Source organism: Toxorhynchites rutilus, chromosome 3 (assembly GCF_029784135.1).
Source record: "Toxorhynchites rutilus septentrionalis strain SRP chromosome 3, ASM2978413v1, whole genome shotgun sequence".
NCBI classification, from domain to species: domain Eukaryota; kingdom Metazoa; phylum Arthropoda; class Insecta; order Diptera; family Culicidae; genus Toxorhynchites; species Toxorhynchites rutilus.
The window spans coordinates 240,751,281-241,039,638 of NC_073746.1; the positions used below are offsets into that span (position 1 = coordinate 240,751,281).

The 288,358-nt window shown below is 38.6% G+C and overlaps 3 protein-coding genes and 1 long non-coding RNA gene across 21 annotated transcripts; all 4 read right to left on the bottom strand.

Annotated features, from left to right (window-relative positions):
- Positions 1 to 1,204: 1,204 nt before the first annotated feature.
- On the bottom strand, positions 1,205 to 120,600 carry LOC129775055 (solute carrier family 22 member 21). 14 transcript variants are annotated; one of them, XM_055779253.1, is made up of 11 exons: positions 120,585 to 120,600; positions 89,674 to 90,310; positions 29,513 to 29,904; positions 22,609 to 22,752; positions 22,256 to 22,508; positions 21,924 to 22,191; positions 5,561 to 5,861; positions 5,221 to 5,401; positions 4,988 to 5,133; positions 4,786 to 4,910; positions 1,205 to 4,722 (listed from the first exon to the last, which is right to left on the bottom strand). In XM_055779253.1, the coding sequence occupies exons 2-11, from the start codon at positions 89,999 to 90,001 to the stop codon at positions 4,707 to 4,709; spliced, it is 2,154 nt and encodes a 717-aa protein (XP_055635228.1). In that variant the 5' UTR covers positions 90,002 to 90,310; positions 120,585 to 120,600; the 3' UTR covers positions 1,205 to 4,706. The 14 variants fall into 14 exon arrangements, with proteins under 14 accessions (XP_055635228.1, XP_055635224.1, XP_055635227.1 ...); XM_055779249.1 differs by lacking the exon at positions 120,585 to 120,600 and adding an exon at positions 120,522 to 120,543; XM_055779252.1 differs by lacking the exon at positions 120,585 to 120,600 and adding an exon at positions 120,271 to 120,286.
- Positions 120,601 to 131,889: 11,289 nt separating this feature from the next.
- LOC129779517 (organic cation transporter protein) lies at positions 131,890 to 184,220 on the bottom strand. 2 transcript variants are annotated; one of them, XM_055787036.1, is made up of 4 exons: positions 183,964 to 184,220; positions 134,026 to 134,404; positions 133,793 to 133,936; positions 131,890 to 133,122 (listed from the first exon to the last, which is right to left on the bottom strand). In XM_055787036.1, the coding sequence occupies exons 1-4, from the start codon at positions 184,007 to 184,009 to the stop codon at positions 132,138 to 132,140; spliced, it is 1,554 nt and encodes a 517-aa protein (XP_055643011.1). In that variant the 5' UTR covers positions 184,010 to 184,220; the 3' UTR covers positions 131,890 to 132,137. The 2 variants fall into 2 exon arrangements, with proteins under 2 accessions (XP_055643011.1, XP_055643012.1); XM_055787037.1 differs by lacking the exon at positions 183,964 to 184,220 and adding an exon at positions 156,683 to 157,096.
- Positions 184,221 to 204,387: 20,167 nt separating this feature from the next.
- Positions 204,388 to 205,799, bottom strand: LOC129778742 (uncharacterized). Its single transcript, XR_008743490.1, has 3 exons — positions 205,607 to 205,799; positions 205,298 to 205,547; positions 204,388 to 205,210 (listed from the first exon to the last, which is right to left on the bottom strand). It is a non-coding gene; the product is annotated as an uncharacterized LOC129778742 (long non-coding RNA).
- A 2,948-nt stretch (positions 205,800 to 208,747) lies between these two features.
- LOC129775817 (ribosomal protein S6 kinase 2 beta) lies at positions 208,748 to 286,348 on the bottom strand. Of its 4 annotated transcripts, XM_055780946.1 has the most exons (10): positions 285,704 to 286,348; positions 227,436 to 227,875; positions 227,072 to 227,375; positions 220,367 to 220,723; positions 220,001 to 220,309; positions 212,273 to 212,434; positions 211,890 to 212,212; positions 211,551 to 211,836; positions 210,915 to 211,490; positions 208,748 to 210,854 (listed from the first exon to the last, which is right to left on the bottom strand). In XM_055780946.1, exons 3-10 carry the CDS (start codon positions 227,135 to 227,137, stop codon positions 210,498 to 210,500), a joined length of 2,436 nt encoding a protein of 811 aa, XP_055636921.1. In that variant the 5' UTR covers positions 227,138 to 227,375; positions 227,436 to 227,875; positions 285,704 to 286,348; the 3' UTR covers positions 208,748 to 210,497. The 4 variants fall into 4 exon arrangements, with proteins under 4 accessions (XP_055636921.1, XP_055636919.1, XP_055636922.1 ...); XM_055780944.1 differs by lacking the exons at positions 227,072 to 227,375; positions 227,436 to 227,875 and adding an exon at positions 241,004 to 241,047; XM_055780947.1 differs by lacking the exon at positions 227,072 to 227,375 and having other exon boundaries at positions 285,704 to 286,347.
- Positions 286,349 to 288,358: the final 2,010 nt, after the last annotated feature.

The following is a 288,358-nucleotide window of genomic DNA, read 5'->3' on the forward strand; positions in this document are numbered from 1 at the left end:
ATAAACTTGTATTACATATAATGGAGAAACATGTTATTTGCATGGGATTAACAAAATCTTGAACGAAAATTGAGTCTGAAAATAATGTAATATTATGATGAAGAGTTTTGGAGTTTTGGAAGTACTAGGAAATTCATATAAAAAGGAAATTTTAAAGGGTCAATTAGAAGATCAACCAATGGATAGTTCTGCGATTGGACCAACGATAGTTCGCTTAGTAAGAAAATGTGAATGTTTGACGGTGTTGATAACAAAAAATCCATTTTGGGTGGGGCGAAGCTAGTAGGTATATAAAAACTGTCGATAGTTCTAGTGGTAATAATCATTGTAATCATGTTTTTGTAATAAAATATAACCCATACGATTTTGCCGAAGGAAATCAAAGATTAAGCCAACAACAGTTTCGTGACCCGGGAAAATTCCCGTTCAACGTTGTTCTTCAACAGGATGTACAGTCACTTACAATCACACACGCCCGGTTACTAATAATTGGATTGCGAATTGAACAGTCGTGAGAAGCCTAACGTTGATTCGCAATAACTTCGGGAAAGAACACTGCACATCCTCATTTGAATTGATCGAGGCATCCGCAGACGAACAAGAAATCATGTATTGATTATTTGTCCAGATTTCTTTTGAATCCTGTATCGTGCATATCATGAACAGGTCGTCTTTTATCCCGGATAATACGAATCATGCAACGTTCGACTTTCGAAAACAATCTCTGAAAATGTTATTGAGGTCGTAATTGGTATCTTAATCTTTGCAGTTAATTCATCTCATGACTGATCGTAGTATTTGGTCACGCTTTTTTATATGAAAAGCTATAAGGTCATCGTTCCAAAGATGCAGCCTGCAGCATAATCCACCACACACGAAATATATTGTTATGGCTAGTATGCATCACCAATTATGAACATCCAATTTTGCACGAATAATAAAATGAATTATCCAAATACAAGCTCTGTCACTCTGTCAAACAGCTGTTCGTTTAGTGAGCCTAATAAATTTCCGTCACACTTTTCGCATCACATTCGCACAGGTAATACTCACCTGTGCTTACAGATGAGGTAATAGATGCTGGGCCGTGACGAATATCTCGGATATTTGCTGTCTGGTAAATCCGTCGCTCAGTTGTGGTTTCGAGTGCTGTGTCGAAAGATAGATGAAGGTATTTTTCGGAATTGAATGAAACGATAGCTGATCTACTTAGCACATTCATTAAAATTTATTTAACTTGCTTCAGTTTCTTCTAAGAATTGTTTGATCCTTTGGCATTACAAATGATGGAATCGGGATTATGTACACATTTGTAAAAATCTATTCTATTCCATGAACTGATACCCTCTTATCGGTGATGTACGATTTTCATAATGATCATCTAGTATTTGAATACATTTACACATAAGCATATTCTGCTTCTTACGCTTTCAGGTTAAGTACCAGAGCATGAAAATGTACATAAAAATATATACCATACTCTCAACAAACACATTAGGCGTGGCCTATCTGTTGTATAAATGCCCCCATTCAAGGTTCTATAACTGTTTCTATCTGCTATTACATCCAGGACCCTATAATATTCGACGACAGCTGAACTTTTAGTTGAGATACAAACATCGCCATGGTTTTTTAAAACTTTGTTCACACCTAAACTCCTAAGCTAACTCGGACACTCGGCCTCACACATAAATACATAACAGTTATTGTTACTCATGTTCATTATTCGTTGCTAAAAATGTTCTCCAAATTATATTATTTCCCTTTTCTTCCCTCAGCTTTAGATATATTAGTACGAAGCTACCCGCCCATAAATAGTTAAGTACATCCAAAGTTTTTTTTATGTTTACTTGATGAATAATGATTAAAATACCAATAGATTACAAACACCGAAAGCAGTTCTACCAAGCTATTTTTCACATTGTCTTTTTGGTTCCTATGTGTTGAGAAATTACAATGTGACATCGATAATTTTTGTGTTTGGGTGTTTTTGGAATCATTTTTGGTTTTTGTTATTTTTATGTGTTTTCCTTATATCTGCTGAGCTGACCTCAGCCTACTACATGCAAATAAAATGTTGCTATGTAGCGTTATTTTTGTTTTGTCACACAGCAAGTATTCCTCACATCGTACCTCTTGTTGAAATGTTGATAAAAAAAAACCAATGACTATTCAATTTTGTGTGAGTCAAGATTGTAAATGATTTTGGTTAAATGTTTCATCGTTCGGCATCAGCATGCATGTGAATGGAAGACGTGACATTTGTGGTTTGACACGTGGTCCGTATTCACCACATCCAATCAGATTCGCAATATTAGTTGCACACTATAGAATTATTTTTCTGTTATCAGGCATCACGGTTTCATTTCCTTTGATGGGGCGCAGCTCTGTTACTTCTAAATTATCACAAAATTTAAAGTTAGAGTTTTGAAAAACACAACGTTGCATAACTATAGAACCATTCTTTTTTCCAGATAACTATCGGTTGAAATTATTAATATTGACTGGAATACATTACGTAATAACTAGCTTTTTTTATTATTCTCCGCAAATGAACTAGCGCAGATTGATTTTCCATCAATTCGAATGGACAGTCAGAAGCATAACGAAGTGAAGGGTAATTTTTTGTAGGTTTTTCTTTCCAATATTTCTTTCTGTCAGCTTACGCATGTGCCAAAGAAAACGAAATGTATTGTCATTTCATCGTAGAAAGAAAGGCGATCTACGAGATCCTTGAACATTATTATCAAAACTCGTGCTTTGTAAAAGTGTACCTTGCAATACGAGCAGATGCACGAAAAAGTGTTTCTACAGCATGACAACGCTCAGTCTCTCGATGCCTAAACTATAAGCGCAGATAGTTATTGGGTGTGCAACTTAATTCGTTTCGTTTGCACAAGATGGGTCAAAGTTATATAAATAATTGACGACGACAGCTGATTTTTGTTGAATTGTGAAGTTTCGACATCTGTCAACCTAATATTGTATGCAAGTCTTAGAGTTTTGCACAACAAGTTCAATTTTTACTGCGTTGAGTTCATTGCAAATAAGCGTCATTTGCGGGGAGTTTTGATTTTCTGTTTCTGTTGGAAGAGAAGTGCTGCAACTGAAGCGCGTCGAATACTCGTGGAAGTTTATGGTGTCTCAACACCATCGAAAAAAATTATAGGGAATGATATGGACAATTCAAAAGTAATAATTTTGAAGTTTGATGAATTTGAGACATTACATGATTAAGATTCGTGCCAAACGCAAGCTTCCAGAGCTTGCAGAAACGTTGGGAGGGAACAACTCGATTCGACAATTTCTAAACGACCTAGAGCCGCAGGATACATCCAAAAGCAGAGAAATTATGTACCATACGAATTGAAAGCGAGAAATATTGCAAATTTGGGGTTTTAAGAGGTCTGTTCATATTTTGTTCTGATATTTTATAAAAAAAATCAGTACAATTGTATTTTCGATGGACATCATCAAAGAGTCGAGACAGATTCTTTGTTTTGAAGTTATAGACTGTAGTGTAGTTATAGATAATTCTCTTCAAATCTTTTTTAACGTGTACCAGTATAGTTATCGGAGTGGGGATAAATTCAGATACGTAATCTGAAGACTAATCAGCAATAGCGAAGCCTCGTACAATGAAATGTGGTTGAGAATGCTTAAACATTGTTTCCCAACAAAACTATGCGCCGCTCATTGTGGTAGAGATTTGGTGTTGGAACTGCCGTGGTGATCGATAAGGATACATTTGAAGTAGTCGATCAATTTGTTTATATTGGTACATATTGGTACACTCACAACGCGGACTAACGATGCAAGTATCGTGATTATAAAGAGGTTTTTCTACCGAATACTGTGTCCAGATTTAGACCCGATGAAATGATGATATCCGTGGTCAAAAGATTTCATCAGTCACTCATTTTCACAATGTTATTGAACAGCAACACTTAACAAGACAGCCTTACGATGTGGGTTGTGAATGCTTGTGAGAATTTGTGTCGATTTATACAATACAGAAAATTGCGTACGGAAGTAACACGTTTATAAATATATTTAAATATATATGTCTATTGTGGTGTGGTTGTATCTCGATCAACGTATACAAATATAGAAATATATATGCGTGTGTGTGTAAATAATTGTCATGTGTACATTTTCTTCAAATAGCGTATATAAAACCTTACTGGACCAGCCAGAACAATTATCGAAAAATTCGTCAGCTATTACGATCTGTGTAATTTTTCATAATAAATATGCAATTTTCAAATAGCTCAATCTTGTGTAAAACTGGTAATGACTGTTGTTTTCTCATGTATTATGGTATCGAAATGAGATATCGATTTTTTGTCTCTGTACCAGATCCTATATGATAAATGCTTCTATGCTTTTAGCCTTACAAAACATCGATTGCTTCCCATTTTATACAATACAAAAATATCATTTTAATATCCGCAGAGCGAATTCCGAATACTTACACGGTAATTGACAGATTCTAAACGGTTACTAATTGTCAAAGTATATAACACTTTTTTTGCGCAGCATCTTGCCCTCTGTGTGCAATCGCTCTTTTCAGTTCCCTCCAGTCCTCTCCAGTTCTCTCCCAGTAGTGGAAACGCACTTTGAGGATATTTAAAACATCTCCTAGTAATGGCAGTAGTAGCAATTTCTCTCAGTATTAGCACCGAGAGGCATGTTTAGGTAACTACTTAAGTGTCAATTTCTCTGTTGGTTTTAAGCATACTCTTCAACACGAAATTCATTTTCGGTTATTGTTTTGATACATACTTTTCCTCCTCACGCTCCTCATGATCATGATGCTGCATTTCCTCCGGCAGAAAAACGATTACAATCGCTCCGAAGATACACCATGCTGTCAGTAGGGACATTAACAGATGATCCTCGATTTTGTTCTGTACAGAAATAGTGCGTTATTTTAGGCTCCCGCAAAGCTAGCTATTCAGAACGAGAGAAGCATGCGGCCACTTACCAACAATGAGAGATACGGCGTAATAACGAGAGCAAATCCTGCTGCAAGATTGCACGCTCCCACGCCCACGTTCCGGATCGCCGTTGGGTAAAGTTCCGCTGTGTAAACTGGCATGATTGTGTTTCCGGCGCTGATAGTGAATTTTCCTGTTTGCGTCAATAGCATCAAATCATTACAGTTTGTACCAAAAAGGCAAAAGAATCAGTTTCAAGAAGACATTTCGGAATACACACCTATCATTACGAAAGTAATTTTAAGTGAGAGGTACTCCGCTCTTCCTTCGACCATGGCAGCGCTAAGACAGGCCAGAGCAGCACAGAAAAATGTCGCACAGAAAAGCCATTTCTTGCCAGTCCGGTTGATGATGTACATGGCAAGTGCGATGGCTGGAATTTCCACCACCCCGGCGAGCACCTGGTTCGAAAGAAAAAATGCCATTCCATGAATGGTGTATAACAATTTTGCAGCAACAAGTCAATTTATCCTCGTGCCTACCTTTAGGCTATTCGTATCGATGGATGCTACATCAGCATCTTGTTGCACACGCTCGCTACATTGCTATTGGCTACTCACCGAATTCAAATAGATGTTACCACCGAAGGTGTTGATGTTGAGCACCAGTCCATAGTACACGAGATTCATGGTGAACCAAATGCACAAAAAACAGAACGTCACCAATCGCAGATACTTCGAACGGAACAGATCACAAACGCCGGCCATTTTGTCCTCCTCATCCGTCGGCGGCTTCAGCAGCTTGTCCAAATTGTCCGGCAATGGTCGATTATTGAAAGCGGCTGCTTTCCGCACTACTTCTTTTACTTCAGCAATGCGGCCCTTGCAAAGTAACCACCGGGGAGATTCCGGGAGAACGAACCTTGGGAGTAAAAGCGTATTCATTGTTTTACAAAAAGGGTGTATTCGAATATTGATAGATCTGTTCTTTAGAAGCATCATGCACAAATATTCAATTGGTGTAAGAGCTAAATTTCAGTTACGACAATATGGTTCGATGATACGGACTAGCTATGTTTTTTATATTGATAATTATATACAGTGATAAACCGGTATTAGTGTCATATCGCAACTTTCTCAAGGATGTGTTCTAAACACCTCCAACAAAATTCTCGTTAGAATGAATCTCCAGTATAGAAACGGTTTTTTGTTTCATAGGCGTTTCATTTCAATTGATCGAATTTCAACTTCCAATGTAAAGAGAATGTTGAGAATGTTCGTTCAAGCGCTCCACACTTATGATCCATTCCAGCGTGACGTGACAACGTTTTGAATCACTAAGAACAGTTTTTTTTCTCGTTTTAAAATTGAGAAAATTTCCTACGAGAATCTTCAGTTGGATAATATTTTACAGTTTAATGCGCTGGCAACTAGCCCAATACTTTTGTGACGTGACAAAACCTGTCTTTTTGTGGTTACCGACTTTTGAACATTAATATTGTATTTTCAGTTCCTTTTCAAAACATATAAATAAACTTTGTTCTATGATTTGTCAACAAAAGATGAACACGAATTCTTGTATATTCAGCTTTTTTGAAAAACTCGCAAGAACTTCCAAAAAAATGGAAGTAATGTGGCAAACCAGCCAAAAGTTTTGAAGTTACTATAACACAGAAAAAAATTATTTCTCATCATATTGAACAAAATAAGTATACATAAAATTTAGAATGTATCAAGTGTAGTTAATAATAATTAATACAGATTACTCACAAACTATAAAATCATTCAAATCACAAACCAATTTATCCGCAACTACCAAAATATAAAAATACGGTTCAATATTGGTTATTTAAAGCCTTAAATCTCCGCGTTCACTGATTTTCAAATGGTTCCTTCGGTTTAAGGTTGTTTGTAAAAACAGTGGAGTCTTTTTCGACAAAGTATGATGATGAAAAAACGAGAAGAAATTTTTCAGAAATGTCCAACAACGCAGGATACTGTGTTTCAATATTGCGTTGTAACCAGAACTTAAGACAATCTTGATTGTACTCCTGCTTGAGCTCCTCATCTGTGCTGATGACAATAAACTTCTCTTGCATTTTCACCTTGGCTCATTCCATGGTTGTGATATAGTAAGGAATTGAGGAATTTAAAAATTTTGAAGATCCTAAAACATCTTAGTAAAATACTTGTGTAATGCGTCCGAGTGAGTGACATATGGTATTATAATATTGTATTGAAGCTTTTGTGATTATTATGACAAATGCGGAAACTGTGAATATTCTTTAAAGTAGAAGTTGAAGTTGAAGTCGTTACCCTGCAGCTGAAACACAAATTTCAAAAAGCTGAAAATCTTGCTAAGCAACAGCCTCATGGTGGTCAGCGAACCCCAGCGTGTAGAAGTAACCGAGAAAAGATTTCGTCGTTTTACTAATATAGCTGAGCAAATAATCGAGTGTTTAAAGGGTTGCTTTGAATCTTGATGATAGCACTTATATCATATAGTAAAGACAGATGCGATCAAGAGCTCAGATTTTTTGTTACTAAATGCTGTCTGTGAATCACGCAGTGAATGACCAGTTGTACTTCACGTAGTTGAGACTTTGAGTGAGCTGTATAACTACGACGACGACCAACAATAGATGTGCACCATCAGTGACTATGGAATAGCCATTAGTTCCATGGAATAGATTTGTCGGTAAAAAAAATCGTTCCACGGCCTGAAAGTTCGATTTTCTCCTGGTATCAGTCTCCATATATGTAGCAAAAATCATTTCATGCCACATATTTCCATCTTTAACATATCGAACATACACTAACAACAGAGCTTCATTGCTGGGTAATGTAGACTCGTCCGACTGGAGAGAAAATCTGTTAGTCTATAATAAATTGAATAACATTCTTCCCTCTTCGCGACCCATCTCAACTTTCCTGAAATATTTTTTTTTTGTTACTCCATGCACATAGGTGATCAAGCATTTTGTAAATTCTTTTCCAACCACTTTATTCTAGTTCATTTTATTTAGCTATGTAAACACGTTGTAATCTCTTGAATTAAATTAGTAGATGAGTGTATTTTCGTTCAAGCTCCATCGTATTTCAGAACGCAAATGAATTTTCAACCTAAGGGCAAACTTTTTATATAGTAAAATATGAGGAGCATGTTTGGACATGAATTTGATGATGACTTCTTTCGTGTTAAATTGCGTATATGTTTAAAATACAGATAAATTTAAAACGTGCCTGAAGGACTTGTACCCTCAAACACATTATCATGCATTTACTTGCCGAATTTTTTCATCTTGTACTTTTTGTACTTTTTTCTTTTCATCTTGCGCACACTCATCGTCTTGTTGAGTTTTTAAAATTACATCAATATTATTTTCTACTAAAGTATTAGTCGTTTTAATGACAGGGTGGTTCTCGTAATCCAACTTATGCAGCATCTTAAACATTTGAATCGTTTGTTTGAGAAACCCCATAAGTCCATTTGGAGCACCTGCAAGAAAACGACTAAAACTGTTTTTCTAAAAATGTTGACTGGGTCCTCCAATTTGTTGGTATGGGGTTCGGTCATTAGACCCAAAACATATTATTGGGGATTACTACTTTATCATTATAACAGGTTAAGCTCAAAATATAACGCTTCAAAGTTGGTGGTCTTAGGGGGTTTCTCACACAAACGAGAAATCAGCGGTATATTTAGCGGGTTTGAAGTGACTCAATTCAAGTTTATGTACTTTAAATGTTCACCAAGTAAGAACGGGGCTGTTTATAAGTTATGCCCTTGGATGGATAAGTATTGTTTGTTTTACTCTTAATGCATAAGGAATACAAAAAGGAAGATAGAGGATATTTTAAAATACTTTTTTTCAATTCGTAACTTGAACCTTGTTACCTGAATTGGATTCATCTCGGGCTTTTGTGTTATATAATCTTCATCCGGAATATAGGCATTCAATTTCCTGATGTCCTCGATTTTCTCGATGTGGTATAGTGGGATACTTTTACGGGAGTCGACGAAATTTGTTATATTACCAGGGTCAATTAGAGTTTTCAGCATGGGTTTTTCGAGAGATGATTTGTCTCTCAAATCGTTTGAGTAATGTCACAGCTGGAACATCCTTTCCCCTTCATATTTTTTATACCTTTCCATTGACTCTTGCTCTTTTTATAACTTCCGCTTCGTATTTTGTTGTCCTCCGAACACCACGCTTACTTTTTGCGGTCACGTCAGGATCAAATTCCAAATCAGAAAACATTCCGATTATGTTGAATTGTGCATGCTTCTCACGAAACAATGAATGCAATTGTATATAAAGGGTGTGTCACATCAAATTGCATCACGGAAAAACGCTGTAGAAATTTAATTTTTAGGAATTATATCTTCAGCTATCGCTTATAATCAGATAAGAGTGTATAGATCACGTTGGCCATGCTTCACTGTCAATTTTTCGTAAATTTGGGAAAATGTCATCGAACGAAAAAGAGCGTCGTGAATTAATCCTGCGCACTCATTTCGAGAATCCGGAGTTGTCACATCGGGACATCGGTAAGATGCTGGGAATCGTCCAATCCACGGTCAGCAGAGTACTAAAACGATACTTCGAGAACCTAACCATCGACCGGAAGGTGAAGAACGGCAAAAATGGATGCTCCGTCAGTGAAAAAGATCACAAGCGCGTAGTTAAGCAGTTTAGACGTGATCCGAGAAGTTCGGTCCGGGATGTCGCCAATAAGCTGAATTTGTCAAGTTCATTCGTCCAGCGGACCAAGCAGCGGGAGGGCCTGCGTACATACAAGGTTCAGAAGGCTCCTAACCGCGACGAAAGGCAAAACATGGTGGGGAAGACGCGAGCCCGGAAGCTGTACACCGAAATGCTGACGAAGCCGCATTGCCTGGTAATGGACGACGAAACCTACGTCAAAGCGGACTTTCGTCAGCTGCCGGGCCTGTTGTTCTTCTCCGCAGAGGACAAATTCAGCGTTCCGGAGGAGATTCGCAAGCAGAAACTATCCAAGTTTGCCAAAAAGTACATGGTGTGGCAAGCGATCTGCTCTTGCGGAAAGCGGAGCGCCCCCTTCGTGATGACCGGCACGGTAAACGGGCAGGTTTACCTTAAGGAGTGCCTACAGAAGCGCTTACTATCACTATTGAAGCAGCACGAGGGCCCGACCATCTTCTGGCCGGATCTCGCTTCGTGCCACTATTCAAAGGACGTGTTGGAGTGGTACGAAGCCAACGGGGTCACCTTCGTGCCAAAGGAAATGAACCCGCCCAACGCGCCGGAGCTTCGCCCAATAGAGAAATATTGGGCGATTATGAAGCAGGCCCTCAGGAAGAACCCAACAGTTGTCAAATCGGAGGCGGACTTCAAGAGAAAATGGATTTCTGTTCAAAAAAAAACTACAACCTGACGTTGTACAGAACCTTATGGACGGGGTAAAGAGGAAGGTGCGAGCATACGGGCTTGGGCTCGAAGTATGAATAAAAAGAAAATGCCAAAAGTTATTAATAGTTTTTATTTTACTGTCTAAAATTTTCAAAAGGATCGGTGTACTGGGCGAATTTCTACAGCGTTTTTTCCGTGATGCAATTTGATGTGACACACCCTTTATATCGTTGCCCATGTTGATAAAAAGAAACATGGAATTATGGGATTCCCCAAAAAACGAATACTGGCAACTCCAATTTAAGGGGGTTCGTAAAACTAATTTTTTCTGAAATTTTGATAGTCGATGTAGGTACCCTCAACTGACCATGTTTGTATAGGAGACGTAAGCGACAAAATGAACAAAATCGACTTTTTCGTCGTTATGCATTCTATGCAATGCACAATGGTCAAGTAGATGTATTTAAGTGGAAATTAGCATTTAGAGCTCGACAGTTATTCTCTAGACAATAACTTTCTTAGACAAAGTTGTTACATATGATAGAGCGCTCATTTCCATGTTGCCAAAAATAGGGTGACCAACATTTTCGATGAAATAAAAAAAATAACTTTCTTATCTCTATAGATAGAGGTAAACATAGTTCGACAATGTTGTATTCCCAGTTATTTAAAACATCTTTGTAGAACAAAGTTTTTTTCTATCTCTTGAAATAACCGATATAGCGCCTTTTTCTTAATTTGCGTTGAGGTCACCATTAAAAAACTGTGTTTTGCTCTAACTTTCATTTTTCAAATTCTACATACAAACTGTCTCCGAAAGACTTTTAGAACATATTGATCAAAACATTTGCGATGCAGAAATTGTCAATGTCTCAACTTCACTCAAAGTTATTGATATTTCATCCCAAAAAATACGCTCTCTTCAATTGCTTGCCATTCTTTCTGAGACAAACATAAAAATGTTTGTTAACGGAATTTGAAAGAACCAACTTCACTCTATATAATATGTGATTTTCAGAGATATGTTATTTTTTGTATTTGAGTTATTTAAAATTGAAATCATGAGTTTTTTTGGTGAAAACCCATCAATCACATCGAACAGGATTAAGATCTTGACAAATTCTGCATCGCAAAATGTTGGAATTAATATGATCTAAGAGTCGTACGAAGATAATTTTTATGTAGAATTTTAAATATAAAAGTTAGAGTAAAATAACCGGTTTTTTTCATGGTTACCCTAATGCAACTTAGTTAAAAAACAACTTTGTGGGAGATATTTACAGAGCCCGAAATCTTCTAAAGTGAAAAATGTAGACCGACTCTACTCTCAGTAGCATTGCTTCGGCAGTCGCCCACAACAAAAAGTGACTTGACTAGAAAGTGAATTGACTAGCGTTGACTAGCGAGGATGACTGGTGAACTAGTCCAGTCAGTGGTTATTTTAACTGACTCGACTAATGAATACAAATCTGCCTCATCATTCAACTGACTTCAATCCACACTTCCATTTCCCCCTAACACTAATGTTATACCCGCGTACGCAAACTTATTTTTATGTCCATATGAAGAGGAACGAAAACATGAATTCTGATGCAAAAAAAGAAGTTACCCTATCAATGGACGGTTTATTGTCTAGCCATCGTGAACTCAAACCAACGAACTGAGACATTTATCATGTATGCTATAAAGGTCCTCGCGTTAGTATTGGTAAATTGCGTGCAAAATAGCGCATACACACTGCACGCTATTTTATACGTTTGAGTAATTTTCATGTACGATACGAAATAATCTAGCTCACCTGTAGCGTATGTCAAACCACGATGAACTCAAACATCAATGCATGCATACGTACATGTGCTCCCTTGGCCGAGTGGTTAGCGTCATAACTAACATGCCGGGTGTTCGGGTTCGATTCCCGTTCTGGTCGGGGGATTTTTTCGTCAAAGAAATTTCCTCCGACTTGCACTGTGATCACGCGTATTCTAGAGCTTGCCACTCAGAATGCATTCAAGGCGTGTTATTTGGCATAGAAATCTCAACTAAGTACTAATAAAAATGACGCAAGTAATACTACGTTGAGACGGCGAAGTTCCTCTAGGAACGTTAGTGCCATTGAAGAAGAAGAAGACGTACATGGGAGAGAGAAAGAGAGAAACTAATTCGTTTTGGGGGAAGTCACTTCAAAATGCAATGATGACAATTTGACTGGGAAGAATGGAATGATATAATCGTGTCGGTAGAGGGAGATAGCGACTAAACGCCCGACTGACTGTTCAGTCGTTTTGGCGGAGAAACTGCGTGAGGAAGCCAAAAGTCATTACACCCATACCTCGCTTTACGGCCTAGATTCGTTCCACGAAACTTGGCCGCAAAGCGAAAAGTCGTATAAGGAATCAACTATTCTAATACAAATCCATACAAATTCAATACGATTGATTCCAAATTTATTGAATATGTTTATCATTCAAAATGCATTTTATCTTTTCATTTCATTTAAAAATACATACATAACAAGTACATATATTTGAACATAAAATAATAACAGACTCCAAAAACCAACAATAATCCATAAACAAAAATGAAACAACTTCATGTTACATAAAATATGTGTATGTATACAGCAATTCCATGCCAAACCAATATAATGGTACTCAGATTTCCATTGAAATTGGTATTTTTGTTCCTTATCGCTAAATATTAGACTCGTTTTTTTTCATTAGGGATCCCAAGGGTGCCAAAAAACAAAACAACCACTTTTCACGAAAATAGAGAATCACTATATTTGTTTGGCATGGAATGGTTGTATATCGACTTCAAAAAAAGAATTCTTGCGAATCATTTTGGGCCGTAAATCTGGGTGTACTAACTGAATACGGATATAGTCAGTCAGATAGTCAGCTGACTATCCTCAGTAGACTATGACTATGCAGAGCCTTGGATATTTATTCTTTAGACAAAAACTGACAAAGTTGTTACATATGATAGAGCGCTCATTTTTATGTTATCAAAAATAGGGTGACCAAAATTGTCGATGAAATAAGGTTGTATGCAGAATTTGGAATATAAAAGTTAGAGCAAAAAACAAGTTTTTTTAATGGTGACCCCAACGCAAATTAGGAAAAACGCGCTATATCGGTTATTTCAAGAGATAGAAAAAAAATGGTTCTACAAAGATGTTTTAAATAACGGACTACATTGTCGAACTATATTTACCTCTATCTATAGAGATAAGAAAGTTAGATTTTTTGTTTCATCGAAAATGTTGCCAACAGGTCACCCTATTTTTGGCAACATGAGAATGAGCGCTCTATCATATGTAACAACTTTGTCGAAGACAGTTTTTGTCTAGAGAATAACTGTCGAGCTCTAAGGCGGCTCGCACACCGGAGCAATGACCAACTAGCAACTATCAACATGCAATAAGCAATATTATCGCCAATGGACTTTTCCAATTTTTGTTGATCTCGCACACCGACGCAATACGATATCGTTATCGCCTTTACAGAGCAACACATATCGCTGGCAACACGACGTGTCGGTTGAAGAGCAACTTATCGCTCATAATTTGACATGTTTCGTACATTAAGTAGATTGTTTGCATAATGTCAGGCGTTTTTATTGCTCTGGTATGCGAAGAACAACAAAATATGTTGCCTGTTGCATATTGCGTATTGCAGCTTGCTAGCTTGCTCCGGTGTGCGAGCCGCCTAAATGCTAATTTCCACTTAAATGCATCTCCTGGACCATTGTGCAGTGTGATATGTGTAATACGTTCCAAAATGGCATCGGAATACGATATTCGACTTCGGCTGGTAAGAAACATGTACCCAATACCCACATCGTATGGGTTTTCCATATTTTTTGTCATTCAATTTAGTATTATACTCTATATTCGGGAATCTACCTTCATCTATTGTTGATAAAACATAGAAGAAAGTGATTAATTAAATCTATATAAATAAAAATGATTTGGTGACCGTTCCTCACGATTTAACACGAGTACCTATGGAACAATGGATTGAAACTGTCAGTATCAGATTTGATGCGTCTTAGTCTACGTCAGGTTTATATTCTGCAAATGCTATTAAAAACCATTTGGGAAGATGAAAAATTGGAAAATCGTTTTTAAGCAAATTTTATATATCTACTAGCTGACCCTGCAAACTTTGTTCTGCTATATACATTATTGCTAGTGGATATGTTGTTTTAAAATTAAAAACAATCAATATATTGATAGTGTGTTCAATTGTTTTATCGATCTATAGAATCGATCTTATGTTATCGATAGAATAAAACGAATGAAACGATTTGAACGGAAGTTTCTTTGATGTTTATGCTGCCGAAAGTGACGGTGCGCATGTTTGACATACCGAGGAATGGAGCGCCAAGATCGCCGATAAAAAGAAAACCATTACTTTTCTTAATTCAATGTTTTTCATTAACATACATGTTGGATCTCTTGAAAGTTAAATGTAAAGTGAAAAAATAATATATTTTTGTCGTGAAATGAAAAAAATAAATAAAGAAAATCAATATTAATATCTTTCAATTCGGGCCAAAAATATTCGGTTATCAATGAGCGGTAGCGATTCCGATTCACATTAACGTACCGGTCTTGATAATCACGGAAAAAGTACGGCCCAATGACGGCGCCGGACCATAAACCGCACCAAACCGTAATTTTATCGGGATGCAATGGTGATTCATGGAGTACGTGTGGATTGCTGCCTGGCCAATGACACATATTTTGCTTATTGATGAAGCCATTCAGGCAGAAATGTACCTCATCGCTGAAGATGATTTTTCGATGAAAATCCCGATCATTTTCAAGTTGTTGCTCAGCCCAATTCACGAACATACGACGCTTCTGATGGTCAAGCGGCTTCAGTTTTTGCGTCAATTTGATCTTGTAAGGATATAGGCCAAGATTTTTTCAATAGACGAATCGAGAATTTCAGAGGAAATAACGCTACCGATTTCCTCAGAGCGTATTTTGTCGACTAACCAAAGTGAAAATGTGCGTATGAAGTAATCCTCGCTTTTGCCATTCAACTCATACATCCAGCAACGTCTGGGACCGAATACGCATAATGTGGCAATGGAGATCAGTAAAGACCTATAACCATATATTCATAAATATTAATTCAAAATGAGTAATGATGTTCATAGTGAATGAAGAGTCTGTGGCGGGATCTCGTTTTTTAAAATTTGCGCAATATCCGTGTTGTCCCTTCAGAACGGCCTGTGGATTTTCGTTAAAGAGATTCCTTGTGACTGGCACTGTCACATATATTGTAGAGCTGGTCACTACGTTGAGACGGCAAACGTTAGTACCATCGATGAAGAAGAAAGAAAGCATCGTATGAACGATGTGTATCGATGATGAACTCCATATTATTGTTTTATCTTCGAATCACAATTTTTTGCGTCGCAGTGCTGTCGCCAGATATCTCTTCAACAACATTCGCATTGGATATACACACGTGCTCTGCAGCTGTTGTTTTATCAGGATTGATGATAATAGTGTGATTTTCAATTTGCAATCCTAGCTTGTGTGATTTGAAGAATTTCAATAATTCATTGCGCACATTCAAACAACTCGCCGGCGATGTGGAAACTATGGACAATACATTGAATAATAAAGAGTAATAAACAACTTACCTTAATATATAATTTATTTTCACTATACTGCCGTTCTACGCATAGTTGTCCCATGTTCCAAAATCAGCAACTGAGAAAAACGCAATCAAAGTTTTGAAGCATATTTGCCTACCAGAAGCTTTAACCATTTCAGTCTAGCATAAAGTGACCAGATGGTCAAAGGTCCAACGCGGGACACAAAAAACAAAACGTTATGTATATACGTTATGTGAAAATAAACCATAGTTTAGCGATTCTCATTTATTCGTGAAACACTTAACATGTGTCCTTGCAACTAAAACCTGATCTGTATTATTTCTTTCTAAGTATCGTCATTCAGTTGTGATTTTTCGGTGGTTTAGATTTTGTTTACGCCTGAAAATCACTGGCTCAGTTAGAGCATTAAAGCCTGGCAAGCACGATTCAAATTCAACAATTTTCTTCAAATTACCGAATGGAATACCCGAAAATTTCAATCCATTTTTCATCCAATTTAGTGTTAACGTATGCATTAAAAAATGGACTATTTTCGGATGGCGATGAAAAAAAAACTACAAAAACTAATTTAATGGAACAAATTTTCCTAAAATACTACGTTTATTAAGCCTACAACAAAAATTATTCAAGACTGTTTACAAGCAGCAGCAGCATTGTCAATCAACTTCAAGATTTTTTCATACTATCAGCTTCACCCCACAGTAAAGGAGTTGGACATCCTGAGCCACTTTGTGTCCGCCAGACATAGCCGATCTGGTATTTACAACATCCTCTCCCTGTCACTCCTTAAGCCGGTAAATCGAAACAACCGGCCAAACGGTGAAGGAGAATCTGGCCAAAATGGACATTTTTATGCGGAAGCGTCAGACGAGACCGGCAGTATCTGAGCAGCAGGCAATCACCCAGAAGGAGTAGCTTCAGGTGCTGGTGAAAAACTTCTTTCCGACGAAAGAAGTGAAAAACTCCTTTTAGGTGCTCATAATGGAAGACGAGACGTGCTTGATGCTAGAATTCAACGAATGGCCGGGGACCGGGTACTTTACGTTCCCCAGGTAAGCGATGATGTCAAATATATCATCCACATCAATTTCTCGGGGAAGGTCCTTCTCTGATAGACGAGAAGAGAATGTCCAAGCCGCCCTTCTTTCTAATCATATGGTGAACGGGGAACGAGTACGAAGTGCTTGCCTAAACTTGCGAAGGTGATGTGGTCTTTATGCCGAAACGGGGATCAGCCCATTATGCCAAAAGATCACTGGAGAATGGATAATGGATCGGCTGGATATAAACATTGTCGCGTAGACCGCCACCCTTCCCAACATGCCCCAGCTGCGGCCTATAGAAAACTTATAAGCGAATGGCCAAAATGGAGAAATAGCTGACTATCAAAGCCACGGAAAGGTAAAAGAACATCAGCCATGATTGAGGTTCCGGCCAACATTTGCTTCATTTGCGATACTTCATCAAACAACCCTGCCTCTTCCTGTCCAGCATACACTAGTTCATCCGGATCATTTAACACGTTAAGCCCTGACCGAGCTAGAGGACCAAAGATGAACTTTTCGTTTGACTCACGTTGGTCCCTGCGGATCAATAGGGGACTTTTATAAAAATCATTATAAATCTTTATAAAAATCTTAAAAATAAATCTTTATAAAAATCAAATCTTTATAATTGATTTTCCGATTTTGTTGCTGTCGTTTCCTGTTGACACTCTCTAAACAAAAAGTCCACTGTCGGTGCGATGAAACCAGCTCAACGTATTAATCGTAGAATGCATTGGAAGCGCCCTTGAACGGTCTGACAAATAAAAGTTTTATTTCGGGGTTCATCCATTCAGGTTCAGAAAATCAACATGATCAAATTGTAATACTGAAATGTATTGATGAGTGGGGGTCTCCGTAGCCACATTGGTTGCGCGTTCGCTTTGTAAGCGATCGATCGTGAGTTCAAAACTCAGGGCCCCCATTGACCATCTTTGTATTGTTACAGAATAACTACGTCCACGCAACAATCATCAGCGATGGAGATCGATCCACGGTCGAAATAAGATCGATTCATCCATACAACTGCTCTGCTCTGCAGAAATATCGGGCTGCTGTTCTATAAATAACTCAACAATGGATCAACGACTGTCTCCGCTGTCCAGTCTTTACTGTGGATAATGGAAGAACAGATAGAAAACTCTTTCGCCTAAATGGCTACTGTGTAAATATGTACCATTTGCAATGGTATAGAAGGGAATATTCTAACGCCGAAAAATGGCAACTGTGTAATGTGCTAATTATAGATATGATAAATATGTGACATGTACACGATTAAAATTCGGCTCTGTTACAGCTAAAATGCTAATGAGCCTAAAATAAACAAAAGGGATAAAAAAAATGTATTGATTCACGGGACATTTTCGTTCCTTTTGCCAAATGCGGGACGTTTCGCGGAACATAATCCTTCTTCTTCTTCTTCTTCAATGGCACTAACGTTCCTAGAGGAACTTCGCCGTCTCAACGTAGTATTACTTGCGTCATTTTTATTAGTACTTAGTTGAGATTTCTATGCCAAATAACACGCCTTGAATGCATTCTGAGTGGCAAGCTCTAGAGAATACGCGTGATCACAGTGCAAGTCAGAGGAAATTTCTTTGACGAAAAATTCCCCCGACCAGAACGGGAATCGAACCCGAACACCCGGCATGTTAGTTATGACGCTAACCACTCGGCCACGGGAGCACAAACATAATCCTACGCGGGACATTTTGTTGAAATGCGGGACGTCTGGTCAGTTTAGTCTAGCAATACATCGAGTTTTTTTATAAGCACTAAACTGTTGTTTAATGACATGTGACAATATCCCCTCTCTTGAATCAATCAAGCTTGGGCTCAAAATTCATGGTGGGACAGTTATGTCTAGAATATCAACATGGATCAATTGAACTTGATGTTGTTTTTCTAAATACTGGAAACAAACAATTTGTTTTTGTGTTTTTCGTGGAAGATCATGCATAAAATCATCGTGTTTGTTAAATTTATCAAAATGAAACATGTAATGAACGTAATGTAATGTATTATGCCTAAAACAGCAGTTTAATAACATAAAAAATAAACACAATTGGTGCCGTAGCAAGTAGCATCGGTATTGTAGTGATATCGCTCTACAACACCTTTGCAGAATATAAATCTTACTGTTATTAGGCATCCGCTAACAAAGTGTACACGTGTTCTGTTGAACTTTTTTTCTTTTTTCGAGAATTAGTTCGTTCTTACAATCCGGAAATGAGTGCAATAATCCGACAGAAAGCGCGACATAAAAATCTTGTACTTGAACCGATTCATTTGTTGTGGATCTATAAAAAATACATGGTGGAACAGATATGCCTAGCATCTCAACATGGGACAATTGAGCTTGATGTTGTTGTTTGACGTAGAACTACGTCTTTCAGGACGGGTGCCAAATCAGAAAACAGGTCACGTTTTTATGAAATAAAGTTAACGTATGCTTTTGATATGCTATACATTACAATTCCCTAAACCGTTTAGTTTAAATTAATGAAAACTGGAAACATTCCAATTTTCCCATACATTTATTCTGCCGATTTGTGTGCTTACCTACCCGTACCGTCAATAACGAGCAACTAATACATTCGTTTCGGTCCGTTTTCGACTTTTTTGGTATAAATATGCTATCCGCGATTTGAAATTACAGTATTTCTTCGTGAGGACACCGACTGTACAACATCGTTGCTGGGCGATCTGGACGGCGAGGGATCGAGTCCCTGTCTCAAGGCAATGAAGGTGGAGGTGTATTGCTGGAAGAGTAAAGTTTTCCAAGGGCCTTTTTCAAGGCTAGAGACAAATGAACTGAAAAAATTTTATATCTCTATAATTCATTACCTAACCTGACCTGAAATCACAGTAGCGAGCGACCTATTTCACACACATATACACATGCAATTCGATACAAAAATGGAATGAATGGAAGATATTGCGAAACTGGAAGTACTCTGTATCAAAGTGTGCTACGACAAAGAAGGTGACTACAGCATACGGGAAATTTCCATGCCAGAGCGAATATGGAAGGGTTTACAGAATTTTGAAATATGGACATTTCTCGCACCCAAAAACCCTCACATCCCAAATTTAGCTCCATTTGCTTGATTAGTTCTTGAGTTATGCAGAAGTTTGTGTTTCATTTCTATGGCAGCCCCATGCCCTTAGAGAGGGGGTAGGTGTGTCGAACCACCATAGAAACGTTTCGTGCTCCCTAAATCCTCCACATGCCAAATATGGCTCAATTTGCTTGATTAGTTCTCGAGTTATGCAGAAATTTGTGTTTCATTTCTATGGCAGCCCCCTTTATAGAGAGGGATGGAATGTCTAACCACCATAGAATCATTTATTGCACCCTAAAACCTCCACATGCCAAATTTCGTTTCATTTGCTTGATTAATTCTCGAGTAATGCAGAAATTTGTGTTTCCCCCTTAGAGAGGGGGAGAGGTCTCAAACTATCATCAGAACCTTCTCCGACCCCAAAAAAACCTACGTACCAATTTTCATGTCGATCGGTTCAGTAGTTTCCGAGTCCATAAGAATTAGACAGACAGACAGAAATCCATTTTTATATATATATATATATATATCTAGATTTTCAGACAAAATTTTTGTTCAAAATTCTTGGATCATTTGCCAATAACAAGTTTCCCCGATGCATGGAATACATGTTTGATAGAATTTTTAAAATTTTACATATCACTGGAAGAGACGAATACTTCAGAATAAAGACGACTCAAATCAGAGCATTCCCTCTTCGCGTTTTGCGCTTAGCAACACTTTTGGCCTTCCATTTTTATTTATATTGATAGAAAATATTGGAGTACGTTATTTCGCCTGAAAATTCATTTTCACCTCCTTTGTTGATCAATTTTGTTGGCGAAAACATCGAATGAACTAACAACGCTTATCATGATGTAATTTTCGAACATATGGGAATTCAATTTTCCGAATTTTCCGACCTTCCTTCAGAGTTTTCCGTAAACTTTCGGATTTTTCTCTCTGCTATATTGATCTGCGGGAAGAGACGAATACGACAAAAGCCGGTTCAAATCGGACCATTCGCTTAGCATCCGGAGTAATAAACAAACGGAATGGATAATATAATTTCGTAGTTCAATGTCGAAAATGCGGTCGTGTCCTAGACACAACCCCTTATATTTTTTAAACACTGGAACAAACAATTGTTTTTTTTTGTGTTTTCCGGAAGTTGATTAATAAAAACATCGTTTTATGAAGAAAACTGAAAATTGGTTAAAAGTAACATGGGACAACTATGCGTAGAACGGCAGTATAGAATTACGCCGATTAGGCTACGTAAGACCCAATAACATACCAGCATCCATATTGATCTGTCGTAGATGGTTGGTTAAATTATAAACAACATCGGTAAAACATCTTCTAACATAAGTACAAATGTATTTTCGGTACTTTTTTCGAATTGGTAAAAACATCGAAATCCAAAACAGACTACTGATTTGCTGTGCGATAACAATTTTTTGAATTATTGGTAATCAAAACAAAAGAGTGACTTTTCATTAAATCAAAAATATTTCTGTAGTACTGGTAGATAGGTCTTACTGGAACTTACTGATCTACTTTCACTCCCACTGAGAAGCAAATGAAAGCCATATAATTTGGCTAAATGTATTCGTTGTTAATTTGGCTAGAAAAAAAAATTAAAAATTTGTGGATTCATGGTGGTTATGTACATCACTTTTCCATGTGTGAATTATTCACAAATTAACAGTGTTTAAAAATTCAGTAAAAATTCTCGCTCCTCTAATTTTTTGCCGACTGTAGTTATTGCGTTATTTTACAGATTGGGTGTTATTGCAAAACAGATATTTTTTACATGTATTTTATTTATAATCTAGCCCTGAATTAAGTATAAGATCACACTCACCACAGAAGGCACAGGAACACACCCGGCAATCCAATGCACAGCTGTAGGCTACGATAGTCCTGGGTTAGGTACGCAATACCCGATGTCATAATGTAAGACACTGGTAGTGGGAAAAGATTGTACATGCCGGCAATGGTTCTCCATTTGCCATCCACATACTCGATGGCGAGAATCAGTCCGGCGTAAGTCACCGAGACGGACACGATCCCCAGGAGCGCTCGTAGAACCAGCAGAAACTCCAGCGAATCGGCGAAGTACAAAGCGAGACCTGTCGAATATTGAAACATTTCGGTTCTATCATTACCTGTGGTCAATATGAAACACAAACTTACCAAATATCGACTGCAGCACTGCCGAAATGAATAGCATCTTTTTTCGACCGAACTTATCGGACAGAACACCACTGGTTATTCCTCCGGTAGCTACTCCAACCAGGAAAAACATCTCAGCCACATCCCTGAGATATTCTTTGTCGCAAACCAAGTTCCACTCTGAGGCCCATGTGTTCCCGAGACTATCGTTGATGTCAAATTCCCACGCACTGCAGGCCACGTCGGACAAATTATGGGGCAAGCTCAAATTCCGCTGTATTCAGTGTTCAGCCCACCAGAACGATAAGATAGGAATGCAAAGTACAATTACACCCGCATCCATCGCTAATTAAAATGATTCGCTAAACACCTACCAGTGATTGCTCGGAGCTGATTGAGTCCCAGTCGTAGTTTAGTATGCGACAGTCCTTCTGCGCCCGGGTCACGTTCCTCCAGAAATCCACCGGGGTGTCATTTAAATGCGACGGTCGTCGGCACCAGTGGCTTTTTTCTGCTGCCTGGGACGAAACCAAATTTGTAGTTTGGGTGCGAAAGGTGTCAACATGTGATTGTCCGGGGGAGACGCAGCAGCGGATGCGGGAAGACAAGAGAGGATATTAGAGAAGTGATTAAAATGCGCGACCGTGATTATTGGCATCCTGTAATTATCGCATTAGATGCGGTTGACGGGAAATTCGGTTGGTTGCGTTGGTGAAAGTTGTGCACGCTGTGAAAGTCAAAGTTTAACGGTATAATGGGAACCGGGTTTGGAAAGTTTATCGGTACAAATGTCAGTTCTACGTTCTTTTTATACATTTTGGGTTTTTCGGTATTAGAGCTAGAACAAATTCTTTTATACGATCGAATTACCATTTAGAAAAATGAATCATGTTAAAATAAAATACTACTCCTGTAGAGTTCTGAACATAGTCTCGCTTTACTTAACCTTTTTTCCAGAGGAGCCACGTGTTAGTCATGGTGTCGCCGGCCGGAAAAAAAACAGAGGAAAGTGACGTTCAAGACACGACCGCATTGTTAACGTAGAATTACAAAATTATAATCAACGAGAAACAAACATTATAGAAGCTCAAAAATAAAACTATTTAGTACACACATTTGAAAGCACTAATAAGGGCCGATTTACGAATGCTTTCACGGTGTGAGGGAGGCGAACGTTCCGAGAAGCAATGAAACACCAGTTTGAGTAGATTTTCAAATTAACTCTCAGAAATAACATGTATTGTTGATTGCTCGCTGTCTTGAGCAACACTGAAATACTGAACTTACTGAATACCCAAGTATTTATTTAGTATCTCTTACAAAAATTATATTTTCAACGCTCCCAAAACAGGGTGTCGACCGAACGAGAAAAAATTTCCTGATATTGTCCGATTTTCCAGCAAAATCATAGAAAATTCCAGATGATTGATGGTATCTCTCTAGCGTGAAACACTGTATCATAAATATCGTATCGTCATTCTAAAATAAATATCGTAATTGGAAAACACCCGCTCAACGTTGGCGTTTCCATGTTTCCAGGGACAGGAGATTATTTCTACGATGGAAAAAATTCCGTAAACATCTGGTACATCTGAACCAGTGTAACGAATGCCATATTTGAATGCACAATATGAAATATGTTATCCCCAGTTACCTAAATCCACGAGATTTTCTTTTCTATTTTGAAAGACCAACTTCAGCCGTTAATTTAAGTTGAGGTCATCCAACGATACCGGTTGTTCGAAGGGTTCTTTCCCGGTGCTTTCCAAGTACATGTAACGAGTCCTTCCTCTTTTATTTATCCCAAAACCATATATTCAGATCCATCTACTGGTTTTTTATAGTGTTATTCATGCCAAACATTATCATGTAGCTCATTTTATCACTACCTAATTCAACCTTCTCAACCTTTCTGTATATCTGTTATCTGTAACATATGAAGCAGTTTGTAAAAACATTGACTTTAAATTGCCAGAGCTCCCTACTTTCGTATCAATTGACAGTTGGAAGAGAATGGAGAGTCTCCGTCGGGCAATCATCGGGTATGGACGCATTTTTCGTCGCTCCGTATATGTTTTCGGCGGTGACCGGAATAAATCGCCACAGTAAACAACTGCAACAGAAACAACCGCTTAGAAAAAGTGTAGTAGGCTAGAAATATTTGGCGCGGGAAAAACATCATGTGCCTCACATTTCTATTATAAATTTATTCTCTTGTTCTCGTTTTTCGAAATTTATTCTGAGGACAATGTAATGGGGACGAAGTCCCCATTTGGCGAGGATAAGGAATCGAGGCGGCCCATGCCGCCAAGATGACGCAATCCGAGTCCACCGCCGACCCGCCGTCGGAAGCGGCGGTGTCTCGCACGCAAACCTGGGATCCACTGATTGCCCGGTTAGTTTGAAACATAGGATACGATCCTTTAGCAATGTCCGACCGAGCTCTAGCGAGCGTCGGACGGTATACGTCTGCCCGGGGCGTTACGTTTGCCTGGGGCGATACGTTTGCCCGGTTAATTCTTGTTTTGAAATACAATACCGCGCCACAATATTTATAGCCTACTACACATTTTATAAGCGGTGGTTTCTGTTGCAGTCGTTTTCTGTGGCGATTTATTCCGGGAACCGTTTTCGGCACGATCAAACGCGTTTTGTTCCTCCCGCGATATCTGTTGATTGCAGTGTGTTTCAATTACGGTCGTGTAAAATAAAATATAAAAAATGAATAATATACAAGTCGACGCACATGATTTGTGTTACAGAGAAACTATCTAAAGTTTCTAGAAGCATTTTGATGTTATAGTGTTAACCTAATTAGAAACGCATTTTGAAGATGCTAAGGCTTTTTTGTGTGTGTGCTTTACTTTCTCTTTGAGCGCGTATTGCTCTCCAGTAATTCGATGAGCAAGAATAATAGCGATTTGTTCGCTGATATCCGTGATTAGAAGTTTTAATAGCAGTAGAAATAAAAGAAAGTGTTTGAGTTGTGTAATAGAAAGAGGTTATATGCTATATACTAAAAAATAAACATTTTGCAAATCCAGTGCTCATTGATTGGATTCCAGTGTTAACTGATTGTAACAGTTTCGTGTTTAAGTGCCATTTTGCTCGAGGCGCTCTCCTTGCTCTCCTCTGAATGAGAGGAGCTGCTAATGATTAATTTGATGATCGAATGATCGTTTCGTGAGCGACAGGAAGAATGGAACACTGCTAAGTATCAATTTGTCTCTTTCTTTTTGATGCTCTCTGCTTTCGTGTTTTTATTTCATGGCTCAATTCTCAGTGCGAAAGTGCTGCCGTAGGAGTTGTATACGGTCGCGCAATTGTAGCTACCTATAATGTTAGGTTAAAAAATTTAAGTCGGGAGGTAGTCTATTTTGTTCGCTTGTTTTGTTGGTGTGGCGGAGGGTCACTGGCAGCTGCAACAGTGCAATTATGTGTAGCTGTTTACTTCTCGCGATTGCATACGATCCTTGTGGTCACATTTTCGTACAGAGGTTGATCAAAATGTTCATCAAAATCTATCAAAATTGGACTAATATTGAACTATGGAAATAGCTTTGGTGTGTTAGTTTATATCATGAAGGAGGACGATTGTTTCGAGATCAGTTCTCTCGGTTTCCTTCTCAGGTTTCCCAAAGATAATTCTCCGATTTGAGTTCTATAAAGCGTACGCATGATGAATAACAGAATATATCTTAATATATTACACATTTTCGGGCGTCATTATGTGTGTTCACAAGCGTCATTCTGTGTGTTCTTTGTGCAATTTGGTTGGTTCAGGTCAATCACGGAAAGCAACTACGAATTGTACAGTCTACCCAAGCTCAAGCTCAATTGACAGTTGGAAGAGAATGGTTGTATAGTAGAATGACAGAATGATTTTATCATACCTCTATGCGAAAATAATGAAACAATGTAAATTAGTATTATGTGAATCGAATAAAGCAGTCGATACAATCCCTACCACTATCACATGAGTCAAATTTCGTATTTTATAATTCAAGAGATTCTTATCGAGTCAAATTTTTATAATGTGTCTTACGGTTATAACCGCTATTCACCCCTCTCAACTTTGTGTTGCAAGAACAAACACCAACAGTCGCTTCCATGAGTCTTAAATTAAAGACTTAAATTTAAATATTTGTACTTCCATTTCTCCTAACGCAAAGCAATTGGTTGAATGTCAACAAAAACAGTGCGAAAGTAGAAGTCTCATAGTAATTAAAACGAATTGCAGAATTTCCCCTGATTGGTGACGAAATTCCCTGATATTCACTGAGAGTGTTTGAATTCCCTGATTTTCCAAGTAGTCGACACTGTGGAAAACAACGCTCCAAAGAACACTCAGATCAACAACAGAGAATCCATCCCAATTCAAGTGTGTGTTGGCGTGGCGGCGTCGACAGCAACCTATGCGAAATATATTTTTTCACCTTCACACCGAATAATACAGCCCTCACTGTTGAAAAATACCTTCTTCACATCCGGCTTGAAATGCGTCGCACTTTGACGCCACTTTTACCCGGAAACAATTCTCGAATTCACGAAAATCGATTGATCACTAATAAATTGTGATTGACAGCGCGTAAATGTAGCGATTCAGAAAACTGTCGACTCGAAAATACGCGATACCACCTCGCGATACCACCAATAGAAACATACAGAGAATATCAATTATAAAATTTGAGATACATCAATCCAGGGCTCAACTCAGACAATTAATTAATTATATTGTAAATCACAGAATGTATGCATCAATTTTATTGTTTCATTTATTCAACCTATTGTTTGAACCACGTTTCTCACTTTCGCAATGGCGACCTGTCCATGCAAATCAGGTGCGCACCACAGACATACCTGCTTTGTTCTACTTAGCCTTTGTTCCAATTGTTCCAATTGTTCAACCTCAGAAATTCCGCGTGGTCCTAATTTCCTCCCAGCATCCGTGCAGCGGTGATGATGAAATCAGCGGACGATGAATTTTCCTGTCCTCCGCGATATAGCAGCTCTCTTTTTTAGCGCCAACTCCAGCTTCTATTGTTCAACGCACAATGAACAATGTGAAGATGTGGATTCACTCTGGCTTTTCTCAACTTCACAGAAACTTTTTCCGGAATCCGGTTCGTACCGGACCAAATGTTGGAGATACTTACACTGGTTCACTTATATGACAAAATACGACTTGAATTTGTGAACTTAACAAAAAGGACTTTATTCTAATTTCGATAGTAGTTATTGATTGTTATTGATTGAGTCAGTTTTTCATAGTTTTCTCGGTTAAAGATAGAGGGCGATATATTTTTTTATATTTTTTCTGGAAAGCTGAGTTTTTTACATGAAAACAATAAAAAACGGCTACAATCTATAGTTACGGAAATGAAATCCATTTTTTTGCTAATTCACTGTTTTTTAATAAAAAGCTAGCTAATTGACTTCAATTTGATATATCGATCATCTAAATCGGTTCAGTGGTTCAAAATTTATGAATTTTAGAAAAAAGTCGTTTTTGGAAAAAAGAGAAAAAGTTGTTTTTTCTGAACCACGCTAAAATGGAAAAGAGCACCCCAACGAAAAAATAAAAAAATAATAATAAAATAAAATACGGGTCTAATATTTTACGATAAAGACCAAAATGATCGTTTTTGACAAAAATCTGAGAACCACTTTATCGGTTTGGCATGGAATGGCTGCATATATACAACGCTTATTTAAAGGGTGTGTCACATCAAATTGCATCACGGAAAAAACGCTGTAGAAATTCGCCCAGTAGACCGATCCTTTTGAAAATTTTAGACAGTAAAATAAAAACTATTAAACAACTTTTGGCATTTTCTTTTTATTCATACTTCGAGCCCAAGCCCGTATGCTCGCACCTTCCTCTTTACCCCGTCCATAAGGTTCTGTACAACGTCAGGTTGTAGTTTTTTTTTGAACAGAAATCCATTTTCTCTTGAAGTCCGCCTCCGATTTGACAACTTTTGGGTCCTTCCGGAGGGCCTGCTTCATAATCGCCCAATATTTCTCTATCGGGCGAAGCTCCGGCGCGTTGGGCGGGTTCATTTCCTTTGGCACGAAGGTGACCCCGTTGGCTTCGTACCACTCCAACACGTCCTTTGAATAGTGGCACGAAGCGAGATCCGGCCAGAAGATGGTCGGGCCCTCGTGCTGCTTCAATAGTGGTAGTAAGCGCTTCTGTAGGCACTCCTTAAGGTAAACCTGCCCGTTTACCGTGCCGGTCATCACGAAGGGGGCGCTCCGCTTTTCGCAAGAGCAGATCGCTTGCCACACCATGTACTTTTTGGCAAACTTGGATAGTTTCTGCTTGCGAATCTCCTCCGGAACGCTGAATTTGTCCTCTGCGGAGAAGAACAACAGGCCCGGCAGCTGACGAAAGTCCGCTTTGACGTAGGTTTCGTCGTCCATTACCAGGCAATGCGGCTTCGTCAGCATTTCGGTGTACAGCTTCCGGGCTCGCGTCTTCCCCACCATGTTTTGCCTTTCGTCGCGGTTAGGAGCCTTCTGAACCTTGTATGTACGCAGGCCCTCCCGCTGCTTGGTCCGCTGGACGAATGAACTTGACAAATTCAGCTTATTGGCGACATCCCGGACCGAACTTCTCGGATCACGTCTAAACTGCTTAACTACGCGCTTGTGATCTTTTTCACTGACGGAGCATCCATTATTGCCGTTCTTCACCTTCCGGTCGATGGTTAGGTTCTCGAAGTATCCTTTTAGTACTCTGCTGACCGTGAATTGGACGATTCCCAGCATCTTACCGATGTCCCGATGTGACAACTCCGGATTCTCGAAATGAGTGCACAGGATTAATTCACGACGCTCTTTTTCGTTCGACGACATTTTTCCAAATTTACGAAAAATTGACAGTGAAGCATGGCCAACGTGTTCTATACACTCTTATCTGATTATAAGCGAAAGCTGAAGATATAATTCCTAAAAATTAAATTTCTACAGCGTTTTTTCCGTGATGCAATTTGATGTGACACACCCTTTACACGGCGACTCATTAATATTTATCAGGAAAATTACAATGACGCTTCAGCTTCCAGCTGTTGGCCGCAGCCGCTTTCCGTAATATCGATATATTATGAAGCCGTGTGCCATGTGACCTTGTGGCAAATTAAATATACCCATCAATTATATCGCTTTCCTTTCGCGCGCACAACACACACACATCCACCCGCCTACACTCCCACACGATGTGGGAAAGCGGTGCGGAACGGAAAACAAAATATTACCAATGTAAACAGAACGCACCTGAAACGTGGGCGAGTAGATGTGGAACGTATTCGGCACCTGGAACAGCGACAAGAGGAATGTCATCACAAACTGCCACTTGCCGTAATCGCCTATCAGGTTGCCTATCACGTCGCACTCCTCGTCGGAGTTTTTATGCTTTCCGGGGGGAGATTTTTTGCTGCTGTGATTGTTGTTGTTGCTGCTGCTGTTACTGTTGGTGGCGTTTTTCATCCTGCTGGTGCTGTTCGAGGTCGGGGATGTGACCAGTGGAGACGGACTGTTGTTGCTACTGCTAGTGTCGGTTGGATGTAGTGTTATGCTGAGATTTTGCTTTGCCAAGTGCTGTTCTTCTCGGGGTGCTAGCATTGGGGAGGGGTCTGCACTGGAGTGTTTCGAATTGAACATCTTCACTGAAAAGGGGTCGGAAAAAGAAAGAAAAAAACATCTATTAGGATGATTCTATTCGAAATAATAATTCCCGACGATGGACCCCGGTCAACTGAATTGGGGTGATTCATCCAATTCCACGACGGGATGTGCAACGCTCAACCCTCTCCGAACTATATTCAGCGTATGTATTTACATGTTTTCAAAACAGATCGCGCTGTTAAAACGTCAACACTTGTCTTGATGTTACCGGTTGGTTTAAACTAATTGAATCGCAAGAGTAAACATCCAACCGGCGTGTTGTTAGTTGCTTCAAACGATACACTGCATTATACCCATTTGGATGATCCGGCTATAGCGCACCGGCCGGCCGTAATAAGTGCGCTACAGCCGAACTGAACTGCGTTCAGACATAACAACTTAGGCTGTTCAGCGTTCGCAATTTTAGTAGAAAGATTCAATCTCAAGTGAGTTGGAATGTGTTGTGAATTTAAAAACCGACAGAATTGTGACAATGCTAGGAATCGCTTTCGCAAATCAGTAAGAATGCCATACTAAATACAAAACATTAATCATAACCGCAATTAGCAATGGTGATGTTTTTTTTAAGCTGTCGTTACACCTGCGTTATGATCGTTTTTGTTTTCGTTTATCTAAAATGAGAGTAGTAGCATTGCTAATGTAAGGTGAAAAAATACAAAATAATCGCGCTGAGATGAAAAAACACAATGTTGCTGAAAGCAATCATCTCTCGTGGTTTTATGGCTTGTTTAGCAATTCTTCAAGGCGGACATATTACGCAAGAGAGTGTGAGAAGCAATGAAATCGAGCACTTAGACGACACGGTAACATGGAAACAATGTATGTTTCTTTCGTGATTGTTGTGACAGAAAGTGATAACCCTTTTTTATCGTTTATCTTGCGAATAACGAACTATGTCAGTAGAATAACTTTCCCTAAAGGGTATCACATTTTTTTAATCATGTTTTATATTATGTTTTTTTTTCAACCATATCAGCACGTAATGAAGACTGAATTTCCTACTTTGATATTTTTTATACAGAAAAACATGCCATAGTTCATAAAAGTCAATCGAAAGTCAAAGTGATACGAAACTGTTCTCCGATTTGAAGGCACCCAATAGGATTTTAAATCACTCAATAGAACATGAAAGCGTCGCAGATAAATGTAGCGTAGTAAATGTAGAGAAAAAAATAAGACCGCAAATGCATCAGATTCTTTATGAAAGTTTTCACTATTTTCAAAAATATTATTAGTTCACTGTTCACTGTTCAATAATAGATTTGTCGAAAACCTAGACAATAGTCAGGGACAGTTTGCTACTGATTCCAGATCCAAAGTCAAACTTAGGGAAAAAATTCTTCAAAATGGATAGGGCAGATGATTACCGTTTTTTGAGATTTTCGTTATTTTTGAGTGGCAAAAAGTAATGGAAAGCGAGTATAAAAATTCTGGCGGTTATTGAGCATGTATTATTAGACGTGGGACTAGCATTCAAGCGAAATAAGGAGTGTGTCGAAAAATGGTTAGAATGGTTAATAAAAGAGTTGATTTTTTAAAGTAGTTCGCAAAATGTCGATAATTCAATAATTCAATCATTCAAAATTGTGCACAATTGGTATACAAGAAAGGGTATAACCTACCAGAAGATTGTGAAAAGTGTTAATGTTCATCCGGCAAGTGTGAAACGAATAATAGAAAAGTTTGGTGAGGAGTGTTCCCCTAAGGATTTGCCAAGGAATGGGAGGAAAACTGGCCCAAGCAATCCCGAATTGGGCCAATGAACTCACTATTTAGCCAAAACAGTTCAAAGCCAGCGTCGGGATGATTCAGCGTATTGGAGCCAGCATAATTTAACAACATATAAAAGGCAAAAAATTATCCAAGCACTTTCTAGAACAGGAGGGTCGTGCTAAAATGAGGGCTCGAAAGTCGTACAGCCGCATTTTGGATAATCCATACCAGTTCATTTTGATGGACGAAGGAACATACGTCAAGAAAGGTTCCAGGATGCTACCAGAGCCCCAGTTCTACACTAAACCAGATCAGGAAAGTGTTCTGATTGCAGATCCCGCTGTTGCGATGGAAAGATCCGGTTGTAAAATTCTAATTTGGCAAACTATTTGCACATGTGGCTTGCGTTCGTCCATTGCTGTTCTATGTGAAAGGACAATTAATGCTCAAATTTATTTGCACGAGTATTTCAAGAAGAGATTGCTTCCATTCAGTGGGGCGGAAGAGTTGATTTGCACACCTTACTTCATCCAGATAAAAAAGATCTTATCAGGTTGGCATTAAATCGAGGTTGCGTTACTTACTGTGTATTAGAGATAGGAAATTGCGTTACGATGGGGGGAGGGGGTTCGAAATCCGGATGTTTAGCGTTAAGTAATTTGTGCACGACGCCTTATTAGGCATTCGCTAACAAGGTGTAGAGGAGAGGAGACACTTTCGAACACTTTGTTTTCCTTGATTTTTAATATCTTTTGTAAACTTCAAAAACAATCCTGGACATCAAAGTATCATACGAGCGTGTTAGAACTGTGCGTTGATGCAATTACGAATGGTCTATCGAATTTTTGAAAATTGCCTTTTTGTCCGAATGTCCCCCATGTGTGTGGCAGTTTCGTCAGCGCTGGGGCACTTTCGGACAACGAAAAAAATATTAGCTAGTTTAGTGAAAATTTTGTGTTTATCATCAATTTTTTCTGTTTCCAGCATTTTGTGCATTCTTCTGTTTATCCGTATTTGTCTGAACGAAATCTGCTTGCTATGGGAAATCAGTCAAAATTCGTGATTCCCTCTTCTTCCACCCTCAAGTTGTGGTTTTTTCGCGGTGCTTTTGGAAAAGGCTCAAAATTTTCCGGAGACAAAGATGGCAAAGTGAAGTAAATGATTCTACTTCCGCTACAGTAGGTGAAAAAATTACCCCGTAAAAGCCCGAAAACGGAGTGGCGCGAGCGCTATTTCCACTTTGAGGTGGCGTAAGCGCCACTTTCACTATGATGAGACGTAAGATCAAGTTGCTTGTGATGCAATGTGATTTTTGATCTGATCTGATGGCATAGATTGAACGATCTGGAACAGTAAATTTCACACAACATCATTTTTCGTAATGGACGTGAAGCATAATAAGAGTCACGTGCGTTCATTTTTGTTTTTAATGTTTTAATGACAAGCAGTCCGTCCCCATGCAGTGTTACATTTATAATAACCATTAACTATCAGATCGGCAAAGTGAATCTCTGTTTAAAAATCTTGTTAAATATTCAAATTCATAAAATCAAGGTTACCTTAAAGGAATATATTATTCTAGACTCACCAATTTAATTGTTGATTACAAGGATAATAGTGTCTTTTATGGCATTATCTTATTTCACACGGATGGTTTCAATTGCTTTTTGGATTGGAGAAAATCGGAGCTGTCCATAATTATTATAATCGGGCTCTCAAATATGTTAGCCTACTCGACGCATGCTACAAAGTCGAAAAATGTGAAGAACTGCTTCCTTAGGTTTCACTCAACGGTAGCATGTCGGTTGAATCGCCATCGGTTGTGGGAACAACGATTGAGATTCGCCTTTTTACGATAAGGTTTTCGTAGTGTACGCGTATGCTGATTATACAGGCGTTCGGCGTCAACGATTCGATAACACTGAAGAAATTCGTGACGCAGTTACATCGTACTTCAAAAAGTTGGACACTACGCGATTCGCGCTCGGTATAGAAAAATTCGTGCCACGCTATGAAAAATGCCTCGAACGTTACGGCGATTATGTAGAAAAATAGAAAATGAAACGTAGATTACGAAAATCCCCTTGTTTTTTGTCCTAGCTTTATTTTTCCGCGATTTCTGAGGCACTGAAACTTATTTTCTGACCGACCCTCGTATATGTCATAAGTGCGGGGAGCGCGATAGCTGTTGGTAAAAGGGCTGCTAACTTACTTATATTTTTAATTTGGTTGAAAATTGTACCATTTATTTTTTAAAAGCCTTGTTCGAAAATGCCTTCGTTTCCCCTACACGTGTTCTGTTGTTCTTTTTTTATTTTTTTTTATTTGAGAATTTGTTCGTTGTTCAAAACCAGAAATGAGCCTCGCTGAATGCGTGACATAAAATTATTGTACTTGAACAGATTCATTTATTATAGATCTACAGAAATACATGGCAGGACATTTATGCCTAGAATATATATTTGGGGCAATTTGATGTTATTTTTATAAAAGCTGGCAACAAACAATATCTTTTTCGTATTATAAAAATTCTACAATACAAAATTGCTAATGAATTCAGAGAAACGCACCGTTTGTTGCGGTTCATGGAGCAGCGAAAACATTGGTCCTATTTTTTCGAAGATAAAGAAAGTCATCAATCACAGCACGCGAGTTATTGAACCAATTCAGAGGCGATTTTGGTCATCAATAAATCTCACGTTTTGGTTGTGTTAATTGACCGCCTAAATTGTGTGATTTGATACCTCTCGATTACTTTTTGTGGGGACTTCCATTCATACGGATGAACCAACAAAGATTGAATTCATTCAATAGAACGTCGGAATGCTCGAGAAAGCAGTTAAAAATGGGACCTCTCGCATGGACGCCTTAAGCCGTAGTCGCGGCTAGAATCTATATCAGAAAAAGAAATTCTCTTAGAAAGTATTGTTTTGAATTACCCTTTGGGATAATAAGTTATAATTCGATTTTTCTAAACTTTTTCATCTGCATCCCCCGCAGAACGAACAGTGTGATTGGAATGCACGCAAAATCATCGCATCCAGATATGTACAGTCAATCCGGGTGCTTACAGGGAATAAATCAATCTGTTTAAACGAATATTAGCCTCTGTAAACATGTCAAGTGACAACATGCAGAATTTGCAAAGCAAATATTCCCCGAGCGAACGAATGCAAATTAACTCAACTTTTCATCAAACAGTCCCATGGCGACCGCAAGCCTAATCGAGAAGATCAAAAGCCATTGCGGTAACAGCATGTCGCTGGAGCAACGCGAGATCTTCTGTGTACCGTCACAGCGTTCCTCCACAGCCATTGCGTTCCGTGATCCTTACTTTTCACACGCTCCGTCGGGTACTTTTATTTTGCAAACAAAAATTAGAGAAACCACACCGTTTTAAAATCTCTGTCATATGTTACAGCGACCTTGTGGGAAGGATATGAAATCACCCACTACCATTAGGAAAACAGCGAAAAAAAAGTATGACATCAAGTCAATTTACCCGTATCGTATTCGGAAAAACCGCAGGGAGTGTGGAACCGTTGGAAACCACCTTCATCATCATGGTAATCACCATCATGTTCTCCCCATCCCAGACGCCGAAATTTGCAGCATGAAGTGTTGCGCATACTTGATCAAAAATGGGACTCGTCGTTCGCCACCGGAAGTCCACCGAGAGTGTAGCTGGATGCTGGGAATACTTGATGGCTTGAACGCGTGTAATGTTTTATTTATGCTTTCTAAATTTCATTAAAGTTACATTACCCCTCGTTTTCGCCATCTGGTATGTTGGATTTTCAACGACGATGGAGTATGGGGCATAATGCTGTTGGTACGTCTTCACCGTCGGTACCGTTGAACACATGCTTCAGATGAGTTTCCCTATGGTGGGAAAACAGTTGTAGAAGAATTTTTCTCTGATTCAAAGCTACATATACACTGCTATGAACGAAACTTGCAGTCTATTTGGCTACACTGGCACGTTTTGGGGGCACGGCTCGGAGTAAAAGACATTTCTCTCCCAGCCAAGCGTCGCGCACGAAGGAAAGCGTACCGTGGAGATTTGAAATAAGATATTTGGTGAGGGTGAACCGGTGCGGTTGGCTGTGGTTTGTGCGGTGATTTCATGACAAACTGTTTGATACCACGATGGTTAGGTCGGGGGACGAGCCGCGAAACACGGGTCGTATCACTGCCTTTGGGATATAACTTTGTGATATTCTTTTTGGGAGAGTTTAAGCCAGTGTGTACATTTAGCTTACTGAAAACTAAGAGTGGAGGAGTGAATGAGGCGTCGTTTAGAAGAAGAAACAGCGATGCGAAATGTGATTTTATGTACCGAAACGATGGGATCTCGTAGTAGTAAACACGTCGTAGACGTTCCCTTTCGAGCAGACCGTGTAATGTAAGCACGGAATAAAATGGAATCTGCTGGAGGAAGTAATTATTCAATTCTGCTTCGTACTTCGAATGTTTGAGTTGGGATTTTCAAACGACCTTCAACGGTACAAATTTGGCTTTTTTGGGAATGTCGAATGTCGAATGTTCAGTTGAATACAAATAATTAATAAAACATTATTTATCATGGACAAAAACTTTGACCATTTAACCATGTGGACAACGTGCGCTAATAAACTCAAAACACATAACGAACACATCCGAAAACAAAGCCATATATTTTAAATTTTCTTACTTTGTAACTTTCAGTTCCATTGATCAACGTTTTTTAACGAAAAGTTCAACGTCAGTCCCTAAGGCCCAACGTTGGCGTTTCAAAACTATAGAACCACTATTTTTATCTGTGTTTTCAGAGATATGTAAGAAGTCGGTTGAATTGAAGTATATAGTGTGGGATATGATAACTAGCTTCATTTATAAGAATTATTTTTTAGTTCTCAATCAGTTCAAATAACCCATTCGGAGTGGTTTCGACCAAGCTGCGTCATGTTGCAGTGTGTATCTCGTTCTACGCAGAGGATACTGCTCGTTTAAGCTCTTCAAATCACTCATAATTCCTGTAAGCTGCATCTACTATTCGTAAGAATACTTGACATGGTTTTAATCTAGTAAACAAGCTGATCAGATCAGCTGGGATGCCAAATTACCCAATTATCACGCTGTTTTTGATGCAAAAACAGCAGTAAATAATTCTGAAGTACTTCGTTGCATTTCTGACTGTGCATTCGTGTTGATGAAAAGCTATCTGAACCAGACCTTGTTATTGTGAAAAAAAATCCGAATTTCGTGTATTGATAAAGCAATTGCAGAAATTAGGCTTCGAATTGCTTCCGCATCCACCGTATTATCAAGATCTGGCCCCCAGCGACTATTATCTGTTCGCAGACCTGAAGAGAATGCTCGCTGGCAAGAAATTTAAGACCGATGATGAAGGGATTACCGAAACTGAGGCATATTTTGAGGAAAAACCGAAAGAGTACTATAAAAATGGTATCCAAAAGTTGCAAGATCGCTATAATCGCTGTATCGCCCTCGAAGGCAATTATGTTGAATAATAAAATTGAATTTTTAATAAAAAAGTTTCACTGTGTTATCTTATAAACTTTTCATCCGAACTGTTATATGCGGCTAGAACCCAACCTTTCCATTTGTATGATATTTGAATATTTGATCTTATTAGCTTCAATTTAATATGTCGATCATCTGAATTGGTTCAGTAGAGGCAAACCTTGGCTTTTCGGTTGCGCGTGGCTGTGTTGTGCTTTCAGTTGCATGTCGTTGAAACTTGTTTCTAACAACAACAAGTCATACGCAACTTAGAGTATTTGATGGAAGGATGGAAATGATTTGAGAAGTGAATAATTTAGACACAAATATGCTTTATTCGCACTGAAATGCATATAAACCATCGAAAAAAACTAAATGGACGATAATTTCGTCAAATATGCTTCTTTTCATATACCGCACAAAAAAAAACGCACAAGAACAAAAAATCGCGCAAAAATCGCACAAAAAAACGCACAAAAACAAATTTTTCTGTAGTTCAAAAGTTATGAATTCTTGAAAAAAGTCATTTTTGGATAAAAGCTCAAAAATGATTTTTCTGACCACCGATTAACTTTGATATGTAAAAAAAAATTGATATGATATGTAAAAACAGCTCAGCTTAAAAAAAATAGCGCCCTTTAGTCCAAAGCCATATAAATAATAAAAAAACAAATAGAATCAATAATTACAAAAACAATATCCATTTGTTTTTGCAAGTATGATATTTTTCCGAAATAGACTAGTTAATTGATTTTAATGATATGTCGATAATCTGTATCGGTTGAGTAGCTCAAAAGTTATGAATTTTTGAAAAAAGTCAAAGTACAATAAAGCCTACAACATTCTACAACTGTCATCACGACTTTTCTAGGTACAGAGTTGTTCATGCATGGTTCACTAGATTTATAAAGTGTTTCAAGTATTGCGGAGCTAATAATAATATAATAGGTAGACTTTATATTTCGGAACTTATGCAAAGAACCAAATTCTGTGTTATTTTAAGTACAACAAAACTTTTGATGTGGGTGGCTATAAAATGGTCAGTTAAGAAATAATGATTGCTGAACGGGCTCTTTTTAACATGGTACTAGAGCATTTTATCTTGAAAATTCGATTAATTTCAATCAAAATATCAATATTTAGTGTTTTCTGACCAAAAAACTTAATTGCTAAACGTAATAAGATAAATGATTTTGGTTCGTCCAGTCGAAAATATGATCATGGTTTGTCCACTGATTTGAATGCTCTAATTCAGCGCATCTGTTTCAAATCAAGTATTCGAATCAAGTATACTGCAATGGTATGCATTCTTTCTCTTTCTTTCTTCTGCATTCAATGCCTGATATGAGAAATTCCTATCTTTCCAGCTACTAATATATACAATCAAAGTTTAACACAACCTAAACCCGTGAATCTTCCCACCTTCTATTCTTCATTTCGTGGTATTTAGACGGATGGCTCATATCAAAGCAACCGTCAAACTGTCCCCTATCAAGTGCGAATGTGTTGAATGAACGTTTTAAGCGGTGAGCGTTCTTCGTGAACACTGTTATTTAATTACAGGACGATGAATATCTAATGAATAAGACGAAAGAAAGTCGAAATGTCATATTTTTGGTTCGACGGTCGTTTGACTGTTCATTTTATGATGTTCATTAATGACACAGCACCTACGTCTCCATAAATAGTCATGCGATGATGATAACTAACAAGACTGCTCATAACCTACATGCATTATTAAACTCAGAATTTCGACAATTATCTGTAACTGGTCAAATCGCGTGTTGAAACCATTGTAAATATACATAAAACTAACTAACTAACTAACTTGCTGACTACATTTAAGGGGTAAAACGAATTTAAATAGAAATGATAAAAATAATCTCGACCGAATCTCGCTTTTAAGGGCGTAGAAATACAAACATCATCACTTTTCCGGTTCTGAGATCTAATATAGGTGTCGCATGAGCTGCAGCTTTGCGTGAATTCGTCAATAGACCTTTTTTTGCCACTGGTAACGATGAAGATTGAGTTTTTTTTGAGAACCGCGAAATCGCCCAAGGGGGAAGTACATGAAATCGAGGGGTTTCAAAAAAATATTAATGCCGAATTTCTTCAAATTGCATGGAATGTCATCTCGAAAAACAAAATTTTGTCAAACGCGCATCTTTATCGCACTGGGGTCGCACCTATGTGATTGTGGCGATGGCTACCACGATATCGAGCATGTTGTCGTTCGTATAACCAGTTCTATGCTATCCGCTCTCAGCTTCCCAGAATATTGAGAGCATAAGGCATACAATCGGAAATCGCCGTCCGGAATATCTCAGGCAGCCGCGATCCTGATTTTATGTTTCATCTATCTTGTTCCTCAGAAATGCTTATATTTGTTTAGATATAACATTCATCTGACGACATCGTCTTAATGAACAAAAACATATAAATAGTCGAACAAAACATGAAAACATAACATTAGGCACGTCGGAATTCTTGATCCGATTTTTGAAGCGTAGTGTTCGTAGTGTTCAGAAAATGGTCTGATCATTTCCGTAATCGGCTCATGTTGACCAAATGACGAACGATGTGGAAGCGGTTGCAGCAAAAACGAGGATCGTAGCTCACTCTCTCGAGCAAGTTAGGTGAATTTATTTCACCACAAAAAAGTTTGGCAACGAAGCTGGCTTGTTGAACATGCCTACGACGCTCAAGAGTATCCAAATTCAGTAAGCGACATCTAACTGTATATGGCGGCAGGTTCCGCAGGTCACGTTAAGGCAGATTACTGAGCGCTCTACGAATGACCCATTTTCGAATCCGTTCAATTCTGACGATCAACATGTGTTGGTAAGGGCTCGATACTACAGATACAGTTTCAAGAATTGACCAAAAAAGCGAGCTAAACAGTGATTTCAGGCAGTAGGGATCAGCAAAGTCCCTAGAGATTCTCGAAATAAACCAAGCTGACGATTGGTTTTAGATATCAATACAGATCGGTGTGCGTCGTAGGTGAGCTTAGGATCGAGATCTACGCCCAAGTCGTTGACCTAACTGACTCTCTCCAAGATGGTCGGTATTAAGTCAGGCCAAACCATGTGACATTTACATGATTTCGACAAAAACGAACATGAAGATTGGTGCTATAAGGGGTTTTCATTGATCATTCAAAACAATTTCGTTACGTTATTCCTTCTGTACTCGAAAATTTCAATTTTGCGAATCGATCGTGTAGTCGAATATAATTGGCTGTAATTTTCGATAGAAACTCACATAGTTATGCTGGTGGTTAGTTTATTTAGACGACACCAACTCACGAACTGGTCAAGCAGGCTCTTCATCGACACACAGCCAGATGCTAGAATAAGCGCGACACTTCGTTATAGGAAATCACGAATAGCAGTGGTCCTGGATTGCTGCATTGCGGAACTTCCGAAGATACAGCAAACGGAGATGAAGTGTAAGACAGGAGCTTCACACGGAGCATTTTCCCATAAAGGTATGACCTCAGCCAGTTGATTAATCCTTCGGAGGCACCAAGACGGGATAGTTTTCTCAGTAGGTCAATTCGATCGAACGTAGCTTTTATGTCAGTGTAGATAAAATCAACTTGAGCGCGTTCCTTTGAACTAGGGCTAGGGGTCGATATCGACCACTTGGGGGCGATGTCGGTTTCCCAGGGGTCGACATAAAAGGAAACTGATTTTGAAGATCGATAAGGTCTTAAAATCGACCCTTATTAAATAACAAAAGTTCTTATTTGAAACTTTCAAGATACTGTATATATTGGGTTACGTGAACCATCTTATAAGAATGACTGATTATTTAGTAGAGTGTTGTAAAGTGAGGAAACTCGATATACTCACTTAACCAACCGCAAAGTTTTTGAATTGGTAATTATTTTGTATGAATAAACTTTTACTTATTCGCCCCATGCATACACGTACATTTTACAGATATAGGTGCATACTTCTTAGACTACAAGTTAAAAATTTTACGAGAAATGCTAACGTTAAGTTCTTGTTGTTTGAGAAACAAATTATAAAATTTTATCATTATAAATTTTCATTTCAGACTACCTGGTGTATGGCAGCGCTCTCTTCAGGTTGCCCCGGTCACATAAATCATGCCATTAAAGTTGTCATTTTCTACAGCATTCAAATATTTAACACCATTAAAAAAAAATTACAATACCATCGAATAATTCGATTGGCGGTTTGGAAGATTTTGTTAATTAGCTTATCTTGCTTATATTCTTGTAGCTATAAACCTCCATTCGCAAAAGCTATCACAAAAAATGTATCACTTTGGAACTTCAACAATTAACGAAATAAAATAACTCCACTACGCGTGTCGAACTTGGGAAACAGCACAGACCGTGTATCTCATTCCACACAATCAAACAGAAAGTTGCTCAGAATCACCCATAGTTGTTTATTCTGAGATTAGATTAGGGGCTTTCGAAATGAATAGGATGTATGCGCTACAAAATACTCAGTCAGAAAAATTTCCTTAAGATGAATACCAGTCATCACTTCAGTAGGCAGGATTGCTTTTTCTCTACTCGATACTCATGTTTTGCTCAGTAATTTAATGAAGAACTGAACTTTTCATATTATTTCTGATGCTTCGAAAAACGTCATATAATTGAAACATTTTCAGAGATAAATTCGAGTGTGATATAAACGAGACGTGATAAAAACGATCAGTGATATAATTGAGACCAGTGCCACAAATTATCAAAATTTATTCACGAATGAAGGAATTCAATTTTTCCCAGTATCGGATGAATTCTCTTCTGTTGAAACTCAACACCATATCTGTCATAATGAGTATAACACAAGAGACGAGACGCGTGAACTTTGTCTGGTATATTGATCGAAAACAGCATGAACGAATTTCGGAAAGCCTGCATTCAGGCACTTCCATTACTGTCAATAATTTCAGGTGATTATCACGAACGTTAAGTTGATCTTCATCGCTTGCAAGGAAATTTTTATTGAAAACTTGTCACCCATTGCACATATAAATGGTGGTGTATGCCATTTCCGGGCAATCGTGAGTAGATTCATAAAACGTAGCAAGAGTTATTCTATACATTCCATTGCCGAACTCGCCAAAAACAAGAATTTTTTGTGATGAATTGCCATCCTTTACCATTAATTGATTTCAATCTCAATTGGTGACGTTGAATTTTATGCTTTGATTTTCATTAACACGCAATGATCTTCATTTTCGACCTTACGAATATTATGAAGAAAAGGAAGATGCAAATGAAAAATGAACTTCATGGCAAGCTGATGTTGATGTTCATTCCACTGGGGTTCATTGATAGTGGTGTTTCATATTTATCGACTCTCGCTTGAGCAGTAGGTTATCAATACAAGGAAGGCAGAGATTCGCCGAATTTGAATGTCGTGAACGTGAATATTTTCAGCACTGATTGAGACGTTACTGTATTTTGGAAAAAAAATATTCTAAGTAGTAAATTTGAGAATACGCGTGTTCAAATCAGAAATAAGAAATAACTACAATTCTATGACAGCCACCCGTCGTTAATCTATTATTCGATATCCGGTAATCGTTCAACCGGATATCACGAGCTGTGGAATTTTACAGGTAAATAGAATAAGAGTTACGCGCTAATTAAAACAAGAGTCCACAAAAGTCCAAGTTCATCAAATTCATGAACGTATACTTCAATCTATATAACATTCATGCGATTTCTGTCTCACATTCTGTTTCATAGATTCTACATATAGATTCAAAAGACCTTTTTTGAGTCAGGACAATTGATATATGTTATAGAGAAAATATGGTACTGAGCATAACGTGTGAGTCATAAGGAGCGGGACTAAATGTACATTTGAGGTGTGAAACAATTAGATAGATAATGGCCCTTTACTCAATCTTCCTCAAGATCCCCGGAACCCTCGCCATCATCATCTGGACCATCTTGAGGAATACTTTTTAGCACATCTGATTCCTCATTTGGGGGACCCTTTTTGTGTCATTTTAATATTTATGCGATTGGTTTGTATGACTCCGATTTAATAATAAAATCGCTCGAAAAAGGTCGCATAAATGAGGAATCGTTCCAAAAAGGATCGCAAAAAAAACTGGTTCATCTGTACAATTCATATCTCGCGTAACTTTTGAAAAGGACCTATCTACATTGATCGATTCTCTTCATTGATTTTCTCTTTCGATAATCTCGTCCTTGCAGACAGATTTGAAGCCAGTTTTGCACACACAGTTTGACGAGGTTTTCTTCTGCACCCCTGATCCTCGAACACATCCGGAAATGCTTTTATCGATGAGTCATTAACGAAAGAGAATGTCGATGAAGAAAATCGATCAATGTAGATAGGTCAACGTTCAAACCATCACATTTCACTCGACCTGAAATTTTGTCAGCACCCCACGGAGCTGACGAAGATTGTAAATTCAATTGCGTGTCGGACAGAACATGCGTAAAATTGATTGACTGCGAGATGTCAATCATGGCGTTACGAAATAAAACTCCGTACGTAAGATTATATACAGTATGGTGACTGATAACGCCAAACATCGGCGTTGAAGTCGATTATCACGAGACTTCCAACGAGCGCCGTATCGCCGTTACACATTTGTCAGTCGGGCAACAATCCGTGATGAACCCATTCAACAATTTTCTGTCTCGTTATCACTAGCGAATAACAAAGTTCAATATTTGCCTTTTCGAACGCCAGCCGTGATTTTACGCGCCCTCCGTTATCTCCAGAAGCGCTATAAATACTCGATTGATTTTGTACGTGTGACTAAATAAGCTACATTCCAATCTTTAATCATTTCCTCGATATTGTTTCCATTCAAATTAAAATCGGAGACGCAGAAGGAAATGCATAGAACCACTCTCGTAGAACAATTTGGGGGCAGAATTGATTCGAGGATAGTTACGCTGCGCTTCGTTTATTCACATCGCTTGGTCAATCTTCCGGACCAGCCAACCAACGACCAAAAAACTATTATATTTTACGGTAATGGATAGTCAACAATCAATTGCTATATCATTGAAGCCAGTCACTACTGGGTGAGCCACAAGACGCCGGAAACCGTGCCGTCATTCATTAACAGCTCAATCTCTGTATAATTTTGCATGCAGCGAATATCTAATCAATTTTACAATGTGAATTTCAAGAGGCTAGCTTGAAGATCGTTTTGATTGTTCCTGTGCACGATGTAATTGCTTGTTTTTCGTAAGCAACTGTTTAGCAAGTGACTCAAGTTTGATTTATTTCAAAAACTGACAATACGTCAACGAACACATGTTGACATATTTTCCTTTATTTTTTATTCTCTCACGCTTCGTATATTTTTTTTATTTTCAAGCATGGTTTGTTGTGATAGCTGATTTATCTAATGAAGAACGACAACATGAGCGCATGGTCATTACTGAACATTACAATCAATTATTTGAATGTTAGTTTTCAGCATACCAGCCGTTAAAAATACTAAGCGGCAAAGCAAAGCGGTACATTAAATTATAAATGGTGATCGGTGTGGCATGCGCGGCTATTTTAGAACGCCATCAAGCATTAGACACTCCATGGGTGCTTCTAGTCGTCGGTTAATATCTGTTGAAAATGTCCTCCGGCAATGCAACGACCCGTAAGCTGACAAGATCCATTAAGACAGGCAGAAAACGGAATTTTCTTGTTATAGTAAAATCGTGCCGCTTCTGTACTGTTGCTGCTGCTGCTGCTGCTGACGTTGCTGGGAACATACAATGGCTATAAATCTTGTTCCGATGTTATTACTTCCACCTTACATACAGCATTATTATATTTGATTATATTACGATAATGAGGGCGACAGCCAAGGGTGATTTTCTATTTGGGTCTGATTGAATGGATAGTTCACAGTTGAGACCAATGAGAGGCTCTATTTACACGTTTCTCATAATATTGTATGCTTGCTTCAAAACATATTGTTTTTATAAATAGCTTAAGGTTAGTATTTTGATATTATGGTTCAAAGCTAAAAATTCGCAAATAAGTGTTCTTGATAAGGTTCATCATGGCAAATCGGGGCAAGCAATGCTGTGATAAATTAAAAAAAGAAAATACTACGATGAAAAACTAATCATTGTCAGATATTTTCCATATCATCTTGTTTCTTGTTTCCGGAGAAGCAATTGTAGTATGAGCCAACGGAAAATGCTACTGATTACACTACCATTACGGCCAAATCCTGTCAAAACAGGGCGATTCTCAACTGTTGCGCCAGAACCAATCAGTTCTGTTGATTGATGTGTAAAAATGATTTATTCTACTGCACGGATTTCTTCCGTGTTGTATGTTTGATCTTTTAATGAGCGCAATTCTTCCGCTGCAGATGAGCGGAGTTTTTCATTACTACGGGGCACGACTCAGCCACTACTAATTCGAGGAGCCAATGCAATTTAGAACGGAGATTTGAAAGAAAAAAATCAGCGCTGAAATTGAGTTGATGGATGATTAGGAAAGATGACTATTCTAAGTAGAAACTTAATTGACGCGTTCTGGTCAGTAATTACATTGGTGTTTGAGTGGTTCGTAGAACATTGTGGAAGAAGAATCTATATCTTAGTGAGTGTAAAACCCCAGTTAGTATAAGAGATTTGATGTTCTTGAAAGAATAAATTGCCATCTCCATACACGTTCGTCGCCCAACGTTAATCGATTAAGTCTATCACGGTGCAAATAGTGAATCCCAGTCAATAACCAGTAGAGACATGAGTGAACAGTGTCCTAAGGTCAACCAATTATCGATTCGTCTCAAAGAATAGAATATTCAATGATATTGTATATACCGCTTCCCATCGTCCTTAGTCCAATCGACTGATGATTAAAACAGTTATTGAATTAATATGAACAAGAAACGAATAAAACTCAACATTTTATCACATAACTAATAGCGAATTTGTTTTTGTTCAGTTTCAACCAAGGTTCGCACTAGTTTCAACATAACTGCTGTCAAAACGTTTTTTTCTTCACACAGTTTCAACCTAGTTTCGCACTTGGGTTCACCAATACAACTATACAGAACTGTCAAGTTCTGAGTATTGTTTTGGAAAATTAAAAATTAAAGACTATGAAAATTAAAAACCTGCTGCTTTTGCTTTTGTATTATCGGAATCGTAATCCAATTTGGATTCTGATTTTGAAGAGTATACTCGTGTAGACGGCATTGAGCTTCGTGTGCTTTAATTGGGAGGCGAAAATGAGTTATGAACATTATAAATGAAGATTTACTTTTACGTATCGAATATGTATAATATGTGACTAGCTGACCCGGCAAACTTCGTCCCGTCCAAAATTTATTTTTCTTTATCACATCCACGTTTTCTTACTAAGCGCACGTTCATGGGTCCAACCGCAGAACTGTCCATTGATTGATCTTCTAATCTACCTTTAAAATTATTTTTTACTATAAAATTTCAGTACTTCTACCAAAACATTATAATATCAGATTATTTTCAGACATGATTCTCGTGCAAACTTGCAAATAACACGTTTCTCCATTACATGGAATAAATGTTTGATACAGAAAATATGAAAGACAGCCCTAAATCAGACAATTCCTTTCTCGAGTTTCGCACACACCTCCTCCATATGCCAAATTTGGTTCCATTTGCTTGATTCGTTCTCGAGTTATGCAGAAATTTGTGTTTCATTTCTACGGCAGCCCCCACCCCTTGCTTAGAAATGCTTCTTGCCCCTAAAATGTCCACCTGCCAAATTTGGTTCCGTTTGCTTGATTAGCTCTTGAATTATGCAAAAATGTATGCTTCATTTGTATGGCAGTAACAGCAGTGTATGTTCACCATAGAAACGTTCCGTGTGATATGAATTTGATATGTATTCTTCCGAACATTCAAATTTTCTTACCGAGCGAACGTTCGTGGGTCCAAATCGCAGAACTTTCCATTGATTGATTTCTACAATTTCCATTTACTATAAATTTCCTATTATTTTTACCAAAACTCACCACTATAATAGAAATATTCAAACATGATTTTCGCTCTTAATTCACTTGCAAATAACATGTTTCTTCGTTACATGGAATACATGTTTGATACAGAAAAATAAATATTCATTCATATTTTTTTTATTTCTCACATGAGAATAATTTTCGCTTCACACTAACGGAACACGAAGCTTAATTCCGCAAACGCGAAATCCAATTGGACTAACAACAATGTCATAGTGGAACTAATGAGAATTATTTTTTTTTTTTCAAAATTTCTCTCCAAGCTTTTCAAAAATTTCAAAACTTTTTCTCATTATAACATTGATCTACGGGCAGAGAAGAATACAACAAAATAAAGACAGCTCAAATCGGACCATTTCTTCTTCGGGTTTTGCGCTTAACAACACATTTGGCCTTCCTTTTTTATTTATATAGATAGATAGATTTCCACCCTCGAACAAAGATCAATCTCGTTAGCGCAAACGTCGAATGGACTAACAACGCTTATCATAATGTAATTTTCGAACATATCGGAATTCAATTTTCTGAATTTTTCGATTTTTCTCTCGACTATATTGATCTATGGGCAGAGACAAATACAAAAAAATAAATATGGCTCAAATCGAATTATTCCTTCTTCGGGGTTTTGCGCTTAGCAACACATTTGGCCTTCCATTTTTATTTTTCTGAGTTTCCAGAGATATGTAAGAAGTCGGTTGAATTGAAGTATATAGTGTAAGATATGATAACTAACTTCATTTATAAGACTGGTCATTTGAACTTTATTGTTGTGTCCAGGCGCGAAACATAAAGTCCAGTGTTACACAACCATACAACCAAGGCCTGGTTCAGGTAGTTTACCATTAACACGAATGCACAGTCAGAAGTGCAGTACAGTACTTCAGAATCATTTACTTCTGTTTTTGCATCAAAAACAATGTGATAATTGGGTAATTTGGCATCATTTCATAAAATTCGGAAGGTCATGGGATGGTTTAATGAATATGGGCTTCAGATTCAGGACTGGTCAGCTGGTTTACCAGATCGACCTCCTATCAAGAACTGATGAGGAGTGATTGTAAAGCACTATCTTTCAATTGATACGTGTCAAAATTTGACAGCAATCGGTCGATTGGTTCATGAGTTACAGCATTGAGAGTGTAGCAACTTTTGTTATTGTGAAAAAAAATTTAAAAAAACGCAAATCAATGAAAACGATGGCAAAATTGCATGACTTGGGCTTCGAATTGCTTCCGCGTCCACTGTGTTTTCCAGCGACTATTTTCTGTTCGCAGACTTCTGGCTGCAGCTTCTCCTGTACGGAAACCCACTTTTTCTCCATGTCTTCCTCAGAATTGACCTCCTTAGGATGCTTCCGTAGTGCCTGCTTCATAATAGCCCAGTTTTTATCGATGGTCCTTAGTTCCGGTTCTTTGGGGAGGTGGGGGTTTATTGTCCTTGGTTACGAAAGTGACCCCGTTGGCTTCGTACCACTCCATGACATTCTTTGAATAGTGGCACGAAGTTAGATCTGGTTAGAAGATCGCAGGGCCCTCGTGTTGCTTCAACAGAGGAAGCAGACGTTTCTGTAGACACTCCTTGAGGTAGATCTGCATGATGAGTTAATGAGGCTTCGTCAGCACCCGAGTGTACAGTTTCTGACCGCATTTCTCGTTCCGATCGATGCTCAGAGTTTCGTAGTAACGTTTAATCACACGACTCGCCGTTGACTGCACGATTCCGAGTTGTTTTCCGATATCCCGTTGAAAGAGTTGAAGATTTTCAAGGTGCTAGCACGAAATCGATTTGCGATGTGACGGTGACGTCATTTTTTCTAGTGCGATTGTTGGAATGCACCATCGAGTTATGAATCCAATTGAAACAAAAAATGTACAGGAGGGTTGTCTCCGAGACATGACTGCATATTTGACGTAGGATTACTTTAGATAGGTTTGAAAGTCTTATTATTAAACTATCTGATAGTAATTTGGTGGCCCTGAACCAACCAAGCGTTAATGGCAAAAAGATAGTGATGAAGGATTAATTCTGTTAGAATGAGGGATCACTGTTCATTTTATAGCCAGCGGTCCTAGTAGGCGTATCTGAATTTTTCGGAGAATCCGTATGCGAGAAGGTGCTAGTAATTTATGTGCCTGCAAGCGATTACACAGGGTGCTGAATCAAAATCTGACGGACCAAAGACGCACTCAAAAGTTGTACTACAAGGTTTTGACGAAGTACGAATGATACATGCTAATGGATGATGCAACGATCGTGAAGATGGTCTTTGGACAGCTCTCAGGCCTGAAATCTTATAAAGCCACTATCAAAGGAGACGTCCCCAGCAAATTTGAGTTCGTTTTCGCTGATAAATTTTCCAAGAAAATCTTGAGTTGGCAAGGTGTTTGCAGCTGTGGACAGAAAACTAAGGTTCTCGTTACGAACGAGACAATCCACTCAAAAATTAATAGAAAAGAATGCATGCAGAAACGTTTCCTTCCGTTTATTAAAGCCCACTAATCCGGTCCGGTGAAATTCTGGCCAAATTTGGTAAGCTGCCACTACAGTCGAAAGGTGCTTCAGTGGTTGTGTGAGAATGGGGTCGATTACATTGAAAAAGACCTCAATGCTACCAATTGCCCCCTATTCTGCTCAATCTTGGGCGATTGTCAAGCAATTGAAGAATAGTGCCAAAGTGACTTATGATGTCCAAACTTTGATAGTGGGAACCCGAAGAATAGTACGAAAATTCATCAAAACTGTAGCGGACTATTTTTTTAAAAATATTGTCTTCTGAAAAGAACAATAAATTACACCCAGGTTTTTTTACGCGGGGGATAAGTACCCCGTAACCGCGGTAATTTGAAAATCCGAGTAAAAAAACCGCGTTAATTCGAAAATCCGCGTAAAAAAAATCGCGTTAATTGGAAAATCCGCGTAAAAAAACCATGTCACCTAATGATAGATATCAAATGGGACTATCTTTACGTAGAACGGAAGTAAAAAGTTGAGTGTTGCTCGCTTCCGAAAAGCCGTAGTTTTTCCCTGCAATTTTGTTCGTTACTGGTAGCTATAGTTCGGTTTTCCTCACGAATGAGGGCATCTGCTGTTGCTAGAAGATTCCCTAGTAATTTGTACACTCTTCTGCCGATGCACGTGCAGTACCACTGTTGGATCGTCCAGAGCTAAGCTGACAGGGAAATACATTCACGAATCACTGCCCGTAAAAACCCCGTCCCGTTGTACCGCCCGGCGAGCTCCCCGTTACCTAACACCTAAAACCCACGTAAGAATCGTGATAAGGTTCGGCACTAAGCGCTAAGCTCCGTTACAAGCACTTATTACAGTAATTTGCTCTGAGGGAACATGAGAGAAAAATGTGTGCTGAGCTGAGTTGAGATGTGATATTGCACTGGTCTTTTTTACGCGGGTACCGCGTTAATTGGAAAATCCGAGTAAAAAAAACCGCGTTAATTGGAAAATCCGCGTGAAAAAAAACCACGTTAATTGGAAATTCCGCGTAAAAAAAACCTCGTAAAAAAACAACGCAAAAAAAACCACCTTAAAAAAACCTGGGTGTATCTGCAGTTTCAAATAAAAATATGTTTTGTACCTTTAAGCAATACCGAGATACAACTGGTTTTTTTATTCAGGATTCTAAATTAATCAAGCTTTAGATGTATTTCAATAAGGCATTACTCATCGTTCGCGAGCTCTGGGAATAATCCAAAAGCACAGGAACTGGATTTCAAGCGAATAAAAGCTGAGAGACGACTAACGGCTAACAGCGGCTCCCAAAAACGGAATGGGTCTTGCATCGGATTGCACAATGGTCCAGGAGATGCATTTAAGTGGAAATTAGCATTTAGAGCTTGACAGTTATTCTCTAGACAAAAACAGTCTTAGACAAAGTTGTTACTCATGATAGAGTGCTCGTTTTTATGTTGTCAGAAATAGGGCGACCAAAATTGTCAATGATATAAAAAATCTAACTTTTTTATCTTTGTAGATAGAGATAAACATAGTTCGACAATGTTGTAGCTCCAATTATTTGAGATATCTTTGTAGAACAAAGTTTTTCTCTATTTCTTGAAATAACCGATATAGCGCCTTTTTTCTAAGTTACGTTAGGGTCACCATGAAAAAAACTGTTTTTTTTTGCTCTAACTTTTATATTAACATTTTTACATGCAAACTGTCTTCGAAAGACTTTTAGAGCTTACTAATATAAATATTTTTCGATGCAGAACTTGTCAATATCTCAACTTTAATCAAAGTTATTGATATTTCTTCCCAAAAAACATGCTCTTTTCATTTGTTTGTCATTCTTTCTGGGGCAAACGCAAACAAAGTTTATTGGCGGCATTTGAAAGAACAGATTTCACTCTATATAATATGTGATTTTCAAAACTATGTTATTTTTTGTGTTTGAGTAAATTAAAATAGAAATCATGAGTTTTTGGGTAAAAAACCATCAATAACTTTGAGCAGGATTAAGATATTGACATGTTCTGCATCGCAAAATGTTGGTATTGATAAACTCTAAAAGTTGTACGAAGTCCATTTTGATGTAGAATTTTCAATATAAATGTTAGAGTAAAAAAAAACCGTTTTTTCATAGTTACCCTAATGCAACTCAGATAGAAGGCGCTAAAAACAACTTTGTGGGAGATATTTATTGTTTAGACAAAAACTGTCTTAGACAAAGTTGTTACATATGATAGAGCGCTCATTTTTATGTTATCAAAAATAGGGTGACCAAAATTATCGATTAAAACAAAAATCTAAGATAAACATAGTTCAACAATGATGTAGCCCCGGTTATTTTGAACAACTTTGTAGAACAAAGCTTTTTTCTATCTTTCAAAATAATCGATTTAACGCTTTTTTCTAAGTTGCATTAGGGTGACCGTGAAAAAACTTTTTTTTTCTGCTTTAACTTTTATATTTCAAATTCTACATCAAAACTGTCTTCGTACGACTTTTATAGCTTATCTATACCAACATTTTTTTACCAACATTGCAGAACATGTTTATATCTTAATCCTACTTAAAGTTATTGATGGTTTTTCACTCAAAAACTCATGATTTCTATTTTAATTTACTCAAAGACAAAAAATAACATAGTTTTAAAAATCACACATCATGTAGAGTGAAATATGCTCTTTCAAATGACGCCAATAAACTTTGTTTACGTTTGCCCCAGAAAGAATGACAAACAAATGAAAAGAGCATGTTTTTTGGGAATAAATATCAATAACTTTGAGTAAAGTTGAGATATTGACAAGTTCTGCATCGAAAAATATTTGTATTAGCAAGCTCTAAAAGTCTTTCTAAGACAGTTTGCATGTAAAAATTGTAATATAAAAGTTAGAGCAAAAAAACAGTTTTTTTTTTCATGGTGACCCTAACGTATCTTAGAAAAAAGGCGCTATATCGGTTATTTCAAGAGATAGAGAAAAACTTTGTTGTACAAAGATATCTCAAATAATTGGAGCTACAACATTGTCGAACTATGTTTACCTCTATCTATAAAGATAAGAAAGTTAGATTTTTTATTTCATCGAAAATTTTGGTCACCCTATTTTTGATAACATAAAAGCAAGCGCTCTATAATGAGTAACAACTTTGTCTAAGACAGTTTTTGTCTAGAGAATAACTGTCGAGCTCTAAATGCTAATTTCCACTTAAATGCATCTCATGGACCATTGTAAGTGAACAGCGAAATAATACGTGGAGTAACCGTGGTTATCAACCAACATGGATGACCAATCGATGATTTAAACTCATGCCGTGTATTTGATGGGACCAACTCGATCTTGTATATTATGAACTGTTGAAACCTGGTGAAACCTGGTGACTGCAATAGCCAGAAATGCTTGTTTACCAAATCAAAACCCTATCAGGAACTTATGAGGAGCGATCGGACGAATTGTAGATGCAGCTCACAAGCAATACGAGTGATTTCAAGAGCTTTATCGAGCAATATCCTCTGCGTAGAACGAGATACACACTACAACATGGCGCAGCTTGGTCGTAACAACCCCAAATGGTTTTTTGAACTGATTAAGAACTAAAGATGACCTACGAATTAGAAACTTATCGTTATTCATGTTAAATTGGCATTAATTTTGCAAAGGAGTGAGAGTTTTTCCATCTGGTTCTATAGTTATGAAACTCTGGAGCTTTAGTTTTTTGAATGTATCGCGCCTGACCGTACCAATAAAGTTGAAATGGCCAGTCCTATAAATGAAGATAGTTATTGTATTCTACACTATGTACTTCAATTCAACCGACTTCAGTCCTTAAGACGAGGAATATGATTGGCTTATGATATGCTTGTAGCTCATCTACGGGCTATACTTCGCATAAAAGATGAAACATAGAAAATTCAAAACAAAATCTGACACAATAAATTAGTTTGTTATCATTATCGTCAAAAGCACTGTACAGCTGTAGCACTTCAAATTAGACATTCTGTATAACGGTGAGAGCAATACTATCCAGCATGCCCTGTTGTTTTGTTAGTATTTGAAATTCTGTAAGTTTTTTACATACTAAACTTAGTAGCAACATTCCAGGAACAGCTCTTCCGGATAAAAAGATACCAACAGAATATTTACTGTCAGTATTTCAGTATTAAGTCATTCACGTTGAACTGAAGCATCCATATTGGTAATGACATTCATCATTGCAACTCATCTTTAAAATATATGTATTACATTTTAGTGTTCTATTCGTCACTACTTCATCATGTAAAAGTCCATTCTTCTAATTCAAGAATATGATGAAAAATATTACAATTGCTTCGTGATAATCAAATTCAATGAATTGCCCAGAATTCATTCTTGTGTTCCATCACGGGCCCCAGTGACAGCTGGCGAATATCCTTGTCTATCCCGTGGTGCGTACACAAAACAAACATTAATGCGTTCGATTGTCCCAAGGTTATGCAAACATTCGATCGCTCGTGCAAATTCAGACGATTGCCACGCAGTCTAACCCCACGAGGGCAGAACATCCATCCATCTATTCCACCCGGCATTCCACCCGTTTCCTCCCATCCATGGTTCGACCCTCTCATCGGCAAAGCTTGTTACAAGCAGAAATGGGATGACTCGACATGTCAAATGTGAAACGAATGGAGCGATCCTTTCGTATGGGGGTTTCCATCGAGACAGAGAAAGCAGTTTCAGCTTTAAGAGTGTCTTGGATGTTAAAGTTCAGCACGGTACATATTATCCCAGGAGACTTGTTGGAAGCAATCCCAATCCCACAAATGCGAGCCGGAGATGAAAAGCATTGTAGTGAAAGATGATCCCTTGCGATGTCCTTGACCGACTCGATTGTATTATAGATTAGAGGCTTGTGCTAGCTTTGAAATGAGGGGTGTGATTTATCGGTACCATAAATCAAGACGCAGACCTGACGATACCTTTACTTGATTGCAATCATCAAGAAGAAGAGATTAACTCATATTTTCACATTCATTATTATACGACATAATTAATAAATTCTATCTTATTCAAAACTTCTTGAGAATACCGCTTCGTAAACAAAATTCACACCAAAAGAATTAATCCCATTCGTTTACTGTCAACAAAAATCCAATTTCAGGCTTACCCTTTAGTTGTGCTATTTTTAACCAGCTTGGTCCTGTCACGACCCCAGCCACTTGGGGAACGTGTTTGTGTGGATTTTATGAGCTAGCAGTCAACACCTTAATCCGATTTTATTGAAAAATGAACAGTCTCCAGGAGCTGAAGAGGACTCGGGTAGGAACGTTCTCGCAAACGCAGAGTTAAAATGACCAAATCAAGTCTATTTCAACTGAAGTGGACGCTGTACCCTCCCACACCTAGCCTTGTGGGCGGTTGTGATTCATTCTATTTCCTACCAGTTTAAACACAAGGTCGAACCTGTCGTCCTGCATCTCAGACCTAATGTGAGTCCTGAATAGAACGAGCTAGAGTGTTTATTTTTTGCTACCTCGCCCACCCCGGGCCGGATGGTCCCGTCCTGTTGCTCGTTTATTGGCAGGGATTTTCAAAACAAACTGCCAGCGGCATCCATTCAGATATGTGGGTGCCGGCGCTCAACAGCACGAGAAATGCCGTGCGGTAAAAATGATTGAATCATCGTGGTTCGAGAATGGGATGAGACTTATCAAACAAATATAAATCACATTGAGTGGATGTCGCGTTAAAGTTTCAGTGTCGTTCCGTATGGTGTCCGAGGGGAGATTTGCACATACTCTCTCTCTCTCTCTCTCTCTCTCTCTCTCTCTCTCTCTCTCTCTCTCTCTCTCTTCCTGGTTGCTATGGAGGAAGCTGATGACGACAATAGGGGAAAAACGGAAATAACTGACCTTTGATACACCTTGATTGGAACACTCAGCCACTTGGAAGCGATGCGTTTTGACGGATCGATCTCAACGTCGAATGGTTTCGCTCGACGGTAAGTTTTTAGATTGGGGGTAACAAAATGTACTATTAGGCTGTCAAAAAAGTCCTGCGGTTTTTTTTTTGAATTTTCATTTGTTCATAAAATTAGTTACAATCATCTGTTTTAAGTCAAATATGCGCCGTTTTGATCGATGACTTGTTCCCAACGAGATGCCAACTTCATAATACCCCTGTTATAGAAGCTCGCTTCCTTATTGGCAAAAAACTCGGATAGACAATGTTCACAGGCCTCTTTTGTGGCTAACTTCTGACTACCTAGCTCGTTCGCCATGGACAAAAACAGGTGGTAGTCACTTGGTACAATGTCCGGACTATACGGCGGATGCAAAAGAACCTCCCATCCGAGCTCCCGGTGCTTCTGGCGCGTCACCAAAGAAGTGTGTGGCCTGGCGTTGTCCTGATGAAAGACAATGCGGCCTCTGTTTATCAAAGATGGCCTCTTCTTCATGAGTGCTACCTTCAAGCGGTCCAGTTGTTGGCAGTACAGGTCCGAATTGAGCGTTTGGCCATCGGGAAGCAGCTCATAATAGATTATTCCTTGACAATCCCACCAAACACACAGCAGAACCTTCCTGGCCGTTAATGAGGGCTTGGCCACCGTCTGAGCCGCTTCAGCGGGCTTCGACCACGACCGTTTGCGCTTCACGTTGTCGTAAGTGACCCACTTTTCCTGGCCAGTCACCATCTGCTTCAGAAACGATTCAGCAGCGTCGATTTTGTTGCGATTCAGCAGCGATTCACATGCGTCGATACGGTCAAAGATGTTTTTTTGCGTCAACGTGTGTGGCACCCATACATCGAGCTTCTGAATCCAAGCTTCTTCAAATGGTTAATAACGGTTTGATCACTTATCCCCAGCTCTTGGCCGATGCTACGGCTGCTACTATGCCGGTCTTTCTCGGCTAATTCAGCGATTTTGTCGCAATTTTCGACGACAGGCCTTCCGGAGCGTGGCGCATCTTCGACGACCTCTACACCAGAACGAAAACGTGGAAACCATCGTTGTGCGGTGGAAATGGAAACTATATCGGGTCCATAAACTGCACAAATTTTATTGGCAGCTTGAGATGCATTTTTGCCTTTGTCATAGTAGTACTGTAAAATATGTCGGATTTTCTCTTTATTTTGCTCCATATTTGCGACACTATAACTCACGAACGACTTAACCAAACAAAACACTGTCAAGAACTATATTATAGCGCGCAAAAATACCTTTCCAACAAGCTATAGTATGACTCGATACAATGAATACAACTATAACTACGCGCTTACAACGACACCTCGCGGAAATACCGCAGGACTTTTTTGACTAATATATTGTATTTCCTAATGGCATGTATCAGATATTTTTGGCTTGAAATTTACTGTTGTGTGATTATTGTTGCATAAAGTCTGCTTCATTTAATATTGGAACAAATTCTTTTGCTCATTGTGGCGCTCCTAGTGGACGGATTTGGAAACTTTTTTCACCCACGTGTCGGGAAATTCATTACCTTTCACCATGTATTTATGTCATAACACCAAACGATAGCATTTTGTAAACAACCGCCATGGAAGTCGAACGGAGAGATAAAATTGTGCACAGTTTTCTTGAACATACAATAACGCCTGGGAGACGTCATTCAGTTCATGTATCATTGTAGACTTTGACGTCTCCGAGACGACATAAACTCTGCTCAATCTTTTTTTTTTCTCGCAATTTGAGACAAACGTAGTTCTGAGATATTTATCATGCAGGATAAGAAAAGAAACGTAACTGTGCACAGCCACATCCAAAATTCATCAGCTCAGAAGTTGGCAAAATTACTGGAAAATACACGAGTGATTTTGAATACCAACAACAATTCACTACTTGAGCATTATCAGGCATTCTACTCCATCAATCTAGTCGAGAATAAAAACGACGTTTCTTCAATGCCCCAGAATAAAAAACCAATTTTCCCCAGGTACTTGTTCCTCTATTCAGGTACATCACAGAACGGAATGTTTTATTTTTTTACTTCTGAAAAAGTTGGCAGAACATTTACACGACTTTGCTTTCAGTGGTACAACGCACGTAGTAATTGAAATTTAAAAAAAAACAGCCGACTCATAATTCATTCATTACCAAGATTCGACACAAACTTTGAATGTCGCATTGCTATGACTAAGGAAAAGGAAGTCTAGTATCGTTGTGAAATATTCATCCTACATAATTTTTTTCGCTGCTTCAACGGCTTGGACAGTATATCTTAACACAAATCACCGTTTGCTTGCTTATGATGAGTGATTGATCTTCTCACGAAAAATAATACAAATATTTACAAAAGACTGACTCGAAAAATCGAACAGAGGAAATTAATTTCACTTTCTGTTCTCTTTCCTTCCATTGCCTAAAGAGATGCTCAGTATTTATCGACAAACTAGAAAGACAAACCTTCGACTTTTATAGAATTTTAAGGAAAATCCTGTATTCAATCGAAGTATCGCTAATCACAAATAGAATATTTTTGCCTGCATGAAATATTACATCTTCGAAAATTCCTAATATATATATATATATATATATATATATATATATATATATATATATATATATATATATATATATATATATATATATATATATATATATATATATATATATATATATATATATATATATATATATATATCGTTTTCATCATTCTTTAAAATAGCCTAGTTGAAAAAGAAGAGAGAATTCACTTCCTGTTCCTTTTTTACATCATCATGGATTGCAAAGCATATCGCGTCATAACAATCTAAAAGGCATTATATTATACCTACAAATATAATCCGCAGCCAACCGTGAGTCGTTATTCCTCTCGTTTCCAAATGGTTATCGCGTTATTCCCATTATCCTGGCGTGTACAGATACATCCTTCCCCAGAGCTAGAGCAGATATAACACGGCGGAAAAATGCCACACAAAAGCAACATCAAGCTACAACCGCTGTTATTTTTTTTTTACTAGCTTCATTTTTTCTGTAGCGAGATGAACCCGTCGTATCTGTCCCGAATAGAATACAGCACGATAACAGATCGAAATACACATCGTAATCTGATTGTTTTGTCACTCTAGTCAAAATGGATTTTCAATTGTCGATTTTTTTTAAATTGTATTTTTCAAACTGCCCAACATGATCAAATATTATTTAAAATAACAAAAATTTGCTTCAGAGCATCACTCCAGATCGGGACATGACGGTTCAATTATTCCGAGCTGGAGAAGAAACTTTTTTCCTGTGTTCCCACTGTTTGTGGTATTCTTCCATTACATTCGGAATGTTCTTTTTCTGCAAACCACAAACGTGCACATTTTAAATCTTCTTGTCTCCCGGTAAATCCTATTAGGCAAATTCTGCCTGGTAAGTGAGATGTGTGTAATGATAATCGCTTTGGTGTTGTAACATTCGTTTTACTTTTATTGCAAAGAATGTGTGAGGAAACTTCCATTATAACGTTTGTGAAGTTCTTCTTCACTTGAATTTAATTCGTTTAGTGTGAAGAGTTTAATATATCTTTAACAAGCGTTCGATGGAGTGGACTGGTGGTTTGAATTTCTTTTGATGTGCGGGAAAATGCAGAGTGAATGTTGAATGTTGCGATGCTTCATGAATTAATTCGAAAAATGTCCAAAGTCCAATGTCCAATGTCCAATACATTCTGTCAAATACATACCAAGAATATGCCGGTCAATATTTTTCATTTTTTTATATTGGTATTATTGTAAGTGGTATCAATGTTAAATTTGATCTGTCATTTAGTGCAGAAGATGATGGACCGTGAACGAAAGAAAGTTCGAACAATGGTCTACGGTATGATGGAGGACTGAAAAAACTGTGTTTAAATAATCATAATACCTACTAATGTATACTTGTTTCCAATTGTATAAATATGAAATCGGATTTTTTTAATTGAAAATACACGATTATAGTTCATGAAGGGTTTAAAATATTTTATTCAAAGTAATGATCATTGGAAGCTGCACATTTACCCATCTGTTGTTCAAATTCACGCCATCGTGCAATTTTTTAACATTTTTATAAGAATTGAATCGCCTCTCAATGAGTACGAATCCCATCGATGATAAAAGGTAATCAGAAAGAGAAGTCTAAAAATGAGCAGCACACTATGGCTTTTCAGGCGGTCAAAAATCGGAGAAGTGGCTGTCACCGATTTGTGTTTCTATATTTCCTATAGAAAGAAGACACTCTAACTAAGAAACATTCAAAATTTCAGAACTGCAGCAGGTACTATACCCGAGATATCGAGAAATGAAGATGACAAATTGCAAAAAACACATTTTCCATAAAAAAAAGCGAATTCTAAAAAAAATTGACCATAATAACTCAAATTCAAATTGTATTCTTATAAATGTCATTGAACTGGCTTTTCGAGAAACTTGTGATTAAGTGGTTTTATAGGTAAAAATAAGATTATAAAGCATAGGAAAAAGAAGAAAACAAGAATAAAAATCATAATTTCAACTTTGTTGATCGGCATCTATTCACTCCCAGGAGCTCTCGGATCGAAAACGAAAAAACATCATAATCAATGTTAATGTCAAATTGCATGACAGGTCGAGATTTAAAGTTATCTCAATAAAAAAAATTTGTCAAAAATCGTTTGTGGCACCAGTAAATGAAGTCCGAATGAGCTTATATTTTGCATAGGGTATATTATCGTGCAAATAACATTTCGTAGCATGTTCCGAATGAAAAATCGAGATAACTATTTTTATTGGCACCCAAAACCATACTTTTCGTTTGGTATTCCGAAAAAAACCCAGAATGTCGATTTTTGACAAAAAAAAATTTCGATATGACACTAGATCTCGGCGTTTCATGCAATTTCAAGACATTTGACATAAAAAAAAAATTCGAAAAGCCCGATTTCCTTTACCTTGGGGGGGCCCACCCAAGGTAAAGGAAATCGGGTGATTTTTCGATTTTCAAAAAACTCAAACTCAAACCGCTTTGCGACACTTTCCCTCAGGTCCGATTGAGCTGATATTTCGCATAGGGTGTTTTTTCGAGGTAGTGAACATTTTTTATGGGGTAACTTTTTGGAATTCGAGATGACCAATTTCATTGGCACCCTACTGGTGACCAATCACTCGATTTTAAGCAAAAATGAAGCACTTAAAAAAAACTTTTTTTGTCTTAGAATCACTGTTTGTATAAATCTATAAACAGCCATTCCATACCAAACCGGTGTAGTGGTTCTCAGATTTTCGTCAAAAGCGGCGATTTTGTTCTTTATCGCAATACATTAGACCCGTATTTTTTTATTTTTTTTTACATTAGGGTGACCATTTCCATTTTAGGGTGGATCTAAAAATCAACTTTTTCCCCTTTTTTCCAAACATGACTTTTTTCAAAAATTCATAACTTGTGAACTAATGAACCGATTTAGATGATCGACATATCAAATTAGCTAGTCTTTTTTGGAAAAATTTTAGGTTTTAGTTTAGTCATTATTGATTGTATTTGCTTTTTTTATAGTTTTCATGGGACCAAGGGCGATATATTTTTTGATATATTTCATATATGAATGAAAAATCGAGATAACTATTTTTATTGGTACCCAAAACCATACGTTTCGTCTCGTATTTCGAAAAAGTTCCAAAGTGTTAATTATTGACAAAAAAAAATATTTTCGAGATGCCACTAGTTTCATGCAATTTTAAGACATTTGGCATCATAAATTCTTTTTCGAAAATCCCGATTTCCTTTACTCCCCCTTGGGTGATTTTTCGATTTGCTGAATTCGGAACTTGCTGCGAAATGTTGATTTGCACGATAAAATACCCTCTGCAAAATATTGGCTCATACGGGCTTCATTTACTATGGTCGCAGATCTCAAAATTTTAGTTTTCTTCAAATCGGAAATCGGGGTTTACAAAAAAAGTTAAAAAGTTTTGACGTAGGACTACGTCTAACCGGAAGATATAGGGGGTGAAATGGAAATCTAGGCACTGAACAAGTAGGAAAAAATGCAAGATTTGGAACGCTTATAACTCGAGCATTTCTCAATAGATCGCAAAGGTTTTTGCATCAATTGATAGGAAATATATCTACGCATCTATCATAACGAATAACATTTCATTTTTCTTGAGATAAATAATTGAATAATTGTGAAATATCAAGCATTGTCAAAATGCACTATGTGCCCATTTTTTATTGGTCCATTTTGTGCTCCTCAAATCGAACCGACCAAAACGGGCAACCAGAGCAGCAGCGAAATAGAATGAACCACGATTGGAAAGGAAAAAGAAAAAAATGAACGAAACATTGGTCGCAGTCTCACACATGCGTAATTCTCGAGCCAGCCAGTCAGCTTAAAAATCCCCGCTCCGCTGCCGTAACGATCATTCTCATTCAAACCGTACACCACATCGGTTCGCATCACAACACATCAACAAACCAACCCAAGCAGCCATGTCTGGACATGGTGAAGGAGGAAAAGTGAAGGGAAAGGCAAAATCTCGCTCGAACCGTGTTGATCTGGAGTTCCCCGCAAGGGTACCTAGGCCGAGCTCGTTAGTACCAGTGCACCAGTTCACCTAGCCGGCGTTATATAGTTTCGGCCGCCGAAGTGATCGAGTTAGCTGGTAAAGCTGCTCGCGACGATAAGTGGCGAGTGGCAAACGCAATCGTAAAACGGCATCAGGTAGCAGAAGAAAAAAGTTTGTTCTTTATACAAACTGCTTTGGTGGCAAATCCAGAACAAGGCGGCATCGAGGGCGTTCGAAAACCAGGCGTTTTCAAAACCACGAGTACTAAGTTTTCTAAATTGGAACCATTCCATAAAACAAGGCGCTTTTCAGTGCCATTAAACCTTCCAAAAAAGAGTTTAGGAAATACAGTTCAATGCTTTCTAAAACAATATCCAAAATAATAATAAAACACAAATTGATTTTTTCATAATTTGTTTGCCAGGATATGATGAGTATGTGAATTTGGCAGTTGTTCTGAGCTTATTGATTTTCACCAATTCTTAAATTGCTTCTAGATTGAAAGTACAGTAATTTACACTTATCTCGACATTTAGCTAATTGGACGGACCAGTAATGCGACATATTTAGTTGGACATTTTTGTAAACATAGAGTTCGGGGTCCAAATTATGACCCCACATTGAAGGTCGACACTGTACCACTGTCATCGCAAATGTTCAATTACAGGTTAAAATTACCTCCAATCCGATACTGAGTGGTGGTAATGCGACGTGCCATTGAATGTAATTTACTGTAAAATATGTCACAAGCTGGATGGGAAGAAATTTTCCAACTGTGAAAGCTGTGGCGAGTGGCAAATGCAATCGCTAAACAGCAAGGTTTAGCCGAACAAGATGGGGATGTCGAGTGATAACAAAACAATAAACTCTTTAGATTGAAGATAATTTTGAGATCCTGAAAAGGACCCTTTTTAGCCTGCATGTGAATCCAACGAGCGAACAAATCGTAATGAATGTATTTTTTTGCCATCGCTCCCTTTTAACGCTCATTCGTTCGTCTCGTTGGACTCGCCCCTCTGGCTGAGTCCGCCGATTTTTCTCTATCCTGTGAGTGTGTACCGCTAGAGTATAAAACACGCGGACCCCAAACAATATCTTATTTTCCTTCAAACCGTAAACCCGTGTGGTTGTACGGCATCAGCATCGTGGACGTAACAAAGGAGGACAAGTTAAGGGAAAGGCAAAGTCTCACTCGAACCGTGCAAGTCTCCAGTTCCCTGTTGGTCGCATTCATTGATTGCTCCGCAAGGGTAACTAGGCCGAACGGATTGGTGCCGGAGCACCAGTATACCTAACAGCGATTATAGAGTTTCGGCCGTCGGAGTACTCGAGTTGGCTTGCAAAGCTGCTCACGACAATCAGAAAACCCGCATCAAGAACAGAGCAGCTTCGGTTCGGCGCTCATCAAGGCAACAATTAGTTTCAGTGAGTGGCAAAGTGTTTCTCCGGCACGTCGCATCAAATGTAATTTGCTGAACAACATGTCACAAGCTGGATGGGAAGAAATTTTCCAACTGTGAAAGCTGTGGCGAGTGGCAAACGCAATAGCTAAACAGGAAGATTTAACCGAACAAGATGGGAATATCGAGTGATAACAAAAACACAACACCAAAGGTTCTTTTCAGAACCATCAACATATTCATGAAGAGTAAACAGTAAACTAATCCATTTTTAAGGTACATAGGTAGGTATTCACGTAGGAGAAGAAAATAAAACAATATATTTAAAATATATATTTAACAAAAGCTGTCCCATTTGTATAGTCCTACGTCACTCCGGTTATGTCCCCGACATTACCCACCCGTCTTTTTTTTGATGCCAAATGTCTTAGAATTGCGTGAGACGTCGAGATTTATTGTTTATTAGTGCATCCGTGGCCGAGTAGTTAGCGTCTCACATTATCATGCCGGGTGTTCGTGTTCGATTCCTGTTCTGGCCGGGGGATTTTTCGTCAGCGAAATTTCCTTCGACTTGCACTGTGGTCACGCGTATTCTAGAGCTTGCCCCTCGGAATACATTCTAGGCGTGTGATTTGGCTTAAGAAATCTCAACTAAGTATTAATACTATATAAATGACGCTAGTTAATGCATTCGTTGAGACGGCAAAAGTTTCACAGGGAACGTTAACGCTATTCAAGAAGAAGAAGGATCTGCAGTGCCCCAGTCGAATGAAATAAAATATCTCGGTGTACACCTAGATCTCCATCTCACTTGGAAGAAACATATAGAAACAAAGAAAACGCAACTGAAGGTGTGAGCAAATCAATTACATTGGCTAATCGAGAGGAAGTCGAAATAAAAACTTGAGTTCAAACTACTTCTATATAAATCCATGCTGAAACCTATTTGGTATTACGGCTGCCAACTATGGCAAACAGCTTCAGCAAGTAACGTCGAAATTATCGAGAGAGTACAAAATAAGCTGCTAAGACAATAGTGTCGTACGTCGTGACTTAAGGATGGCGACGGTTAAAGAAGAACTTCATAAAACGAGGAGGAAATATGCGGAAAAGTTAAAGAATCATCCAAACCCATAAGCAAAGCGACTCGGTCAACCTATGGTTTCACGTCTGAAGAAAAAAACGTTAATTATTTAAAGTGGTCAAACGTTATCGTTGTGCTCCAGCACACATGTTAAATTTTAACAATAAGATTTGATAACAGATATAATTCATCATAAAGTTGAAACCAAATGCATAACCAAATATTGTTATTGCTATATCATGGAAGATTCAATAAATAATTGTTTGAAAAAAAAAAAAGAAAAATGTAATTTTTGGAAAAAGGAGAAAAAGTCGGATCACCCTAAAATGAAAATACGAACCCTAAAAAAAAATTTAAAAAATACGGGTCTAATGGTTTACGACAAAGAACAAAATTTCCACTTCCCACGAAAATCAGAGAACCGCTATATCGGTTTGCCAGGGAATGGTTGTGTATATATACAGTGGAACCCCGATTATCCGCGAGCGGATGATCCGCGGTGCAGATTATTCGCGACATCGAGTTCCATAGTAAATATTTAGGCCTTCCTGGAATTTGTCAAGCTCATACACTTTCGTTTTGGTCATAGCTATATATATATATAAATAAATATATATATATATATATATATATATATATATATATATATATATATATATATATAGATGAATTTTCGCATCAAATTTTCTTCAGCGATGAGGCACATTTCGAGCTCGGTGGCTATGTGAACACCCAAAATTTCCGTCTATGGGGCTCAGAAAATCCACACCTGATTGTTGAGAGGCCATTGCATCCGCCAAAAGTCACTGTTTGGTGCGCATTATGGTCTGGTGGAGTCATCGGGCCGTATTTCTTTGAAAATGAGGACGGCGAGACGGTAACTGTGAATGGTGAGCGCTATGGCCGCATGTTAACCGATTTTTTTTTGCCACAAATTGAAGATATGAATACGGATGAAATGTGGTTTCAGCAGGACGGCGCCACGTGCCAAACAACACGACCGAACATGGCCATATTGCGAACGAAATTTGAGGGACGCATAATTTCGCGTTTTGGTGATGCCAATTGGCCGTCCAGATCATGCGATTTGAACCCGCTAGACTTTTTTTTGTGGGGTTAAGTGAAAGACCGTGTCTATACCAACTCTTCGCAAACTCTTGAACATTTGAAAGACAACATTCGTGAAGTTATGACCGAGATACCGTCCCATATGTGCCGAAAAGTCATCGAAAATGACCTGTTCCGGATCAAGGTATGCGAGGAAGCCCTAGGTAGACATTTGAATGATGTTGTATTTCACACATAATGGCATAAAACCCTGTATATATATATATATATATATATATAATATATATATATATATATATATATATATATATATATATATATATATATATATATATACAACAATCTTTCTTAAGATACCATCCCACAATTCCCTGAGGAATAAATACTGAGAAAAAATCCCAAAAATCAATATATTCTATATTACGTTCTGTGACTTCCCAATATTTTAGACAAATAACCCAAGCAATGCTACTGCCATAGGGGTACCATAGGAAGGTTGGCCTTCGTCTCAAACATCTGCCTTTGTCCATATTACATTACATATTATAAATCTGTCAATTTGTTTTTTATCGTAATAAATATGTCAATAAATCACAATTAAACTTCCACAATTTTCTTTTCATACTGTTTATACGCTAATTACGAAAATCATTTGAGTTTACTAGGCATGACGATTACATTTTGCGTTACGCACATTCTCGTTAAGATGAGAATGTTGATAGTTGATGAAAAAAAAATCCTATATGAACAAGTGCAAATGATTTGTATGAATGGATAGAAATACAAACAAATTAAAAAAAACAACATCATTTCCCCCCCTCGAAACTGTAAGACTCAATTACGTTACCTGAACCGTAAGTAATCTGCCGCCTTCGCAGCTCGATGAATTGATGTAAGACAGCCACACAAACAAAACGCACACGTTTTTCGTTCGAATCACGCGAACCAGAATACAGCTGTTTTTTGTAACTTTTGTTCACCGTCAACTGGAAAAGCTTATTCACCTCTAAACATCAATATTCAATTTTCTTTGCCTTTTTCACGCACACGCTGTTCCGCACAGATTAGACACACAATTCACTTGGCTCGTGCCTTGTCTTCTAGACCGCACGTTTCAACGACGAAAACCCCAACAGCCAAGAATAAACCCATCAACCACTTCACTTTCGAAGCGACGGAAAATATCTCCACTGTAATGTTAAATTCCAATTCGCCGAGTGTTGAGTTTGTTTGAAAAGATGTTCTAGCTTCTATTTCAACTATATCGAATGGGTTCGCTCCAATACATACCGACAGTTAAAACTCATGGTTTCCCGCTCGCCCAAGTTCAAATATTTTCTTAACCACAAATAATGTCTAGAGCACGAATCTGTTTAAACAAGTGCACACACATTGGAAATACGATTCTATTTTCCCATCAACAAGCTGGGAAACTCGTCACCAGAAATCTCGGACAGATTGACTGTTGATTGAGCAACTACGCGTCACACTTATCTGAAGGCGCCCAAATAAATAAAATCCCTTTTCCACAAAAGTCAAGAATTGATGAGATTGGACAAAGTTCGCACGAACCGCGGTGGATGCACGTCGTAACCGATTCAATTCACTGCGTGAACTGAACGCTACTTGTAACATTTTGCAACATTTTAGCAACTCGAGATAGGCGCGCTTCTGCTCGCATAAGACGACAGCATCCAAACATTGCGCTTGAACTCTCCGCGCGCTCGCTGCTCCTCGGCGAGGAACAAAAGAGAGGGAGCGAGAGTTTATAGAACTGATTCTTGGCTGCGACGCGACAGTTCACGAGCGATTCTCGGCTGGCGGAAGGGATAATGTTCTATTTGAAGGCAGCGTTGTCAGATGTCAGCTATTCAAACACAACAACGACCGACAACAACTATCTCGCCATATTCTTGAGTATTAACGATTTTACTGCCTGGCGTGCTTCCATTTCACATTCCTACAAGTTGTTCTTATTATTTTTCAAGATTTTCTTGTTAAATACACCAAAAGGGGCGGTTAATTTTGAGTTCGTCTCGGAACATGTGGTCAAGCGCTGTCATGCTGACAAATCTTTTTGCAGTGTCTTCTAGGGTATTTTGTACCGCTCACTTTCAAAAAATTCTGCCAATTTTTGAGCGTTCAATATAAACCTTGAAGGTCTTCAATTTTGCATCTTCAAAATTTTTCGGATGACCCGGCAATTATTGCCTTCCGTATAATAATCACCATCTTCTAATCGTCGTGACTAATGCTCAATGCTCACAAGTGGAAGGCAATGGAGCATGTTTGTATTTAGTTTCGGGCCGACGAATGAAAACTTGACTGCAGGTTTCATCGAGTGGAAACAGAAAAAAAGTAACACTTCATGCTGTTTGCGTTTTGTGTTTGCTCAAGAGACACTCGCCATTTTTTCCCAAAGTAAGCACTTTTCCATGTATATTTGCTTGTGTAATAATTTGGATCCACCCAGAATTTTAGGCTCATTTGAAGCCCATAAATTACTTCCGTTGATCTAGAGCCACCTTCAACAATGATCCCAAACAAAGCGATGCATCAAGTAGTTTCAGATCGTCGCGGTAGACTGACTTAATCTGATGTAAATCCTGCCCGTTCCGTACGGATTCATTTTAACCTTGATAAGTTCTTCATAATTTTTGATGGTCTATATTATACAAGATGCTTCAACGCAACGATACATTAATATGATGGGCTAGAATCTAGCAAGATGATTTGAAATGGTAGTAAATGGATTGTTTTGTATCGTTAGTGTGACATATGGATGTTTTTCCAACTAAATATTACACTGTTTTCGTTTCGGTATATGAACTATATGTGCTCCAGTTCTGGTCAGGGGACTTGCACTGTGCTCACGCGTATTCTAGAGCTTGCCACTCAGTATGCATTCAAGGCGTGTTATTTGGCTTAGAAATCTCAACTAAGTACTGGTAAAAATAACGCAAGTAATACTACGTTGAGAAGTTCCTCTAGGAACGTTAGTGCCATTTAAGCGGATGAAGAAAATATGAGCAATAAACGACTGGCAAACTCGCGCTTATAGAGAACTGACACACGCGACTTTCCGACTTTCGACGTAGTACTACGTCTTTTTTTGCTGTACTAGGATTTGAGTTAAAGGTTTCGAAAATGACGAAAATGACGTTGCGTTTAAGGTACAAGTTTTTGAGTGTTTTTATCTCTCAGCCGCATGAAGTGGTATGACAGTCATTCCATTCGATGGATATAAGGTCCACGAGTTCTGATTATTACTCATCGACTCAGACAAACATGTTTCAATAGCTCAAAAATGCTTCGAAAACAAACTGTTCAATACCCAAATCTATACATATGGGCACCTGTTTGAAAATTCATTCAGTAATGATTGCTCAGCGGTTGACGATTATCGAAAGATTGTGCTCTCCCTGATCAATCCCTATTGCAAAACATGCAAAATTTTCCGCCTCTGAATGCATTCGTTTTCGTTTTCCGTAATTTTATTCCAGGGTCAATGTAATGGGGGTAAACCCCATTCAACGAGGGTAAGAAATCAAGACTGCCCAAGCCAACCCGTCGTCGGAAGCGGCGGTTTCTCACACGCAAACCTGTGTTCCACTGATTGCACAGTTAGTTTGAAACATAGGATACGATGCTTTAGCTAGATCCGTGCGTTACATTACGTTTGCCCGGTTAATTTTTGTTTTGAAATATATAATTCATTGCAATTCAAAACTATTGCAATTGTAGGTATCTTGGTTTGGACATTTAGCGCGCAAAATCATAACTCGTAACAAGGTCTTCGTAGCCTAATTGGTTACGTGTCCGCTACTAGGCGAACGATCATGAATTCATAACTCAGGGTCCTCAATTGACCATCTTTGTATGTTATTCTAGCAACTCCTTTCACGCAACAATCATCATGTCGCAGACGCAGACGCATAATGCTTTTGAATCCGTTCGCTTTTTTGAAGAAAACCATAACCATTTTGCTTTTTGAATTAGTGTGACTGATAATTACTATTGTATCATTTTAGTGTAGTGTCAAGCATTGTACCTAGCTGTTGACAAAAAATGGCCAAAATCAAAACAAATATTTGCGTTTCACAAACCCATTTCCGGAGAAATAAGCATATTCAGAAAATGATTTTGAATCTGGACGGATCAAAGTAAACGATGAAATTTCTCATTGAAGGAATTGTACAAGAGTGTCCGGAATTAAAAACAAAATTGTCCGGATTTAACCACACAATGAAAAAAATTACAAATTATAATAATATAACATGATTTTATGGGATTCTGTGATTCATAACTTACATGAAAGCATCCAATTCCATAGCAACAGTAATTTTTCGGGCTATGATATGTCAATACTACGTCTTTCATTAAGGGTGCCAAATCAGAAACAGGTCTCGTTTTATGAAATAAAATTAACGTTACAATACCGCGAACGGATGTTGACGATTTAAATACCAAACGAATCGGAAATTCCCTAATGTTATACATTACAATGCCCTGACGTGTAAATTGTTTGAATTGATGAAAACTAGAAGCTAGATCCATTATCCCATACATAATTCTGCAACTGCAACTTATCTACGAACAACGAAGAGGAAAGTTGATTAACGCTCATCTTATTTCCTTACAAGAATAAGACAACTATTGAGTGTTTTGATTGAAAAATTTTTCAAGATTACCTTAGCATGGATTCCCTCCCTTTGTTCGATTCCTGGGAATGAGAAAACGGACTCGCTAGGGGCGCTTCAGAATGCACACTTCATGAAAGGCAAATTACTTATAATGAATTTTACCACATTCCTCGTCAGCACATACTCGAAAGTTGACAGCGCATGTGGAATGAAGATGAGTTCGGTCGTTGGTTACACACGATTATCTCTAAGGTCTCGATGAGTGCATGGTTCAAGGGATTCGTGGTCGTGATTTCATTCGCGTGATATCTCGGCTTATGTCCAATCACTACAACCTAAACGCGCATCTTTATCGCATTGGGCTCACAGCAAACAATTTTTGTGATTGTGGCGATGGCTACCACGACATCGAGCATATTGTCTGGTCGTGTATCCGGTTCCATGCTGCCGCTCTCAGCTCTCCAGAGCTTTGAGGACACAAGGCAGACAGTCAGATATTCCCGTCCGGGATATCTCAGGTAGCCGTGATCCTGATCTTCTGCTTCATCTATACCTGTTCCTCAGAAACGCCGATGTCAACGTTGAATGATGTTTCCTTCGTTGTATCCCTGTTTCATATCCCTCCTACCCGATCTACAAACTTTAACTTAGTCGCGGCAATACATACACACACACTATTTACAGATACACGATCCGAAAGTTGTGCAGTCCACTGATCATTCACCATGAGCTGAGGATTGTACCGCTCATGACAACTCTACACGAGATGATGATTGAGCCGGTTAGTGACCATTCTATCCTGGATTCCTCGAGTCGAGACAGACGCACCACTCTAAATATGGGGGCTAGGGTAAAGTGACCAGATGGTCAGAGGTCTAACGCGGGACACAAAAAACAAAACGTTATGTATATACATTATGTGAACAAAACCATAGTTTAGAGAGTCTCATTTATTCGTGAAACTCTTAACATGTGGCCTTGGAATTAAACCTGATCTGTATTATTTCTTACAAGTATCTGCACTCAGTTGTGATTTTTAGATGGTTTAGATTTTGTTTACGCCAGAAAATCACTCACTCAGTCAGAGCATTTAAGTCTGGCAAGTACGATTCAACAATTTCTACAATTTTCTTTCAATTATCGGATGGAATGCTCGAAAATTCCAATCCATTTTTCCTCGATTTTAGCGTTAACGTATGCAATAAAAAATGGACTAATTGCGGATGGCGATGAAAAAAAACTACAAAAGATAATGAAATCCGGTAAAAGAAGTGAAAAACTTCTTTTCGTGCTCAAGACGTATTTGATGCTTGAATTCAACGAATGGCAGGGGACCAAATACTTTACGTTCTCCAGGTAAGCGATGCCGATATTCGTCACCCACATGAAGTTCTCGATGAAGGTCATTCTCTAACAAACGAGAAGTGAGTAATCGAGCCAACCGCGAGTAATCGGTTACAAACTACTAACATAGCTTATAAGAAATATTGTGAAAATATTGTACTCCCGGCCCTGTCAGACTAACGCTTATGAGCCTTAACAAAAATATATATTTTGGAAAAAAAACGAAGGGGAATATTTGCTAGAGTATAAAGATTGGATTTAAAATTGGAACATTCAAGAACGTAGTTTGATGTTTGTGAAACTGGACGCGACTTCGAATTTTCTCTCGGTAAACGTGATATAATTATGATTTGCACTTATTTACTAAATGGTTTTATCTAGCTTGGGCCCATTTGTATGTTTGTGACTTTGTCTGTAGAGCTGTGGCACATCAATAGAAATGTGATCCCCTTCCTGTTGACCGTTTGATCTGAAATTTGGAACACATCTTTTTCTCTGGTGTCATTATGAAACTGCGTATTCCATTATCTTGAAAATCCAAGTACATACTTCCACAAAATCCCATCAATATGGGTTTTTCCAAAACCCGATCAATATGGGTATCGAATGAAAGGGCTTGAGACCAGTAGAACACAGTTATTTATGGAAAATGTGAATCAAACATGGAGGCCGCTACACAATGGCGGATTACATATTTTCTCAGAACCGCTTCAATGTGGGTATCAAATGAAAGGGCTTGAGAAGTAGAACTGACGCCATGGCACGGAGGTTCTGAGCTACCCAATTGTGTGGGGAATCATTACTAGGTCATACTGAGGCAAATATTCAGTATTTTTCTATGTTCGAAGCAGTGAACATCGCTTGTTTTCCGGTACCATAGGGGCTTCGTTTGCGCCTTTGACATTGCATCAATGCATCGAACTGACGCTATGGCGAAGCAGGCTCTAGGTTCTGCGCTACATAATCATTTGGGGAATCATCCAGGCCATCGTGAATGTCGTGATGGAATGTTATGAAATATTTAGGTTTGCGTGCCACTTGCAAAACTGCCTTCAACATAAAACGTCATCTGCGCTAATCTTGATCATAATGAAGCAATGCAACTCTTTTCGAGGTTATTCAGATTAACAAAAAAAGTTTATTTTGTTTATCTAGTCACCAAGAAAATAAATTACGATCTGGAATTTTGTATGTGATTTGGTTTCGCTTCCCAGTAACACAAATTTCTCCACTAAGGAGTGTATTTGATAGCTGCGCTTATCTCGAGCATGAGAAAGTAATGCAACTTTTTTCGAGGCTAGTCATAATAATAAAAAGTGTGTCTTTTGACAATTGCGCAAAATGGTGAGAAGTGTTTATATATTTAGTCACTTCAATATGTATGGCTCTGTATGCATGCTTTGTTGAACGCTTGTTTGGTGCTGGTTGGTTTACGTTGTACGTACGATGTAATAACAGGGTAGTCCTACGTCAACAATGCGGTCGTGTCATGGACACAATCTCCTATAATTTTTTTGGTAGTTGAAGTTATCATCGTAAGCGCTCAAATGTCCGGATTTCGATTACATTCTGTTAAATATATACCGGGAATTTGTAATTTGAAATCCTCCCGCTGAACATGTTTCCTAATGTCAACTTTGAGCGTGATCTGTTATTTATTGTTATTTATGACGCTGAACATTAAGAACAAGTCTCGCGTAACTTTTGAAAAGGTCCTATGTAACAAATGTAAACAAATCGAGTTAATGGATGCACGCTATTAGTTTTCAATCATTGAATGTATTACAAAAACAATCGTTCACGTATCTATCTTCTTCATCTTTTTGTCGCTGATACAAAAAATATCCAATGTACAGATTCGAATTTTAAGCACCCGGCTGTTACTTCGGACGCCACTTTCCTCCGACGGCCGAAACGTCCGAAGTAACAAAGCAGTCAATACAACTCGCAGTCGTACTTCGGTCGTTTTGGAATTTGTTTCTTACAGGTGTTGTTATCGATTTCAGTGCAATTCAACGAGTGATAACAATAATAATCAGTCTTTAGAACGAAATGCTGATATTTGGATTGTTGTTTATTAGTTAGTTTCAAATTTTTATAGTGCAACGTAATATGTCCAATGTGCAAACGCGGGCAGTCAAAACGTCCAATGTAACATTTTTCGCTCCAAGGCTTCAACCTTAATCTCAAATCACGGAACAATAGTTACGATTGGTTTTACGGAGTTATTTTTGACAGCTAGTGGTGAAAACAGTGATAAAGATTGATAGCTTTTAAGACAATTCGCGAAATGATGTTCGGGTCTTCAACTACGTTTTTCTCGAGTTGGCGAAAATGTTACATTGGACCTTTTCAAAAATTACGCTAGAAGTCAATTTTTTGTGATGTAGAAAGTTCCATCGGTCAAATATGTTGTGTGAAATTTATGTTACAAGCAAATTTTCTTATGCCGAAAGGTTGAAAATGTTGCAGAATACATTTAGAAACTCAACTATATTGAAAACACGGGTGTATGGATGGTATATGGCATTCAAAGACGGCCGAGAAGAGATGAACGATATGCCACGCCAAGGACGACTATCCTACTCTTCAGCTCATGAAAACAACAACAAAATAAAAGGAATGCTGTTTTGAAATCGTCAATTAAGTTAGAGAGCTAGTCCGTGAATCAAACATCTCTTACGAGACCGTACGTCATATTTTGGGTAGGAAAAATTCAGGAACGCATGTTCATGGACGAATGGAGAAGGGTACCATCGGAATGTAATTAAGCGACAAAATGGGGCGGTGAGACCTATTTGAGCTTGCTTGCTTGCTTCTTAGTTTTCAAAGGTTTGAAACATTGCAGTTAATTTCCCTTTCTATTTGAGCGAAGACTATCGCTGATTTAATAGCCCAAAGAGGAATGACTTTGCTTTACGGATCACATGAAGGAAACCGGAATCGCGACTGGAGTCGCAGCACGACTTACGTGTTACGATTTTTGATCAACGCCGTTGAGAAGAATCAGAAACGTAGTGGTCTGATAACTCAACAAGAGTCCGTAGCTGCTGGAAAACCGGACAGCGTTCAAAAACACCGGAAGGAGTTGCCAGTTTTGCAAGATTCGTGAGGTACTCCCAACTGTTCCTCCGATGGCACCGACTGGGAGCAACTCATAACTTTTCCCTCACATTCGGGATGTTTCATATAGCTTCACCGAACGAATTTTCAACCGCCTATCTGGATTTGTTTACGGAAGAGAAAGGTGGTGTATTCGGAAGAGCAATATTATTGTCAACAGCTGGCAAACACTGATCTTTGGCCCTTGCGAACTTTCTCTGTAGCGGAGCCAGTTTCATTATTTCAGCATCACAGCATATATTTAGTAATTTTTAAATATTTTCCAATATTGTTCAATCATTAACCCTTTCTCTACGGCAGTGTGCTCCGTCGGAGTGCTACCGCTGAACGGAGCACTGCGCAGTATCACCCTGATGTCGTCTATAGACAACGCTCGTAGCGAAAGGGTTAAAGTTCAATCAATTATCAATTTTGTGTCAAAATGGGTGAATTTGATCGATTTCACTACATCGACTCTCTCTTTGGGTCATAACTTAGCTGCAAATACATTCCCAGCTGTATTTACCAATGTGGAAAATAGGTCAGAACCTCATCTATCGGATTCTATAGCAAATTTAAATTGGAAAGTTTTTGCAGTTGAGTTATTAACTAATTAAAAAGTTGATGATGAGAAATCGATCAAGTCACTTACACCCCTTGCATTCTGAGCCCCTCATATATCAAAGGTTACAGTCATGTTTTGATGTTAAGTGTTTATCCACAATAGCTTAAAGATCAGTAAATTTGCGAGCACTGGAGAAAAACAAAACAAATTTTCCCGCTTCAACGTGATTGGCAACCCACAATGGGATGCTGGGAGAGCACCGGTAATTTTCTAACACCACGTATATTGCGAGAGCGAGAGTGATCTCTGAGAGCGCAATAAAAGTCACATTGCAGGAAAACGAGACGAACCAGTGCTCGTATGGTTTACGCTAGAAGGCACATTTCGCGACGAGGGAATGAGACAGCACCAAAACAAAATCGGTTGGTAATCCATCGGTGGAATGGTAGACAAGACGCGACGTATTTGTTTCATGTCGCGTTACAACAAACATCATCACATGTGACATAGTATACGACACTAGAGTTGCACAGCATCTGCGAGTGGCAAAGGCGCAAATTGGGTTGTCGCGATAATGCATCCGTTGAATGTTAAACACAAATTTGCCTCGTTAACCTTTAGCCAGTTTTCGATGGTTTAGTTGAGATGAACATCCGTATGTTTTCTGTAGCTATATTTCGATATCTTTTGCTTCATAAATCAAATCACACTCAACGATTTCGTAGTATTTGAAATAAGATTTGGTCTAAAGATGAGCTTTAAGAAAGCAGTGTTTGTCTCATATACTTAATCCAACGGTAAAAAAATGTGTTCACCCCATATTATGGAATTTACGTACTGCTGCTGATAATGTATTGATTTATACGGTATATTGAATTGAATATTCGATGCAATCACAATTTCTGTTCGATTTTTCGAATTGATAGTTCGGTTTTGTGTGGGTTTTTGTCAAAGTGTATGTATTCATTTCAAACAATGTTTCACCTAAAATTATATAGTATTTTAATCATTCCTTTAAACCTTTTCTAGAATAAAAGTTCAGACTTCCTTTCAAGCTAGTATTTATTCGGCATCGATGATGTTGACATTGCCCATTCTACTACAAACGAAAATATCAATTAGAGAGCCACCTCGAAACTCAAAATTATGTTTTCCACCACAATTGTTCATTTCAACTTGATATCATCTATTCGTAGCATCGTTAAAGCCAATAACCGTGTTCACAACGGTGACGCAATTTATCACAACCGAGCCCCTATATCGAAAGCAGCGACAAGTCGTGCGAGAAAATATGTACGTGTTTAAACATATTCGCGGCGCGTTTATGCCAATTTTCTATGCATTATTCACATACAATCAACACAGTGAAACTTCCCACTTCCAACACTTACGACAGGGTGCTTGGGGTGAAGCTTCTCAGTGTCTCCAGAAAAAGTTGTTCTTTCATTTCGGCTTTGTCTGGTGAGACAAGATCAGACCAGGGAAAAAAAGCTTTGTAGAGAGGAATTCTTTTTTTTTTGTATGATATTCGCATATAAATTTGAATACAATTAAGAGGACAATTTTATCATCCAGTAGTTCGTGCTCTATTATTACCAGAAATGTGTTTTTCAAAAATCACATCAGAACGCAAAGCTGCCATGTACCTATCAGAATAATATTTGCCCGACACCAAAGCATATGGTTATGGATAAGCTAACGCCGCAAGTAGTTCACAATTTGAACACTTCTTCTCTGTAATAGAATAAACGCCTCTAGTTGAAGGAGTTATATTGGAAAATTGGACTGAAATCACGAACGCGGTACCTTTGCGGTTGTTTCTTGTCTCCCACTACAATCCACACCGAGTCGTTAATAATAAGAACTGTTTCGCTAATCGAGTGAAAAAGTGAAACAATAATGTAATATCAGGAACCGTATCCGCCCGCCAATCATAATCGCAATGAATTATTGATAATGGAACAAAACAAAAATAAATAGATTGATTGCTCTGTGATTATGCGTTACACAATTTGCGTGCGATATTGCTGACAACTTCCACTGAACTTCATTTTTACATTTTTTGCCATGTGGAATGGTCAATTTCGTGTGATTTAATGATTAGTGAAAAATAATAAATAATAAAATTGGAAATAATAAATAAAAATGAATAATTTGCAACGCTCGTGTTGAAATTGAGTCAGGAAATAATTCTAGAGATTTGAATACAAAGATAAATAACGTAATTATCGACTTGTTAAATATTTAAATTTCCTTTTATATATTTACTAACTGACCCGGCAAACTCCGTCCCGCCCTAAATGAATTTTTTGTTATCAATATCTTCAAACATTCACGTTCATACTCAGCGAAATTCATGGGTCCAATCGTGAAACTGTTCATTGATTGATCTTCTAACTGATTTTTTACAATTTAAATTTCCTAGTTATTCTACCAAAACTCATTATAAATCCTCACATACAAAGTTTGGCTCCATTAGCTTGATTAGTTTTAGAGTTATGCAGAAATTTGTGTTTCATTTGTATGGCAGTCACCTCCCAGAGAGTGGGTGAGGAGAACCATCATTGATACATTTATTGTCCCCTAAAACCTCCACATGCCAAATTTGATTTCATTCGCTTGATTAGTTCTCGAGCTATGCAGAAATTTGGTTTCATTTGTATGGCACCATGTTATCGTTATAATCGTTATGTAACGTTATAACATAACTGTTTAATTTTGTACTAATAACTTAACTTACTTGAACTTGATTACATTTTTGAAAACAGACTACTTCAAACAGCGACCATTAACATCAGGAATTTAAAATGCATCAACACGTGTTGATGCAGACGAGTTGTTAGTGAAATGAAAATGAAAATCGTATATAGGAGTTCTAAAAACGGTAAATAGGAATAGGTTATAGGAATCAAATTAATACTGGTTGATAAGGCTAATTATATTTGGCTAATTTGGATTTGCGAAACATCAATTGGACCAACAACGCTTATCACGATGTAATTGTAGAACACATTCAATTGTCATGTTGGGTTGAAATATGTGTTATATTTTTAGGGGGCCCCTCTCCCCCTTCCAGAGAAGGGAAGGTTGCCAAACCATCACAGAATCATTTCTCGTACCCAAAAAAACCTTCACATGCCGAATTTGGCTTCATTTGCTTGATTAGTTCTCGAGTTATGCACAAATTTGTGATTCTTTTGTATGACAGACCAGCGAGAATGGTTGAATGTTTCTCCCGAATACACCAAAAATCTTGTAGATAACAGCTAAAGGTAGCTAAATCCGGTTGCAATGAACAAGGATTACCATACTAAATATGGAACCCTGGAATTGATCAGCGCCTTCGAAATGAAATGAAGGCGGTATGACACCGGCCTTTCTACACCCCATCCATCCGAAGTGATCAACAACGCAGTCTTTTCTTGGGTACAACCCTCTACATTGCATAAGAACATTTAACACGTCACTAGTCAAAAATATGTGTCCCCTTTTATGTTGAGGAACCCTAATAAAATGATCAAAATTATCAACAACCTTAATAACAGACACATCATACAAGGCGAATATATGTTCTAAACTGACTAATCACAAACTAATCTGTGAAACAATTCAAAATGGTCGAAAAACGGTATTATCCCGTTCAAAACGGTACGTTTGGTCAGCCTACAAATAAAAAAGTTTTTATCAAAAAAGCAAAAAAAATCCGTCAATAAAATTGAATTTCTTTTAAAAATCAGGACCCCCAAACGCATTTACGAATCAGGACTTGTTCTTTCTAAATCAGGACAGATGGTATCCCTATTCTTGAGGATTTCCAAATGAGGGCCTTAGAATGCAACGGGTGTAAGTGACTTGATCGATTTCTCTTCATCAACTTTTTCTTTAGTTAATAACTCAACTGCAAAAAAGTTTCAATTTAAGTTCGCTATTAACGCGCATCTCTATCGCATTGGGCTCGCAGCAAACAATCTTTGTGATTGTGGCGATGGCTACCACGACATCGAGCATGTTGTCTGGTCGTGTATCCAGTTCCATGCTGCTCGCTCTCAGCTCTCTAGAGCACTAAGAGCAAAAGGCAGACAATCGGATATCCCCGTCCGGGATATTATAGGTAGCCGTGATCCTGATCTTCTGCTTCATCTATACCTGTTCCTCAGAAACGCCGATGTCAACGTTTAATGATATTTCCTTCGTTGTGTCCCCGTTTCATATCCCTCCTATCCGATCGATAAACTTTTACTTAGTCGCGGCAATACATACACACACTCTTTACAGATACACGGGCCAAAGGTTGCGCAGTCCACTGATCATTCAACAAGAGCCAAAGGTTGTACCGCTCATGACAACTCTACACGAACTGATGATTGCGCCGGCTAGTGACCATTCTATCCTGGATTCCTCGAGTCGAGAAAGACGCACCACGCTAGATATGAGGTACAGACTAGGGGGGCGTTGCTGATTAATGGTCAGCTGCATCCCAATAGGAAGTATCCCGTGTCGGGCACACGTACAGAGCATTGGAAACAGCAACATCCCAATTACGAAAACACTTGTAATACTAACCTCGAGCCAACCGCGAGTAATCGGTTACATATTACTAACATAGATAATAAGAAAAATTGCATTGAACTCCCGGCCCCGTGAGGCTAACGCCATATGAGCCTTTATAGAAATATATATTTTGGAAAAAAAAATAAGTTCGCTATAGAATCCAATAGATGAGGTTCTGACCTATCTTCCACATTGTCAAATACAACTGGGAATGTATTTGCAGCTAAGTTATGACCAGAAGAGAGAGTCGATGTAGAGAAATCGATCAAATCACTTACACCCCTTTCATTCTAAGCCCCTCAAATGGTCTTTCTCTCTTGTTTGGTCACAGTGAAAAAAACAGTCGCGATGGTTGCTGATTTTGTTTATCTAGGAGAAGAAGGACGTTTGCGATGCAGTGTTGCGCAATGATGAAAACGAAACGAATTGCGACATATCAGCTTGTGTATTGTTCACGTGAGGGCAAGAATGAGTCACTAATCAGCCATCTTGAGCTGCTCCTAGAAAACCATACATAGCTTTTCAGGACCAGCAAAACATTCTACTAGTGAATCGTTAGCTCGAACATTTTGATGTCATCGTCCCTTGTCAAGGCAACCAAACATATGTACTATAAAGTTCATTCATAAATTGAGGTCCTATATTAACAATGCGGTCATGACCTGGACATCATCACACTTTTAACTTTTATTTAAAGGTGTAGGATACTTTGTAATTTGTGAACCCACAATAAGAACAATAACTCTGATTCGCAAATTATTGATTCTCTTTTGCTTATTGCGGTTATGGTCTAAAATTTATGGAAAGTTAACGATGAAATTGACTCCTCAGTCAAGTTTCATGTCTTTATACCATGAGTATCTTACCCACGACGTGCACCCTTCACCAGGCATCTCCAACCAAGTTTGCTTCTCATATTTTTGCAATTCCTCTGTCATTTTTGATCTGTCCATGAGACAAAAAATCCAAGATCATCTACAATCCAATGTTATTCCGTCGATATTTTCGGAAAAATATGGGAAAGTTAGATCTGATAAAATGTCATGTTACTGACGGTTCATTCATAAACGGGTCCACTGGCTTCGGCATCTTCAATGAAAATTCCAGTGCCTCTTTCAAACTTAAAGATCCTTGTTACGTGTGTGTCGCTGAACTGGGTGCGATATACTACGCCTAGTGCGTAGCCATTTGAAACATTGCCCATCGACCATTATTTTATTTTTTCAGACAGTCTCAGTTCAATAGAGGCATTCCGCTCAATGAAAGTTGATAAACGCTCATCTTATTTCCTAACAAGAATAAGACATCTATTAAGTGTTTTGGTCGAAAAATTATTCAAGATTACCTTAGCATGGGTTCCCTCTCATTGCTTGATTCCGAGGAATGAGAAAGCGGACCCGCTAGCTAAGGTGGGTGCATCAAAAGGCACACTATTTGAAAGGCAAAATGCTTATAATGATTTTTTCCACATTCCTCGTCAGCACACGCTCGTAAGTTGGCAGCGCATGTGGAGTGAAGATGAGTTCGGTCGTTGGTTACACACGATTATCCCTAAAGTCTCGACGAGTGCATGGTTCAAGGGTTTGAATGTAGGTCGTGATTTCATTCGCGTGATATCTCGGCTTATGTCCAATCACTACAACCTAAACGCGCATCTGTATCGCATTGGACTCGCAGCAAGCAATCTATGTGATTGTGGCGATGGCTACCACGACATCGAGCATGTTGTCTGGTCGTGTATCCGGTTCCATGCTGCCCGCTCTCGGCTCTCCAGAGCATTGAGGGCACAAGGCAGACAATCGGTTATCCCCGTCCGGGATATGTTAGGTAACCGCGATCCTGATCTTCTGCTTCATCTATACCTGTTCCTCAGAAACGCCGATGTCAACGTTTAATGATGTTTCCTCCATTGTATCCCTGTATCATATCCCTCCTATCCGATCAATAAACTTTTACTTAGTCACGGCAATACATACACATACTCTTTACAGATACACAGCTCGGAGGTTGTGCAGGCCACTGAACATTCAACAAGAGCCAAAGGTTGTACCCGACATGACAACTCTACACGAGCTGAAGATTGTACCGCCCAGTAACTATTCTACCCTGGATTCCTCGAGTCAAGAGAGATGCACCACGATTGATATGAGGTACAGACTAGGGGAGCGTCGCTGATTAATGATCAGTTGCACCCCAATAGGAAGTATCCCGTGTCGTCCACACATACAGAGTACTGAAGACTGCAACATCCCAATTATGAGAATCTATGTCATACTTACCTCGAGCCAACCGCGAGTAATCGGTTACATATTACTAACATTGTCGTTAGACAAAAATTGTCAAAATATTGAACTCCCGGCTCCGTCAGGCTAACGCCATATGTGCCTTAATAAAATATATATTTTGAAAAAAAAAACAATGAAAGATGCATCATCAACTTTCACTTTGAGGTCATTTGTTTCTCGAGCTTTTCTGTACTATAATCGAGTGCCTTTAAAATTGAGGAGCTGTATTTCAACAATATGGTGCAACATGCCTCACCGCGGAGAAGTGAAAGTTTGGCGAACGAATAATTTCGCGTAATGGTCCCAAGAATTGGCATTTAAGATCGAAAACCGTTGAACATTTATATTTATTTGTGAGACTACGTGAACAGTCCATTCCGATAAGCGGCAGACCATTGATGTCATTCGCCACGTCATTGGAAAGTCCAATTTAACCGTTTGGACTTTTTTTTGAGCCATCAGAGATATGCCGGTAGTCATGAGTCTTTTTAGAACAAAATGACAAAGAATTATCTTAATAATGAAGCCTAATTCGTAGCAATTGACACAGTCAACCAGTCCTTTGTTTCATGTTAAAGTTCAGTGCATCTGAAAAACGCACCCTGTATATTTTAAATTACAATCTATTACAAAAAAAAACAAATTTTGTGCATATCGAAAAACAACTTCTTCGTGTTCTTCGTGTTTACCTCTGCATTTTTACTACCTCACACCGCCACAGAGCTAAGCGATAACTGAAGTCATTAACATTGGTTCAGCCAAAACCGTACCAATCAGCATAACTAATCGTTTCAAAGTAAAAAGAAACAATTTCTTTCGATAATTCTGAATATGTTCTACAGCTCTTACTCTTTTATTACTTGTATTACTTGCCTGGTGGAGTGACAAGTGATAGCTACATGAATTGATATTGGAAGTTTGGATACATTTCCAGTTTAGATTGTGGGATTTTGTTAACACGTTAAGCCCAGCGTCGGTCCCTAGGGTGATAATAAATAATCATTACTCACACCCAAAACACTGCATTTTGCTTATTGTTCATGAAATTCTCATTTTGCTCATTCCTATACATTTTTAAATTTTTCCTCTCTTTTTTCCTCCACGACTCGAATTAATCGTTCAACAATATTCTAATATCTGACTACTGGTTGGCTACGGAAAGACAAGTATTTGGTCCGCTCTGACTGGAAAAAAAATCACATACCACGATTGAACAAATTTAAAATAAAAAAGTGTCTATTCACCATAGAAACGTTTCGTGCCCCCTAGAATCTTCACATACCAAATTTGGCTCCATTTCCATTGATTAGTTTTCGAGTTATGCAGAAATTTGTGTTTCATTTGTATGACAGCCCACCCTAAGAGAGGGAGAAGGAGTGTCGAACCACCTTAGAAATGTTTCTAAGGCCAAATTTAGTTCCGTTTGCTTGATTAGTTCTTGAATTATGCGGAAATGTATGCTTCATTAGTATGGTAGCCCCTCTCCCCAGAGCGACGGGAGGAGTGTTTATTCGCCATAGAAATGTTTTGTGTTCCTAAAACCTTCGCATGCCAAATTTGGTATTTTCTTGATTAGTTTTCGAGTCATGCAGAAATTTTTCTTTCATTTGTATGGCAGCTCCCCCTTAGAGAGGGGGTGGAGTGTCTAACCACCGTGAAAAAAAATATTGCACCCTAAAACCTCCATATACCTAATTTGGTTTCGTTTGCTTGATTGATTCTCGAGTAATGCAGAAATTTGTGTTTCATTTGTATGGCACGGGGGGAAGAGTATCTAACCACCATAGAATCATTTATTGCACCCTAAAATCTCCACATGCCAAATTTCGATTCAATTACTTGATTAGTTCTCGAGTAATGCAGAAATTTGTGTTTCATTTGTATTATTTTCAATAAATTAGTTCAATATGCTTTTAAACTTTCTGCTTTGGTACCTTTTTGATTGAAAACATAAAAAAATCATCGAATAAAATGCTTTTCAAATGAAGCGAATAAGAATCAAACTTCGAACACCAAATCAAATTTCGGACAGATTGAATTCAAATTTCGGACACTTTATTCTGTAATTTTTTGGACTAAAATTACATTACACTTGATTATATTTTATAATCAACTGCGAAACACTCACCAAGCAATCACAGTAAACTGTTAACGATGATGAGAACTAATGAAACACGGGAGAAATTTGAATATTTATGAACGGGTAAATTTTACGTGCTCAAGCTAAGCAAACGTCAAACACAAACGATAATGAGTAGTGTTGTCAGGTTTTTGCCGATTATGTTATAATTCAAATGTAGTTCTCATGTGAAAAGATAGTGAAACCAAGGGATTACTCTAAAGAACCAATCGTGATATTAATTTTATAGTTATATCAGCAGTGCAGCAGTGCATTCAAGATATTAGAACAAAGTGTCCGAAATATGATTCGAAACGGTATAACTCTTGTGTTTTTGGTAGAAATGCTCCCATTGGTCTAAAACGTGAAACTTGATCGATTTCTCTTCATCAACTTTTTCTTTAGTTAATAACTCAACTGCAAAAAAAATTTCAATTTAAGTTCGCTATAGAATCCAATAGATGAGGTTCTGACCTATCTTCCACATTGTCAAATACAACTGGGAATGTATTTGCAGCTAAGTTATGACCAGAAGAGAGAGTCGATGTAGAGAAATCGATCAAATCACTTACACCCCTTTCATTCTAAGCCCCTCAAATGGTCTTTCTCTCTTGTTTGGTCACAGTGAAAAAAACAGCCGCGATGGTTGCTGATTTTGTCTATCTAGGAGAAGAAGGACGTTTGCGATGCAGTGTTGCGCAATGATGAAAACGAAACGAATTGCGACATATCAGCTTGTGTATTGTTCACGTGAGGGCAAGAATGAGTCACTAATCAGCCATCTTGAGCTGCTCCTAGAAAACCATACATAGCTTTTCAGGACCAGCAAAACATTCTACTAGTGAATCGTTAGCTCGAACATTTTGATGTCATCGTCCCTTGTCAAGGCAACCAAACATATGTACTATAAAGTTCATTCATAAATTGAGGTCCTATATTAACAATGCGGTCATGACCTGGACATCATCACACTTTTAACTTTTATTTAAAGGTGTAGGATACTTTGTAATTTGTGAACCCACAATAAGAACAATAACTCTGATTCGCAAATTATTGATTCTCTTTTGCTTATTGCGGTTATGGTCTAAAATTTATGGAAAGTTAACGATGAACTTGACTCCTCAGTCAAGTTTCATGTCTTTATACCATGAGTATCTTACCCACGACGTGCACCCTTCACCAGGCATCTCCAACCAAGTTTGCTTCTCATATTTTTGCAATTCCTCTGTCATTTTTGATCTGTCCATGAGACAAAAAATCCAAGATCATCTACAATCCAATGTTATTCCGTCGATATTTTCGGAAAAATATGGGAAAGTTAGATCTGATAAAATGTCATGTTACTGACGGTTCATTCATAAACGGGTCCACTGGTTTCGGCATCTTCAATGAAAATTCCAGTGCCTCTTTCAAACTTAAAGATCCTTGTTACGTGTGTGTCGCTGAACTGGGTGCGATATACTACGCACTAGGGACCATTGAAACATTGCCCATCGACCATTATTTTATTTTTTCAGACAGTCTCAGTTCAATAGAGGCATTCCGCTCAATGAAAGTTGATAAACGCTCATCTTATTTCCTAACAAGAATAAGACATCTATTAAGTGTTTTGGTCGAAAAATTATTCAAGATTACCTTAGCATGGGTTCCCTCTCATTGCTTGATTCCGAGGAATGAGAAAGCGGACCCGCTAGCTAAGGTGGGTGCATCAGAAGGCACACTATTTGAAAGGCAAAATGCTTATAATGAATTTTTCCACATTCCTCGTCAGCACACGCTCGTAAGTTGGCAGCGCATGTGGAGTGAAGATGAGTTCGGTCGTTGGTTACACACGATTATCCCTAAAGTCTCGACGAGTGCATGGTTCAAGGGATTGAATGTAGGTCGTGATTTCATTCGCGTGATATTTCGGCTTATGTCCAATCACTACAACCTAAACGCGCATCTGTATCGCATTGGACTCGCAGCAAGCAATCTATGTGATTGTGGCGATGGCTACCACGACATCGAGCATGTTGTCTGGTCGTGTATCCGGTTCCATGCTGCCCGCTCTCGGCTCTCCAGAGCATTGAGGGCACAAGGCAGACAATCGGTTATCCCCGTCCGGGATATGTTAGGTAACCGCGATCCTGATCTTCTGCTTTATCTATACCTGTTCCTCAGAAACGCCGATGTCAACGTTTAATGATGTTTCCTCCATTGTATCCCTGTATCATATCCCTCCTATCCGATCGATAAACTTTTACTTAGTCACGGCAATACATACACATACTCTTTACAGATACACAGCTCGGAGGTTGTGTAGGCCACTGAACATTCAACAAGAGCCAAAGGTTGTACCCGTCATGACAACTCTACACGAGCTGAAGATTGTACCGCCCAGTAACTATTCTACCCTGAATTCCTCGAGTCAAGAGAGATGCACCACGATTGATATGAGGTACAGACTAGGGGAGCGTCGCTGATTAATGATCAGTTGCACCCCAATAGGAAGTATCCCGTGTCGTCCACACATACAGAGTACTGAAGACTGCAACATCCCAATTATGAGAATCTATGTCATACTTACCTCGAGCCAACCGCGAGTAATCGGTTACATATTACTAACATTGTCGTTAGACAAAAATTGTCAAAATATTGAACTCCCGGCTCCGTCAGGCTAACGCCATATGTGCCTTAATAAAATATATATTTTGAAAAAAAAAACGATGAAAGATGCATCATCAACTTTCACTTTGAGGTCATTTGTTTCTCGAGCTTTTCTGTACTACAATCGAGTGCCTTCAAAATTGAGGAGCTGTATTTCAACAATATGGTGCAACATGCCTCACCGCGGAGAAGTGAAAGTTTGGCGAACGAATAATTTCGCGTAATGGTCCCAAGAATTGGCATTTAAGATCGAAAACCGTTGAACATTTATATTTATTTGTGAGACTACGTGAACAGTCCATTCCGATAAGCGGCAGACCATTGATGTCATTCGCCACGTCATTGGAAAGTCCAATTTAACCGTTTGGACTTTTTTTTGAGCCATCAGAGATATGCCGGTAGTCATGAGTCTTTTTAGAACAAAATGACAAAGAATTATCTTAATAATGAAGCCTAATTCGTAGCAATTGACACAGTCAACCAGTCCTTTGTTTCATGTTAAAGTTCAGTGCATCTGAAAAACGCACCCTGTATATTTTAAATTACAATCTATTACAAAAAAAACAAATTTTGTGCATATCGAAAAACAACTTCTTCGTGTTCTTCGTGTTTACCACTGCATTTTTACTACCTCACACCGCCACAGAGCTAAGCGATAACTGAAGTCATTAACATTGGTTCAGCCAAAACCGTACCAATCAGCATAACTAATCGTTTCAAAGTAAAAAGAAACAATTTCTTTCGATAATTCTGAATATGTTCTACAGCTCTTACTCTTTTATTACTTGTATTACTTGCCTGGTGGAGTGACAAGTGATAGCTACATGAATTGATATTGGAAGTTTGGATACATTTCCAGTTTAGATTGTGGGATTTTGTTAACACGTTAAGCCCAGCGTCGGTCCCTAGGGTGATAATAAATAATCATTACTCACACCCAAAACACTGCATTTTGCTTATTGTTCATGAAATTCTCATTTTGCTCATTCCTATACATTTTTAAATTTTTCCTCTCTTTTTTCCTCCACGACTCGAATTAATCGTTCAACAATATTCTAATATCTGACTACTGGTTGGCTACGGAAAGACAAGTATTTGGTCCGCTCTGACTGGAAAAAAAAATCACATACCACGATTGAACAAATTTAAAATAAAAAAGTGTCTATTCACCATAGAAACGTTTCGTGCCCCCTAGAATCTTCACATACCAAATTTGGCTCCATTTCCATTGATTAGTTTTCGAGTTATGCAGAAATTTGTGTTTCATTTGTATGACAGCCCACCCTAAGAGAGGGAGAAGGAGTGTCGAACCACCTTAGAAATGTTTCTAAGGCCAAATTTAGTTCCGTGTGCTTGATTAGTTCTTGAATTATGCGGAAATGTATGCTTCATTAGTATGGTAGCCCCTCTCCCCAGAGCGACGGGAGGAGTGTTTATTCGCCATAGAAATGTTTTGTGTTCCTAAAACCTTCGCATGCCAAATTTGGTATTTTCTTGATTAGTTTTCGAGTCATGCAGAAATTTTTCTTTCATTTGTATGGCAGCTCCCCCTTAGAGAGGGGGTGGAGTGTCTAACCACCGTGAAAAAAAATATTGCACCCTAAAACCTCCATATACCTAATTTGGTTTCGTTTGCTTGATTGATTCTCGAGTAATGCAGAAATTTGTGTTTCATTTGTATGGCACGGGGGGAAGAGTATCTAACCACCATAGAATCATTTATTGCACCCTAAAATCTCCACATGCCAAATTTCGATTCAATTACTTGATTAGTTCTCGAGTAATGCAGAAATTTGTGTTTCATTTGTATTATTTTCAATAAATTAGTTCAATATGCTTTTAAACTTTCTGCTTTGGTACCTTTTTGATTGAAAACATAAAAAAATCATCGAATAAAATGCTTTTCAAATGAAGCGAATAAGAATCAAACTTCGAACACCAAATCAAATTTCGGACAGATTGAATTCAAATTTCGGACACTTTATTCTGTAATTTTTTGGACTAAAATTACATTACACTTGATTATATTTTATAATCAACTGCGAAACACTCACCAAGCAATCACAGTAAACTGTTAACGATGATGAGAACTAATGAAACACGGGAGAAATTTGAATATTTATGAACGGGTAAATTTTACGTGCTCAAGCTAAGCAAACGTCAAACACAAACGATAATGAGTAGTGTTGTCAGGTTTTTGCCGATTATGTTATAATTCAAATGTAGTTCTCATGTGAAAAGATAGTGAAACCAAGGGATTACTCTAAAGAACCAATCGTGATATTAATTTTATAGTTATATCAGCAGTGCAGCAGTGCATTCAAGATATTAGAACAAAGTGTCCGAAATATGATTCGAAACGGTATAACTCTTGTGTTTTTGGTAGAAATGCTCCCATAGGTCTAAAACGTGAAACATTCTGATGTTAAATAGCCCCTAAAGGCACTCACGACCCCCAAAGTTCAAAATATAACCAGAGTGACCCATAGGAGATTGGATAATTTTTGGTTTGTCCGTTAGAATTAGGTCACGTAAAATGTCAGACTGATCAAAATACTCTTGAAAAACAGTACTATCATATTAACATAGGATACTCTTTCGCAATGCGACAATGGCACAATTGAACACTAACATCGAATCAACGTTCAGAACATATCAAATGATGGTGAATAGAAGAGCTACGACCTCTACTTTTAGTCACGGCCCCTTAAAATCTGAATATCAATAAAAACACCATGTTTTGCGACTCACCTTTCGAATTTCCATTTCGCTTGCACCGCTGAGGCCGCTCGTCGAGAATTATAATCCGTTCCTCGTTGTCGCTGTCACGGTCTGAATTGTCACCGGAAGTGTGATCATTATGTTGCTGACGGCAATGATGGGGACCACTGTCGTCATTATCATCGCTGTCAGCATCGTCGACACCATTTCCCCTAGTTCTGGCACTGACGATCCGAACTGGCGATGATGATGTGGAAGCTGATTCATCCAACAGAACGGCCATTTCAAACTCAACACCACACTCTTTGCTGGCTGGCCGTTGGCCACCAGCTCCTGATGGTGACCACCTGTTTGACATAGCGCACCGATCGACCGTTAGGTTTCGAACTATTCACCAATTTATTTTCGCAAAACACGGATACACGCACTGCACAGTGATTCCAAATCTTCCTCACACAAATGTTTCACTTCTGCTGAAACGTACGCACAATCGCAATGATATTTCACGCCTCCCAACGCTCCAACGCGATGTTGTTCAATCAAAACACAAGCCCAGATTGACCCGGTCGGATAGGGGATCCAACCGCTCACTGCACCGTCGCACACACAGTCCGAGATTTGGTTGATAATAAAGCATTAAAAATTACCACTTCGGATCCATCGATACCTGTTAGGAATTCAAACCAGTCGTCACTATCTTCCACGAAGCCGGCCGATATCCGTATGTCGCCAAACGCGTCTGATTGGAGATAATTGCCGTTCTAATTATATGCAAAATTATTTACAATCGGATACAATCGGACTGGCTAGCCGCAGGAACTATCGCGATATGAATACATTGTTTTTACGATTTAACTTTTGCAGCTATGAGTTTGTTATTCCGAACATTCAACCTTTAGAATCGCCGTCGATCGCTGGTGTAACAGCTAATTGTTTTAGATAACTATACACTTATCTTCGGTCTGTACAGTTGTATCTAATTCTGCTCAATCTCTGCTAGCTGTTCATGGGTGCCAATTTATTATTGCCTGTGTGTGTGTCAACATGCAAAATTATGTTATCAGTTTGATTATGCTGCAAAATAATCCATCACACACGATAAGCGAACCGGATGGCATAATTTCGAATGAACGGGAGCTGATTGTGTTATCTTCTGTCCAGTAGACTCAATACAATTACGACGCAGCGGGATAAAAAACCTAATCACTGCTTTATGGTGCTCTGATGATTGTTGCTATCCAACTGATACTTTTCTAAACAGTTATGATAAAGGAAATCAGTACAGAAAGTATCTAATACTGTCCTAAATTCAAAAACAGGAAGTGGGTTATATCTGTTGTATGGGGGAATATCTGAATATTTGGGGGAATTCGAAAACGAGAGTGTTACGTTGGAGGCACAAGGTTTTATGCATCCAATATTGGATACGAAAATATTCCAATGATGGAGAAAAATAATCTTCAGACGCTTTCCTGTTAATTGCATTTGATTGAATAATCACAAAACGAAATGTATTTTATCGCAGCATTATATGAATAAAAAGCAAATAATCGCTGGAAAATTATATGCTTTTCGCGATGCGAAACATTCCCCGTTATTCATTTTATGCATCCAATATTGGATACGAAAATATTCTACTGATGGGGAAGAATAATCTTCAGAAGCTTTCCTGTTAACTGCACTTGATTGAAAAATCACAAAACAAAATGTATTTGGTCACAGTATTATATGAAGAGAAAACATTAACATTAAACTCTTTTGCTTGAATGTAATTTTGAATTACAAGGGGAACTGTCAGATTTGTTTTTTTCAACAACGATGACATCTTGCCGGGTTCTTCTCGATGCTCGATGCCCGCCAGTGATTGATGCTAACTCGATAACTACCAAACGAAAAGAGTTGTGCGCGTGTATGTGTGTGTGGCGACTGTTCCGATGCATCAAACGGAACCAATTTTCGAGGTTGGTACTCTCTTGGTCGTTTTCTCTTCTCCTCCCGATGGATTCCCTTCTGGCCTAAGGGAGAAGTTTAACGATCCCGACGTAAAAATCGGCCCTTCTGCGCTCCCTCACAGTTCGAAACATACTGAATGCGTTTGAAGTGAGATAAAGTAAGATAATTAATTATAGAGACTTCAAAGTTCATTCGTCTCTAGCCTTGAAAAAGGCCCTTGGAAAACTTTACTCTTCCAGCATTACACCTCCACACTCATTCCCTTCAGAAAGGCACTCGATCCCTCGCCATCCAGCTTGTCCAGCAACGATGTTGTCCAGTCGGTGTCCTCGCGAAGAATGTTTTGTGTTTGCTTTGAGCGTTTCACCACCAGAATATCGCTTAAGTATGCTTTTGGTCCGTTAATGAATCGAGAGAAGGTGTGGTTGACTATGGCAATTTGGAAGGTAAACTTTGGAGAAATGAGAAATGAAATACGTAGTCCTACGTCAAAAAAATGGTTCTCTTTTCCATAAAATTTCTGCTGGTCATACTCTTTTTTGGATTATATAAATTCTAAAACTGCCTAATTAACTATGGCAAACCTTGATAAAGTATTCGGGAAACGTCTGACGACTGTTAGACAACCAGAATCATGAAATAACCGAAACCAGAACACCGCAGCCACCAGAAGAGGAGTGACCTGCGTAATACTAACCGTTCCATCAGAAATGTCAAGAATAAGGTTTGATTCAGTTAGACTCCGGAATCACTGTTCATTTTATAGCAACGGATGTAGTAGGCGTATCTGAAATTATTTAACAGCAAATTGTTAGGAAAACCTGTATATTTCGATGGTAGAAATTCCACGTTGACCCGATTTGTTTTGCAAAAGTAATGCAGTTGTTGTTCGGATGGAACAGAGGATGCGTCGCGTTGGCTTAGTAATCATTTGTTTGTATTGATTAAATTATTGATTGAATGAAACAATTTTCGAATTCAAATCAATTCAACATATTTGCTTTGTAAGTAAAGAATTTGAACAAATGCAATGTAACACCAATTCATGCATCCTAATAGATTATGTTCTTCGTAACAAGTAAATTTGATGACAGCTTTTTGCCTAATCATCGAACGGTATACGTAGAAATTCATTCAGCAGAAGATATGAAGGCATATTCCAAAACCATCTTGAATAACCGAGCCGAACCGCTGTGTTCGTACCTGCTTTTGTAGGCAGTTTGCAAAAAAGTGAGAAAAACATGCGGGTACAGAAGTATCCCCGGCTTGCATGAATCAACAACTTCAACTACTTTTCATACTATAGAGGCTTCAGACTTGAAAGTTCATTCGCCTCTAGTATCTGAAATGACGACAGTTGGATTTGAAGTCCGTGTTAGAAAAACACATTTCGGGATGCCGAAATGACACATTTTGGGGGTCGAAAACGCCCCCAACTTGCATATTTTGAGGTGCTTAGAATGAAAGGGGTGTTAGTGATTTGATCGATTTCTCTACATCGACTCTCTCTTTTGGTCATAGCTTAGCCTCAAATACATTCCCAGCTGTATTTGTCAATGTGTAAGATAGGTCAGAACCTCACCTATCAGATTCTATACCAAACTTAAATTGGAACGTTTTTGCAATTGAGTTATTAACTAAAGAAAAAGTTGATGAAGAGAAATCGATCAAGTCACTTACACCCCTTGCATTCTAAGCACCTCATTTGCAATACAAATTACCCCAGGCTCCTCGGTTGTGAAATCTGTGTTGGGGAACGCATTTCGGTGGGAACAAAAGTTCTCTCAACTTACATGTATTTGCAATGCCGATTTCCTCAGGCGCCTTGCTTTTGAAGCATGTGTTAGGGAAATACACTTAGGTGGGAACAAAAGTACCCCCTAGTTGCATGTATTTGTAATGTCGATTTCCCCAGGCTGCTTGGTCTTGAAGTCTGTGTTGGAGAATCCGTAAATCGAAACATTAAAAACGTGGCAGTTATGGTGTTTAGATAACGTTTGACATTTACCAGTTATTCAATTGTTTATCTCACGAAAAATAACATAGATGCGTAGAAATATTTCCAATCAATTGATGCAAACATATTTCCGATCTATTGAGAAATGTTCGAGTTATAAGCATTCGAAATCTTTCATTTTTTCCTTCATGTGCCGTTTTCATTTTACCCCCCTTAGTTCCGATTATACGTAGTCCCGCGTCAATATTGGACAACTGTCAAGCGGAAATTGAAGAAGGATGCCAAAGTGACTCGGGACGCCGCAGATATGAAGAGATCGTGGAATAATCTTGACGCTGAAGTTGGCCAACGGAGAATACAAACTTTGATGGAGGGTATCCGAAAAAAAACGCACGATAATAACGCTAAAACCTAACGCAAAATCCGTTCCAATATGTTTTCTGAAAAGAACAAAGAATTATCTGTATTTTGATGTAAAACAATTTGTGTACTTTTAACCAATTCCAGGCTACGACTGGTTTTGTGATTCCGGATTCTAGATGATTCAAGCTGTATCACAAACGAAGTGCGAAGAGCCAAGAAAGGAGCAACATACAAGGTTACAGTGACACTCAATGGAGATGATAAACAAAATACCCCTAGAAATAGCGCGTACACTATATTGTTGATAAAGTTTGCATCCGCTGCGGAACACTCATAAAACAGTAGGAAACTAGAAATAATTAATAGCTAAATTACGTTCAACATCAAATATGATGGACACAACAGCAATACAAATCAGATGAAAGTGTGAAACGTGAAGCCCAACATTTTACTTTTGAGAAATCGGAAGGTTAATCGAATATAAAACCATAATACACAGCATAGTAAATAAAAAGTTCGATCATTTGTATAATAACAAATCTAGTGTGCTCTAAATTTAGTTTGACCAAATTTTTAGCGTTCCACCCTTTAGATTTTCCGCGTCTCCGTTACCGTTATTTTCCTCGTATCTGTCGAAGTTTTTTCGCTATTCGTAATGTGGAAGAAGTGCAATGTGCAAGACAACTACAGTCATATTGAGTATTTAACCCCCTGTATCGGATATAAGTTGATTATCCATTTTTTGACGTAGGATTATGTCTTTTGAGAATATATTGGAGGTGCAAATTGAAAAACGGGAAATCGATCGTTTCGCAAAAGCTACCCAATTTCGAGTGCTTCTTGCTCACTCATTTTCAGAATTTCTGGCACTTCATAACAATGTATCAAAATGAAGAAAATTATATATTTTATGAAACTTACTTCGCACAAATGAAAAAATGTCAAGCATTGTCTGAACGAAAATCCCATGTTCTGATTGGTAGATTGGCACAAGCGATCTATGCTCTGCCACTTGCTCTTCGAATACGATTACGGGACTGTGCAATAAAGTGTGCGTTCTGTTTGATTTTCTGTTGCGCGAAATCCTACGTTTTGATTTGTCCAATTTGCGCTTCTCCGGTTTCGCCGTCTAAAATAAGCAAGCGGCGATCTTCAAAGCTTGAAGCCTCTCAAAACCAAACAAACAACGAACCCTTGCAACAAGTATAAGTGACGTTGATCGCAATCTCAGTATGCTGTGTTACTCTGGATCAGGGCCCGAAATCTTCGAAGATGAAAAATGAATATCGACTCTTCTCTCAGTCGCTTCGCTTCAACTAAAACTACTTCGACAACGCTACAATTTAGACAATTCGTTTCAACATTTTTGCATGTCAATTACAGCCACATCGATCCGCTAGATTCTGAGAAAAACGTGTTATGGTATTTGGATTGGTAGCTTCAAATAGTAAAAGATGGACCCAATATTGATTCCAGAATTCTTAGATCCGTGGGTTATAGAGCAATACGGACCGGATCCGAGTGTGGTATTTCAACAAAACGGGATCTAATATCACATACTGAACGGTACTCGGAAGTGTCTACAGGAAGATCCACCTCTGATCTTAATCCATTGTGCGTCATGAAGACGATGGGCTATTCCAGACGCAACTCAAAAACGACAAACATTAATCCATACCTGGATGCAAATGAACCCAAATAACATTATTAAATTCAAAACTATGCTTCTGTACAATCCACATTAGAATTCATTCGCTGTAACTCGATAAACACCACATATTGCACAGTTTTGTCTACAATTAAACGGAACGTTGCAAACCTATGAATGGCACAAATAATAATTAAATCTTCGAATTAATTAATGTTGATTCTGACGAGATAAGGCAAACCTATTTAACCTACTCAAAACACACATCTCAATTCATCGATATCTTATCGATTCGATCTCAACCCAAGGCGCGCGACTCGCGCATTTTTCCTTCCTCCCCGCCTGTAATTGTGGTATGATAATTTGCGCGGGATTCCGCCAGCTGCACTCACGATCACGACGCATATTATCAAGATTCCGATCCAATTAGCTGCGCTATGCACGACCATCAAACAATAAATGTCTTCATCAGCCCGAGCATCATGCACACTTGCCGCAGCATCAGGTCGAATTTGCTTCAAAATGCAAGCCAATTGTTACGCACAAACGCACATCTGAAGGAACAGAAAGGGAACCGGTTGCGGTGCAGTTTTCTTCCCGAAAAGTCACAACAGATTCACAGATTTCATTCCACCAAACTTGTCACGCGAGATTACCCAACCCATCCATCGCGATGGCCGACCGTAACGATACTAACGTGTAGATTCCGCGGCGATGCACGATTTTTGCAGTAGCAGCTGTGTTGTAGTATCCGCCGAATACAGCAATCAGTAAACATGTACTGCTCGCGCCTAAGCGCACCAAATCGAAGCGCATCGTGTTTTGTGATTTTACGATACGCCAAGAGAGGTGCTTTTGACATGCTGTTTTTTTTCTGTCGCTGCGCACCCTCGCCCAGCTTGGTGAGGTGTGGCTGGTTTTTCGCCTAGAAGGGGTCCTGTGTTTACTTTTGCAGTGTTTTAGTTTTTTTTAAAATTCTATATGCAAATAAATATTGTGCAACAACGGACTTTGTTTTGAGACCAAGGAATATACAGGGTGATTTATTTTTTATATATATATTAGTCCCAGTCAGTCAGCGCTTTCCTACCAAAAAGCTCAACGTTGGCCCCTAGGATCCGATGCGAGGTTCGACGTGTTAACCCTTTCTCTACATCCGCGCGACGACCTCCGACCTCAGTGCTCCGTACAGCGGTAGCACTTCGACGGAGCACACTGCTGTAGAGAAAGGGTTAAACACCGTTACACGCAACGTTTACAAATCATCAAAATTAATTTCCAATTTCGTGTTGCAATCAGTTGTAACCTACCGGTTAAAAAAATCATTTTCGCCATATTCTCCAGATATCGCCTCTTCCGACTAACATTTGCTCTGATAGTCGACGGATGGACTTGCTAAGCCACACTTCCATTCTTACGAAGAGGTAAAAAATTGTGTAAGTATGAAGATTATGGAAGATTAAGATCTGAAAGTAATTCAGAATGACGTACTAAAATTTGAAACGCATCAATACTAAACACTTTGTTATATTTCCCTGTCAAGTAAATCCAGAACCGACCCGATTATCACGCAACAAAACGCCCCGAATATCAGTAAATAACAACCATATAGAGTACGTTTAATTTCATGTGAGTTTTTCTTGCTACGAGAACATTAATTTCCACTTCTATACCCAAACTAGCGTTGCCAGAAAACATTTAATCTTCGGCTGAATCAATGCCTTTTCGTGTCCTGGAATGTTAAATGAACAAATAAAATCACCTGTCTCAAAAGCTTTAAAATGTTTGTATGCATAGGAGCAGACATTTCTTTCGTCTTTCTTTTTTCATCTCTTTTGGGATTGTACAAAAAAAAGGAACAACGGGAATCGAACCAAGGCCAGATGGAATACAAGACTGTTTAACACGACCACGCTATCCACATAGCTACAGGAGCTGTTGCTTAACACATTGCGGACCACTCACGAGTTTTCTCGTGTTTCGCGTTCCAACTGTTACGGATGGATCACGAAATAACCCGTATTTTCTACACTTGAAGGTTCAATCCTTGGTTTTCCAAGAATCTAACAAGGCCTACCGATGACTCGCTTTCGTCTCAACCACATCGAAAGAAACGATCTCATTCGTGGAATCCGAACAAATGAAGCGTTCAAGTTTGCCCCAAAACGCGCGGTCCTTAATGTGTTAAATACGTGATAATATTATACCTCATCATAAAATGAAACTGGGAAATGTTTTCTAAGAGTAAAACGGAAAACATGAAGGAGATCTATGTCCATCTGGATCTAGGCCGTGTGCTTGGCAAACTATACGTAAAGCTTACTTGTAATATGTTGCCTGTTTTGCTCGATCAAATTGATCTTATATTGAAATAACATATATATTATACAAATGATATACTAGTATTGGAGAGCATTTTCTGTTAATTTCAGGCTCATTAAATGTAATAAATCGAGATGCCATAACATGTGCTAAAAAATAATTTTGGGTGTAGGAACCCGTTTCCTCAGTCAACCAAAAAATCCAGAAAAATCAGTTCTCGGTTGAAATTGCCTTACATCCCTTTCATTGCCAGGATAAAAATTAACCCCTTCGCGTACAACATCGAGTCTCACTCGTGGTGTAATTGCATAACATAGGTTCTAGAACGCTCAGCAGAGTAGTAAAATCATTTGATGTGTGACGTTTTAAATAATACGCTAAAAGGTTAAAGGTGCACCAGTAGGAAAAAAATATTTTTATAAGTCCATCAACTGCTACTTGACGAACCCGCATCCTGGCGTAAGGCAAGACATGACATCTGCTCAGGAGGAGGTGTTTTCATCCCTGGTCCCAGAAGATAATGAACTGTCAGCTTCACACCAAGGAGCAGTAGTAAGTTTTAACAATTTGGAAGCATCGTCATACCAGGTAGTAGATAATGAACCAACTTCCTCGCCTCAACAACTAAATGCTGTTGAATTTTTGATATACTGTCATAATTTCAATAGTATGAAAAGTTCACTTAAAATGAAAGAAATCCAAATTAATATTCTGTGCTTTCTTTCTCGATAATTCTGGCAACAGAGACAAGTTGAGATTCGGAAATTGTTTTGATGTCTTCAGAAATGACCGTAATCTCCACAAATCCCATAAAAAAATTGGGAGGAGGAGTCCTCATTGCTATTAATTTTAATTTTAAATTAATTCAGTAAATCTATATATCAATATATCAACCAACGAAATGCGGACTTTATCACTGATTTTGACAATGAATTTATTGATTTGATTCCAGTTGTTGGTAATAATAATAGACTACTGAAGACTCTGTAAATTGTATTCAATAAAATAGTCATGGATTGAATCAAATAAACAAGGTTTATATTGCTTCTTGGATTTCTTGTTGACAAATATAACCGAAGAGTTCTGTGTGACTAACTCTGCTTTGGAAAAATGAAGCTTTCCACACAGCTATCGAATATTCTATATTTATAGAGAACATCCAAAAACCATTTGAATATTAATTCGAGGAAGTCTCTGATTACACTGAAGCAAATTACCAATCAATTAGGTATAAGCTTAACTTTACCAAATTAGCAGGATTCATTTAGAAGTGCGGAAAACATTGAAGTAGCAGTGACGACTTTTTACTCGATGATTAATGAAATTATAGAGAAGGAGATACCAAAAACATGAAAAATAAGAAACATAAACACAAAATATCCGATTTTGTTTAATCGAAACTTAAAGAATCTAAAAAATAAAAAACAGAAGGCACATTAAATTTATAAGAAATGCAAATCTGACGCTAATGTAAAAAATTATCTGAACATTGAAGACGACAACTCAAAAACAGAGTACCACATAAAGTTTAACCGGGAAAGCTTCTTCAATTACATAAAAACAAAATGAAAAATCAATGGTTCTCCATCATGCATGCACCTTCTCGAAACCAACCTCTTTGCAACATTTTTTCAAGAAGTTTATATTGAAACATCTGAGGAGAACCGAGATCCTGATTTTTTTGTATTCCTTCCAGAACTTTCATGTGACGTTTGCGTCAGCCAACTAACTTACTATGAAATTGTTGACGCATTAAATAATTTTGACGTCTCGAAAGGGCCAGGTCCTGACAGAATTCCACCGGTTTTTATAAAAAAAAATGTCATATGAATTAACTAATCCACTTTTATGGCTTTTCAAGAAGTTATTGGAATCAGAAAGGTTCCAAAAAATATGGAAAAACTCCTTTCTTGTATCAATCTTCAAATCTGTTAATAGATCCGATGTAAGAAGTTATCGTGGATTAACAATTATTCCTTGCATTCCAAAACTCTTTGAAGCCATAATAAACCAACGACTTTTTCAACAACTAAAGACACGAATTACGCGTAAGCAACACGGTTTTTTTTAAAGACGCTCAACAAAAACAAACATTATAATACAATCATCCATAGAGCTTCATCAAACGCTTTATCTACCATTTCCAGGATCCGTACACAATGAAAACATTGTACGTTACATATACCAGATCAATTCTCGAATACTGTAGTATTTTAGGGTGCCCCTTCATAACATCACACGAAGAAGAATTGAATCTGTACAAAAACAATTTTCATTATTTGCACTTCGTAAACTAGGCTGGTCTACATATCATTTTCCTCCATATGAGGCACGTTGCATGTTAATCAATATGAAAATCTTAAAAGAACGTTGGAACTCTGCCATGATTCTATTTATTATTGACATAATATCACAACGAGTGGACTCAGAAGAAATACTAGAACCTACATTTGTACCGTCACCATAATATTTGGGTAGCATTTCTAGTCCACACTGGTTTGAAAAATAAATAAATATTCAGCTTATGTAACTTGTTAAAGTGGCCTTTTGAAATTAAATGAAATAATTAATATAAATAATAATAAATAAATAAATAAGACGTTTATTTCTTTTCTTGACATTTCATGTGATGAATTATGAAAAAGGGTAAAAAATTACACAAAAAAAAGTTTATCGCAAAGTAAAAAGTTTATTCTCGAATGTAAACATTGTGTCTAGCTGTCATTTAGTGCTCTTGAAGTTTTCGTGCTCAAAATTTCAGTTTCGTGTCCAAAATTGGAAGTGATTTGTCGCAACATGTCCAGAAAAGCACAAATTTCAATCAGCATCCGAAATTTGATTAATGAACATCACAAAACTTACCGAGATTGTTCAGCTTCACGGTTGCTAGGATTGTGCAGATGTACAAAAAGCGTGGTTTTATCTCACCAGCTAAGCGATCGTCCTTCAGAAACAACTGGCTGAATTGACAGAGCTATCGTGAAGAAGGCAGAGCTGGAACGAGGGCTATCAGCTCCGAAAATTGCGAAACAGATTGAAAGCGAATTTTCCATTCAACTGATATCACAATCCGTACGGAATCGTCTTCATGAGAAAGGTCTTAAGGGCAGAGTAGCACGTAAGAAGCCATGGTTACTCGCAAAAAATATTTAAAAAAAAGATTGATGTGGACCCAGAACCACATTTCATGGACAAATGATGACTGGAATAAGATGATTTGGTCAGACGAGACGAAAGTAATATTATTTGGGTCTGATGGTAAAATGTTGACGAACCGGTGGAAGTTTGAAAAAGGAGTGTTTGCCTGCAGTCGAGAATGGCGGTGGTGAGTTACTTTACCAGCATTAATTTTTCAACCAACATGACTTTGATTTTTTTTTTCTGCAGGTATAGTCATGGTGTAGAGATGTATGGCTACATCCAGCGTTGGAGGACTTAAGTTCATCGATGGAATCATGACCAATGAGGTTTATTTGGACATTTTTATACGAAAACCAGCGTCTGCACAAAACCTGGGGCGCAGATGCACGTTCCAACAAGACAGAGATCCGAAGCACACCTCGAAGCTGGTTCCGCAGTGGTTCAAGGAAAAGCTTATCAAGGTTATAATAGTGGCCAGCACAGTCTCTCGACCTTAATCCGATCGATCATTTCTGATCAATTTTGAAAATTAGGCTCCAGGAGCAAAAACCTACAATCATCCTGCAATTGCGGCAGGTAATCTCTATTGAATGGGACAAAATCACCCCGGAAACAACTGATAAGCTTGTTGAGTCGATGCCACGGTGGTGCCGAACAGTTAATGAAGCCAAAAGTGGCCACACGAAGTACTAGAACTATGTGAGCCAGAAGGGTGGATATACTTTTTTTGAGTAATTTTTTTAATTTTTTAACTTAACATCATATTTTTCTTTATTTAATACTCGCATGAATTGCTTTTGTTTTTACATAAATGATAACAAACTGAACAACAATTAATCGTGTTTTAATTTTCTGGTGGGTTTTTTGAAAGAAATCTAATTTTTCACTGGGGATGGATAAACATACTGTAGCACCTTGCAAAATTTTCTTTTCGACTCTATGACCAGCATAGAAAATACCTTGAACAGTTTTCGACAAGAAAGCGGACATGTTCTGGGAAGATAGAATTTTTGAGCTGCGTGAAAAATGGCGAAAGATTGTGGAACAAAACTACACGAACGTTCCGGACAACCAATTATCTTTATCTTCCTGATTTTTGAGAATCAATAGTTGGCAACTCTACTCCAGAGCAATACTACCACGTAATAAAGGATGAATTGAAATCGTCGACACTAGGTGTTGTGTAAGTACTATACGGGGTTTTAACTCAAGATTTCATTGTATCAAAAGTTATATGAATCGTGAGATGCAATTTTGCTCACCCATTATTAGGCAACGAAAAAGCATTCGTTACTGTATTGCATTAGGATCTACACCAGGGATTCTGAAAGTGGTCGATATCCCCTTGGGGTCGATTGTCGGTTTTTCAGGGGTCGACATAAACGAAAACTGATTTTGGAGGCCAACAAGGTCTAAAAATCTATCCCTAATTATTAACACAAGTTCTTGTTTGAAACTTTCAAGATACTGTATAAGTTGTGTTACGTGAATCAACTTGTTATAAGAATGACTAACATTTTAGTTGAAAGTATTATTGTTGTAATTTGTATTAATAATTATTAGTTACACTTGATATTTCCTGAATGTCAAGTTTACTCACAATTGCAAAGTTCTTGAATTGATAAGTATTTTATAAGAATAAGATAATGATAAAATCATTAAACAAATTTGCCTATAGGGGTCTGTGGTATTGAATCATTCTGGAAAAGGAGTCTCTTATCCAAAATTATTTGAGAATACCTGATCTACACAGAATGATCATTCTACATTTCCCACCATTCCTAATAAACTTAATGTATCAGCGGGGTCAGTGAATTCAATTGCAAACAGTATGGAACACTTTCATCTTTCCACCCAATAATATTGAGCACTACCCTGAAAAACATTTCAGCTGTCAACATTCGCTGCTCGTAAAACACCATACGGTTCTCTTTACGTCAAGAACCGTGTAAACAACACTAATCATTCAGTACATATTCGAACTCCAAGCGACAGTGGCTGCAACTCTCCACAGACTATGTTTACCTAATTCGTTAACTAGACATATTACTCGAAAGCGGTTTTCAATGTATCATCTGCTCATCAATTGATTAATTGAGTCAGGATGCGGCTAAGCCTGCTACCGGCGCGTTATTCTCTCGCAATTCATCCGTCACACTTTCGGTTGGTTCCGACCGGTTGTTCCTCTCAACGGTTCGGCCTGTGCAAATCGACACAACCTGCAAGAGAGAATGAATACTTCGGATGACAAATGATTTATTTGCGTTGTATTTCCACTAAGTCCGGCGCTTCGTAGACACCTCCGGGACGCTTTCCGTCCCGTCTCGAATCTCCGCACCACCGTCATTTCTGATTGCTCATATAAATCATTGTTTGCGTTTATCGATGTAAACGAGTCAACGCTTGTAGAATATTCAATAGGATAGGATACTCAACAGATGTCGATAGTTCACAAAATCGGTTTAATAGTAGTTACTAGCACGGTGGAAAAAAAATTTCAATAGTTCACATGTTCAAAAAGGAGTTTGTGAATTTTCAGGGCATGAATCTAAACATTTCCAATTTAAGTTCGATTCATCATTTGACCTTCTAATTGAATCCAAATTATTCAAAATGACTTGAGTGTGATGTCCGTTTATGGTTAGAGTTACCACCCTTTAGTGTTGTTATCCGATTAATGATCCGTGATTTAGAGAATTAGTGCCGGTTTATCAGAAGACAGACAAAACTGACATATAACTGACACCGATTGTCTAAATTGTATTTCATAGTATTAAAAAAACAAACTATGTTTATTCCTACTCACGAAGACGAGGCACAGCATCTTCCATGCCTCCACAACAATAAACAAACACACGCTGTAGTGTGACCCATTTGTTTAATTGCACCGAAGACAGCTTTAATTGAGACGACTTATTCTCCTTTCGCGTCACTTTCAGTGCAGCAACAGTAAAAGTTAGGCTAGGTTATGACCGATAGTCATTTGCGAAGGCGCTCATTCTGTCGGGCAAGTGTGCAAAACAACAAACAACCAATTCCATCACGAAAAGTCGCGTGATTTTCAATTAGTTTTCGGTACGACGTCGTATCCCCACATGCGCACTAGCGTTTGCCTGCATATGATGAGGTTTAATTATAACGAGAATATCGGTGCACATGGGTTGATCGGAGCAATTGCATACAATTTTAAGGAGCTTCCGAGAGATGATGGAAAAGCCGGATGGTGGAAAGTGTAGAGAGAAAAAAAACGAGTGCAAACTGCAATCATTATTTAATCTTGGACGTCACATGCTAATCACGACATCCGTGTCGTCTGCTCTCATCTGTTCACAACTGATGCAAATCACGTTGGTAAAGCTAGACACCGTTCATTGAGAGAAAGAGCGTTAGCGACCAAATGAATTCCAAAGGAAGCGCTGAATAATCCGAGATACAGCGATTTGCATTAAAAAGTAGGAACAGAGAAGCTACCGTCTATTTCTGACGCAGAGTGAATTAGCTGCAATGAGTGATTTTTCTATGCAAACATAGATTGCACACTATTTGCGGATGGTCTCTTATTAGTGCTGTCGGCAGGAAGACCACGTGAGTTTCCTGTTTGTCGGAAGGAATCCTAATTATAATTTCATGATGAGTCCAAAAAAATACTGCCGGGAAGAAGTTTCTCTATAGGTATGAGGTACAGAAATTTGTCAAGTTCTCATAGAACTTATACATAATTAAATAACTGAGGAGTGCAAACAATGAAAACCGTTAATGTATGAATCGATGATATGGTCATATGTTGGATTCGTACTTGTCTATGGGATTGACAACATTCTTTCAAAATTAAATGAAACTTTGTGGGTGTGAAAATGTTAACCAATGAAGCATATTTGCATACATATTTTATCCAAGGTAATGTACTTGACATCTTATTGTCCAAACATCGCAAAATGTTTTTATTAAAAAAACGTTTTTTGATAAAAACTTTTTCATCTCCAAACTAAATCTAGAGCACTTTTTGAGAATGAATTACCACTATGGAATACTTATTGTAATTTGAATATGATCCCGATAAACAATTGAACATTTGTAATATTCAATACCTAATTACAATGTACTATGTACATTAGAGTGCCAATGAAAATGGCCATCTCAAATTTTCAAACGGGACTTGATTAACACGTTGAGTACCATGTCAGTCATCGATGACTGACACCGAGCTTTCCGTTCAGGCCGCGTCAGTCATCAGTGACCAGGGATGCCAACAATTTTTTTTTAAAAAGCTGAATAAATTGGAAAAAACACTGGAAAATTTTAGAAAAAACTGTAAAAAATTGGAAGAACTGAATTTTATTTTTTCACAATTTTGCTTTTATTAGCAGTGACAGTGTCAGTAGGTAACATTGCTTCTTACGTATAAACGCTTCTTCTTCTTGAATGGCGTTAACGTTCCCTGCGGAATGTCCCTGCGCCTTGAATGTATTCCGAGAGGCAAACTCTAGAATACGCGTGACCACAGTGCAAGTCGAAGGAAATTTCTCTGACGAAAAATCCCCCGGCCAGAACGGGAATCGAACCCGAACACCCGGCATGATAATGTGAGACGCTAACCACTCGGCCACGGGTGCACAACAACGTATGAACGCTACCGGAACGTAATTTTCATTATAAGTTTATTTATTCGTAATTAAATTTATCCTGAGGCCAATGTTGGAGCCACCTTGGTTTATTACCCTTGTTTGATGGGGATTTTGCCTCCCGTTACAGTAACATCAGAATAAATTTGATTGCGAAAAAATAAACTCATGAAAAATTGGGCTCCGGTGGTGTCAATGCGTAAGTACCGTAGCATTTTTAATTTTCCTCATCCTGTTTGTGATCATACATTTTAACATTATACTATTGTTTTACATTTACTGTCATTCTAAACGATCCTGACTGACACAATTTTATCCCAAAAGAAATACACATCATTGTTTTCTTTTACAGTGAAGTCAGCAAAATCCAGGTTTCAGTTGTCCCTAAATTCATTAAAGATATCTTGAATATAATTTCGATTATAAATATGTTGAAGGATTTGTAGAAGGGGAACATTCTAATTAGTAGGATCAATTATCGTCATGCTGATGATCAAAGGATCGTTGAAATTAAATCATTTCAGAACTTGATTGCATAGTGCAATATAAAAACTTATCAAACCAGTCTTAAATTCAGCTACGGCGTTATCTAAAATTTGACATACAAACAAAAATTAGTCGCGGAACTTACGTAAACATTATCAAAACTGACATAATTTTCCTGATCGTACTGCACGTTGTTCAGATTGGTTATATTTTTCAAATAGCCTGCCTTAAAAAAATTATCCAAAAGTCTCCCGAATAATCGTGAAATGCTCGAATGCAAAGTAAATAACTTCGGACTTTCGCTTGAAATAATCTGGTGATATTGTTCATCATGCGTAGAGAAAAAATTAAATAGTTAAATAAAAAAATCTTTGGAGGGTCATTGATGATAGATCGATCTTCCAAAATAAATTCGGAGCGATTCGTACTGTTCCAATATACGTTTGATAACACTTTCTAATGGAAGCTACCACGTGGCTGACGGATGCAGCATTTTCTGTGGTTTTAATTCCGAGGGAGTTTAAATTTCAGCAAACTTAAAGAACGTAGAGGACTACAGCTTAAATAGAAGTAGATATCCTTACACAGCTGCTCGCTTCTTCCATACATACATATGATGCACACAGGACCACACTATGGCAAACGCATTTTAGTGTGAATAAATCTCCTAATGATTTCTCAGGACTTGTCATATTATTAGCTCCATCGGCAGAATGTCCTACAAAATTTCTTCTTGTATGGTCTGTCTCTATTGAAGCCGAAAACCAGAGTTTCGTAGAGGAGTTAGGTTCGATAATCTCAATCAAGTCTGTTTTTTATTTAGTTTCATTCTAACTTATCCTGACTTTTATTTATTATTCTTCATTGTTCTTTATTTCTACATATATTTTTAAGGCTAGAAGGCCTCGCATACTTCTTCCTTCCTGTTCTACTTCTTAGTTTTAGATTCGTTCGAATTGTGCACAGAAAACAATCGTTCAACGGTTGCTGAGAAATGTGGCCAAATATAGAATGTTGAAATTATTTGTTGTCAGTTTGGGATAAAATTTTACCCCAAAAAGAAGCATCATAGCGTTCGTTTACAGTGGAGTCTGTAAAATTCATATTTCCGATCTCCCTTAAATCATTTTCGATTTACTGGATATCATTTCGATCGCAAATATTTGGAAGACTTTGAAGAAGGAGAACAATTTACATATGCTTCCTTTCTATGGCAATAGTTGGATCAATTATCGCCATGGATTATTGAAATTGGACGTTTGAGAGCTTAATTGCAGAGTGTAATGTGATACTTAATGGAATTGGTTTTGAAATCAGCTACGACGTTGTATTATGTAAAAATTCACATATGACAATACTGACAAAGATTAATTGACCAATATTTCAATAGCAGCACCTACATAAACATTTTCCGAACTGACATAATTTTCCTGATCGATCTGAATATCAATAAAAAGGGAGGCAAATTAGTGAGAAAACACCATACATCCTTATACTAAATATTTACCGATATAGATAGAGAAAGCGATAATCGCCATAAAGGTCTTTGATGTTAGTGGAACTGAGTAGGAATTTCACAACTGTAATGAAAAAATATAAATATAAAAAAACTGGAGATTTTATGCCTTTGGCTGTTTTGCTGGCATACTTAAAAAAACTGGCAATATACAGGAAAAACTGTAAGGTTGGCAACTATGCCAGTATAAAATATGATAATAAAGGTAAAAATTGGATTTTTTCCAGAAAACTTTAATACCTTTTATTAAAATAAGGTATTAAAACAAGATTATGCTTTCGAATTTGCCTTTTTGATTCAGCCATTGTCAATATTTTACAGTTTTCACAACTGAAAGAAGAAAAAAAAAGAATTACAAAACTCAACGTAATCAAATGACTTTTTATGATTATAACAAAATTTAATTGCAAATGTCTTAAAATTGCATGAAACGTCAAGATTTACAGTTATCTAAAAAAAATCGAACATTTCGGATGGAAAATGACCGAATTTCTAAAAAAATGTTTTTGAGGTAACAGTAAATATCGACGATTCATGCAATTATAAGACATTCAAACAATTTTTTTTGAAAACCCCGATTTCCGGTGATTTTTAGGTTTTCAAGAAACTCAAATTCCAACGTCTGCGACACTAGTAAATGAAGTCTGAATGAGTTTTTTTTTCATAGGGTATTTTATCGTGCAAATCAACATTTCGCAGGAAGTCCCGTATGAGAAATCGATATGACGATTTTCCACGGCACCCCAAACCATACGTTTTATTCGTATTCCGAAAAACGACTCCCAGTCCAGTGTCGATTTTTGGCAAGAAAATCCCTTCCTTTTCTTTCACTCCACCTTTGGGTGATTTTTCGGTTTTCTCTAAACTTTCCAAAAACGGACGGTTGTACAACACTAGTAATTAAAGTCCGATTGAGGGTATTCAGGGTAGTTTTTCATAGAAATCAACATTTTCAAGTCCCGTTTGAAATATCCAAGGTCACTTTGTCCCATACATCCCTCGGCACTTTAATGTACATGCATACATGTATAGTCCAGAAAATTGTTTTTTTTCCAATGTTGTAATACACGTGTCTGCTTGTTCAACTGTCGAATCTTAAAGGTCTCATGGAGTTTTAATTATATTTCCATATTCTCTGGGAGGGCACCACAAGGACCTGCTTGCTTATTTGTGCTATTACCTGAACTTTCTCATGGATGTTCTTCGTTGATTTCAAGCTTCCTATTTTTTACTTTATTTGCGCAGGTGGTACATAATTAATTATGTTATAAAACTCAAGTTACATTGTTACAATGTATTCAGTACAGTTCTAATCATTTGCCTTCGTCTTTAACAACGGCCTGCAAAAACCTTAGAAATCATATCGAAACGCTCGTATGATCGGCATTCGTCCCAGATGTCACCGCAAAACACTGAAACATGAAAGCAAATGACCTTTGAATACGTATTGCAATTTCCACGTCCCTATCAATGGATGAAAATGTAAATCTTTCTTTTGTTCTTATGGCTTCCCAAACTATCACAACCGAGACATTTTGATACCGTTCGACCCCTATGCTTCGTATCCATTTTATTGACGTAATCGTTTCTTCATCATGGTGCTACTGACACTCGACCGCAACGGTTATGTTTTTAGCGCCATTCTAAAAGAGAATCATAGAAATAAAAGTTTTCTCCTACAACCGGATGCAAAGCTTTTTTCAAAGCTGTGTTCGGTCCTAAATATAGCGTTTCTTTTAGCAACAGTTGTCCGGACATCAGGAAAGGAGGAAGCAGCCGAGAAGCCCCCAACGGCCATTCAGGAAGTTGGTTCGGTCGGATTGGCCACTTTGACCGGCAGTTTTCACTGCCCCTTGCGTGTCCCGCTGTTTGCGCCCGTCTCATCAACAACGTTTTTCCTGCCAGTGACGCGCGATTTTGGCGCAATTTCTGCTTCAACCACCAGCAACTCAGGAGGTGTGAAAAGAGGTTTTCATCGCTTCGTCGCTTCGAACCGCTGCGGCGATTGCCCTGCCGTCGGCGGTATCCGGTCCCTTCCCCGCTACCCCACTACCATTTGGTGGTGTATTAGGAGTGGTTCTTCAACACGATCGGTGAGTGACCAAACCTTTATTAATACCAGGAGCTAGTGAGAAATAGGACGCCCATAGGGTATAGGTTAGAAAAAAAAAAAAAAAATTTTACTACATATCCCAAATTGATTTTAATTTAACTGACATTTAAAAAGTGATTTTTTCCAAGTGTTTTTAAAAATAGTGTTTTTCCGCCAAGTGATTTCGGTGTTTGTTCTTGTAACTGCGTTGGCATTGTCCCCCGCCGTTACCGTCCTCCGCCGTTTTCGTCCCCCGTCGCACGTCGTATAGTCTACTTTGGTTCGTGAATATTTTTCCGCGCCTGGCTGTATTTCGATATAGCCAGGCCCCGATCATGGCTTCCAGCAGCTCCGGCGCCGGAAGGCCAACCAATATTTACAGAGGTGTTACCACCACTCGTACCTTGCCCAGATGGGCTGATCCTTTTGGTGGCAACTTGCAAATATTACTGTTGAGAGCCACTGAAGGTAACATTCTCCCATCGAATCCTTTCACCGTTTCCAAATCAATCCAAGGAGTGATCGGTACGGAATTTAAAGACGCTAAACCTCAACGCGACGATAAAAATCGCCTTCAATATGCGCTACATCTACGAGATGAAAAACTCGTTCAATTGCTTCTGGGTACAAAGTCGCTGATCGACGAAACACCCATTGAAATTTTATACCATCCCACCTTGAACCAACGCAAATGCGTTGTGTCCTGTCGTGACGTAATGTTCTTAAACGAAGACCTCCTCCTATCTGAACTAGCCGACCAAAATGTGATCGGCGTTAAAAAAATTTTACGATTTGACCCAGTCTTGAAGGAAAGAGTTCCTACTTCAACCATGATCCTCACCATTAACGGAACAGTTATCCCTGAAGCAATTAACTTCGGATTCCTCCGTGCTTCAACAAGAAACTTCTACCCAAACCCGATGCAATGCTTCGGATGCTTCGCTTTCGGCCACACTTCCAAAAAGTGCGCCAAAAAAATCCAACTCTGTCGTAACTGCGGTGTAGCCCACCCTGAACTTAACACAAATAGTAATGATAAGGACAAAATTAAAAATTTTATCTGCAATGCACCTGCCTCTTGTGTGAACTGCAAGGGAAATCACGCCTCTACCAGTAGGATGTGCCCAGCGTGGATCGCAGAGGATAACATCACCAGAATCCGAATTGACCAAGGTGTGTCATACAAGGAAGCTAAATCCATTTTTGAGAACAAAAATGGTCCTTCCTTTGCTAGTAAGCTTCAAGAAAGACTAGTCAAACTCCAGAATACTGGTTGTTCTCAATGCAAATGCAACTGCAATCAGGCTAAGCAAACTTCTTCAGAAAAAGCAGTTCCAATCCCGTCCAGTAATCCACAGGAATCGGAACTCAGCACCTCCTCGTCAGATTCAGAATCCGACCCAGAAATTTCTATGGAAATTGAAACTACCCCCTCCAACAAGAGGAAAAATACAAACAAAAGGTCAACCTCAGATGAATTCAAATCATCAGAAGAGGAAATTTTTAGAGGAAAAGAATCCAATAGGACCCAACTCAACCCAACCAGCCAACGAATCCAAACCATCCACTTCCTTCCAACCATCCACTTCCCCCCAACCATCCACTTCATTCCAACCAACCACCGCATCCAAAACTAAAACCTCCAACCAATCCAACCATTCAAACAAACCCACCCCACCTGGCAACAAATCAATTGCCAAAGTTTCCAAAAATGATCCTAGACTGAAGAACAAATCCAGCAAATCTACCCATTCCTAATCTCAAGTCTTCTGATGAGGAAAACAAGCAAACCAAAGAAGTCCAACGGAAACGGACAAGGAACGAACAAACAAATCAAATAAATGAAAGAAACAACACACACACACACACACCAACAATAAACACCCACATAACAACAATCAACAATCACATGCTAACACTCTATACCACTCCACTCCAAATAAAAATAACACTAACACAAATAACACACACACCAGGAAAGTTTCCAGCCCTCCAAAGGGTAATAATAAAAACAAATAAATTATTCCTTCTATTACATAATTTTAACCTTTGATCTGCAGCATTTTTATATCAATCAATATTATTTTAGTTAAACCGAACGGCCCGGAGTTGCCGTCCACCTTATTTTTGAGGGAGGTAGGATGGACGGCGGCTCCAGCCCTCGATCTCTTGATACTATTTACCATACTTTTCATAAAATAATTCATAAATCGAAAGACCTGGAGCCACCTTCCGCCTTACTCAAGGAGGGATGGGACGGAGGGCGGTCTTCAGGCTTTCACTTATTCATATTATATTTAATCGGATTATTTCTTTAAATAACTTTCATAATCGTAGGACCGGAAACCGACTCTCACCTTATTTTGGAGATGGTAGGGTGAGCGGCGGTTCCTAGTCTAATATTATATTTTCTCGAAAGGCCGGGAGTTGTCCTCCATTTCACTCAGTGGGATTGATGGCGAAGACTCACGGTTGCAGACACCATAAGGACAGCACTATCGGACGACGCCGTCGAGCAAAAAAGGACCATCGAGTTCCTAAAGGATACAGGTTTATTCGATCAGATCTAATGTCAAATTACTAAATCTACCTATACTGATAAAACTACGTTTGTTTTCTCTTCTAATTTCAGCAAAAGATGAGCAGGTTTTTTACGCCCTTTTTAGAAGCGAGCTCGTCAAGCACACTAAAAGGGGCTTTTTCCCTGCTCCATTTGTTTGGTTGTGTTTTTGGCCCCAGAGCCGTGTAGGGTGCGGCGATACGACATACATCCATAGCGGTTACTAGGACTGAGTCGAGCGAGAATAACGATTTTTGCAATAGTTTTCTTAGTTTTCCTTCAGTTAAATTTCCCGCCCTCAAGGGCAAGAGACGAATGAACTCTCTGAGTTTAAAGTCTCTCTAATTCATTACCTGTACCTGTTTCTTCATCCTTTTGATCATCGCTGAAACACGGAGGTCCGTTTTCCACTTGGCTTTTTGTTTAGAGATTTCAGATTGCAATTTTAAATCTTCCCGCTGAACATTTTCTCTTTTTTTTAAGTTAGTACTATTTTCAGTGGTCTTAACGTCAATTTTGAGCGCAATCTGTCATTTAGTTTGTTTACAGCGTAAACTTTTTTTTTGCTCGACGATTTTTAAATGGAAAAAAATTCTATTGGTCAAAGATATTGTTTGTTTGTTTGTTTATTTATTGTCCAGTAGCGTAAGATGTGAATCTTTTTGAAAATTTGCTACCTCCGGTTTTGAAATTGGTACAGATATAATTATAATGTAACCTATTCTTTACTCTTCTATTTTAAATAAATTCAATTTATTCGGTTCCAAAAGTTGATGCAGCCACTCTTAAAAATTGCTTCCGAGGGGGAACGCTGCACAGCGGACGGTAACGAGTTCCAGTTTACCACACCTCAAACGAACAATGAATTAGCATAGCATGCCGTGTTTTTGGATGGTATCACAAGGTTCTGCAAACGTCGCCCACTAGTTTGAATCAAGGCGCCTCTATATATACCAGGTGAAACAATCATATGAAATGCACTTTCAGCCATATTGGAATTACTGTCGGTAATTCCAATATGGCATCAGAACGCTGCCGGCGGCTCTCTACAAACTGCTGCGACGCTTATTCGAACGATGCCTACTTTGTTCGGCTTTCGCGAATTTATGTGAAAAAGACGGGATGATTTGTAGAATTTCATTCTCATATAGTTCATCCACTACTCTCGCATGTGAAAATACAAAAATGGCGTATCCTAGCAATAACAAAACAAACAACCCCCGCTCCACAAACCGTAATACCCTTCTCATTGAAGTGATGATGTTGCTTCACCTGTTATACATTTATACAAGCGCCTTGGTTTGAATCAGTTTTCGATGAAGTATGCCAGGAGTCTGTGTCTTTAATATATTCCACAAGAAGACGCATGATCGGTGCGCGTAAAAGTTTTGTAGAGGACACCCAATCAGGTTCTGTTGCAGATGACTCACGTGATCAAAGCGGCTCAGTCCATATACGTATCTCACACAGCAATTTAGTGCAACACGTAGCCGGTCGAAAGAGGTTGCGCTGGGACGGACATGAAGACATCGCCAAACAAAAAATGTGACAGGATCAGAGAGTTAAAAAGTTTCAGTCTGGTGGCAGTCGGTACAGTGTGGGTACAACTGTAAAGCATTCGGAGACTAGCATAGATCTTTCCACATTGCTGAATTATGAGGCCGACCCATTGGAAATCACTTTGAAAGATAAATCCTAGGTTTTTGGCACTTTCCGAGAATTCGATACTCTGGCCATCCATTTTTAGTCCAGTCTCGGTGGGAACAGAGCCTCCAGCTCTGCGACGTCGGCTTGTTATGAAAAGTGCTTTGCTCTTAGCTGGATTCACTTGGAGTTCATTCCGTCGCGACCAATTCGAAACTCGTTCAAGATCAGTATTCACCATCCTGATTAAATCACGATAACATGGACCAATTCTACCAACGTATCAGCGTAAGTCTGGATGGAGCAGTATGCAAGCACCGTCGGTAGGTCGTTAATATGGCAACAGAAAAGCAGAGGACCGAGAACTGAGCCCTGAGGTACTCCGGACGACACTTCGACACTGCTTGAGCAGCGATCACCACAAAAAACTGTCTGTCTTCTTCCACGCAGGTATGATTCCACCAGGTTTACGGCAGTAGACGAGAAGTTAAACTGGGAAGTTAATTTACGAAGCAATTTGCTATGTGGTATAGTATCGAAAGCCTTAGAAAAGACGAGAAAAGTATATCAGCACCTTTTTTATCAATGATTGTACCCAAGTCGTTGTACACTCGAAGAACTGCGGTTTTGATGCTTTGTCCTTTACGGAAACCGGCCTGGCAGTCAGTCAGTAAATCATTTCCTTCTATGTAGTTGGTCATCTGGTGTTTTAGGAGTTTCTCGAAAGCTTTTGACAGCGCACAAAGTACGCTAATAGGTCGTAGATAGGTGATATCGTTCAAATGTACTTTTTTTCTTCAATAGCAAAACTTTCGCATGTTTCCAGGGATCAGAGAAGGTGGAACTTCGGATAAACATGTTGAATAAATGTTTAATATGTTGCACAACTAACGGCAGGATGATCTTCAAGAAGTTGATCGGCAAGCCGTCCATCCCCACGGATTAACGCTTGATATCCCAGATGGCGTTCACGACTTCCCAGTAGCGTACAGGTCGAAAAGAGAAACTATACAACGATGGTGGTGCTGGTCTCGAAGATATTGCTTCTCGATTGGTATTGCTCGTAAAGTTTGCAGCGAATGTACGATTTACATCATCTGGATCGAACTCACAAGGCCGCGACTGTTTATCCTTGCCTATTCCAAGACTCTTTACCCGCTCCAAAATGTTTTTGACGGTATTCTGCTGTCTTAAAAACGATTTAGGTACTGTCGTTTAGCTTGAGTAATTTTCATGTTGGCACGATTCCACAACATGTTGTATCTCTGCCGCTTGACATCCTTCGAATGTGAGGGTGCTTGCAGCCAATCTTTGTACGCCAAGTCACGCTCAAGCAGGAACTGACGTACACTATCAGTGAACCACGGGTTGTACCGCCGACGACTTGCGCTGACACGAAGAGGGATACACACATCGTGTACACTTTTGATGTGTGCGTTGAAGAATTCCATGGAATCGGACGGACATTCCATCGCGTAGAATTGGTTCCAGGGGATGGACAGAATTTCGTATTCCAATGCGTGCGCATTAAAATCCACGTAGTCTCTATATGTACGCTGAGTAGGGGGCCGTATGACGTCAAAATCAACTGATGCATAAATTAAATCGTGCTGAGACAGCCCGGGAAAGCTGACCTGTCCAAATCGCAAAACCTTTTCGTTGTTGTTGGTTAGGAAGAGATCAAGCTGCGAGCATCCTCCACCATGAAAGAATGTTGGTTCGTCGCTCACGGATGACAGAGAGAAGGTACGGAGCGTTGACTCGAAAAATGTGCGTTTGTTACTAGGTCGCAGCAAATCAGTATTAAAGTCTCCGATGAGAAAAATGTTTTCATAACATACGGCGACATTAGCTAACTTCTCCGCCAAAAAAAGACGAGCAGTCATTTTCCGGAGGTGCAGTTCAGGGCGATTAAGCCCATTTTCATTTGTGTGGGTCGGTTAACAAACAAAACATGCGCTACTGAGCTGACACCAACCCTCGAGAATTACATCAAAAGCCTTTGCATTCACCCAAAGTCACAGTGTGGTGTGCAATTTCCTCAGCTGGAATTATTGGTCCCAGGTTTCTTGAGGAAAATGAGGTTACAGTGACAGTGAATTCATACCGGTATGTAAACATGCTACAATTTTTTTTCCCACGGCTTGAAAATTTGGATTTGGGGGACACTTGGTTCCAACAAGACGGTGCAACAGCACACACTTTAAGAGCATCGATGGCTGTTTTGAGGGAACACTTTCCAGAGCGCCTTATTTCAATTAGAGGCGATTTGGAATGCCCGGCACACTTTCCCGATCTGTCCCCTTGTAATTTTTTTCTATGGTGTTTTTTGAAATCCCGTGTTTATGTGAACCGTCCAAGAACCCTACAAGATTTGAAGACCAACATCCAAGAAGAATTGCCAACATAACACCTGCTATGCTAACAAGAGTCGTGACAAACGCCAGAAATTGGTTTACGCAATGTATGGAGAATGGGGGACGTCACCTAACAGATTTGATCTTCAAAACAATGTAAATAAAAACTTATGTACCTACATTATAAAAAATAAATAAATATTTTCCTATGCATACAATAGTTTTTATTGAGTTTTGAAAATAGGAAGTTATGCTGCCGCACCCTGTATAACCGGGAATTTGTGTTTTAAATAAAATGCTTTATTTATCATCTAAATTTATATTACCGCCTCCAAAATAGACCCCTTCTGACGCAATACACTTTTTCCAACGAATATTCAATCATCCAAACACTTTTTATAGCTGTATTCCTGAATTACCTTCAGTTCACTGGTCCCACGGAGTGCTACTTTGAGTTTCGGAAATAGGAAAAAGTAAGACGGGGTCATATCTGGAGAGTACGGTGCTTGTTCACTCACATTAATTCCATGTTTGGTCAAAGAATCATTCACAATTATCGTGGTGCATTAACGTGATTCAAAATCCAAGTGTTATCTTTTCACAAACCTGTCCGTTTGCGATGAATTTTCTATATAAACGCCTTATAACGCCACTCTTTATTTATCGTTTGGCCCTTGGGAAGGAATTCCGAATGGACAACATCATATCAAAAATTATCGAGCAAAAAAGTTAACTTGTTCTTAATGACGCTGTAAACTAACTAAATGACAGATCGCGATCAAAATTGACATCAAAACCCCTGACAGTATTCCCAACTTAAAAAAACAAGAAGTGGGTTATATCTGTGACACAACCGTAAGGTAGACGTAGGACTATCGTTGGCTCGGTAATCATTTATTTGAAATTGCATCTGAATCAATTCTTAATTAATGAATGAATGAATAGTTTGAAAGATTGCTGAAAGTTTTTCGTTTTAGTGTGTGGGTGGATGAGTATAAGTATGGAATTGTTATTAACATTAAATTCAATTCTTTCGAACTTGTTGGTGGTCCCGAAACAAATCGATGAAATTCGAGTGGCCTTGTAAAAGCAACTGAAGATGTTCGATACGTGATTCATTCTAGTTTTTTGTGAGAATAACACGAGATTTTTCATGATCATTCCATGCGCAGAATAGAAACTGAAGGCGAAAACGAAATAAAGTGCATATAACCTTGCATAAAATTCATTTCGTTTTTAGTGATGTGGCAATTTTTCATGACTGTTCCATGCGAAAGCAGAACAGAAGCTGATGCTATTGGATTGCATCACGGGAACACCAAGTCGAATGCGTAAATGGGTGCGAATATTCCTTCGATCGGAGGCATTCACACGCAAGCAATTTTTCGCGACTGTTCCATGCGAAAGCAGAACAGAAACTGATGCTAATGGATTGCATCACAGGAACATCAAGTCGAATGCGGAAATGGGTGCGAATATTCCTCCGCTCAGACGCATTCACACGCAAACAATTTTTCGTGACTGTTCCATGCGAAAGCAGAACAGAAACTGATGCGAGTAAAAGTACTCACGCCTCCATGTGCTCGCTATGGTTTCCCAAACAAAAAAAATCACAGCTTGCATGTATTCGCAATGACGGTTTCTCCAGGTGCCTAGATTTTGCGTCCATGTTCGGGAACACATTGCGATCACCAATCATCATCAATAAGCTAGATTTTTATTACTTCAATAGCTTGCTTTTAAAGCAATTTTCAAGCTATTGAAACGATTTTTTGGACCAATAAGTGACAATCATATAACTCGTTGACATTTTATCTTTCGGATTAAGTGATTATTATACTACTCCATTCAGCCAGTAAAGAGGTACTAACGTTCGAAACCTTGCAGTCCAGCGTCACTCTCTCGCTTTTGAATCTTTGAACTTACACCCCGGTATAGAAATGAAAGACGTAGTCCTACGTCAAAACAAATAAAACGTTCAGCGGAAAGATTCAAAATTACAAATTCCCGGTACATTTTGGACAGAATGTAGATATCCTGAGTGCACCGCTTGCGGCTATATTCAACCTTTCTTCAAAATCTGGAATTTTCCCTGAGGGTTTCGAATTTCCCTGTTTTATGTGCTGGAACACCTCATTTCTTGTCGAGAATTTTTTTTTTAATTAAAAAAAAATCTTCATGATTCTTAAGTTTAGATATTCTAGAATATTCCCTAGAAAGAACTTCTCGAATTTACAGAGTTATAGCCATTTCAGTGAAGCGGCCACCCCTTTATCTCGAAAAGTATGATTGAAATATTATCCTGAATTACTTTTCATATACATAAGTGTTATTGTGAAGTGTTTTGTTTCGTACTTTGTTGTGTTTAAAATAAAGTGGATAATAAATAATGTGAATTGAATTATGTGTTTTTCTCTCTGTGCTTATCCGGCACGTAACATCAACGTGTCGAACGAGATCTGTACCAACATAACGCCACAAAAAATCGAAAATCGAATATCGAAAATACGCAACCCACGTAAAAGTAGCGGTACTTTTTGAATAGACCACATATGTCACCAGCGAAGCCCTTTCTCAAATTATTTTTTATATCGTGTACAAGGAATTTCAGAGACATAACATATTTGAAAACTTTATATTGTTCATTAGTACCCTTAAAATTGTTGAAATACCACCCAAACTACTGAGCAATATAGTTTGGACGCCGTTTTAAGTAATGCAGTAAAACGAATTGAGGCCATACAGAGGAGGTTTGTCCGCTTTACTCTTCGATGGTTACTCTGGAGGAATCCCGTTGACCTTCTAAGTAATGACGACTGCGTTGCATGTCAGCAACAGATGAACATAAAAGGAAAAGGAAAAGGAAAAGGAAAAGGAAAAGGAAAAAGAAAAGGAACACACATCTACCTATTGATGGTTAAGATTCGTTCAACACTCTCCGATATATACAAAATTCGGTACCAATGCTCGCGACGCTGCAGAATTAGCAAGCAGACATCGCGGAAAACCATGCTGAATAAGATGTAAAACACCCAAAAACATAAATAAAAAAACGCATAAATAAAAACTTAGAACAAATCATGATATAGGTCAGTAATTTTTTACTGCTTTCAACGAAACAACGCACAAGTACAATTTTCGAATGTGATTCTAACGATGGTTGTTATCGATATTATATGCTACACCAAGCTGTTCGAAGTTATTTTCCCAATCCACTGAGGCTCGCAAATCAGTGGCAATTGTCCACTACACACACACACCCAACAATCCACATGATCATTCCCATCATCAATCTGAATCAACGTCGCTGGTCCCCGAGGCAAGACTAGTGCGATTATCATCGCCATCACACATCGTTACCCTAATCGTTGACTCCATGGTTGTGGTTGATACTTTTCATAACACAAATTTAGAACACTACTGCCGGGTTCTCAGGATGTCCACAATTTAATCAGAGATGATTGTTTCAGAACCAAACACTGTTCTTGTTGCTTTTTTTTTTTCTCTTTTTCACTGTCAGTTTGTCCGTCCACAACGTTACGCCTCGGTATCAGCACAGGAGGTAGCGTAGTATGATTCGCGGGTGACGGTTAAGTTGCGTGTTTTAGATTCGAAACGGGGGAGTGTTTATCATTGTGCTTAAAGCGATTGAATTACCCCTTAGATTTCGCCTTGATTGCCTTTGATACCTTAGCAGAAAAGCATGTGCACGTTTGCGAGATACGATATTCGGAGCATCGTTAAAACAATGCCTTGGCGAGTAGACGGGAAAAAGGCTTCCGGGAAAGTCAAGTGGTTGTTGATCGACATTACGAAACCATAATTTCAGTTCGTTGGGCAAATTTCACATACGCTTTACGCTCCGAGAGCACAGAGCAACACTACAGAAAATCGTACGGTATGTAGTTCTACACCAAACGAGTTGCAAATTCTACCGATGAACTTGGCGGAGAAGCAATCAATTACTTATAATTAAACTAATTTAGCACTTGAACTATAGGATGCTAGCTCTAGTCACTGGCAGTATTGGACTTGACAGTTGACTACACCAAATCACTTTGACACTCGCTCCACTGACTGTCACTCATCGACTGCTCCCTAGGGAAGACATCTTCATGGTTGACCACCATATCTCATCTCGTATCCGGAATCTCCGAGGGGGCATTGCCGATTCTCAGATACAGTTTAATTGCTTGCAGTAATTAAAATTCATTTACAGCCTGAAGAGTAACTCGCATCGATTGGCGAACTTCGGCCAGTGTTTGTCAGCTATCAATTACGTGTTTTTCTCGACAACTGCGAACACACAGACGAAACGCTCGAAATGACTAATATTGATTCGTTAATAAAATGTTAATGAACCCGAGTTTTGAACAGAACAGAGTTTTGACACAGAACCAATCGCGAAATGGCATCGCGGCGCAATCTGAAATGAAACTGGTTGGGTAGATTAACACTTGATGCTGAAAATGCAATCCGGGAAACAGTCTATATGTAAAAAGGGGGACAGTATGTGATAGCGGTGAACGGTCAGTATGATGTTCATGATCATGATTATTATTGGGGATCACGTAGTTCACCATCTGTAAATAATTCTTCCGGCTGTTTTTTTTCCTGTTTGAATATAATTTAAATAGGGAAATGCTAGTGCGAATGTCTGCTTTCAAAAAATCAACTGATTCGTTGATTTAATAATGATTATAGACATTAGAAAATCACAGCATCGCGAGTGAACATTGAAAATATCCATATTGGAAGTTGCAATTTGGAAGCTTTACCTCTTCTCTTTACCTTTGATATATTGTCTCCATGTGCGCATTGTAGCATCTGTTCTATAAATTTGGAACGGAAATTTTGTCCTGGTGATAAGACAATACTTGCTATAAACATATGTGTTCATACAAACTTTGCAGATCAACAAATATTATATACAGCAATCTTTCAAAACTATTTATCGCCTGTTGCCGAATAGTGACGCCATACCGTATAAATTACATTCGATATTGACAACCCTAATTCTCGAAAAACAATCTGACCTGGATACAGTCACTATTAAAACAGGGTTTCGATACGCTTATGTTGAGTGCGATTATCTCTGTTCTCCCAGTGCATTATTTTTTAATTTCTCTAGTTCAGTAGCAAAACACTCAAACAAGTACGACGAAAGTTCAAGGCCAATGAAAAAAAAAAGAGCTGCAATAATTCATGGAGGCTTCGGTATCTTTTATCATTTTGCACATTAATGTACACTTTCGTTTTTGTCATACCTTTTTACATGCATCTAAAAAAAAAACATTTGATATTTATGTTTTTATTGACAGAATCGAGCCGAGTGTAATAGAAATGAGAGATGCGATGCTCAAACAAGCATTAGAATACATAAAGTTTTTATTGCCTCAAAGTACAATATTACAATAAAAAATCCGCAAGTCAATGAGGTTCATTATTCTTGATACTGGTCGCTGTAATACAGACCTTCAAAAATACACAAATTTATGTTCGCGCTTTTCTTCGTTAAATATTGTTGTCGAACATTGGCTTAAGTTATTTTTTGCTTAAAGAAAGCAGGCTTAAGTGCACGTCCCCAGCCAATCCAATACTGATTTGTGTTTTATGTGAAGGGGTAATGAATAAAATGAACATCCTGAGGAATATGCCCTTTTACTGCGTCCACATTCCACTACAATCTCCGTTTTTCAAAGAATATTCTAGCCTAACTAAGTGTTGTTCAACATATTGAAGGATTTTTACTATAAAAAAAATCCTCAAATCGAACATATTTTCAGTGCGCGGTCAAAATGATCTCCTGGTGGTGGTAAAATGAACATGTACGTTATTATCGATATAGTAGGTACATGTATCAAATAAGGTGCGTTTATTAACCTAGACTCGTAATTGAAATTTTCTAATACGTACAAAAACTTGGTTAGAAACACATAGCGCTTCGCATAATGAGGCTGGGTTTTGGTTGAAGTGGAATACTTTTCCAGATAAGGGATCAAAAGGGATCATTTCTAGTGTGATATGGGTCTAGAGTCTAAATATCAGCTCAGTAAACAAAACATTGGAAGTGGCCCATTTTGCCCCCAAAGTAATTTCGAATGCGAATTGATCAATGTAATCAAACAAAATAACTGTTTACCTCTCCTAGAATATGTAAACAGTCGCCCAAACTGATGAATTCACGGAAAATCCCTTAACACTTTCGTCGCCCAACGCGATTCGGTCGAGTTTCTTGCGGGGCCCAAATTCAACTCTCGGTGCGCTAGAGCAATAAGCGGACAACGACAATATAGAATTCGGGTTCGACTCAGGACTACTTTTCTGTTGAATCCGAATGAAATCATTAGAAAACTTATACAAAGAATTTTTCAGCCAATTGTACAGTGTTGCCAATTATAATAAAAAATGAAATTCAACGGAACGTACTTGCTCTATTTACTATATTCGATGACGATGAATAACTACAATTTTATTGGAGAATATGGAATATTCTGTTCGATCGATTGCGAAGATTCTGTGAATATATCATATCAAGATCATATGTCACTTTTGTGGGAAAATAATCGTCATAAACTAAATCACATTTGCCAACTCCGACTTTTCACGTGATTCGCTTTCATTGTTCTTAATAAAATAATATAATACAATGCTAGAAGAAGAAAGTTGTGAGTTTTTTCTCAGATTTTTGGATTTGGATTTGCATTCTTACAAATAACTATGTTCTACTAGTCAAGCCCTTTCGTTTGATACCCATATTTTTTTTTGGCAGACTTATCTCACTTCTTAACTAGGCGAACCTAGCCAGAATTTTCACCTGCCCCCGGGCTTCTGAATGCCTAAGGGGGACTAGGCTCTGCGGAATGCACGTATCTGCATGCTCGTGCTGTTTCAGTCCTGACCGCAAACAATTTTTCACGACTGTTCCATGCGAAAGCAGAACAGAAACTGATGCTAATGGATTGCATCACAGGAACATCAAGTCGAATGCGGAAATGGGTGCGAATATTCCTCCGCTCAGACGCATTCACACGCAAACAATTTTTCGTGACTGTTCCATGCGAAAGCAGAACTTAAAAAAACCCCAATTTTGCAATTTTGCATACCCATATTTTTTTTTTTGGCAGACTTATCTCACTTCTTAACTAGGCGAACCTAGCAAGAATTTTCACCTGCCCCCGGGCTTCTGAATGCCAAAGGGGGACTAGGCTCTGCGGAATGCACGTATCTGCATGCTCGTGCTGTTTCAGTCCTGACCGAGAAATTGTCGGACAATCGCGCAGGTGCTAAGGATGACCGACTTTTGGATGCCGGCCAATTCCTTCTCCATGTTCAACACCTTTAGCGCTTCCAGAAGTGTCTTCGGGACAATTCCAGTTCCAGAGAGAACGACTGGAACAATTCTTGGGACCTCCCTTAGCCCCCACAGTTCCTTGAGCTCCACGGCCAATGGTCGGTACTTGCAGATTTTGCGACCGTGGGTCTCCTCCAGATTCTGGTTCAGTGGAATAGCGACATCGATGATGGTGACTTTGCGGTCGCTCTTGTCGTAAACCATTATATCTGGACGGTTGGTCGGTCAGAACAGTGCGATCCCAGTACAGCTTGAAACGGTCATTTTCTAGGACAGGTGCAGGCAGGTACCGGTAGTTTGGTACGTTGTCTTCCAGTAGAGCACATTGGAGCGCCAGTTGTCGATGAACAATACGGGCCACGTTGTTGTGGCGCTCGGTGTAGGCTGCGTTGGCCAAAACGGGACAGCCTCCCATAATGTGCTCTATGTTTTCACCTGGTTGATGGCACATCCGGCAAATGTCATCAACGTCTTGATGCCAAACGTACCGCCTGCAGTTTCTCGTCGGCATTATCCTGTCCTAGTTTTTTCACAGACTTATCTCACTTCTTAACTAGGCGAACCTAGCCAGAATTTTCACCTGCCCTCGGGCTTCTGAATGCCAAAGGGGGACTAGGCTCTGCGGAATGCACGTATCTGCATGCTCGTGCTGTTTCAGTCCTGACCGAGAAATTGTCGGACAATCGCGCAGGTGCTAAGGATGACCGACTTTTGGATGCCGGCCAATTCCTTCTCCATGTTCAACACCTTTAGCGCTTCCAGAAGTGTCTTCGGGACAATTCCAGTTCCGGAGAAAACGACTGGAACAATTCTTGGGACCTCCCTTAGCCCCCACAGTTCCTTGAGCTCCACGGCCAATGGTCGGTACTTGCAGATTTTGCGACCGTGGGTCTCCTCCAGATTCTGGTTCAGTGGAATAGCGACATCGATGATGGTGACTTTGCGGTCGCTCTTGTCGTAAACCATTATATCTGGGCGGTTGTGGTGGATCGAGAGGTCGGTCAGAACAGTGCGATCCCAGTACAGCTTGAAACGGTCATTTTCCAGGACAGGTGCAGGCAGGTACCGGTAGTTTGGTACGTTGTCTTCCAGTAGAGCACATTGGAGCGCCAGTTGTCGTTGAACAATACGGGCCACGTTGTTGTGGCGCTCGGTGTAGGCTGCGTTGGCCAAAACGGGACAGCCTCCCATAATGTGATCTATGTTTTCACCTGGTTGATGGCATATCCGGCAAATGTCATCAACGTCTTGATGCCAGACGTACCGCCTGCAGTTTCTCGTCGGCATTATCCTGTCCTGGATGGCTATCATGTCGGCTTCTACTACTGAAGAGAGTTCACCACGCGTTAGCCACAGATTAGATGCGGCCTTGTCGACGTGTGGCCGGTCCAGTTGATGGGGGTGGGCACCATGCACTGCCTTCTGCTTCCAAGCTGCAATCTTCTCCTCCACTGTCTGCAGATTGCAGTTGAGTTGGTACTCCGCTTGCGCCAAGTGCAGAGCGCTGTATCCTCTGTCGGCGGCGCAGACAGCCCGGTATAGCGCGTTTTGGTTGGCGCGTTCTGCGAAGTACTCGCGCAGTTGTCGTACCTGGGCAACACACAGTGCAGATAGGTCGACTATTCCAAGTCCCCCTTCTTTGCGTGGCAGTGAAATTCTCTCCAGTGCCGATTGAGGATGGTGCATTCCGGCCTCTTTAAATGCTTTCCTCATCCTCCTCTCAAGGTCCTCTAGGTCAGTTTTGCTCCATTTGACTACACCAAAACTGAAGGTCAGCAGGGGAACCGCGAATGTGTTGATCGCGCGTACCTTGTTCCCCGCGTTGAGGAAAGTCCTCAGGACACAGTTCACTCAACTCAAGAACTTGTCTCGCAGCTCCGTCTTGATGTCGGAGTGGCGAATCCCGGTGAGCTGTCGGAATCCAAGATATTTATAGGATTCGCCACGAACCATGTCTCTTATGAACTCGCCGTCATAGACCTCGTAACCTCCGGATTCGGTAAGCTGCCCTTTCAGCAGATGGACACAGCGGCACTTGTCGAGGCCGAACTCCATGCAGATAGCTACACCTAGACGCTGACGTGAATCAGCGTAGACCTTGAGATCATCCATGTAGAAGGTATGGGTCACTTCTTCGTGGGCGCCGTCGCCATACCTTATTTTATAGCCATGACCGTTTCTATTGAGCGTCCTACTGAGGGGGTTCAGTGCCAGACAAAACCAAAGCGGGCTGAAAGAGTCGCCTTGGAATATCCCCCTCTTTATCTGCAGCGTTCTAGACTGCAACACATTTTCCCCATCACTGAGGTGCAGAGACGTGCTCATCTGCCTCATCGCATGCTGCAGGAACCTAACGACGACGGGATCAATTTTGTAGAGCTCCAATACCCGGACGAGAAACGAGTGAGGTATGGAGTCATAAGCCTTCCTGTAATCGATGTAGGCCATACTTAGGTTCCGCTGGTTATATACCGCCTGGCCGACTATGGCTGCGTCGATGATGGCCTGGTCTTTGCAGCCATGCGTATTTTTCCTGCATCCTTTCTGCTCTTCTGCGATGATGTGAGATGTTTTTTTTGGCAGACTTATCTCACTTCTTAACTAGGCGAACCTAGCCAGAATTTTCACCTGCCCCCGGGCTTCTGAATGCCAAAGGGGGACTAGGCTCTGCGGAATGCACGTATCTGCATGCTCGTGCTGTTTCAGTCCTGACTGAGTGTCGGACAATCGCGCAGGTGCTAAGGATGACCGACTTTTGGATGCCGGCCAATTCCTTCTCCATGTTCAACACCTTTAGCGCTTCCAGAAGTGTCTTCGGGACAATTCCAGTTCCAGAGAGAACGACTGGAACAATTCTTGGGACCTCCCTTAGCCCCCACAGTTCCTTGAGCTCCACGGCCAATGGTCGGTACTTGCAGATTTTGCGACCGTGGTGGGACTCCTCCAGATTCTGGTTCAATCCAGATGGTTTTTTTTTTTTTTTTTTTAATGATGATGGTCCCACCTCTTTCCCCTACATAGGTTTGAGCTGGACGAGTTATCTTGTGGATAATTATATGGAGGAGTTTCTTTGTAATATCAAATCAACCAGTAAGCTAGTTAAAAACAAAAAACGGTCCGGTTGTACCACTGGCATAGATTGTTTATCAAAAGAACAAGTAAGGGCATTATCTAAACGCTAAATATTCCATGGCATGTCAAGAGAATTTCCAATCCGGGAAGACACTTGACTATATCAGCATTAGCCATGAATTTACAAGGGATTTCCCGCTTTACTAGATTCCCGAGAACGATCTACTAATGCGATCGCTTTCGAGTCCAGACAGCTGAGCAACCCCGAGCCTAATTCTAGCCGACACTTCAGGCCCAGTAACTCTCCCAAGGCATGTCAAGAGAATTTCCAACCCGGGAAGACCCTTGACCGATCAGGAATTGAACCTAATACCTATGTCAGTACCAGCCTTGAATTTACAAAGGAAATCCCGCTTTACTGGATACCCGACAACGATCTGTTAATCGTTTTCGAGACCAGACAACTGAGCAAACCTAAGCCTAATTCCAGCCGATACTTCAGGCCCTTCATTCAACCTGGGGTATAATCGCGTCAATCTGAATCTGCAATGAGATCTGCCACAACACAGAAAGATCTCGTCAATCATCTGTCAAAAGGATAAATTTACAAGTATTCCGGTTGAGCTATCCCTAGCTTCTTTTCAGTCTCCACTTTCAATCCCTTGGAATGGATCGATCTTATTAAACAAAACAAAAACAAAGAAAAAAATCACTTTTGCCAATGTTCAATTTCAAATTTTACTATGCCAGTTCACGCGCGCGATGCTCAAACTCTTGTAGACTTCACAATTATTTTTAAACTAATCTAATAACTAAAATTATTAAAAATTGAAGAAAAAAAATAATAAAAACAACATACCATCATCATCATAGTCTAAAGATAAAAAAAACACACACACATGCACCTACACCTAAAACAGTACTATATTCATTATGTAATAATGATGACGGTCCCACTTTATTTTCCTACAACGATTTGAGCTGGACGAATTTTCTTTGATAACTATATATATATATATATATGGATTTCTTTTATAATACAAACAAAACCAGTATATTAGTTAAGAGCATATACATAGATTGTCACTCGAAAGAGCAAGTAATGGCATTATATGAACGCTAGATATTCCAAGGCATGTCAAGAGAATTTCCAATCCGGGAAGACCCTTGACCGATCAGGAATCGAACCTAATACCTATATCCATACCAGCTTTGAATTTACAAAGGAAATCCCGCTTTACTGGATACCCGACAACGATCTGTTAATCGTTTTCGAGACCAGACAGCTGAGCAAACCTAAGCCTAATTCCAGCCGATACTTCAGGCCCTTCATTCAAACTGGGGTATAATCGCTTCAATCTGAATCTGCAATGAGATCTGCCACAACACAGAAAGATCTCGTCAATCATCTGTAAAAAAGAAAAATTTACAAGAATTCCGGTTGAGCTATCCCTAGCTTGTTCGCAATTTCCACTTTCAATCCCTTAGAATATGATTTTCTTAAAAACAGAACTATTTTTTTAGCCAATGCTCAATGTTAAGCTTCTCTATGCCGTTTCACGTGCACGATGCTCAAACTGTTGTAGACTACTCGAAATGTATAAAAAAAAAAAAATAAATTAAAAACGAGTACAAACAAATAAAATACCACCATCATCATAGTCTAATGATAAAAAAGACAAAAGCACAAAAAAAATATTAATCTGTTATAGCTTCGTCATCTTACATACTAACATTGATTACACACCAGGTCAAAAATTTAAATCATGCTTCAAAAACTCTTTACAAATACTACGAAGGCTTGTTGCTGTCTTTGCCTCATTGGGTAAGGTATTATACAGTCGATATCCCTTATAAAAAATTGAATTTTGGGTACACGACATTCGGAAGTTCATGGTTCTGAGGTCGCTTGCTTGTCTTGTATTATATCGATGCATGTCTCTTCCATACATTATAGTGTTTCGTAGGTAATTCGGCGTCATATATTAGTCATTTTGTATATAAACGTGAGCGTGCAATATTTAATACGCTGACTGACTGACATCCATTGTAGGCATTCTAGCATGAATCTCCGCGGAGTTCGTCGATCACATCTCAATATCAGGCGCATAGCCTTGTTTTGCAACATTTGCATTCTTTGCATCTGTCTCTTATTTGCAAGAAATAGTACAGATGCACAATAATCAAAATGTGGAGCGATCAGCGCTTTGTAGATCGTTATTTTGCTTTCAAAAGTCAAGAAACGATTTATTCTACAAAGCACTCCATATTTTTGAGCTGCCTTCTTTATAGTATAATTAATGTTCTCTTCAAAAAGCAGCGTTTCGTCTAGAATAACGCCAAGATATTTGATTGATGATACTCTTTCTACGGGTTGCCCATCTATACTTATACTTAGATTGCCACTATCAAGACTGCGTGTCGACACTACCATGTATTTCGTTTTACTTATATTTAATTTCAATTTTTTCCATTTTAACCAGTCATCTATGTTTTGTAGTTCAAGATTCATTTTTCTGTAACAGTCTTGCAATGTATCTGCCACAACAAATATCGCTGTGTCGTCAGCGAACAAATTCACGTCGCTATATTGATGAATTGAAAAAAAATGTCGCAGTTTTGTGATGGTGGCCAGTTTGGATTTGCATTTCTCATGAATATTTGATAAAATATGTAGTCCACCATTTTGTAGCTGTCGCCATCTTGGATTTTCAAGATCATGGAATACGCAGTTTTATGACGACAGCAGAGATAAAGGCGTGTTCCAAATTTCAGATCAATCGGTCAAAAGGAAGGGTGTTAAATTTCTTTCTATTGATATGGGACAACCCTACAGATAAACATACAAATATACTCGTACTTACAATAGGTCATGCTAAATAAAACTGTTTAAAACTATAGTATAAAAACTATATTTTTATGTTTTTCATTTTTTGATTATTCTACATATACCATATTTACATTTAAGTGGTGAATAGGGTGGTCACGATGTATCAAGTAGTTTATAGTTTAATTATTGAAATTTAAGCACCGGCTCATTCTACCACCCCTGTTCATTATACCTGCATTTCCCCTAACAAATTCCAATGCGAGTAAGCAACAACTTTTCACTCACGTTTGTGATTCTGTAGCATAGTTTCCGAAAAAAGTTTCGTGCAACATCTCTGCAACAAATGTATGCTGCATCAATCTACTACGTAATTTGTATACTTTCAGGCTATTGCTTATAAGTGCGTGAAACATTTCAAAACTGAACAAAAACACACCGCCACATCGTGGTTAGTGTCTGAACAAAGTGGCTTGACAATTATTACAGGTGTGCTAGATTTTTTGTATCATACACAAAATTTATACCGGATTTCCGTATGTGTTTCTTACAAAATTGGAATCGTCGACAAGACAAACAAAAACTATTACCGGTTTTACTCCAGAAAGCGTGTGAATTTGCTCTTTGAATTGACAAAGGAAGGAAGGAAGGTATTGTATTATAGAGACTTTAAACTTTTGCAGTTCATTCGTCTCTAGCCTTGAGAAAGGCCCTTTGAAAACTCCCAGCGGAGGTGGTAGCACTGGAGTAGAAACTCCAGCGCTACCACCTACGCCCTCTTGCCTTGAGAAAGGCACTCGATCCCCCGCCGTCCAGCCCGTCCAGCAACGATGTTGTCCAGTCGGTGTCCACACAAAGAATGTTGACAAAGGGTTTCTGCTTCAACCCTTTATAAGGCCGTGGCAAACATTGGCCACTCACAAAAAGGTTTTTTAGCCGCACTCGAAATATTATTTCAATATATTGCTAAACAAAATACTTCTTTTTTTCACGTGCGAACAACTGCTCCAACGGCATAAAAGAAAGGGTTTTTTTCGCATCGAATCGTTACTGGCGATGAAAAGTAGGTCCATTACGACAATCCTAAACGTCGGGCAATGTATGGATACCCGGCGATGCATCAAAATCGACGGCCCCGCGAAATATTCACGACCAGAAGGTTATGCTGTCTATTTGGTGGGACCAGCTGGGTGTGGTGTACTATGAGCTGCTAAAACCCACCAACCCGCCGTATTCTCCAGACATTGCTTCATCCGATTACTACCTTTTTCGATCGATACGACATGGCCTAGTTGACCAGCACTTCTTCAATTTTGATGAAGTCATAAATTGGATCGATTCGATGAGCCGATAAACTGGCCGATTATTTCTGCAAAGGGATCCATGAATTGCCGGAAATATGGGATAAAGTTGTGACTAGCGATGGGCAATACTAAATTTGTAACAATTTTTGCAGAATAAAGTATTAATTTTTGAAAAAAAAAACGAAGAAACTTGTCTATTCCTTAGTACTCCTATTATATAAATAAAATTGCATCACCAAATGTGTTGGTAAACGCAAAACCCGAGGAAGGAATGGTTCGATTTCAGCCGTCTTCATTTTGTTGTATTCGTCTCTGCTCGTAGATCAATGTTATGGCGAGAAAAAAAAGATTTTTTTTTAAACTTCGAAAGAATGTTTTTATTTAAAAAAAAATCTTATATGTTCTACAATGACATCGTTGTCAGCCCAATTGGTTCTCGCCTTTGCAGAATTAAGGTACGTGTTCCGTTGGTGTGAAACGGAAGTGGCAAAGGATTCTCAGGTGAAATAATACGCTTTGAAAATAAAAATTATGAAGGTTTTTTTTACATCAAACATGTACTCCATGTTCCGGACAAACATGTTATTTGCAAGTAGATCAAGCATCTTAAGTGAAAATTGTGCTTGAAAATAAATTTATATTATAATGATGAATTTTGGTAGAAGTAATTGATAATTTATAAAAAAACCCATTAGAAGTTCAATCATTGGAGAGTTCTGCGATTGAACCCACGAACGTTCGCTCAATAAGAAAATTTGAATGTTCGAAAGAATTGATATCTAAAAGGCAATTGTGAGTGGATCGAAGTTCGCCGGATCAGCAATTTTTCAATAAAGTCTTTAATAACCGTCGTCTCGTTAGTAAAATTAAGTTTGCTGATATACAGAAAAATGTCTCTTTCTCAAAAAGAACTGATTCTGTGAAATCAAGCTCTGAACATCTTTTGTGAAGAGTGTAACTGAATTTGTTTTTACTAGTTTTACCTAATACAGGGAATTCTCACATCGTTTCAAATAAATGTATGCACATTTCATAACTTATTATCGTAGCATCTTTTTAATAAAATATCATTCACGGGGTGGATATGTTTTGTCATTACATCTACTGAATTACTTTTTTTGTACATGAAAGCTGCTTTCTACTATTTGATGAATATCAGTATTTGATTCATAAAAACCATCCTACAAAAAATAGAGTTAATCCAATAGAGACTGGCGATTCGACAGTTCCATATGGCAACAGAAAAATTTCCGCCATAACCTGGCAAGCGACGAGTTCAATGATGCCTGCCACTTTCCGCGCTGTCCGTTTGACGTTTGCCGAAATTCTCTCCATCCTCGAGTGTTTCCGGCAGAGGATGACCTTGTGTTTCGGGCAGGAAAAACACGAAGCATGCACCTATCAGTGGGATTATACCAAAGATGATCGGAGGTAACCAGTGAGATATAACTCCCATTCCGGCCACAAACGGAGCAATCATCGAGCCAATTCGAGCAATCATCGATGCGGTACCGATGCCAACATTTCGCACAACCGTTGGGAAAAGCTCCCCTGCGTACAAGTACACCGTAGGGAAAGAGATGCTCATTCCGACGAGACCGATAGACGCCAGACCAACATTCAGCCAAGTGGCATCATGTGGAACGAAGGCGATCGCGAGCATAGTTAGACCGGTGAGAGTGTTCGATGTTATTAAAGTTTTTTTACGTCCATAGGCTTTCATCATGTAGATACAAATGACAGTTCCCGGAAGTTCCAAAGCGGCTCCGATGGCTACATTGGTGAAAATATCTCCCCCAGAGTGTCCAATGTATTGAGCCACGCCAAAGAATGCCAGTCCACAGACGAACCAGTTGAAGCACATGAACAACGATTTCATTCGCATGTTGGGCGTCCTGAACAGGTCAATCAGATTGCCTTTCGCGGCAGTTCCGTGGCTTTTTGTCTTGGCGTGTTGCTCCAGGTCACTGCGAATGTTTTCCGTTGGTAGTTTATTGCGTTTGGCAGCCTTTTCCAGCACTTCGATAGCTCCGTCCGTGTTGCCAGACGTAAACAGAAAGCGAGGCGATTCAGGAACCAACCAGTAGTAGGAGACCAACAGCACGGAGAAAATTGACAGTGCAAATTGGAGGTGATGCCAGTCGCGCAGGAAGTATGCGAATCCTGCCAGCGTCAGATGGCCCAGGTTGAATGGAATCTGGTACAGCACGGAGAACAGTTCGCGCCATTTCGGACCGATGATCTCCATGACGAGCACGAAGCTGTAAAGGAAAGATGAATTGTTAGTAAAACTAGAATCAGTGGCAATAGTTAAATAATGAAATAATTCAACGGATAAAATAGGAATGCTGTGCGAATCATTCATAGAAACGTATGAAGAGCAGTTCTGTCACTGAAAACGGTGCTTAGTATCTACGGCAAAAATGAATTCTCTTGAATTCATTCTCTCCTTCAAGAGAAAGAAGAAGAGCGCTAAACGCCTGCCAAATCAAACCGCCATTATAAATCGACGGAAAGCTAAGCCGGTTTGAAGTCATTTTTTAAAAACTAGAGAAATTTAATTTAAAAACAAATGTTCCAGACAATGACAGTTCTACGTCAAGCTTCCGTCCATTCCTCTTGTACTATTTTACAACCCACATATAATTGACCTTCGAATTATAATGCAAGTGAAAGGTATATGTGTATACAATTGACTACGCCTGATTGATTACAAATTACAGTTAGAAAAATGTCCGCAACATAAACAACAACAATCGATCCACTAGTTCAACGACACAATCTAAACTAATTGAACGATACTTTGCATCGTAGACATTCTAGTGTCGACAGTTGCTGTAAGTTGTACCAGAACAGAAAAGGTTTCGCATAATTTACCGTTCCTTTTATAATTCGAAACGGTCAGAAAACTGCAAACGGAGCTCGGCTTACCTGGTGACCATTGTTCCACCGGTTGCCACGGCTGTGATGAAGCGAAGTACAACGAATCCCCAAAACCATGGGATGTATGCAGCTGCAACACCCGAGATCAGCTGAATTATAACCGCAATCACCATCGGCGGCCTTCTTCCGAACCTGAGCACGAGATACAGAAAAAAAGCATCAATCAATCGAGCGTAAAACTCGTTTCCATTTCCATGTCATTTGCTGCCGACCGGACTTACTTGTCAGCCAGAGACCCGAACAACACACCGCCGACCAGAATACCAAACATGAAGATGGTTTGCGACAGGTTAACCAGATTGGCTTTCTCGCAGACCAAGTTCCACTCGCTGATGATCGTCGAGCTGAACACACTGGTGTCGTATTCCCAGCTGGTGCACTCACTCGAGCACTTGTCCAGGGTGGTGTTCGAAGCACAAGTGTAATTCATGGCCGCACCCAAGAAGATAATGCCCATCTGATGCCATGCCACGGGAAATTTCAGTGGAAAAACCACCGCGCAAACCAAGATGTGCCACCAACCGAGCTGGCCCATGGCGCGCTGCACCGGGTCCAGATTCCATTTGGAGTCGCTTTTTTTCGCTGCGTTCGTTGCGGTCACTATTGGAGAAGAGAAAAAGGAAACAATCATTAATGTCAGCAGGAAACATTGACCTACAACAATCAGAACTGGAATATCTCTGAAATCAATTATTCAATTAGTTTCTCTTGAGTAATTACGGCATGAAGTATCTGGCACCTACAGAAAGCGGCGTGAAATTGCTGCAAAATTAGTGAGGGTATTTGAGTAACTATAGCTGAAGAATCGGTTTAATGCATGGGCTGAAAGGTTTTCTGTGTTGATACATGGATAGTATTATACATTTACATTTGGAAGACTTATTAGCGATTGATATAAAAAAATGTGAAGCAAACTTTGAGTAAGTCTGCACCATTGTACTGGATGTCAACTAAAATTTTGGAATTTCTTCCTCAAGGTGTCAAAAAAAAGACAAGCATAAGAAGAAGACATGATATATTGAAATTAAAGATACATTGTCCATAGTTGAAAAAAATTAGTGAATACATGAAAACAGTCCGAAGTCGGCTGTACGGCGAGCTTTCGTTTCATGTCAGAACAGGTGCGTTTAACAGCCTTCATATAAACTTTTCGAATGCATCTCTTCATTCTCTTGATTTTGAACACCAAGAAGCTCAAAATCCCGAAGAAATATTCGATTGGACGACACTGAGGTGAATTTGTCGAGTTGAGGTTTTTGGGTACTAATGGGATCAAATGCTGCAGGATGTTTTTGTTGTTGGATCAAAATTTTCTACAAACATTCGTTCTGATACACATGTTGATTGATAGCCAACCCAGAGGGCTTAAGCCATTGCTTAGAAATACATCTCTCAGAATTGGCAATATACAGCATCACTTTCTGTTCAAACTTATGTTTAAACTTATATTTTATGTTTGGGGATGCAGTACAACTATCCATGGAATAGTATCGACCGTTTCCGGGAATGTGCGTCCTCGAAAGAGGGATGTAAAGTTCACCGTCAAAAACAAAACATTATTCGGAATATTTTTTTATCAACCAGCGGCGTTGGGGTTACAGCGTCGAAATCTGTTTCTCAGTGTATTTCGGGACTTTTGTCTTCTTTTGGTACTTTATTCCGACTCTTCAATGTTTTGGAGATGTACTAGTGAGAACAGTTGAACTTTTTTGCGGCATCCGGTTGTCTTAGTGAAGCAAAACTGCAAAACTGAGCAAGCAAAACAAAACAAAAAAATACTTGCTGAAAGAGGAGAGAAAGGACTTGATTTTTATTTTTAAAATATACTACTCACTTAACCTAATTCAAATCCAAACCTATGATACTACTGTAAATCATAAAGTTTCTGGGCAATTTTATGCTCGGAATTAAAGCACGTCTCTCCAAATCTCTGAATAAATTTGTGGAATTTCACTTCCCTAGTACCCAGACATGCTCTGTCGTGAACCTCCGATGTTCTCAGCGCGTTGCAGTCTCAGCCTGTGCGTCTGGGAACAGCCGCACGATCTGATGTTTCAGACAAAGTTTAGAATTTCTGCCGTGTAACGAGTACAGTGACCGGAGCAAAATGTCACTTTTCGTGACGATTATATTAACGTGAGTTCTCAAAATCAGATGACTATCTAGAGCGGTGGTGGCCCTCCAACTTGCTTCATGCGGCCTGCAGCCTGATTTGAAAAAAAAAATGATATGGGCCAAAATGAGAATATACAGTAAAACCTGTTTTTATGCGTTTTTATGTAAAACCTGTTTTTCTTCACTATGTATTTCATCGCTCTACATAGGGACTGTGTCAGCTAATTCCCATTGTCATGTTTTGTTTTAAGGTGTCAGTAGGAGCTTATTGAAGGGTGCAAAAAATGATTTTATGATCTGCACAAGTGAGTAGGCCACTTATTAAAGTGAAAAAAGGAAATCGAATATTGATCACGAATGAAATCATTAGGATTATGTTTTCTCAAGGAAACTTTTTTTATGCGGTCCCTATCCATCGCATAAAAAAAGATTGATAAGTAAACTTTTTAAACTCTTTAAACATGTTTGCAAAAAAAATGTTTTTCCACTATGTTTTAAAGCTACTGGTGAAGTTTAGTACGATTTTTTTGTGCCGTCCCTATCCCCCGCACAAAAACAGGTTTGCCTGTAATTCTTCCATACAATTGAATAAAAATAACTTTGTGAGTAATTCTTGTTAACTATGTATATCCTGATCATTTTCTGTAACTGCGGTAACTGCTGGGACGTTTTCAAGAGTCTTATGAGAGAGAACAGAATGTACATAAGCGTGAGTATATAAGAGAGCGAGAGAGAGAGAGAAAGAGAAAGTTTGGGAAAGAATTCATTCGATTTTGCTGCACTCTCTTCCTGCGGCAGTCAAGTTCATTCACCATTTCAGTGTCTCGCATTTTTCGCTCGCTCGTGTGTTTTGTAAATTAAAGCAAAAAGGAGGCCTGCATTAGTAAAAAAGAAAGTGGCTGACAAAGGACGTGTATTCCAGGAGAAATATACTTTTTTACGAGCATAAATTCGACAATGGTTTATTTGATTCGGAATGAAGCTGCTGCTGTTATGAAGGTTCAATCTGAAACGAAAATTGTGGAGCGAATTTTTTTTGTTTGAAAGTTTGAAAGAACGAGCTGCCAACTATGTATTTTACTCAGTGGTGATGGATGAGGGATATAGATATTTCAAATACAGCTAAAAATATTTGTTTGGAACATATACAAGGATTTTAAAGTAACCGAGGAATTGGCTTGCCTTTTCCCTATGAACGTAGGATTCGAGGATGTTTTGAAGCATATCGTCCAAATCATCAAGCAACTCGCACGCGTTGGATCATCGTGAGTTTCGAGCTTTTCTTGAAGCACAGTATAGCAAAATTTCATATGTTACCGAGGTACAATGATTTACTAGAGGAGAAGTACTTCAATGAGGTTTAGGTTTCTTCGTAAAGAAATTGCGGAATTAATGTGAAGTGAGGGAAAACCGGCTGGGAATTTCAAAAGTGGATGGATGGCATATCTTGTTTTCGTGGCGGATATCACAAGCCAAACGAATGATTTTCTTTGGGTCTACTGAAAGTAATACAATGCTAGTACAGTAACCTGTTTTTGTGCGGTTTTTTTTGGGCGATTTTTTTTTTTGTGCGATTTTGTTTGTGCGGTTTTTTGTGCGGTATATGAAAAGAAGCATATTTGACGAAGTTATCGTCCATTTAGTTTTTTTCGATGGTTTATATGCATTTTAGTGTAAAAAAAGCATAATTGCATCTCAATTGCCCACTTCTGAAATCATCCCCCTCATCCCATCAAATGCTCTAAGTTTTTGCATGACATGATATCTAACAGCATCACGTTTTGGCATGCAACTAAAATTACAAAACAGCCACGAGCAACCGAAAAGGCAAACTGTTCCATCGCAAAGCAAGGAAAGAAAAGGAAATTGAACGGTGAACGGTTTTCTTGGGGGAAACTTTTTTTATGCGGTCCCTATCTACCGCACAAAAAAAGTTTTTTTCAAGATGTGTACCGAACACGGTTTTTGAAAGTTACTGGTGAAGTTATGCACGATTTTTTTTATGCGGTCCCTATCCCCGCACAAAAAAAGGTTTTCCTGTACTGCATTGTATTAATACAACGTAGGGTAAACAGCCCTACCTTCTTCCTAATCCAACCTTCGAGGAATAAAGATCGCGAATTAAAAACGATGACATTAAGTTTGATTTTTTATCTGTGATCCGAGTGTGGTTCCTGGGATTATTTATCTGCCGGAAATCACGATCCTGCCCTATCAATTGGTGCAATGTACCTCCTCGAAATGTTCTGCGAACAGATTTGCCAATCCTTCCGGGGTATCAGCGCTATTAGCGTTAAAAGTTATTTTGCGTTGGAATAGATTTGAATGCTTCTGATTGCGGATAAACGTTCAAAAATAGGCGGACTTTCGCTTGTAGGAGTGTCTCGTGAATCATCTACATAGAACATGCTCATTCAGGACTGCATACAAAGAGTCGTAGAATATGCTTTCCATCTCGTCAGTATCCTTGCATTTGGTAACATTTTTAGAGTTTTGCAATAAATGATGCATTGGTAACATTTTTTGAGTATTGCAACATTTCAATTTCTCTTGAAAGTGAAGACGAATTGTTCGTGTCATCAAGGAATTTCTTTTCAAGTATGGAAAACCACGAAAAACCATTCAAGCGAACGATTAAAACGCTAACCATTGTGCAACGTTTAAGCATCATCGAGCAGGTCGAAAAGTATGGACGGAATGGGTCTGAAGCTACAAAAAAAAATCAGTATTGCACAAAGTACGGTATCAATATTCTTCAAGCTATAGGAAAAATGAAATTGGAAGGGAAAATTTAAAATTGAAAATTGGAAACAAAACGACACTAGACGTTTCAAGAAGAAGAAGTCACCACCAGTGATATACGAGAGCAACACCAAGGCCTGAATGGCTTCAATGCTTTTTGAGAAATGGATAATGCAACTTGACGAAACAATTGCAATGAAAATAAAAAGGTATTAATGCTGGAATTATGTGTAATGGTAATGTATTATACTTATATCTATTTCTACTCAAAGGTGGTCATCACTCATCACTGCGCACCCAAAATCACTCCGACCAAAGCGCAAATCGATAAGCTTACAATTTTTCCACAAAACTTTACATCGGTAGTTCAGCAGCTGGACTTCGACATAATCGAGAACCTGAATCAGTTTTATCGTCATTTTCGATTAATTGGTTAAACGAAGACTACAAGAAATGGAGGATTTTTGTCCTTTTTAACCTTCATGTTATTCAGCATTCTTACTGTATTTAAATGCACTCTAGAACCCTTCAGATACACCGGTATTGGATGCAATTGGAATACTTCCACCCTCTAAGATCAATAAGGTTAAAAATTTGCTTCAGGAAAACCTGTTTAAAATTGCTTCAAGAAAACCAAATTTTCCTTCAATGATGATCATGATATTCCGCTGGCAGAAATAATGTGTCGTGAGCTTGCTGATGTCGACAGAACAGTACCGTTTAATTACTCAACGTCTTTTAATAATTAGTGCGAAAAGGACCAAAACGTGATTTGCTGTGATCTGATGCCAGATATCGATATACTGGAAAAAGCTGAGGAAAACACTGAAGATAGTAGTCCAACCTAGTTGGAGAATATTCAGGAAGGTTCAGATGATTGTGTCGAAATTACACCTTCGAACGTTAAATCAAACCTGAAGAATATGTCCGGAATATTGAAATCAACTGAAAATGTTCCTGTGAAGCTTTTTAAACATTTCTATCTGATTGAACAGTTCCTGCGTGATAATCACAATTTAGTTTGAATAACATACTTAATCAATATTTTCTTTGTTAACCTAGTTCCTTATACAGGTCGGACTCGATTGTATACCGTTTGAAAAAAAAATATGAATTATTTCCAGAAAAAATGTAACCTTTCAACGTTAAAGTGAAATTTAAGTGACTTTTATAAGTACAGTGGGTTAAAAATCACGATGTTTGAAGATTTTGCTTGAATTTTCACCAGGAATTGTTTATATCGGTATTGCAGCAACATTAAGGCAGTATTCTAGTCTAGAAATTTGAAAAAAAAAATTCCTTCATATTTCTGTAGTTTGGGCATTCAAGAACCTAGGAAGAACTAGGAAGAACTTCAAAATCAAAATCAAAAATCCTATTATTTACCGAGTTAGAGCCATTTCAGTGATGCGGTATCTAACCTGGTACGGCAATAACAATGAACTTCAAACGCGTTTTTCTCGAAACTATTTTTTCCAAACTGGCGTACCCGATATCTCAAGTTCTACTGAATCGATTCATGTCGAAATGGATACAATCTGCAGGCATCTCGGTATCGCATGAACCTCTAAAATGTGATATTTTTTATATTTGCTATTTTTAAAAAATCGGGAAACGTAAGAAAAAACGTTTTAAACCGCATTTTGTTTTTCTAACGGCCACCATTTTGTCAAAAAAGATGTTTTTGACTTGTCCGAGGTTCATACGACAGCGGCATCTTTACTGATTCAGAATCTGTTCGATTTTTTTGTTTCAGATAACCAGAAAGGCTGGAATCGTGTACGCCATGGCACAACTTTTTGTGAACCCTATCATTTCATCAGCTCTTAACTATTCTAGTTATGAATATTTTTTTCCATTAAATTTTTGTTCTATTGTTAAAAGATAGATGAACAAATAATAATATAAAGGATACTAAAAATATTCTTTGTTTTATCTTTACGATGCTCGAGAAAACGTCCGAAATACGTGTCTCCACACTAGAATACCCCCTTAAGAGAGATAGAAGTTGGCTGTCATGGAACAAATTGTAGAGTGGTTAGAGAGCTTTAACTTGATTGACAGAAACAATGAAGTTTAGTATAAATTTTTGGGATAAAATCAATAATTACACATTAAGAATTACTAACTTTTGTATTTTCCGCTTCCAAAATGTTATTTAAATCCACTAATTTAGATGTTCCACTACTATATACTGTACTACATTTTCTCATCTTTGATATGAAAGTAACATCGGCTTACGTTGCGTGCTTTCCAATGTAGAGCCAGTTTGAGCCAACAGAATCCGAAACAAAAAAAATTTCTATAACTCTGTCTTCGTTGAAATTCGAACATGTACGTAGAAGCATTTTTTTTCATCAAATATAACCATCTATCACCTCCTGAGAGATACTGGAAAAAAAAATTTCATGTGAGAAAGGTGTTTTCTGACTTTAAGGGGATGAATCAAAAATTCAAATTCATACCATAATTGGGACACTTACCCTAATATAATATATTTGCAATATATTTCATAAAAAACAATTGTGAAAAAATGTTCTGTATTTCGTTACCTCCCTAACTCGATGGTCCCCTTGGATATCGAGCTAGGGAGAGTTGACTGTACAGGCAAATCTTTTTTTGTGCGGGGGATAGGGACCGCACAAAAAAAGTCGCATGAAATAGAATCGTGCAAAACTTCACCAGCAGCTTTAAAAAATCGTGTTCGGTACACATTTTGAAAAAAAACCTGTTTTTGTGCGGTAGATAGGGACCGCATAAAAAAAGTTTCCCCCAAGGAAATAACTCAAATCCACGCCATCCACCGTTCAATTTCCTTTTGTTTCCCTGTTTTGCGATGAGACACTTTGCCTTTTCGGTTGCTCGTGGCTGTTTTGTGCTTTTAGTTGCATGCCAAAGCGTGATGCTGTTAGATATCATGTCATGCAAAAACTTAGAAAAACTTAGAGCATTTGATGGGAGGAGGGAAATGATTTCAGAAGTGGATAATTGAGACGCAAATATGCTTTTATCGCACTGAAATGCATATAAACCATTGAAAAAAACTAAATGGACGATAACTTCGTCAAATATGCTTCTTTTCATATACCGCACAGAAAAAATCGCACAAAAAAAACCGCGCAAGAACAGAAAATCGCACATAAAAAACCGCACAAAAACAGGTTTTATCGTATAACAAAAAAATGAGATAATTTCTACTATTTTTTTTTTTTCCATTCTGAAATAAGTATATCCGAAGAAATAAAAAAGCAACTAATCGCTTCCGGTGGAAGCAGGAATATAACAAACAAATGAGATAATTTCTTCTAAATTAACTTATAAATTTCTTTCCATTTTGAAATAAGTTTATCTGAAGAGATAAATGAGAGAATTGAGTAAGGTAATTTCGAAGGCCACACGTTGATCTATAAACCTACAATTATACAACGGCTGTAACATTGTTCAAACATAATAACTAATAACAGAAGTAGACAAAACAGAAATCACAAATTCATGAAAAAAAATCGGAAATCTCTTATCGCAACGTGAACATATAGAACAAACGCCGTCAATTGTATTGACATATAGAAATCCATAATACCAAACGGAAGCAGTTCTCCATCTCTGGACAGCGCAACAATTCTACCGACATCATTATCATTACGCTTCAATTAGCACCGTGTCGAGTTTCGCACGTGTGTCAATGCGGATGAAGCGGCGTCCATTGCACCTGTTTGTTGTTGGCGTCTCGCGTTATCCCCTATTCTTTATGTTGCTTTTTTCAATCGATGTTGAAACCTTACCCACATCAACCAGCGATGGGGTTCCACAACTTCGTCATGCGAGCAAAAAGTGGGGAAAAGTAACATCACGATGATACCAGTGATCCGGAAAAACTTTCGCCACCTGGTAATTCACTGAAACCTCACCCATCAATCCCCACACGGTAGCATCATCTTGCATGTAATTATCATCTCCCGGGCAACCGGGTTCCGATAGTTTTGGTATTTACGCTTCGGCAGATGTTTGTGGCAATTATCACCGATAATATGGCAATAGAGACGCACCGATACTGAGCGAGTAGTCATGGAAGATCCACATATCTCATTGCTTGAAATGTTTGAAAGCGATAGCCGCTTGTTTACTAAACGTAGCCACAGCTTTCCTAGATTCGGGGGTGGCAGCTTTCGGCAAACACGGTCACTGATGAGTGTTGCAATCATGCTGGGAGAGGTCGATAATCCAATAGTTAAACACACGAGATTTGCGAACGGGGGATACATGCTAATTAACTACTCATCGGAGTGGAACTTAGGTGAAACTACTTGACGAATCGTTTCGCTTGATTGATGACCGCCCCCAAACACGGTTATTTTGCCGTTCGGTCACGCAAGTTGAGTGTTGTCATTGGTATACAAATTGTTTATAATTTTTTTTTTTGAGAAAAAATATCAGAAACAGAATTCTATAGGGGGATACCCTGGAAACTCATTTGATCGGTGAGATGATCATCACACTGCGCGTTATTTTTAAAATTGTTGTGCATCTGAAAACCATGACATTTGCAGTGCTCAGAAAAGCAGATATGCAGATACCAATGTATTTTTCTTTTGTTTTCGTTTTGCGTTTCAAGTGGAAGTACATAACCAACGTTGTGTAACAACAAAGAAGTGAACAGTTTCTCAATACTCTCTGTACACAGTCCGAAGATTTTTTTTTTGCGATTAAGTGAAACTGAAACACGTATCAAGATAAGAAATTCAGAGAAAAGCTGGATATAAATTCAGTTAAACTGTACTTCAGACAATTGTTTCCTATGATAGATCTAAGCCAGCGAAATAGGACATCCTCTTTGCACAACTAAGGCTTGTATAACTTATCGAACAATGGCTAATTAAAAACATATTTAGCGCAATCAGCAGAACTCATTTTCTTCCCAGTATTGATTTGTTGTCCATTTTCTACCGGTTAGAACGACCAACAATGGGTTCGAATCGATACAAATTTCGAGCCCGGATGCCAACAGAAAATATTATGCGCTTTCGCAGTATTATTTCGAGCAGATGTTCGCTTATCGACTTCGCCGACTGCGAAGCGTATCAAATTCATTGTAATCAAATTCTATGGCATCATTCGTATAGAAAAGAGGAGGTGCGGGTAAGTGGGGGTAAGATGGACAGGTGGTTGATTTGTATAGTTATATTACGAATTTCAAATTTCTGTCAATGAGAACCTCTCCTGCATGCTATTTTTATATTATTGAAACCATCCTATGACAATGAACACTGATCAAAAGTGGAAAAGGTAAGTTGCCAGTGGGAGTGAGATAGAATGTGAAAATTCTGTTTATTATATGTAGGAATGCCCTGCGTCTATAAAAGGAAATAAAATCGCCAAAGGTGGACTATTTAGAAGCTGACTGGAACCAAAAGCAAAATAGATGAGGGTCTGTTCGTTTAGACTACTGAAAAGCACTATATCACTTCAAGGTGGATTAATTCATTTTTTTTCATCATTTCACATACTTTCGTGACGAGTTCAGACCTTGGTTGAATAAAATTATTTCTCTTACGAGCGATAAACTTCTACGCTTCCTATATTACAAATCTGTCCATATTCCCCCCCACTATATGTCCATATTACCCGCATCGAAAAAAATGTTCTACTTTTCGGTCTGTTTTAAATTCAGTAAAAACATTGACTTTTTGACGTGGGACTACGTATAACTGAAGTATTTGGAGGGGGGGGGGGCTGTGGTAAAATGAAAACATAAACACAGAACATGCAAAAAAAAGGGAAGATTCCGAATGCTTATAACTCGAACTTTTCTTACTGTGTCAGAAAGATGTTTGCATCAATTGATAGGGAATATTTGTATGCATCCATCGCAATTAATAAAATGTTATTTTTCATTAGATAAACGACTGAATAACTGTAAAATGTTAAGCGTTATCTAAACGCCCTAACTACCTCGTTTTGATTGGATTTGATTTACGGTTTCCCCAACACAGCCATCATAACCAAGCAGCCTTGGGGAAATCGACATTCCAAATACATGAAAGTATGGGGATTTTTGTTCTCACCGGAATGTGTTCCCTAACACTGACTTCAAAACCAAGCAGTGTTGGAGAAATCAGCATTGCAAACATATGAAAGTGGGGGTATTTTTGTTTCGACTGAAATGAGTTTCCCTAACGCAGACTTTAAATCCTAGGAGCGTGGGGAAATCGGTTTTGCAAATAAATGCAAACTGCGAGAACTTTTGTACTCGCTTGCCTTTGTGCAGACTAGAATATGTTTCCTTAACACGGTCTTCTAAACTTAGGAACCTGGGAAAATCTAGCAGACATTAGAGGCGAATGAACTGAAAAGTTTGAAACCTCTCTGATTTACATCAGTCAGTCAGCAGACATTAGAGGCGAATGAACTTTCAAGTTTAAAGGCTCTATAATATAAACAGTATAAGTTGAAGTTGTTGATTCATGCAAGCAGGGGGTACTTTCCTCACCCGAATGTTTTTTTTGCACTCCGAAATGTGTTTTCCTAACACGGATTACAAAAACGGGTACGAACAAAACGCTTTGGCTCGGTTATTCAAGATTGCATTGAAGGATATGCCTTTATATTTTTTGCTCACTGAATTTCTGGCACGGAGTGCCTGAAGTTCATTCGTGGTTCGAGAAGTACGTGCACTTGAGAGATGCAAACTTCAGAGGGAAATGTAAAATAGAATAATCGTTTGATAATTCTTCCGTTCACATATTTTGTCCTAGGCATCATACCAAACATGAAAAGACTGTCATTAACTTTACTTGTAACGAAGAACATAATCTATCACAATGCATGAATTGACTTTACATGGCATTTATTCAATCTCTTTACTCACAAAGCAAATATATTAAATTCGATTGAATTCGGAAATTGTTTAATTCAATCAAAAATTGATGCTAAGCTAAGCTAGTCCCACGTCAACTTTGCGGTTATATCATAGCTATAACCCACCCATTTTTTGTAAAACATTTGGCCGATTGTTTTGAAAAACAGTATATTGAATTGTAACAACCTACATTCAAGTTTTGAGAAACATGAGTTTTCAAAGATACAACTGATGTTCTTCTCAACAGGTCTGTCCTACCCCACTTCTCCTACCTCTGTTACAACCGACATACGGTTCCGAAATGATAGTGATCTTTTGCTGACGCAAGTGTATGTTTGGTGGGGCTTCCGGAACTGATTATCTTCTGCTCAACTGGTTTGGGATCGAGGATATAAATTCTTAAAAACCGATAAAATTCTTCACTTTTGATGAGTCTGTTAGACGCTATCTGTTATTTTTGAAGATACCCTTTGATGATGCAATGATATCCTACTATTGCTATCTAAAATTCTCACCAAAAACACTTCCGCTTTTAGCTAATCTTGTTTCAAACAAAGTTCAAATGCATAGATTTCCAGATTCATGGTTCCTCTCGACCTAGCGTTGTTCGTGGCTCGAACTTTGTATTTGATGGTGCCCAATTAACAACCGGTCAACCTTCAATGTTCTGGTTCGCATCCTTGACCGGGACCGGTTCGGCGAATTTCAGTACTGCCGCCGTATAACTGTGTTTATACCAGCGCATCTGTTCATTACGATGATATTGCCGTTACTACATGGATTGGATAACGTTAATCATACACCATTCATTCGGTCGTTCATCTGTTGCAATCGTCATTTATCTTGAGATATTTGCATTTACATAATTTGTTCATTTTTCATTGCAACTCGAGTAGTATTGATGTTTCGCGACTGGCTGGGATATGGTTGTTCCCATTTATCTGCCGTTGCGGTGATTCCACGATATAATAAGAGAAAATTCCTGTATGAATATCTCTTAAAATGTGGGTTTCTGCAGAACTGGCAGGTGGAGAAACCACATCAATGGTGTGGTAAATTTATTAACTGGCCCACGAAGCTTGCATATGCACACTGCTATATAAAATTGACGTTCGAGCTGGTGATTTTCAATCATTCTGCACACGTTTGTTGCACGTGTTTATTTTCTATGAACGGGACATGATTTCGGTACATATGATAAGCACGTGTTTTCCCGGTGAAAGTGCCATGCAAGACTATCCTCACAGTCTAACTACTCAGAAACATTGGAAAATTTGCTTTGTTGATAGTTATGAAACGTTGATCTTGCGTTGAAGTTCTAATAAGATTCAGTGAATTCACCCTCCACTTCGAAAGAGCCATAGAGAACAGTTGATTGTTGTTTCCAAATCAAGAAAAAAGCAGTTTTTGAAAGATATCATAAACATCAAATGTTTATGAGAAGAGCCACTTTCAATACGCAAACGTGTCAAGTTGGGTTTTAACTCTTTAACCTACAACCTCGAACCGCACTCGTGGCGATTGAAGTGTGCCCAACGTGGTTCGACATATACGACAGGCGAGCTAGATTTTTGTATCGTACACAGAACTTACTCAAACGCATCGTACACAAAACAAACTCATATATAAAATAGCGCGCCAGTATTTTGTTCACAAACTCTAACCGATATTTAAATTTCGTTGATTTCAACCCGTTTTTCCACCGTTTTTTTCTACCAAAATTAAACTCGGGAAAAAACAATCTGGAAAGTAACAGTGTATCGGAAAGTAATATCAAACTTTCAAGAATAAAAAACTACAGGTTGTTGCAATTTTGGGTTGAACACGTTTTATTATTGCTTAGAGTGTTGACAGACAGTAGAGTGAATAATTCACGTAGATCACTGATATCTGTAGAATGACCGTACCTTGGATTTGACACCACCCAACAAATAAGCCTCCGTGCACTTTCTGGACGCTGCCGATCAATTCTTCCTGAAGCCTGACGTGTTCCGAATCACTGTGTCACCCTTCTTGAATATGCCCTTGACATCTGGCCAGTAATGTTCGATTGGCAGCAGTTGGGGACAATTTGGTGGGTTGACGTTTTTCCTGACGTACATGATGTTGTTTTCCGCAAACCACTGGTGAGTAGATTTTGAGTAAGGGGTCGTGCACAAATTACTATATAATTGAGCAGCTAGCTTCAATTCTGGGAGCGAATGAGGTGTGTTTCCTGACCCAAGATGATAAAGCACGTGTTTTAACCCTTTTACGGGTAGTGGCAACTATATTGCCACCAACGATTTATTTTTTTTCTCTTCTTTAACAATAAATTATCACTTCTGGCCTTATGTGGTAACTAGTCTCTAGGAACATGCCTGATTTTTTTGAGCGCAAAAAAATCAAAAACTGTTCATTTTGGAGCCAATTGAATTCAATTTCTTGAAGTTTTAAAAACATATAAACTATTGAGGACCTGCTGAGCCTGATCATGAGTTTTATTAGTTGTTCGTACTAACATAAAAAAATTAAAATATAAAAAATCATGTTTACCATCAAGTGTTGACCGCTAGTCGGGCAGGTGGCAACTATATTGCCACATTTTTTTTCTTAATTCTTAATTTTTTTTCAACCTCCTAGGCTGGTTCGTCTCAGTTGTATTGCCACCATTGTTTTTTAAATGCTTTTGACTGTTTTGCGTATTGAAATTTTTTTTTTGTGTATTTTAACATGTGAACATGTCGTTGTATTGTAGTTTGCGTTGATTACATGCCTAGTTCTCACGTTGTTTTAAGAGTTAATTAAACAAAACAAACTGGAACACCTGCATTCACTAAGCTTAATTCGGACATCAGAACACTTTATCTTACTTTCTTGAGTAATATTTGCCAAGAATAATACATCAAATCTGATATTCCAGGACCAGACATTGGAGGTTTAGAAAAGCATCTGAAGATATCTACATAGATGTTGAAGATGTAGAAATAGAAGCTACTGACCTGGGCGAGAACAAAACCATAGCTTTTAGGACCATCTGCTGAAACGTCAAATGGTTGGACGACTAAAGTTTGAATAAAAAATAGAAATTTAAATAAAAACATACCCGATTAATTTGTTGATTTGAATGAAAAATTCGTGTCCTGTCCTGGCATGAGCTATATAGTAACTCTATGTGCCCTTCTCAGGCATTGACAGTTCTCCAGTTTAGCTTTATTATGCTACCTTTTAATTCATTACTACCATTACATTTTTGTGTGTACCTGAAATACATTATAAGGAAGATATTTACGTTGCCCAATGTGAACAAGCATCCCCTGGTAACTGAACAAATGTCCATTGCACCTCAATAAAGCAATGTATTTTACTACAGTGTTCCCTGGCATTACGTGGATACCATCAACATCGTCTAATCAATAATTTCTATGCCAATCAATGACACTAAAGCTGAAATTATGCTTAAAAATTGAACTTATAAACCTAATACGGATTTCAATACAGATTTTTTGAGAAAGAGATAAGATAAAAAGATTTTTTCAAACCAAAAACACAGATCTTGATTTTGTCATGGCAGCTAAACAAAAGCTTATTTCATCTATTATCGCAGGATGCTAGGGAACCTTAGTCATGCTGAAGCAGTTTAATACAGTGGTTTCCCCAAAAATCGCAATTTTAGCGTTACGTTATTTGTGCACGACACCTAATGAACCGTTACAACACTCGCCCCAACGGATCTTGTATAAAACTGAGTTCTGGAGTCCTCTGGAGGCATGTGAAAGTACTATTTCTCCTCTACACGCCTGCGTATTTAGAAGGCGTTGTTTTTTATCCCATTTGTTTATTTATTTAGGCCCATTAGCATTATAGCTGTAACGGAACCGAATTTCAATCGTGTACATGTCACATGTTTTGTCGTATCTATAAAGAACACATTACACAGTTGTCATTTAGGCATAAGAGTATTCCTTCTGCACCATTGCATATGGTACATTACACAGTAGGCGTAAGAGTATTCCTTCTGTTCTTCCATTGTTCATTTAGGCCACCGAACAGCGGAGACAGTTGATATGATCATTGTTGTGTTATTAATAAAACAACAGCCCGATCTTTCTTGCAGAGCAGAGCAGATGTATGGATGAATCGATCTTCAATCGACCGTGGATCGATTTCCATAGATGATGATTGTTTCACGGACGTAGTTGTTCTGTAATAACACAAAGATTGTCAATCGAGGACCCTGAGTTTTGAGCTCACGATCGATTGCTTACTAAGCGAACGCGCAACTAATGTGGCTAAGAAGACCCCCCAAGGCGTTGCTTTCATTTAGTTTATTTTGAGTAGTGCAAGCATCGGTTTCTAGCGCTATGTATACGCGAATTAACCCTTTATGAGGCCGCGGAAACTAGGGAACGAATCGGCTCAAACTTTTGAGAACATAATCCTTTCTCGAGGAAGAACACTTTTGATAGAAAAAACACTATTGAAACAGTTGAAAAAATCGGCCGTTAACCCCAAAAACGCTGTTTGACGTTTGAGGCAAATATTTTCATAAAGGTCTGGTTCAGATAACTTTTCATCCACACGAATGCACAGGCAGAAGTGCAATGAAGTACTCCAGAATCGTATACTTCTGTTTTTGCATCAAAAACACCGTGATAGTTGGGTAATTTGGCATCAATTCATAAAATCCGGAAAGTCATGGCATGTTTTAATGAATAGAGGATCAGATTCTGGACTGGTCAGCTTGTTTACCAGATCGAAATTCTATCAAAAACTCATGAGGAATGATCGTACGAATAGTAGTTGCAGCTTACAAGCAGCATGAGTGACTTGAAGAACTTAAACGAGCAATATCCTCTGCATAGAACGAGATACATTCTACAACATGGCACCGTTTGGTCGAAACCACCCGGATTGGGTTATTTGAACTGATTGAGAACTAAACATGAAATACGAAATAGAAACTTATCGTAATTCATGTGCAATTGACGTAAATTTTGTAAAGGAGTGAGAGTTTTTCCATCTGGTTCTATAGTTATGAAACACTGACATTTTGAAAAAGCATTGATACATGCAGGATAATGAAAAACAAACATGTTTTTCTTTTTTTTTGTGAAGTATATATGTATCAACCACTTCAACATAGTTTGAACCAGTAGTTACTCAAATTATGATTTATGCGTATCCGAAATGATCAGAACTTTTCACTTCAGATGAACAAAGATTTTGTCGCTTGAGACACTTATGCGAATATTCAAATAACATGAGACATTTATGTGAGCAGTAGTTCTGATACTTATGAACAGTCTTTTCCTTCAAACCAAAGTATTAAAATGGCTAAGTTCTGCTGTTTTGATTTTTGTCCCACATTCGTATGCATTCAACGCACTGTATGTTGTTTTGTGTGGGTGACTCCTTTGTTTGATACTGAGTACCATTATCTATTACTCATAGGAGCATCGTATTGATTCTTGAACAGGTTCACTAGACATCATGCTTCGTTTAGGAAAAGCATAAACTGATATTTAGTTGAGTAAAATATAAGATAAGCATGATTTCTTGCTGTGGTAGCTGAGAGCAGACAAACTACCACAAAAAGTTAACACTAGGTTTACGGACGTTTCATATATACCATCTTTACTAACACGCGTCAATTTGAAGGAAGAAAAAAAGAAAATAGACATCAATATATTTTAACCTTGATCAATGCATAAAAGTGGAATATGTGGAGATGGAATATAAATGCAGTCGATTTTTGTAATTTTCCCTCTAAAATTCGAAATGCGTCAAAATTCTCAAAAACATAATACTCCCTTTCATGTTGTGATCTCACATCTTCAGCAATTTCGGATTCAAAAAAATTAAAAACAAAATTATGTAGCTGCTAGACATGCAAAACTTCACTCTCTTTGTAGCCAAAGCGAACTAAGTACATGCTAACTATTAACACAATATCATGATGCAACACATTGGTATTCTGTAACGACTCTTGACTTATTTCATAAATAGCATACGTATTGACTCACTTTTGCTGTTTTTGACAATATAATATCCTAATAAATGGAAATAAATTGACTTAAACTTGGTTCGTTATTTTTTTTTATTTATTTTTTTATCTGTATTATAGTGATTTTCAACTCATTAGGCTGGTTCGTCACTTTTACTTCCATTTTTGGAAGAATGTCGGGAGTGAGAATTGAACTCGTGACCTTTAGCGTGAGAGGCATGGATGTTACCACTACGCCAGATCGCCTCCAACGGTTCGTTATGGCTGAACACAATTTTGGAAAATGCAGATTAGCTCTTAGGCGTCGTGCACAAATTACGTAACGCGAGAAGGTGGAGGAGGGGGGTCGAGGTTGCATTACATACTGTGTATTAGAGATAGGAAATTGCGTTACGTAGGGGGTGGGAGAGGGTCCAAAATCCGGATTTTTAGCGTTACATAATTTGTGCACGACGCCTCATCATGGTTTTACACTTCAGGAGAGCACTTTGGCCGTCTTACTTACCAGATCCAAACGACAACTGCTTCCAAGAGCTGGTTAAGAGGTTGAACAGCATTTCTATTTTCACGAAGTGACCAAATATTGTGTAGATTCGTGGATCACTTCGAAAGAACAGCTGTTCTTCAGACATATATTAGGTTAGGGGAAAAACAATCCATCATTTTCTGGGCAGCTGGCTTTAGTGATCAATATATCGCGTAATATCGATCATACAAATTCAAGTTGTAAAGGTGAAATTTCACAAAAGTTTTGTTCTTCAAATTTGTTTAAAATAATTGAGGCTACAACTATGTCGAACTATGTTTATCTATGTTTATGAGAAGAGCCACTTTCAATACGCAAACGTGTCAAGTTGGGTTTTAACTCTTTAACCTACAACCTCGAACCGCACTCGTGGCGATTGAAGTGTGCCCAACGTGGTTCGACATATACGACAGGCGAGCTAGATTTTTGTATCGTACACAGAACTTACTCAAACGCATCGCTTTATTATACTACCTTTTAATTCATTACTACCATTACATTTTTGTGTGTACCTGAAATACATTATAGGGAAGATATTTACGTTGCCCAATGTGAACAAGCATCCCCTGGTAACTGAACAAATTTCCATTGCACCTCAATAAAGCGATTGCTTACTAAGCGAACGCGCAACTAATGTGGCTAAGAAGACCCTCCAAGGCGTTGCTTTCATTTAGTTTATTTTGAGTAGTGCAAGCATCGGTTTCTAGCGCTATGTATACGCGAATTAACCCTTTATGAGGCCGCGGAAACTAGGGAACGAATCGGCTCAAACTTTTGAGAACATAATCCTTTCTCGAGGAAGAACACTTTTGATAGAAAAAACACTATTGAAACAGTTGAAAAAATCGGCCGTTAACCCCAAAAACGCTGTTTGACGTTTGAGGCAAATATTTTCATAAAGGTCTGGTTCAGATAACTTTTCATCAACACGAATGCACAGGCAGAAGTGCAATGAAGTACTCCAGAATCGTATACTTCTGTTTTTGCATCAAAAACACCGTGATAGTTGGGTAATTTAGCATCAATTCATAAAATCCGGAAAGTCATGGCATGTTTTAATGAATAGAGGATCAGATTCTGGACTGGTCAGCTTGTTTACCAGATCGAAATTCTATCAAAAACTCATGAGGAATGATCGTACGAATAGTAGTTGCAGCTTACAAGCAGCATGAGTGACTTGAAGAACTTAAACGAGCAATATCCTCTGCATAGAACGAGATACATTCTACAACATGGCACCGTTTGGTCGAAACCACCCGGATTGGGTTATTTGAACTGATTGAGAACTAAACATGAAATACGAAATAGAAACTTATCGTAATTCATGTGCAATTGACGTAAATTTTGTAAAGGAGTGAGAGTTTTTCCATCTGGTTCTATAGTTATGAAACACTGACATTTTGAAAAAGCATTGATACATGCAGGATAATGAAAAACAAACATGTTTTTCTTTTTTTTTGTGAAGTATATATGTATCAACCACTTCAACATAGTTTGAACCAGTAGTTACTCAAATTATGATTTATGCGTATCCGAAATGATCAGAACTTTTCACTTCAGATGAACAAAGATTTTGTCGCTTGAGACACTTATGCGAATATTCAAATAACATGAGACATTTATGTGAGCAGTAGTTCTGATACTTATGAACAGTCTTTTCCTTCAAACCAAAGTATTAAAATGGCTAAGTTCTGCTGTTTTGATTTTTGTCCCACATTCGTATGCATTCAACGCACTGTATGTTGTTTTGTGTGGGTGACTCCTTTGTTTGATACTGAGTACCATTATCTATTACTCATAGGAGCATCGTATTGATTCTTGAACAGGTTCACTAGACATCATGCTTCGTTTAGGAAAAGCATAAACTGATATTTAGTTGAGTAAAATATAAGATAAGCATGATTTCTTGCTGTGGTAGCTGAGAGCAGACAAACTACCACAAAAAGTTAACACTAGGTTTACGGACGTTTCATATATACCATCTTTACTAACACACGTCAATTTGAAGGAAGAAAAAAAGAAAATAGACATCAATATATTTTTACCTTGATCAATGCATAAAAGTGGAATATGTGGAGATGGAATATAAATGCAGCCGATTTTTGTAATTTTCCCTCTAAAATTCGAAATGCGTCAAAATTCTCAAAAACATAATACTCCCTTTCATGTTGTGATCTCACATCTTCAGCAATTTCGGATTCAAAAAAATTAAAAACAAAATTATGTAGCTGCTAGACATGCAAAACTTCACTCTCTTTGTAGCCAAAGCGAACTAAGTACATGCTAACTATTAACACAATATCATTATGCAACACATTGGTATTCTGTAACGACTCTTGACTTATTTCATAAATAGCATACGTATTGACTCACTTTTGCTGTTTTTGACAATATAATATCCTAATAAATGGAAATAAATTGACTTAAACTTGGTTCGTTATGGCTGAACACAATTTTGGAAAATGCAGATTAGCTCTTAGGCGTCGTGCACAAATTACGTAACGCGAGAAGGTGGGGGAGGGGGGTCGAGGTTGCATTACTTACTGTGTATTAGAGATAGGAAATTGCGTTACGTAGGGGGTGGGAGAGGGTCCAAAATCCGGATTTTTAGCGTTACATAATTTGTGCACGACGCCTTATCATGGTTTTACACTTCAGGAGAGCACTTTGGCCGTCTTACTTACCAGATCCAAACGACAACTGCTTCCAAGAGCTGGTTAAGAGGTTGAACAGCATTTCTATTTTCACGAAGTGACCAAATATTGTGTAGATTCGTGGATCACTTCGAAAGAACAGCTGTTCTTCAGACATATATTAGGTTAGGGGAAAAACAATCCATCATTTTCTCGGCAGCTGGCTTTAGTGATCAATATATCGCGTAATTTACAAATTCAAGTTGTAAAGGTGACATTTCACAAAAGTTTTGTTCTTCAAATTTGTTGAAAATAATTGAGGCTACAACTATGTCGAACTATGTTTATCTCTATCTATAAAGATAAGAAGGTTAGATTTTTTATTTCATCGACAATTTTGGTCTCCCTATTTTTGATAACATAAAAGTGAGCGCTCTATCATATGTAGCAACTTTGTCGAAGAATAAACATCTCCCACAAAGTTGTTTTTAACTAAGTTGCATTAGGGTGACCATGAAAAAAACGATTTTTTCTCTAACTTTTATATTTAAAATTGTCTTCGTACCAGTTTTAGAGCTTATCAATACCAACATTTTGCGATGCAGAATTTGTCAATATCTCGAAGTTATTGATGGGTTTTCACCCAAAAACTCATGATTTCAATTTTAATTCACTCAAATACAAAAAATAACATATATTTGAAAATCACATATTATATAGAGTGAAATTTGTGCTTTCAAATTCCGTCAACAAACATTTTTTATGTTTGCCCCAGAAAGAATGGCAAGCAATTGAAGAGAGTGTATTTTTTGGGGAGAAATATCAATAACTTTGAGTGAAGTTGAGATATTAACAAGTTCTGCGTCGCAAAATGTTTGTATTAGTATGTTCTAAAAGTCTTTCGAAGACAGTTTATATATATATATAATCTGAAATATAAAAGTTAATTTTTTTTTATGGTGGCCCTAACGCAACCTAGAAAAAAACGCTAATCGGTTGTTTAAAGAGATAGAAAAAAAAACTTTGTTCCACAAAGATGTTTCAAATAACTGGGACTACAAAATTGTCGAACTATGTTTACCGCTATCTATAAAGATAAGAAAGCTAGATTTTTTTCGAAAATTTTAGTCAGCCTATTCTCGGCAACATGAAAATAAGCGCTCTATCATATTTAACAACTTTGGCGAAGACAGATTTTGTCTAGAGAATAACTGTCGAGCTAATTTCCACTTAAATGCGTCTCCTGGACCATTGTGCAATGATATACGACCTCCATCGCTACAAGAAGTGAACGAGAATCGGACTTCACGTTTGTACATCCTCCGAGCCAGTCGAGGTAGCCATATGCAGGAAATTAGATTCAAATAAAAATAGTAACAAATATCGTCGTTTGAGAAAAGACAAATTCATGCCGATTAGCACCATTTATCTGTGTCTAGGAGAGCTTGGTATGATATATAAGAACATGCGCAAACAATGCTTTTCCAATTACCAAAGGCACAGATTGCATACAGAAAATTGAAGATATTCGGATCATAGACACATGAACCGCATCAGTTGCTTGAGGAACCAGTTTGACATACGAAGGCAGTGGATCGATTACGATTAACGGGAGAATGTCGTACAAAACCCTGAACATTTTGGGCTTAATAATGTTTGTCTTCTTTTGCTGTGATCGCTGTACGTCTAGTACCGACCGCACTCTAAATGCAGAGTGATCACAGAAAAGATAAACAAATACAAAACCACTAACCCCCGGGAAAAGCTATTTCAGTTCGTATGCAGTTTTCGTCATTGGTTGGAAAATATTGGAAATCTACCAAACATGAAGCTGCGGATCGTACTTTTATATGCATCAATCGATCAATTCCTTTAATTATAATTATCAAGTTTCTTCACAATTTGATGTCATTTTGCACTTCATTTTGCAATCATTTGCAAACATTGGGAGGACAATCATCTTCCATTCAGAAATCACTCCTTCATAAAAATTATATACAATGTACTGTTAGACACTTACTTTTTAATTTTTTTTCAATCGATTATTTACACTGTATGCTGTCACTCTAATGTAGATTAATATTAATTATCACAGGTATCAATGGGCACGATGCACTTTGCAGATTTTTCCTCAAAGTGACTTTCCTTTTTTAATAGTAGCACCATCAATTCACTCTCACTTTCCTTTGCTTCTTGATTCCGAATGCATTCACCATTAATCAACATCCGATCTTGGCACGGCCTCCAATTGGAAGTAACTATAACAAAAAAAATAATTTCACGTTCATACACCGTTTACTTTTGCAGCTGAAACTCGAGGCCCATTCGCGGTATTTGCAAATCTCGCAAAACCTCGCCACTGCCACGGACTGAATCGCTCGGAACACGTTCCGAATTGAACGCCGCAAAGGATAAACTCGAACGTGACCAATTCTGGATCAACACTGAGTCCGATCGGTTTGTTTATCTTTACTTTTATAGGAGGCTTCTCCAACCAATCGGTTCTCTCTCGTTACGGTTAACGCGCTGAGAGCAAACGATCGTCAACCAAATATCAAACCTGGTAGTGATCAGATAACCCAGCTCCCCAACAAACCTTGCAAGTGTTTTCTGTCGAAAGTTTACACCGAGAGACGGAAAAAAAGAGCGGAAAACTGATAGGAAAAAACGACACCGCGAGGAAATTTAATGTTCTCTTTTTTGGTTCATAGCTTGCTCGGCTCAACCCAAGTACACTATGCGTCGCGCGAAGAATGATAAACGAATGTTGTCGAGCATACGACAAACCAATTTTGTAACTAATATATGCTGAAGAACTACGGTTTGAACACCTTGCTTTGGTTAACGGTCGTAAACCAATTGACGTACGATTCTATTCGGGTGAAGGTTGGGATTTTTGGATTTCCCAGTGTCGGCAACAAGCTATCAACACGAAATATTATACGTGTTCAGTTCTCGCTGAAGCAACTTCTGGTGAGGTTTTTGTGTTAGCCATTAATTGAAATTTTTTTTTTATCTGTATTTTAGTGACTTTCAACACATTTGGGTGGTTCGTCACTTCTTAATTGAAATGAAAAACAGTGTTTATGCCTGAACAAAAAATTACCGCACTTCGACATCAAACAAACGGAACAATTGTTCTCGCCTGCTAATGGAGATGACTTCTGTCTGGGTTTTAATTAATCTTAACGAATTAAGTGATACATTTAACGGTTCAATTGAAAACAGTTGATAATGAACGTCAATGTAGAGTATAATGCACATTAAACAAAGTATTACAGCCTGATACTTACTACAGTGGTAGACATTCGTTTAGCCGCAACCTATTTTTCCTCAATATTTTTAAAAATAAGTCAATTCATTGTACAGTTTTGTTCATAAAAGACTATTATTGTTTATTTTCATCGAATTCATTCTAAAAAGAAGTATAAATTCATATTTTGTTCTCTAAATAATTCAAATATTTGGAATTAGGGTGGACATTCGTTTAGCCCCATCCTAAAATTTCAATAAAAGAAAATTTGTGCGGCAAATTTCGAGTCCAATCGGTAGCTAATATTTAGTATGTCCATTTCGGATTAATTTGAAAACTCGATTTGTCATCGAGTCAGACAGCTTTTAAAGTGTTACCATATTGATTATAGCCCAACACTCCTGAATCACTGCTTTGAGACTGGAAATGTTGTCAAATTGTCATCCGTTTGCATAGACCATCTCGACCATGATTCTCCATAGGTTCTCTATGGGATTGCAATCGACTGCCAGCAGGTCATTCAAGAAGCGGAATGTCCTTCTCGGCAAACCATGCCTTCGATTGCTTGGAAACGTGGATCTATGCATTATCCTACTGAAAAAAACACATCCTCGGTAGCGTTATTCTCAATATGGCCAATCAAAACTCCAGTAATTGAAGATACTTTTCGGAGTTCATTTGGGTGAAAATGAAACAAATTGGAAGCTTGCTGTGATATCAAAGAGCTCCCCACACTGTCAAGCTTCCGCCCCCAAAGTTTCGCTTCGATCTCACGACATACCGTTGACTTAAATTGTACCAATAGCAACTATAACAGTCCGGACCATCCAAATTGAACTTTTTTCGCCGGAAAATACAACATTTCTCCATTCTAGTTTCCATTCCATGTATTGCCGGGCAAAAATGAGATGGTTCTGCTTATGGGTGGCGGTCAGTTTAGGCTTCCCTTGAGGTTTCTTCCACATGATGTTTGGTGACTCGTTCAAGATGCGAGCAGTATGCCTCTGCGTTACTGGAATAACCGATTCTGCCTTAATGTATGAGCAGGATATCGTTTCTTGGTTGCTTCGTGTCTTATTCGACCTTTAAGATGCAAAGTAACTTTGGTGTTCCCATTTGTTGGTAGTTATATCCCATATTTCTGGCACTATTTAAAGAAATTCCGTACCACTTTCACAGATCAACCAATTTTTGTTACGATCGAGCGATTAGAAAACTTTTGTTTATTGAACATCTTTATTTTTTTCCACCCCTCTTCCGTCAAAAAATACCTTTCGCCATTCCTTTTAATTCTACGTAAATCACTAATCTGACCAACTTCTTACGTTTCACATCTAATATTTACCTTGTAAATTGAACATTCCCAAGTATTTTTTCAAAAAACACAGATAAAGGCTTGGTGATTACGCGAAAACCTGATTTTTATGCCTTGTGGCTAAACGTATGTCTCGGGAAAAAACGACCAATTTTGTAGCGTACTTTCCCACGAACATATACATATATAATATTCCCAAACAATATTGAGTATTCCCAAAAAATATCGAGTATTGCTTATAACGAATTCCTCAATCAGCAATTCCAAATGAAATCGACAAATGACAAAACATGAGTATTTTTGATTTGAATGAAAGTGTGTATTCCATTTGGGTTAGAGGAAATATGAGTTTTCCACAGCAATTGGGAATTTTTTGACTCAAGCGTAACTTTTGAAAAGGGCGTATCGATTTGAGTAAGAGAAATCTTTGATAATTTATATCTCAAAAACTATGAGTCATACCGAAATAGTGTCTTAGAAAGAGTTATAGAGTATTGAAGGTTGAACATGAAAAAAATGTACACTGAAAAAAAAATTAGTACTTTTTTTTATTTACAAAATAAAAATTCAATTTGCAATATCCAAAATACGTATTTTTTAATTTTTTTTTATTTTTCCATATAAAATAGAAGTCATGCAGAAAATTTAAAAAATGGGCCCAAGATGGTAAAACTATTTTTGACGAACTTTGTGGAACATCGAATTTTTAGGAATTATCGAAGCTTCGAATTTTTGTATGTTAACAATCATTTTTAGCCACAAATTATGAATCCTGAAATGATTTGAAACAAAAAAGGTTATTATCAATCTCCTTCTAAATGTAGCCTTTTTCGAAATATTTAAAAAAATATCTCTAATTTATTGTCTTTTTTATAGTAAATAATCCCTTTTAATATGTTTGTCGTGTTATACCGTCATGTTCATGAAATTTTATGAATTTGCTCATAATTTCCAACAACTTTTTCAAATACATCATCATGGTTCATTTTTTGACTCAAGCGTAACTTTCGAAAAGTGCGTATCGATTTGAGTAAGAGAAATCTTTGATAATTTTTATCTCAAAAAATATGAGTCGTACCGAAATAGTGTGTTAGAAAGAGTTATAGAGTATTGTTGGCTTAATTTGAAAAAAAATATACACTGAGAAGAAAAATTAGTACTCTTTTGACGTAGGACTACGTCTTTCATTTCTATACCGGGGTGTAAAATCAAAGTTTCGAAAACGAAAGCGTTACGCCGGAGACCGAGATTTTGAGCGTTAATAGCTCCTAAACAACTGAACGAAATGGTATGATAAACACTTCATTCGAAAGATAAAATGTCTATGCGTTCTATACTTGTTACTTTTTGATCCAAAAACTTGTTTCAATAGTCTTAAAATTGCTTTCAAAACAGGCTATTGAAATCACCAATCGGTATATAAGCGAGCGCCGCTCGGAAATCCACTCAGTTCTAATTGAACAGCGATTGGAGCATGTTGTCGCTGTTGTGGTGAAGCTCTTCGTTTATCATGAAGGCGCGGATGAACGGTGTCACCAAGAGCCTGTTTGTGCACCCTAGGCCAGAAGGGAATCCATCAGGAGGAGAGTGATGCCACAAACGGTTCCCCGGGAAGACATCGCTACACACACATACACGCGCGGAATTCTTTCCGTTTGGATGCCATTGAGCATTGAGAAAGTTCCGGAAAGATCTAATCTTTTCTGGAAAATAATCTGCCAGTTCCTCTGGGAATTTAAAAATACATTCATGTGAAAGAGTTTATTTGAATGTTTTCTATCCATGTAATACTGTGACCAAATATTTTTCAATCAAGTACTATTAACAGATGGTTATCGAATTAGCATTAACCACTGGTGGGCTTCCAGTATCGAGGAAAATGTGGAAATATCTAATCGTTACTGAAAGTAATCTGCTAGTTCCTCTTGAAATTTAAAAATACATTCATGTGAAAAAGTTTATTTGAATGTTTTCTATCCATGTAACACTGTGACCAAATATGTTTCAATCAAGTGCTATTAACAGATGGTTATCGAATTAGCATTAACCACTGGTGGGCTTCCAGTATCGAGGAAAATGTAGAAATATCTGATCGTTACTGAAAATAATCTGCCAGTTCCTCTGGGAATTTAAAAATACATTCATGTGAAAGAGTTTATTTGAATGTTTTCTATCCATGTAACACTGTGACCAAATACATTTGGTTTTGTGATTTTTCAATTAATCGCAATTAACAGGATAGCTTCAGAAGATTATTCTTCCCCATCAGTAGGATATTTCCGTATCCAATATTGTATGCGCCCGCAATCGATTATTGCTCAGTCGCCGAAAGTTCCGAGCTCAGAGAGTTCATTCCCGTCTAGTTTGCCTTCCAAATTGCCATCGTAAACCACACCTTCTCTCGATTCAATCACACACAAAAAGCATACTTAAGCGATATTCTGATGGTGAGACACATTCATTTTTCGTGAGGACATCGACAAGACAACATCGTTGCCTAACGTGCTGGAGGAGGTGGACGGCGAAGGATCGACACATACACGCGCAGAATTCTTTCCGTTTGGATGCCATTCAGCATCGAGAAAGTTCCGGAAAGATCTAATCATTGCTGGAAAATAATCTGCCAGTTCCTCTGGGAATTCAAAAATACATTCACGTGAAAGAGTTTATTTGAATGTTTTCTATCCGTGTAACACTGTGACCAAATATTTTTCAATCAAGTACTATTAACAGGTGGTTATCGAGTTAGTATTAACCACTGGTGGGCTTCCAGTATCGAGGAAAATGTGGAAATATCTATTCGTTACTGAAAATAATCTGCTAGTTCCTCTTGGAATTTAAAAATACATTCATGTGAAAAAGTTTATTTGAATGTTTTCTATCCATGTAACACTGTGACTAAATATTTTTCAATCAAGTACTATTAACAGGTGGTTATCGAGTTAGTATTAACCACTGGTGGGCTTCCGAAATCGAGGAAAATGTGGAAATATCTAATCGTTACTGAAAATAATCTGCCAGTTCCTCTGGGAATTTAAAAATACATTCATGTGAAAGAGTTTATTTGAATGTTTTCTATCCATGTAACACTGTGACCAAATACATTTGGTTGTGTGATTTTTCAATCAATCGCAATCAACAGAATAGCCTCAGAAGATTATTCTTCCCCATCAGTAGGATATTTCCGTATCCAATATTGTATGCGCCCGCAATCGATTATTGCTCAGTCGCCGAAAGTTCCGAGCTCAGAGAGTTCATTCCCCTCTAGTTTGCCTTCCAAATTGCCATCGTAAACCACACCTTTTCTCGATTCAATCACACACAAAAAGCATACTTAAGCGATATTCTGGTGGTGAGACACATTCATTTTTCGTGAGGACATCGACAAGACAACATCGTTGCCTAACGTGCTGGAGGAGGTGGACGGCGAAGGATCGACACATACACGCGCAGAATTCTTTCCGTTTGGATGCCATTCAGCATCGAGAAAGTTCCGGAAAGATCTAATCATTGCTGGAAAATAATCTGCCAGTTCCTCTGGGAATTCAAAAATACATTCACGTGAAAGAGTTTATTTGAATGTTTTCTATCCGTGTAACACTGTGACCAAATATTTTTCAATCAAGTACTATTAACAGGTGGTTATCGAGTTAGTATTAACCACTGGTGGGCTTCCGAAATCGAGGAAAATGTGGAAATATCTAATCGTTACTGAAAATAATCTGCCAGTTCCTCTGGGAATTTAAAAATACATTCATGTGAAAGAGTTTATTTGAATGTTTTCTATCCATGTAACACTGTGACCAAATACATTTGGTTTTGTGATTTTTCAATCAATCGCAATTAACAGGATAGTTTCAGAAGATTATTCTTCCCCATCAGTAGGATATTTCCGTATCCAATATTGTATGCGCCCGCAATCGATTATTGCTCAGTCGCCGAAAGTTCCGAGCTCAGAGAGTTCATTCCCGTCTAGTTTGCCTTCCAAATTGCCATCGTAAACCACACCTTCTCTCGATTCAATCACACACAAAAAGCATACTTAAGCGATATTCTGATGGTGAGACACATTCATTTTTCGTGAGGACATCGACAAGACAACATCGTTGCCTAACGTGCTGGAGGAGGTGGACGGCGAAGGATCGACACATACACGCGCAGAATTCTTTCCGTTTTGATGCCATTCAGCATCGAGAAAGTTCCGGAAAGATCTAATCATTGCTGGAAAATAATCTGCCAGTTCCTCTGGGAATTCAAAAATACATTCACGTGAAAGAGTTTATTTGAATTTTTCTATCCGTGTAACACTGTGACCAAATATTTTTCAATCAAGTACTATTAACAGGTGGTTATCGAGTTAGAATTAACCACTGGTGGGCTTCCAGTATCGAGGAAAATGTGGAAATATCTATTCGTTACTGAAAATAATCTGCTAGTTCCTCTTGGAATTTAAAAATACATTCATGTGAAAAAGTTTATTTGAATGTTTTCTATCCATGTAACACTGTGACCAAATATTTTTCAATCAAGTACTATTAACAGGTGGTTATCGAGTTAGTATTAACCACTGGTGGGCTTCCGAAATCGAGGAAAATGTGGAAATATCTAATCGTTACTGAAAATAATCTGCCAGTTCCTCTGGGAATTTAAAAATACATTCATGTGAAAGAGTTTATTTGAATGTTTTCTATCCATGTAATACTGTGACCAAATACATTTGGTTGTGTGATTTTTCAATCAATCGCAATCAACAGGATAGCCTCAGAAGATTATTCTTCCCCATCAGTAGGATATTTCCGTATCCAATATTGTATGCGCCCGCAATCGATTATTGCTCAGTCGCCGAAAGTTCCGAGCTCAGAGAGTTCATTCCCCTCTAGTTTGCCTTCCAAATTGCCATCGTAAACCACACCTTCTCTCGATTCAATCACACACAAAAAGCATACTTAAGCGATATTCTGGTGGTGAGACACATTCATTTTTCGTGAGGACATCGACAAGACAACATCGTTGCCTAACGTGCTGGAGGAGGTGGACGGCGAAGGATCGACACATACACGCGCAGAATTCTTTCCGTTTGGATGCCATTCAGCATAGAGAAAGTTCCGGAAAGATCTAATCATTGCTGGAAAATAATCTGCCAGTTCCTCTGGGAATTCAAAAATACATTCACGTGAAAGAGTTTATTTGAATGTTTTCTATCCGTGTAACACTGTGACCAAATATTTTTCAATCAAGTACTATTAACAGGTGGTTATCGAGTTAGTATTAACCACTGGTGGGCTTCCGAAATCGAGGAAAATGTGGAAATATCTAATCGTTACTGAAAATAATCTGCCAGTTCCTCTGGGAATTTAAAAATACATTCATGTGAAAGAGTTTATTTGAATGTTTTCTATCCATGTAATACTGTGACCAAATACATTTGGTTGTGTGATTTTTCAATCAATCGCAATCAACAGGATAGCCTCAGAAGATTATTCTTCCCCATCAGTAGGATATTTCCGTATCCAATATTGTATGCGCCCGCAATCGATTATTGCTCAGTCGCCGAAAGTTCCGAGCTCAGAGAGTTCATTCCCCTCTAGTTTGCCTTCCAAATTGCCATCGTAAACCACACCTTCTCTCGATTCAATCACACACAAAAAGCATACTTAAGCGATATTCTGATGGTGAGACACATTCATTTTTCGTGAGGACATCGACAAGACAACATCGTTGCCTAACGTGCTGGAGGAGGTGGACGGCGAAGGATCGACACATACACGCGCAGAATTCTTTCCGTTTGGATGCCATTCAGCATAGAGAAAGTTCCGGAAAGATCTAATCATTGCTGGAAAATAATCTGCCAGTTCCTCTGGGAATTCAAAAATACATTCACGTGAAAGAGTTTATTTGAATGTTTTCTATCCGTGTAACACTGTGACCAAATATTTTTCAATCAAGTACTATTAACAGGTGGTTATCGAGTTAGTATTAACCACTGGTGGGCTTCCAGTATCGAGGAAAATGTGGAAATATCTATTCATTACTGAAAATAATCTGCTAGTTCCTCTTGGAATTTAAAAATACATTCATGTGAAAAAGTTTATTTGAATGTTTTCTATCCATGTAACACTGTGACCAAATATTTTTCAATCAAGTACTATTAACAGGTGGTTATCGAGTTAGTATTAACCACTGGTGGGCTTCCGCAATCGAGGAAAATGTGGAAATATCTAATCGTTACTGAAAATAATCTGCCAGTTCCTCTGGGAATTTAAAAATACATTCATGTGAAAGAGTTTATTTGAATGTTTTCTATCCATGTAACACTGTGACCAAATACATTTGGTTGTGTGATTTTTCAATCAATCGCAATCAACAGGATAGCCTCAGAAGATTATTCTTCCCCATCAGTAGGATATTTCCGTATCCAATATTGTATGCGCCCGCAATCGATTATTGCTCAGTCGCCGAAAGTTCCGAGCTCAGAGAGTTCATTCCCCTCTAGTTTGCCTTCCAAATTGCCATCGTAAACCACACCTTTTCTCGATTCAATCACACACAAAAAGCATACTTAAGCGATATTCTGATGGTGAGACACATTCATTTTTCGTGAGGACATCGACAAGACAACATCGTTGCCTAACGTGCTGGAGGAGGTGGACGGCGAAGGATCGACACATACACGCGCAGAATTCTTTCCGTTTGGATGCCATTCAGCATCGAGAAAGTTCCGGAAAGATCTAATCATTGCTGGAAAATAATCTGCCAGTTCCTCTGGGAATTTAAAAATACATTCATGTGAAAGAGTTTATTTGAATGTTTTCTATCCATGTAACACTGTGACCAAATACAATTGGTTGTGTGATTTTTCAATCAATCGCAATCAACAGGATAGCCTCAGAAGATTATTCTTCCCCATCAGTAGGATATTTCCGTATCCAATATTGTATGCGCCCGCAATCGATTATTGCTCAGTCGCCGAAAGTTCCGAGCTCAGAGAGATCATTCCCCTCTAGTTTGCCTTCCAAATTGCCATCGTAAACCACACCTTTTCTCGATTCAATCACACACAAAAAGCATACTTAAGCGATATTCTGATGGTGAGACACATTCATTTTTCGTGAGGACATCGACAAGACACCATCGTTGCCTAACGTGCTGGAGGAGGTGGACGGCGAAGGATCGACACATACACGCGCAGAATTCTTTCCGTTTGGATGCCATTCAGCATCGAGAAAGTTCCGGAAAGATCTAATCATTGCTGGAAAATGATCTGCCAGTTCCTCTGGGAATTTGAAAATACATTCATGTGAAAGAGTTTATTTTAATGTTTTCTATCCATGTAACACTGTGACCAAATATTTTTCAATCAAGTACTAAATATTAACAGGTGGTTATCGAGTTAGTATTAACCACTGGTGGGCTTCCAGTATCGAGGAAAATGTGGAAATATCTAATCGTTGCTGGAAAATAATCTGCCAGTTCCCCTTGGAATTGAAAATTACATTCAAGCGAAAGAGTTCATTTTAATGTTTTCTATCCATAAAATATCCATATAATACATTTGGGTTTGTCAATCAAGTACAGTTAGCAGGTTAGCTTCTGAAGATTATTCTTCAGAACAAGGTTTTTCGTATCCTATATTGGATGCATTAAACCTTGTGCCTCCAACGTAACGCTCTCGTTTTCGAAGTCCCCCAAATATTCATTTATTCATTCATTCAGAATGGATTTAGATTCAACTTCGAACAAATGATCTCTAAATCAACTATAGTCCTACGTCACCCTTGCGGTTATACCATAGATATAACCCACTTCCTGTTTTTTTTATTTACAAAATAAAATATTAACTTGCGATATCAAAAAACATGTATTTTTTTATATTTTTATCAATTTTTCATATAAAATAGAAGTCATGTAGAAAATTTAAAAAATGGACCCAAGATGGTAAAACTATTTTTGACGAAATTTGTGGAACATCGAATTTTTAGGAATTTTCGAAACTTCGAATTTTTGTATGTTAGCAATCATTCTTAGCCACAAATTATAAATTCTGATGTGATTTAAAACAAAAAAGATTATTATCAATCTCCTTCTAAATGCCATTCTCGAGATATTTAAAAAAATATTTCTAATTTATTATCTTTTTTATAGTAAATAATCTCTTTTAATACGTTTGTCGTGTTATACCGTCATGTTCATGAAATTTTATGAATTTGCTTATAATTAACCTTTTTTGTTTTAAATCACATCAGGATTCATAATTTGTAAAAATAGTTTTACCATCTTGGGCCCAATTGATTGCTAACATACAAAAATTCGAAGTTTCGAAAATTCCTAAAAATGCGATGTTCCAAAATTTTCGTCAAAAATAGTTTTACCATCTTGGGCCCATTTTTTAAATTTTCTACATAACTTCTGTTCTATATGAAAAAATTGAAAAAAATATTAAAAAAACTATCGAGTTAGTATTAACCACTGGTGGGCTTCCGAAATCGAGGAAAATGTGAAAATATCTAATCGTTACTGAAAATAATCTGCCAGTTCCTCTGGGAATTTAAAAATACATTCATGTGAAAGAGTTTATTTGAATGTTTTCTATCCATGTAACACTGTGACCAAATACATTTGGTTGTGTGATTTTTCAATCAATCGCAATCAACAGGATAGCCTCAGAAGATTATTCTTCCCCATCAGTAGGATATTTCCGTATCCAATATTGTATGCGCCCGCAATCGATTATTGCTCAGTCGCCGAAAGTTCCGAGCTCAGAGAGTTCATTCCCCTCTAGTTTGCCTTCCAAATTGCCATCGTAAACCACACCTTTTCTCGATTCAATCACACACAAAAAGCATACTTAAGCGATATTCTGGTGGTGAGACACATTCATTTTTCGTGAGGACATCGACAAGACACCATCGTTGCCTAACGTGCTGGAGGAGGTGAACGGCGAAGGATCGACACATACACGCGCAGAATTCTTTCCGTTTGGATGCCATTCAGCATCGAGAAAGTTCCGGAAAGATCTAATCATTGCTGGAAAATAATCTGCCAGTTCCTCTGGGAATTTAAAAATACATTCATGTGAAAGAGTTTATTTGAATGTTTTCTATCCATGTAACACTGTGACCAAATACATTTGGTTGTGTGATTTTTCAATCAATCGCAATCAACAGGATAGCCTCAGAAGATTATTCTTCCCCATCAGTAGGATATTTCCGTATCCAATATTGTATGCGCCCGCAATCGATTATTGCTCAGTCGCCGAAAGTTCCGAGCTCAGAGAGTTCATTCCCCTCTAGTTTGCCTTCCAAATTGCCATCGTAAACCACACCTTTTCTCGATTCAATCACACACAAAAAGCATACTTAAGCGATATTCTGATGGTGAGACACATTCATTTTTCGTGAGGACATCGACAAGACACCATCGTTGCCTAACGTGCTGGAGGAGGTGAACGGCGAAGGATCGACACATACACGCGCAGAATTCTTTCCGTTTGGATGCCATTCAGCATCGAGAAAGTTCCGGAAAGGTCTAATCATTGCTGGAAAATGATCTGCCAGTTCCTCTGGGAATTTGAAAATACATTCATGTGAAAGAGTTTATTTTAATGTTTTCTATCCATGTAACACTGTGACCAAATATTTTTCAATCAAGTACTAAATATTAACAGGTGGTTATCGAGTTAGTATTAACCACTGGTGGGCTTCCAGTATCGAGGAAAATGTGGAAATATCTAATCGTTGCTGGAAAATAATCTGCCAGTTCCCCTTGGAATTGAAAATTACATTCAAGCGAAAGAGTTCATTTTAATGTTTTCTATCCATAAAATATCCATATAATACATTTGGGTTTGTCAATCAAGTACAGTTAGCAGGTTAGCTTCTGAAGATTATTCTTCAGAACAAGGTTTTTCGTATCCTATATTGGATGCATTAAACCTTGTGCCTCCAACGTAACGCTCTCGTTTTCGAAGTCCCCCAAATATTCATTTATTCATTCATTCAGAATGGATTTAGATTCAACTTCGAACAAATGATCTCTAAATCAACTATAGTCCTACGTCACCCTTGCGGTTATACCATAGATATAACCCACTTCCTGTTTTTTTATTTACAAAATAAAATATTAACTTGCGATATCAAAAAACATGTATTTTTTTATATTTTTATCAATTTTTCATATAAAATAGAAGTCATGTAGAAAATTTAAAAAATGGACCCAAGATGGTAAAACTATTTTTGACGAAATTTGTGGAACATCGAATTTTTAGGAATTTTCGAAACTTCGAATTTTTGTATGTTAGCAATCATTCTTAGCCACAAATTATAAATTCTGATGTGATTTAAAACAAAAAAGATTATTATCAATCTCCTTCTAAATGCAACCATTCTCGAGATATTTAAAAAAATATTTCTAATTTATTATCTTTTTTATAGTAAATAATCTCTTTTAATACGTTTGTCGTGTTATACCGTCATGTTCATGAAATTTTATGAATTTGCTTATAATTAACCTTTTTTGTTTTAAATCACATCAGGATTCATAATTTGTAAAAATAGTTTTACCATCTTGGGCCCAATTGATTGCTAACATACAAAAATTCGAAGTTTCGAAAATTCCTAAAAATGCGATGTTCCAAAATTTTCGTCAAAAATAGTTTTACCATCTTGGGCCCATTTTTTAAATTTTCTACATAACTTCTGTTCTATATGAAAAAATTGAAAAAAATATTAAAAAAACATATTTTTTTAAACCGCAAATTTAAATTTTATTTTGTAAATAAAAAAAGAATACTAATTTTTCTTCTCAGTGTATATTTTTTTTCAAATTAAGCCAACAATACTCTATAACTCTTTCTAACACACTATTTCGGTACGACTCATATTTTTTGAGATATAAATTATCAAAGATTTCTCTAATTAAAATCGATACTACCTTTTCAAAAGTTACACTTGAGTCAAAAAATGAACCATAATGATGTATTCGGAAAAGTTGTTGGAAAATATAAGCAAATTCATAAAATTTCATGAGCATGACGGTATAACTCGACAAACACATTAAAAGTGATTATTTACTATAAAAAAAAACAAGAAATTAGAAATATTTTTTTTAATATCTCGAGAATGGTTGCATTTAGAAGGAAATTGATAATAACCTTTTTTGTTTTAAATAACATCAGGATTCATAATTTGTGATTAAAAATGACAGCTAACATACAAAAACTCGAAGTTTCGAGAATTCCTAATAATTCGATGTTCCACAAAGTTCGTCAAAAATAGTTTTACCATCTTGGATCAATTTTTTGAATTTTCTACATGACTTCTATTTTGTATGAAAAAATTTAAAAAAAATTAAAAAATATGTATTTTGGATATTGCAAATAGAATTTTTATTTTGTAAATAAAAAAAAGAGTACTAATTTTTTTCTCAGTTTTCTCAGTTTTTCATATTTAACCATCAATACTCTATAACTCTTTATAAGACACTATTTCGGTATGACTCATAGTTTTTGAGATATAAATTATCAGAGATTTCTCATACTCAAATCGATACGCCCTTTTCAAAAGTTAGGCTTGAGTCAAAAAATTCCCAATTGCTGTGGAAAACTCATATTTCCTCCAACCCAAACGGAATACACACTTTCATTGGAATCAAAAATACAAGTTTTTAAAATCTGCATTTTCAGAACGATTTCATTTGGAATTGCTGTAATGTTGATACAGAGTTTTTCATTCCATGATTTTTTTTTAATTTTCCCCCGATCCAGAGTTACTGGCAATCGATCAACGTTCCGAGAACACTTATATTAACTTATAATAATTAATTTTACTAACTTATAATATTAAATCTATATACGGGTTGTTCGGATTTCCGCGATGCGCGAGCAAACCGTTGATGTGTGGCTTCTCTTACTTGGACGCCATGTAAGCAAATTTCAAAATCAAAGCAGAGGCTCAACATGTTTTAGTTCATAAAAAAGTGTTGATCAATCTCATTCATCCATCCATCCATCCATCAAGTGTTATTGAAGGACGTTTTTGTTAGATATCAGATTGTTCCTATCTTTCCTGCCCAGATACTCTCATAGTTTTTCAATGTGATTCATGTCGGGAAACCATGGTGGAGTATCGATAACTGTTGTTTTCAGATTTTTTCTAGGCGTAGCACTTTTTATAGCAAAAGTGTTTGAAGGAGCACCTGCATTTTTTTGATCAATACAACAAATCTTGTTTGCATTGACGTTACCCAACTCTATTGCGGTTGCGCGTCGCAGTTCCACGATATCTGACGCGGAGTGAATGAGGTGTATCACTATATGTCCAGTTAAAATAAATTAAAGTTTTTTTTTTCAAAGTGAGTTTTCAAATGGGAGCTTTTGCTATAACTTCGGGCAGCATCACTTTTCCGTGGAGCACCATTTGAGAACCCCTAATCTACACTATGAAGACTTTCGACATTAATGCTCTGAACTTTTTTCAATAGAGAATATAGTGAATAGTTTGAAGCCTCTTAAAAACGAAGTGTATTTTTTTACAAAAATCAAAACTTTGAGTGCTTTGAGGCACCCCTAAATCATGTCCGATTGAGATGAAATTTTTGGTCATTTTTTGGGTCAATAAACAAAATGTACATGGTCGGTTCTTTAAATTCGATGATTATTTTTTTTCCATACCTTCATACCTTCAAAACATTGATAAAATTCTCAAAAAAACACACATATCTAGAAAAAGTGCAAGAACTCATTTAAATACGAATTAGAGTAGTAGTAAATCTCTAATCTAATAATAAAACACCAAAAAAATTCAATATTTCAAGTATTTTTTAGTACTTAAATTTTCGATGAAAATTTTTTCGATAATATTTCTAAATACACCATCATAAGATGCAAAAAACTACGTTTTTTGCTATAGATCCTATGATGAACCTCGTAGGGGTTAAAAAATAGTCAAAATTTCTCATTTAGTACTCTATCCAATATTTTCATTTGGGCGAGTGATTTGGTTTGGGGGCTAGGCTCTTTGTGTACATTTTTTATCGAACACACCATTTAATCACATTTTACTTCAGTAACACCTACTCCAGAACACGTGGTACTAGAAACTGACAGCTGAACGATTCACGTTGTTGCAGTAATGATAATAAACAATACACTTCAATTGATGAACAACACACATTCAATTGCTATAACTACAGTGCATTTCAAATGAAATGTTGTCACTGCTGAGCTCATGTACTGTTGATGGGATCACATTACTATTTCTACTCAATTAGTTACATGCCATCCGTTCACGATAATGGCTTGTTTGTTCAGTTTCACATCATTTCGAAGACCAGAATAATAAAGATGGAGAATGAGAAAGTGCGATTTGTCAAAATTACGCCTGATACAACTGGAAAATGCTAAATTGCATCTCAAATTTACCCCAACTTCACCGAGCGCGTACTCGTCTGCTTGTCTGCGTATGATAAATCAGAGCTAATCACTTGTCTAATTGTTTATGTTTTGTTTGTCGCAGCTGTAAACATCAGTATTGCTCAATCAAACCAATGTTTCACACAATCATTACCGGTGTTTGTATCTGGGAAATTCAAGTTCAGCGTTATCTTGGTTTTTAGATTGTACCGTTATAATTAGATTGATGTATTGTGAATTTGTGAATGAATAGGTAAACGACGAAGTATATGAAAAAAAAATCAATCACAATGATCTCGAACGCAACATTATTTATCAATAATATTTTTCTTTCTGTCTAATCTATTTTATTCATATTTCATTTGAAATAGTCCAGATCAGTGGTGGCCAACCTGCGGCCATCCGGCCTTGTTTATGCTGCCCGCAACCTGATTGAAAAAAAAATCATATGAGCGAAATTAAGAATATAGTTGAAAATTCTTCCATACAATTGAATAAAAATAACTTTGTGAGTAATTCTTGTTAATCATGTGTATCTAAGCTGATAATTTTTACGTTTATTTTCCGTTTTTTCTGTGCTAATTTAACCTTCTCACAATTGTTCTCGTTAGTACTCAAAGAACCTTTTCACGTTTTTTGGTTCTGTTCTCCTCACACTCGCATAAATTTGTACAAGTAACGGCAGTAAAACCGGGTTTTTAAGTTGTCAGTTGCTCGGTTGCGAGTAAACGTCAAACGTTCCGAAAAAATACGAACGTACCTATACCATGAAATTTGATATTTGATTTGTATGTATGGGAAAACGGGTGAGTAGCCAAAAAACTTTGAAGAAGCTCGGTTGCGAGTAGCCCGATACATGCAAATCAAATGTCAAATTTCGTGGTATGGGTACGTGCGTAATTCTTTGGATCGTTTGGATTTTACTCGCAACCGAGTAACTGACAACGTATAAACCAGGCTTAACTGCTGGAAACTTTTTCAAGAATCTTATGATAGAGAGAATGGGGTGTATGTACGCGTGAGTTCATAAGAGAGAGAGAGAGAGAGAGAGAGAGAGAGAGAAGTTTAGAAGATAATTCATTCGATTTTGATGTGCTCTCGTCATCAAAGGGCAGTCGAGTTCATTCACTATTTCAGTGTCTATTGGCAATCTCTTTTTTATCGCAGTGTGTTTTGTGTAAATTAAAGCAAAATGGAAGCCTGCTTTGGTAAAAAAAATGACTGACGAAGGACGTGTAATCCAGGGAAAATAGTCTGAATTATACTTTTTTACGTTCATAAATCATGGTTTATTTGATTTGCAATGAAGCTACTGCTGCTTTGAAGATTCAATCTGAAACGAAAACATGAGTCGAAACATGCGATAAGAATACTAAGTTTGATACCAGATTCTTTGCGAAAATTGTCGAGCTGTCGACTATCGATTTTATTCAGTGGTGAGAGATGAGAGAAGGATTTCGAAGTTATCGAGGAATTGGCTTGCCTTATTCCTATGGATGCAGGATTCGAGGATGTCTTGAAGGATATCGCCAACATCATCAATTAACTCGCACGCATCGGATCATCGTGAGTTCCAAGCTTCTTTTCTTTATTTCTTTTTTTTTCATTCAGAAAAAAACTCCAGTTCAAACAACAAATGGGAAATTTTAATTTATTATCAATTTTCTGACTTTGAGAATTTCTCATGTGTCGATAACTAGGAGAAATGTTGACGCACTCCAGTCGATTAATGCTGGTTTCTCTCGCAGATTTTGGTTGAAGTACCAAGCATATGAAATAATTCTCCAATTTTCTCTACTCCATTCAGTTTCAATGATGTACATGGCACTGAAAACATGCAGATGGATCTAATTGAAAGGCAGTGTGTTTAGAGCTTTAGAGCTGAGAAATTTGAAAACCATGATGTCTTGGATTTCTACTCCAAATTTTGTTCCAGAAGCACGGTTTCCAGAACTAATAAAACATGCTCATTTTATTACCTCTTCGTGTGAATCCACAAATATTTGTTAGCATTTGTTTCAGTTATGAAAGAAGTGAAATCAAAGTCAAGGAACAAAACCACTGACAGTCATTTGGAAAACACTCTTCGCAACACTATCTCTTACATTCAAGCTGGTTTAGATAAAACGCTTAAGAAAAGTAGTGAGTGAAGTCGAAACGGTGTTGGAGTATGTTTTTTTTATCCAAAATATATATTTTTATTAAGGCTCATATGGCGTCAACCTGACGGGGCCGAGAGTTCAATATTTCGACAATGTTTGCCTTATAACTATGTTAGTAATATGTAACCGATTACTCGCGGTTGGCTCGAGGTTAGTATTACAAGTGTTTTCGTAATTGTGGTGTTGCTGTCTCCAATGCTCTGTACCTGTGCCCGACACGGGATACTTCCTATTGGGATGCAGCTGATCATTAATCAGCAACGCCCCCCTAGTTTGTACCCCATATCTAGCGTGGTGCGTCTTCTCGACTCGAGGAATCCAGGATAGAATGGTCACTAGCCGGCGCAAACATCAGCTCGTGTAGAGTTGTCATGAGCGGTACAACCTTTGGCTCTTGTTGAATGATCAGTGGACTGCACAACCTTTGGCCCGTGTATCTGTAAAGAGTGTGTGTATGTATTGCCGCGACTAAGTAAAAGTTTATAGATCGGATAGGAGGGATATGAAACACGGACACAACGAAGGAAACATCATTTAACGTTGACATCGGCGTTTCTGAGGAACAGGTATAGATGAAGCAGAAGATCAGGATCACGGCTACCTAAGATATCCCGGACGGGGATATCCGATTGTCTGCCTTTTGCTCTCAGTGCTCTAGAGAGCTGAGAGCGAGCAGCATGGAATCGGATACACGACCAGACAATATGCTCGATGTCGTGGTAGCCATCGCCACAATCACATAGATTGTTTGCTGCGAGTCCAATGCGATAGAGATGCGCGTTTAGGTTGTAGTGATTGGACATAAGCCGAGATATCACGCGAATGAAATCACGACCTACATTCAACCCTTTAAACCAAGCTTTCGTCGAAACCTTAGGGATAATCGCGTGTAACCAGCGACCGAATTCATCTTCACTCCACATGCGCTGCCAACTAACGAGTGTGTCCTGACGAGGAATGTGAGAAAATTCGTTATAAGCAATTTGCCTTTCAAAAAGTGTGCCTTCTGAAGCGCCCACCTTAGCTAGCGAATCCGCTTTCTCATTCCCTGGAATCGAGCAATGAGAGGGAACCCATGCTAAAGTTATCTTGAATAATTTTTCGACCAAAACACTCAATAATTGTCTTATTCTTGTTAGGAAATAAGATGAGCGTTTATCAACTTTCATTGAGCGGATTGCCTCTATTGAGCTGAGACTGTCTGAAAAAATAAAATAATGGTCGATGGGCAGTGTTTCAATGATCCCTAGAACATAGTATATCGCACCCATTTCAGCGACATACATGGAACAAGGATCTTTGAGTTTGAAAGAGGCACTGGAATTTTCATTGAAGATGCCGAAGCCAGTGGACCGTCAGTAAAGAACATTTTATCAGATCTAACTTTCCCATATTCTGCCGAAAATATCGGCGGAATAGAATCGGAGCGTAGATGATCTGGGATTCCATGGATTTTTTGTCGCATGGACAGATTAAAATTGACAGAGGAATTGCAAAAGTATGGGAAGCAAACTTGGTTGAAGATGCCCGGTGAAGGGTGCACTTCATGGGTAAGGAAATCATGGTACAAAGACATAAAACTTGACTGAGGAGTCAGTTGGAGTAGATTTTCGAAGTTATCAATCTCCAATGGATTCATGATCTTGCAACGGATGAGAAATCTGTAGGATAATTCTGTGAACCGAAGAGTAAGCGGGGGTACTCCTGCCAAAACTTCGAGACTCATCGTATGTGTCGAATGCAAACACCCCATTGCTATACGCAAGTAACGATATTGTATTCTCTCCAGCTTGAGAATATGAATCCTGGCAGCTGATCGGAAGCAAAAACTGCCATATTCAAACACTGATAATATCGTTGTTTTGTACAACTGAATGAGGTCTCCTGGATGGGCGCCCCACCATGTTCCGGTTATTGTTTGGAGAAAATTGGTTCTTTGCTGGCATTTCTGTTTCAAATACGCAATGTGTATTCCCCAGGTACATTTAGAGTCAAAATATACTCCAAGGTATTTGAAAAACATTGAGTGCCTGATCGCTTTGCTGAATATGTGAAGCTGGAATTGGGCGGGTTCGTGCTTCCTAGAAAAAACGACCATTTCAGTTTTCTCCGTAGAGAATTCGATACCCAGCTTGAGAGCCCACGTGAACAGGTTATTCAGGGTATCTTGCAAAAATTTTTGCAGAACGGCGGGATTAGTACCCGTGATGGAAATAACTCCATTGTCTGCAAGTTGTCTAAGCGTGCAGTTTCTAGTTAGACAATCATCCATATCATTGACGTAAAAACTATACAAGAGGGGGCTTAGGCAGGAGCCTTGTGGTAGGCCCATAAAACTGTATCGAGAAGATTTCAAGCTGCCATGATGCTTTTCTGAGAGTAAATTGTACAGGAAATTATTCAGAATTGGCGAAGGTCCATGATTATGGAAGTTCTCTGAGAGAATTTCCACTGAAACTGAATAAAATGCCTCTTTGATATCGAGCAAAACGGAAGCCATTTGTTCTTTACGAGCAAATGCGATTTGGATTTCAGAAGATAGCAGCGCGAGACAATCGTTCGTCCCTTTACCTCGGCGGAAGCCAAACTGCGTATTTGACAGCAAATTGTTCGTTTCAACCCACTTGTCCAAACGAAGTAGAATCATTTTCTCTAACAATTTACGAATACAGGATAGCATTGCAATCGGCCTATACGAATTGTGATCGCAAGCCGGCTTGTTGGGTTTTCGTATGGCTATCACTCTCACTTGTCTCCAGTCATGTGGGACTATATTCAGCTCCAGAAACTAGCTGAACAAGTCCAGCAAACGCTGTTTCGCCAAGTCGGGAAGATTCTTCAACAAATTGAATTTAATCTTGTCCGACCCCAGAGCTGAATTGTTACATGAGCGGAGGGCAATTGAGAAATCTACCTTCGAAAAATTCTCATAATCGCCTTGCAGCGTAATCTTGACTCACGAAAACCTGATTCATTGGGATCGATAAAATTATTGGCAGGTGATCACTACCGTGGGGATCTTGGATTACCTTCCACGTGCAATCCAGGGATAACGAAGAAGAGCAAAGTGATATGTCTAGCATGCTTGCCCGTGCAGGAGGGTTGGCTATGCTAGCTGCTTCCCCTGTATTTAAAACTGTCATGTTGAAGTTGTTGCACAGATCATAAATCAACGTGGCACGGCTGTCATCGTAGTGTGACCCGCATGCTGTTCCATGGGAGTTGAGGTCACCTAAGATTAGCCGCGGCTCCGGCAATGCCTCGATTATATCAAAAAACTGATGGCGGCCGACCATGGTTCTTGGAGGAATATATATCGAGGCAATGCAGAAGTCTTTGGAGTATGTTGGTACTTGAGGATTTTCTATATGGAAACAAACAAACACTATTGTATAATTTTTTTGATGTTTGAAAGAACGTCCAAATTAATCGTGATACCGTATTCACATTATCAAGTATAACCATAATTCTGCCAGTGAAATCGTGGCTCCTCACAGCAGAGAAATTTGGAGCAAAGAAAAGTGTTAACATTGCCGTCGTGTAGTTCGATGTTCCCCTTCACTCTCACCAAGTTTCGTGGTCCCATCAGTACTTGCTCGGTTTCCTAGCAACGATAAAGTTCGGTCTGTATGAGAAGCGTGTGGCGATTGCCACGTTATTGAAGTGCGGGAAAACGTCAAAACTGATCTACGAACTGCTCAAACCGTTTGCTATCAATGAACGATTCGTGTTCCGTACACTACAACAGTACAAAGAAACAGCTAATGTGGGCGACAGGTTCAAAAAGGGACGTCCGAGGTCGGTATGGGTGCACAATGTTATCTAGGTTGTTCATGAGCGCATTCAACGCAACCCTCTTCGAAAACCAAAGCGTTCATCAGTCGAAATGAATTGGATAAATTAATTGAATTAATTAACGCCCAGATTGGAGCGAATATGTTTGGAACGATGCAAAAAACTCCTAGAACGGTTAAAAAATGAGACTAGCTACAAACCTACCAGACTTCAACTCCGCAAAAGATTGGCCAATCCATCGGATAATTCACTTTGGGCCAAGTTGAAGGAACGTACCTGTGGACAAGTATGGAAAAGTTCATTCGCTCATTGCTCCACACCTGATTATAAATCACTCTTGTATCTGCTTGAAATAATCATGGCGAAAATAATGCAGCAAACAATCGTGAGATTGCACGATAATCATTTTACACTCCCCGACCATCTTCATTCGGGACTGATAGAAAACATAACAAAACAAAGAGTAGAAAACAACATTCAATGAATGAATATTCCTTTGGAAGGATCGCACGAAACAAAATAACAAGTGAGTCAAAATAGATTGAATCTGCATGTATGTATGATTTTATTTTCCTTTGTAGGGTACACGGGGTGAGTTGGACATACGGGGTGATTTGGACCACCCCTTTATCTCTAAAAATAACGGCTCAACTTGGATTTTTTTATAATGACATCTCCTTCTATTGTTGAACCGTATGTACCTAACGTGAAAAGACTTTGGTGATTTTGGGGGGAATTTGGACCACCTAAGCAAATCGCCTTATATTTCCAAACCAATACGGTCTAAATAAAAAATGTCACATTGTATAGTAAGTTACACTTGTTTTCTCTCAATAAATAATGTTTAATCATTATATAAAGCTTCAATCTACCGAATATATCATAAAATAAAAGAGATGATTTTTGGACATTAAAACTTGATGCGGGGTGATTTGGACCAGTGTGTGTTTCATCGAAAAAAACATACTTATGTTTATTTAAAGTATTTTGGGATAATGTTACAATCAGTAACAATGTTTTGGGATCGATACCAGGTGTCTTGGCCAGATTCCAGACCAGAAAAGTTGGATTGGTCTGTTGGTCGAGCATTTTCAAACACTTTTGATGCTTGGTCAAAGAAAATCCGTTCTCGATGGCCGATGTCCTCTTTTTGTAATTCAGCGACATCTGGAATCAATTAGACCAAAAAAAGTCTCAAACCTGTAGGACCAATTCACCCCACAGAAACGTGTCCATGTCACCCCACACAACACGCAAAAATTAAAATGCAATTAATTTCATTTATTGTTATCAAACTTACAGTTTCGCTACATCAAATTGTTCCTCTTCTGTAGGCGAACAGAACTGTACTGCACAATACACGAAAAGTTTGTTTAATTAGCGGGATAGTGATAGTTTGATAGTTTGAGATCCCTCCCCCCTCTCTAAAGGGGGGCTGCCATACAAATGAAACACAAATTTCTGCATTACTCGAGAATTAATCAAGCAAATGAAACGAGATTTGGTATGTAGAAATTTTAGGGTGCAATAAATGTTTCTATGGTGGTTAGACACTGCACCCCTCTCTCTAAGGGGAGGCTGCCATACAAATGAAACACAAGTTTCTGCATTACCCGAGAATTGATCAAGCAAATGAAACGAAATTTGGCATGTGAAGGCTTTAGGGTGCAAAAAATTATTCTAATGTGGTTAGATACTCCTCCCCTCTCTTAGGGGGGGGGGTGCTGTCATACAAATGAAACACGAATTTCTACATTACTCGAGAATTAATCAAGCAAATGAAACTAAGTTAGGCATATGGCGGTTTAAGAGTGCAATAAATGTTTTTACGGTGGTTAGACACTCCTTTCCCCTCTCTAAAGAGGTGGGTGAGAGGGTGCTGAACAACTCGAGAACTAATCGAACAAATGGAATCAAACTTTTAAGAAGAAATATAAAAGAGTCATTTTTGAAAAAAAAAAACAGGACAAAAAAAACTTACTCTTGAGCAACTCTCAAATTAAATGTAACAAGGCCAGAGTTTGGATATTTTGAACAGCTTTTGAAAAACCAACAAGATAGATATCTGTGTAGCCACCAGAAACGAGGACTGAATCAAAGCGCCCTGCCTGCGTCCGGAAAAAGCCAAATGTTGCCATTGACTGTCGGCTAAAGGATGTCCAATGTCGTAACCCCTCAAGTGTGTATACAAAGGGTGGGATATTCCAGCGAAGCACAACAGCCATTATGATCAAGGTTATCATAATGCTGTTCAGGTGCCACATAATATCATCGGTGTTGAATTTGTTAAAACAGCAGCTACTGAACTGGGCGAGAGCAGGCACTTTGAGGAGCAAATTATCGACAAACAGTTGAACAATGGAAGTTCGAAAAACATATTAATTAGAATAAAAACATACCCGACTTATTTATTTAGAATGATGCAATTTTATCCATATCGTAATCAAATGGCTTCATAGCAACTTTATGACCCTGTTTCATGCATTCACAGTTCTCTAGTTCATTTTTGAATTGTTACTTTATCATGCTACTTTTTAGTTCATTACAAACATTTTATTTTCGTTTGCACCAGAAATGTATTATGATAAATGTAGCTGTGTAAACTTCTATTACATCTCAATGAAGCTTTGGCTTTTTTACTACAGTATATAAGCTTGCTGAATACCATCAACATCGTCGAATCGATTATAACCATGTCAGTTAATGATACTAAAGCAAAGATTATGTTTCAAAATTGGACTCATAAATTTAATACAGATATCAATACAGATTTTCTGAGAAAAAACTAAGATTAAAAGATTTTGTTCCACCAAAAACACAGATATTATTATGATAACTCTGTCATTCAGCCTGAGTGATATTCACTCATTATTACTGTCATTTGATTCAACTAGTAATAGAAACGCAGATATACATTCATGAAGGTTTTTTCGATCAAAATTTGGTAGACTTTTTTCGATTGTGCCTTTAGTGAACCAAAACACCTTTCCTTTTGAAGGTTTAAGGTCCAAGAAAAAGGAGCAACGCATTAGAGTTTTGCTCGCGCATTGGGGAAATCCAAACTTTTCGCTTGCCGAGTTAGCACAATAACCCCTTTACGTATAACGTCAAGCCACACTCAGTGTGGTTAGCTTTCAAGCGGAACGCCAATTTCTCCGTCCGGGATGTTGCAAACAAACTAGGAGTGTCGCCTACAGCTAAAAAAATAAACCGGACTGTCGACTTTTAAAAAGATAGTCACTCCAAATCACGAAAATACACCAAACAAGTTGAAATTGAAACCCACTTCCACGAAACTTAGGTTTCATAGGTTTCATCGTCCATCACCAAGCGAACAGCTTCCTGAGCTTTTTGAAGCATGTTAAGCTGTCCAAATTGCTAGTAACTAAGACATATCTGGTTAGATAGACTATATGTACCTGTGGCATGAAGCCGACAAATTCATTGCAACCGAGACCGTATACCAGGCAATTTACGTGAAAGATTTTCTGAAAAAAAAAGTCTGATGCCCTTTCTGAAGCAGTATGATTGTCCCGAGTTTTTGATCGGATTTGACATCATTCTATTACGGAACAAAGCCCATGGCGGGATATGCTTAAACTGACCAAACGTACCGTTTTGGACGGGACAGTATCGTTTTTTCGACCATTTTCCATTGTCCTTTTTTGTCAATTTGTACCGTATTTTGAAAAAAATATAAATGGATAAATATTTTTCTATTATGTCTCTAAATGTAGGGGAAGGTCGGGAAAGACCGTCATAGGGTGATTGAAAAATTACGTTTTTATTTTAAATTTTAACACGTTAAGTAAATTTTCGTCTGCTGGAAATAAGGTTCTTATTGTTATCGAGTAATTTTTGGGGTATTTTTCGTCACGTGATTGTTTTGCCGTCACTTTTCTTCCAGTTTATCGATTCAGCGGTGAAGATTTCTCATTTTCACTCCAGAAATATTTCTAAAAAAAATACTAGTCAAGTAAGGTAAGACGGACACCCCACCGAAGGGAAAGACAACCATTTTGTTTTGAGAACAATTTGATTATCTCCTCCTTCTTTTTTAACAAATGCTCACTGACTACGTATGCAGGATATCATAGACGAATCAGCAGAGCGGGTTTTAAAACTTAATCCGAATTAGTCATTCCGAATCCCGGAAGCTATTTTAAACATAAAAAATGAGGAAAATTACAAGCCCTTCTGGGTCATTTAAGTCAAGCTATTTTGTTCGATCATTTTAATGCCTATTTGGAGATATCCAAAACTTATCGAACTCGAATTTTCAGTTAGCGTACATCTTTCTCTTCAAATGTCTGTCTTTACCGATTCTTTCTTTTTTTTCAAAGATGCCGGACACATTGAACTAGGAAAATTTCTGCCTTAAAAACTATGTTTATTATTAAAAGAAACCTAGACTATCGATTCGTTGTGAGATAGCTTTATATTTTTTGTGGAATTCACGAAAACTTTTCAATTTTTACTTGGGGTGTCCGTCTTGACCACCCTTCTCCTATAGATATACAAAATTTGCTAAAAAATGACTTTCTCAATTTTCCAAACTTCCGAATAGATTTCATAACTTTTTGGTATATAAACCTGACGCAGACTAAGACAAATCAAACCTTATACTGACTGTTTAAATCCGTGACTCCATTCTCGAGTTAAATCGTGAGGAACGGACACCAAATCATTTTTATTTATATAGATTTTTTCAGTATTTTAACTTCATATAACTTCAAAAAGAAAAATAATTTGATTTTGTTTTCACACGCGTGCTTGTTATACCGAACACAACACCCTTCATGAATTACCCACGCTAAGAAGACAACGTTAATAACACCCAGCACCCAGATGTGTTTGGTATCATAGGACCCATATCAACTAGAATTACTTATCATACTAGAACCGTATCAGTCTGTAGTTGAAAACGCTGTTCTTGTTCTGCTAGTACTACAAAAACAATTAGAAGTTGCGCCGAGAAGTGCCCATAGCGGAAGAAGCTACTGTTCGTAATCGTAATGCTCGTAATGCTTAACACAATTCGAATAAATGACACTAACCGTTATTGGTGCATTGAGATCGATTTCTATTCCTTGATAGACTCACCATATCAACCCCCCCCCCCTTCTCTTTTTTGTCTACCCCTTTAGATTACATGGCTTTCATTGATAATTTCGAGTATATCAACGTACAACAATATCAGTTATTTGATAATACTATGATTGAATTGTTTTGCAAACAGATACGATGAAAAAATATAACGAGTGCATACAAACAACAGTTGTTCTTTGAATAAGTATTTTTTGTAAATCCTTTCAATTAAATTGTTTGTGTATCCAGGATATCAAATACCGTTTTTCAAACCACATACCTTCTCCCTGTGACCTCGCGTTCAATTCTATGTTGGATTCACCCATTTTATCCTTTCTCTCGGCGAATCACAATTTTCCACAAGCACAAGTCAAACCAAGCACTTGCACTGACCGATTCCTTCCATAGGGCACTTTCAACGCACAGCAGCAGTTACTTGGCGCGACGACGATGTCCACCGGAAGATCCTGCACTGACAACTCCGGACGCAACGCACGACCAGCCTTCTCCGACGTTCGACCGTCAACGAATGAATAAAAACCACAAATCGCCTCGGACGCAACTTCGAGACAAATTTCAAAAGTCAGTAGCTACACGGATGATGACACTACAATTGAAACGGCTCAGCTCGTGCATTCGTTTCTTCTTCTAGTTTGCGATCTACCAGAGCCGGAGAGCAGCAGCAGCATTATTCAATTTGCCCGTATGACAGAGAAGTGTCGCTAACGCATGGTGGTTTAGTAGCTTGATGATAACAATTTTAAGAAGTTATCTCTGTGAAAGCTCTAGTTTCAACATCAGTTCGCTGGTACCGAAGCGGTACGTAATCAAACACTAGCGCGTATTCCTTTCACTGCGAGAATGGACCACGTGGGAGTGCGTAGAAATAATGCACTAGAAGAATCTTGACATTCATTGCGTGTAAACGGCAGTCAACTAGCTATTCGGGTGTTATACGCTGAATTGAATTATACACGCATTTTTCAACTTGTTGGAATTGTTTCATTGTTCAAGCTGGTACGTTAAAGTAAAATTACCCTTAAGTATGTTTTACACTGAATTTCCACCATTTCGTCGCACAGATTATACCGACTGCTTCGATCTGATTAACGTGAATCAAATTGTGGATTACAACCGTACTTCGATTTAGATAACCGTACAAACGATTTTAAAAAACCCTATTTTACAGGAGCGTTTTGCAGGAAGTGTAGGTGTTGCTACTCCATCGAAAGAAATGAATTTTACTATCTTTAAACAAATTAACAAGAAAGGTTTAAAAAGATTCATGAGTGACTCGATTTAGGGCTACCGGTTGGTTTAGGATCGCCTTCTCCTATGTTACTTTTGAAGGGGACAAAATTAGTATTCACGAAAAAATAATCATTTAAAAATGACTCTCCTTTCCTTTTACCAAACGTTTTACAAAAACAAATTGTTCGATTATTTTCTGTCCGTTCCTTTATCTCACCTTATCTGCGCTGCCTCAGCCATTGCCATTACCAAACCGCAGAATGTCTTATACAATTGCTGTTCAATTGGCTTCAATAGGATAAATACGATTTTTGGGGGTTTATTGGCCACTTATCTTTTTTCGGCGGTAGCACAACGATGCTAATATCAAGGGTAAGAAAGTTTGCTAAATTTCATGATGACGTACGAAAAAGCGAGCGTTTTGTTACCTAAAAAATGTGATATGTGTTTTCTAGAGTTAGATCTTCTCTCGTCGGCTGTGAGAATGAGATGATATTTACGCTGTTGGTAAAAGCGATTCTCTGAATGTTAATGGAATAACTCAGGCCTAAATTCAATATACAATTCAATTGTCCCAATTGTTATCCTGTAATATCAACCGTAGCCCCCTATCGAACTATATGTAACATACAAGAATTGGCAAATGATATTTGTTGATGTGATTGTAATGCAACGGAGCTCAGTGCACTGACGAAGATTATAATTGAAACCTCAAGCGTGACGCTTAAATGGGGACCCCTGTCTGGAAGGTCGGAAAATAATGAATTTTCGTGATTTTTTTCCGAACGTTAAGAATAAAGTGAAGTGTTTGGGTATTTTGGTTATTGTTTAGGGTATATTTGGTGATGTATTTTCCTTTTTTTGAGTGCACGAATAATGATCATTACGCTGTTGACAGCTGGATGCGTAGATGCTGTCTGAAAATGGTACCTTACTAGTGGTATCGGTTCTGAAGCAACGGGGTCCGTAGAACAAATTCCAATGAATATTTTGAAACTTTAGGACAATACCTAAAGCGTTACATAGGGGTTTTTATTGCCAAAATGGGGGCCCTTTTTGTTAGAAATGAGTTATTTACCATAAAAAATCGCTGTTTAGATGCTAATAAAAAATCGAAAAAATGAGATATCAAAAAACGGCTATGTAACGCTTTAGATAATCCATTTTTACATGCTTATAAAAAAATTCAGCCAAATCGGTCGAGTTGAGATATCAATACCACCAGTTGAAAAATCATGGTTTCGAGAAAAACGCGTTTCAAAATTCGTACAGCAACACTATATCCCTTGAGATGATTTCACACTTTTGGCTGTAACTTTCCAACGAAATCAAATATCGAAAAATCCTTTTTGGGGCAACATTTCTGAGGGCACAAGTTTCCCAATAATACAAAAAACAAAAATTCGATTTTCAAGACTGGGGTCCCCCCTCAAGTTTCGGGACTGGTAGTAAAAATAAACTTACAAACATAATATTCAGTAATTATTAATTTTATTATCTAAAGAAGTTTCTTCCAACTTCGATACACTTTTACTTCGAATCAAATGCGTTTCAAATGCGTGCGCTAGATCATTTTAATAAACGCCCCTCAACGTTTCAGTAAGGCAAATCAGATGAAAACAGTGGTAATTTAGAACAGAGACGTCATTCCAAGCCAAACATTGAAACACGATCAATGATTTGCGATTAACTGTCGTGATTGCACTCCATCGATGCATTGGGAGACATTCTTCATTGTTCCAGGATCCAGGATCTACGATTACTTCCATCGACTACGTACACGTGAGCCTCTTCAAGCTCCTCAGCAGGCAGATCACGAAGAAAATGGTTTGACGTTATGGTTTCGACGTCCACTGATTCCTGTGGTACGTATGTGAGCGGCCAAAAATTCACAATGTCCTCAGCTTCAGTTAGTACAGTGGAAAATTTTAGGTTCGTTAGTTTAGTTTAACTGAAAAACTTACTTTCGTTTGTTCAAATATGATTTTTCAGAAAACGTTCGGTTGTTACATGCTACGAACCATGACACAAACGAGAACGAGAAAACTCCGCTTCGGTTAGCGCTTAATGATACAAAAACATTCGAACCGAAACGTCATGATCGCATTCGGTGCTGCATGTTTATATTCTTCTTTTCCTCTCAATCGCTACATATCGAACCCCCCTTGGACAGACGCCGCAGCGTCTGAAACCAACCGGACTTGTTCTTCAATTTTATTTTTCGCGTTACGTTCAAACTTTGGGGTTTTTGTCAATTTTCGATTCAAACTTTTCATGCGCTTCAGCGCCATCGAGATTTCTCGATGCAGTTGTCGACACGGATGGCTATTTTTTCCAAAAATTCCTTCGTCGGATTATGGAAACACCATGACAGACATTCTGAACTTTCACAAAGTGAAATGTTTTAGAAGAAATTCACGCAGATCCTGGTCTGTAATTTTGTCAGATTCGTGATGACCAGCGAACCCTTCTGATCGTTCATCGATATCTTGAGGGCCATATATTATCCAACCATGTTTCGCTCAACTTCATGTAATCTGTAACGCTGCAATTGAGCAATTGTGTTTTTCGCCTTTTGTATCATTTTAGATATACAGTGTCGGATAAAACATTAAGACCACTGCTGAAGCAAAAAAAGAAAGTGACAAAACTTTGAGAGCAAAGAAATCCAATCCAGTGCTTCAATCCATTCATAATAATTGATTGGCATTGTTCGAAGAAATCCATAACATCTGCAGTTACAACAATAGTCATTCATTAAAAAATGCTTTTTAAGCATACTTAGGATCAGCCCCTCGTTTCGGCTGTTTCGAGTGTTGCTTCGACTGATTTTAAAAAAACATTAATTGTTTCTCGGTGGTAGCATCAAACGCATCATGCGATGCGTAATCTTCTTCTGAATTTTTATCTGCGAAACGTCGGTCAAACGGAATAAAATCGACCCATTTCTTAAACGGGGTTTGACTGGAGATGATAAATGTGTCACATACGATAATATTGTGCGAAAACTATCGTGGTTGAAGCGTGGTGAAGCAACTGAAGCGAAGAGGTGTTGTATTTCATCAGGACAACTCAAGGCCACACAAGTCTGTAGGGATCGCCAAAAACTCCGGGAGATTGATTTTGAAGTTTCAATGCATCCACCATATAGTCTGGACCTGGCATCAAACAATTATCATCTTTTTCTCACATTGCAAAACTTCCTGAGTGATAAGAACTTGGGATTAAGAGAAGATTGTGAATATCGATTACTAGAGTTTTTCGTCAATAAGACTTTTATGAAAGAGGCATCAAAATGGCAATAAATTATACAGCAAAACGGTGCACATTTGACCCAAATCGGACAATCCGAAGCATCTTAAATAAAGTTTTGAATTTCACGTAATGGGTTTCTTTATCCCCAGCCTAATATAAATATGTAATAAAACAATTTTTTCGATTCCATGGTTAGTAAGGTAGAAAACCGATTACTCGCGGTCGACTCGAGTTTAGAAGAGTGACAGATTTTCTCCAGGGAAAGGTTGTGATATAAGGCGATTGTACCAATGTTGATGAACACACTCAATTCTAAAATTTATTCATATATCTAAAGTGTAGTTACATTTCAACTTATTCAACGGGACCAATTACTCGCGAAGGATGAAAAAGAGGATATAAGGATATAGGGACAACTACACGCAAAGATCGATAGCTTTAAGGAAAACATGGGACATGTAATCAAGGTATAACCGAGCCAACACATCATTCACATCTCTCACATTAGGCTGTCTTCTTCGGATCCTAAGGGAATTTTGTAAATTCGATCTGGCGGCAAGATACACCTCGCATGACCAAACAACTTGCTAGATGTCGTGATAACCTTGACCACAAACGCATACGAAATAACAGCGCGTCTAACGAACAGTGATTGGACATCAGTCGGGAGAAGGTGCGAAAAAAGTTCCGACTCAAGTCCAGTCTTTTAAACCACAGTTCGAGGTTAATCTTAGAGGTAATCTAGTGAAACGAAACAGTGTATCGCTGCCAATTCAGCAATATACACTGAGCAAGGATACTAAAGGTTGTGGGAGGTGCTGGAACGATCCTCGATCGATTTTTTTTTTTTTATCCAAAATATATATTTTTATTAAGGCTCATATGGCGTCAGCCTAACGGGGTCGGGAGTTCAATATTTCGACAATGTTTGCTTACAACTATGTTAGTAATATGTAACCGATTACTCGCGGTTGGCTCGAGGTTAGTATTACAAGTGTTCTCATAATTGGTATGTTGCAGTCTCCGATGCTCTGTACGTGTGCCCGACACGGGATACCTCCTATTGGGATGCAGCTGACCATTAATCAGTAACGCCCCCCTAGTCTGTACCCCATATCTAGCGTGGTGCGTCTTTCTCGACTCGAGGAATCCAGGATAGAATGGTCACTAGCCGGCTCAATTATCAGCTCGTGTAGAGTTGTCATAAGCGGTACAACCTTTGGCTCTTGTTGAATGATCAGTGGACTGCACAACCTTTGGCCCGTGTATCTGTAAAGAGTGTGTGTATGTATTGCCGCGACTAAGTAAAAGTTTATCGTTTGGATAGGAGGGATATGAAACGGGGACACAACGAAGGAAACATCATTAAACGTTGATATCGGCGTTTCTGAGGAACAGGTATAGATGAAGCAGAAGATCAGGATCACGGCTACCTAAGATATCCCGGACGGGGATATCCGATTGTCTGCCTTGTGCTCTCAGTGCTCTAGAGAGCTGAGAGCGAGCAGCATGGAACCGGTTTATGTCTTTATACCACGACCAGACAACATGCTCGATGTCGTGGTAGCCATCGCCACAATCACAAAGATTGTTTGCTGCGAGCCCAATGCGATAGAGATGCGCGTTTAGGTTGTAGTGATTGGACATAAGCCGAGATATCACGCGAATGAAATCACGACCTACATTCAATCCCTTGAACCATGCACTCGTCGAGACCTTAGGGATAATCGTGTGTAACCAACGACCGAACTCATCTTCACCCCACATGCGCTGCCAACTAACGAGCGTATACTGACGAGGAATGTGGAAAAATTCATTATAAGCAATTTGCCTTTCAAAAAGTGTGCCTTCTAAAGCTCCCACCTTAGCTAGCGAGTCCGCTTCCTCATTCCCCGGAATCGAGCAATGAGAGGGAACCCATGCTAAGGTAATCTTGAATAATTTTTCGACCAAAACACTCAATAGTTGTCTTATTCTTGTTAGGAAATAAGATGAGCATTTATCAACTTATATATCGGCGAAAATATCGGCGGAATAGAATCGGAGCGTAGGTGATCTGGGATTCCATGGATTTTTTGTTGCATGGACAGATCAAAAATGACAGAGGAATTGCAGAAGTATGGGAAGCAAACTTGGTTGGAGATGCCTGGTGAAGGGTGCACGTCGTGGGTAAGGTACTCATGGTATAAAGACATAAAACTTGACTGAGGAGTCAGTTGGAGTAGATTTTCGAAGTTATCAATCACCAATGGATTCATGATCTTGCAACAGATGAGAAATCTGGAGGATAATTCTGTGAACCGAAGAGTAAGCGGGGGTACTCCTGCCAAAACTTCGAGACTCATCGTATGTGTCGAATGCAAACACCCCATGGCTATACGCAAGCAACGATATTGTATTCTCTCCAGCTTGAGAATATGAATCCTGGCAGCTGATCGGAAGCAAAAACTGCCATATTCAAACACTGATAATATCGTTGTTTTGTACAACTGGATGAGGTCTCCTGGATGGGCACCCCACCATGTTCCGGTAATTGTTTGGAGAAAATTGATTCTTTGCTGGCATTTCTGTTTCAAATACGCAATGTGTCTCCCCCAGGTACACTTAGAATCAAAATATACACCCAGGTATTTGAAAAACATAGAGTGTTGGATCGTTTTGCCGGATAGGTGAAGCTGGAATTGGGCGGATTCGTGCTTCCTAGAAAAAACGACCATTTCAGTTTTCTCCGTAGAGAATTCGATACCCAGCTTGAGGGCCCACGTGAACAGATTGTTCAGGGTATCTTGCAACGACTTTTGCAGAACGACGGGATTAGTACCCGTGATGGAAATAACTCCATCGTCTGCAAGTTGTCTCAGCGTGCAGTCTCTAGTTAGACAATCATCCATATCATTGACGTAAAAACTGTACAAGAGGGGGCTTAGTTTTTTTTTCTTTTTTTTTGCTTCAATTAAATTAGTTTATCTAGTTTTTTTTAAACTTTAAATTGTCAGAGAATTACATTTGTATCTCCTTTCCTCAAGTTTACTTAAATTGATTTATAACTAAAACATTAAATAACTAATTCAGTTTTTACATACTTTTTCATTACAACGATTTCCTCTAAAGCTTGTCTGTCTGCTCTAGACGGTAAAAAAATAAACAAATAGCAGTGTGTGTATTAATTACATAATTAAACTAAGAATCGAGCCGTAGGAACAAAACGAGCCGTAAAATGTACAAAACACGAATGTACAGTAAAGCGGAAATGATAAACTACAAGTATACTTTATAAATATAAATTAGTTCAGTTTTTCTCCTTTTTTCTTAGTTTTTTGCCTTCTCGTGTGTGGAAGCAATCCCCCAGATGGGGAGCTGCAATTTTCAAATCTGCCTTTTTCTCTGATACTTTGATATAAACACTAATTAAATAAGAAAACTTTGAAACAAAAGAAAGAAGCTTTTCTCTCCGACAGCTAGTTCCTACGGTTCGCTCATATTTGTTGTATAATATTTGTATAAGCTAAGTAGTATTATTATATATAAAGTATAGAAACAACTTCACTTCCTTTTTTTTACACTTCATACTTTTGTTACGACAGTTTCGCGTGGTACGAACTTATTTCGTTCGAACGTCCGCACCGCAAATCACACTACACGCTAAAAGCATTTGCCCCGGCACACCGGGTGTGGCGGAAGCATTTTATGAGCGAAAATGATGCTAGAAAATTTTCAGCAGCACGATTGAGATATTTTCGAGTCATCTTATGATGCAGTCAAGCCCAGCGGAAATGATTCAGGATTGCCATTACTCAAAATCGAACCATCCTTTCGCATTCGCAATATTTGTATTTCCGATAACCATGCATTCAATGCCGTGCGTCTGCTATATAGTTTTATGATTCCGTTGACACGTGTTTCGGACATAAAACATGGTCTGCTCAAACGAATGCACGATTATTTATAAATGAAAGAAAAATATTTACGATATTATATGCGACTTAGCAACTACGAATCATTCGAATTTCACATGAGTATTATCTGGTGACAAATAAAGCAGCAAAGCACTGATAACAGCAGCATTGAATACATGATTGCTTGTTTTGTTCGATCGGACATACACACTTTGACTAGAATTTAGAAGGATCAATCCCATTGATATATGTTCACTTCCAAAGTTAAGGTACCTTTAAAATTTAAAGAACAAAAATTGTGTAAAATGTAGACATAATTATGTTCACAAGTGTAAACAATGGCATTTCTACATAGATCCACAAAAATCCGAATAACAAGAACTAAAACATTGTACATAACACGAAACTCTTGCACTCTTAAGATGCGTAGAGCAGTAGTATAACAGAAATACCACCATTCAATATTGTAATCTCTAATTCTTTAGAATTGTCGCCACTCCCAAAATTGCATCAGAAAAGAAACAAAACGACTCCAGCCAATCTTCTGTTGCACCATGGTGCTACTGACACTCGACCGCAACGGTTATGTTTTTAGCGCCATTCTAAAAGAGAATAATAAAAATACAAGTTTTCTCCTACAACCGGATGTAAAGCTTTTTTCAAAGCTGTTTTCGGTCCTAAATAAAGCGTTTCTTATAGCAACAGTTGTCCGGATACCAGGAAAGGAGGAAGCAGCCGAGAAGCCCCCAACGGCCATTCAGGAAGTTGGTTCGGTCGGATTGGCCACTTTGACCGGCAGTTTTCACTGCCCCTTGCGTGTCCCGCTGTTTGCGCCCGTCTCATCAACAACGTTTTTCCTGCCAGTGACGCGCGATTTTGGCGCAATTTCTGCTTCAACCACCAGCAACTCAGGAGGTGTGAAAAGAGGTCGTCTTCGCTTCGTCGCTTCGAACCGCTGCGGCGATTGCCCTGCCGTCGGCGGTATCCGGTCCCTTCCCCGCTACCCCACTACCATTTGGTGGTGTATTAGGAGTGGTTCTTCAACACGATCGGTGAGTGACCAACCCTTTCTTAATACCAGGAGTTAGTGAGAGATAGGACGCCCAAAGGGTATAGGTTAAACATTTTTTTTTGCTACATATCCCAAATTATTTTAATTTAACAGACATTTAAAAGTGATTTTTTCCAAGTGTTTTTAAAAACAGTGTTTTTCTGCCAAGTGATTTCGGTGTTTGTTCTCGTATCTGCGTTGGCATTGTCCCCCGCCGTTACTGTCCTCCGCCGTTTTCGTCCCCCGTCGCACGTCGTATAGTCTACCTTGGTTCGTGAACATTTTTCCGCGCCTGGCTGTATTTCGATATAGCCAGGCCCCGATCATGGCTTCCAGCAGCTCCGGCGCCGGAAGGCCAACCAATATTTATAACGGTGTTACCACCACTCGTACCTTGCCCAGATGGGCAGACCCTTTCGGTGGCAACTTACAGATATTACTGTTGAGAGCCACTGAAGGTAATATTCTCCCATCAAATCCTTTTACCGTTTCCAAATCGATCCAAGGAGTGATCGGTACGGAATTCAAAGACGATAAACCTCAACGCGACGATAAAAATCGCCTTCAATATGCGCTTCATCTACGAGATGAAAAACTCGTTCAATTGCTTCTGGGTACAAAGTCGCTGATCGACGAAACACCCATTGAAATTTTATACCATCCCACCTTGAACCAACGCAAATGCGTTGTGTCCTGTCGTGACGTAATGTTTTTAAACGAAGACGTCCTCCTATCTGAACTAGCCGACCAAAATGTGATCGGTGTTAAAAAAATTTTACGATTTGACCCAGTCTTGAAGGAAAGAGTTCCTACTTCAACAATGATCCTCACCATTAACGGAATAGTTATCCCTGAAGCAATTAACTTCGGATTCCTCCGTGCTTCAACAAGAAACTTCTACCCAAACCCGATGCAATGCTTCGGATGCTTCGCTTTCGGCCACACTTTCAAAAAGTGCGCCAAAAAAATCCAACTTTGTCGTAACTGCGGTGTAGCCCACCCTGAACTTAACACAAATAGTAACGATAAAGATAAATTTAAAAATTTTATTTGCAATGCTCCTGCCTCTTGTGTGAACTGCAAGGGAAATCACGCCTCAACCAGTAGGAAGTGCCCAGCGTGGATCGCAGAGGATAACATCACCAGAGTCCGAATTGACCAAGGTGTGTCGTATAAGGAAGCTAAATCCATTTTTGAGAACAAAAATGGTCCTTCCTTTGCTAGTAAGCTACAAGAAAGAATAGACAAAATTCAGAATACTGGTTGTTCTCAATGCAAGTGCAACTGCACTCAGGCTAAGCCAATTTCTTCTGTAAAAGCAGTTCAAACCCCGTCCAGTAATCCACAGGAATCGGAACTCAGCACCTCCTCGTCAGATTCAGAATCCGACCCAGATATTTCCATGGAAATTGAAACTACCCCCTCCAACAAGAGGAAAAATACAAACAAAAGATCAACCTCAGATGAATTCAAATCATCAGAAGAGGAAATTTTTAGAGGAAAAGAATCCAATAGGAAGAAATCCAAAAACCAAAAATTCAACTCAACCCAACCAACCAACGAATCCAAACCATCCACTTCCCTCCAACCATCCACTTCCCCCCAACCATCCACTTCATTCCAACCAACCACCGCATCCAAAACTAAAACCTCCAACCATTCAAACAAACCCACCCCACCTGGCAACAAATCAATTGCCAACGTTTCCAAAAATGATCCTAGACTGAAGAACAAATCCGGCAAATCTACCCATTCCTAATCTCATACCCTTCTCCCATTTTCGAACCCCTATTTACTTACCTCAGCCTACTTACCTTTTTCTCTTTTTTAAAATTCACTCCTATAGCTATTAACAGCAACCCTTCGTCCCGTAACCAAACACCCAACCGAAAACTTGCTATTCAATGGAACTTGCGTGGGCTATCCACTTCCATGAATGAAATTAAGCTAATGTTAGCTGAGGAACAACATCTCCCACTAGCACTGGCTTTTCAAGAAGCTAAAAAAATCAATGTATCGCTCTTAGAGCGGTCATTTAGCGGCAAATTTTCTTGGTATTTTAAGGAAGGGCCATCCTCGGGGCTTTTTGGAGCCTGCCTCGCTGTCCTGAGTGACCTTCCTCATACCGTCATCCCCATAACATCATCATTACAAATATGTGCTATACAACTGAAGGGACCTCTACAGGTAACCCTTGCTTCCATTTATATTCCCCCATTGCACAGTAATGACATTGAAACTCAACTTACGGATGCCATCAAACAGTTACCGCACCCATTCGTCCTGATGGGTGACTTTAACGCCTCCCACTCTTCATGGGGAGGAAACAAATGTGACAAAAGAGGTAAAACAATTTTGGGAATCGTCCAAAAACTAAACCTCATCATACTTAACGATCACCGTCATACCAGGATAGATATCCATCACGGATCATCATCGGCCATTGACATCACGATTGCTTCCTGGGACCTCGCCCCCAGGTTGACCTGGACAGTTGATAGTGACCTCAGAGGTAGTGATCATTTCCCCATCCACATCCGAACCCTGTCAAGAAACCCAAACATTCGTTTGCGCAGGAAGTGGATATACCAGTCGGCCGACTGGGAAGGCTTCGAATCCACAATCAACAGCTTACTTTCTGAACATGAAAGCTGCTCCGTGGAAGAATTTACCCACGCCATCGTTTTGGCGGCTGAACAAAATATCCACTGTACCAGTGGGAAACCCGGCCGAAAGGCTGTCCCATGGTGGAACGATGCAGTTGCACAGGCCATCAAAAGGAGAAGAAAATCCCTCCGTATCCTACGACGCCTTCCTGATGGAAGCGCTTGCAAAATGATTGCACTAACCAACTTCCAAACGGCTAGAGCTCTAGCCAGGAAGGTAATAACCGAAGCCAAGCAAAACAGTTGGATGGAATTTCTTGATTGCATCAACCCTAATACTTCGACATCTGAACTTTGGAACAAGGTCAACTTACTTAGTGGCAAGAAAGCTTCAAATTCGGTTATCCCTAAAAACACCGAGGTACTGGCCTATGCAGACGATCTACTGCTGATGGCAAGAAATGCTTTCCCAGAAATGGCCCGCAGAAGACTGCAGGAAGGAATCTCGGCGGTTAGTAACTGGGCAAATTCCATCGGGTTTAAGTTTTCGGCAGAGAAGTCTAATATAATGCACTGCTGCAAATGTAAAGGTCATAGGAAAAGGTTTAGAACATGTCTAATCAATGGCAGGCCTATTAAGAGAGTCAGCTCTGTCCGAATTCTCGGAGTGCTAGTTGACAGTAAACTATCTTTCGGACAACACCTCAGAAATGCTAAAGCTAGTATGAAGTGCCGCCTGCGGCTGGTGAAAGCTCTAGGTGGCCGATGCCGCTTGAGTTCTCGTAAAACCATCTACAACATAGGCAAAAGCATTATCTTCTCTAAAATTCGTTACGGCATCGAACTTTTCAGCCGTGCCTCTTGGGATCACTTGAATTACTTAAAGCCTGTCTACCATAATGTGATTAGATATGCATCAGGAGCCCTTCAGACCAGCCCAATAAACGCTCTGCTTGTGGAGGCCGACGTAGTTCCTTTCGAACACTTCCTCACAAATATCCTAGCCACTAAAGCCATCCGGACGTCCGAGAAAGACCCGGATCTTCTATCCATTTACTCCAGAGCCAACATTTGGCTGCAAAATATTAGCCAAGTCACCCTCTCGACTATTGCCCCATTAAGCAGAGTCGGTCAACGCCCATGGCATGCACATCCGCCAAAGATCGACTGATCAATCAAAAATGCTGTCAGGGCTGGGGAAGCCAGCAGCATTGTTACGGCCTGTTTTAATAACCACCTGCATAACAAGTATCACACCCACCACAAAATCTTCACAGATGGGTCTTTTGATGGAAACCTAACAGGGTTTGGAGTTTTTGCCAATAACACGGAGCTAAAATTCCAACTGCCTTCCATATGTTCGGTATACTCCGCGGAAATTGCCGCTCTCCTTGTCGCGACATCACTCTGTGATAACGACAGTAAAGTGGTGATCTTCTCGGATTCCTATAGTGCATTACGGGCGCTACAAAGCGACGATAGTAAACACCCTTGGATTCAAAGCATTGAGGAAAAAATTACAGGGAAGGACATCACTTTCTGCTGGGTCCCAGGGCACTGCGGAATCCAGGGTAATGAACAGGCTGATCGTCTCGCCAAGGAGGGTAGGCTCTCCGAACTATGGACCACCTCCCACCCAGCAAATGACACCATCAAATGGGTCATGCAATCCCTCAGATTGAGCTGGGAGAACAGTTGGTTTTTTTCCCGTGACCTCTTCTTAAGAAGGATCAAGAATACTACCCTTCCCTGGAAGGATAGTATTCTCCGATCTACTCAAGTATGTCTGACACGTTTACGTATCGGGCATACATCTTTAACACACAAATTTATCATGCGTAGATTGGAACCAACACTATGTGAGTCGTGCAATGTAAGACTCACGGTGGAACACATATTAATCACATGCCCTAAATTTAATGCTTCAAGAATAAAGTTTCAGGTTGCAGACACCATAAGGACAGCACTATCGGACGACGCCGTCGAGCAAAAAAGGACCATCGATTTCCTAAAGGATACAGGTTTATTCGATCAGATCTAATATCAAATTACTAAATCTACCTATACTGATAAAATTACGTTTGTTTTCTCTTCTAATTTCAGCAAAAGATGAGCAGGTTTTTTACGCCCTTTTTAGAAGCGAGCTCCTCAAGCACACTAAAAGGGGCTTTTTCCCTGCTCCATTTGTTTGGTTGTGTTTTTGGCCCCAGAGCCGTGTAGGGTGCGGCGATATGACATACATCCATAGCGGTTACTAGGACTGAGTCGAGCGAGAATAACGAATTTTGCAATAGTTTTTCTTAGTTTTCCTTCAGTTAAATTTCCCGCCCTCAAGGGCAAGAGACGAATGAACTCTCAGAGTTTAAAGTCTCTCTAATTCATTACCATTACCATTCTGTTGCACTTCGAACGTATCCTCGATCGATGATATTCTCGAATTCCATGGATATACTGCTTCATGGACAGATCAAAAGCACAGAGGAATTTATGTATTCAGGAAAACAAACACGGTTGGGAATTTACGAAGAAGGAACAACCTGCATAGAGATGAATTCATGAATTCATGAACTCATTTGTATTTGTATTTATTTGTATTTATTTCTCAATTCAACTGACAATTGTTGTCTTAATGAATAAAAAACTTATACTAATCTTAGTTGGCCAGTGGTATGAAATAGGTCGAGAAGCCGTTGTCGGAAATTGTTGGCAGAAATATTAAAATCGAAGAGATTGAAATTGTCGTTGAAATGCTGACAGATCGAACGGATGGGCTCATGCAACCCATAATTTCTGCTTCGTGGTTCCAACAGCAGAAAATCACGTTGGCGCAATGGTCTTTCAGACACGTACATATTCAGTTGAGCCAGCAGTGGTGGGCAGTCAATATCTCCTGAGAATATTTTCCCAGCTAATGTAGCTTGAGCGACTATGCGTCTAACTTCAAGTGGTTGAAAAATCAACAGACGACAACGATCCTCGTAGGGTGGCAGGTTCCGAGGATCGCGCCAACGAAGAAATCGAAGGGCGTGTCTGACGAACTTCTCCTGAATAGCTTCAATACGGGCGATCCATCTGGCGTGATAGAGACACCATACTACTAGATTTGATTCCAATATTGATCGGACAAGTGAACAGTACAGGAATCGAAGACACAGTGGGTCACGAAATTCGTCGGCAATTTTGAATATAAAGCCCAATTGGCGATTGGCGATTGCGCAACAATATCGTGATAGTGATTCCGAAAAGAAAGTCCGCTATCCAGGATAACTCCGAGATCCTTGATGAGTTGTACTCGGTCAAGATGACATTCGGACTGGATGTAGTCATGGATGATCGGTTTATTTTTGCGGTGATAGGAGATCACGCTAAATTTTTCGACACTGAGACTCAGCATGTTTCTGGAACATCAATCTGTACATAACAAAACAGCAACGAAACATCATTTAAAAATAATGAAAATAATAGCGGCCTGAGGTTACTGCCTTGCGGGACTCCAGAATTGTTGGAAAAAGTCTCCGATTCTGTAAGGCTAATCTTGACCCAAACTGAGCGATCTAATAAGTAGGATCTGAACCAATTAACACTCCTTGATGAAACACCGAGTTTATCCAGTTTAGCGATGAGAATTTCGTGGTTCACTGAATCGAAAGTAGCTTTCAAATCCATGTATGCAGCATCAACTTGCCATCCTGAGTTCATACTTCGCAAACAAAACGATGTGAACTGCACCAAGTTCGTGGTTACCGATCGCTTTTGGTAGAAACCGTGTTGTTGTGTGTCGATATAGTATTTGCAACAAGCAAACAAAGATCCATTTACTATTACACCCATACCTCGCTATACGGCCGCTCTTTATACTCTTCAATTCAGGCATGTTTTCGGATCTAATGTTTCGTTATAGCGGCAAAAAAATTTTGAGGATTGGTTCAAAAATCAATCTTGTACAGAAGTGAAAAATATTTGCGAGACTATAACTTAAGCAACAACAAAATTAGGTATGTATACATACACATATTCCATGTAACATGAAGTTGTTTCATTTTTGTTTATAGATAAAATAAATTTTAATTTTTAATTTAAATTTACATAAATTTTAATGAATTAAATTTTTGATTCAAAAAAAAATAAAAATAAAAAAATTAAATGCATTTTGAATGATAAACCATGTTACATATCTAGAAAATTTGGAACCGATCTGATTGAATTTGTATGAATTTGTATTAGAATAGTTGATTCTTTATACGGCTTTTCGCTTTGCGGCCAAATTTCGTGGAACGTATCTAAGCCGTAAAGCGAGGTATGGGTGTATCTCGAACAGCTTAGAATATGCGCACAAGGACGTGATACCGCGGTAATTACCAACATCGCGTTTGTCGCCTTTTTTGTGCATATAAGAAAATTTTCAACCGGTTGGAAATTCGCTTTGCTGAACCGCGAGATTGATTATCGTTGTGTAACGGAGAGCAAAGAACATCTGCACAAAGCTTCAAGACTGCTGAGGGTATTCCGTCGGGCCCAGCGGCATACGAGAGCGTTAATTTACGCATTGCGGTCTTCATCATCTCTTGTGTAATGAGAGGAATCTCGAAGTTGAATTCATCACGAGGCAGCCCACTTGTAGCTTCTGCAACTTGCATAGCAGAAGTTGAGGAATTGTTGAAAACTCGTTTAAAATGACGTGCAAACAAATTGCATTTCTCAGGATCATTATTAGCCCTGCTATTTCCAAAAAACATAGAACAAGGCACTCCAGCATCTTTTCGTTTGGTATTCACAAATGACCAGAACTCACGAGGGTTGGTGCGTAGATTCGCTTCCGTTCGTTTTACGTACCGGTTATAGAGAAAACGGTTATATTGACGGTAACAACGACGATGAAGTAAGATGACTGGCAGTTACTGTAACTTCGCAGAGCGGTTGAACGTTTTCGCTCCAGCTCGCGTAAGCGGCGATTGGACCAAGGAAGACTATGTGGTGGTCGTCGAGCAGGAACAACACGAAAGATTGCATCCACTACGGCTGTACAGAAGTGCTCCACTGCGGCATTGACACTATCGGTAGATTCGATGAAATTCCAGTCAATATTGGTGAGTTCATCACTCAATAAAGCATAGTTGGCTCGACGGAAGTTCAGAGATGATTATTCAGATGGCTTATTGACGTGACGAGAGCAGGGTGATCAGCATCAAGACCAATTAGGAAATCAACCGCCAAAGCAATCGAAGAAATGGGTAATGCAGAATCATTGGCCAGGACAAGGTCCAGTAATTGACCATTTCTATTCGGATTTGTGTTGACTTGAGAAAAACCGTGAAGGTTGAATCCGTCCAGGAGAGCGCAGCAGGCCTCGGATATATGCAATGTCAATGGATCAATGATCAATGGATCGGTACTACTTTCGGGGAAAACCACTGCAAACCTGCTTGATTATAGTCACCGAACAGAAGAGCAGAAGAGTGAACTGAAACTGAACCAATGGATTCCACGTGTTCGTCGATCGCCGTACTATCGTTTTTCCTTTTAGGCGGGAGACAAATAACGCCGATACTGATAGTGTTGTGATGAACTTCCTCCAAAACCCACAGGTGCTCAAGTAGGAGAGAAATAGGGGCAGGATCAAGATAACTAGTTAGTCGCCTCGTGACAGCAATCAGTACTCCTCCTCCATGAGATTTATGACTATTTAGATGACTTCTATCGGTGCGGTATACGGCGTTCGAAGGTCCAAAAAGCTGCGTTGAGAATATGCGATCATCCAGCCATGTTTCAGTCAGGCCAATCAAATCAAAATGTTCTTCGGAAACAGACAAGAAGAAAGCATCTATTTTGGTCCTCAATCCACGCACATTTTGATAATAAATCCGGAGGTTCGAGGAACGGCGATCGCAGGAACTGGAAAGCGAAGGGATTTCAGGTGCCGAAAGTTCAGAATTATCGGGATACTCGCCTGAACTTACAGGCCGAAAGCTCCCTGAACCAACACCGACCGCAGCACCGGGACAATGATGATGGCGGATGTTGATATAGGGCACGACTGGGTCGGGTGGCGAGGGAACTTCCTTGTGTGGATGGTGAATGTAATCTCCCTTTTATATCTAACGTATTCCTCCCGAAATGCGCAGTCTAACCTTTTATACATACCGTGTCTATGCGATGCAGCCCTGTCATACATATTTCGCCCGCTTTGAGGTTTGCCCCAGCCCTGCATCATGCAACCAAATCACGCAGCACCAGTTCTCGTCCTCTTTCTCATTCGGACTGCGGACAAGGTAAGTCGTGTTCTCTACAACTGTCTAGATCGTATCCAAAATGGCTGGGTTCCGAGTGGCTAAAACCACACATTCCTCAATACCTGTACTAGTTGTCCCGGATCCAATGTAGAGGCATCGAACAAAAAAGAGGTTGAGCAGCTAGAAAGTGAAGCATTGTCAAGTACCGGAAGCTCGTTATCACAGCTATACCTGCCTGCTGTTGCAGGTATGAAGCCCCTTTTAGCAACACCAAATGTAAAACCGGGACGACGATAATGACTGGCGTTCGGAGAAAGCACGACTAAGTTGGGAGGTGTAGGGACCTGTTACGGAGTGTCCCGGGGCCAGTGATGTAGTGGTGACGTCAGAAACCGCAGAGCTGTGATGGATTAGTTTTTTGCTAGCTCAACAAACTCTCGGAATTGTAACGCGACAGGCCATCAGGCCGGATCAAGTGCCAAATCCTTCATGCTAGGATCCAGACCAATCCTAAATGACACAAAAGTCATGTTGCTAGTATCCCTGCCTTTAGGAACCAGTCGGAAAACATGAAACATGAATTCAGAGTGAACATTTAGCTCAATCAGCCGCTCAAAATTGCCGATCCCCAATGGGTTCATAACCTTACGGTGGATGAGAAACCGGAGAGATAATAAATTGAAGCGATCTTTTAGTGGGAGTACGCCTGCCAAAACCTCGAGACTCATGGTATGTGTTGAGGGTATACATCCCAACGCAATACGAAGCTCGAGTTTAATGGGGTGTATTTTGGCAGCTGATTGAAAACACAAACTGCCATACTCCATCACTGAGAGAATAGTTGTTGGATAAAACATTATAAGATCTTCTGAATGCGCTCCCCATCAGGTGCAGGTAATTGTACGGAGAAAGTTTATTCTTTGTTGGAATTTTTTACTCAGATACTAAATATGGACCCACCAAGTACATTTGGAGCCGAACCAAGCCTCAAGATATTCGAATGACATGTCATGGGTGATCGGCTTATCCAAAAGTTGAAGCTCTGTTTTCTCCGAGGAGAGCTCAATCCCTAGACCAATGGCCCAGGAAAAAAATGTTGAAAAATCATCTTGAACGAGTCCTTGCAGGTCGGATTCGTTTTATCCTACGACAGATACCACTCCATCATCTACAAGTTGTCTTAGGGTACAATTTTTAGCTTACGTAGATGTTGTACAAAAGAGGGTCCTAATATGAGCCCTATTTCTCACAAAGCAAATTATATAACATGGTATTCAATAGAGGTGGCAGACCCCATGAATGTAATTTGTCTGACAGGACCTCTATTGAAACTGAATCAAAGGCCTCCTTTATGTCCAAGAATACTGAAACAATTTGTTTTTTTTTCGGCGTAAGCCATTTGAATTTCTGAAGAAAGCAACGCAAGATTCGTCCTCTTACCCCTGCGGAACCCATATTGGTATCTGAAAGTAAGCCATTTGTTTCAACTCATCTATCAAAAACAAACAAGATCATTTTCTCCAACAATTTCCGTATACAAGACAGCATTGCTATTGGGCGGTACGAATTGTAGTCGGACGCGGGCTTTTCGGGTTTTTGAATAGCTATAACTCGTGCTTGTGCATCTGGAACAATATTATGCTTCAGAAGCAGATAAGAAAAATTGTTTCGCCATATCAGGGAGGTTTTTCAGCAAGTTGAACTTAATTTTATCCTGCCCTGAAACAGAATTGTTACATGTACGGAGAGCAAGAGAGAATTCTACCCTCGAAATCTCGGAATCAGAAATGCACCTATCTCGTGGTTTATCTCGAACTATTTTTTTGCACAGGACCGCTGCTGTCGGGACAAACCTTCTGTTCAGTCGCAAGCGCACTGAAGAGAGAACAGATGCATGCGATGCAATCCCCCGACGCCACACCCTAAAACGCAATCCTCTGCTTTCCCGCAAACAGGATCAAAAATGCTCCGCCAACGGATTGGATAGTTTGCTGTACAAGGACAGCACTACAGCTCAATTTTAGACAGCAGAGCTAGTGATCCCCGATTTTTGAAAATGATCGTTCATCAGCTAATCGAATACTTTTCAGCTATTTGTTATTCGATACGATCCCACATTCCGTTTTGCCTGCCAAGATCGGGTCGATGAAATGTCAACAATCGACCTCAAATGCTGCCACCTTGCAATCGAGTTATCGACCTTTCATATGCATTCATCGAACAACTTGACGCCACTTTTTCGCCAACATGTGCAAGGCGTCGACCTGCTTGCAGCGCTGCTTCCAGCGCTGCTTCCAGCACTGCTTGCTGCTTGTTTGTATTGGTTTGTTATTGAAAATGAAAAGGAAATACATTGATCGGTTTTAATCATTTTATTGAAAAAAATAATAAAAAAACATGTATAATAAAAATAAGGTATATAATGGAATCGGTGCATCCGGGTTGTCTGGATTGACGATTCAAATCCGACTGAGTACATTGATGAAGGTTCCCGGAATAAATCGCCACAGAAAACGACTGCAACAGAAACCACCGCTTATAAAATGTGTAGTAGGCTATAAATATTGTGGCGCGGTATTGTATTTCAAAACAAGAATTAACCGGGCAAACGTAATGCCCCAGGCAAACGTAACGCCCCGGGCAGACGTATACCGTCCGACGCTCGCTAGAGCTCGGTCGGACATTGCTAAAGGATCGTATCCTATGTTTCAAACTAACCGGGCAATCAGTGGATCCCAGGTTTGCGTGCGAGACACCGCCGCTTCCGACGGCGGGTCGGCGGTGGACTCGGATTGCGTCATCTTGGCGGCATGGGCCGCCTCGATTCCTTATCCTCGCCAAATGGGGACTTCGTCCCCATTACATTGTCCTCAGAATAAATTTCGAAAAACGAGAACAAGAGAATAAATTTATAATAGAAATGTGAGGCACATGATGTTTTTCCCGCGCCAAATATTTCTAGCCTACTACACTTTTTCTAAGCGGTTGTTTCTGTTGCAGTTGTTTACTGTGGCGATTTATTCCGGTCACCATTGATGAATACCTCCTTGCCCTTGATGACACAGATATGTGGCTGAGGAGGATTCTTCAATGTGCGTGAAGCACGGGATCTCCGATGGGGAAAATTGCTCGAAATACTATCGATGGCCAGGTCCTGCTGCTGTTGCTGTTGCTGCTGTTCCCCGGAATAGCACCCTGGACTTAAAGGATACTGCTGCGGGAAAGCTGATGCTGTTGGCTGGTGTGACAGAAGAGGAAATAAGCAATGTGGTGATGAGAGAAATCATCTTTCTCACTCGCCGATTGATTGCAAGTTGATAAATACCTCCTTGTCGTTGAGTTTTCGTGTCTGAAGAGGATTATTGAATGTGCGCGAAGCACGGAACCTCTAATGGGGAAAGTTCTTCGCAATACCATACCATGGTCAAATTCTGCTGCTGCTGCTGTTGATGCTGCAGGAAAACGGATGTTGTTGGACGCTGTGATAGAAGTGGAAATCCGCACTGTGGTGATGGGAGAAATCATCTTTCTCACTTACCGATTGATGGAAGCAAATGAGTCGAATGTATTCATAGCTGATAAGACAAGATAAAATAATTAATAATTAAAAAGCCGAAATATATTTCATACTCACCAGTTGTATGATCCATTTGTTTTTGTTTGAGATGACAGTTTAGCGGAGTGGAAAAAAGAACCACCAGTGATGCCATTTAGTTTGTTTAATTATTCAACGAACTATCCGCGTTGGCGATATTGGGGAATAGGCATGACAGTATGGATTTGCAGAAGGAATGAATACACTTTTAAAATGAAAATTATGAATGAACATGATTTTTCCTTAATCAAATTAGTACTCTATGTAAGTGAAAATCACCATTGCCTGAAAGTGGTGAAAAAACGTCATAAAAAAATATGTTTTGAGATAATTTTATATTATAATGACAAGTTTTTTTGAGAATATCTGAACGTCTATAGAAAATAATTCAAATTAGGGTCATGACAACGTACTTTAAGTAGAAAAAATTATGCCAAGAAAAAAATTTCATACAAATTTTAGCAAATATAAACTGATTCGGGCCGACTAATATGATAGAGAATAGTTTGCCTCATACAAACTAATGCCGTATCCAGATGTCGATACCTAATCGTCGTCATCGTGAATAGGTAACAGCGTTACGGTCGTTGTTAGGTCGATGTTTTTTTCGTCGATTGGATTGTGGGATCCCAGCAGCAGCAGCAGAATTTGACCATGGTATGGTATTGCGAAGAACTTTCCCCATTAGAGGTTCCGTGCTTCGCGCACATTCAAAAATCCTCTTCAGACACGAAAACTCAACGACAAGGAGGTATTTATCAACTTGCTCAGCTGAATTACCACCCCGGAGGAACCCGAATGCACTGATTCCGTAGTATAGTAGAATGGAAATAGGCGAGGTAAGCGAACGTAATCGCATGAAATTTTAATGTTCGCATTTTTATCCGGATCATACAACTGGTGAGTAGGGAATTCATTTCTGCTTTTCACTTACTAATCATTTTATTTTGTTTCAGCTATGAATACATCCGACTCAATCAATCGGCGAGTGAGAAAGATGATTTCTCTCATCACCACATTGCTTATTTCCTCTTCTGTCACACCAGCCAACAGCATCAGCTTTCCCGCAGCAGTATCCTTTAAGTCCAGGGTGCTATTCCGGGGAACAGCAGCAACAGCAACAGCAGCAGGACCTGGCCATCGATAGTATTTCGAGCAATTTTCCCCATCGGAGATCCCGTGCTTCACGCACATTGAAGAATCCTCCTCAGCCACATATCTGTGTCATCAAGGGCAAGGAGGTATTCATCAATGTACTCAGTCGGATTTGAATCGTCAATCCAGACAACCCGGATGCACCGATTCCATTATATACCTTATTTTTATTATACATGTTTTTTTATTATTTTTTTCAATAAAATGATTAAAATCGATCAATGTATTTCCTTTTCATTTTCAATAACAAACCAATACAAACAAGCAGCAAGCAGTGCTGGAAGCAGCGCTGGAAGCAGCGCTGCAAGCAGGTCGACGCCTTGCACATGTTGGCGAAAAAGTGGCGTCAAGTTGTTCGATGAATGCATATGAAAGGTCGATAACTCGATTGCAAGGTGGCAGCATTTGAGGTCGATTGTTGACATTTCATCGACCCGATCTTGGCAGGCAAAACGGAATGTGGGATTAATCGCCCCAAATAATCGATTAATCGATTAATCGTCACACTGAGAGAAATAATTAGTTAGACTAATATTTCTCATTTGCTAGAAAGCCATCTGGAATCAAAAAAGTGTACATTCCGCCTGAAAATCAATTATTATATTTTACGCTCCCCTAAACCCGTAAATGAAGCATAATTCGCGTTGACGGCATTGAGCTCCTTTTACCAGTTAGGGGAGCATTAAAGATAATAAGGCGTCGTGCACAAATTACGTAACGCAATAAGGGGGGAGGGAGGTCGAGGTTGCGTTAATTTCTGTGTATTAGAGATAGAAAATTGCGTTACGTAGGGGGGAGAGGGGGTCCAAAATCCGGATTTTTAGCGTTACGTAATTTGTGCACGACGCCTAATTGATTTTCAGGATAAAACTGCAGCGGCCGTACTTTTTTTTTCTCTGAGCTTGGCTCGGTTAATCGAAGTAAATTATTCGTTCGCTTCGATTATTGGTTGCACAGTATTCGTTCGATATATAATCGATTTCTTTAGGAAGTATTCGATTAATCGATTAATCGAACGAATATCGGGGATCACTAAGCAGAGCGTTAACAGCAATAGCAGCAAATTGAAGCAGAACACGAAACGAAAATAGCAGAAGAAATTTAAGTTGTATTATTTCATGTATTCATTTTGTAAAGTTAAGTGATAAAATGTATAGTTTTTAGTGTTTTGTTTCCGAAGAAACGATACGCCTCAATACGATTTCTCATGTTTCGAGCCATTTTCCATAATTTTTTCATCGACGTTTCTCGTGTCAAATCTCTCACGAAATTTCGCCAATGAGCACGCTTTTTATCTTTGTTCAAGGATTTAAATTGATTCTAAAGGACTGAATACGTTTGAAAATTGTCAGTGGGTCCACATTTCTGAAAAGATTTAAATGCATTTGATTTTTTTACATAAAGCTTGGAATACTGACTATCACACCATGGATTGGGGGCCCTTCGATGAATGGTGAAACCTGGGATGGGTCTTGTTTGAGCGCGAACTGCGCTGTCATAAACAAACGAGAAACGAAGTTATACTCGTCCGATGAAGGTAAAACATTGCTGGAACTGATGGCTAGACCAAACGCGTCCGCATATTCTTTCCAGTCAATGTGTCTTGTGAGGTCATATACCGTGTTTATAGATTCAGAAGAATTCTAGGAAATTTGGAAATTTTGATTGGCAAGTGATCACTACCGTTGGGATCCTGGATTACATTCCACTTGCAATCTATCGACAGTGAATTCGAGCAAAGCAAAAGATCAAGAACATCAGGGTTAGCAAGAGGTTTCGGTATACGTGTTGTTTCCCCTGTGTTCAAAGCGGTCATATTGAAGCTGTTACAATGGTCATATATCAACAATAAACGTTTGTCGTCGTTATGTTCCCTCCAGGCCCATGAACACATGAACAGATGCAAAAGGAACACATGCAAAAACGTAAACGGGAACGGACACATTAAACCACACCACATTAAAATATTAGCGATATATTGTGTCTTTCATCATCTTCAAATAACAACACGTTAGCTTGATTCCGTATTCACTTTATTCATGATTTTTGTTATTCATATTTTATGCACTGAACTTATTGTATTTTATTATTGTATAATAAACGTAACGTGACGTAGAGACGTGATTTACTCACTGGAAATAATGCCGGTAAATAATTGATGTTTTCTAACTGTAGTGCCCCTTAAAATGTACCATTCTTCGATAATGGTCCACGAAAACAGAAGTATTATCTAAAACAACTTTAAAACACTCCATTCTAGAAGTTCAAAAAATATTATTGTAATTAGTAAGACAAACTTAATACCTTTTCCTTTGAAAACCGTAATAATATTTAAAATCAACTGAGTTAAGACGCTATTTCACTAGAAATTACAACGAGCCAAATTCGAAAACGATTGTTCAACATCAGCAAAATAATCAAAATACACCATTCTCATCATCGCTCGTTTCCATGGAAAACTTCCGATTACTTCAAAATTTTAAATCCGATCGACCAAACACACACATAAATCCTTACTTCATATGGCTGGGATTTTTTTTTCTTCCTCGAAAACACCTTTTTAGTTTTAGATCTCTCTAATTGTTGTTTTGTTTGTTCTCATTGTTTTCGACTCCACTCGCGAATTATTTGTTTTGTTTCTTTTTTTTGTCACAATGTATGGCACAATTATTATTGTAAATATAATAAATTCTTAACTTTTTCGTATCGTTTCCCGTTCTGACGGTGTACTTTTTCACTAGTTGTTTTTTTTTTCCAAAAATGCAGGACTCTTATTTTCAGTGGATTATTATTTCTTCTCTTGCGTTTGCGTTTTTTTATAAATATTTATCCCAACGATATATTTTCTGTTATATTAGTTTAGTTATAGTGCTTCTAAATTTTAATTGAACTTTTTTTATAATTTGTTAAGAAGGGTACCCATTTATCTTTACTTTTTTTGTCAGCATTTGTTCTTCTAGTCCAAGCGTCAGAGCTGTTGTACATCCAAAAGCTTTATGATGATGTGTTGCAGGTGCATTAATATAATAGTTACTGTTAAATTTCGACAGATTCGTAAATTGTGTTGATCAACCTTGTTTGCTTCTCACAATCATACCTAGATTGGTAATTGAGGAATTTCATGCAAATGTCGCAAAGCACATCTCCACCAAAATTCCTAACAAACCCTGTGAAACCAATTGAAAAATCTACACACAGATGTAATAATCACAGAAAACCCAGAAATGCTATCATACCTGAAACACTTTATAAAAGTGATAGTTGAAAATTGTAGATATTGCCTGTAAATAAATGCTTGTCTTTCCCTAAAGGGACCAGAACCTTCTAAGTGCTACTGATTCGAGTGCAAACAAGTTGTGTAGAAGTTTTATGTTTCAGATTATATTTTACCAAATAGTTAGTAGCAATTCGACTTCTATCAGTAAACTATAAAATTGTCTTACAGCTGTAATCAAAAAAGCAATTGCTATTTTCAAAAATTGTACACCTTATCCACCTTGCAGTTATTGGTTAGTATGTAAAATGTATTCCACATCCGGTAAGCAATACCATTTATAAAAGCTTTTCAAATGTGTTAGAAACATTCCCAGTACTTGGGCGGTCTCATCAACTGCATACCATTTCCCTCACGATGCTGAACATATTCGATAGCAATGAGAGAGATTCACACCACGCGAATGTACATCGAATACACGCAGATGTGCGGACACACAATTTGTGGAACACCCATACGGACACACATACATTTACAGACACACACCAGCTTTCTCCAAAATTACGAATGGTTCATCTTGTCTTTTCTTCGCCTTGCCAAATCTGACATTCCAACCGGTCCAAGATTGGCCGCCTGTGGGGAAGCGATTGCACGGAACGTTGCATGAACAGCACCTTTGATCGCCTCTGAATTCTCCGCTGGACATACAATACCATCTCCGGAAGCAGTACCTAAGCTTGCTGCGTTCCCCACCGTCTGCTGGGCTTGATGTTGCATTCCTGGTTGATTATAGAGCAACCGGGAACGCGATAGCCATGGATGCCTAAGGATCTGGGCGGCCGTTGGCCTCCGTTGTGGTACTATGTGTAGCATTTGTCGCAGTAATTCTTTCACTTCCTCCGATATACTTGGCCATTTCTGTGCAGAAAAATGTCATCTTAGACGATAATTCTTCGTCGGAAAAAACACTCAACTTACCCCCGTTTCTAAATCAACTTTCCCTGAGCCTATCCTTGCTAAAATCATATCCGGCGAGTCGTTTGGTGTGCTCGCGAAAGGTGTTTTACCATCGAGCATAATGTACAACAAAACGCCCAACGACCAAATATCACAGGCCAGATCGTATCCCTGTTTCTTCAGCACTTCTGGTGCCACGAAGTTTGCCGTGTAGCAAGGCGTCATTAGCAATCCATTGTCCGCGCGCAATTGTTTGGCGAAACCCAAATCGCACAACTTCAACGATTCAGGAGTGTGATTTATCGAGGCATACAGCAAATTAGATGGTTTAAGATCTCGATGAACAACACCATGTTCGTGAAGATACGCGACGGCTGACACAACTGTTTTCAGAACCGCACTTGCTTCCACCTCGTTCATGTAGTGTATGGCCAGGATTCGGTCCAACAGTTCACCTCCTTTCAGTAGTTCCATTACCAAATAGACATATGTAGGATCTTCGTGTACTCCGTACAATGAAACAATATTCGGGTGATTACCGTATCGTAACAAAATTTCCACCTCTTCCCGACAATCGTGGCCGGATTTGCGGATAATCTAATGGAAAAAATATGCTAGAACTCAATCTTTTTGTGTCGAGCCATTCATCCCACTCACCTTAACAGCGTAATGTTTTTTCGTGGTCCGATTCTCACAAAGCCGACAAACCGAAAATGTGCCTCGACCCAACTCTTGCATTAATGTGTACTCATCCCCGAATGCCCCCGGTTTGACACCGGGTATTTCGTTCGAAAATGGTGACCTCGAAGCGGGTTGTTGATTCATCAGGAAGCCACTTCCATTGGCGAAGTTTGGGGTATCCTCCAGCAATCCTGGTGCCACAAAACTGAAACCGCGGAATATCTCGTGCGCGCTGGCGCTAACGGGGCCACCAGGCGAATCTCTGAAAACATTCAGACTTATAAATAACAAGCTTTTTATGTAGGTTTCACTCACTTTGGCGATTTGTTGGTGTACTCTGTGTCGAAGTAAAACGCATCGTCCCTCGAAACAGCAGGAATGAATGGTGGCCGTACGCCCTTGCGCTCGAACGCCTCCCAGTCGACGTTGGTGAAAAACTCGTGCTTCTTGATGTCGTCTATCCCGTTCGGTCCAGCCCCCAACCGGTTCTGTGGATTCCGTTTGAAAAGCGCTCTCAGCAAACTCTGCGCTTCGGGGCTCAAATTTTCCGGCATTCCAAGCTTCGTTTTCAGGATCTGATTCATGGTGTCGTTTCGATTACTACCGTGGAAGGGAAGATTGCCGGTAAGCATTTCGAACTGGAGAAATGATAAGGATCGATTAATAATCGGTTCAAAAAAAGCGTTAATAGATTTCACCATTAGCACTCCAAATGACCACCAGTCAGCAGCCAGTGTGTGCCCCTTTCTGTTGACCACCTCCGGAGCCATATACTCCACCGTGCCGCAGAAACTGTAGGTTTTAGAACCATCCAGTGGTTGCTTGGACAGACCAAAATCCGTTAAAGCTATGTGACCGTCCTGGTTTGTTTCAGGGTAAAAGAGAGGAAGTTAAAACATCGAATAAAATCAGGTCAGGCTATGCATAATATAGTGATATAAAAATCGAGTCCGCGTTATACTAAACTTTATCTAAAATTGAGCCTCAATCATTTAAGAGTTGAACCTGTCATACAACTGACGTTCCCAGTCCACTTTTCCCTTCTCATTTTAGATATCACTTGCATCTTTTTATTTTTATTAGTACTCAGTTGAAATTTCTATGCCGAAAAAAACACGCCTTGAATATTCTGGAGTGGCAAGCTGTAAAATACGCGTGACCACAGTGCAAGTCGGAAGAAATTTCTCCGATGAAAAATCCCCCAACCAAAACGGAAATTGAACCCGACCCCGGCATGATGATGTGTGACAATAACCACCCGGCCACGAGAGCACTACCTCTCATACATGTAGATAGCATTAAGGCATTGAGTCCTTAGTTTGGAAGATTGAGATTCTTCTTGCCAGAAAAAAAAATCCTGTGACCAAAATATACGAGAGAAACTCTCTTATTCCGCACAGCGAATGACATGAAATAGCTCGAGTCATTTGTGTTATTCGATTCAAGAACGTGAATAACGTAGAAAAAACACAATTGTGTCATTAACACCTTAGCGTACGATTTAATTTCCAAAAGAACGGATACAATGCAAACGCTCGAGACTCGATGTTGTACGTTTTGGCACAATATTTTCACATCGAGTGAGACTCGATGTTGTACGTGAAATGGTTAAGTGAGATTTGAAATCATGGCTCTGTTATCGATTCGGTTATAAAACAGGAGCTGAAAAGTTAGGTGACTCCCAGAATAGAGCGAGTGATTTTGATGCGACTATTGTTATTTCACATCACTCACATAACAAAGGGAATATAATCCAGCAAACATGAAATCGAATAACCGTGCCCACTCTAAGACCCTTATGAAGCTTAGGATATTGAGAATCCGAAATCACTGTTTATTTTATTGCAGCGGTCGTTGTAGACGTCAAGACGGGTCTATGGTACTAGGTGAGGCCGTTTCGTCACTAAGTTGGTTAGGAGAGCGGTATATGAAAACAGCACGGAAGAAAGTAGAAGGGGAATTATTTGCTTGTAGCGTGAAAGAGACAGACTGATCACGAGCGACCTTCGGCAATAGCGTATTGTGTTTTGTTTACAAACAAAACACAGTAGACTTACAAGATGGCTGAAGAGTAGTTTTAGCAAGTTGGCCCACCTTAGTATATACTTCTAGGCGCCTTGGTAGACGTATTGAAACCTTTTGACAGCAAATCGTTTGAAAAACCTGTATCTTTCGACGGAAAAAAAATCACATTGATCCGTCAGTTTTGTTTTGTATTGCTTTGAAAAAGTTAAGAGAATAAATTTAATTTTAGACACCAACATCAAATTTCGCCGAAAATGTCTAAATCGATCGTCTATGATATACGTTCCTGAACGTACAACTGTTGTTCGGATGGATCAGAGGACGCGTCGAAGTGGAACCTACGATCAAAAAGTGAGATTGAAAGTATTGAGAACAATAAAGGCAAACCAAACACTAACAAAAGTAAAAACAATAATTGTATTGATATCAACACAATTTTATTTAGTTGATTTTCATGACATGAAACGCTATGAGTCAGGAACAACATTTTATTGAGTGGTTTTTATAGCTGCTTCGATGATGTTGTCTGGCATCAGTATCGAAAAAATAACGCTTTCACCAATACAAACAAAACCATTCTGGAAAATTGAAAAATGAAAATTTAACTTTCAGAACACTAGCTCGAGCTTTCCGACGTTATTCTTTATACATTGCGATGGCAGATGAAAATTGAATATATTGTGAGTAATCGATTAGAGTTTGGTTGATATTACTTGATGGGAAGTGTGCGGAAACGATCATTTTCTTCACACTGTTTCGCAAAATTATTGATTTGCGGGCGAGGGGTGAGGGAGGGAGATGGAAGAAATGAGCACCATTGTGTGTTCGGTTTCGCTGATAAATTTTCTAGGAAGTTCTTGATTTGGCAAGGAATTTGCAGCTGCGGAAAGAAAACCAAAGTTCACAAACAAGACAAGACTACATGATAAATGTAGAGGAAAAAGTGCCTGCAGAAACGTCTTACCAAAGTGACTCGGGATGCTGCAGACATGAAGAAATCGTGGAACAAAATGGCCACTGAGATTGACCGACAGAGAGTCCAAACTTTGATAGAGGATATCCGAAGAAAAGTACGAAAATTCATCAAAACCGTAATGGAATAATGTTTTCGATATTATTTCTTAAAAAACAACAATTTACGGAACAATTTACTCATTTACTTGGGTACAATTTACTCATGGACGAAAAACAAATGCAAAGTGAATAACAAGTGACAACTGCATTAAAAACACATGTATTCGCATCTCTAGCATCGCTCAATGACAGCCGTGTCCTGAGGGTACCCAGGTTTATTCACAACATCTTAATAAAGGTGGTACGGGTCAAACCTTAGTGGTTTCACACGATTACGAAGACCGTTGCTAAATTGTGTCTCACATCAAATTGCATCACGGAAAAAACGCTGTAGAAAATTTTCTTTTTGTTGAAAATTTGCTAAGAAGTAATTTAGAGTATTCTGTTTACACTGTATTTTCATCGCTGTTAGTTTTTCGAAAATTGGAAAAAATCCAAAAATGGCGTCACCCGAAAACCAACGTCGCTAATTGATTTTGCGCAAGCACCTGGAAAATTCTCAACTCTCTCATCTGAACATCGGAAAACAAATTGAAATCGTGCAGTCAACGGTGCGTTGTGCGATTAAACATTACTACGAAACTCTGAGCATCGAACAGAAGAAGAAATGCGTCAGAATTGATGGTTCTATTGGTGATCAGGATCACAAGTGTGTCGTGAAAGCGTCTCTTCACCACCCAGCACAAATTTGCTGTTCCGGAAGAAGTAAGGAAGCAGAAACTCAAGGAGTGTCTACAGAAGCGTCTGCTTGCTCTGTTGATGGAAGACATGAAGAAAAAGTGGGTTTCCGTAGAGAAGAAGCTGCAGCCAGATGTTGTACAGAACCTTATGAATGGAGTTAAGCGTAAGGTCGAATGAAATAAATAATGCTAAATAAATGGGTTATATTTTATTGTCTGAAAGTTTGAAAAGGTTCGGTCAACAGCGTTTTTTTCGTGATGCAATTTGATGTAGAGCCCCCTTAAGGTTCCACTGTCTACCGCCGGTTCCACTTCGACAACGAACTCGAACTTGGTCGATGCGGGCGCTGTTCATGATGTTGATCAACCAAAAGCATGTCGCAAAACCAATAAGTTACGATGACAAGGAACAGCTTTGGGCCAACATATATCGCAATAACGCCTAGAGAAGGCTAGACAAGTATTGAAACGAGTCGATCGAACGCTATACAGCGTCTGGCTGGCAACATAATCTATGACGTACCGTTTGACTGGGTAGCAGTACCCAGAGCTAATTCCACTGAATGCCCTTCTGAATTTGTGGGTCTTTCTACCACCAACAGCTGAGGCAGCTACACATCTGACAGCCAGGAATGCCAACCTTCCTGATTTTTCCATATCCCAGACTTCTTGGCATGTTTGAAATGATTCAGATATTTCCTGATTTTTTTACTCTTTACTTAATTTCGCTAGTATAATTTATGTGTTTAGTCGAAAAAAAAATTTCAAGTCCATACGGGGTAAAACCAACACCTGATTTGTGTTTCGCTGACAGCAAAAATGTGTCCAAATTTTTGGAGACGCCTCGTTTAGATGTTTGGAAGTATTCAGCTGAAAACAGCAAAATCCAACGTTGATGGTATCCCCGATCAACGTTCATCATCAATCAAAACTCCCGTGTTTACACACGACCCATAGCAGAAGTTCATCCATCGCCTTGATCTTGAGAATCGTTCTATGAAAACTTTGTTACCGATATCCATCGTCTAGCTTTTGAATTGGCAAAAATACGTATCACGTTATATTATTACTACATCAGGAACGAATGCTATGATGATGAACAAATTCGGTAGAATGGTTTATACAGAATTTAGGAGAGATTCTGTAAAGATTTGAAGTCAAAGAAACATGGAAGATCTTGAGTATACATATGTGGAAATCCTTAGGGTGTCGGTTTTACTTTGATTTTCCTAACTTACCATTTATCTTTAAATTCCCTAATAATCCCCAACAAACTCACCAATATAATATAAAATCATTACCAGATACAGAATTTGTGTAATACTTTTTTCAACTTGCGAAAATTATGTTACGAAGAATTCATATTCGATATGAAAAAGTAAATTTTCTTCATAATTTTTATTTCAAAATTGTGTTATCTCCACCTAAAAATCTGTTATGATTTTCGCATCACAAAGACAGAACACGAAGCTCAATAACGTCAATGCGAATCGAATGAAAAAACATTGGGGGTAGAGTTGTGGGATCTTTTTTTTTCCTCTCACTCGTGAATCTTCGAGGATGACAGATATACAGACATTTAACAGATTTTATATGTACAATATATAAATATATATGATTCAAAAACCGTATATCTCAAAAGCTAAAACTTCGACTCTATGGAAAGCATGAACTCGAAAGACTGTAGAATGGAACTGTGCATATAAAATTGTAGAAATGTTTGTCTGTCTAGGAAAAAAAGCTTTCGTTTTCCTAAAAATCGGCACGAACTTGTCGGACAACCCAATATTAGTGATAATAGCTATCCTGATTTTTTCCTGATTTTTGAAAATTATAGTTGACAATCCTGTTGACCAGTGCGGTGAAAATTCAGTCTCAATCGAAAAAAAATCGTTGAAAATGACAAATAATATCATTCGTCACCAAAGAAAGCATTACTCGATCGCTTGAATTTGGCTTGGCAAGGTTAGCCAAGCTCAGAAAGATCCGAAATCCGAAAGGGTTCATTGTCAAACGAAAGCTATTCCTTCTCATTTGAATGCGATGAACGCATTTGGCCGAACGAAAACAAATAATTCATTCTCACAATCTCGGCTTTCCGCATTTAAGTATGATTTCGGTCATATAAACAGGGCATACACAGAGCCGGCGATGGGATAGCATTTTATAATGCACCTTGGCCATGTGTTAGCATCACACTCCCACAGAAATACGAGGAGCGTAAGAATGAAAGAAATAAAAAATTCACGCTCGCCCGTTGTTACTCTGTTTCTCTCTGAAAATATACCAATGCATCGTCGGATGTCAATTGAGTGTCGGTCACTAGTTCAATTGATAGGGACAAACGTAAATCACAAATAACAACATGACAAGCAGTTTGATTGAAAGGTGTGGTTATTCAATCGAATGGAAGGGATACAGTCAGAAGACGTTCGTACGTTTGTACGTTCGAATTCAAAAGAATGAATTGATTTTTTTCAGCACTGCTGCTGACAGCTTTCAGATCCGTCTATGTCGATTGCCCACTTTTGTGTGGCAAGTTACCGAGAAAATTTTGTATAACATGTAGTGTTTTTTTTTAATTTGTTGTGTAATCGCGTGCATTTTTATTACAACAATTAGAAAAAATTTAGTTGCAAAAGTGATATTTACTATTAACCCATTAACGACCGAATTGTAAAAATCATTTTTTTAACAAAAACCATCGGTGTAATTTTGATTATTGGCGTTACAGAAACCCCAATCTTCAAGAATTATATTTTTCCGTTCTTCCGTTTTCCGGAAAATGACAGAAAATCGAAAAAGCGCCAAACAAAAACATTGGCCAAAACCTACATTTTTGTTCCTGTAGGAGGTTCAATCCAATGTATTTTTCCTACATTACAATGGGTGATATTTTATCAAAGTAAAATTATTGAAAAATTTACATATTTTTTTATTCTGTGAGGTTTTTTGATAGGTTATGTGAGATTATGTACTTTCCGCACATAGTTGCCTTAAACCGATTTTTTATACCCAATAAAGTGATACAAATTTGAATGAAATTGATAGTGGGTGGTAGCTAATAGACTTAGCTATCATTTGATACCAAAACCTTACCATATGGTTGCTTTAAAAAAAAATCGAAGTTGCTGTTCGATTTTTCGAATGCTTGGCATGAAACGGGTTAATCACTTTTTTAATGAACAAAACTAGGGATAAAACGGATATCCGGTGACTATCCGATATCCGGCCAATATTTCTTACCCGGCCGTATAACGGATAGTGACCTAATATCCGGCCGGATACCGGATATTAGAAAAAAAATAATTTCTCATTAACACAACATAAATCAAAACAACAGCTCATTAACATAATTGAAACATAATTAAAAATAAGATTTAATTACTAGTGGGAGGCGATCTGGCGTAGTGGTAACATCCATGCCTCTCACGCTAAAGGTCACGAGTTCAATTCTCACTCCCGACATTCTTCCAAAAATGGAAGTGAAAAGTTACGAACCAGCCAAATGAGTTGAAAATCACTATAATACAGATAAAAAAAAATTGATTATCGAATGCTCTGAAAATCTTCGCAAGATTCATCGCAAGAAACTTTAGACACTCCAATAATATTTTTTTCCAGGCTGTTTCCGTTTCAAGAATTCGTAAATAATCTGACTTGAATCTCGAGCCCAAAATGTTGGAACTTGGCAATTTGAATCTTCTTATACTTCTTATAAGTAATTTCCCAATCCAGCGTTTAAAGATGCTTTCCAATGAGGTAAGTTCGGTGTTTTATGTGTAGTCTCATCCTTATCCGAATACTTTTTTTATGCAGCAACATGCGAAATTACCTCGGATATACATTAGAGGCCACAATCCAATCCAATGGTTTTTTTTCCCACATCACGATGTGTGTTCTTTTATCAAAGCAATACCGTGGGAAAGTTTACATTTTTTTGCATTTTCTTAGGTTTTGTTTTTTGTTAGGTTATGTACTTTCCGCACATAGTTGCTTTAAACCAATTTTTTACCCAATAAAGTAATACAAAATTGAGTGAAACTGATAATCAGTTGTAGCTAAAAAACTAAGCTATCATTTGATGCCAAAACATTATCATAGGGTTGCATTTGAAACCCATGAAAAATTACCAAATTGCTGTCCGATTTTTCGAACGATGCCAAGCGTTAATATATATTTTAGATTTTGTTAGGTCAATCCTGTTTTTTTTTGCGCAGAGTATGTTGATACGTCACAAAATGCATGCCAACATTTGCACGGTATTTGCAAAGTTTTTGAAAAACTGAATATACTGGAATTTATGTTCATCTTTTATTGACAAATCATAGAACAAAGTTCATTTTTATGTTTTGAAACGGAGCTGAAAATACAATATTAATGTTCAACAGTCGGAAACCGCAAAAAGTCAAGTGCTGTCGCGTCAAAAAATAATCGAATGGCAACGAAGAATTTAACTATAAAATATTCTCCAACTGATGATTCTTGTAGGAATTTTCCTCAATTTCCCCCTGACATCGTTTACTTTTTGGAAATCATGTAACATAAAATGAAAAACTTTTTTTTATTGAGGCAAAACGTTGTCACGTTACGCTGGAATGGGTCACATATTGTCTTGAATGATGTTAGCAGACTTCGAAAATTCACCTGATCCAACAGAATATTCTCCGGCTTCAAATCCCGATAAATGATTCCAAGACTGTGCAGATGGTTAAGCGCGAGTGCCAGCTCGGCCAAATAGAACTTGACGTCCTCCTCGGTGAACATCACTTCCTTACTCAGCCGGGTGAACAAATCGCCGCCCCGTAAGAAATCCAATATAAGGTACAGTTTTCCTGGTGTCTGGAAGGCGTAATGAAGCTTGACGATGAAGGCGTGACCAACGTCGGCAAGAATGTTGCGCTCGTTGGTACTTCGAACACGATCCTTGACTTTTAAAGTAGCTTTTTTCAATACCTAAAACGAAAGAATGAATGATCAAATGCACAGCACATCAAGATCCTAAAAACATACCTTCATTGCATACATCGTTCCGGCATCTTTTCCTACAATTTTTCTAACTAAGAACACCTTTCCGAACGATCCCTCGCCGAGCACTTTGAGCAGCTCGAACTGCGATGGGTCCGCTTTTTCGTGACCTTCGCGCACCACGTCCCGGATATCGTACTCCTGCTCATCACCGGATTTCATCAGCGAAGCGTCGGTCGGGTCCAGATCCATTGCCTCGACGTCCATACCGTGGGCCAGCTGCTGGTCAAAGTGAAGATGATGCTGGAGCTGGCCGCCCGGGTCAAGCTGTGGAACTTGCTGGCCAAGCAACACATCGTAACCCTCATCGACGACCATCTCGACATTGTCTTGGGATTGTGACTGGGTGGGAGATAGATGAAAATTACAATTGTAGCTTTTGAGCAAAACCATTATTGACTAGCGGGAGTAATTTTATTTCCAAATCGAATACTCTCAATGCTATGGATTGGAAACAAGCAACAGAGAAGGAAATGTAACAAATATACTGAGGAAAATACATAGCGGGAAAATAACAACAATATTAACATAATGCATATATTGAAATACATTTTCCAATCAATTTGAAATCAATGTAATACTCTTCGGAATGAACAACAAACACGTGGGCCAGTGTACACGTTGGATAATTAAAAAACATTACATATCTTAGTTTGCTAAACACTTGAGAGTAGAGCACAAATTAAAGAATGTGAATAAGAATTCTATAATAATCGACAGGATAATCTATGTGCATCATCTATACTTTTTCATGAAAAAATCGATTTCTTAAGTTAAGAAAAAAACGCTTCTATTTTACTCAAATTTTTTATATATTTTTTCCGCATCGATAAATTTTACACCCACGCTTGCTACCATGCTTGTCTATTGAATCGGTCTAGTTATTTCCAAAAAAAGGACAGATATCCCACGATGTGTATGTATATGAACCGGAAATCACACATTAACTCATTATGTCCCAGCGTATGAAATTTCATACGCAAAGTACGTACCTCCTTTTAAAAACCTTATTTATGGAACTCAATATTTCAACATTGATATATCACTACAAAAAAAAACACCTCTAATCGATGTGTTTGTAAGATTATCAATCAATTTCTGTCATTTCATCTGTATTTGTATGGTGCGAAGTTGTGTCAAATCGAGACGAAGAAGTAAGTGATGCGCTTCCTTTTTCGTCTCGATCTCCGTTTTTTCTATCTAAAATGAGTTGAAATTCCTGGACTAGTGTTGACCTTGAAACCATTTTAAATGGCAAATTTTAGTTTCCCCACACCTTCGAGCCATAATATGATAAATTAGAAAGTTTCACCTCATTAGGTTCTAATTTGGGTATCCCTGAGTCATGAGTCATGAATCAAACTTCAAAGTCATATCGATCGATTTGACGATTTGAATCCAATTCAAAATATCTGCAGTTTCACACAGTCACACAGTTTTTTTTGTGTGTTGAAAGTGGTGGACGTTTTGTCAGCGAACTACGATCTGCGAACATTATTCAGCTTTTGCCATTAACTAAATAAATCCGCAACAATTTGCAGAACAATTAAATATTGACCAGTCAACCGTTTCCTGAACGTTGGAAGATAGGTTCCACATGATTTACACGACAGACAACAGAAAATCGGAAAATCATTTGCGAAATTTTGCTTGCCAGCTATAAATGCAATTATTTTCTGTGTCGGATCGTGACCGAGGATGAGAATTGAATATATTTGAGGAACCCTAAAAATCATATATTGATTCCGGCTAACCGATCACATCTACCGCAAGGTCAGGTCGCTTTGAAACGAAGACAATGATGCGTGCTTTTAGGATCAGCGAGGTAAATGATGGTACAAACTTTTGAAAACTAATGGAATTTCAACATTTTAAACGAAATGAATCGTGCTCTCCAAAAACGGAATCTTTGACGAAAAATTCCCCCGACCAGAACGAGAATCGAACCCAAACCCCCGGCATGTTAGGTGTGACGCTACCCGCTCGGCCACGGGAGCACTCCTTTCGTTTACCTTTTGTTTTCATCGATGGGACACGCACGTGAGATCAGCACTTCAATTATTACACAGATATGGCATATGTTTTGATGACTTGGCTCAAAAAACAAAGAGTTTTCTAGCTAAGATTCATAAATTGCCTGAAAATGTAGAAAATAATACAGGGTTTAGCCCATAACACGACAACATTGTTGGCCTAGAACTACGAAACTATTTTAATCAATACACGTGTTTAGCACTTTTGATATTATTTTGGGACGCATCGAAATTCTAGAAATGACTCTTTTGGAAAAATGTTCCGATGGCCCTGGAAAAAAAACGATGGTTTGAGCGGGTTTGTGGAAGCAGTTGACGATGGTTGATTCACGATTCATTCTTGTTCTCGCGAGCAGCCATCCCAATAGTACAACCTATTCGCTACAGTCGTTATGAAATTGAATCGACTGTCTCTGTGCGCACGAATGCATTTTTTTACGAAATTTGTTTCTACAATTTTCGTGGTAAATGACAAAAATCGGTCCAACGGTTAAGAAGTTTTGATTTTTCAAATCACCAATCTGGAAACCTACACAAAAAAGAGGAACAGAGTGGAGGTGATCATTATCTATTGAATTATTCATTATCAGAGACGAGGGAGTAATTTTTCATTCAAACAGAAATATCTCTATATGCAAAGGTTTCACAGGAACGTTATAGAAATGAAATGAAAGCTGTTTGATAATGTTAACTGGATTTGCTTTTGAGTTGTTTAGCAAAAAATTGTGATGGCCTACAAAAAGTTTGGTAAAACAAAAAGAAATCAATTTTTTTATTTCTTCCAGATATTAAAAAAGATTTTTTTTATTTCATCTCAGATAAAAAATATGTTCGCAAACATTCCAAAACTTGAAAGTTGAAGCTTCAAAATTATGTATATTCCATCTTCACGCGTTAATTTTTCACGAAGGTACTAAATTTTTTTTTATAAAATTCTGAGCGCAGAAAATATAGTTATTAATGTTTAAACTAGTTCATAAAAACGTGATATGTATTCTAAATTAGCACCCGTACTGAAAGACGTAATCCTACGTCAAATATACAGCTTCCAATGGCCATTTCTTGAACAACATATTTCAAACTTTTCAAGAGCAATGAACATGTATTCTAATAGAATAATCCGATGCCATGTGCATACTCATTATCTCATTTGTTTATTTATTTAGGCTCATTGGCATTTTAGCAGTAACAGAGCCAGATTTAATCGTATAAATGTTACATGTTCATCGTATCTATACATATGATAAATAACACAGTAGCCATTTAGACGTAAGAGTATTCCTTCTGTTTCATTGTTAAGTTAGACCGGACAGCGGCGGTACAGTGGAACCCCGATTACCCGTGAACGGATGATCCGCGATGTGGATTATGCGCGACAGCGAGTTCCAATGTAAATTCATAGGCCTTCCCAAAATTTATCACTGAGTGATAGGCTCATGCACAATTGTTTTGGTCATGGCTTTCACATTATCTGACCACTGGTGTACATGACCTATTCCGCGGATAATCGGGGTTCGACAGTAGTTGATATGATCATTATTATGTTATAAATAGCACAACAGCCCGATGTGTCTTGTTGCAAGCAGAGCTTGTATGGATGGAGAGAGGTCAAGACTCCGACCGTGAATCGATCTGCATCAGTGATAACTGCTGCGTGGACGTAGTTATTCTATAACAATACAAAGAAAGGTTATTGAGGGCACTTCGTCAAGTTATGGTCGACATACACGTCCATCAGAGCAATTAATTCAAGCAACCATGAATCGTTTGCACACTGTATTTACTTGTGCTTAACAATTGGAGCTGTGTCCATCCACTTTATGCAATATTTTGCGAAAAGATTTGAGTTGAATTTTGTAAATACGCAAAAAAAAATCCAACTCATGCAAGAGTCAGTCCGACGGCAGAAAAGAAATGGCATTCTTAGAGAAGAGAAGTACTAAATGGATTCCTTTTCCTGTTTTTTCTTGTTGAATTATGGAGACTTTAACCCAGTAATAAGGCCGTGCAAACTGCACTCGACAAAAAAATTAGAGGAACAGAATGTATTTTACGTGATATTTGACATGCTGTAACTTCGAGAAAAATCAACGCATATCGATGGGATGCACACCATTTTGAAGCTACAACATTCAGGTATTAGAATATTTTGCGTAGGGTAAATGATCTTGGTTTGTCTGATTTGGGGTGTTTTTACGCAACTAGTAAATGCAAATCGATTTTTCTTCATGAAAACTCACATTCAATCGATACGAGTTTGGGTTTGTTGAAAAGCCCCAAGTCTCTAGTTGCTAATACTATCATAAGGCGTAGAAATTATTCAAATTTTTATGTTTTTTACGATTTTCCTCAAAGAGGAATTATGATCATGGTTTGACTACCTCTGATCATGGTTTGTCCAAAAAATGATCATGGTTTGTCCGGCTTTGGAAATCACCATTTTTGAATGAAAACATTCGAATTCTCAAGTAGATGTTGCATTTATCATTGCTTGAGTTTATCATATTGATCCATTCATAATTTAGGCTTTCTTCAGAATATCGCATTTTCTTGGGCATTTTAAAAGTGTTCACCTCAAGACACTCAACATAGAGAAACTTTATTTCTGCGAAGGACACAAGGACACAATAAACAAACTGCAGCGCGCCAAGCGGTTGCCATAGAAATCATGTGGACAAAACAACATTATTGAATTGGACAACTCATGATTAGAATTGAGTTCATCAAAATGCGTTAATTTAATGGTTTAGCTATGTAAATCTGATACAAATGGTGTGCAAGAATGATGTTTACAATATTTGTAAGTGTTATAATCCAGAAAAGGTCTGAAAATACGTGCGAAATAATCATCTGGTGATCGAATAAAAGTTAGCTCAGATGAGGGGCGCATTGACACCAATAGATGGTGTATTTTATAACCCTTTCAAACATGTGATTCCGTAAAAATATACTATAAAACTACTGTAAATCATGAAAAAGACAATTTTATTTATATGTTTTGAAACATTCGAATACCTGATTTGACAAAGGTGTGCTGAATTAGAGCATTCAGAACAGTGGACAAACCATGATCATATTTTCGACTGGACAAACCAAAATCATTTACCTTACATATTTCTATCTTGGGGTGTGTAGGTTAGGGTGCCAATGAATGGATGGGAAAAAATTGACCCTAAAATTTCAAAAAGTTATCCCATAAAAAATGTTCACCATCTCGAAAGTACACCCTATGAGTTTTTTTGTAAATCGAAAAATCACCGAAAACCAGGGTTTTCACAAAAAAAAGTTTTGATGCCAAATGTCCTTAAATTGCATGTACCGCCGAGAGCTACGGTCATCTCGAAAAAAATTACTTTGTCAAAAATCGACACTCTGGGACTTTTTTCGAAATACGAGGCTAAATGTATGGTTTTGAGTGCCAATCAGAATAGTCATCTCGATTTTTCATTCAGAACTTGCTGCAAAATGTTGAATTGTACAATAATATACGCTACGCAAAATATTAGCTCAATCGAACTTCATTTATTAGTGTCGTAGACGTTAAAAATTAATATTTTTTTTTTGAAAACCGAAAAATCGTCGGAAACCAGGGTTTTAATTTTTTTGTGCAAATTGTCTTATAATTGCACGAAACATCGATATTTACTGTTATCTCAAAAAAAATTGGCGTGATCGTTTTTTTTAGTTTTGAGATAACTGTAAATCTCGAGGTGGCATGGAATTTTAAGATATTTGGCATCATTTTTTTTGAAAACCCCGATTTCTGGTGATTTTTTGGTTTTCAAAAAAACTCTAATTTTAACGTCTACAACACTAGTAAATGTAGTCCAATTGAGCTCACATTTTGCATTGGGTATATTATCGTGCAAATGAACATTTCGCAGCAAGTTCTGAATGAAAAATCGAGATAACTATTTTTATTGACACCCAAAACCATACATTTTGCGCCGTATTCCGAAAAAAAATTTACGAGATGACAGTAGATCTCGACGTTTCATGAAATTTTAAGACATTTGGCATCAAGAGCAAAATCACCCCTTGGGCGATTTTTCGATTTTCAAAAAACTCAAACTTCGACCGCTCTGCGCCGCTCTACCTTAATCTGATTGAACTGGAATTTTGCATAGAGTGTTTTTACGAGGTGGTGAACATTTTCATGGGATAAGTTTTTGAAATTGAGGGGCAATTTTTCCCCATACATTCATTGGCACCCTAATATACACTCAAATCATTTGATGAAGCATCAGTTCTAATGTTTTAAGACTATAATAACGCAAAGCCTTAGGATCTGAGATCTAAATCGGCCAAACGTTAACGATTTTCACCAATTTGATATCGCACACCATATATTGCGCGATTACCATAGTTTTTAATCCAATTTTTCTTCGTTTCCAATTGAAAATTGAATGGATTATGTATATTTTACAAGCAGATATAAAATCGCTTGACAGAATACCCGCACAAACGTATCAATTAGAGCGACATAGTCGCGAAGAATGTTATCAGTTCATACATGCTAACACTACTGATGCCTACGCGCTATGATGTTGCACTCTTTTTTATATTTATTTTGCTACAAATACGAGAATGGGGCTTGCACGATTGAACGTCCACCATATCCAGCTAGATGACACATAATATACTGACTCATACGTACATCGTTTCCTCTTGGTTGGCGCACTTTATTCATGGGCATACAGCATCCAGCATACAATAGGTTCATTTTATCCTAACATAGTCCGATTGCCAAACGTGGCACGCTGTCCCATATATCGGGTTCATTTTTCACTACTATTCGTTCCCACTAACAATATTGTAGTAGCTGCTGCTGAGACTACACCGAAGCGAAGCGTATCTCTACACCGTGATAACCACAATAGTTATCTGCGGATATTGGTTTATGGTCCAGTGAAACAGCACTCACTGCACGGGGTTCAATTTTCATAGGACTGTGAAGCAATCTGGAAAGCAATTAGCCTACACTAAACACACAACAACAAAACAGGATAAAATCCACTTACTAAAACCAAAACTCATTTCGTATAAATCATTCATTCAACAGTTCCTCGTCACGCTTTCGATCCGGTCAAGCTTTTAGCGACAATTAGTCGCAGTGATGGTATGTGACTCTAGAGTATACACACCCGTGTAACTGTCACCGGTCTTGGCAAAACGCTATCTGTGCACACCTAGTTTGTCCTTTCTAGTCTTCTGAGCAATTTTGTCCACATAACTCTGTTTTCGCTTATGTTTTGTAGACACACACACCCGCCAGAGCAACGATTAGTGCAGGTTGGCTAGCTGCTGCTGCTTCTCGTTATGGGGTATGATGTACCAAATCACCAATTATGGTTTGCTCAAATGGTGCTGCTCTCAGGGACAACATTGCTTAGAATGAGTATTTGGAAAATCTTCATTTTGCGGCACTGGCCATGGTAAGTTGTCCATAATGCAAAGCTGGCTGATAGGAATGTAACAATGAAAACATTTGTAGTATCAAGTATCAATTGCAATATGTGCAATATGTAAGGAATGATTCAAAATTGGTAGATGATGAGGGTGACAATTTTTGTCAAAATGGTACGTAGATGGAGCCACTGTTGATATCAGTGCTGAAAATATTCACGTTCACGACATTCAAATTCGGCGAATTTCTGCCTTCCTTGTATTGATAACGTACTGCTCAAGCGAGAGTCGATAAATATGAAACAACACTGTCAATGAACCCCAGTGGAATGAACATCAACATCAGCTTGCCATGAAGTTCATTTTTCATTTGCACCTTCTTTTTCGTCATGGTATTCGTAAGATCGAAAATGAAGATCATTGCGTGTTAGTGAAAATCAAAACATAAAATTCAACGTCACCAATTGAGAGTAAAATCGATTAGTGGTAAAGGATGGCAATTCATCACACAAAATTCTTGTTTTTGGCGAGTTCGGCAATGGAATGTATAGAATAACTCTTGCTACGTTTTATGAATCTACTCACGATTGCCCGGAAATGGCATACACCACCATTTATATGTGCAATGGGTGACACGTTTTCAATGAAAAATTCACTGCAAGCGATGAAGATCAACTTAACGTTCGTGATAATCATCTGAAATTATTGACAGTAATGGATGTGCCTGAATGCAGGCTTTTCGACATTCGTTCATGCTGTTTTCGATCAATATACCAGACAAAGCTTATGCGTCTCGACTCTTGTGTTATACTCATTATGACAGATATGATGTTGAGTTTCAACAGAAGACAATTCATCCAATACTGGGAAAAAATCTAATTTCTTCATTCGTGAATAAATTTTAAAAATTTGTGGCACTGGTTAATATACACATATGATTTTGCATAAAACTAAATTTTAAAAGATGTCATACAAATAACTTTCAAACCGTTTATATGCAAGACTCGTAATTCCAAAGCGCTTAATCATATTCAACAACAAGGGCCTAGAAATTGTCTCGAAAGCGCGTTTCAGATCCAAGAAAACGGCAAAAACAGATGTTTTGTACTACAGTTTTCTGCGAAACCCGTATAATATGACTTTGGCATGTGCTATTATTGTCAATTCGTCTTCAAATAAGAAAAAAAATCACTAGATCATGTAAGTTGTTTACAAACTATGTTTGATCTTCATTTAATAATTCATCCGCAAGTTGGGCCCCGCGAGAAACTCAAAAACGGCGCATTGGGTGACGAACGTGTTAAAAGCGGTGGAAGCGTCGCGCCGGGTGAATGAGTGGCTAATCGCGCTTGATTTGATAGAATGCTGGAGTTTTTAAAACCGTTTAATTTAGCTGTGACATATTTGTATGTTTGTATGTAACATGTTTGTCTATGGCGCTGTACCTGTTGACCGATTGATCTAAAATTTGGAACACACCTTCATCTCTGCAGTCATTATAAAACTGCGTATTTAATGATCTTGAAAATCCAATATGGCGACCGCTACAAAATGATGGATTACATATTTTCTATAAACCCCATCAATATGGGTATCAAATGAAGGACTTCACTAGTAGAACACAGTTATTCATGAGGAGTGCAAAGCCCAATTATATCACGATACCAGACGGTAAAATTTATGATATGCTTAACATCAAGTATGTGTTCGTTGCCGGCTGAACAATAACCCCTGCAACATTTGCACGACAAATTTTGATTTTTTCGTATTTGAATCTCAACGTTTGAGTGTTTGCTGAGTGCTAAGGTTTTATTTTATCCTTTGATTTTTTCTGTAATTTTGTACATGAAAAGTTGGTCATTCTGGGATCTGTGCTCCATGATATTCGAATAATGGACACCCCTTGGTGTAGTCCTACGTCTCTCCGGTTATGTCCCCGACATTACCCACCAGTCTTTTTTTGCATTAGAAATCAAGTTTTCGTTTCTCTTTATAAGGACGTGAAAATAAGATTGTGTACACAGGAACGAGATTCATGTCAGCGAGAGTAGTAGTGTGGATTGAAGTCAGGTTGAATAAAGAGGCAGTTTTGTATTCATTAGTCACGTCAGATAGAATAACCATTCCCTAGAAAAGTTCATCAGTAACCTTCGCTCGTTCGTCAATTCATTTTCTAGTCAATTCTAATCATTTTGACGGCGAATGTCGAAGTAGTCCTAGTCGAAACGAAGCTACTGAGTCGATTTTCATTCTTTATCTTCGAATATTTCGGGCCTTGCTGAAGAGTACATTCTGATGAGCTTTTACCTGTGGATGCGCAAAGGTAAAAGAACAGAAGTGGCTTTCAATTAACTTAGCGCTGTGATTCGCTGAAAAAAATGAACCGATGTGAAACATGCGTGTGGATTATATGTCGAATGAGATTGCACTCTTCAGTTTATAATTCAGTGTACTCATGAGTGTGGCATAGTGCGGATCAGTGCGCTTCGGTGCTGGACACAGGCTTTCGCATACTCGAACTCCCAAGAATAAAGAGAGTGTAAGAGAGTGTGACTCACTCGCACCAAGCGGGAAAGCGCATAGTTTCACTTTGGTGAGTGATGAATATATCCTCAGCTTAGGCATGAAACTCGCGCACAGGTGTATCATTTCAGTGAAAATACCATCACTGCTCATGGTCATAAGATACTTAATACACAGGTGATGTTATAAAGTTTTACAACCTGGTACAAATAATATTCAGGACAACATGGCAACGAAGGAGAAAATGATATTTTTATCTATAAAATATTTCTGTAGTCATTGATTTAATTGACTTCGGCTTATAATCATGTAGATCTTAACTATTCAGACTTGTGTTTGGAAATGATACAGGATTTAAAAATGCTCATAAAAATGGTAGTAATGGCTTAAATGGTATTTTTGTGTGTTTTTTTGAACAGAATGTGGTTCCGGATTCCACCACTTTATCTCAACTAACCCGTTTAAAGGATACAAGTTCATACAGGAAATGGTTTTTTCAGAGCTTCCATGTGATGTATCAAAAAAGAAAAATTACAGATTTTGGACAATTAAAAAACTCAATTCCAATGCAACTACTACACACAACCACAGTCCTATGTCAAGATCACATCCGTGCCCCTAGGCCCAGACCCATGAACTTTTTTAATGGTCGATGATTCTGGATACACCCTTATGAAAAATCAGTCGTTATTAAAATTGATCATCTGATAATGAAAATTGTGATTTTAGGTAGCTGCCACCATATGTACAAAAGAGGGTCGAGGGAGAGGGTCGGGGTATTGTCGACTGATTTAGCGTGGAAATCAGATCCTCTGAAAACCCCTGCTCTAAACCATTACTATAACCCGATATTTTTTCTTTGCGAGTGAAAAGCCAATAAACTATTTTTGCCTTACAATAACACAAAAACTGAATTAATTCCAAATAGAAAATTGGAATGGAAATATTCGGCTCTGTTCTGTATTGCTGTATAGTTTCGCATTGTCCCTCGTGAAAAATGAAAATTAATTGAACTGAGATAGCAAGAAAAACGAGATTGAAACTCGATGCAGTCAATTCCATAACACGACACGTAAAGCGCGAAAAATAAGCATTGCATTGTGTTGGAGTGAAATTGAGCGATGGTTTGCCATCCGCGGTGGCGGAATTTACCGATCGATGATAGATAGCACTCAATTTCATGGAAAGGTTGAAAGGATAGGTGTGTTGCTTTTATCACGAATCAGATATAAATTGACATACTATTATCACACACCCGGGTTTTATCGACTGGGTGTTTCAGCTGTTGGCTAAACGTTTGTGAACCTCTATTATTGCAATAATGTGTAATCATTTTGCGTTAACAATCTTGAAAATGATTATATTTCATTCGATTGTATGCAATGCTGAGCAATCGTACTTTATAGGTGATGAAACAGTCCGGCTAGAGAATGTCAATTTATGTTTAGAGAAGCCAAACATGATGGATGACGAAAATACTTATTCGATGTATAATACTAGTCTCTTTATTCTCCATTATTTTTTACGATAGCGACATCATCCTTCTACCAATATGCGCATCTGTACGATGACCTTTTGTCATAATCGAGCGATGAGGAAGATTTTAAATTAAAAAATCAGATCAATCTTAAGTGCGAGACTTTTCATTATGGGTATGAAAACCCGATTTAGAGGACGTAGAACAAACGTTCACTAAGCTGTCTATTGAAAGATTCGCCTCACCATGTATTGAAAAATAAAAGAGATATAAACGACATCAAAACGTTTTATGTCACTAACTGTTGCTTGTTGTTCCGAGTGTCGTAGTGATTCTCACAGGGTTCAATATGGATGTCGTACTGATAACGTCACAGGGATCAATATGCTTCTTGCATTGTTCAATGTGAGTTTCAATATGCACAGCCTAGCTGCAAGGGATCGGACGGGTTGCAGGTTGTGGATAGCGAAACGGCCTCCAGATATGGTCTGCCAAAACAAAGTACATGGAATCGGTGTGTCTGATCGCCAGGAGGAGCGGCCCAAATAGCGTTTGTTTCGGAGCGAATGGCTGAGAATGAAATGCTGTATCACGCCAGCTACACCTTAGATGGCAGCCTCATCAGCAGGATGTAGGTATCACGACCCTGGTAAGGTAGCATACCGAAACCCATACTAACCGCGTACAACGAATTTAGAAATACGGAACGGATTAATCGACAAAGACCTAGGCAACAAACACGCAACACGAAGAAGGTAAACGATTGGAAGTTTGGTACTTGGAGCGTCAGATCTCTCAATGAAACGGCGCGAGCGAGCTTGCTTGATACCATGATACCATCGGTATCGACCGTAGGGCCGTGGAGGAGGCTTCAGGCCTTTTAAGAGGGAAGCGGCGAGGTTGGGACTTATCAGCAACTCTGCCAAAACAAAGTACATGGAAACTGGCAGGGAGCGTGGAGGTTCCGGTGGTGTTGGTACTGCAGTGGAGATTGATGGGGAACGATTTGAAGTGGTTGATGAATTCTTCTATCTTGGTACACTTGTAATATGTGACAACGATATGAGCCGTGAAGTGAAACGAGTTGCAGCTGCGAACAGGACCTTCTACGGACTTCGTAACCAGCTAAGGTCCCGTAGTTTGCAAACTCACACAAAACTAGCGATGTATAGTACGCTGATCCTCCCGATGGCCCTTTACGGACATGAAGCATGGAACCTGAAGAAAACTGACCGACGACTGTTCGGAGTTTTTGAGCGTAAAGTTCTGCGATCGATATTTGGCGGTAAATTGGAAGATGGAGTGTGGCGCAGGTGCATAAATGACGAGTTGTATCAGGTATACAAACATGCTGATATAGTGAAGGTAATACAGCGTGGCAGGCTGCAGTGGACTGACAATGTAGCCAGAATGCCTGACGAGAGAGCCGCCAAAACTATCTTCAGCAGAGAACCAGGAAGAGGCCGTCGACTCGGTGGATGTGCACCAAATCTATTGTATCGCCATCAAAATAGACCACAATCATTAAAACAAACACTTCAATTTTCGCCGTGATTTCTCTTTTATGTCTTCCATCCTCTGTAAACGAAGTGCTTCAAGTAGTGATTTGAATTTTAAGTAGAAATCAGCCAGAGCCTAATCAGGTGAATACGGTGGGCGTTCGACGATTTTTCATAGCTATCACAACCAACAATTTCAAAGAAAATTCAGGTCTATCGGAACTAGTCGCTCGGAAACGCTTTTTCAAAAACTAAACGATTGTCTGTCACCAATTAAATTCTACTTTTTGGCTTGTATTCTCTAGTACTGCATCTCACAAGCTATTGTAAACATTTCCAGGTGGATTGCTCAAACTGTATACATTAGAGCGCCTAAAAAAGAGTAAAAATGGAATAATGAGAAAGTTTGCGATTTGCGATCATTTTCAATTCATTCGAATTATTCTGCCATACACCATATTCACCAGATTCAATCCCAGCGATTACCGGTTTTCTACCCTTTAAAATGGGTAGAAAATAAGAAGGTTGTGACGATTAAATGTTGTAAATGAGTATTTTAAGGGATTAGACGAATGAGACTTCGAAAAATATATCAGTTCTAATAAAGAAAATATTGAAAAAAAAATTGGTGAAAGTTGTTTTTTCTGTCAGGCTTGAATTTGTCCACCCTACTTCCGTATATGAAATCAATTCAGATTTTTAGTTTTTGAATTATGAAACCAAAAGTATTTGGCCCCAAATAACAAGCCTTGGATATGTTTTGTGGGGCATGTTCAAAGATGCATAAAACCATTCAAACGAAAATATTTCAGCTCGCATCGATAATTGGGTAAACCTGTTGACCCACGATACGTGTGTGCTAAGTACCAACACCACAAAACCCTGTACCACCGGAACCACACGGAAGTTCATTAAATTATTAGCAAGCATTGTCAAAACAATGTTGGAACAAAAACTCCTTCAATGTGTTAAATTTTCTTTTTCGAATCCGACCCAATTGTCTACCGAAAATTATATTTCAATATCTAGCGCACGTGGCGAAAAACCCGTTTTGAGTTTGGCTTTTTAATTATGACAAATCAAAATAACCAAAAGGTAGGCATTCGTCGATCGGGAAAATTTTCCCCAGCATTAATTTTATCTATCGACGAACCACAGATTGGACCGAGTCGAACGAAGGAAGTCGTTCGGTAAACATTTCAGCAGAATTGTTGAAAGCGGCTATTAAATACATCATTCATTTCGCCCCAGGAAAATTCACAATCTGCGTTTGCTTGGTGTGTACATTGTAAATTGACATTTGGCGTTGAATTGTTTGTTGACTGGAAAATGCTTTGTATCGTTAATTCATTCGTTTCGTGCATGCTTAAAGCCATGTGTGATGTGAATGATTGCGTTCTGCTTGGAGCATGACATATCATCACACATATTACACATCCAACTTTTTTAGTTTCTTCAATTAATTACCTAACTTCATTATCGTGACAAGCAAAATCCCATTCATGGTAAGTCGGTTGACCATGAATTTCGGCCATGCGTATATTCGCTTGATCCTTCCTGGTCGTGTCCTCTGTATGGTGGTTAACCACGCGTTCGTCCCTCTGTGAACGCTTGTTGTTTACATGTTGACATTGTTTTGATGTTTGGTGGGTCGAATTGATTTTTCCCGGAATCTAGGCAAGAAATTAAATATCTTTTTTGTAGCTGCCAGTAAAACATTATATCTAAAATTTTATTATCCAATTTGGGGTGTTGGTTCGCTTTACTTTCACTTTGCTTCCTCGCGTGCGAAGGGCGGTGTCGTTATGGCAAGCTATGTGTAGCTGCACAAAAAATTGTATTTGGGTGTGTTTATTTCTGGTAGAATAATAATATTACCAAATGTATGGAAATTACTTTCGAGACGGTTTGATACCCGTAAATAGATAATGGATATAATTTCATACACAAGAGCGGGTACACCTATCAGTTCGGGTGATAACATGCACGTGTGGTAATTCTCATTGGATTGAATATAGAAAGAATAATCCATGAATGAGAATCAGTATGTGAATCCCACATCACTGAAGACGAAAGGTTTGACAAACCTTTTGTGTCGACGTAGTTTTAAAGTTGAAGACTTTCCTAGCACTCGAATCAACACAGCAGAGTATAACGTCTCCCGTTTTTGAATTGTAACCAAAACGAGATTACACTTGCCAACGAAGACAATGCTACTGTGCTTAGAAACGAGACTTGCATTTGATTGATAAACAATTATAGCGAGTTATGTCGAATACACCACTGAATTATTGACGTAGAACTACGGAATTATGTTATACAATTCGCTTGTTTATCACTTCGAATATTATCTAAGAATGCATCGAAAATGCAACTCTTTGGAAAAAAGTTTTGGTGACCCTGAAAAGATCCAACGGTTTTTCGAGGTTTTGTATACACAAGTTGGCCATATGTCACAACTTGTTCCATTGTTTGCAATTGCACTGAACATTTATCGTGAGCGGTGGTTGTTTCCAAGTTGACAGACACTCGGTCACAATCGATTATATTTTGTACCACCATCCCCATTATTCCACATTTCTTAACCACTTCAATCTACCTTTGGCAGAGCATAAAAACAACAATAGTATCTGCGTATGAATCAAATATAGAAGCAATCTCCGCCAGATAACATAAAAATCGATTAGGTACATTCACCGAACGAAAAATACACCACGTTGCGTGTTGGATTGGTAGCATGAAAGCGGAAGCACGGAGGCGCTACTCGGGAGGCACACGGTCCTGCAGTGGACGCTTGAACTTGCGAGTCCATAGCGGATACTTCTCTGGAAAATAGTTCTGGAAAGTACTGATAAATCCTAATTCTGCTTTGTAAAATGAAACACGTTTTGACAGGAGCGAAGTAGATGATGACAATGTATTGAATTATATAGACTTTATACTTTCTTAGTTCATTCACCTCGCTTGTTTTCCTGTGGTGCACTGTTTCACTTTCTTTTTTTCTTCCATTCATCCTTTCTATCGAGTATAACCATTGTGTGTGATTTCATCATTAAGAAAGGCAACTGTCTGCTCGCTAGCTGGTGTAAGACTGTGTGAAATCGTGAATGGATTATTTGTACCCAATAGGTTTCAATTCCAGATCTAAAATTGGGAGCTACCAAAGAGTGCTCTACAAAGTTACTCCATTTGACAAATCGTCATTCAATAATGGACCTGCAGCATTTCATGTTGCACTTTATTCTCGCTGGCTCAATATATTGCTACTCTCGTTTTACGCTCAAAAAAGATAATAAAGGGTGTGTCACATCAAATTGCATCACGGAAAAAACGCTGTAGAAATTTAATTTTTAGGAATTATATCTTCAGCTTTCGCTTATAATCAGATAAGAGTGTATAGATCACGTTGGTCATGCCTCATTGTCAATTTTTCGTAAATTTGGAAAAATGTCGCCGAACGAAAAAGAGCGTCGTGAATTAATCCTGCGCACTCATTTCGAGAATCCGGAGTTGTCACATCGGGACATCGGTAAGATGCTGGGAATCGTCCAATCCACGGTCAGCAGAGTACTAAAACGATACTTCGAGAACCTAACCATCGACCGGAAGGTGTAGAACGGCAAAAATGGATGCTCCGTCAGTGAAAAAGATCACAAGCGCGTAGTTAAGCAGTTCAGACGTGATCCGAGAAGTTCGGTCCGGGATGTCGCCAATAAGCTGAATTTGTCAAGTTCATTCGTCCAGCGGATCAAGCAGCGGAAGGGCCTGCGTACATACAAGGTTCAGAAGGCTCCTAACCGCGACGAAAGGCAAAACATGGTGGGGAAGACGCGAGCCCGGAAGCTGTACACCGAAATGCTGACGAAGCCGCATTGCCTGGTAATGGACGACGAAACCTACGTCAAAGCGGACTTTCGTCCAAGTTTGCCAAAAAGTACATGGTGTGGCAAGCGATCTGCTCTTGCGAAAAGCGGAGCGTGATGACCGGCACGGTAAACGGGCAGGTTTACCTTAAGGAGTGCCTACAGAAGCGCTTACTACCACTATTGAAGCAGTACGAGGGCCCGACCATCTTCTGGCCGGATCTCGCTTCGTGCCACTATTCAAAGGACGTGTTGGAGTGGTACGAAGCCAACGGGGTCACCTTCGTGCCAAAGGAAATGAACCTGCCCAACGCGCCGGAGCTTCGCCCAGTAGAAAAATATTGGGCGATTATGAAGCAGGCCCTCCGGAAGAACCCAAAAGTTGTCAAATCGGAGGCGGACTTCAAGAGAAAATGGATTTCTGTTCAAAAAAAACTCCAACCTGACGTTGTACAGAACCTTATGGACGGGGTAAAGAGGAAGGTGCGAGCATACGGGCTTGGGCTCGAAGTATTAATAAAAAGAAAATGCCAAAAGTTGTTTAATAGTTTTTATGTTACTGTCTAAAATTTTCAAAAGGATCGGTCTACTGGGCGAATTTCTACAGCGTTTTATCCGTGATGCAATTTGATGTGACACACCCTTTAGATCTTCTCTTTGGTGATGCTTCACGTGGAAACACTCAAGCGATGTCAATCGTCAGAACAAATCGAAACATTCATTTTTTTAACAGTTTATATTCAAATGAAAGCTTTGATATAGTATTCGAAACTTACCCACTGAAACTAATTAAAACAGCGAGGTGGAATAGTGTATGATAGGTCAACATGAGCAACCAGTTTACGGCACCAGAGAGCGTAACTGCTGTGTCCTCCTATATCTCTTTCAATGCAAGTTTTTGGAAGACTGAATATAGCCCATTTGTATGATTTCAATCGTCAATGAGAGCACTTGCTTTCCAAATTGGAAGGAATCGACAGCAGAAGTAAACATTTATTTATTTATTTGTCCTTGTCTTTGGTTCAAAATCGTACGGACTGTAACTTAAACTATGTCCCTAATTAAAGTCATGAAGGTATTCTTAGACATACCAAAACATCACAAAATGGGTTAGATTGAAACTCGTTCTGTGGGATGGCAGATTAATGACGGGAAAATTTCGAAGAGTTCGCGTATGGACATTAAGATTTATCTGTTGCAGCAGTTCAGAACAATTAATATTTCCTTCTATGATATCGAATACAACAGTTTGCTGGAGTTTGAGTCGACTAGCTGATAAGGTTCCCAATCCTATGAGCCTGAGCAAGGAAGCTGTGGTAAGCCATACCGAACGAATTGCTTCTGTACTCTAGCTTGGCAGCTTGTACGGTCTGGTATGGTGTCCATATCGGAACTGCATACTCCACAATCCTGCGAACTAGTGTGCAAAACGGTATCTTGAGGGTGTGCTCATCCGTAAATTGAGAAGACTGTCTCCGAATGAATAGAAGCACCAGAGCCCATGCTTCAGCTGTGATGGCTGAGATCATGGAATCACAGTTTCGGATCTAAGGTGACACCCAGATCGCAAAAGGGTCGACTCGCTCCAACGCATTGTTATCTTGTATTGCTTTACGAACAGTTGATCGTGTCGAGCTGCCGTGAAAATTAGATTACCTTGCATTTTGTGATATTCTCTGCCATACCATTTTCACGGCACCACAGCAGTCAAAGACAGGTGGAATCGTCCAATATAAATTGAGACCATCGACAAACATTTATCAATCCAATCCAAGGGATTTTTTTTTGCTTTATTATAGTGACTTTCAGCCTTTTTGGCTGGTTCCTCACTCAGACATGTCTCTACTTCCAATCCGAAGAAATAGGGAGTGCGAATTGAACTCGTGACCTTTAGCGTTAGAGGTATGGATGTTAACTACTACGCCAGATCGCCTCTCCCAACATATAAATATTGGCCTCCCTCGAGTCAACCTCAGTCTCGTACCAGGTAGTGAGCAGACAACAGTCTTTCCCAATGCTGATATCACATACAACACTTTTGCTTGATACAATGGAATTATATTCAGTTATTAAGGAGGAGCGGAACATTGCGTAACAAGCTCCACCCCTACGTGATGCTTCTGACAGCCTGTATGCATAAAATTAGCTATCACGTTGTGAAGTGATCAGTCGCTTTATAACCCAGAAGTAGTTAAAACCATCAACCGAAAGGAAGAGCCCGAACAGAAGCAGGGTGATCAAATCTAGCATTTCAAATAGTTTCCGCTGTGAATTTGCAAGTTAAAGCGTCCAGAGGCTTATTTACACCGGAAAACCGTGAGGAAACTTTGTGTGAATTTAGGATTGTTTTGGGCTTTTTGGTGACTTTTTCCGAGCGATCATTCAATTTTCGCGAATTCACGCGTTGTTTCCGAGCTCGGAAATTCGCCTTCAAAGCGCAACGCATTTCAAGCCGGATACAAAGAAAATATTCCCAGGGGTGAGAGCTGTATTCTTTGGTGGAAAACGGGAGGTGAAAATTCGTTCCACTGCGGTTTCTATCGCCTCCGCCGACAGCACACAACCGATTCGGTTCGAACTTTCTGTTGCCGCTCTGCAAAAGCTGCTGCATAGTATAGTTTGGGTTTTATTTCTTTGGGAATGATGTTTTTTGGGAGCGTTGAAGATGTCCATGTCCGTTGAAGATGAAGTTGTCGGGGTCCAATTTGCGTTAGGATCGAGGGAAGTTTTTTTGTTGAATTGGGAAATACTTTGACTTGCCACTCAAAAATATAACATATTTTCTGGCATCGGATCTGAATCAAATGACAATCTGCGTTCATAATGTGGGATTTCGCTTATGAATTGAAGAATACGAGAACATACAAGACATACATGGAGGATTTTACCCCTGGGTACCGCTTAACGTAAGTGAATATTTTGAAGATTCATACTTTTTTCAACAATAAGCTATCGAAAAATTCAATAGTTTCACTGAAAATACTTCCATGGGGAATCAACATCAGGTTCGTACTTACCGTTACACAATTGTACATATTAATCATACCGATCAGCAAATCCTGTATCATTTCTGTGGGTTCCAGAAATACACTATCTTCGATTCATTGCAATTGTCTTTGTATTTGAGAAGTGATCGTTGAACAAGTTTTGTTATTTTTGAAATTCAATTGACCACTAAACTGATTTTTTGAAATTCTTACGTAATAGTTGGAGTCATCAATTGATATTTTCGAGTAAAATATTAAAATATTAAATATTAAATATAACAATACACCAAAGAAGATTCTGTATTTCAATAAATTTGAGTCGATCATGCAAAACCATAATATAACGGTAATAGGTCCACTGTTTTAGGTCCATGCAGAAAATTTTCGTTCAATATCCAATTTCGTATATCCAATTGACCGAAGGTATGAATTGTCACCTCTCGCTGGGGTGGATTACAAAACCATAAGTTCCATTAAGCTACATCCATCCATTAATACACACACATACCAGACATTTTTATTTGCCAAAAAGTGTACGCAGAAATAAGTGTGATGTGACAATGAAGTGAAACGATCGATAAAAAGAAACAAAGCCTTCCAGCAATCGGAGCGCAGAATCAAACTAATAATCAGAAAAGGGTCAGAGTTCAGAGCTAATCGAACTAAAATAACAAGAAATTCAAGAGAAGAAGAGACAAATTACAAACTCTAGAGAAATGTACAAAAAAAGTAAAATGGTGACAAAAATATTATGATATAAAGGCAGAGTGAGAGAGGGAAAATATATAGAGAGAAGAAAATCTGAATGTTTACGATGTGATGATGTTTACGTACAGAAACTATCCGGAGACCTGAAATCGAGTTAGACACGCCGTGTGCTGAAAAAAAACCCAATACAGTGAATGAGAACGAAATTCGATGAGATCATGTAAAGTTTCAGCATCATTAGGTTGCTGGCGATGAATGACACACTCCCGAAAATATGTATTCGCCATAAACAGATTGCAAAAAAAACGCTTAAAAATGGGAAAAATAACTGCCGATCGAATGCTTCATAACAACAGAAGAAAAATGGTACGAGAAAAAAGATGTCATGCAAATGGAACAGAGGCAAGAGTTCAAGAAGTTCGACTGATGATAGCAAACATGTGATGTGGGCGCATTTTGTTTTCCTACTGAATGAACCACGCTTCCCCATATTGTTTTCCAGCGAATATTTTTATGTGTTCGGACTAAATGGGAAAATCTAGGCTAATTAAAACCCTTTGCTTGACCACGTGCTGCTTAGAAGAGTTAATTATATCATAAGTGGAACATGGCGAGGGATGTGGAGGATTTTGTTCCAGTCTGGATAACCGAGTCGTAAAAAAAGAGGATAACGACAAAAGCCAACATTTGATTCGCATACATACAGTTACACACTATGACTTATCAAAATCAGTGATATTGCACAAAAACACACACTGAACTGGACCCTCGGGGTCACACATAACGCTATTGTTTACATGTCATAAAATGTAAATCAATTTGATTGCATCTATGCGCCTGTTGAAGCCATCAACAAAACGACGTCCAATCGGCGAGACGCGAACACCAATGGATACGAGATTGATCGTGAAAATAAATGTATTCAGCTGCCAAAAAAGTACATGCGGCGATGAAACACAGTAATCGATTTAACGAAGCAAATTCAAACACCAAGCTGCAACAAAATTTGTTTGACGTAACCAATTACATTTAAAAATAACAAAAAAAAACTCAGATCAGAAGCTATTATGTTACTAATTTAACAGTTAAGTATACAATGACTGTTCAATATCGTTGACATTGAAGAAGTTTTAGATGATTGATTAGCAGTAAAATGATAGATGATGGTGTCCAAGAGACGACCGCATTGTTGACGTAGAACTACCTAATTGTCGCACTCAATTCCAGCTGCATCAAATTATCAGCCGGCTTTTCATCGGATTCAGCTGGGAATGGATCCGCTTCACTGCGGATGGTTGGCCGTGGCTTCTCCATATTGTGGGTAAATGCTTTTACTGAATGCAGCGTGCCACGAAATACGAACGGGACAAACTTCATTAAAATCTTCATTAAAATCCCTTAATAAAATCTTCAATTAAAATCCCTTAAGCTCTTCAAAAATGCAACCGATTCGCACGGGAACAGATCATCAACTGAGCTCGACGCTTTGGCGTAGCGGAAATATGATATTTATAACCTAATGAGAAAGCGTTCGGGCACAATGATACGGGATAAATAAATAATTCTAATTTATGTATTTGTAATGAAGAAAATCGATTAAGTTTAAACTCGATTTCAACAGTTCTACTATTAAAAAATTAGTGTATTCTGCATGTCAACAAATTCTTCTATCTTTAATGAAGGCGGCTGGGATAACTTACGGATGTCACAAAAGTGCAACGTAGATAGATAACACCTCGACACTCGTAAACATATAATTTCCCAATGCATCCGCAGAAGTCAGACACAAACCGAAGTCAGACACATAACCAATATCGAACGACTATTTGATAAAGTACAAAGATGCAATATGAAACAGTACACACATTGAATTATTAGTTAATATGAATTGTCAGCATCCACTATTAGGTTACACAACATGAAGAAGCCATTTCCATCTAAAGATTTCAATTGAACGCTCCACCTTAACACAATACATTTGGTTTCATTAAAAACCCTCAACGCCTCCGGAAGAAGCTGGGTGCTGGGTGCTGGATACACGACACCCGCACTTTTCGCCTTAGCCGTTATCTTACCAATACAAAACGACCTAATAGAAAATAGCATAAAACAACAGCGTAACACGATAGTTGTTCTGCATGAAAAAATCACCCGATAATTGGTCGCTATTATATCCAAGCGTGTGTGTTATGTAATGTTAGCGTTCACCACTTCGAGAAATCCGCCGCCACAGACGGAATTGCTACAATTCAATTTCCTCCTGCTATTCATTCCTACGCTGGTTCAAGATACCCCCATAGCAAACCCTCTAGCATTTACAACGGCGACCATTCCATTGGGTGGCGATAGGCACAATTCTCAGTGAATGAAGAGGAAACCCAGATGGGAGACGCGAGATTGGATTGATTCTTACGTTAATTGATTAAGACCTGCTGCTGGTGTGTCCTACACACATTCATAGTTCATAGCCGGCCTTGTTATACGGGACACGTATAAACGTTGATGAAGAAAGCTAGTTCAAAGTCCGATCCGGTTCGAGAATTTTGATGTGTACTAGAAATTTTTTTTTGTGTTAATCTTTTTGACTTAGAATGCAATGGAATGATATTCGGAGCATACACATTCCCGATTTTTTTATGTTATGTATAAAAAAGACTAACATTCCCGAAAATGATATGAACAGCAAAGGCTTCTTTGACTTTTTAGTTTTTGACATAGAGTAATTCCCCGCCAAATCACCTGGCCGCCAACCCGACCCTCTCACATTTTTTTTAAACTTGATACTTATGAAAGGAAGTACCTAACATCACAATTTTAATTGTGATATGACCAATTTCAATTACGACTGAATTTTGAAAGGGTTCAAAGTCGTTCGAAAAGCAATTAATATGCAGAAAAAAATAACATTTTGAATTCAGCGTTAAAAAATCTTTCTCAAAAATTTAATTTAACATTCAAAACATTTATATCTCAAGATCACGGATACCTCGGATGATCAACATATCAAATTAAAGACAATTATTGTTATTTATAAAAAACTAGCTGACCCGGCAAACTTCGTCCCGCCCAAAATTTTCTTTATGTTATCAATACCTTCAAACATTCACGTTTTCTTACTATGAACAAGTTCATGGGTCGCAGAACTGTTCATTGATTTATCTTCTATTCGACCCCGTTGAGTTTTACTATAAAATTCCTAGTATTTCTAACTAAACTCAGCATTATAAGAGCAGATTATTTTCAGACACAATTCTAGTTTAAGATTTTTCAACCACTTGCAAATAACATGTTTCTCCGTTACATGGAATAAATGTTTTATACAGAAAATATGATAGAATAAAGACAGCCCTAAATCGGACAATTCCTTCCTCGAGTCCTGCTCTTATCAACAAATCAGGTGATCCTTTTTTTGATATAGATAGAAGAAGATATAGGAGTGCGTTTCATCATAATAAAATCCATTTCCAGTTTCGAACAAAGATCATTTTCGCTAGCGCAAGCATCAAATGGATCAACAGCACAGCCCACATATGGGAGTTTAATTTTCCGAATTTTCACTTTTTCCTTCAAAGTTTTCCGAAAATTTTCAATTGTCATGTTTGGTTGGAATATTTTTGGTTGAAATATGTGTAATATTTTTATGGGACCCCTCTCCATTCCAGAGGAGGGAGGAGTGTCATACCATTATGGAAACATTTTTTATGCCCAAAAACCCTCACATCCCAAATTGTGCTTGATTAGTTCTCGAGTTATGCATTTGTATGACAGCCTACCCTTAGAAAGCGGGAGGAGTGTCTAACCACCATGGAAATATTTATTGCATCCTAAAACCTCCACATACCAATTTTGATTTAATTTGCTTGATAAATTCTAGAATAATGCAGAAATTTGTGTTTCATTTGTATGGCAGCCCCCTTAGAGATGGGGGAGGGGTCTCAAGCTATCACGAAAACCTTCGTCGGCCCCAAAAACCCCTACATACCAATTTTCATGTTGGTCGGTTCAGTAGTTTCCGAGTCCATAAGAATCAGACAAACTGACAGACAGACAGAAATCCATTTATATATATAGATAGATATGGCACTTGCAAAAAATCGGATTTTATTTTCGTAATTATTGATTGAATTTTTTTTTCTAGTTTGCATGGCTTCGAACTGGAGGGCGCCATATTTTTAATATTTTCTCTTGAAAGCTTTCTTATTTAAATCGATACAGATTTTCTAATAAAGGCATTTTGGGAAAAAAATGATTTTTCAGTCCATATGGTAACTTTGGAAAATCATAACTTAAAAGCGTAAAAAAAATCTCAGCTCATGTAGCCGTTTAGACGGAAGAGTGTTCCTATGGAGCAATTCCACGCAATATCGACAAAAAAATTTCAACCCCTCTCATGTCTTCAACCCTCCCTTTTTTTAAACTAGATACTTATGATGGAAGCTATACAAAATCACAATTTTCACTATCATATGCAGGATTACCACATTTCATTCTGTAAAATTTTCTGATAAAATCTGTATATTTGTATTTTTAGCAAAAAATCTGTATCAAAATTCTTTGCATAATGGTAGAAATTTCCATCACAACATTAACATTATTAATTATATAAAAGAACAAGTTCACTTTAAGTTAATCGTGTCTGAACCTTGATTTTTTTTACCAATAATGAAAAAATCATGCAAAGGGTTAAAGTCGTATCAATCGAACAAAATTAATCATTAAAAAGTTTTCTCATAACCTTCTGAATTGTATGATTTTTCTACATGATTTTGTTAAACTTTGCCTTCAAATTTCTCATTAATTTCATCCTTGAAGCTCCTCCTTGGGCCGACACATAGTTCTTGGCATTTTGAAAGCGTCTATACTGTTGTGGGTGTCAACCGATTTCCGGATTTTGTTTTGATGGCATTGTAAAACGAAAGAAATCGCTCTACACATACTGATGAATGTTACCAAAAAGTATCTCACAAACGACCTTAGCAATGGATAGACAAATTTATCATCACGCCTTCCAACATCCAATAACTGGGACCAAGTTACATCTGGGTCACTCAATTTTGGAATCGTCTTGAGTAGCCTGAATTGGTTATCCAACCCTTGTCTATTACCTGCTTCAATGAATCAAGGAAGGAATTTAATTGAGGAAGGAATTGAGTTGTGTGATATATATTTTTTTTGTAATTTATTAAATTTTTGAGTAAGATTATAACAGTGCATTCAAAAAGTTATTTTTTTCTAAACAATTCATTGATTTTCCAACAACTTTGTCAAACATTATATTTTAATCAGACATCTGAATTTTGAGTTACGGTTTTTTGTAAGAAAGATCAAGGATTTTGAATACACCCTTCTAAAAACCTGTCGTAATCGAAATTGGTCATATGACAATGAAAATTGCGATTTTAGGTAGTTTCTTTCATAAGTACCAAGTTTTAAAAAAATCGGAGAGGGTCGAGTGAGCGGCCGACTGATTTGGCGTGGAATTGCTCTATGTTATCGATAGATATATCGCCTTTTTGGTGTAAGAATGTTCTTATTGTTCGAATGTTCACAGTTGGACCATACACAGCGGGACTGTTGATATGAGTCTCCCAATGTTGTGTTATTAATACTACATGGACTGAAAAGTTCCGGGATTTTGAACAGATGGTGCCACTAAAAATGAACAAGATTCATTTCGAGATATTCATGTGTCACTAGGTTATGTGTGAAGTTTCATGACATTTCGTTTATTTGTTTATTTTTGATGGGAAAAACTCCTGAACAATCAATGCAGTAGTTGACGAAATTTTGTTCCACTTCTCTTCTTCGAAAACAACAGTTTATCAGTGGTTTAGTGAATTTAAAACAGGCCGTAAAGCACCATAGATGCACCTCGCGCTAGAAGACCAAAAGAGATTACGAATTCAGAAATCGTGAAACAAGTGCGTCAACTCGTTTCGAACGATCGTAAAGTAAAGTTACGCGAGTAGCTGAGGCCGTTGACGTTTCAAAAGAACGAGTGGGATATATTTGGCACGATATTTTGGACATGAAAAAGCTATCCGAGCGATGGGTGCCGCGTTTGCTGACCGTCGACCAAAAACAGCGACGCGCTTATGATTCAACAGCCGATTTGGCGTTGTTGAAGTAATAGAGTGGACTTCTTTCGACGTTTTGTGACAATGGATGAAACGTGGATCCATTACCACACTACTGAATCCAATAGGCATCGTGCAGAGTGCCACTGAGGCATATTTCGAAAACTTAGACGTTTTGTACTACAGAAAGGGAAATGAAATGTTGGAAACTCGCTATACCAAGTGCCCTCAAAGGAAGCTATGTTGAGGAATAAATATAGCTTTGCCCAAAAAACGATTGTTTTCATTAAAAATCCCAGAACTTTTCAGCTTATGTAGTAGTACCAATCACCGATGCAGCAGGCCGTAATGTGAGCGGTAAGGGACTAGGATTACCGTCACATGATGATTGTTGCGTGGACGTAATAGCTAGAATTACAAACAAAGAGCATCATCTGAGGGTCCTGCAAACGCCCGAACGGTCTAAGGCTTTTTCTTTTAATTTAATCGAAACACGACCGTTCTATTTGGTAACTCAATCCAGACTCCCGTTTATTTCTAACATTTTTATTTTCCTCATCGCTAAGGATGATGAATCTAATCCCGTAACTAATACTATCCTACTCACCGCCGCCTGAACTGCGGAGGCGGAGTTTTTTATAGTCTGCTTCCTACTGTTTATTTTTTTTCGTATTCTACTCATTAACTGTGAATGTGGGAGGTACCACATTGATATATAGAAGTCGAAATTATATATATTTTTTTGAATTGACAATATTTATTCCTAAGAGGAGCGCTTCAGGACACGCAACCAATAAGAATATGAAGACCCCCGTTCCCCCTTAAACGAATTGGTTACATAAAACATGAAGACCCGCCCCGAAGGAATAAGTGAATTTTCAGTGCACTGTTCGATGGCAAATTTGAGGAGTAACTCTTAAGGGAGATGTATACCCTCAATGGTGAGAATTAATTTGGGATGTAATTTAAATCTGATGATTCTTGTTAAAAATTATCCTATTAGGCTGTCAAAAAAGTCCTGCGGTATTTTTTTTGAATTTTCATTTGTTCATAAAATTAGTTACAATCATCTGTTTTAAGTCAAATATGCGCCGTTTTGTTCGATGACTTGTTCCCAAAGAGATGCCAACTTCATAATACCCCTGTTATAGAAGCTCGCTTCCTTATTGGCAAAAAAACTCGGATAGCCAATTTTCACTGGCCTCTTTTGTGGCTATCTTCTGACTACCTAGCTCGTTCGCCATGGACAAAAACAGGTGGTAGTCACTTGGTGCAAGGTCCGGACAATACGGCGGATGCAAAAGAACCTCCCATCCGAGCTCCCGGAGCTTCTGGCGCGTCACCAAAGAAGTGTGTGGCCTGGCGTTGTCCTGATGGAAGATAATGCGGCCTCTGTTTATCAAAGATGGCCTCTTCTTCATGAGTGCTACCTTCAAGCGGTCCAGTTGTTGGCAGTACAGGTCCGAATTGAGCGTTTGGTCATAGGGAAGCAGCTCATAATAGATTATTCCATCTTCGACGACCTCTACACTAGAACGAAAACGTTGAAACCATCGTTGTGCGGTGGAAATGGAAACTGTATCGGGTCCATAAACTGCACAAATTTTATTGGCAGCTTGAGATGCATTTTTGCCTTTGTCATAGTAGTACTGTAAAATATGTCGGATTTTCTCTTTATTTTGCTCCATATTTGCGACACTATAACTCACGAACGATTTAACCAAACAAAACACTGTCAAGGACTATATTATAGCGCGCAAAAATACCTTTCCAACAAGCTATAGTATGACTCGATACAATGAATACGACTAGAACTACGCGCTTACAACGACACCTCGCGGAAATACCGCAGGACTTTTTAGACAGCCTAATATTATGATGTATAGAAATGAAGAAGTGGATTCTGTTTGGCGCTTGCCATTTATAGGCAGTATACTACCGTTCTACGCATAGTTGTCCCATGTTTCTTTTTACCAATTTTCACTTTTCTTCATAAAACGATGTTTTATGCCTAAATGTGTACGTCACTGTCTTTAAAAAAATACTATATCAAGCTCAATTGTCCCATTTTCATATTCCAGGCATAACTATCCCTCCATATATTTTTGGTAGATCCATAATAAATGAATCGGTTCAAGTACAAGAATTTTTCGTCACGCTTTCAGCCAGGCTAATGCGCTCATTTCTGGTTTGGAAGAACGAACAAATTTTTCGAACGAATAAAAAAAAATAACAGTACACGTGTACACCTTGTTAGCGAATGACTAATAACAATGAGATTTATATTCTGCAAAGGTGTTTCAGATCACTCACTTCTTATTAAAACGATGTTTTTGTGTATAACCTTTCGGAAAACCCAAAAAAAACATTGTTTGTTCCCCGTATACATAAAAACAACACTAAGTTCAAGAGTCCCATATTGATATTCTAGGCGTAACTGTCCCACCATGGAACATGGAACATTGAAACATGGGACAACTATGCGTAGAACGCCAGTAAAGTAAACACGGTACATTATTTTGGTATGCGAAACAATTCCACAGAAACGCCAATCGAAATTAGACTCCTTCACTACCACCGACCACCACCGGGTCGGAGAAAGCGACTGCTATTTGCAAGTTTCATCTATACCAAGAATTACCCCGGTACCAATGTGCAACAGGCGCGAAAAATAAGAAAGGCCAACAACAACAGCAACATAATGAAGTATTGAAAGCTAATATCCGTGAAATTAGCGTTGGTTGTTTCCTCAGGAGCCTCAGGAGCGCCAGTCCTGCGGCATCTTAGCCGAGACAAACTTGCGCGACGCGCACTGACGTTTACGTTGATATGTAGAACAGTGGTGAAGAAATGCGCTCACTACCGTTGCTAAATATGTTACGAAATTGGAGATAAGTACCACTACAGGCGTAATAAATGCGTTGCATTTTTATGTAACGGATTTGAGAGTCTTCAAGTGTTCAGGCGGTAAGGCAGGAACGCGTTGGGGAAGACGGGCTTTTGCTTGCGTGATAACAGGAAAAGTTTGTGAAGAAGGAAGTATGTCTGAAGCACTATCAGATACTGATTATCTGGAGATTTTTTTACCAGAATTAATGAGTGAACAATTAGTTTGGAATAAGCTTCTTGTTCGTTCCCAGTGGATCATTTGCCGTCTCAACGAAGGTATTACTTGCGTCATTTTCACTAGTACAAGTCGGACTCGATTATATACAACTTGAAATATTTCTGTATTACTAATATGGCTTATATCAAGGAAAATTATAATATTTCAACGTTACGGTGAATCTTAATTGGCTACTATAAGCACAGTGGAGTAAAAATCGTGATTTTTGAAGATTTCGATTGAAAATTCACCAGAAATAGTTTATAATGATATTGCAGCGAAATGAGGAAAGATAGAAGTAGTGTGTCAAGGAATTTGTTGTGTTGTAGAGCGGTTAGAGAGATTTAATGAAGTTGATAGAAACAGTCAAGTTTTTTTTATGGATTTTTAGGATAAAATAATAATAACACCTTATAAACCACTAACTTTTTAGTTTTTCACTTCCAAAATGTCTTTTAAATCTACTTATTCAAAGGTTAAAATTTTTTTTTATTAATTCGTTTATTTTTACAGGCTCAGTTACTTATGTTTAAAGGAGCCGAATTCTTAAATATAATTTTAAAACTATATATATAAATAATTTTCTTACATCTACGGTTAGTAAGGTGGAAAACCGATTACTCACGATGTACTCGAGTTTAGAAGGGTGACATATTTTAGGAGAAGGATGGGATATAAGGAAATTGTAACAATGTTGATGAACACTCAATTCTTAAATCTATTCGTATATCTATAGTGTATTTACATTTCAACTTATTCTACTATTTATAGCAAGGGGACGAATTACCCGCAAAAGAAGGAAAGGAGGGTAGAGGAATATAGGGACAATCACACACGAAGATCGATAGCTTTAAGGAAAACATATATATGGGACTTGTAATCAAGGTCTAACCGAGCCAACACATCTCTCACCGGCACATTGGGCTGTCTTCCTCGGGCCCGAAGGGAGTTTTCTAAATTCGATCTGGCGACCAGATACACCTCGCACGACCAAACAACGTGCTCGATGTCGTGATAACCTTGGCAACAAACGCAGAGATTGCTGCTGGCAAGATTGAAACGGAAGAGTAGTGCATCTAACGAACAGTGATTGGACATGAGTTGGGAGAAGGTGCGAAGAAAGTCCCGACTCAATTCCAGACCTTTGAACCACGGTTTGAGGCTAACCTTAGCGAGTGAAACCACCGGCCCAATTCATCTTCATTCCACTTGCGTTGCCAGTTAGCGATGGTATTTTTGCGGACTAAAGGATAAAACTCATTGAAGGCGATTTGACGCTGATAAATATCGCCTTCAATTGCACCTACCTTTGCTAATGAGTCAGCCCTCTCATTACCCGGAATTGAGCAATGTGAAGGGACCCAGACAAAGGTAATAACATAACAGCGTCTGGATGAAGCACGCAAAATTTCTCGTATTCTCTCAAGGAAGTACGGCGAGTGCTTTTCCGACCTCATTGAACGGATAGCTTCGACAGAGCTAAGACTATCCGTTACAATGTAATAGTGATCAACATGTCGTGAGGCGACGCTGTCCAGCGCCCAGTATATCGCTGCCAATTCAGCAATATATACTGAGCAAAGATACTGGAGACTGTGTGAGGTGCTAAAAAATACATTGAACCCTCCAAATCCTGTGGACTCATTCATAGACGACCCATCAGTAAAATACATATTATCACAATTGATACGCCCATACTTTGCATTGAAGATCGTAGGAACGATCCCCGATAGAAGATAATCTGGAATATCATGGATTTTCTCCTTCATGAACAGATCAAAATGCACAGAGGAATTGATGTAGTCAGGAAAACAAACACGGTTGGGAATATACGAAGAAGGATCAACCTGCATGGAGATGAATTCATGATATGAACTCATGAATCCGGAGTGAAAATTTAGCTGCTCAAAATTTCCGATCACTAATGGGTTCATGACCTTACACCGGATGAAGAACCGAAGAGATAATAAATTGAAGCGATTTTTTAGTGGGAGTACGCCTGCCAAAACCTCGAGACTCATGATATGCGTTGAGGGCATACATCCCAACGCAATACGGAGACAAAGATACTGAATTCGCTCGAGTTTAATGAGAGTGTTTGGGCAGCTGATTGAAAACAGAAACTGCCATACTCCATCACTGAGAGAATAGTTGTTTGATACAACATTATAAGATCTTCTGGATGGGCTCTCCAACAGGTGCCGGTAATTGTACGGAGAAAGTTTATTCTTTGTTGGCATTTTTTACTCAGATACCTAATATGGGCCCCCAAGTACATTTGGAGTCGAACCAGAGCCCAAGATACTTGAATGACATAGCATGAGTGATCGGTTTACCAAAAGTTGAGGCTTTGGTTTTGCTGGTCTATGCTTCCTAGAAAAAACCACCATCTCTGTTTTCTCCGTGGAGAATTCGATCCCTAGTCCAATAGACCAGGTTGAAAAATTGTTCAAAGTATCTTGTAAGTCGGATTCGTTTGATCCAACGACAGACACCACTCCATCATCTGCAAGTTGTCTTAGGCTGCAATTTTGTGTAAGGCAATTGTCGATGTCGCTAACATAAAAGTTATACAAAAGGGGGAGGTTCACAACTTTATCCTGTATTAAATTTTCTCATCTTTCAAATGGAAGCTACAGAATCGTCCTACGTAGCGTACTTTATAAGTAGAGCCATTTTAGGGCAAACAGAGACAAGAACAAAAAATAAGTTCAATAAATCTGTAACGAATAAAAGAGGTCGATTCTACTCGCACATGCTTTACAATGCAACAAGTGGAATTCTACAATTCCATTCAATTCAAGAGAAACCTTACATGGTAGGCTTGATGTTACGTTGCATTGGAAGAATGACGACTATATAAGAGAATGGTACAAGATACAACATTCAATCATTCTTCGTGGGATATTCGATTGGTGAACGCCCTTTGCTGGCCAAGTCTCGGCGAATGTCATTCTCAAGGCATGGGTGTAGTTGAGTAACCGAAAAGTAGAGCTTTCGCCAAGGGCCTTTTTCAAGGCTATAGATGAATGAGCTGAACAAGTTTGAAGTCTCTTTAATCCAAAATTCTCCTCCTCCTACAACATTCAACAGATCTTCGTTTGATGGTGCTGAAAGCGGACACTGTTTGCTGGGGAGCTTCGAACGACAATGAGTCTCTTTGTCAAGGCAGTTGGAGAAGGAGTTTGGATTGAAGTTATCCACACTGACCCTTTTTTTCTTTATTAAAGGAAATTTCAGCCGAAGGCTGATTCATCTCTACGCACACACTGGCCCTTCTCAAGGCTAGAGATGAATGAACTAAAAAAGAGTAAAGTCTACAATTCAATATCAGTCAGTCATCAATACAACCAAGGATTGAAAACAAGAGAGCATGAGGCGATTTACGATTAGTCACAAACTGCACAGATCGTAATCTGTGCAAACTGCGACTAACTATTAATCCTCTCCCATCATAACCAAATGATTTTCTCTCGGTAACTCTGAGTTGACCAAAGTATTACTAGACTGAAACTAGTTCGAATAATTGAGTTACTCCCCTTCCTCGTTCTGTTTGCAACTCCTAACAAAAATTTGCTTAATGGGAATGAGTCTCTCTATGACGTACGCTTTACGATTCTCGCTCTCTCGTCCGGGCGTTCAATCTTCCTCTCCGAGCGCGTTTACTTCGATGAAACTGTGTGAGGAAAAAATGCGCTAAAGCAGATAGGACGACTTTAATGTTTAATATTCCACAGAAAATTTCTCAGATGGTGTTTAAATTCATCTACAAGAGACTACAATCCCCATAATCCCCATCAAATCACTAATTTTATGAGTTAATGTAAATGCGTTATACAGATACACACAAATACAGAACACTCATTTCGGGCCCGAGTAAACTTGTGGCTAGAAAAGACCTTAGTTACCTTGAATTAAAACATAAAACATAAATTAGCGCAAATATGTCAACATGTGTTTTTCGTGTAAACACGTAAATATTTACTCATAAAATTTTAGGATTGTGGAACTCTACATAAATTGTATGCAGATAGACTATCCACAGTTTGTGGGGGGAATACTGATACAAATGGGTAATGATTATCTGCTATCACAAAGCTGAGATTTTTGTTGACGTTTTGTTTTACTACTGATTCATTCAAAAAAAAAAGCTTTATTTTAAAATGTTCTCTTATCCTGAGACTGGCACCATATTGCACTGCTACTAAAACCGTAGCCTAACCTCAAGGATATTTTTTTATCCATTTTCGGCGAATAATCAATAGAGTGTCGTGTTATGAAACATCAGAACAATAGCAAAAACAACATCACGATCATAAGGTGTTGGTTCGGTTATTCCAAACGACATTGGAATATATTCAATCTGATCATCTTTAGGAAGGTTAACGACCTTCAAAGAATAAATTTATCTTGGGAACATTAAATTGATGTTCATGACTTCCAGTCGGACGTTTATCCGCTCTGATAATAATTGTGTGGTCCTCACAAAGCATATATTCCAATGCCATCAGTTCACTTGAATTCTTCGCATACCGTTTGATGATTAGGTAGGATGTTGATAATCATTTTCTGCGATACCGATTGTTCCAACAGTATTTATTCGACAATATGGAGATTGAATACCTGAAATTAACCAGATTCAACCAAACAAATCTGCGGAGAAAGCAGTATGTACACTCAAGAGATGCAACAAGTTTGAAGGGATATGAAAAAAAACATTGGTCGTTCAATAAATCTACTGCCACATATGTCGGAAGTCCTTTACATTTACATTACATTTATTTGCAACGTAACCACACAGAATTGAATTCATCAAATGTGTGATCCGTTTTATCTACAGAATAAAAAAGGATCTTAAATTCCATTGAATTCGAAAAGTGTTTCGTGAAATCACTAATTGAATTATTATTAGAAAAAATATTTGAAGAGAAATGTGAATGGTCAGAATCATTGAAATCTAAAAACCCATTTTGGGCGGGATGAGATTCGCCCAAATCTGCTGGTAATAAAATCATTCAATTGCATCCATTACTCGTCTGCTGTTTATCGGACGGGAGACGACAGTAGAATAAAATCGACACGAGACTGAGTCAGCCACTCACTGCGGACAGTGCAATAGAGAATTAAAAATCCCTCGATGAGTGTCGTAAGATTTCAGTTGATCGTCCCTTGTACATTTTCCGATCAAGAACTCATCATCCGCTCTATAGGATGGGATTAATCGTTTGCAAGCAAACCATTTATCATGACAATGTCATGCGAAAATTCGAAAACAGAATAGAAACTGAGAGAGGTTGGCTCTCATACGGTATGACTCATACGGTATGACTCATACGGTATGACTCATACGGTATGACTCATACGGTATGACTCATACGGTATGAGGCATGATGTCGACGCCAACCTCTCTTAGTTTCTATTCTGTTTTCGCATTTTCGCATGACATTGTCATGATAAATGGTTTGCTTGATCGTTTGTGGCTTGCACTCACGACAAACCTTGAGTAGTAGAAGTAATGCTCCGAGAGTGCTTGCAGTAGGGATTCCTATTCAATATTGTTTTTTTGAGATCTTGTTAGCTCACCGTTCCAAGTATTCTCTCTGTGTACATATGAAGGATAAAAGAGCATCGCCTGCTGGGGTTGATTTAAAAACATCCGACTAGGAGGATATACCTATTCATTGATCGTTGAATGTGACTTTTTACCATCACTGAAAACAACATTCAGTCGCACTTCAACTAGCATGATGTGTTGACTAGAGATGGGCAAAACGGTACACTTTAATGAACCGTTCAGTGAGCAACCGTTCACTTAAGTGAACTAGTTCTTTTGAACAGTTTACTCACTCTTTCGTACATTAGAGGGATATGCCAAAGCAAGTATAAAGAAGTCTGAGATGTTATGAAGGACTGTTCTGTTCATTCGTAAAATGCTTTTTGTTAGCTAATAATTGTATGTCCGAATTTCGTTAAAAAAAATCTTAGCAGAATAGAAAATAAAACTATGATTTTGAAATTTTGATTTAGTTTGAGCCGTGATTCATTCTTTTCAGCACAAACTAGCGTTGCGCTGCTTTTCATACGATTTTTTTCAATAACTGCTGCTATAGCAAAACTGTACCAAAACGCGAACGACTTTCTCGAAATTATCGGGCACAATATGATATAATATAAAAACTATTCATATCAGCGGCACAAATTTTTATATGCTGTTCAAAAAGACTTTTTGAAGCGTTTCGGTTTTAACTGTATATTTTGGTGAGGTAGATTCGCATATCTTACTGAAATATTTACACTCGACTTAAAAATATGAAATAAACATTATTTGATAAATAATTGAACAATCCAATTTAAGAACAACCATATCCTGAAATATTGCGTTTAATCATGAAAACGACAATACCGACATCTTATTTTTGTTATTTCATGGGGCTATCGTTTATTTCCATTCGTTAATTTGAGGACTGTTTACCTTGCAGCAGCAATAATCTATCACTCGTTCGCTCATTTTCCTATTAAAGGGTGTGTCACATCAAATTGCATCACGGAAAAAACGCTGTAGAAATTTAATTTTTAGGAATTATATGTTCAGCTTTCGCTTATAATCAGATAAGAGTGTATAGATCACGTTGGCCATGCTTCACTGTCAATTTTTCGTAAATTTGGAAAAATGTCGTCGAACGAAAAAGAGCGTCGTGAATTAATCCTGTGCACTCATTTCGAGAATCCGGAGTTGTCACATCGGGACATCGGTAAGATGCTGGGAATCGTCCAATCCACGGTCAGCAGAGTACTAAAACGATACTTCGAGAACCTAACCATCGACCGGAAGGTGAAGAACGGCAAAAATGGATGCTCCGTCAGAGAAAAAGATCACAAACCGTCATCATAAGCATCAATCCACGTAAATTATCATCAGGTTCATGGGTTTCTACTAAAGAGTCATCGATGCATTCTAATATAATATTTGAAGCGATAAGTGAGCGAGTTGATTCAAATAATTTCGTGGTCCTACGTCGTGTCCCGGACCTACTTTTTACTTTTCTACCTTTTTTTCCAATGACGTATTTAGAGCCGATTTTTATACAGTAAACAGTTCATTCAATCTTTCAATTGGAGATATTAAAATCTTCATATACTCAATTTTTCCAGTGTAGAACGTCTTCTGAAAATCAAAATAAAAGTCAAAATATAACAAAAAAATATTAATCAAAAACAGAAATTTCTACAAAGTGTGCCTTATGAGTGACTTATAGGTAAATGTTTGAATTTTCATAAAAAATGTTACATCGACAAAATGAATTTAAAAAGCTGAAATAAATTTCATGGAAATGATCAATCATGGAAAAATTGATTATGTAAAGATGCTCAATTGGCTTCTTCTTGTTCGTATGTTTTTAAGAGGCTTAAAACTTTACACAGTTCTGCTAATGTCGACACATAAACAAAGTTTGAAATAATTTACCAGTTCCCAAGTACCCAAGAGTTCAGTTTAATTTAGAATGTCTTCTTCTTCTTGAATGGCGTTAGAGTTCCCTGTGGAACTTTTGCCGTCTCAACGTATGCATTAACTAGCGTCATTTATTAATACTTAGTTGAGATTTCTTAAGCCAAATAACACGCCTTGAATGTAATGAGCAATTATCCATACATTATGCGCCAGTAAAACAGTGAATCATTTGCGACAACATTCAAGGTTGCATCACGATACGCGTCGAAACGGTAATGTTGTTTCCAATATTAGTTTAGCACGTGATAAGAAAGGAGTAAACATTCTCGCCAAAAACCTTGCGTCGCATTCTGCCGGGCGGACCCCGCTCCCACCGCTCTTTCGTTTGCTTTTGCCTCTAGAAAAGGGGAAACCAAATTTTGCAGCAAGCGTGGCATGATATTACAAGTGGGCTCGTCGTAACAACCAGATCCAACAAAGCGCAACACTGTGGAGGCCCCCCTCCCTGATGTTAGCTCATCTTGAAAAAACAAGTGCAAGCGAAGAAAGCATCCAAAGTGGGAGGTTCGCCAGAAACACAAAAAAAAACATAACAGAAAAAAGTAGGAACCTTCAGCATCAGTCTGTCCTGGAACCTGTCACAAAAGTTAGCACATAACCTTGCAGGGGCAGTCAGAGTATTTTTTTTTCTCGCTCCAACAGGGAAACTAAACTTAGCAGAGATTGTGAAGCCGGAAAAATCGATACACCCACCAATGTCTTCACATTGCCCTGCACATCTGGTCGCAAAACAAACGAAGGACCATCGCCCCTTCACCTCCACACTTTGTTCGCCCACACGCAGCAATGTTGCGTTCGAACGTAATCAACGCAGTATGTACATATCGGTGATTTGCCAACAACGGGTTATAGTAATCAACCGACATAAAACATATGGTTCGAGAAAAAGTCACTTCCTACAACCGGTCGGATGTGTGGAAAACGATGACTGGATAAATGAGTCAGCGGTGCTGGAAAACCGTCGGATAGATAACACCACCAGCTGGGACATTTAAGAAGCGATAACACTATGTATCGCTGCTATGGAATCGTGCCTCTGAATGTGACGTTTCAATAAGGTTGGGGGAAATCATACAAAAACGTAAAAAGTGAGATTCTTCTTCGTTCAACCTTTTGAAACGATGTTGCCCCAATTGAGACGCCACATAAAATCCTGACCACAGTTTGTCTGGAAAATTCCACGGAGGTACACTGACATTTTCCTACAATAAACCGGAGGCACCATCATTTGCACCGGTGAAGTTCAACTGGCTTATTTTGGCATTTTCATAGAAAGAACCGTCCACCAAGCGGAGAGGGAGAGAAACAACCCGAAATGCTTGGATTCACCGGCGGCTTGATGCGCGAAAGACTCGTTTTTGTTATATTCAAGTTAATTTTGAAAAATAATCAATGACACTACACTCGATTCTGTGAGTGTACTCTGGGCAAAAAACTGCGTTCAAAGAGAACTACAACAGTGTATTATCGAAACATCTCCATAATTTATTCTCTTCGTATCACACGATTACCTGACATCTGAGATTAAGAATTATTTAAAACGGTTCCCGGAATAAATCGCTGCAGATGACGACTTCAACAGAAACAACCACTCAGAAAAAGTGTAGTAGGCTAGAAGTATTGTGGAGCGCTATTGTATTTCAAAACACAAATTAACCGGGCAAACGTATGCCGTCCGACATTTCTGAAGGATCGTATCCTATGTCCCTATACCCGGCACAAAAAAAATCGCCTGTATTGTAAACTTCACAATTGAATCGTTTGTTTGAGAAACCCCATAAACGCCATTTTCATCAAAATTTACTTTTCGGCAGTTTCTGTGTCTTTGGGGGTATCTACATCTACGATCAAAATTTCAGGAAAAGTTAGTTCTACAAACCCCTATAAATTGGGATTGCAAATATTCTTTCGTTTGAACCCCATAAGTCCATATTTGCAATTGTCACCACGAGCGGCACTGCGATAGGTATGTATACAATTTCATTCATTGTTTACACTCGATGCCGTAAGAAGCCGGCGCAACTCAACTCCCAGACACGACCCCGATATGTAAGCGTGGTATTCGGCGGACAGCAGAACACAAAGCGGAAGTCACAAATAGGACAAGATTCAAAGGTACGGCATACAAAACTTGGAAAGGAGAGGTTGTTCCAGCTGTAGAAGTAGGAGCGGATTGCAACTGCAGAAATGTTTGCTTGGTTGAAAATTAACAAGGATAGTCGTAATTAAGCATTAATTACTAATGGGTACAATGTTCCCACTTTACTCAAAAAAAGACAGTTTGTGTCGAGCTGCTTATGAAATCCTTCACGGTATAACACCTGATAGAATTCGAAGACTGTGTTTGCTGTGTTTGCTGGCAAAAGGAAACGTTCCAAACGATTTTTGAGACAAATCATCCCGGAAGCTCAAAGCCGGGATCCTGAAGAAGAAGATAAATAAGGTGGATCGCGTCTACACGGTACAGCAGTATGCAGATCTTATCAAATAGGTTTCCAAGGACGATAGATTTGATGTACAAATCGTTGTGGCGAAGGAAATTGCGGACTACAAATCCTGGAGATCCTGGCACTACAAGAAAACAACTACTTTCCAATCGAAGGAAAGCAGAAGCCGGGAAACCCCAAAGGACCAACTCGAAAGACTTGAAGGACCTGGTGGTGGCAAAAAATCACATACGTCTTACGCCTACAGTAAAAATTTTCGGCTTCTGCAATCGAAACCAGTTGAGTTTCTCTTTTAATCCTACATATCCGGATAAAAAAATTACGATCAACATAAAGAAAATTGAGAACATCAGAAAGTTGAAGTTGAAGCCTATATTTCGGATGAAGATTATATTACTTACTATTATAACGAAATTTTGACAGATTGGGCTACTAATACGAGGGTCACTATTTATATTTCGGGAAATATTTATATTGTTCCATCGTAAAGTTTGACATTTTTGACGATATACGTACTCAGAACATTTTGTTATACGGACGCTATTTGTTTATTTTATATTTAGTTGAAAGTTTGGTCTCGGCAAAAAAAATGGAACTGAATCGTGAACATTTTCGTGCGATGATTTTTTACGACTTTCGACGTGGATTATCACAACAAGAGTGCGTCAATCAACTTAATTTGACTTTTGGCGATGAAGCTCCATCAAAAACCACTGTGTATCGCTGGTATAGTGAATTCAATCGTGGTCGTAGTTCGCTGTCCGACGAGTTTCGTGAAGGTCGTCCAAAATCGACTGTAGTGCCAGAAAACATCGATGCTGTGCACGAAGTGATTAAGCAAGATCGTCATGTAACCTATTGTGAGATTGAGTCATCCCTAAGCATTAGTTCCACCAGCATATATGCGACTTTACATGAACACTTAGTTGTGCGAAAATTATGTTCACGTTGGATCCCACATAATTTGACAATCGCTCAAAAAAAAGGCTCGTGTCGATTGGAATAAATGCTTTGAAAATTGGTTTAAGCGCATGCAAAAGTGTATCGATAATCGTGGCGAGTACTTTGAAAAACAATAAAAATATATTCGCAGCTTAACTATTTGTTTTTGTTCCTATTCCCGAAATATAAATAGTGACCCTCGTATCACAGAATTCAAGAGACAAAGTTCAAATTATGTGTTGTCCAATAAAACCATAGCGTTCACAGCTTGAGGGGAAACATAAAACACAAAACGAGCAGAATAAGCGACCTTTGTTGTTTCGGGCACAGAAAGATTCTGAGAATTTTCCTCAGAGGAGTAGCAATACTTATACACTAGTCTTCGTTGTTGCATAAGTTGCCCGTTTTTGACACCTCTGTTCGGGAAAGCACACAAATGGACAGAGCAAATGTATGGAGAAACGGGAATGCTTCCTATTTTCATCAATTTAAACCATACACAGACTATGGGATTGTTATTTATAGCATATCAAACAAACCTTAGACAATTTCCGATTCGGTTGGCATGCAAATCGTTGAAATCCGTTTCCAACAAAAATAGTTGTTAACGTTGACTTTATTTCATAAAAACGTGACCTGTTTCCTGATTTGGCACCCTTAATGTAAGACCTAGTCCTACGTCAAAAATCGACCCTAAACATTAAAAAAGAAACCCCATAAAAAATTCACCACATCGAAAAAACACCCTATGCAAAATTTCAGCCAAATCGGACATAAGGGAAAGTGGCCCAAAGCGGTCAAGGTTCGAGTTTTTCGAAAATCGAAAAATCACCTAAGGGGGGGAGCAAAGGAAATCCAGATTTTCAAAAAAAAATTATGCCAAATGTCTTAAAACTGCATTAAATGGTGAGATCTACTGTCATCTCGAATAAAATTGACGCTCTGGGACTGGGACTTTTTTTCGTGCGAAATGTTGATTTACACGATAAAATACCCAATTCAAAATATCAGCTCAATCGGACTTTATTTACTAGTGTCGTAGAAGTTAAAATTTCAGTTTTGGAACCCGAAAAATCAGAGGAAATGGGGGTTTAAAAAAAATTGATTTTTTTATCTCATCTGTTTATTTTTATTACTAGTCTCATCTGGCAATTCAGCTGTAACAGAGCCGAATTTATCGTGTACATTTTTCTCATGTTGTATATTACACAGTAGCCATATAGGCGTAAAAGTATCCCTATCTCATCGATACACATTTTTATCTATTACACATTAGCCATTTAGGCGTAAGATTATTCATTCCTAAATGGTGTGTCACATCAAATTGCATCACGGAAAAAACGCTGTAGAAATTTAATTTTTAGGAATTATATCTTCAGCTGTCGCTAATAATCAGATAAGAGTGTATAGATCACGTTGGCCCTGCTTCACTGTCAATTTTTCGTAAATTTAGAAAAATGTCGTCGAACGAAAAAGAACGTCGTGAATTAATCCTGTGCACTCATTTCGAGAATCCGGAGTTGTCACATCGGGACATCGGTAAGATGCTGGGAATCGTCCAATCCACGGTCAGCAGAGTACTAAAACGATACTTCGAGAACCTAATCATCGACCGGAAGGTGAAGAACGGCAAAAATGGATGCTACGTCAGTGAAAAAGATCACAAGCGCGTAGTTAAGCAGTTTAGACGTGATCCGAGAAGTTCGGTCCGGGATGTCGCCAATAAGCTGAATTTGTCAAGTTCATTCGTCCAGCGGATCAAGCAGCGGGAGGGCCTGCGTACATACAAGGTTCAGAAGGCTCCTAACCGCGACGAAAGGCAAAACATGATGGGGAAGACGCGAGCCCGGAAGCTGTACACCGAAATGCTGGCGAAGCCGCATTGCCTGGTAATGGACGACGAAACCTACGTCAAAGCGGACTTCCGTCAGCTGCCGGGCCTGTTGTTCTTCTCCGCAGAGGACAAATTCAGCGTTCCGGGGGAGATTTGCAAGCAGAAACTATCCAAGTTTGCCAAAAAGTACATGGTGTGGCAAGCGATCTGCTCTTGCGGAAAGCGGAGCGCCCCCTTCGTGATGACCGGCACGGTAAACGGGCAGGTTTACCTTAAGGAGTGCCTACAGAAGCGCTTACTACCACTATTGAAGCATCACGAGGGCCCGACCATCTTCTGGCCGGATCTCGCTTCGTGCCACTATTCAAAGGACGTGTTGGAGTGGTACGAAGCCAACGGGGTCACCTTCGTGCCAAAGGAAATGAACCCGCCCAACGCGCCGGAGCTTCGCCCAATAGAGAAATATTGGGCGATTATGAAGCAGGCGATGTGATGTCAATTGTCCTAAAATTGCACGAAACGTCAAAAAAATGTAAAAAAAAACTTTTTTTTTCGCTCGGTCGTCGGCACTCTTAACCCTTTCAATACGGCAGTGTGCTCCGCCGGAGTGCTACCGCTGTACGGAGCACTGCGCCGAAAAGTATGCATATCGCGCTGGTGTGATCGATGTGCAGTATCACCCTGATGTCGTCTATAGATGACGCTCGTTGCGAAAGGGTTAACCATACGTTTTGCACGATTCCGAAAAAAAGACAAAGTTTCAGAGTGTCAATTTTTGACAAAACAATTTTTTTCATTTCCTCCCTTGGGTGATTTTTCGATTTTCAAAAAACTAAAACTTTGACCGGCTTTGCTTTACCGTCCCTTAAGCCCGATTAAGCTGAAATTTTGCATAGGGTGTTTTTTCGAGGTTGTGAACATTTTTTACGGGGCTCGAATCTCGCTACTGTCTAACTTCATTTTCGGGTTGAAAATTTGATCGACAGTTTAGGAGTATATAAGCGTATTATTGTACTTGCCAGACAATAGCATAGTAAACCCCAATTAAGTACTGTGGAAGTACTCAAAGAACACTAAGCTGAGTGGCAGACGAAGCCCCGTAGTTACTATGTGCTTTTCATACACTATGTAACGCAATAAGTATTTTAAAATATAATCTATTTATCTCCTCAACTTTTTTTTTGTTGTATTATTTATGCATTAGAAGTAATATGAGCTACAACAAACAATACTAATTCAATACCCTCATCCCCACCCCTCCCTCCTTCTATGCAGAACATAACTTACAAACAACTGCATTATTACTTGGTGTGAACATTGTGAATATTAAAAGTACATAAAATTAAATTAAATCACTCCGCTAAATAACCACTGATTTCTCGTTTGTTTGAGAAATCCCCTAAGTCCCCTAACATTTCATATTAATTTTAAACTGTTATATTTATGTTGAAGTGGTTCCACGTGGTATGTTTTGGGTGTAATGACCAAACCGATAGGAGGACCAGGTCAAAATTTTAATAAAAACAGTTTTCTGACGTTTTCTCTCAAGCGCGTCAAATGGACCTCTGTGCGTTCTTATCACGTCTCGTTTATATCACTGTTGATTTTTATCACGATTTATCAATGAAAATGTTTCGTTTTTATCATGTCTTCCGAAGCAAGAGAAAAATAAGTTCAATTCGTCGGTTATTGAACAAAATCAGCCATTCCATGCTAAACCGTTTCGTGAAAATTGGTAGTTTTGTTTTTATCAAAAAACATTAGACCCGTATTGATTTGTATATAGGTGAGTTACTCTACGAAAAATTAAGAGATTTCAAATGCATATTACGCAATATCGTTCTTACGATATATTTTATAACATATAACATTAGACGGCAAATTTATCCAGCAATTTTTTCACCTGAAATATCTACAGTGGAAGTAGTAAAACAAGAAAGTAATTTAACGAACAAAAGATATGTTTTGCGAGCGAATGCAAAGGTAAATCAAATATTATACATTCTTTCTTTCAGCTTGGTTCCCGTGGATGTTGTGTGCAACACAAAATTGTGTGCAATAATTCGTTCTATCATACAAAATAGACATCCAGACATCCATAGAGTCTGCAGGGCCCGAAATCTTCGAAGGTGAAAAATGAAGACCGACTCTACTCTCAGTAGCTTCGCTTCGACTAGAACTGCTTCGGCAGTCACCCACAACAAAAAGTGACTTGACTAGAAAATGAATTGACTAGCGTTGACTAGCGAGGATGACTGGGAACTAGTCCAGTCAGTGGTTATTTTAACTGATTCGACTAATGAATACAAATCTGTCTCTTCATTCAACTAACTTCAATCCACACTTCCATTTCCCTCTGACACTAATTTTATACATGCGTACGCAATTTTACGTCCATATAAAGAGGAACGAAAACATGATTTCTGATGCAAAAAAAAAGAAGTAACCCCAGCAATGGACGGTTTATTGTCTACCCATCGTGAACTCAAACCAACGAACTTAGACATTTATCAAGTATGCTATAAAAGTCCTCGCGTTAGCATTAGTAAATAGCGTATGAGTAATTTTCGTGTACGATACAAAAGAATCTAGCTCACCTGTAGCGTATGTCAAACCACGTTGAACTCAAACATCGATGCATGCACACGTACATGTGAGAGAGAAAGAGAGGAACGAATTCGTTTTGGGGGAAGTCACTTCCAAATGCAATGAGGACAATTTGACTGAGAAGAATGAAATGATATAAAGGAGGTCTCCGTAGCCACATTGGTTGCGCGTTCGCTTAGTAAGCGATCGATCGTGAGTTCAAAACTCAGGGCCCTCATTGACCATCTTTGTGTTGTTACAGAATAGCTACGTCCACGCAACAATCAACAGCGATGGAGATCGATCCACGGTCGAAATTAGATCGATTGCTAAATCGATCTGTGTAAATGTACCATATGCAATGGTATAAAGGGTGTGTCACATCAAATTGCATCACGGAAAAAACGCTGTAGAAATTCGCCCAGTAGACCGATCCTTTTGAAAATTTTAGACAGTAAAATAAAAACTATTAAACAACTTTTGGCATTTTCTTTTTATTCATACTTCGAGCCCAAGCCCGTATGCTCGCACCTTCCTCTTTACCCCGTCCATAAGGTTCTGTACAACGTCAGGTTGTAGTTTTTTTTTAACAGAAATCCATTTTCTCTTGAAGTCCGCCTCCGATTTGACAACTTTTGGGTTCTTCCGGAGGGCCTGCTTCATAATCGCCCAATATTTCTCTATTGGGCGAAGCTCCGGCGCGTTAGGCGGGTTCATTTCCTTTAGCACGAAGGTGACCCCGTTGGCTTCGTACCACTCCAACACGTCCTTTGAATAGTGGCACGAAGCGAAATCCGGCCAGAAAATGGTCGGGCCCTCGTGCTGCTTCAATAGTGGTAGTAAGCGCTTCTGTAGGCACTCCTTAAGGTAAACCTGCCCGTTTACCGTGCCGGTCATCACGAAGGGGGCGTTCCGCTTTCCGCAAGAGCAGATCGCTTGCCACACCATGTACTTTTTGGCAAACTTGGATAGTTTCTGCTTGCGAATCTCCTCCGGAACGCTGAATTTGTCCTCTGCGGAGAAGAACAACAGGCCCGGCAGCTGACGAAAGTCCGCTTTGACGTAGGTTTCGTCGTCCATTACCAGGCAATGCGGCTTCGTCAGCATTTCGGTGTACAGCTTCCGGGCTCGCGTCTTCCCCACCATGTTTTGTCTTTCGTCGCGGTTAGGAGCCTTCTGAACCTTGTATGTACGCAGGCTCTCCCGCTGCTTGGTCCGCTGGACGAATGAACTTGACAAATTCAGCTTATTGGCGACATCCCGGATCGAACTTCTCGGATCACGTCTAAACTGCTTAACTACGCGCTTGTGATCTTTTTCACTGACGGAGCATCCATTTTTGCCGTTCTTCACCTTCCGGTCGATGGTTTGGTTCTCGAAGTATCGTTTTAGTACTCTGCTGACCGTGGATTGGACGATTCCCAGCATCTTACCGATGTCCCGATGTGACAACTCCGGATTCTCGAAATGAGTGCACAGGATTAATTCACGACGCTCTTTTTCGTTCGACGACATTTTTCCAAATTTACGAAAAATTGACAGTGAAGCATGGTCAACGTGATCTATACACTCTTATCTGATTATAAGCGAAAGCTGAAGATATAATTCCTAAAAATTAAATTTCTACAGCGTTTTTTCCGTGATGCAATTTGATGTGACACACCCTTTAGAAGGAATACTAGCGAATGGCAACTGTGTAATGTAATGTGCTATAATTATAGATATGATAACCGTATGACATGTACACGTTTAAATTTGTTACAGCTAAAATGCTAATGAGCCTAAAATAAATAAATGGGATAAAAAAAAATTAAATGATATAGTCGAGTCGGTAGAGGGAGATAGCGACTAAACGCCCGACTGACTGTTTAGTCGTTTTGACGGAGAAACAACGTGAAGAAGCCAAAAGTAATTACTAACTGAATATGAATTTAGCCAGTCAGATAGTCAGCTAACTATCCTCAGTTGACTATGGCTCTGCAGAGCCCTGGGAATGGGTTAGTAAGATGGCTGCAATTCCAATTCCAAATCATTACTTATGCAAATCATTATTTCAGCAATAACAAGGTGATATTATCATTGTTCACAGTGTCAGTGTGACGTGACGTGAAATATAGTCTGCAAACGAACCTTATTTCACCGAAAAAGCTACTATTCCCGATGACTTAGAGTAAAACTAATAATAATAATGTGACAATTGAAAGAACGTACACACCATAGCTATCCATTGAAAATAAATCAACTTTATGATTCCATCAAAATATCACGAAGTCGCAAATATTTTCAACATTTCTTTGTTTCTTCCTCATAAAATTCATACTCAATTATATCAATTACAACATATTTTTGACGTAGAACTACGTCTTTCATTAAGGGTGTCAAATCAGAAAACAGGTCACGTTTTTATGAAATAAAGTTAACGTTAATAACTATTTTTGCCGTGAACGGATTTTGGCGATTTACATACTAAACGAATCGGAAATTCCGTAAGATTTGTTTAATATGCCATACATTAGAATCCCCTGGTTACTAAATGGTTAAAATTCATGAAAACTGTGTTTCTATGTTTAGTGTTAGTGTTTCTATTTTCCCGAACAGAGCTATCAATAACGAGCAACTTATCGACGACCAACGGAGGGGAAATCGTAGGATTTAAAGTCTCCGTGAACAAAGGAAAAGAAGAAGAATGAAGTGGAATACTTGCCTAGAGTATAAACAGTGGATCTCGCTGAGGCAAACTTTCATTCGGCATCAGACTGTTGACTTTGCTTTTTTTCCAGTTCACTTTGCTTTCGCTGCGCTTCGATCTAAGATTAGACCCCACCAGTGGTAATCCAAATTGGAAATCGTCGTTTGATTTTCGTTTTTCGCGTTATTCGTATTGTGTGTTCTTCATTCCGCGTCATAAATTGGACGCATCGCATAGTGTGCGATGAGCAAGAAGAAGATTAAGACAGGCTCGAGCCCTGCAAAAAACGAACGCATTGCCAGGGGCATTAAAATTTCGAGGTAAGCGTCATCTAATGATGCACGCGGTGTTCGTGCAGTGAAAAGCGCTCGCACTGAACCGAGTCTTCGCGAATGTGACACCGCACCGAACAACAGCGAAGTAGGCGATTTCGGCGCGTCGGTCGAAAATGTAAACGCCCAGGCAGCAACCAAAATCAAGCTCCCCCCGCTGGTGGTGAAGGCGGTCGCTCTTGACAAACTCATCAGCGAATTCGCATCGATGGGTGTTACAGCAGAGTACAAGCTGTGTGGCATAATTCAGTCTTTTTCCAAGCAGTTAACATTGTTTATTTTCCGTCTTCATAAGGGCTTCGTTGGTGCCTTTGAGAATGCATCAATGCATTAAACCGACGTTATGGCGAAGCAGACGTTAAGGTTGTGCACCAAAAAATTATTTGGGAATACTAAGCATCTTGAATATCTTACTGGAATGTAATAAGCTAATTGGGTTCGCGTATCAGTCGCAAAACTGCCTTCAACTAGGATTGCATTTGCGCTAATATTGATCATAATGAAGCATTGCTACTGTTTTCGAGGTTGTTATTAACAAAAAGAGTATATTTCTCTTGTTTAGTCATCAAGAAAGTAAATGTTCTGGAATTTTTTATGTGATTAGGTTTTGCTTGCCAGCAGCAAAACTTCCTCCACTAAGGGTGACAGCTGCGCTTCTCTCGAGCATGAGAAAGTAATGCAACTCTGTTCGAGGCCAGTAATATTTACAGAAGCGTTTCTTTTGAGAATAGCGCAAAATGATAAGAAATGTTTATATTGCTAGTAGTTTCAAGCCACCAATGTATGGCTCTGTATGCATGCTATGGTGAACGCTTGTTTGGCGCTTGGTTTACGCTTAGTTTGTACGAACGATATCTAGAGGTGCGATTACTTTGAGGCAATACTAAATAACATGTAGCATGATATTTGATACTTGCAAGTGTTGTCATTGTTGTTTTTTACATGCGGTGCCAAAGATATATTGATGTAGTTATGAGATATGGAATAATGGTGCTGGTGCAACACGTATATAATCGACTGTAGCCGAGTCTATGTCAATTTCGAAAAAGGCCACCGGAATAGCCTTCGAGGTAAATTCTCAATGCATTGACATGAAATAAATTGCGACATACGATTGTTTTGCGAGGGCAAGAATGAATCATCAATCAATTATCGTCTACTGATTCTACAATGAAAAAATCATTTCAGAGATTATTCTACTAAGCAGTTGTTTCTAAAATTTCACAGCATTATAGAATAATATCCGAAGGTATAAACAAGCGACTTATATAAAATAACAGCGTAGTTCTACGTCAACAATGCGGTCGTATCTTGGACACAACCTCCTATAATTTTTTTTGTTTACCGATCCAATTCCACCCTGTTATGTGTCACCTGCCAAAAGCTAAATTTTGTTTTTTGGTCGTTGCAACCCGTTCGATGGTTATGGGTACATATAACAAACGGCCCTTTTCATGGCCACCATTTGGAATTTCAAAAGAGTAAAAATAACAGATTTCTGAACATTTATAAAAATATTTAAAATATTTAAAAAAACAATTGTTCCGAACAATCACAGTCCTACGTCAAACTTACGGTCGCGGCCCAAGACCCTTCTACTTTTATTTTTTCATAATTTTTAAAGTCATTTTTGGAAAAGGGGCCATTTCCATTTGGGGGTGGTAAATTTTCTACCCTTTTCCAAAAATGACTTTAAAAATGCATCGCTTTTGTACTACTGGACCGATTCAGATTAATATGATCGACATGTCAAATTGAAACTCTTTGAAAAGGTATCACATTTGCTGAAAAAAGGGGTTTGGTTTTCGAATTTATTGATTGTGTTTGTTTTATATAGTTTATAGTTTTTTCATAGTCTTTCACAGATAGAGAGCGCTATATTTTTTCATATTTATATTTTTTCATTGAAACTAAGGTATTTTTTTACATAACATATCAAAGAATCAGAAAGGTTTGTTTTCGTTTTTGAGTTACAATTTCTCAAAATAACCATGTTTTGGTTGCGCAGGTAGATTAATGAAAAATATAACAGATGAACTAATTTTATACCGAACCTGCCATGTGCATAGTCAGAAACAATAAGATTGTCTTTTCAAAATACTAAATGTAATCAAATAGGACATCGATATGGAGTTCCTTATAGTCCGGGAAAGATTTATTACCTAAATTCAATGTAATTAATTAATGAGATACAAAAACCATCATGGAAATTGCTTCAAATCTCTGCGTATAACATGATAGTCGAGGATTAGGAATTATAATGAGTATTGATAACGTAACCATATTACAATCGCTATAAATCAATGTAGGTGCATGGTAATCTAGTCAAATAGGAATATTGAACGAAGACTGAAAACATGTTTAATTTAAAAATAATAACTCAAAAAATTATTTATCACCGTCTTCGTCTTTGACGTACAGACTGAATAATGTTTATACAATACACAATATTTTAAATCTTAATTTTAAATGTGTTTTTGGGCATACTCAGATCAAACTCGTCACTAACTTTATTGAATGCACGAAGACACGATTCGAATGGATTGTTGTATCCATAGTTGGTCCTGTGACGGGGAAGTTCCAACAGAGACGAACTCAGTTGTCGATTTGATCTCTTTATGTAAGGACGTGCTTTCAAATCTCTGAATCACATTGTTTTCAACCTTAAGCGTATCATCGGCTTAGCCACTTGGTGGCTGTTTTTTTCCTTTTTCTTCTCTAAGGGAAGTTTTTGTATGGATGACGGACTCGTAAAGAATACTCTGGCTTTCCTGTTCCCTATGGGAGCAATAGCACCATCCTTGGTGGAAGTGGCGAGATTTGTGGAAGATCTTGATGCAGATTTGGACACAATTGAAACAACATACAAGATATCGGAAGATAAATGTGTTTGTGTGAAGTTTAAATCACATGATGCGATGCAAGATGCTCAGACCCAAAACTCGGAAATTCAGATCTTTCACTATTCCAAAGGCGAAAGAGTGGAGATCAAAATGACCGTCGCAGGAAATATCACTAAATATGTGCGCATTTTTGATTTGCCGCCGGAGATTCCAGACTCTGAAATTTCTGCTGCTCTGAGTAAGTACGGAATTGTGAAGCGAATGGTTAGAGAAAAATTTCCAGCAGATCTGGGTCTGAATATGTTTACCGGTGTACGGGGAGTATACTTAGAAATCAAAAGAGAGGTTCCAGCTATACTCCATATCCGTATTAGGAAGGGGAGAGTCTATTACGAAGCACTGAAGCAGAAATGCTTCCGATGTAAGGAGGAAGGTCATATGAAGGTCAATTGTCCGCAGAAAGGTAACAAATCTGTTGCATCGCGTTTGGAAAACAGTATGATAGAACAACTAGGAAGAAGAAGTTCCGACATGCTGACACAAGAGAATGTCGAGGGTCGAGAAGTAGAGCAGCCATCGGCACCGCTTGAATTAGCAAGCTATTCGGCAGCGGTAAGCGGTTCCAAGCCGCAGAACATTGAAGGGAAAATGGTCAAGCTTGTATCCGATCGTAACAAAACTGCCTCGTCACTATCTACGGCTGAGTGTGGTGAACAAATGGATACCGTCGAATTGGGAGCTGGAAAGTCTGCCGTGAAACGGCAGCACTCCGCCGGGGATTCGGATGATACCGACGAAGATTTTCTGCCTGGGTTTACCAAAGGGGAGACAAACCGAAAATCATCCCGTATGTTGATAAAATTGATGACTCCGCTTGAAGTAATCTCGAGCGGTTCCAAGAAGTCAGATAAAAACAAAAGAAGCTGTAGTAAATAGACAGTTGGCGCAAGTTGAGGTTATGTTCTTACACACATGGTTCGAATCACGTGTTTGGTGTGAAAGTGTTGATTATTTCTTATGAAAATGGTATTGAGTGTATTGAGTTCCTAGTAAAGTGAGATACAAGTAGTTGTAATGAATTTTATTCGGATAATTGCGACGATCAACATAAACGCTATTGCTATTCAAGCGAAGAAAATGATGTTGAAAGAATTCCTGGTGAAGAATGACATTGACGTTGCATTTCTACAAGAGGTTCATTTCGATGATTTTTCATTCATACAAACTCATGAAGCCTTTGTGAATAGTGGAATGACTAACAAGGGTACTGCAATTCTGGTACGGAGGACTTTGGAACACAACCATTTATTGATGGACCCGGTGGGACGTATTATATCTGTTTCGGTAGATGGTTTAAATTTAGTGAATGTGTACGGTCACTCTGGTTCACAACACAGAGCTGACAGGGACGCTATGTTTACGGATTCTATTGCTGCACATTTCAACAAACCAGGAACTGTATGCAACATCCTCGCAGGTGATTTTAAATGTGTTTTATGTCCTGAGGACTGCAAAGGGAAAATGTATAATTTTTCAAGTGGTTTGAAGTCAGCCGTGCATTCTCTCGAGCTTCAGGACGTGGCGGATGCGCATAAAAAACCGCAACGAGAGTATACTTTCTTTCGAGGTGATTCAGCGTCTAGATTAGATCGTGTCTATGTATCAAAGAAGTTTAGCTCAAATATAACTAAATGTGTTACAATTCCTGTCGCTTTCTCAGACCACCATGCCGTAGTAGTGCAGTACAGAATATCAGCAGATCAACGTTCTATGGTGTTTGGTCGGGGGTACTGGAAGATAAACGATCATTTGTTAAATGATCCAATCGTTCAGAATCAGTTTAGGAATGAACATTTAAAATTGAAAGAGAGAAGAAAATTCAGTGATAGTTTCAGTGAATGGTGGTCATATGATGTGAAACGAAATATTAAACAATTTTATAAACAAAAGGCGTTCGAGTTTAATGATGCGATTAGGTTCAGGGAGGACGTGTGGAATACGAAGTTGAAACAATTAAGCGACAGGCAAAGAAGCGGTGAACAGCTATCTGAAGAAATAAGTATTGTGAAGGCAAAAATTTTGGAAATTGAAGAAGACAGATTGAGAATCTATGCTAGACGTTTACAGCCAATATCCTTGATGGAGAATGAAAAACTTGGACTTCATGTGTCATGTGTCATCATGTGTCAAAAATAAATAAACGGAAGTTGAACCCAAATTCCTTAACATTGAAAGGAAGTAATGGAGTGATTACAAATCAAAGTGAACTGAAATAAAACAGTATTTGACCATTACCAAAGCTTGTTTAGAGAAAATTCAATTGTGAACACTGATTGCTCTGCTTTGAACTATGTGAGGAAGTCCTTTGATCCTGTCACGAGAGGAAAAATGATAGAACGAAACAATAAAAGATGCGACGAAAAATAAATCTCCCGGTCCAGATGGAATTACCTACGAATTTTACATGCTTCATTTTGATTTAGTGAAACAAGAACTTCTACGATTGTTCAACGGTTTTTTGGATAATTCGATGGTACCAATGGAAAACTTTTCGAGTGGAATCGTTACCCTTATACCGAAATTTGAGAAATCGAAAGACCTTAAAGACTTTAGGCCAATCAGTCTTTTAAACACAGACTATGAGATTTTTACCAAGCTCATAGCTAATCGTATTTGCATGAAGTCATTGAAGAAGGCCAAACCGCAGTAGTAAAGGGGCAATCGTATATAGATAACTTGGATGTGATACCTACTTTAGTGATCAAAGCGCAGCAATCTAAAATAATGAAATTTGCATTGCTGAGTCTAGACTTAGAGAAATCTTTTGATGTTGTTAATCACGATCGTTTGTGGGAAATTCTTAAGAAGATTGGTTTGCCAGATCAAGTTATCACAATTATACGAAAGTTTTATCGCAGTGCTTCTTCGAAAATTTTAGTGAATGGCTACTTAACCAATGAAATAAAGATAGATAGATCGGTGCGACAAGGATGTCCACTATTCATGACACTTTTTGTGATGTATATTGAGCCTTTAATAAGGCTAATTTATACCGCGTTGAGAGGTATTTTAATAAAAAACTCGGTTCTTCAAAATAAGAGCATTCGCTGACGACTTGACAATTGTAAATAGAAACAATGATGAATTCGATACCGTTTTGAAGATTATTAGTGATTACTCCATTAGCGCTAGAATAAATCTGAATTTTAAAAATTTAGGTTTGTTGATCACAATTTCATGGACAAGCAAATAGCAGAAATTAAAATGATTACAGGACAATTTCTATGGAGTCATCATACAATGTTCAGAGTTCATCGAGATCAGTTGTATTTGGACGCCACGCAAGGTGGATTGAATTTGAATGACCCTGAAACGCAATGTCAATCCTTATGTATAAGAAATTTAATTTACAAAAGCGGAAAAAATAGATCATCCTCTGATTAGGTTGAATAGATGGAAAAATGTAACAAGTAATACTAAAAAAACATTAAACCTCGCCTCAACGATTAAGACAATGGATCACCTAAGAATGAATAAGGCAATCTATAATTATCTACTTACAAAGAAAGCAATTGAAGTGAAAATCGAGCAAATGGGAAGTTATTTGGGAAAATTTATCCAAGAACTTTATATCTACTCAGGCGAGGTCATTATTGTATGAAGTATTCAATGATTCGTTTCCTAACAGAGTTAAAATGAAAAATCATAATTTTGCTAATGTTGAAAATAATCTATGTGATGTTTGTGGTGAGGAAGAGACAAATTTCCTTAGAATCAAAGAATGTAAATTTTCGAGGAATGTATGGAATTGGATGTCTAACATTGTCAAAACGAAACTGCAACAAGTCTTAGATAATCATAAAAATGTCAACCTATTTTGTTTCAAAAAGCATAGATGATGATGGCATAACAAGAAGGTATTTGAAAAACACTTTAACAAATTTCTTAATTTTGGTTAAGGATGGAAAATATGGATAGATGATTTTGAACACTTAGCATTAACATCATGATTGTATGGATAATTCAATTGAATGTATGCATTTCTAAGTTAAGTTATAATATATGTAAATAAAGAATAAAAAAAACTCCGGAATCGTCGAGGTGGAACAAAATCGATATTTGCTCCAGATGTTCAGAGCAGTCAATACTGCCTCGTAGCAAGTCGAAGGCGAATTCATATTGCATACCCGCCTGATGGATCTGGTTTCCAAGTCGATCAATTGGCAACGGTCGGAGTATGGAGGAAGGCTGATAGGATTCTTCAATGAAAGTTGAGGTAGTCCAAACCGTATGAACTTCCTCTGTATGCGTTCAATACTACAGGGAAACTTCGATATAACGTACCCTCGTTAGAACGTACCCTCGATATAACGTCACTCGATATAACGTACATTTTACCTCGATAACGTACACATTTCCAAAGTGTAAGGGAAATTTTCTTTAAATTTTTTTTTTCTGATAGAACAATAAATTATCTGTATTGTGATGCTAAAACAAGTTTTGTACCTTCAATCAATCCCGAAATACAGCTGGTTTTATGATTTCGGATTCTAAATGAATCAAGTTTTACTCAACAGTACGAAGGGAAACATCATGAGAAAGGCTGGGTTCGTCTTCTGATTGAAGCTATTCATTAACTGTACTAAAACAGCAACAGAATAATGTATTATAGACTACGTTTGTGAGTACTTTATTATGCTTCGATATAACGTACAATTCGATACAACGTACAATTTTGAAAGTGAAATGTACGTTATATCGAAGTTTACCTGTAATTATCTGATATGTGTAATATGTGCACCAGCTAGTAGCAGCATACTTCAGGATACTGCGCACCAAAGAACAGTAGATCGTCTTCAATGTGTGTATCTCGGTGAAATCGGAGGCGTGCCGACGGATAATTCCAAGAGTAGCTTTGACGGTCGTGATTCCTGAACCTGAGTTGTCGTCAATGGTCATTCCTAGATCGCAGATGAATTTGACCCGGTCAAGCGAGTCCGCTTCCATAAAATAATCTTGTACTTTTCACTGTTGACATACATACCGTTATTGCCACACCATATCAGCACAGTGTTTATATGTCAAGGCAACATGATCCAGGGGCGAGGTGATGGTCCGATAAAATTTCAGATCGTCGACTTAGACGAAGAGAGCAATGAAGACAGGTCATTGACAAAGAAGTTGAAGATCAGAGGGGCAAGGACGCTACCCTAAGATACGCCGGACGTGATACTGAATGGTCTAGATTTTGTAGAATTAACCAACACGTACGCGGAACGATCCGACAAGTATAACCATAGCCACTCCATAAACCAATCGGGGAAGCCCATGTGTTTCATTTTATTGACAATGATATGCGGAACAATGTCGAATGCCTTAGTAAGATCAATAAACGCCGGATCTACTTGGCACCAGAGCTCTATTTCACGAGATAGAACGATGAATAACACATCAGGTTAGTTGTAGTAGTCTGATATTTCATGACCTGTCAAAAAAGCCCTGCTGAGGAAATAATAATCAACCAGCAGCAGCAGTCACAGCAGAACCTTATCCCTCAGGAGGAAGGGATAAAGTCTATCCATATAATTGCGCTATGCTGTGTAATACTCATTGTTGGAATCGCGGCGCGATTCCTGTGGAATGTCGTACAAAGAGAAATACAGTTAATCATTGCGAGTAATGTCCGGAGCTTGGACTCCGCCGTATAACCCCAACACAACGTAGGAAAAGTATTTGGACGCAACATTTGGTATGCTGACTATCGGAAATGATTGAAGACGACACATTGTACAATATACTATGCACTAGCTTTTAGACCTTGCTCAAACAGCTCAGTATTGATATTCCACGATAATTGCTGACATAAATACAATTCCGGATTTATGGATCGGAACAACAGAGGCACGTTTCTATGCACCCGGGAATATTCGATCACGCAGAGAACGATTGACTATAAGTGCGAAAGGCGCCGCCAAGGTGAAAGAGCGGTTCTTAAGAAGCAAGGGAGGCATTACATCTGCATTCTTGGTGTCAAGATCCTCAAATTCTTTCTTCACATCTTCAGAGGTGAATTGAAGAACTGGAAATATGTCATACGATGGTATGTGAGCAAAGCAATTGCGACGATAAACGGGCGACACTTTGCTGAACACACTCTCAAAAAATGTTCCACTGCTACTGCATTCAAACTTGCATCTGATTAACCGTAATCTACATTGGATGGAATACGGGTAAATGATCTACGTTTTTCCACGAAGTCCCAGAAAAGTTGAAGATTTCGTTTCGTCTTCGACTGTACCATAGATATATAGTTTTCCTAGGAGAACAGAAGAAGTTCTCTGTAATTTGATTCCACTTTGCGAAGGTTGTTGCGCTCTCTCTCAGATTTTGTTCGGAAGAATCTTTTGTGTGCTTTTCTGAGTGTGTTGCGTAGATACCGCTGCTCAGGATTGGCCACCATGGTTTGCCAATAACCGAGGCAAATGCTCGTCTTTTCCGAGGTACGTGTTCAGTTAAAACTCAATTCAACTTATCCTAGAAAGTCGATAGTAATTCTTCCGCAGTTCCTTATAATAACATCCCATGTTGGTGAGTGTGTCGTTCAATCGGTCAAAATTGTATGACATATTTTCATTGCAGTCTTCAGGTGTGTCTAAGTCATTCACGTTTTCATCGAGTAGTAAAATAAAAGGTAGGTAGTGATTATCCACAAGTAAAAGTGAAGCAGACGGTTCTATGAGGTCTAATTCATCTGGCATGTTCTTCTTCTTGGATGGCACTAACGTTCCCAGCGGAACTTTTGCTTCCTCAAGGTAGGTATTACTTGCGGCATTTTTATCAGTACTATGTACAGGGTAACTTCGATATAACGTACATTTTGCTTTCAAAATTGTACGTTGTATCGAAATGTACGTTATATCGAAGCATAATAAAGAACTCTGAAACGTAGCTTATATTACTTCATTGTGTTGCTGTTTGAGTAAGGTTGATGAATAAAATTAATAAGAAGACGAAGCCAACTTTTCTCATGATGTTTCCCTTTGTTCAGTTGATTGAATTTGATTCATTTAGAATCCAGAATCACAAAACAGTAGTATTTCGGGATTGATTAATGTTACAACACAAGCTTTAGTATCAAAATACAGATAATGTATTGTTCTTTCAGAAAAAAAATTAAAAAAAAAATTTTTTTTGGACTTCGATCATGTGTACGTTATATCAAGGTAAAATGTACGTTATATCGAGTGACGTTATATCGAGGGTACGTTATAACGAGGGTACGTTATATCGAAGTTTACCTGTACTCAGTTAAGCCGAAAAACACGCGTTGACTGTATTCTGGAATGGCAAGCTCTAGAATACGCGTGACCACAATGCAAGTCGGAAAAAAAATCTTTGACAATATATTCCCCGGCCAGAAGAGGTATCGAACCCGAACCCCCGGCATGATAATGTGGGACGCTAACAACCCGGCCTATCTGGTCTGTTAACCCTCATGTACTCGCGTGCAAAATCATAACACGTATACTCGCGCACGATGTCACAGACCGAAAGTTGAAATTCTCTGTAATATTGCTATTGTATATTTTTTAGGCTTTATTGGTATTTACTTGAAGAAGAGGGTAGAATTGAATGAAGAAAATTAATTGAAAGTAAGCCACTGAATATAATTCATGAAACAGGGTGTCGACTCAAAATCCGAAAATAAATTGATTAAACTGATTTTCCAGTAATTTTCCAGAAAAATTCCAGGTGTAGACTAGTAATTAAATTCTTTGAAAGTACTATAGCTGTAGCTCCTAAAACATTTAGTTAGCTTAAACAATGAAATTTAAGAACGTCTGTCGATATTCTAGAATAAATGAATTGTTTGTGGTTTTTTATTGAGTTTAACGATGACTGATAAGGGTCCTAAAAGATTTAAAAAATGGATTTACTAATACAGTTCCATGTTATCTTGAAGGAGTCTCAAATACTAGTACAGAATGAGACATTTTCATTTTGATTTGGATCAATTTCACGAAACGATTTTAACGAAATGCTTTATCTCGCAATCTTTTGGCTTCCTTCTGTACGTTTTTCAAAATTTTTCCCGTTTTACCTCCAGAGATTCCACTTCTGTTTCCCGTAGCCGTTTTATTAACGCTCTTTATCGTCTTTCTTTATTGATGCTATCCTTCCAAAGTGAAGTATAGCATCATAAACTTGTCGCATAGTACAACCGTTTCCTCCCACATATTTTCATAAAAACATTCGCTAATGGAAAAGCCCTCTCAACGTTGGGGTTTCCAATGAGAGACAGAAGACCGTTTTGGGTAAAACTTCCGTAAACCTGCCCTTTTCAAAAATGTTTCAGTAGTTCATTTTTCGGATCATAGTGAGCAAACTTATTTATGTTATATTGTTTCAATTATAAACCTGTTGGAGCTCCACTGATACGACCAAAATCCGTCAATTATCAAAAAGTCAATAGTCAAAAGCTTCTCGAATCGTTTTCCCCTCCATTTTTTATCGATGATGGAAATGATCAAGAACACATCAACGCAGTGCTTCGCTTCTCAGACGAGGTAGTCGACACCCTGTGAAAGTATAAAGAGCTATGAAATAACATAAAAACGTATTATTTTTTTTTTCCCAAAATATATTTTTTATTAAGGCACATGTGGCGTTAGCCTGACGGGGCCGGGAGTCCAATATTTTGACAATTTTTGTCTTACAACTATGTAACCGATTACTCGCGGTTGGCTCGAGGTTAGTATTACAAGTGTTCTCATAATTGGTATGTTGCAGTCTTCGATGCTCTGTACGTGTGCCTGATACGGGATACTTCCTATTGGGATGCAGCTGACCATTAATCAGCAACGCCCCCCTAGTCTGTACCCCATATCTAGCGTGGTGCGTCTATCTCGACTCGAGGAATCCAAGATAGAATGGTCACTAGCCGGCGCAATCATCATCTCGTGTAGAGTTGTCATGAGCGGTACAACCTTTTGCTCTTGTTGAATGATCAGTGGACTGCACAACCTTCGGCCCGTGCATCTGTAAAGAGTGTGTGTATGTATTGCCGCGACTAAGTAAAAGTTTATCGATTGGATAGGAGGGATATGAAACGGGGACACAACGAAGGAAACATCATTAAACGTTGACATCGGCGTTTCTGAGGAACAGGTATAGATGAAGCAGAAGATCAGGATCCCGGCTACCTAAGATATCCCGGACGGGGATATCCGATTGTCTGCCTTGTGCTCTCAGTGCTCTAGAGAGCTGAGAGCGAGCAGCATGGAACCGGATACACGACCAGACAACATGCTCGAAGTCGTGGTAGCCATCGCCACAATCACAAAGATTGTTTGCTGCGAGCCCAATGCGATAGAGATGCGCGTTTAGGTTGTAGTGATTGGACATAAGCCGAGATATCACGCGAATGAAATCACGACCTACATTCAATCCCTTGAACCATGCACTCGTCGAGACCTTAGGGATAATCGTGTGTAACCAACGACCGAACTCATCTTCACTCCACATGCGCTGCCAACTAACGAGTGTGTCCTGACGAGGAATGTGAAAAAATTCATTATAGGCAATTTGCCTTTCAAAAAGTGTGCCTTCTGAAGCGCCCACCTTAGCTAGCGAGTCCGCTTTCTCATTCCCCGGAATCGAGCAATGAGAGGGAACCCATGCTAAGGTAATCTTGAATAATTTTTCGACCAAAACACTCAATAGATGTCTTATTCTTGTTAGGAAATAAGATGAGCGTTTATCAACTTTCATTGAGCGGATTGCCTCTATTGAGCTGAGACTGTCTGAAGAAATAAAATAATGGTCGATGGGCAGTGTTTCAATGATCCCTAGAGCATAGTATATCGCACCCATTTCTGCGACATACACGGAACAAGGATCTTTGAGTTTAAAAGAGGCACTGGAATTTTCATTGAAGATGCCGAAGCCAGTGGACCCGTTTATGTATGAACCGTCAGTAAAGAACATTTTATCAGATCCAACTTTCCCATATTTTTCCGAAAATATCGAGAATAACATTGGAGCGTAGGTGATCTGGTATTCCATGGATTTTTTGTCGCATGGACAGATCAAAAATGACAGAGGAATTGCAAAAGTATGGGAAGCAAACTTGGTTGGAGATGCCTGGTGAAGGGTGCACGTCGTGGGTAAGGTACTCATGGTATAAAGACATAAAACTTGACTGAGGAGTCAGTTGTAGTAGATTTTCGAAGTTATCAATCACCAATGGATTCATGATCTTGCAACGGATGAGAAATCTGTAGGATAATTCTGTGAACCGAAGAGTAAGCGGGGGTACTCCTGCCAAAACTTCGAGACTCATCGTATGTGTCGAATGCAAACACCCCATGGCTATACGCAAGCAACGATATTGTATTCTCTCCAGCTTGAGAATATGAATCCTGGCAGCTGATCGGAAGCAAAAACTGCCATATTCTAACACTGATAATGTCGTTGTTTTGTACAACTGAATGAGGTCTCCTGGATGGGCACCCCACCATGTTCCGGTTATTGTTTGGAGAAAATTGATTCTTTGCTGGCATTTCTGTTTCAAATACGCAATGTGTCTTCCCCAGGTACATTTAGAATCAAAATATACACCCAGGTATTTGACAAACATAGAGTGTTGGATCGTTTTGCCGGATAGGTAAAGCTGGAATTGGGCGGGTTCGTGCTTCCTAGAAAAAACGACCATTTCAGTTTTCTCCGTAGAGAATTCGATACCCAGCTTGAGGGCCCACGTGAACAGATTGTTCAGGGTATCTTGCAACGACTTTTGCAGAACGACGGGATTAGTACCCGTGATGGAAGTAACTCCATCGTCTGCAAGTTGTCTCAGCGTGCAGTCTCAAGTTAGACGTATTAATCGATTATGGTTTTATTGGTGTGAGAATCAGAACATACCATAACTGCATGCTCGAGACAAACATATTTTTTTACATTTCATACAGTTGTAGCGTGTTTTTTGGGTCTTTTTTCGAAGAGAACGCCCTTCTAGATAGTTACCAGATGATAAAGGCTCTGGAATTTCATGTTTTCATATTTCTAATATTCTATGGTTCTGTGTTCTTGGTTAGCAAAAACTTAAAGTCTGTTTTTTTGATAGGGCATAAAAGATGATATAAGAGGATTTCTAGGAACTTCCTGCGACTGCGATTCTTCCACAAGTTCAATTCTTTCAAAAGTGTGTATATGTGTGGCCATTGTATTTAGTGAACAACTAAGTCAAACATTCGTATTTTACTTTTGCACGTATGAATCTAACGACGAATAATATTAGGCTGTCAAAAAAGTCCTGCGGTATTTCCGCGAGGTGTCGTTATAAGCGCGTAGTTCTAGTTGTATTTATTGTATCGAGTCATATTATAGCTTGTTGGAAAGGTATTTTTGCGCGCTATAATATAGTCCTTGACAGTGTTTTGTTTGGTTAAGTCGTTCGTGAGTTATAGTGTCGCAAATATGGAGCAAAATAAAGAGAAAATCCGACATATTTTACAGTACTACTATGACAAAGGCAAAAATGCATCTCAAGCTGCCAATAAAATTTGTGCAGTTTATGGACCCGATACAGTTTCCATTTCCACCGCACAACGATGGTTTCCACGTTTTCGTTCTGGTGTAGAGGTCGTCGAAGATGCGCCACGCTCCGGAAGGCCTGTCGTCGAAAATTGCGACAAAATCGCTGAATTAGCTGAGAAAGACCGGCATAGTAGCAGCCGTAGCATCGGCCAAGAACTGGGGATATGTCATCAAACCGTTATTAGCCATTTGAAGAAGCATGGATTCACAAAGAAGCTCGATGTATGGGTGCCACACACGTTGACGCAAAAAAACATCTTTGACCGTATCGACGCATGTGAATCGCTGCTGAATCGCAACAAAATCGACCCGTTTCTGAAGCGGATGGTGACTGGCGATGAAAAGTGGGTCACTTACGACAACGTGAAGCGCAAACGGTCGTGGTCGAAGCCCGCTGAAGCGGCTCAGACGGTGGCCAAGCCCTCATTAACGGCCAGGAAGGTTCTGCTGTGTGTTTGGTGGGATTGTCAAGGAATAATCTATTATGAGCTGCTTCCCTATGGCGAAACGCTCAATTCGGACCTGTACTGCCAACAACTGGAAGATGCTAAAAAAGTTATAGGCGTACCAACTCAAACGCTAAACCAGGGATTCTCAAACTATTTTGGACATAGACCCCTTTTCCAGAATGAAGTGATACCATCGACCCCCATATCCAAATTTCTTTAAAAAACATCTTTATCTTATTCATACAAAATACATACCAATTCAAAAGCTTTGGTCATGTGAGTAAACTTGACATCATTTTCTTATAGACATAAAATTCAGAAAATATCAAGTGTAATTAATAATTATTAATGCAAATTACAACAACAATATTTTCTACAGAAATATTAGTCGTTATTATAACAAGTTGACTCACGTACCACGAGTTATACAGTATCTTGTCGACCCCCGGGAAACCACTTTGAGAATCCCTGCGCTAAACGATGCGAACAACGAATGACAAAGCTAGAGAGAATCGCAAAGTCGTGTTGATTTTTAAGTAGTGTTGATGTTTTCTGAGAAATGAACGAATTACACCCAGGTTTTTTTACGCGGTTTTTTTTTGCGCGGTTTTTTTACGCGGATTTTCTAATTCACGCGGATTTTCCAATTAACGCGGTTTTTTTTACGTAAAAAAGACCAGTGCAATATCACACCTCCCCCTCAGCTCACATTTTTCTCTAAAGTTCCCTCAGAGCAAATTACGGTAATTAATGCTTGTAACGGAGTTTAGCGCTTAGTGCCGCACCTTATCACGATTCTTACGTGGATTTTAGGTGTTGAGTAATGAGGAGTTCGCCGGGCGGGACGGGGTTTTTACGGGCAGCTATTCGTGAATGTCTTTCCCTGTCTACTTAGCTCTGGACGGTCTAACAGTGGTACTGCACGTGCATCGGCAGAAGCGTGTACAAATTACTAGGGAATCTTCTAGCTACAGCAGATGACCTCATTCGTGAGGAAAACCGAACTATAGCTACCAGTAACCAACGAAATTGCAGGAAAAAACTACGGGTTTTCGGAAGCGAACACCACACAACTTTCTACTTCCATTCTACGTAAAGATAGTCCCATTTGGTATCTATCATTAGGTGACATGGTTTTTTTTACGCGGATTTTCCAATTAACGCGATTTTTTTTACGCGGATTATCGAATTAACGCGGTTTTTTTACGCGGATTTTCTAATTAACGTGGTTTTTTACGCGGATTTTCTAATTAACGCGGTTTTTACGAGGTACGTATCCCCCGCGTAAAAAAAACTGAGTGTATTGATTTCTAGGTCTCACAGACCTATGCGCGTGTTAACAGGAGTGTTAACAATCACGAAATCCAGCAGCCTATTATTTATGTTCACAAGATTACCGATTTGTGGGAAGCCAGGGCAACATGTTTTCTATAAGACACTGCTTATATATGAGGGGCTTTGAAGGAAAGGGATATAAGTGATTTGATCGATTTCTCTTCATCCTCTTTTTCTTCAGTTAGCACGTAGACTGCCACGACAGTCAACGGTGACTGACACCGATTTTTAGCTCAGGTTGCGTCAGTCACCGGTGACTGACAGTATAACCCTCTACCTCCGAACCATGCAAACTATAAAAAACAAAGAAAAAAATGGATTTTGTTTTCGTAATTACTGATTCCATAATTACGAAAACAAAATCCAATTTTCTCGCAACTATATTAAATATTGTATAATGATTTTTCTAAGAAAACTAGTTTTATTTTGATAGTTATGATAGTTATGAATTTTGGAAAAAAATCATTTGAAGAAACTATTGACCACCCTAAAATGAAATTAGGTACCCTAATGGAAAAAGGGTCTTATTATTTGCGACAAGCGACTAATTTTTACTAAAATTTGAGAACGATTATATCGTTTTGGCATGGAATGGCTGTATTAGGATAATATACTTTAATTCTGATTACTTTTCAAATCGCCCAATGCGTTGGACTGTGCTTTCCAGATCCTGGATTGTATCTAACAAGGACCCAGCTGTTTTCTACCAATCTATCATATCAACCATTGTATCCGTAATAACGATCGCCAACAGACAAACACTTGTGATTATACCAAACGAGACAACACCCAAAAAATTACCGTCCTCTGATAAATATATTTCCCTCTGGCAGTCAAGTACCAATCTATCATTTCATGTAACATGTGTATTCTCGTGAGGAAAACAAACACGAAAGGAAATGCAGCCACCCTTAAATGCAGCCAGACATTAAGCACCATAAACTCATGAGCCGAGTATTCAAATTTTGAAACATATAGAAAACAGTACAACAAAACATAGAATTTTTAATAGCTATCATTAACGTGTTGATCTATAATAAAGAAAAAAAAAAGGGCAGAGAAACGTCCAAAAGCTCACCTCGGTACCGACGATATTGTGTGGGACTTTCTCTCTCCATGGATCCACCGAATTGGCTAATGGCATTCTCGACTGCTTCAATCTAATAATGTTGACGGTGGGACGCTGGCAAAGCTGGGCGGAAATAACCTCTTCCAGCGCTGCAATTCATTGAATGCGCTCCATAAAAATAATAGCAAACCGGAAGTGAATTTCACAGGAAAAATCTCAAACGCTTGCTTGTATCGATGTTACTGTATCTTCTCACAGTTGCCTTGAAAATCTAAGACACACCAAGGTTTTTCACCATCCACCTCTCATCACTCCAGGCCCAAGAGACCAAGTTGAAGGCTTTGCCCAAACTTCAGCACTACGTCACAGAATAGCACTCGAAACACTTGCAATTGCTTCCCAACTTCGGAACAGGACACAGGACAAATCCAGCCAGACGATTACAATGATAGTTGTTTCGAACTTAAATCATGCACGCGCAATAAACAATGATACTTCATAAATACACCAGAAACTCTATTGCACCCTAATCGTGTTGAAAAATTATCCCTTCTTCTTGAACTGCTGGTTGACTGATGATGATAGTACGACTAAAATTTTGCTCGTTTGCAAGTCTTCACACACCAGCAAAGTTGCTCCTCGCGTATCGCTCCGCTCACACCCGCGCAAATGCAACGAAACCCAACAACTCGTCTGTTTTGCTCTCCTACGAAACATACACACAGCTGAAGTGTCAATGGGTGCATGGCTGATCATGGGGTTTCAATCGCCAATAGTCTTCATACCAGCATAACAAAAACACATAAGATAAACACAGAATTTATTGAAATGGAATCAAAAAATCTTCTATCAAGTCAAAATGAAAATCCAGTCGATTCGTCAGATGTATTCAGCTTCTTCCAGATCCACTTTCAGTAAAACCACTATTCTTTAATTTGTTCATATTGAATTATTCCGCTTCTTTGCTTCTTTGCTACTCTTCTGTTCAAAGAAAATAGCCAAAAATTCGACTAGAAAGTAATCACATACATACCGTAAAACATATGGAAGCAATTTTTTTTATATTCCTTTATTTTGTATCCAGTGATCAACGTTTTTTGTAACGACGTCAGTCCCCAAAAACCGACAAGGGTCTCAACGTGTTAACATAGTGGAATGACTCGATATGCTCGTGTTTGGTCCGTGCTGTTGAAAATGAAATTGTAAGTTAAGTGGTTAATATGGTCGGTGTTAAGTCAGACCGAACCATGTGACATTTTCATGATTTCGAGAAAAATGAACACGAGGTTTGGTGCTATAAGGAGTTTGCGTTGATCATTCAAAACAATTCCGATACGTTGTTCCTGCTGTACGCGTGATTTTCCAAATCTATTTATTATTATTAATCTTTATTTGAGAAGGGTTTCAGCCTCCTGGGCTGGTTCGCCCCTTTATCTACGACATTGCTGCAAGTTTTCGCTGAGAATAAATCAGTGCACACAAAATTATCACATAAAAATTGGACTACAAATAGCCAAACATCAAACACATGTAAATCCATTTGAAAAACATAACTTAATAAAAAAAACTTGCTATTCGCTTGCTGGACTAGATGGCAGGATGTCCTCGGACCATGACTCCAGACCAGTGGAGAAGAAGCCGTGCCGTTAAAGATGCCGAAGTATTCTTATTCACCTTCATCGTGGAGGGGAAGGAACAAGGATCTTATTGGCTTATTCATTGTTCAGACGCTAGATCTTGAAAAATAGTTCGACACATTTTAAGTAGCAGAAAAGCGCTGCTACTCTCGCTGAATCGTCGCTTAAGACGATTTAATGTGACCGGTTACTGCTCGGTCTCACACGGATTCAATAGAGGACCTTTCTTGGCAGTGGTCGCAGAGTAGATGGGAAGGTCCTCTATTGAATCCGTGTGAGACCGAGCAGTAACCGGTCCTCAGTCTTCACAACTCCGTCGAACACTTCTTGTGTGGTTGCCCAAAATATGATAATCTGCGATATCTGCGAAATCTCCTCAATCAGGAGAGCATTCGTTGTTCTCTCATTCTTTTTACGTCGTCAAACCTGACAATCGATCCCTTGACTTTTCTGAGAAACTGACCTTCCGGTCCAAAAGGTATGGAAAGAGTTGGTGATCCACAGCTCCACGTCGTCAAGCGGCACCTCCCGAGTTAAAGATGTCTATTTTTTCATTTATTCGATTATCGATTGATCGTTGAGGCATTTTTCAAGATTCGATTCATTCGGATAATTGCCTTTCAGTATTCGATTAATCGAGTGAATATTTATTTCTTGTAATAATAATGAACAGACATCGATAATGAAAAAAAGATTATGTCGTAATTTCAAAAGATACATTATTAGTAATTCTAAAAGAAATATCGAAGCGCAGAATAATGATTTATGGATTAATGGTATATCAGTATATTGATATATTTACCAATTCATGATTTTTTTTATCGCACCAACGTGAATTTTTTTTCTATTCAAAGTTACCTGTTTTTTGAATGTTGTTGGAATAGCAGATTTGTTTGAAAATTTCTGCTTGGTTCCTATAACTACAAGTTAAAAAAAAAGATATTCAAATAATCACTGACCACTAGTATGGTACTTTGACGTCGGCAAAATAAGTCCAAGAAAATAGTTGACGGGACTTACTGTAGCG

Coding starts and splice junctions, on each gene's coding strand:
- LOC129775055 (XM_055779253.1), bottom strand. CDS start 90,001: ATGTCAAACAGGTGGTCACCATCAGGAGCTGGTGGCCAACGGCCAGCC. Junction 5,862..21,923: donor GTGTTCCTGTGCCTTCTGTG/GTGAGTGTGATC, acceptor TTTACTCCCAAG/GTTCGTTCTCCCGGAATCTC. Junction 5,402..5,560: donor GTAACATCTATTTGAATTCG/GTGAGTAGCCAA, acceptor CTTTCGAACCAG/GTGCTCGCCGGGGTGGTGGA.
- LOC129779517 (XM_055787036.1), bottom strand. CDS start 184,009: ATGGGTGAATCCAACATAGAATTGAACGCGAGGTCACAGGGAGAAG. Junction 133,937..134,025: donor TTCGGGTCTCTGGCTGACAA/GTAAGTCCGGTC, acceptor TCTCGTGCTCAG/GTTCGGAAGAAGGCCGCCGA. Junction 133,123..133,792: donor GGTGGAACAATGGTCACCAG/GTAAGCCGAGCT, acceptor TTTCCTTTACAG/CTTCGTGCTCGTCATGGAGA.
- LOC129775817 (XM_055780944.1), bottom strand. CDS start 285,743: ATGGAGAGAGAAAGTCCCACACAATATCGTCGGTACCGAG. Junction 241,048..285,703: donor ACAATATCGTCGGTACCGAG/GTGAGCTTTTGG, acceptor GTTTTTTTTCAG/CACACGGCGTGTCTAACTCG. Junction 220,724..241,003: donor CAGGTCTCCGGATAGTTTCT/GTACGTAAACAT, acceptor TCTCCCACCCAG/TCACAATCCCAAGACAATGT.